We start from the raw sequence: 281,975 nt of genomic DNA, 5'->3' as shown, positions 1-281,975 counted from the left end.
AATGTCTTCCTTGTCGCAAAGGTTATTTACGTGAGTCAGGTACTACACTGCTCATGAGATAAAGATCAGGCTGTGCATAGAGTATTCGCCACTTTCGTGTGGGGGTATTAATGGGAACCAATGCGCAGGGATAATTTGTTTCTCCCTTCAGTATCGGCTAGGATAATGCATTTGTTTGTACACTAACTTATGCCTCGGTTTCTCTTTTACAAATTGGCAGATCGTTCGCACTTTTACATCACGCCTACCCTTGGCTCTGGCTAACTAAACGTGGACCTAGAGAATGCGTTGTGGCCTTCGACTTCGAAAAACTCAGGCATATCCCACGGATTGTGGGAATCCATGTAATGCGAAGCAGCCAGCAAAGAGCTGTATACATCGCCTTGTTTGTCTTTGAGTTAAAAGAAATCATTCATGCCATGGCATCTAGTTCACCATATAGCGCATGTTTGCCATGCATGCATGCATGCACAATCTGGTATATACGCGATGCGCAGCGCCTATAGGGGCGCCACTGAAAGCCGCGTAGCGGCGGCCGTTAGAACCGCTGGCGGGTCGCGTAGCAGACGCCTCCTTTCACTGCAAGCATGACGGAAGTGTGCACGTGCGATTTGCCGCTTGTGCGCGTCCCAAATAATTACTTTTGCGGCGATAGTGTGCGCAAAGGAGCCGCACTTCATAATAGTGGACATCTGTCCGATGTCACAGCTGTGTTGGACGACAACGTCACCATACGCGCCAAGTGTTTGCCACAGGCAAGCGTCAACAAGCTTCCCTACGAAGTGGAGCTCATCGTAAGTACACCGCTTTCTTTATAACGTCCCGACCACTAATGCCTGCATGCGTTGACGCGTGAACCAACGTTTTTTTCTCGACACAGTAGCTTCGTTTACGTGCCATGTGTTTATATAGTAGATATTGAGGGAGCGCTGTCGCACCGGCCCATGGATTTCACGAGTGCGGCCACGCGAAGGGTCAGCGTTGGTAAAACTTTGAAACAAGCACGATAAACTTGTGAAAAAATATCTCGGCAGCTTGCGCTAGTGGCGCGGGACTGAGTCACTGCGGAGCTGGTGGTCACCTAGCGTGTCATAGCAGCTTGGCTAGGTATTTGCTTGGTGCCTCGGTGAACCTCGGTGCATGTCTGTCGACCTCTTGTAAATTCTCTGAAAAAAATATATTTTGTTGTATATAAGTGAAAGCAGGCCTTCTCTTATTATTTCGACCTTTCTTAAGCGAATTGAGCTGTTTCTTATGTTCTTTCTTTTTCTCTTTTTTTCTTTTTTTCGGGAGTGGGCGAGCACGGTCGGGCTGCAGAAGCGCCGCTTGTGCCGCCACGCAGCGTCTGCCTTATCACGTTACCGACGTGCCATGGGATCCTCTCAGTGAATCCTCTCCAGCCACCTCCTTTGTGAGCCATGCGCAGGCACCGGTGATCGCATTCCAGTGCCATCATTAGGTAGAATCAGAGGCGTAGCCAAGGGGGGAGGGATGCGAGGTCCAACCCCCCCCCCTCCCCGAAATTTTTCAGTTTTGCTTGCGTATATATACACGCACACATACAAACGCACGCACGAACATACATAAAGTATGGTTGAAGTCCCCCCCCCTGAAAAAAATTTCTGGCTACGCCCCTGGGCAGCCGATTTCGTGTGGAATCGTGTGTGTGTGTGGAATGTGTGTGTGTGTGTGTGTGTGTGTGTGTGTGTGTGTGTGTGTGTGTGTGTGTGTGTGTGTGTGTGTGTGTGTGTGTGTGTGTGTGCACGTGTGCAGCCGATTTCGTGCAGCACACGTGTGATTCCACGGCGCTTTTGTAAAGGAGCCGTCACCTGCCCCGCATTCTCTGGCATTGCGCTTCGCGCCATTCGTTTTTCGAGAGAGCCTAGGCATCGCGTCTTATCAGTAATAACAGCCTCATGTGCATTGTAGCGTCTATGCAGGCGAGGCGACCAAGTGTAAACGTAGTAGCGTTCGCTGAAGACGTAGCGACATAAATGGAGAAATAAAAACACGGTAATCGTTCTAACACTGCCGTAAACAAAGCGCCATTGCTTACCTTCTAACGTCGTACAGCCGCAATCCACCGCTGCCGTCGCTCTCGCTCATGAAATAGCACCGGAAACCTATAGAAGTGCGTTCCTGGCGATTTTTTGTGTGTGTTTGAGCAGCCGACAACGCAGCAGTTATTTTTCGACATCGCTGAGGCCCGAGAGAGTCGTTAAATCACGATGAAAACGCATCCATCCGTGCACTCGCGTAGACGCTAGCGGGAACACTGCTCGCCGGGACCCATCAGCGCTTCCGAGCCGTGGCGGCAGATGGCGTCGTCGGCGCTTTGCGCATCGCCTATACCATGCCAATGAACGTGTATTCCGGTATATACTGCCACGCCCACTTCTTGTTTTATTTTGATGTATTCCGGTTCGACCAGCGAGGACGGTTATCCACGCTTGACGCTGTCCGCGAAGCAGTGTTCGAGAAGCTTCGCGATTGTAGTAGATCGTTTTGTTAAGATTGCGCGCCGCACGCGAATGTTCCAGCTTTGTCGAGAGATAACGCCGCCACCAGCGATATCGCTGGAAAGTTCGATAGCGCCTGTATAAAAGCCGACGCGCTTGACCGCTCGTCAGTTGATCGACGGTCGACGCTCTGTTCGCCGCTATCAGTGTATTGCTTTAGTTTGACTTTCAGTTTCCCGGCCACAAGTTCGGCCAAATAAACACTTTCATCTCGGACGTGCTGACTGCTGTCTTCGTCGACGTCACGACCACGTTAGAATACAATGCATGACCTGTAATTTATGTTCATCACGCACTCGTGTCATGCCATACCAATTTTGGTATATATCCGGTTAACAAAACGGCAGGAAGCGCACCATGGCAGTTCCATGTAAATCACGCCGTACATGACAGGAATAACATGATTCGCATGTTAACAGCTGTCATTTTTGTTCGTCATACAGTGACATCGCGCAGTACCAATTTTGGTGTATATCAAACGAGCGAAATGGCCGCGAGTGCACCATGAGTTTGGCATGTAAATCATCCCATACATGACATGCATATCATGGTTTTCATGTTACCACCTGTCACTAATGTTCGTCATACAGTCACATCACGCAATAAAGACAAAACAGCAAAATTCTTTTTTATTATAACTCCTACTTTTTTTTATATGAATAAAATAATCCCAATGTGTCAGCCAGCCATCAACTGCCTTAATGAATAAAAATAATATCTGGGGTTTAACGTCCCGAAACCACACATATGATGACAGACGCAGTAGCGGAGGGCTCCGGAAATTTCGACCCACGGGGGTTCTTATAACGTGCCCCTAAATCTAAGTATGCGGGCCTCAAAGATTTTCGCTTCCATCGAAAATGCAGCCGCCGCGGCTGGGATTCGATCCCGCGACCTTCGGGTCAGCAGTCGTGCGCCATAACCATTCGACCACCATGGCGGGGCGCCTTAATGGACAACGAAGTTTCCTAGTTAGATAGTAGATAAGGATCTTCTACTATCCTGTGCCCGGTATGATGGTCGCGTTTTAGTTTTACTGTTTGAACGTCTACTATAATGACAATGCTTAGTTGTGCAGAGTATTTTAAGTTAATTGGTTATGAAGGCGCAAGGCCGCGTTCGTCACGAGGTGCTCAGTTCGTGTTTTACAGCGAAAGCTGGCATGAGATCACAACAAGGGCCGTTTTTGTCGCCGTAGTTGTCCGCCGCCGCCACCGGTGTCCGTAACCGCTATCGCTTGAAATAAGAAAAAAGAAAGAAACAAGAAATAAATTCCAGGATGGAACGGGGTTCGAACCTGGTCCCTCTGCGTTGGAGCACAGTATTCTACCTCAGAGTCATGCCGGTGCTATATAGAGTAAAAGGACAACCAGGCGTCACAGAACACGAATTCTGTAACCAGGCGTCTCACAATGCGACTTGCGTAACGAGTGGGTTGTTGAATGCTTCCAACCCATTACAAAGAGCTCTGCCATAATTCTTCGTCGTTATCAGCCACAGCATCAACAAAGTGCACACAATGCGTTACAGATGGTACCTCGCTTCTCCGCAGAATGATGAATAATGGCGGTGGGTGCTTCCCGACTTCACAAAAATTTTGATTTGTTGCGTAGTGGGTACATTGCTAGTGTACTTGCCCCAAGAGAGTTCATAACGGGTTCTAGAAATGCCGCTCTTCCAGCTTTCGCTGTGACTGCGCTGCGCTTTCCGCGCAGGCCTGGCGTTCTTTATGTTCTTGTTTTCTACAGTAAAACCAGTTGAAAGTCAACGCTGTGCCGTGTGTTGTTGAGCAAACTTTATTTAGGTACAGAAAAGACGCAGGGGAGACACCGCGCCACCCGGCTAGTCCCAGTCCACTACTCTTCTTCATCCGCGTTAGTCGCGCTGTCAGCCACGATGATTCTATACCAACTCACCCAATATTCCATGCTGCTAAATAGTTAACGCCGAACATTTTCCACCGGCCCAGCGGCAACAATGTGCTGTGGAAGAATGCACTGGCAACACTTGTATGGCTAGCGACCTATATTTGCTAGATTAGACGGCTGGGCAACGGTCCGGGATATAGCGTCCTCGATGAATTTCCGTGAATCAATATTCCTGCGGCCCAGTTTTTTTCGTGAACACGCAGTGCTGCTGTATGGCCTGCTGTCGGTGAGCAGATCGCTAAGCCGTCTTTCGCGCGACGTTTCGCACGCCTGTATACGTTACGCGTAAGATTACAAGATCGGAGCATAAGGTAAAACATTGTGCCCGTAGTTTCCACGCACTTCTTGCACTTAGTGCCAAACTTTGTGCTGACTGTCTGCAGCGTAATAAAATTGCGTTAATCTTATTCTTTTATTGTTATCGCTGAATGAAATCTCATAAAAATTTTGGTGTGACTAGGTGTCATTTCTTTTTCGTTGAAGTGAATCCCAGAAAGCACGCAAGCAATGTGCGCTTTAAGGCACATGCGCGTATGCGAAGCAAATAAACAACGCTGCAAACATGAGGGGTACGCTGCTGCTTGTTTTGAAGATGGCACAAACCCAGAATAATAACATTGTAGTGGTTTAGCTCGGCTGTGCCAGGATATAAACGTAGCGTGATCTAAGGTGGAGCTGAATATTCTTAGCTCTCCCGGTTGTCTAGGATTAGCTTGATTATCATGCTTACTGCTGCATCAATAACACACACACGGTATACGCATTATATGTGTGGTAGCCTCGATACTCACCGGAGTCGAAGACTACCGCGGGTTCAGGCTTAGCGAGCCACAGGGCCGCGTCTACCGTCGCCTGCTCACGTGTAGCGCATCGCTCCGCGTGCGCTCAGCTAGCAAAGGCTTTGAGCGCCGCGCGGCAAAAACACAGTGTTCGACATAGAAACACACACACAAACACTTTATTTGCCTTTTGTGGCACCCCAACACAGAGCGCAACGTCCTTTCCCGGGACACGGGCAAGCAACGGGCTTCCCGCGCGGACGGTACACCAAGGGGGGAAACCGCGAGCACGTCGCACCTGGCAATGGCGAGCTTTGACACGCCTCTCGGGAAAAGGCCCTTCGCGGCTACGCTGCGCACTCTCGCGATGACGACTGATCCTGGTCGCGAGAGCTAAGGCAAATCTCTGTACGCGTGGGCCTCCGGCAACTGCGGCTCGGCGTGGTACTACTACGCACGAGCACTAGGCACCGCTCTTTGGCTTAACGTACGGAACAGGAGCTAACACTCAGGTAAACACGCCTGCCGAGGATGCCGAGGCACCCAGGCAGGCTACACTCCCGTGATGCCCAAATGGGACGTCGGACCAGAAGGAAAACACGTGCTTACCCAGCGGCGTCCGAGGCGAGAGAGGCTTCGTCACGGCGTGCTAGAGGTGTGCGCCGTGGCGGTTTCGACCGGCGGCGGCGTGTGGGTCGTTCCGTGTCGGCGGCGGCGGCGTCGTCGGCGCACGCCGGGCATAGAGTTTCCTACAATACTTACTAGAGGGAACTCTGGCGCTAGTGTCTATGGGAGCTGCAACGCATGACGCTTCAGCCAGCATGGGAATGATGGGTAGTACACAAATTTGTCTAAACTTCGTTCTTTCGGCTCCATTTGGCTCCGCGTCGGCTGCATCCGCTTTGTCGCAAAACTGAATTCAGCAAAAGTCAGCAGTTCCACTTCACCACTTTAACTTTTTTAGGCTCACCAAATCAAACCTGGTCACGAAGTTTACAACGGTCTATTCTTTTATCCGAAACGAACGCCAAAACACAGCAATAAACAAAGCCAGAAGTACGTTTGAAGCCACAAGCACGAAGACTAGGCAAATTTGTGTACTACCCATCATTCCCATGGTAGCTGAACGATCGCAGCGCCAGAGTCCCCTCTAGTTAATTTTAGAAAACTCTATGACGCCGGGTACATCATCGGCGGCGGCGCACGGCCACTTTTCGTCGGCGGCGGCGGCGCCGGTGGCGTGGAAACCGAAACCACAAGTCCTAAAAGCTATATGGCAGCGTCTCGTGCGCCGCGCGGTGCACGAGCCGATCCCACACAGAACTGGCTCCTGCACCGCACGGAAGTGGCGTCACCTCATTAAAATAAACTTTAAACAACTCAAATGAACAGATCATTACTTTATAACCCAGGTGAAATTTTGCAACTGGAAACAACTGGCCCCAACTGGGACCAGTTCAACTGGTTTATGGTCAAATTCCCAGTTGGGACCAGTCGCCAGTGGGTCCCAACTGGGACCCATTGGCAACTGGTCCCAACTGGGAATTTGACCATAAACCACTTGAACTGGTCCCAGTTGGGACCACTTGTGATTGGGACCAGTTGTCAGTGGGTCCCAGCTGGGGCCAGTGGCTCGTATTGAGATCCCAATAAAAGCCAGTGGCCCCAGCTGGTACCCATGATTGCAACAAGCAACTGGCTCTTATTGAGATCTCAATAAGAGCCAGTTGCCTGTTCTGCAGCTGGTCCCAGTAAAAATCCAACCTGATGGGGCTATTTATTCCCTGGGGCTCCAGTGCAAGATAGAAAAGCAACCTTGGATACTAAAAAATGTTTATTTTACATATCCAGCGAGCACGGGACGCAGGGTTTCTCACCGCCTTCGACGCGGCCTAGGTCCAGGCCACAATCCACTGGTTCACACACACACACACATACTTTAAACAGCACCCAATTTTTTTAGTGTTTTGCGGCAGTCCTGGATTTTTTCTGTGAGCAGCCGAGGAATTGCTCGAAGTACCTCGGTCACATCGACTCGGCTCTTCTGCCCCCAGTGCTGTAGTGTAGCTGGAAAGGAAGTTATCACAAATGTATGATTAAAAAATTTTAGGAGACGCTTCATCTTCACCATTAAGAGAACGACATGATAGCATTTAAAAAATCTCCGACTGCACCTCATATGCTTCTTTTTCATTCACTTTTATTCCTTTCATTTATGTTGTAATTACTATAGTACATGTAAAGGCTAGAAAGAATGTGTCCTGTCCTTTATTGGCTTCATTGTTTTATTAAGTTGTGCCTAACAAAGAAACAAGCTCTTTATCAATCCCCTTCTTTCGTTCGTTCATAACCAGGATCTCGTTCTGGTAGGCTTTATGCTCTATATAATATGCGAGAGTTTATAGGTCAGCTGCCAGCTCAGAATAAGATCATGTGCTACATGACACTAGCTGGCAAAAAAAAGGCATTGCACACTTGCTGTAACGGCTACGAGCGGCGCTGGCTAACACTCCCAGGTTTACACACATAGAAACGCCCACTAAAGTGGATGGGAGTGCGACCGCCACTGCAGCTCAATTGGTAGAGCATTGGAGATGTTATCTAAAGGTTGTAGGTTCAGTCCCTGCCGGCAGCAAAGTTGCTTTTTCACCCACTCTAATTCCTTTTCATTTATGTCATAATTACTATATTACAGCCCATTAAAAACGACAAATAATGTGCCTGTACTTTCCGTGGCATCACTGTCTCTTGGTTTCATTAGGTTGAGCCTAACAAAAAAACGAGCCTTTTATCTATTCCCCTTCTTTCATTCTGGTGTGAGGCGAGCATTCCGTTTCTTTTTTACATCGAAGCTGCCTATGGCTAAGATTCCGGGATTTTGTTGCGCCGATGTTGACAGAAAACTACTAATTGGGCCGGCCTTGGCAGCACCAAGCAGAGGGCCTACAAGGATGAGGTGTGTTTCGAATGATTTTTTTTCTCTCATGAACAAAGCTGACCCCGAATTTTTTGCAACATGGGGCCCTAACCACTATCGCATGAATTGTGTGCACACTGCATCAGCTGTGTGACAGTCTTTTCCTAAAAAAATGTTGGCAGCACACCAATGGTACAGAAGTAAAGGCATGAATCACAAGTGTTACTGCAACAAATAAATTTGTGTGCAGTCAAGTGAACATAAACATGCACTAACTTTATAAAGCATGTTGTATACATAAAGGCAAAATGCCAGTTTACCTGCAACAACCTCAATTTTTTTGGAGTTAAGGGCTGTTTAGGAGCTTCGCCAAGCGCTTTTAATTTTGGTACCACGTTGCCGCTCACACTGCGCGTTGCCAGTACATTGGTCGTCCAAATAGCTTGGCCCGAGTCTTTGACCACCAATGTTGCCTTTCTGTTTCGTAAATTTTTTTCGGCTTGGGCAGCCGTGACATATACTCCTTTTGTGAGATGGAACTGTAAATAGTGAAAAATGATATACAGAAAGATTGTTCAAAAAGTGCAGAGACTGCAACTAAACAGTAGTACAAAGGCATTCAACTCGGGATACATAAGCAAATTATCAGCTCAAATAACAGAATAAGATGTGCACTTACAGATCCATCAGCCCTGTGGGTGAATTCTTGGTCCAGGCCTAAAGAGAGCAATAATAACTTGTAAACCGAGGGTTTCAAGGTACATTTCTATACAATATGTACTCGATTACAACCCAAGGCAGACGTGCAAGCTGGTTTCTGCTCAAACCATAAATATGTTTTCTCGGCTGATGTAAATGCTACGCATATTAATAGTTAAAAGTTCGTCGTTACTACGAAACATTATGTTTGGCTGAGCAGCGATGTCAGAATCCTTGACGAAATTTACAAGGACATTCATGTTTCCGACCAAAAAACCAGTGACGCAAACGTGTCTGTATGCGAAAGTCAACTATCGGAAACACTCAAGTGCTTGATGTCACTAAAAATTAACAAGAGCAACTACATCGAGCATTTATGCAAATTCTCTCTGGGAGAGAGAGAAACGGCTCTGGGTGGGGCTGACATTTTTTTCTTAGGTTGTAACTGACTATAGTAAATACAATGAAGCTGCCAATGGTTTCTCAATTAGGTTTGTAACTATGTTTTCGTTATCGTTGCAAGCACTGAAACGGTCAGACATGCTGAAGAGATTTCTTTGTATGGCAATCATCCAATTAATTGCTGTGCACTCAAATATTTTTGCAGTTTCAATAATTAAACTATGATATGCTGCGTATAGTGCCTTTTGCTAGCTCAAAAAGCTATACAGGGTGTTTCAGCTAACTTGCACCAAGTATTAAACAAACATATGCACTACGCATGTCGAATTAGCCTACCGTATGCAGCACGTCATAAGTTTTTAGAATAGTAACTTTAGCAAAAATCTTCCATAAAAAAGTCGCAACGCTTGTTCAGCAATGTCGGATTTATTTCACTGATGCTAAGATAACTGCCCTGTTTACCTGTTAAAATTTTTTGCAGCTTTTATTTGGCGTGCACAAAATTTAAAAAGTATACTTGGCACAAGTTAGCTGAAACGTCCTGTATAATATTAATGCGAAGTGGCACATTTTAATTAGGGGTTTCCCTACAAGTGGCCTTGCATATAAAGTAAGCATTAGTACAACACGAGTCCATAAGACAATCATCAACCCTATGCTACGACGTCCACAAAAACAGAGCTTCAGTATTCTAACATATGATGTCACTAATGTAGTTCACCAGTGAGTGAAATTATAATTGCCCCTGTGTTGCTCATTTTCATTGTGAAAGACAATCTGACTGGTTCCTTAATTGTCAAACTTCAGGGAAGCATAAGCGCTCATTCCATTCACAGAATGCATTTTTGCTGTATTTTTATTTTATTCAGTATTGTACTATGTTTGCTTTGTGTAGCACTAGATATGTGAACATAGCAGTTCTTTATTTTTTAAATTTTGTCCTGGGAAAGAATGTGAGATGTAAACACACATGCTGTGCTAAAAAGATGTTTCTGCTGCTTATTTACATTATCAGTCTACTGAAACAGATCAGCTTGCAGAAACAAATTTGTGATCGAATTTCTCAGCTTCTTTTATAGTTCTGTGGTTGAGTGTCAAATAATTAAGCAGTACACTGTTCAGCTCTTATAATTTCATAATCATGACATCATAAAGAAGAGACAATGGCATGGAACAGACCTAATGATATGTCAGAGCCTTCATTTCACGTACAGTCGCAAAGGAAAAAGTTTAGCACAAGTGACCGGTGGTTGGAGCGACAAAATTATGGCATGCGGTGCTGTTGTTCCCGAGCACGCCGATAGCGAGAGTGCTAAGCACATTCCAAATTCCAAAGCAGGGGCGGCCGGCAGAAAGCAGCTAATCATGCTGTTGGCCCATCCGAAAGCCCACATCTTAAATAAATGCTTGTGCATTCCTCACCAGCAGACTTGGCTATACACAAGATTTGTTTTCCCCACCGTAGTTGCGAGCAGCCATATCTTTATCGCAGTTGCCCCGAAAAAGCTGTTTGTTGGAGTGCTTTCCGCCAACCACCCTTGCTTTGGAAAATGAAATGCCCTTGACACTCTCGCTATCGGCGGGATCGGGAGAAACAGCGCCACGGGTCGCAATTTTGCCAATACAGCCATCGGTCTTGCGCTAATCTTTTTCCGTTGCGACCGTACATCATAAAAACTTGCAATCATCTAGTACTTACAAGGAGCAGACTTTGTGCTTATGTCAACACAGGGGAGTGGCACACGCAGCTCATTTGCAGCAGCAGCAGGTAGTTCAGCGCCTGAAGGAATGTTACAGTGGTTGATTGGCAGCTGAAGAGGACACTAGGAAAGGATTTAGGTTAATTTAAGTAAAAGTTCATTCAAAATTCTATTGAGTGGGAAGAGTTTGATTACAATAACAGAAAATCATCATCAAAGCTACCTCTTCTATTTTTATGCAAGAAATCTCAGCTCCGATACGTGACATTGTAAATCTGAAAGTATTTTTGTTTACATTGACATAGCTAAATTTCGAAGAATTTGCTATGCTGAGCCTTCACTTTTTGATGAACTGGTGCAACCTGGCGCACTTCTCTTTTTGGTGATGAGGAATACGTGACATTGTAAATATGAAAGTATTTTTGTTTACATTGACATAGCTAAATTTCGAAGAATTTGCTATGCTGAGCCTTCACTTTTTGATAAGCTGGTGCAACCTGGCGCACTTCTCTTTTTGGTGATGAGGAATACGTGACATTGTAAATATGAAAGTATTTTTGTTTACATTGACATAGCTAAATTTCGAAGAATTTGCTATGCTGAGCCTTCACTTTTTGATAAGCTGGTGCAACCTGGCGCACTTCTCTTTTTGGTGATGAGGAATACGCGACATTGCAAATATGAAAGTATTTTTGTTTACATTGACATAGCTAAATTTCGAAGAATTTGCTATGCTGAGCCTTCACTTTTTGATAAGCTGGTGCAACCTGGCGCACTTCTCTTTTTGGTGATGAGGAATCTTATCAAACTAAGTAGTTGTCAAAATCCACGTCAAAGCAGCCCATTGTGGAAGCCCTCATGGCAATAGCGCCACTTTTTTTTTCATCATTAATTGCACAAGAAGGGAAACCTAGGCTAGTTGGTGATAGTTCATTTTTGATAGTTCAGAGCGCTAAAGGGACGTGGACAAAGTACGTCATCTTTTTCGTACTTCGTCCTCGTCCCTTCAGCGCTTTGAACGAACAAAAATTCATTGTTCATTGCTTACAAAGCCTCATTTGGTACAATAAACTAATAGTACACTAAGACAGCTAAACATACCTTTTATAATTATGTCCATTTAACCACAGTGTAGCAAAACACAAGTTTACTTGAATATGATGTGGCAGAGCTCATAACTTTAGTGAGAATCATAACAAAATGATGATGTTTAAGACCGCTTAGCACTTACAAGGAGCAGAGTCTGTGTCCATGACTGCACATGAAATTTGCGAAGGTGGTAGAGCTGTGAAAAGTGAAACGTCTGAAAGGCGAAGAGTTTGAGTAATTGCACAATGGTATATTTGTTTCACTACAAATGGCATTTTGAAATGGATACATGACTAGATTCAAAAACATAAAAACTGCTCAGCACAGCACTGTATTTTGGTTCAGTACTTGTGTTTATTTTTGGAGGTGTTCCGGAATGCATAAAAACACAAGAAAGGTCATATTCATTTAAACAGTGTGAATATCTCTCAGTTAAAGAAATGGGTCATAATAACAACATATTTGAAACAGCACCAAGGCACTCCCAGAGTTGTATTCTGAGATGATTTCCAAATTGGTGGCTTGATGTACACCGAGTGAGGAAAACTAGAAAACTGATGGCACCATCTAGTATTTGTTCCGATACAAATTTTGAATCAAGGCCCGATACTGTGCTCTTGACATGCTTGGAACTGAACAGGTAGGCATTTACATGTATTTTGGAATTACTTTGCTTATAGTATAACTCCAGTTTCAGTATCCATCCACTTCTCTCCCTTTTTAGAAATTTTCTCCACAAGACACAAAATCTCGCCAGATATTGGTTGCATTTGAAAATTAGCACAAAGTGCCTTAAAATGAGCAAACATGTTGCATTACAGAGCTGTACACGTCTGAGGCTCTGCAGATGCATAAAGTACCGCGAATACAGTCATGCTTCTCAACAACAGCAGTAGGTTGAGTGAAAGCTCTCTGCTGTAGTTGTGTGTTCATTACCATGTTCATTAACCAAGAAAACTGAGATATTTTCACTTCAGCTACATCTTCACACAATTTTGGCAGTGTTTGCTTAGCATACCTCGTTCTACAATTCCTTTTGGCTTCTACATTCCTTGAATGGACTTTTTACAATATGCACTGAGACAGTTTGAAACTTGCCTTCATTGTCACAACGAAGAACATCTGTTCGGTCTTTCTGTACCGTGCTGTCACCTTTGAGTTTGCTGCAGCTTTCCACTATAAAGTAAAAGGAAGCAATCGACAAATGTAAGTCACTCAAGTTTGACACCTGCAGTTAATTATGAAATCAAATACCAAACAACACTGAGAATTATTGCAATGCTTACCACAAAGAGGATTTGACACACTGAAGTAGAGAAGAACCCAGGACGTTTCTCCGCTTGTATGTCAACGTTGTAAAATTAATTTTGAAGATTAGATTATTTCTGTTCACAGCACTGACATTAACCCTACAAAGCACAGTTTAGGTACAACTATCACTACATGATACATTCTTCCTGAAAAGCTCCAATAAAAAGAAACGTATAGGATTAACAATCTCAAATTTCTCTATGGATCTCAGTTATAGCACTGTGGACTTACAATATTCATGTGGGTGGAATATACTTACAATCAAATATTTTTGCCTCCAGGCAGCGCTGCAGTGATGTGACCTGCTCAATCAACATACCATTCTGTTTTTCAAGCCTTATAACCTTTTCTCTGAAGGCTTTTTTTTTCTGCCTTTTCACGCTTCAATTCTGATAACAGGCAGATTGAATCGTCCTCTGAGGAACTGGAGCTCAGTTTTCGTTTTGTGCCCTGTAAATTAAGCACAAACATTCAAGACATGTTAAACTTGCTTCATTGTAGACCAAAACTTTCACACATTAGCTCAAACACTGCTTACTGTTTTTTAGTGGCCCGATTACATTTTCACATTCTTGTGTGCATCCTGTAAATGCTTGGCCAGTATCTCATTGTACTGTGTATTCTTCCCATTTTTTTGTTTTGTTTGCGTTTCCTAGATGCCTAGTTGACTCAACACAGAATGAGTTTTCAGATAGATCAGCCAATATATTCCTTATTAACTGCATGCCAGATTTATGTAATTACAGTTACATACCAGCTTTTCCATTTTTTCCTTTGCCTCACTGGAGGCATCAACAGCTGGTTGGATGAGCTTGAGGTTTGTAACATGCACCCTTTTTGCTGCCGCCTTGGCCTCCAGGTCATCACGGTTTTCTGCAAATGAAAAGCAGGTGGCCTATCAGACTACATTCGTGACCGCTTTATGTTATGCTGCACTGCATAGTTTAGTTGAACAGAACTTATTGTACAATGCTAACAATGACATAGATCAGTGAAAAGGCAATATCAGTGAAAGGCAACACTACTCGGACAACCGATGTGCATAGCTGACAGAAGAAAATGTCACCAATCAGCCTTTTGTTTTAGTACACATTGAGGTTTGCAAACTTCGCCTAGAGTCCTGAAATCATATTGCTGTTGTGCCACAAACCATAACTCGTCCACACTGGACTGCTTTTGATATATAAGTACAACTGTGTGGAGATGCATGCTGAAAAAGCAAGAAGAAAATGCACAACTGTACGATTTACTGTTTAAACAAATGCTGTTTTGTGCATCGCAATACAAAAATAACGCCAACGCATTTAGTGACACCCCTTGATAAAGCTGATTATGCTGAATCTGCGTTTTGCTCACCACGCATGCCAATATTTGTCGTGCACATAATATGCGTTGCGGCAGCCGAACTTCAAGGAATAACTCTTGACCTCTGCTACATACGACCATCTTGAAACAGGCGATATAGTCTTTACAGTTGAGAACTAATCTACAGACCAGTACGGGTTTTGTTCTACCCCTTAGGTGCCCTGGAGATACTGCAGCGCCAGCTTCATTATTATCTCAGGTGCTCTCCTGACGCCTCCGTTTGCCGGTTACATGTGCCCTCTTGGAGCAGTACATGTAAAAAACAACATATTCTACCCTAGCGACTATAAAAGCATTTTTCAACTTCTACAACAAGAGTCAGAACCTTGCCTGCATGCTGGCAACCGTTTCGATGTAGCCTATGCCAAGCTCCTTCCGGATGAAGTACTCACCGGCCATCATCAAAATTTGGGCGTCGTAGTTCCCGGTGTCTTCTCCATCCTCATTGGGGTCGATCCAAAAGACGTTATATATCTTCCTTTTATCGAAGTCGTCTGCATCTGTCAGCTCAAAGTCGTCGATGTTGCTTGTGTGCACCACGTGGAACTTTGAGTCATGTTCATACTCCACGAATCTCACGAGCGCGAACATGCTCTATCACGCAGAGCGACTAAAGACAACGGGCAATTAAGCTAAACGTTTTCGGCACGATAAAAGCGCTCGAACTGTAGACCATGTAGCTCGAAACGGCTATGTGCACAACGCAGGAACTAGCAGGAACGTACACGCACTACACGTGCGGCCATGCGTGCGGCTATTACCACGTGAAGGATGTAAATAACATAGTTGCCTCCTCAAACGAAACCTTCGCTAAACTTGGCAAGGTAGTGCAAAATAAACGTGTTTTACACGTTGACATTTTGAGCAGCGGCCACTTTAAACGCCCAATCAATAGTTTAAACAATCAATAGTACTTATTCTATAAAAAAATTGACAGGGCTTTTTCTTAACGGTTACAAAGACTTGTTCCAGACAGCCAGCGAGGCCGCCGCTTGTTGAATCCATGCCAAAACAAATCCAGACGGTGAATAAAATGATCAGGCTAGGGCTAGGGTGACTACTGGTGGCTACCCGCATATGCTCTGCATTCTCGCTGTTGTCGCAGTTGCTTTGATAGCCTTCCTTTTTTTTCTTTTTCTTCAATGCTGCCGCGAAAGCGCTACCTCGATTTACGAGGGGCATTATCTGAGCTTCCTGCAACGACAAGGAGAAGACTGCGTCTAAATGATCAATCATTCTCCTCCGTGCCAGCCGACGCAGCGCCTGACCAAGCTAATCTCGACGATGGTTCGGCAAGCGATGTCGGCGATGTGTCCATGCAAGATGATGAACAGGCCTATGACGCAGGCACAGAAGACACTGCTGAACCCGACTGCGCTGAGGGTACGGACGAGCTAAGTGTCGAGGACTTGCTAGTGCTCGTGGTGGACTTTGTCATCGAGTTCGGGCTGTCATGGAAGGCAGCAGAAGCACTTCAGAAATTGCTCATTCGACTACTTCGTAGACAGGATCTACCAGCGTCGACGTTTCTTTAAAAAAAAGCATGGGTGTTAGCGTGGAGGCAGCGAAATTTCATTTCTACTGCAAGGAGTGCATGGTACTTGTTGCAGAGACATCCGGCAACCTTCGCGAAAGGAATGAAGTTGACGTTGTTTGTCGGAGGTGCAACTTGAAGTACAGCGGCAAGAAAATGCTGCTTGATGGACAATTTTTTTTGAGCTTGCCTATTCACCAGCAACTTACATCACTCCTTGCAGCGAAGGATATTTCTTCGAACGGCTAGAAGGCATAGAGAGGAGTCGGTAGAGCAGTGAAATGTCAGACATTACTGAAGGGAGTGAATATAAAGCTTTGCAGCAGAGACTGGGCAGGCATGACTTGACCCTGACCATCAACTCTGATGGTAGTCCAGTGTTTACTTCATCGAAGTACTCGGTATGGCCAGTGCAAGTGATGGTAAACGAGCTGCCTCCACATCTACGCCATAAAAATGTACTGGCGGCAATTCTTTGGTATGGGCAAACCCACCCGGACATGACCCTGCTTCTGAGCAGATTCGTGCAGCAGAGAGAAGAATGTTCATCTCGTGGGTTGTCCTGGAAGGTTGGCACGACCACCATTCAGTCACAGGTAAATATCAAGGGTTCAAGAAGATATCAGCTTTGGCTTTTTAGTGAATAGCGTAAGTGGAATAACGCACACGTAGACACTCCGTCCTTGTCTAATTGTGCGCTATTCCACTTACTACATATGTTATGTCAGTGGTTGTTTTATGCAAGGCAGTCATTCAGAATAATTAAAAGCTGTTTGAATCCTACGTGCTATCAATGTTAATACATGGCTTTTCGAATTTCAGCGGGACATGCCATAACCTTGTCTGATAAATGCATGCTTGCACCTCCTTTTAATTATCTAAATTGCAGTGCAGCTGCTTGGAGCAAGTATTGACTGCAACATCAGAGAAAACTGCGCTTGATTACAACTTACAGCAGGTTTAATGTGAAGTATGCCAGATAGTGGAAATAAAGTGACAAGAAAGAATCGTGGAAATGTTCACCAACTTACCCAACTTGTGGAGAAAAAACTTTAAGGATAAGAGCAAGTTTAATGTGCAAAATAGCAAATGGATGTTCACTCACAGCTGTCCAGTATAACAATGGCAGAATAAAAAGCCCCTTTCTCTATTTAATTTCAAAATTAAATTCAGTTACTCATTTTGGGGAAAAGGCTGTGGAGTTTCTTTTGTGCCAGCTCATGTTAATGTCATACAAGTAACATGTATGCGCAGTAACATATACGTACTTTACTGATGACTTTACATGTCACTAAATCTACTATGCTTATTTTCATTTTGCAGATTTACTGCTTCAGCTGCTGTGCTGATGCCCCTGCAAGGGCATTAATGCAAAATATGACCCAGTTTAATGGGTATTTTGGCTGCAGTTGGTGCTTACACAAAGGAACCCATCTTGATGGTGAGTAACATTTCTTTTATCAGGCATGGTAAAAGTATAGTGAAGGAAGCTTGTTTTCACGAAGATATTATTTTGGTGCCATTAAAATGGCTGTGAATCTTGAGGCCTATATGGCGTTCCAGTTTTGGTAGCATGTAAAGCATGGTGTTCATTAATGTTGAGTGTTTGTATTGATATTGTGCGTCTGTACGCAGAGGTTTGTAAATGACATTTTGGTGTCAAGAATTTTTTTTCTCTTTGTATATAAAATTATCTTGTCAGTTTCTTTTTTGGTATTTCCAGTTTCTTGTTACAAAATTTGATTGTGCGATCTAATATTTACATAATTTGAGTTCAGATTTATTATTTTTGCTTTTTTGAACAGGAGCAGTAAGGCATACTATGGAAGAGCCAGCAAAGGAAAGAAGCCACGACAAAATGGCGAAGCACATGAAGCAGGCAGCAGATCTGGGCCTGGCTGTGAAAGGCGTAAAAGGTCCTACACCCTTAATGAATCTTCCAAATTTTAATTTAGTTTGGGGATTCACACCTGACTATATGCACTGTGTGCTGCTTGGCGTAACACGTCAGTTCACTGAGTTGTTCTTGTCAAGAGTAGGGGAGATGTACTACATCGGTGATCCAAGACACCTAAACATCCTCGATGAGAGACTTCGCAATGTCAAGCCCCCTGCCAATTTCCACAGGCTGCAACGCTCACTTTCGTTAAGAAAATACTGGAAGGCGAGTGAGTGGCAGCAGTGGCTGCTTTTTTTTGCGATGCCGTGCATGGACGGACTTTTAGATGTCAAATTTCTGAGGCACTTTGGGTTACTTGTTCGAGGTGTGTCATTGCTCTTGCAGGATACTGTCAGCACCGCAGATGTCTCTGCAAGCACGGATTGTCTTGTGAAATTTGTACTGGATGTCCAGTTTCTTTTTGGAGAATCTGAAATGACCTATAATGTAAATCAGCTCCTTCATTTGCCCAAGAGTGTTGCCCAGCAGGGCCCCCTCTGGGCGCACCCATGCTTCGCATTTGAATCTAATCTTGGGCGAGTGAAGGAGCTGATAACATCTGCTAAGGGTGTTCCTATGCAAATTGTGGAGCGGCTTCTGATGCACAGCTCTTTTGCGCGTCTCAAGACTTTGGCCAGCTCCAATGTCCAAGCACTTGTCAGCAAAGATAAGGTCCCGCACCAAGGACGGTTTGGCCCCCTCGGGAAGCCCCATGCAGCTCCTCAACAGCTTTCGGAGCTTGTACAAAGCAGAATTGGCCATATTGTCAGTGGCCCTATAGAGGAGCACGACAGGGTTGCATCGGCTCAGTACGTTTTTCACAGTGAGCAGTATGCAAGGCCTAACAGAACTGACTCCACTGCTGCAATCACTCCTTGTGGAAAATGCATTAAAATTGCTCACCTGCTTTCATTTAGGGACACAGCTGGCCGAATGCGAGTCTTTGCCGTATCAGACAAATTCTCAACAACCATGGCTTATCATACTCCACATATGAAGGCAGAAAAGGTCTATGCAAGAAACCTTGTTGAAATATAGCCTGGTATTGTTCCATGCGTCTACATGGAAATTCAATCACAAATCTATTTTGTATCGCTTTCCTTCAAGGCTTTGTTTTGAATTTCGTGTTCACATTGTGCAACTTCTTTTTTTCTGAAAGCATTGTATCTTACAACCTTTGTTCGTAAAGTTTCGAGACTGATTTATTTTCTTCTCTAGCAATGATTCCCCAAAACAAATCTTGGTGTGCATGTGTAGTGTTATCTTTTCAGGCTAACCTGAGCTATTTATGTTAATTGCTGTGACAGCCGCTAGATGCCACTACATGTAGAAGAATACGTTGTCACTAGTCGTCTGCGCATTCTACTCTGAGTGAATGTGGAGAGATGGACCTCCACCTCAAACAGCGTGCAAACATAAAATTCTGTGTGAAGCTTGGCAAGGCAGCCACACAGACGTATGAGCTCCTTCGTGACACGGCAATGAGACGTTATCGCGGCACGAGTTTTCAAGTGGCACAAGAGGTTCATTTCGGGGAGAACGTCGGTGGAAGACGACAGAAGGCAGGGGCACCCTGCAACCTCATGGAATAAAAACAGTGTGGCTCGGATAAGGGAGATCGTACAGCAAGACTGCACCATTACATTCCGCATGCTATCGGATGCTCTCGACATTAGTAAGACAACATGCCACCAAATTTTGCGTGAGAACTTGGGGAAACAAAAGCTGAATGCCAGACTTGTGCCGCACTGCCTCACACAGGATCAGAAGGACACGCAGGCATCAGTGAGCACTGATTTGCTCCCCGAGGCAGAGAAGGATGCTGCATTCGTCGACAGCATCGCTGCTGAAGACGAAACATGGTGTTTTCAATACGATCCTCAAACATAGAAGCAGAGCGCCGAATGGCGGACCACGAGCTCTCCGGCTTCGATAAAGGTGCGGCGACAGAAGACCAAAACAAAGACGATGCTGATAGTTTTTTTCGATGCCAGAGGTGTCATAGACCATGAGTTCATCCCACAAGGGCAGACGGTGAATCTGGAGTTTTATAACCGCGTGCTTCAACACATGCGTGATGCACTGCAACGCCGTCGCTTTGACTTATAAGCATCTGGACAATGTAGCCTTCTCCACAATGATGCAAGACTGCTCTCGGCGTGACATAATTTCTCGCCAAGCACAGCACTACTGTACTTCCCCATCCGCCATACCCGCCTGACCTCTCCACATGTGATTTTTTCCTGTTTCCTCGTGTGAAGAGAGCCCTAAAGGGTTGCTAGATGGGGAACGTGGAGGCCATTCAAGACGCCATGATAAAGGAGCTGACAGCCCTGCCAAAAAAGTGTTTTCAAACGTTTCCAAGACCTCAAAAAACGTTGGAAGCTGTGTATAGACTGCAAGGGAGACTATTTTGAAGGGGTGCTGCACAAATTATTTCAACGCTGAACGCATATTTTTAATGGGCTCAGTCTCGGAACTTTACGAACAAAGGTTGTATTAGTACGGGTGTGTAAATACTCGAATACAAATCAAGCAGTAGCATTGCAAGTAATTCGATTTGTGAATCGATTGATGTTAAACCTTGATATACCACAATTCTCGATATAACAGGTATTTCATTTTTCGCAACTTCATGTCCATAGAACACTAGGCATTTTAAAACTCAATACTATAATGAAGCATGTTGATCCATGGTTTCAATATAATGAAGTTTCACAGCTGCGACAGTGAAACTAGCAATAAATTGAAACCTCTGCCAGAGTCAGTGGCCATATGGTTGAGTTGAAACCGTGGTTTTCGTGCACGATTCTTGCGAAACACTTTTTTCAAATTGCAGACCATGCGACTAAGAGAGGCCTCTGAAGTGGAACAATGCCACCACAAATGGAGGTGCCGTAATTCATGTTGTTGCCTTGCTTTCATGCAGTTTTAGTCCGCAGCTCTTTTGGTTTCATAGCATGCAACAGTTTTCAACTTTACTCATTCACTGGAGCAAGTGGTTTGGTTCGGTGAACATATAGCTACGTAGCGTCATCAGTGTCACCCCACTGTGGTCATTGCAGCACTCGAGGTTTTGATAAAAAGCTGTGGCAGCAGAACAGGCATAATAGCTTCGCTTATCCCATGTTGTCATGGTGCATTGCACCTTCATTTCTTATGGGTTCATACATGACGTTCAGCCGTTGTGAGGAGGACTTCGCTGGGGCAGCAACAAGTCGTGGTTGGTTGATCTCGGGTTCAAGAAAATTGTTTTTTTTTATTTCACGATAATGAAATTAGCTTTTTGTACTTCTATTATTCAAACATGCTTCTGGCACTTCCAAAGCAAGAAAGAACCGTACGGCGATTATACTTTTCTTAAGAGGTAAAATTTCAAATTAATAAAGTTTCGATATAACAAAGTAAGTCGTTTTACCGACCTCAGTATATTAAGGTTTAAGTGCATCTACACTTCAATTTCTTGAATACAGTCACTTCTCCATAATTCGAACATATTCTAACGGCCTCACTGGCACTTTCGCTCAGTGATATTCAGGGAAAGCCTATATTCTCCGTTTTTATGGTTGCATATGGTAGTTCGGCATCATGAGCAAGCACATAGTTAATAAAATTACACAACCGTAACCCCCCCCTCCACCCCACGTATCGCAAGTCAAGCATTGCAAGCAATAAAAAGTCGTACGCACAGCTGCATTCCACAACTGAAATTTAGTTTGCATGAAAACTTGAAAATTGAGGCCTGTGAAAATAAAGTTCTTAATGTTGGAATTGATATCAATCTTTTTTTTTCAATGTAATTTGAAAGCTACTATTCCGTATTTGCACACCCTTACTCAGCGCATTGTGGTGTCGTCTCCCTTACGTCCTTGTTTGCTAATGCTGAATATGTTTTAGAGTTACTCACTAGGGTTGTAAAATATTTTTGTGGAAAATGGTGCATTTAATTATTTTGTGTCACATTTGACAAGATTGTGGAACTTGATTTTTCTTTTATTGCTTCTTTGTTTGTTATTTGACCCTCTTCAAACATTACTTCTTGTGAAGCCTTAGAGGTACTACATAAGTAATTAAAGGCCAGTTTAAAGTGACGATACCTGTGACAAATAGAAGAGGATGGCATATGTGTATTTTGCAAATTAGTAGAATGGAACATGTACATTCAATTTTTATCTACTGCTCACAAGTGGCCTAGCCTGGAGATCATGTGGGTGGAGCCCCATTTGGCCCACTGCTGAAGTAAGAACTCCGTTCAAGTATTTATGTACGTTACCTTGGCCAAGCATTGCCTTTCAGGTTACTGGTATATCTTGTGTCGGGAACGATGTTTCTTCAATTTCATGAAAGTAGAATCTATGTAGGTCCCTCTTCAAAATTCAGGATACATGCACTTTTGGGCACGGTTGAATGAGCTACAGTCTCCCATACATTGTATATGTATATATTTGTGTATATGTGTGTAAATTTATGTATATATGTGTGCATTGTAATGATTTTTATTCTGCACTTATGGAACCTACTTGTGCCCATATGCAGCAATTGTGCTAAATACTAGTATGTGTTATAGGGGTTCTACTTATTTTGCAACAATCAAGCATGAACACAACAAGCCGCGCGTGCGAACCTGTCCCTCGTTTGGATCACACCGCGCACTAGAGGAGTGTAGTTAGGGGGTCACAGTCAGAGCTGTGACCCCCTATCCCGCGGTTCGCGTTGAGTTGCGACCGCGGCGGGTTTCAGGCCAGTGGGGACAGAGACAAGTCTTTCAACTGAAGGTGTTTATTCACCTCAGATGCCAATTGCAACAATAGAGTATAGCACATCAAGTTAGTTAACACCTCAGAGGCGGAGTGTTCCGCGCTACTGGGGGGATACAACAACAAAATAGCAAGCACACGCCGAGGGAATGATAAAGGCTCATCTCACCTCGCGTGGCTGCTTTTGCACTCCGGTCCGGGGCGGTGATTCGCACTCCATGGCCGGAGCGCTGCAGGGGTTGATGGCGGCGGTGGTGCTCACGGCTTGGGTCCGATGTGGTCAGTCCCACCGCCCAAGACCGAAGACACGGGGGCCCCCAAGGAAGCGGCGCGCTTTCCCGGGGTCTGGAGAGGAGTCTCTCCAGAAAAGGGCAAGGAGGTAAAACGGGGCATCTCGACTTCGGCCAGGGAACAGGGCGAGAAGGCTGCGGGAGCGGCACGGTGCCCTCTCCCACGCAACCCCCTCGCAACTGCGCGAACAAACGTAGCGCGAAGCCGAGGTGCCGCCGCGTTGAAGACAATGGGTTGCGTGTGCAACCCCACATCCCCCCTCCTTAATTGAACCCTTTAGCCACAAAAGAGGACCGCCATCACCAGGGGCTTACTAAGAGGGGGGCTAGCGACTCCACCAGAAAAACGGCGACGTCCGTGTCGATGAGGGAGCCGCGCGGAGGCGCAGATCACAGCACCGTTATCGCTGAGTGATGGCACTGGGGAGACATGACAGCTGATGGGGGCGCGACAGGAAACCAGGCAGCTCGGACCGTGCACGCTTTTGCTTGCCTCTGGCGTCGATCGCTGGCTCGGACTTCGCGGGCCCGTGCTTTTGAAAGGGGGGCACCCGGCTTTGGGCTCGATTCTGGTGGCCGTCCCGATGTTAGATGTTCGCTTGTGGTGGAATGGTTCTTTCTTTTTCTTTTGAAGATTTCTCCGTGTCGTGCGCCTCCGCTGCTCTGGGACTATCGGCACGCAAAGCAGCAAAGAAGGCGCCGACCCATCCTCGGCGGCTCGCCACCAGTTGCTCAGCAGGGGTCCGCTCTGCTCCTGCGGCCTCGTCCTCTCTCTACCTCTTTTCTTCTAAGGCGTTTGGAGTCGAAAGTCCCCCGACGCTTGCGGCTGGCCGGCTGCAACCCCCGTTCTGCGCAGCGGGATACCACGCTCGTACCGCGGGTGCACTCCGTAGTTCGGTCGCCGGGTCTGCAGCTCTTCGCCGGGCTGTGCAGCGGTTCCGCGAATTCTTCACCACCGAGAACATTCGGGACCGGAAGCTGTCTTGCTGTTTTTCTTTCGCCTTGACTCTGGCTGCTGCTGTGGACTTTTGGTGTCGCCGCTCCCCGCTTGCGTTGACGGCTTGACGAAGTGCCAGGCTATGGGGCATCTGCTGGCGAAAACGGTCGTTTCGGCTTGGCTGTTGTTGAAATGCTGCCGATGGGTGATCTGCGACTCGAACAATAAGTTAGCCCCTCTCTTACTCTCCGAAAAAGCAAGCGCGTGCTCGCTCTCGAAGGCTGCATGCTAGATATCAGAGGAGCGTCCCATCCAATATCACGCACAATAAAGCCCCTACGAGCCGGACAGAGTTAGTTCTGCCGAGATCGCAAGTTGTAACGTCGCACTGAGCTCGTACGTCGAGCCGTGCCTTCGGATGCCATTGCCTGCGGGCGCGGGGGAGCGTTTCCCTCGGGCCACTCTTTCCCGCTGTCATAGTAGGGTTTGAGATCACAGACATGCACCGGTCCGCCGATCGGTCTTAGCGTTAAGTCCGTCAGCTTGTACACGAGAGAAGAGACAGTCTCTCCTACCCGGTACGGTCCTATCCACTTCGGTGCCAGAGAAGCTGAGAATTTCTTACTGGCATCGCTTAGGACATGATTGCGCTTCAACACCGGGTCGCCCACTTTTTACTGACGTCCTGATGAGAGCGGTCATACTGCGCTTTCTGCTCCGCACGAGCAGTGCTCAGGTTCCGTCGCGCTTTGCACAAAGCCTTCGTCACCTTCGCGCGCAGCCCAGCTGCATAATCAGCGCGTGCTGACGAAGCAACCAGTGCCATGCTGCATTCCTGTAGAGTATGTTCTACAGCATTTGGCAGCTCCCTTCAAAGATTGAGGGTGGCGGGGGTAAAGCCAGTCGAGCATGTTCACAGTAGCCCTGAGAGCAATTGTGCGTCCCCGCAATTTCAACGAGCATGTGCTTGATGTTGCGGTTCCCACGGTCAATGATATTTGCCGGGGCACATTACGTGGTCGTTCTCCTGCGCTCAATGCCGAAGGCTACGCAGGAGTGTACGAAGATTTCGACAGAGAATCAGGACGAATTGTCCGTTATAAACTGCTTTGGATATTCGAATCACGTGAACACCTCAAGGAGCTTATGCACGAGTATGCGTGCCAACGTGCGGGAAATCACCGCTTTGAAGGACTCATGTGTATCCTTCTCCGTGGGGATTTATCTTAGCAAGGAGTGGTCAGTTCTCAGCGGGCAGGAATCGAAAGTAGGAGGAAACGCGCTCGCAGCGTTACTAGCTGCTTCAGAGCGCCGCGCACTAACAGCAATACCAGCTGCGTCAACGTGCGCCGCGGCCGCGCCGCCGGGCTCCCGGAGCCCATCAAAGACTTACAAAAGTATTTACAAAAGAGATCCTGCCACTGTGCCTCTGACAACTCCCTTCGGCTAAGCAAGCTTTCCACTAAACTGACGCAATCCTAGTGGTTAGCGTTCTCGTCCTGCGAAGGGGGGTCGTCCGCCCTTCGTTTCGAACCGTCGCCGTCGAGCATTGTAGCCGTTACTATATGCTCTAAGGCTGAGTTTCAAATTATCAGAATGAGTAGTAATGTTACCCCTCCTGACAACATTGAGCGTCGCAGCAGTTACGTCGCTCTCGGGCTCGGCGTCGGGCAAGGTGAGTTGAGTAGTAATGTTACTCTTCTCATAGACAACGAGCGTACGCGTAAGTGCGTCCGCTACACGCTGTTCGTTCTCCCTCTGCAGCGAACAGTAAGTTGTATCGCTGCAGGAGGGGTGCCCATCGCGCCAGCCAGCCGCTCATACCCCTGCTCTGTGCTACTTCTACTCCCTTTGGCTAAAGTTCGCCGCAGGAATCGAAGGGTGCAGTAGCCGTTACCGCATCTTCGAACTGTTGCTAATTGGCAGCATCCGTAACAGCAATTGCAACGGCTGTAAGTCAGCCCTGTCTGCTGCCATGGTTGTTCGTGTAGTGGCAGTCACTCACACAAACTGACTCGCTCTGTCGCACCGCTGGCCCCACGTTGGGCGCCAAATATAGGGGTTCTACTTATTTTGCAACAATCAAGCATGAACACAACAAGCCGCGCGTGCGAACCTGTCCCTCGTTTGGATCACACCGCGCACTAGAGGAGTGTAGTTACTCACTACTAATGCTACGCAGCAGCCCTAACAGTCAGAGCTGTGACCCCCTATCCCGCGGTTCGCGTTGAGTTGCGACCGCGGCGGGTTTCAGGCCAGTGGGGACAGAGACAAGTCTTTCAACTGAAGGTGTTTATTCACCTCAGATGCCAATTGCAACAATAGAGTATAGCACATCAAGTTAGTTAACACCTCAGAGGCGGAGTGTTCCGCGCTACTGGGGGAAACAACTACAAAATAGCAAGCACACGTCGAGGGAATGATAAAGGCTCATCTCACCTCGCGTGGCTGCTTTTGCACTCCGGTCCGGGGCGGTGATTCGCACTCCATGGCCGGAGCGCTGCAGGGGTTGATGGCGGCGGTGGTGCTCACGGCTTGGGTCCGATGTGGTCAGTCCCACCGCCCAAGACCGAAGACACGGGGGCCCCCAAGGAAGCGGCGCGCTTTCCCGGGGTCTGGAGAGGAGTCACTCCAGAAAAGGGCAAGGAGGGAAAACGGGGCATCTTGACTTCGGCCAGGGAACAGGGCGAGAAGGCTGCGGGAGCGGCACGGTGCCCTCTCCCACGCAACCCCCCTCGCAACTGCGTGAACAAACGTAGCGCGAAGCCGAGGTGCCGCCGCGTTGAAGACAATGGGTTGCGTGTGCAACCCCACAGTGTTGCTGTTTGTAATGATATTGTATAGTGTAGAATTGTTTTGTAGTCAAGCTGACTACAAGCTTTGGTGATTCTGTATATTTCGTGCATTTTGTATTTCGACTGTGTATGGTTAAGTAAGCACTGCTGTTGTTATGCCCGGCGCGAGTAGGGCCACGTCAGGAGGCTAAAACACCTCCTTTTGCCCTGACCGCGGGCATTGCCTTGTATAGTACGAAAATTAAATAAATGTAGGGTGTTTTACTATTCTAAACAACTACATCGATGCCCTATACTTTTCTTTTTGTGTTCTGTTTAAAAACCTCAGCACAAGTGGATTTAATGTGACCAGATTTGATGTTGTGAAGAACACGACTTGTGATGAAGGCAATAAATGTTTTATATCCATGCTTTGGTCTCTACCTCAACTTTTCCGTAAAATTACTGCTTGGTCTTGCACAAATGATTTAGCGAGACCAACCAATTTCTTAACGTATATGTACACTCAGTTTATTTGTGCAGCTGTTATGAACACCAGAGTTATATTACAACCTTGCAAAATTCCCATTTGAAGTTAGTCAACAAATTGTGTTAATTTTGCTAAGATTGACCCACCATTTGAGCAAAGCAAAAGCTCTTCCTTTAAAATTGTATATGTGCAAGCTAACAGACCTCTGAATCGCAGCTTGATTGGCTGCTTAGTCATATCAGCAGGCAGGGCCATACCCAGGAAATTTTTTCGGGTGGTGTTTGTGTGTAGAACGACTAACTTTGGCAACGGGTGGTCACTGTGAGGGTGTGCAAGCATTTTAGTGCCACCCGAAAAGTTAAAACAAAAAAATTTCGGGGGGTGTCAGAACCCCCTCAACACCCCCTTAGTTATGGCCCTGTCAGCAGGAACTTGGTCCTTTTTAACAGCAGGATAGTTTTTTTGAAGATGCTGATAGTTTAATTGTGCTGGCTCTTTCATAAATGTAGGGTGTTTACTATTCTAAACGACTACATTAATTCCCTATACTTTTCGTTTGGTGTTCTGTTTAAGCATCTCAAGCAGATTTCACCTCAATTAGTGAGGTTCTAAATTTATGATCTTGTACAGACAGAATAATTATAAGGTGATGATTAGAAGCATATTTTTGTGCAATTCGACTGAAAAGCTATCCATACAGAATGAGTCTGTGCATTACCTGACTAGTTTGAAGTTGTCTAGGACAACTTTGCCATGCCGATCGCCACAAAGTACTTGTCCCAACTGGGTGCTACTCCCTGCTGTTTCCCCATTGAGAGCTTTGCTTCCCAACTGCTCCCAGTTGCTAGTGGTTTCGTCTGTTGCTGGAAACCAGTTGGGCCCAACTGGAAATCAGTTGCTGGTGGTTTTCCGTTACTGGGACCAGTTGGGCCTAACTGGTCTCTGTTGGGCCCAACTGGAAATCAGTTGCTAGTGGTTTTGCCTGTCACTGGCACCAGTTGGGCCCAACTGGTCTCTGTTGGGCCCTACTGGAAACCAATTGCTAGTGGTTTTGCCTGTTACTGGGACCAGTTGGGCCCAACTGAAAACCAGTTGCTAATGGTTTTGACTGTTACTGGGACCATTTGGGCCCAACTGAAAACCAGTTAGTTTCCAACTGGTGCCAACTGAAACCAGTCAGCCCCAGTTAAAACCAGTTACAACCTAGTTGGATATTTTCACCTGGGAATAGTTAAACCTACAAAAATATTAAACAAAAAGTGTTTGACGAGTTAGTGAATGTACATTTATTAGTTAATGACATATCGCAACCACCTTAAATCCAGGGGGCGCTGTGAAAGGTAACATTGGCAAACATGGCAGCCGCGAGAAAATCAATGTGCGGCAGAGTTTCTCATTATAATGTGCGGATTGTTGCGTTGTTGTTGGAAGTACTGCATTTTCTAGTTTGCGGTGTAAAAACGTGGTGTTGTCGAGGGTGAGAGTGTCCTTGCAACCGAGTACCTCATTTTGCTTGTCGCGAAGGGTAAGGCTGACGATGTAATAAATGGTGTTGCACAGTTCGTGTGAACGTCCGGACGCACAAGAAATCCCAGTGCGGCTGCGAATTCTTTACCAAGCCTGTGATCTGCGATGGGCCAACGCTCCTGCACTGCAGGCTTTTCGCAAAGTGCTGATACGTATCGGCCGTTATCATCCGTTGCTATAGGTAAATCATACTGTGCTGTCACCGGCCGTGTTATTCAGCAAGGGAGACAAACTGTTCGGCACTGTTTTGTAGGTAGGTGAGCTAATGAAGTCGGCTGTTGCCATTGGGCATCCTTTATGAAGTGCTGATCGCCTAGAGTACAGTGCAGCCTAAAGCATCACGGCAACACCTCAGTATTTTGGAGCGACTTAGTCTGCCGATTACTTCGTGAGGCGGTAACGGTACACTGAGCGACATAACAAGGTTTCGTGTTGCATATTCGGCGTGGCTACAAGAGACGAAGAGAAACAGTGACTGCTAGCTGCTAAAAAAAAATGATGGCAGGAAACTTGTCCACCATTATTTGTTATGGTTATCATCTGCCAGTCATGCCTTGCACTCGGAACACACGCAATGCGATAGCGCCAGCCGGAGCAAAATTCTAGAGCTACGGTGACGCCGGCCGAAAGCACAAATTCGCCCAACGATAATCAAGGCATGTTGAAGTTCGACTGTACCGAAATCCACGCTTTACGCTATTCGCGTTTCTTTTCATCGCGATAGTACATAACCACGAGCCGTTCGCGAATTATAGGCACCCAGCGACTCAGTTCTGAGACCACGTCTGTAGCAGTGAGTCTTCCTGTCATCAGAGCCTTGAGAAACCGTGCTAATCAACATTCTGGACGCGGATGCCGGAGGAACCGGCGCAGCCATCTGCATCTCATTTTGCGTGTCCTCGTGCGTTCGCCGAGAAAGTGCATTGATTCTTAAAACAGCGTATCATAGTAAACAGAGCCAATTCTGCGACGGTCATCAAACATCGAATATCAAAGGGCCTGTAGACAGGATCACCAGAAGCGCAGCAGCAGCAAGTCCGGTGGACGGGAGGCCGATGGGGAGGCATACTCGCTTGCCGACTCGGCGAATTCATGGCATATTCAAACGGCGCGTCTAACCGGAAGACGCATGACGTCACTTCTGTGCGGTGCAGGAGTCGTGTCTGTGTGGGAGCGGCTCGTGCACCGCGCGGCGCAGCAGTCTCTGCCAAGCTATATTTCACTGCATCCTTTGCCAAACTGGCTGAAATTCAGGACTTTTAACACTAAGGCCTCAGAAAACCGCATAGAGAGATGTATTGAAAGTCAGAGAACTGGAAAACGTTTCGTAAATGCTTTGTTTTTCAGCCTAGATATTGAAAATAAAAAAAGAAGGGGACTTATCTCAGCAAAAGGGAGAGTTGGGCTAGTTGGTTGGGGTTCATATTGAACAACGCAAAAAATGAGACACGAAGAAGAGACTGCACAACACGAGTGCTGACTGACAACTAAATGCTTTATTCGAGCACAAAGAAAAGAAAAAGAAAAGAAGGAAACAGAAATGCGAGCGCACCCTAAGCACACGACAAGAGATTGCAGGCATACAGCAAATTTAAGTATTGTCCAAATAAGCCATCTCACAATCGAGCAACGCAATCGATGGAGTGCTGGCACACGTGTCACCATTTTTGCTGATAGCAAAAGCTTCAGCTATCTCTCTGATTCGCGCCTCATTGTGTCCAAAAACAGTGGTCGTGCGGCAGAACTCCGGCGAGCAGCCACAAGCGGCACAGTGGACGGCCAAATGCGAATACGGCGCACACTTGAGAGAGCTATGATCATAGGCGTGCGCACAGGGGGGGGGGGCAGCCGCCCCCCCCCAATCACCTAAGAGGGGGTGGGCGCAAAATCTGCCCGGTACATTGACCCTCCTAGTCACCCAAGAGGGGGGGGGGGGCGCAAAATCTGCCCCATACATTGACTTAGTAGAGTGGGGGGGGGCGCTGCGACGAACCTTTGCCCCCCCCCCTAATGGGGAACCCTGCGCACGCCTGTGGCTATGATGCTCGCGCAGGCGAATGTTGAGGCAGCGCCCCGTTTGCCCCACGTACACTTTACCGCACGACATCGGAATTGAGTACACTACGTTGCTTTTGCAAGGGACGAACTGCATGCGGTGTTTACGTGCTCCCTTCATTATCACCACTTTGTGATCGGTGAAATGCAGGGAAAGTGTCCGTTCCCGAGCGAAAGAGAAAGCGCGCAAGAGCGAGCGGGTTTTATTACAACGCTTCCCTAGCGTACGTCGCCGCACTAAATCGAACGATTGCCTTCCACCAATGACACGCGCCATATGTGACGTCATTCCTATTTTATAACAGACTTCTTTTTAATGTGTACGTAAACGATGTGACTGAACTAAATAATGACTCTTCCATTGTAACGTACGCGGATGACACAAGTCTGTTCGTAACCGGCCATGATATTAATGAAGTTTTTACTAAGTCTCAAAAAGCCCTTTCAGATTTTTGGGAGTGGTCGAATACTAACTTGCTTAAAATCAACGCTGGCAAAACTAAAAGCCATCTTATTTAGGACCAAAAACAAACATGCACGTCTACCAGCAGACTTGTGTCTTGGTGGGAGTGTAATCGAGCTTGTGGAAAAGCATAAATCGCTTGGCGTCGTCCTTTCTGCTGATATGACGTGGACGGCTCACTTTGACTATCTTGCTAAATCACTGTCTTCAGCTACGGGAGCGCTATCGCGGTGCCGCCATTTCTTTCCTAGCAAGATCAAAACACAAATATATAACGCTCTGTTTAGCGCTCGTGTAAAATTTTGCACACTTGTGTGGGGATCAACTACGCAAAGAAATCTGCGTAGAATCCTCTTGTTACAGAAGAAAGCATTACGAAAGCATTACACTCATCCCACTGAAGAATTTTTTCTCCGTATGTACAAAAGTACTATGAACTTTCTAAGTAATAACTGCGGGTTAAAAAAACAGATAAGCGATCCAAGAACCAGAGGCCTCGAGAAATGGTTAGTACCGTGTTAAGGATTTCCCCTAGCCTCACGCGGGGCCCCCCAACCACCAGTAGCCTCACCCCGGGTCCCCAAAGACGAAACATCTCAGCGTTGGGACGCAAGTCCGTTTTCTACAGGGTCGTAAAGCGTCTCTCACAGCCCCCCACGCAGGCACGCAGTCCTCCCCTCCTGCCAACGTAACGGTACACCACACCGCCCTCTCAGACACGGCAGAAACGGCGCGACGGGGTTAGGGGGCTTTCCTGGAAAGGCATCTGGACTGCGCACGTGGCGTTCAACAAGTGAAAACGGAAGCAAAACATAAGAAATATACCACGAGAGTGAGAGAGTGGCCGGTGCGGGGGAACTTCGAAGACGAGGCAGAGACTTTTGAGCCACGAACCAAGAATCACGTCTCAAGGCAGTTGTAAATTCTGTAAATAATCTTCTTGTTCTAATTGTGATCGAAGCTTTCATAACATACCGCGATGGCGCACAACTTATGGCAAACAATCACTGGCTTTCAATGTACCGTATCTTTTAAACAAATATGAGAAGCAGGGTATCGATTTTAACAATGTTTGTAAAAAAAAGTTGCGTGATTATTTTATGTCTGAACTGTACTGAACAATGGTATCTGTTCTTACCACCACACACTTCTTTCATCGTACAATGTAATAATTTTTTTAATTGTGCGGAAAAAATATTTCGATATAAATTTGTTTACAGCAAGCATGTTTTAAATGTACGTATCATGATCCGACGTCATTTTTAGTATACTTACCTTTCCGTTTATGTATGCACGTGTATACAGTGTATATATGTATGTCTTACGTTTACCAGTATTCTATGTCCTTAGTTGTTTTTTTTTCACTACTTTAAATATCCTTTCTTCATTAAGTACCCTATGTTGCCTAGAAATGTATGTGTACGCTGCCTTGTGTATGGGCCCCCAGGCACCTTCAAGCTGCATTTCGCCGCTTTTCGCCTGGGGTGACCCCCAACTTTATGTTGGAAATAAATTTTATTGATTCTTTATACTGTGCCCACTCGCACCTGAGGACAATTTATCAATTCTGGCACACAGGGTATTCCGCTTATTCTTAGCGGAAAAGTGGACGTCAATATTAAACTTGTGTGCAATCTTTTTAATACGGTGAGAAAGGCCATGAATATACGGGATCACCGCCAGTTCGTTACCCTTTCCTCGTTTGTCATCTAGCGGTTTTGCTGGACCCTATCTACCTTTGTTCATAATTTTTAATGACGCAGAAACAATGGCGTCAAGAGGGAAGGCCGCGTGTTTCAGACGCTGAACTTGAGATAAGAGGCTAGAGGGCATTTTGTGGACACAAGATTTGGTTAGGGCGGAAAAGTTTTTGGACACAATGAGGCGCGAATCAGAGAGATAGCTGAAAATTTTGCTATCAGCAAAAATGGTGACACGTGTGTCAGCACTCCATCGATTGCGTTGCTCGATTGTGATATGGCTTACTTGGACAATACTTAAATTTGCTGTATGCCTGCAATCTCTTGTCATGTGCTTAGGGTGCGCGCGCATTTCTGTTTCCTTCTTTTCTTTTTCTTTTCTTTGTGCTTGAATAAAGCATTTAGTTGTCAGTCAGCGCTCGTATTGTGCAGTCTCTTCTTTGTGTCTCGTTTTTTGCGCTGTTCAATATGGATTTATCTCAAGTCACGTGCAGTGTGTAGCAGTAGTTTCTGGCGTTTCACGTACCGAGACCACGATATTGTCACGTGGTCGTGACGTCGACGAACACAGCAGTCGGCGTTTGTAGGATGAAACTGTTTATTTGGCCGAACTTGTGGCCGGAAAATGAGAACTAGGACTACAGCAATGCACGCTGTACAATGATAGCGGTGAACAAGGCGTCGTCCGTCGATCAACTGACAAGCGATCAAGCGCGTCGGCTTTTATACAGGTGCTATCGAACTTTCCAGCAATATCGCTGGTGGCGGCGTTATCTCTAGACAAAGCTGGAACATTCGCGTGCGGGGCGCAATCTTAACAAACCGATCTACTACAATCGCGACGCTTCTAGAACACTACTTCGCGGACAGCGTGAGCGTTGATAACCGTCCCTGCCGGTCAAACCCGAATACGTCAAAACAAGACAAGAAGTGGGCGTGGCATTGCCCCCCTCTGAAAAAGCATCGTCCCGATGCTTATGGAAGAACATAGAAGAGAAAAAAAAACAAAAAGCAACAAGTGCATACACAAATAAATTACAATAACGAAGGAAAAAAATAGTGTCAGGCTCGCTAACGCGCAAAAAACGGCTTAAGGCGCACGACATGGACGACTTCAGGTCGCGCACGGCGCCGCTGAGAGTTCGTAATGCCGTCAGGGGCAACCTCATAGTCGAGTGCGCCGAGGCGTCGAAGTACCCTGTACGGTCCGAAGTATCGTCGAAGAAGCTTCTCACTAAGTCCTCGTCGGCGTATTGGCGTCCATACCCATACACGGTCACCGGGTTGGTATTCCATGTGGCGTCGTCGAAGGTTGTAGCGGCGGCTGTCAGTCGTCTGCTGGTTCTTTATCCGTAGGCGGGCGAGCTGTCGTGCTTCTTCGGCGCGCTGTAGGTAGGTGGTCACGTCGATGTTTTCCTCGTCGGTCACGTTTGGTAGCATGGCGTCGAGCGTCGTTGCCGGGCTCCGTCCGTAGACCAACTTGTATGGCGTCATCTGCGTCGTTTCCTGTACGGCCGTGTTGTACGCGAAGGTCACGTACGGGAGGATGGCGTCCCATGTCTTGTGTTCGACGTCGACGTACATGGCCAGCATGTCGGCGATGGTCTTATTTAGACGCTCGGTGAGGCCGTTGGTCTGTGGGTGGTACGCGGTAGTGCGGCGATGGCTTGTGTGGCTGTATTCCAAGATTGCCTGAGTTAGGTCAGCCGTTAACGCCGTACCTCTGTCGGTGATGAGAACCTCTGGGGCGCCGTGTCGAAGGACGATGCTCTCAACGAAGAACTTGGCTACCTCAGCGGCACTGCCTTTGGGCAGGGCTTTTGTTTCGGCGTAGCGGGTGAGGTAGTCGGTAGCCACGACGATCCATTTATTTCCGCAAGTCGACGTTGGGAACGGCCCCAGGAGGTCCATCCCGATCTGCTGGAATGGTCGCCGAGGAGGCTCGATCGGCTGAAGGAAGCCTGCTGGTCTTGTGGGCGGTGTCTTCCGTCGCTGACAGTCTCGGCACGTCCTTACGTAGCGAGTGACGTCGGCGGCAAGGCGCGGCCAGTAGTACTTTTCGTGTACTCGTGCGAGCGCTCGGGCAAGTCCGAGGTGTCCAGCCGTCGGGTCGTCGTGCAGGGCATGCAAAATTTCTGGTCGCAGTCCCGAAGGTACAACGATAAGGTAGCTGGCTCGGGCCGGAGAGAAGTTCTTCTTTACGAGGACGTTGTTTTTCAAAGAAAATGATGCCAATCCTCGCCTGAATACTTTTGGGACAACGATGGTCCTGCCCTCCAGGTATTCCACTAGACCCTTCAGTTCAGGGTCGGCTCGCTGTCGTTCGGCGAAGTCTTCGGTACTTATGGCTCCCAAGAAGCTGTCATCATCCTGGTCGTCGGGCGTTGGTGGGTCGACGGGGGCACGAGACAAGCAGTCGGCGTCGGAGTGTTTCCTTCCGGACTTGTACACGACAGTAATGTCAAATTCTTGAAGTATCAGGCTCCACCGTGCGAGGCGACCTGAAGGGTCCTTCAAGTTAGCTAGCCAACACAAGGCGTGATGGTCGCTCACAACTTTGAAGGGCCTGCCGTAGAGATAGGGGCGAAACTTTGACGTAGCCCAGATGATGGCGAGGCACTCCTTTTCTGTTGTGGAATAGTTGACCTCTGCTTTAGACAGCGACCGGCTAGCATAACTGATAACCCTTTCCAGTCCGCCCGCCCGCTGCACAAGGACGGCGCCGAGTCCTATGCTGCTTGCATCGGTGTGAATCTCCGTATCGGCGTATTCGTCGAAATGCGCAAGTATCGGAGGTGTCTGCAGGCGTCGTTTCAGTTCATGAAATGCTTCGACTTGCGCTGTTTGCCACCTGAATTCGACGTCGGTCTTCGTGAGCTGCGTTAGTGGCTCGGCGATCCGTGAAAAGTCTTTGACAAAGCGTCTGTAATAGGCGCACAAGCCGAGAAATCGGCGCACGGCCTTCCTGTCGGTGGGTGGCGGGAAAGCGGCGATGGCAGCTGTTTTCTGCGGGTCTGGGAGCACTCCAGTCTTGCTGATAACGTGACCCAGAAACAAGAGCTCCTCGTACGCGAAGCGGCACTTTTCTGGCTTCAGGGTGAGCCCGGAGTTCTTGATTGCTCGAAGTACGGATTGAAGTCGCTGGAGGCGTTCGTCGAAGTTCGAGGAATACACAACGACGTCGTCCAAGTAAACAAGGCAAGTCTGCCACTTCAAGCCAGCTAATACAGTATCCATGACTCGTTGGAAAGTCGCAGGTGCCGAGCAAAGACCGAAGGGCATGACCTTGAACTCGAACAGGCCGTCCGGCGTTATAAAGGCGGTCTTTTCTCGGTCTCTCTCGTCGACTTCAATTTGCCAGTAGCCGGTCTTGAGGTCCATCGACGAAAAGTAATTCGCGTTGTGGAGTCGATCCAGGGTGCCGTCTATCCGTGGGAGAGGGTATACGTCCTTCTTTGTGATTTTGTTCAGGCGACGATAATCGACGCAGAAACGTAGGGTCCCATCCTTCTTCTTCACTAACACCACGGGAGACGCCCACGGGCTGTTGGACGGCTGGATGATGTCGTCGCGTAGCATTTCATCGACTTGTTTCTTAACGGCCTCCCGTTCCCGCGTCGATACCCGGTAGGGACTCTGACGGAGTGGTCGAGCATTTTCTTCTGTTATGATGCGGTACTTAGCAAGGGGCGTTTGTCGGACCCGCGACGACGACGAGAAACAGTCCCTGTATTCCTGCAGAAGGCGTCGAAGCTGTTGCTGTTGGCGAGCGGGAAGACTTGGGTTTACGTCGAAGGGTGGCTCAGGGATCGTCGTCGTAGCTTCGTCAGAATCTGAAAAGGCAAACGCATCGCTGACGGCCAAGATATCTTCGATGTATGCAATCGTCGTGCCCCTGCTCAGGTGTCTGTATTCCTGGCTGAAATTCGTTAGCATCACGCTTCCTTTCCCTTCATACAGCCGAGCAATGCCTCTTGCGACGCAAATGTCACGGTCTAGCAGCAAACCCTGATCGCTCTCGATGACACCTTCGATGCATTCAGCCGTTTCGGTGCCGACGGGAATTATGATGCTGGATCTAGGAGGAATGGTGACTTGATCCTCGAGCACGTTCAGGGCATGTTGACATGGGTTCGTATCCGGTGGTGTCGCTTTCTCCGACGATAGGGTTATCGACTTGGTTCTTAAGTCGATGACGGCGCCGTGGTCACTTAGGAAGTCCATTCCAAGTATCACATCCCTGGAGCAGTTTTGTAGGATTACAAAGCTCGCAGGATAAGTCCGGTTGTTGATAGTGACTCTCGCCGTGCAGACACCAATCGGCGTTATTAGATGACCTCCAGCGGTACGGATCTCGGGGCCTTCCCAAGCAGTCCTAACTTTCTTCAACTTTGCTGCGAACGGCCCACTGATGACGGAATAGTCGGCTCCAGTATCGACGAGAGCGGCGACGTTGTGGCCGTCGATCAGAACGTCGAGGTCGCTAGTCCGCCGTCTTGCGTTGCGGTTACGTCGCGGCGTCGGGTCACGGCTACGTCGGTTTGCACCGCTGCTTCCGCGTTGCGTCGTCAGGTCTGCTTCCGGTCGCAAAGTTTCGTCTTCGGGACGTCGACGTCGTTCGGCGTGCGGCGGGGGCTCGGAACTTCGTCGCGGTGTCGTCGTCGACGGCGGAGGATCTTCAGCATTTCGTCGTTCAGCAACCGCACCTCCATCGGTTGCTGCCCTTAGTTTTCCGGATACGGGCTAGGCGACCGGCCCCGGTTTGGGCCAGTGTACTGCCGGCGCTGCGGTGACATGTAGCGGCCGGGCGACGGTGAGCGGGAAGGTCGTCGTTCTTGCCACTGTGTGCCTGTGAGGTAGTCGTCGATGTCGCGAGGCCGTTCGCCTGGCTGCGGGCGCGGCGCGTTGACGGGGAATCCGCGTAGCCCCATCTGACGGTACTGGCAGCGGCGGTACGTGTGGCCGGCTTCCCCGCAGTGGTAGCAGAGCGGGCGGTTGTCAGGGGCACGCCAGACATCGGTCTTCCTCGGTGTGTAGCGCTGGCCGACAGGTGGGCGGTAGGGCGTCGGTGGCGGCGGCGGCGTCTGGCCGACAGGTGGACGGTAGGGCGTCGCTGGCGGCGTCTGGCGACGGTACTGCGGCGGTGTGTCGTCTTGGCGTGGGCGTGGAGGAGGAGCATGACGGCGGGCTGCAGCAGCATAGCTCATAGCTTGCGGCTGCGGCTCTGCTAGCTGAGGCGCACCGAGTGAATGCTGGATCTCCTGGCGCACGACGTCGGCGATGGAATCCACTTGAGGTTGCGACGAAGGTAGAATTTTTCGCAGCTCCTCTTGCACGATTGCTCGAATCGTCTCACGCAGGTCGGCGGATCCTAGTGCTTGAACGTCGGCGTAGCTTGTGGTCGAGAAGCTGCGGTTGTATTGCCGTGTTCGCATCTCAAGCGTTTTCTCGATTGTTGTTGCTTCGGAGACAAATTCTTCGACGGTATTCGGCGGATTCCTCATAAGTCCAGCGAAGAGCTGTTCCTTTACTCCTCGCATGAGGAAGCGGACTTTCTTGTCCTCGGGCATGGCAGGGTCAGCGTGGCGAAATAGCCGGGTCATTTCCTCTGCAAAGATGGCCACGCTTTCATTCGGAAGTTGGACCCGTGTCTCCAGCAAGGCTGCGGCCCTTTCCTTTCGGACGACGCTTGTGAACGTCTCCAGGAAAGCGCTGCGAAAGGCGTCCCAGGTTCGAAGAGTGGACTCCCGATTCTCGAACCAGGTCCTTGCTGCATCTTCCAGGTAAAAGTAGACGTGGCGCAGCTTGTCCTCGGAGTCCCAGTTGTTGAACGCTGAGACCCTTTCGAAGGTCTCGAGCCAGGTTTCCGCGTCTTCGAATGACGACCCGCGGAAAGTTGGCGGCTCCTTGGGCTGCCGGAGAAGTATCGGCGCAGGCTGCACGGGGTCGATCATCGTCGCTGCGGTCGGTGTTGGGACCTGGGGCTGCCTGGTGTTTTCGGGAAGGAGCCCGTACTCTGGCTGCAGTCCCTTCTGCCTGCGGCTTGTTCGACGATCCGGGTTTTCTTTGCCGTCGTCCTCCTCGCGGCTTGGGCTTGGGTCAGCGCTTCGCGGGGGCGTCCGGATCATGGAAGAAGCAGCACCTCCACCAGATGTCACGTGGTCGTGACGTCGACGAACACATCAGTCGGCGTTTGTAGGATGAAACTGTTTATTTGGCCGAACTTGTGGCCGGAAAATGAGAACTAGGACTACAGCAATGCACGCTGTACAATGATAGCGGTGAACAGGGCGTCGTCCGTCGATCAACTGACAAGCGATCAAGCGCGTCGGCTTTTATACAGGCGCTATCGAACTTTCCAGCAATATCGCTGGTGGCGGCGTTATCTCTAGACAAAACTGGAACATTCGCGTGCGGGGCGCAATCTTAACAAACCGATCTACTACAATCGCGACGCTTCTAGAACACTACTTCGCGGACAGCGTCGAGCGTTGATAACCGTACCTGCCGGTCAAACCCGAATACGTCAAAACAAGACAAGAAGTGGGCGTGGCAATATATACATGAGGCAAGCCGCAGTGCACTGCTCCGGAAGTTTCGACCACCTGGGGTTCTTTGACGTGCATTGTTGGCATCGCATGCATACACGGGCCTCTTGCATTCAGCGTCCGTCAAAATGCGAGTTAGGATCGAACACGCGTCTGTTGGGTCAGCATCAGAGCGCGGTACGTGCCGCGGTGGCTACGCGTAGTGAAGTGTGGCTCTTAACCTATTCGAAATTATCTTCCTGAAATCTGAATTGTACATGGTGAAAGAAGGCTCTGTGTGTAGAATTTGTGGGCGCGAAAGGTGTAACACTTCTTTCGTTCAGTTCGCGCGATGGTGAAGACCTTCCGTGCCTGTGCATGATGGGAAAATAGCGGGAGAAGAGGGGGGCGGGGGTTGTAATGCGGCCGATTGACGGTAATCTTGATGATATTTAGTGATGTCCTTAAGAGGGAACCAGCACAAGACAACAAAAGGATAACAACCAGACAGGACAATAAGTGCTGGACTTACAACTAAATGTTTATATTTGGCTTCATAAATTTCACGTTCAATCTTATTTCTTCCTTTGCCAATGACAATCACTGATTTGAAATCAGGGGCGCAGCCACAGCCTTTGCAGTGCAGACTGCAGAGGTTAAATTTCGGTAGAGTACCGAATTCCCTTGTCATGCGGCCGCGTCTACATCGGTCAAACGGGCCGAATGAGATGCCTGAATGACAGATCGCGTGGACACCGAAATCTACTCCCCACAGGCACTGGTGGAAACTAATTACCTCTACACTGCAAAGGCTGTGGCTGCACCCCTGATTTCAAATCAGTGAGTGTCATTAGCAAAGGAATAATGAGATTGAACGTGACATTTGTGAAGCCTTCGAAATAAAAAAAAAACATGGCAACGTGTTTTGTGATCGAGTGATCGCTCAGTTTTCCTTACAGATAAACAATTCGCATTTCTAGATAGCGGGTGCACGTGACGTTGATATTTTGGTATTTCGTGGAAATGGGCTGTTTGTACCACTTTGACACGTTTCTTGGCTATGTAATTAGTTGTGCAACTGTGACACGTCTCAGGTATCCTACAAGATGTATGAAGTTGGGCATGTTGGTATTGCATAACTGATCACGTAGCGCAGAATTTGACACGTACATGACAAGAGAAGGGACGAAGACGAGCGCTCGTGTTCGTCCCTTCTCAACTGTCCTAGCTGTGTAAAAATTTGCGCAACGTGATCAGGCAGATAGCCTATTTACGCATGCGCTGCTGGTTCATGCGTGTGAGGGCTTTCTTCAATAAACATTCATTTGTAAGTCCAGCGCGCGCTTGTGTTGCTCTCCTTCGCTGTCTTCGTGTTTTTTTTCTGTTGTTTCCTCTTAAGGATATTATGAACCAACTCGCCCAGCAAGCTACGTTAGTGATATCCTGTTTCAAACACAGTTGTGACAAAACGGCACCTAGATCTAGATAGTTGAATTTAGTCCGAGATAGGAAACGGTCGAAGGAAAGGCAGAAGATAACTCAGTTTGATATCCTGGCGTGGAGCATCGCCCGGAATGCAGGACAAAGCGGAGGAAACACAAGACATTATACACCCGTACCCACACTTTAGTGTTTTGTCCGCATTGTCCTGTTCTATGCGTTACTTCACACGAACTTTATGGTGATCACCATATCGTCCAACTGTCGACCTTGCTGAACCTGCCACCCTTGGGGATTGTTTCTGTTCTGTTACATTATGTTGTGCATTTCGTCTATTAATTGCCCTTTTCTCTTTCTTTCTTCATTAAAGGCTTATCCTCCATATATTCCAGTTTCTTAACTGATTTTTTTTTCTAAATATATACCCTAAACAGCTATGACTTATTTAGGCTGCTGAGCAATTATAAGCGATTAATTCCTTCCATCCGCATCGAATCAAAGTCAAGCTTGTACAATAGGTTAACCCCGCCCGCCTCTATTCCTACACCCGGCCCTTCCCCTTTGAACTGCCGCTGTTCCTCGACTCGCTTTCACATATTTATTTTTACTCTCCGCCGCCTTATATTACCCTTCAAATCCCGCCTCATGTAACACATTTTGTTTGAGGGAGCAGATCGTCAGCCAGAATATGTCGACAGTCCGTCGCCAAAAACCACCGTTGGCGCTGTCACTGACCCAGATTCGCTTAAGTACAGCGAGCTCGAGATTTACTTGACATTCCGTTTATCTTGAATGCAACACTACCTTTCCGCAATATTGGGAATACTTCACAACTTTTTGTGGTCCAGTGATTTAACTTGAAGCGGCAGGCTAATCATTTGAGGTGTGTTTCGTACACCTAGTGGGCAGAATTAAAGGACCGAGCCTTTACTGGTGGCAGAAGGTGCCAGACAAAGTTTGATTTGCTGAAAAAAATTTAATCGTACTTAAATGGCGCGCCGATCGCGCCGAGAGAATACGTCGTCGGCGGCGGCGGCGCAGCGATAAGTGTCGGCGGCGGCGCGCCGACATCTCGGCGCACACGGTGCACGTGCCTAAGTCACGTCGAATCTCGCGGCTCCAAGACCGCGCGCAGCGCCACCACGAGAGCCGGCGTGTAGCGCAAGATGGCGCCACTTGCCGTCGCGGGAGAACGGGAGAGGAAAGGGATTAGCAGAACGGCGAAATGCCCGCGCAGAGGCTTCGGGCGCGCCTCGGATCCCTACATGTGATACATGTATATTTACTTTTTGCTCGACGCCATTTCTCTATTGCCACAAAGACGGCTTGGTGGTCGGTGTAGTAACACGACAGAAAAATCCACTGATGAAACCAGCTGGTCTGCTCCAGCCTGTACGACCCCCTCACGCACCTTTTGCGCAGACCGGAATGGATTTCCTATGCCTATTTCCGAAATATTCAGATGATAACCGCTGGATTGTCGTCGCCACCGACTAGACTAAATACTGCGAAACCCAAGCCGTTCAGCGAGCAACTGCTTCCGATGTGGCTAACTTTTTTGTCAAAAACATCGTTCTCCGCCACGGTGTCCCCGCGGTCGTCATCACAAGTCGTGGTACTGCATGTGCGGCACAGTTGCTCCAAGATATCCTGCGGCTAATTGGTACGACACACTGAGCAGCAACTGCGTACCACTTGCAGACCAACGGGTTAACCGAGTGCCTTAACGAAACGATTGCAGATGCGCTTTCGATTTATGTCGCCAATGATCACAAGAATTGCGATGAAATCCTCCCATATGCCACATTTGCCTACAACACTGCTATTCAGGAAACCACCGGCTTTGCTCCCTTTAGTCTGGTGTACGGCCGCGACGTCACCACGATGCTTGACATCATGCTGCAACCAACTCCGCCGGACGCGACTACCCCGGATACAGACGTATTTGTTCAACGTCCCGAAGAAGCCCGGAAGCTTGCGCGCTTATGCATTTTGTCACGGCAAAATCAAGATGCTCGCCTGTACAACACCCATCACAGAACTGTAGCATACGAGCCTGGCGACCTACTCTGGGTTTAGACCCCTATACGTCAACGAGGGCGCACAGAGAAATTGTAATACCGCTACTTTGGACCCTACAGAGTTCTTAATTGCCTCAGTGAAGTCAACTAAGAAGTTGTGCCAGCAGACACATCGCACCGCTCCCGTAGACTATATACGCACCTCGGATGTTGTTCATGTCTCTAGGACGAAGCCGTACCATTTTCGCGTTGACTACAAGTCATGAACTTTGTGGTGCGAAGCCTGCTTTCAGAATCATTGTGCATTTCTTTCTCATTTGTGTAACAAGCGTCGAAAGCTGGGCGAGTTGGTAATGTTTCATCTTCTAGCAAACTGCGCAGCAGACGGGACGAAAAGAAGGATCGAAAGGCTGCGCTCGTCTGTCCCTTTCGTTCCTTCTTTGTGTCCCGACTGCTGCGCAGTTTGCTAAAAGATGAAATCTTTCTCATTTATTTTATCTCGCCCTTGTGCCATTCAACAGACACAAACATTTTTTGCTTTTGCCTAAGCTTTCACTGTTAGTCAGAGCGTAGATGTAGATGCAGATGTAGATCCTGTACTGCTGGCTCACACCCACTCAGGGGGATTGGCCAAGAATCGGGTAGCTTAGAAAAAAATATTTAAAAACTAGTAATGAGAATAATTTTCTATTTTGTTTCACAAAAAGATTTTTTACAAGTTAATTTTGTGAGCATAATAATTAAAAAAGAAGCAATAAAAAAGGTGGGTGGAATTAATCTTCATCAAATAGGAAATACATAAATATAGAAACGAATCTTGCTGTTTGCTTCTGGTTAACTATGGAACTTTTGAACTGTGGTTATTGTTTAAATCTCTTTGACCGTTCTATGAAATCTTGCATGGCCTCGCATACTTTCCCGCTGCTGTGCCCAAGGGTAAGTGCACCTAGAGATAGTAAATTTGAGGTACTCAACTCTAATCCCATTATGCGTAACGGCGTTTCTAGGGATGTCTTTCGTAATGTAGAAAACTTCTGACATGAGATCAGAAAGTGCTCTATTGTTTCCTTTTCCCTACAATAAGAACAAAGGGGTGATAATGCCAAACCGGCTCTATATAAATAAAAATTTAATGATGGAACTCGGCAACGCAACTTCGTAATTATAACTTCCAGATCTCTGTTATGACATGTTGAACTTTTTCAGGGTGTCATTAGATGATTAAAGTCCGGGGAATTTCTTAGAGATGATATACTGAATTCTCGCATCATCATTTGCCTCCGAAATCTAGCCGCTACTATAAAAGCTGATGTAGGGGTAATATTAATAGCTAGTCCGTCTAACGCCGCTTTCGCTAATGTATCAGCTGTTTCATTTAGAAATAGACCTCTATGCCCAGGTACCCATACTACACGAACATATGTTAAGTGATCAGGTGTTAGGGATTTGAACTCTTTCAATGTTTTCATATCACCGGATGCCGTGAGCGCACTGCATACTGATAAAGAGTCCGTTATTATTACTGCGGAATTTATTGATTTAGGCAGTTTACGAAGGGCCAAGACTATCGCTAAAAATTCTGCAATAAAGATGGGTACGTAATCTGGAATGCGGAGCGAAAATGACCAGTCGAGAACAGGGCAGTATATACCGATGCCACACTTTTCCTCTCTCTGCGACGCGTCCGTCGCAATGACTACGTTTGCTTGAATTCTGACCAGGTAGTCCTATAGGGTAGCTCTTAACGTGTTACTCGGTAGGTGTTTTGCATTGTTAGGAAAAATGTCATCAAAGTAGATTTGAAGAGAATTTGCCGCTAATCGCTTTACTAATCGAAATAACCTCCCTTATTTGGACGGACAGTGGATCGAGGAGAGATTGTACAAATTTTACTTGAGGTGTGTGAAATCTAGGTCAATAACAATCAAAAAATAAACCCGGTTGCGCAATGAAAACTGTTTTGTTGCGCCTTAAAGGGGATTCAAATGCTCTTAAATATGTTTGTACAGCCAATATTCTGAATCTAGTGACAAGTGAGGGAATTCTAGCTTCCATATACAAAACATTATTCGCTACAAATTTAGGTAGCCCTAAGCACATACGCAGTGCTTGCTTTTCCAGAAGAACAAGGGGACGAATCTTATAGGCAGGTGCCCCGGAGTATAAAACACTCCCAAATTCTAGAACCGGTCGTACATACATGCGGTATATTGATAATAATGTGGCTCTACGCATTCCTGATCTCCTGTTGCTTATTCTCCGTAGGATACCAACTGCCCGAACACCCTTCGCTGCGATATATTCTATGTGGTTTCGCCATAAGAGAGAGCTGTCATATATCACTCCCAAATATTTGATATTTTGAACTTGTGGAATGATGTCAAGTTTGTATGATAGAGATAAATGCACTGGGTCTTTTATAGGGAATACTAGTACCGCACACTTGTTCACGTTTAGAGAAAGATGAATAGCGTCAAGCCAATGTTCTATTTCAGATAAGTACATTTGCAGGTTTTGATAGAGAGCGTGAATGTCATTAGCTGATGAAAAGAACGCTATGTCATCTGCATAGACGTACGTGTGTACGTTGTCGTTACATGGAATCGAGCTTAATAAAATATTGAATAAGGCCGGTGACTGAACAGCCCCTTGGGGTACTCCTTTTGCCTGTTTATAATTACTTGATGAAACTCCGTTCTGAGAACAATAACATTTCCTATTACCTAGAAATTCCTTAATCCACGCTTCTAAATAATGTGGGAAGTTGATTTCTCTCAAACGACTAATTAATACGCTGTGTTCAACACTATCGTACGCTTTTGTAATGTCCAGAGTAACTAAAGCTGCATACTGTCTTTGTCGCCGCGCCAGATGTATCCGACTTTCGAGGTCAATATCTGCTTGCCATATTGAACATCCCTGCCTGAATCCAATTTGACATGGACGAAGGATCATTTCTCCGTCCACAAACCTCACTATCCCAATGAGCAATGCTCTTTCTATTAACTTGACAAAATTTGACGTTAATGCCATTGGCCTGATATTGTCTAAAACATAACCTTCTCCGGGTTTTTTAAGAACAGGTATAATTTTGGTGATTTTCCATTCAGTTGGAATCCAAGCTTCTTTTATGGAATAATTTATTATATTAAGGACATCTTCCCGTGACTCTTTGAATAAAATTTTTAACATTGCCGACGTGACTCCATCGGGGCGTGGAGCAGCAGCGGGAAGTTTCCTTATCACGTCTGATAATTCCTCCATCGATATTTCAGTAAAACTATCCGCTGATTTCGGCATTAATGGAGGGGCTTGAACCTTAGCCGCAAAACGCTTTTCTAAACCTTTCGCTATGCTCTCCAATGATTGCGTCAATTCTTGTGGCGATAAAATTATGGATTCAATATTTACTGATTGAGGAATTAGCTTCTTATGTCTGAGAAAACCAAATAGTGCTCTTTTGTTATTTGATTTCTAAAGAAATTCAAAATGCTTTTCGTCATACTCCATCTTCGCTTTCGCGACTGTACGTTTAAATGTACCTGCAATGAATTTATAATCTGACCAGTTTTTAGGACACTGATTGTGTAGTAGCTTCTTTCAGGCGGCTTTTCTACGCCTGTAATCCCGAGTGCAGTCATCATTCCACCAACGCGACGTCGACTTTTGTTCAACTGAGTGCACCTCAAATTCCGCTTTTCTACGCGACTCTGGTAAAACAGAACAAATGCTCAATGCTTTTTGTTTTGACGTTGCTTCTGACAGAGATGCCATGGAGCATCGCAAGCTCTTTTTCAACGTACTGTAATTTATGCACGTGAGTCTTCTAGAAATTACTGATATTACCGGACATATAATCTTAAATATCACCGGAATGTGATCACTATTAGTGGCAGAATCAACAGTCGACCAAGATGAAATACAAAGGCCTGATCCGGAGAAAGTCAAATCTAGAGAAGAGGCAGCCGTCCCTCTGATAAAAGTAGGAATGCCTCAGTTGTGACAAGTCAGACTGTTACCCTGAGACCAATCCCATAACCTAGTTCCACACGAGTCTGTCCTTAAACCCCATGTTATATGATGGGAATTGAAGTCACCCGCCAATAGGACATTATTACCGCTAACAGAGATTACACTATCCAAAGGGTTTGTGTCGTTAACCCCTGACGGATAATATACATTTGCTATGTAAAATGTTCTACATGAAGGAAGGCTCAATGCAATTACAAGAATTTCATGCTCCGACGACAGAAGCTGAAGTACTATTTGCGCCTTGTGGCAAAATCTGTTTGAAATTAACGTAAGTAACCCACCCCCTCTTGACCTTCGGTCAAGACGAAATGATCGATAGTTTTTTAAATGGTAATGCTGATCTGGACCTAACCAAGTTTCTTGTAATAATATTATATCTGGGTTTTTATTAACAATGAGACACGATAAATCTGTGGAAGCTGAAAAAATTGAACGACAATTCCATTGTAAAACTTTCAAAGGCTCAATGATTGGATATACCAACCGTAGAGACAATCTTCTCAAGGATGCTTTCCTTTATGACCTTGCTAGGCGGAGCCTTCTTCGTTTTAATCACAGGCGACAAGGAAGACGATGGGTTTAGGGGAGATCGGCTATGTTTTTGAGCCCGCGAATCTATTTCAACGTCAGTATTAACACTCAGATCTAGGGTGTGGAGACGGCCCTCGCTCCCTGTAGAGTTATTCATCTCCCGGAAGTCATCGAGAGGCTGCCTATCTTCATTCATGCCACATCTGGCTTCCTGCTGAGCGGGCAGCGAAGTCCTTGTCTGGGGAGGAGCTGTTGTGTTATTTATCAGCTGTGTTAGTTGAATATTCATTATCTGATACAAGCATTCCGAGAGGCTGGTAAATAATCTATCCATTGCTTTAGACATTGCCTTTTCCACTGCGGCCTCAATTGTTTGTGCGATATTTGCATCTGCCATTGTATTTTGCCGAGCGGTAATCCCAGCATAACCTTGCGTCCTTTCCTTAATAACAGCCATTGCTTCTCTCCTAGAACATCGTCTTCTGTCCATTACTTCCAGTAGTTGCTTCTCTTGAAAATGAACTGGACAGCTAGAATAGTCCGCTCTATGAGCGCCCTCACATAGGCAGCACTTCTCATCTTGGGCAGTACAGTCAGAGTGTGTGTGACCCTCGCCACATATGCAACACCGTATTCCAGATTTACACCCACCAGCACTATGGCCAAAACGCCAACAATTTCTACACTGCAGGGGACGCGATGCTAACGGTTCAACCCTGAAGATTAGAGGCCAAGCTTTTATTTCCGATGGACATGATGTACCGGCGAAGGTTGCAATCACCGACACTGTGGCTACTCTCACGTTGTCTACCACGCGATTGCACCGGTAGATAGCTATTACTCCGGCCATTGAGAGTTTCTCGAGTGTCTCAGAAGGGCTTAGTTGTGAGTCAACTCCACGTACTACACCTTTGGTGCATGCGAGATGAGGTGGAATGAATGCACTCACCGGGATAGAGGCAAATGACGAGCATTTCAGTAGATCCGCTACACAATCTTTGTCCGGTGATCTGCATACAATACCTCCGCGGCCGAACTGTCGCACATCGGTGATACTCTGATACTGCGAAGTTACAGCACGAAGTTGTTCCTGAATCGCCTTAGGGTTGTTCAACCGGATTGAACCACTACCCAAGGGCACCAGCGCAACGGGAATGCTGCTCACACCGCTGCATAGAAAGAGATCATGAGGTATATCATCCGCTCGAAGAGAAGCTGACCATGCCGAATTGCCTTGCCCAGGAGAGTTCCTGGACATTGTTGCGATCACTGGACGATCCCTGAAAACAGAACTAACACAGGTGAAAGTAAATACTCGATAGAAACAAAAGATATTACGCTACCCGATTCTTATCCACCAATCTGCGAAGAAGGCTACGCGGAGCTTGGCCACCGAAGGCCTTCTTTTTGTCGAGGAGGGCAATGCCACGCTCTAGTGGTGGAGGAAGAAGAGAGCGAAGAATTGGTGTGGCTGCTGTGGCCAAAAAGTAAACAGCCGTTCGCTTCGAGTTTCCTCTCGCGACAATATATTGATTGTTTTTGGAGAATTACGCGCGATGCAATTATGAGGCGCATCATGGTGGGTACTCCGCATCAGTTTTGACCACCTGGGGTTATTTAATGTGCACCTTTATCTAAGTACACGTGTGTTCTCGGATTTCGTACCCCGCCGAAATCCCCGTCACGGCGGCCGCATTTGTTGGTCGCCTAGCTTTCCTAGGCGACAAAACAAAACAAATGCAGCCATCGTGGAGAAAATTCGCACCCACGTCCTCGCATTTAACAGCGCGGCACCTTACCTGCTAAGCTACTATGGAGGGGGAGGGTAGAAACTTGTCAAGCAACGAGCCAGTAGATAGACGTCAGACTCTGGAGTTTCCAAGATGTGTGGCGCCACCTGTCGGAGAAGTATTGAGTAGTGCATAGACCGACTCTCTCGCACAGTTTGCTATGGGACCAGGTGCAACTAGCGAGTGCGAAACAACGATTGAGCTTAATATCGCGTGTGTTTGCGCATTTAGCACTCAGAACGAGAGCTGTGAATTGCTCTCCGCTAGTCGGACGCGCCACCGAGCCGTCGTGAAGTGCTTGCTGGATCACTCGCCTGAACGACGGCGAAAACAGCAGCAGACGAGAGCCCTCCGTACGCTACGAAGAAACTCCGCAAAAGACGCACTGTTGCGTTGTGAATTGCCACGGACGTAAAAGACTGAATAACAACGTTCAGTTTTACCGATTTCCATAGTTGTCGTGCGAAGAAGAAAGGCGAGAGCGCTGGATACGGGCCGTTGCGAGCGTGTTGGGTAAGCGAAGTACCCGCGTTCTCCACAGCCGGTGGCATGAATGTGTGGCTCTGCTGTTGTTTTGCGTAGCCCTGATGCAAAACCATGGTAACCTTGACTATGAAGCTCAGCAGAGGCTGTGACCGCGGTGCTTGTCGTGTAACACGAAGTGAGCAGCTAGAGGCAGACTGGAGACGCGTGATACGCACACCGCGACGAGTTGGTCGTCACAACACAGCATCGCGGACGTACGTACGTTTTGAAGGCTCAGAGTTCTGGTTCTAACTAGCTAACACCACGTGCGTCATGCAAGTAAATCGCAGAATGTTGGTCGTGACCCCCTTCAGGTTTGTTTCGCCCGTGTCCTCCGCGGTTGCCGTAGCTATCTCGGAGGCCACGGTTTTGCCTTTGGTTGTACCCCGCGAAAGTGGACACGCACGTATCCCCATTTGCAGTGCATACAAACGGACGACGACCATCAAGAGACCATTTGAGGATGCGTAATAAAACACTCCAATGCACAGGAAGCGAGAGATGAATTAAGGGAGAATGCAACTGAAAAGGCGAAAATCGCCGGAGCCATTCGCCCCTGATGAACCGAGTTTTGTACCACTGATCGTAAGATGCATAGCTAAGTAAATTGATCGTGTATGTAGGTACTTTATCGCTGTGGCATACGTATATACCCGATTTTAGCGCATTTAGGCTCTAGAGAACGGATGTCGGAGGGCTTGCCTCGAACTCGGTGTCGTGTGATGCTCGCTTGTGCTTGCGAGTTGCAGCGCGCGGGAATAACTAAAACTTATTTTGCATTGTACTCGCAGTTCGCTTTGATCAGCTTCCTTTGTTTCTGAAACGTGGATTGGCGGAAGAAGTTTTCCAGGTCCTTGATTTTCAGGAAACCGCGCCTCGACACCAACGAAAGAGGAGGGTTATATTGCGGCCTATGCACATTCGCTTGCGGGCGGCTCTCTTTGCATTACCCAGTTAGTGCCAGGGCTACGATGAGGGCGCTGGTGGCGGTGTTTTTCGCAGCGCCGCCTGGGCAGAGTCTGACGTCTATTGTAAGGAAAATCTGGATTCGGGCGGTTTCACAACATGAAGTCAAAAGGTTGCGAGAAGGCAGCCAATGAGTTCTGCGCTGCAAGCTATTGTATTCTCTCCGCAAAGCTAGCGGCCAGGCGATGTCCCAAAGAGGCTACGTAAAGGTGGCACCACGAAATAGGGAAATATTATAGTGTTCAGGAGCGTATGCATACGTTTCGTATCTCACGTCTTCTTGCTTGTGCGTTCGCACTTTATAAGCCACTACTTCACGATGTGACCACGTTGTTCGCTTGTGTGAACGCTCACTGGTGTATTTTTTCGTGTAATGATTTATGAATTTTTAATAAAACATTATCAAGCTTACTCTTTACTGGTGTTGGGTGCGTTAATGTCAGTTGGGGCTTCGGCATCTCCTGGCACGTTCGCATCATTTCACACAGTTGGGGCACGGAATACAAACTAAAGACGGTCCAGAAGATTCATTACGACACTCGCAGCGCTCGGTAAGTGAAAAAGAAACGTGGCATATACATTTATTGCTTTCGTACGAGCATGGAAACCGGAGCGCCCAGCATAGCAGACAAGAACGAGAAGCAGCAGCCATATGGCATAATACCAGGGGCGTAGCCAGAAATTTTTTTCGGGGTGGGGGTTCAACCATACTCTATGTATGTTCGTGCGTGCGTTTGTATGTGTGCGTGTATATATACACATGCGAAATTGAAAACATTGGGGGGGGGGGGTTTGAACCCCCCAACCCCCACTTGGCTACGCCTTTGCATAATACCCATTTCCGATGGATGGATGGATGCAATGAGCGTCCCCTTTATAACCGGGCGGTGGCAAGTGTGCCATCAGGCTCGACAACGGAATTGTCCGTTTCCAGTTGTACAGCGCCATCTTTTGGTCGGCTGCTTTAGTTCATAACGCCATCGCTACCCGCATTTCCGTTGCACTATCAAAGGTACAGTTTGCCTGCTCTAGATGGTTGTATATGTGTTCTTTGCTACCAGCCTTGACAGCCTATACCTTAAATAATAATATCTGGGGTTTAACGTCCCGAAACCACGATATGATTATGAGAGACGCCGTAGTGGAGGGCTCCGGAAATTTCGACCACCTGGGGTTCTTTAAAGTGCACCTAAATATAAGTACACGGGCCTCCAACATTTTCGCCTCCATCGAAAATGCAGCCGCCGCGGCCGGGTTTCGATCCCGCTACCTTCGGGCCAGCAGTCGAGCGCCATAACCACTAGACCACCGTGGCGGGGCGGCCTATACCTTAGCAATGCATAAGGTGACTTCAGGTTCCGACATGTCGCTGGCTCTATCGGCACAGTCTGTCGACGACATGACCCGGCTAGCAAACATGCCTCTAGAAATTGTCTTGGATCGGGCTACCACCTTCACCCGGTGCCGCAACCACAACAATCACCTCACGCTCGCCGCTCTTAACGTACAGTCTGTGCACGCACACATGCACGGCCTCGAGAAAAAGGCTCTGCTCACAGAAATTGGCGTGTTAGCACCTTATGAAACATGGAGCGATGAGCCCACTGCATTCCAATGTGTCGTCCACAGCAAGCGGCCTCATTGCAGGTGAGGCGGCATGGGCACATATAAGAACACGGCGATGGGCAACTTCAACGTAGGCCGCATCCCATTTCGCCGGCCGCCAGATACCGCAAAACACAGAGAAGCAGCGGAATTAGCGAGGCCTGCGTTGCGGACACCAATCACAATAACAGACATTGCGCTCGCCGCAATCTACGAAAGAATTGTCAAGAACCCCTTCCACGCGGGTTCGTGAAACGCGCATGCCTTCTCCATCATATTAACACTACATAGGTATGAACACTACATATCAGCTTACCGCGTCTGCTGTTAATAACCATGTTGCTGTTGGCATACAGCGCGTTTTCTGAGTGTCGAAATTCCTGGCCGCAAGTATTTCTTGCATCGTCGTAAAGTTTGCCCGCAGCCCTCTCGCAATCCTGAGTTTGGAATCTCGCTTGGTCTAATTTCCTTTGAGAGAGGGCTTTGCTCTATGGGCCATGAAGGCTGCCCTCGAGCCGACACACGTTGATCGACAAGGAAATATGTCGCGTAACCAGTGACAATTGAGTAGGTGCCGCGAAAGGGCGGAGTCGGGGCCTATTAAAAGCGAGCGCGTGACCAGGATCGAGATATGACGAAAAGATGAGGACAGTGCTGGGCAGTATCGAAGATACATGTATCTTCGATACTATCTCAGATACTCTTTGGGTATCTTGTATCTGTATCGCGATACTCTTGTAAAACGAGTATCTGTATCTGTATTTCCGATACATTCAATAATGTATCGTGTATCTTAAGATACAAGATACTGCTATAGAAACACCACCGTGCGAAACAATAAACGTCGACCGGAATTCCGGTTCTCAAGCTGATATTGCTGCCACTAAGCCACCTGAATAAAACTAACGACAGTAACATTCTTGTATATTTCCGCCAGAGCGCTCCAGCGAGCACAGGCGACGATGTTTAAGCGTCCCTATTGGTGGAGCAGAGTTAAGTGATGGCGCTCGAGCCATCGCGACAAAAACAAGCGTGCGAACGTCTACGCGCAGCCTACCTTTTTTCTATATGTTTTCTTTCTTTTTAGTTGTGTTGATGTCATGACACTTGCTCATAGACCTTGCACTGTGATGCGTACTCCAATGCGTGCGGCGTCTTTCGCATAAATTCTGATGCCGCTATACCGTCGCTATCGAAATTTGTCTTGCGTGATGCTTCGTTGTAATGTCTCAAGAATGCAAGAATGGGGCTGCTTTGCGTCTCGCGCCTTTCACACATCAGCGATTTGAAAGATCTTGTGGATGTAAGCTTGACTTACATAGAACGATGAGATTGACTTACATGCAAAGGAGATTCTAACAACAGTCCCACTATCGGTGCTGACGTTAGATGCAATAGAACAAGCATTTATGTAACAGGAAATATTTTGACGTACTGTGTCTTTGTTCTTCCTGCTAAACTATTCGAAAAGTTCTTTTAATAATAACTTGATTGTTAGCACAAGTGCTTTCTTTGCTGTCTTCCGTTTGCATCCCATACATTACCTAGTCCTCTGCATAGTTTTTCGCCCATCTGTTTATTCTAATACGTCTTTTGTAACCTGCTGCTAAAATACGTTCTCTGTTTTATTCTTATTTTTTAACTGTCTCCGAACGTGGTTTTATTTCATATTTCGCGGGCTTTCTCTAAAAGCCCGAAAACATTCACCACGCAGCATGTAAGCTGCCAAAAAAAAATAAAATGGGTCGGTCGTTTTTAAATTCGCTCTACGATGTGTCGAAGCGCAGTTGGCCCTAAAGTGAATATTAAAGATGTCGCAATGTCGCATAATTGACCTTATTTAATTAACCAGTTAAGCTTAGTACAAAACATACCATAACGAGTGCCACATGACGGCAAACCAAATACCTTTGGTTTCATCCAGAGAGGCCGTTGGGGGGCGCTGACCAGCGCGGACGTCTCCGCATCGGCTCTGAATCTTTTGCTTTTTTCGGGTTTTTTATGGAGTTTTCAACCCAGTTCTCTGCTCTGAATCTGTGTATAAGGAGGTTTTGCGCACGTGGATACCCGATTTCTGGACTTTGGGTGCGTATTTGCCATTTTTCGACCGTTTTTCTGATCGGAACGCCGCGGAAGAGGGCTAGCCCTAACATTAGGCTTAGCGGCTTTGCCGCTTCGCCGCCGTCAGTTAGGCCTAGTGACGAGTAGGGCGGTTGCTCGCACCTTTCCCGAGAAGATGCAAGTTGAAGTGGAAGGCGAAATGATCGAGGAAGAGGAACTCAGCGATGCGGGCTGGAATTTTGTGCGCGGCAGGTCTTCACAGCAAAGAATCGGCGGGCACGAACCCGACGAAGGTTCTAGAAGATATGGCGTCGGTTCTGGCGCGTCTTCCCGCCGCGGCCGTTCAACACTGAAAAAACGGATTATTGCGTCCTCTCGCATGCCCGACTTGCCGGAAGATCACCGACGGATCGTCATACGACCGCGGGATGGTTTGGATCTCAGAAAAGCAGGACACTGCAAAGTTGCAGAGGCAATCATGGCCGCTGCGAAGATCACTTACGACGCTGCGGGAGAAGACGTAGTCTGCCCCAACGTTACACAGAATATCGTCGTGGTTAGTACGCCGCTGGAGGAGCACGCGAAGAACTACGTGCGCATTAAGCAAATCAAGGTTGGAGAGAAAGTGTACAACGTCAACGCCTACTACTCCGCGGGTGACGGCTACTGCAAGGGTGTTATTCGGAACGTGGACCGGGAAATCACCGAGAAGGAACTCAACACTATGATTGTGCATTCCGGGAATCCGACAGCCATGCAAGCCAAACGCATAAAGGACACTGGTTCCGTGGTCATCGTATTTGAAGGCTATGAAGTTCCGAATCACGTCAAGTTTGGAGGTGTTCTTCTCAAGTGCTACCTGTATAGGCGGCAGGTGGATGTGTGCTACATATGCGCAAAAGTAGGCCATCGAGCGGATGTATGCCCGACGCCGGAGAAGAAAACCTGTCGTGGATGCGGGGTGGAAAATCCCACGGACTCACACGAGTGTAAAGCGAAGTGCAAGCTATGCGGAAAGGGTCACCCAACGGGTGATCGGACTTGTAAGCAGCGCTATCAGACTCCTTTCATCGTGAGACAGCGACGAAGAGAACGGATTGAAGAGTCAAGACGGGAACGACAGCTTCCCGGAAGATTTGAAGATTTTCCTCGCATCGAAGAGCGGGGCGACCAACGGCGGAGCCATGGCTCTACCCATCGCTCAGAGTCCGCTGGCCCTAGGTCACAATCCGGCTCAAGGCCTGGTCATCTCCCGGCGCAAACAACATGGGCGCAGAAGGCTGGTGGTGTGAAAACACAGCAGGTAAGTGGGGGTAGTCCTACATGGCAGCCGGGCAGTGAGGAACTTAAACAGATGAGAGAGGAGAATTCTCTTCTAAAGGAGATGGTAATGACACTTAAAGAGGAGATCGGAACGCTGAGGAAAGCTTTGGAGGCTACTAGTAAGTCGGCTCCTGTTGCTATGGAGACTTCGGCAGGACCTGTAGGTCGCAAACGCAAAGCGGTAGGTGATGTAGCTGTTTCGGACAAGGACGGTTTTGAAGCGTTTCGGGAGACTATGGAGAAGTCGCTATCGGAGATCACGAACATACTCCAACAGCTTCGAGTGGACGTAGGGGAGCTCAAGAAGCAGAGCGCTGATCACGGTAAGCGACTTCGAGCATTGGAGACTAGGACTGATGAGGTCCAAGAAGTTACGCCACAGGAGAAAGGGCAGACGCCGCATCTCCCTTCGCCACAGTCAAAGGCTGGGGCGGATGGAAACGCAAAATTTGGCAGCGAAAATGGCGGGGCAAAATAAGCAGCACCCGGCACTCCGCGTGTGGCAGTGGAACTGCTGGGGGTTTCAAAGAAAAAAGGCGGCATTGTGCCAATTTATTAGAGCTAGAGAAGGCAAGCCACATGTCCTGTTGCTGCAGGAGACTCTCCTAGAGGGGATTACCCTCTCTGGGTATGAGACTTTCTGCCGCAAATCGGATGACGGCAGGGGGATAGCGGTGTGCGTTTCCAAGCAAATCTCGGCTCTCGTACATCACGATCTTGACAAGCGATTTAAATCAGAATATCAGTGCATTGAGCTTCTCCCCGGGAGGCGACTGCTCAAGGGGTTGCTAATTTTACATGTTTACAGTTCCCCGAAACGTTCGAAGGACCGCTTTTATGCCCTTATTTCAAAGGCTATGAGTCTCGCGAACCGCGGGAAGATCCCGCTTTTGGTGTCTGGAGATTTTAACGCGCCACACACTGCGTGGGGGTATCCAAAAACTACAACGAAGGGTGACTCACTTTACAAGAGCACGCATGACTTGGGCATGATTATGCTGACTGACCCCCGTTATCCGTCGCGAATAGGAAATTCAGCTTGTAGGGACACTACGCCTGATTTGACTTTTACAAATTTTCAGGATCACTGCGAGTGGACTAATTTATATGAACACTTAGGTAGCGACCATTATATACTAGAAACTACGCTGTCGGCAACTGTCACAGCTAGCAGGAAACACACTATAGTAGACTGGGATCTTTTCCGCGATATTCGTAAAGATGGGGGCTGCTGGGAAAATCTTGCGGATTGGAAACAGAACTTATCTAGCGACGTTAAGAGGGCCACAAAGGTCATCGAGACGCCGCCAGAGATTGGGACCATGGATAGCAAACTTGCCCACCTCTTCGAGGCCAGAAATGGCCTTAGGGAGCGCTGGAAACTGAACAAGCTCAATCGGCGGTTAAGGCGAAGGATTGCTGAAATTAACAGGGAGATCGAGACTTACTCCATGCAGCTTGAGAGAGCGCGATGGGAGGAGACATGCAACATGGTAGATGGACAAATGCGTGTTGGGGGGAAATGGAACTTGCTTAAACATCTGATGGGGCCCGAAAAAAGCAAGGGTAGTCAGTGCCGGGTGGTCGACCGCATAGTCAGCGCGGCTCTCAGAGACAGCTCAGAAAAGGAGGTTTGCGATATGCTTGCAAGCAAATATTTGCCGCTTAGAGGGATGGATCCCACCCTTTCCAAGCCCCCCCCCCTCTATAGTGGGCGGATGCAATCCAAGCTTGATGAGAATATCACGACAGCTGAAGTTCGGATGGCGCTAATGGATCTCATGGCAGGTCGGCACCCGGGGCTGACCAGATCACTAACAAGACTTTGAGGAACCTTGATGACGCCTCAATTGACTTTCTCACCGACCTTTTTAACAAACACTGGGCTGATGGCACGTTCCCCGAGGAATGGAGACATGCGGAGGTGATCCTCATCCCTAAGCCGGGCAAAAAGCCCAGCCTTGACAGCCTCCGCCCCATCTCACTTACATCTTGTGTTGGAAAGGTCTATGAGCATGTTTTGAATAATAGGTTCTGTGCATTTATCGAGGATGAGGGTATCCTCCCTCCGAATATGGTGGGTTTCCGTCCACACCTCTCAACGCAGGATGTGATGCTTCTCCTTAAATCTCACATCATTGACGACAGCACTCGCGATGCCAGGGCCATACTTGGTCTCGATCTGGCTAAGGCGTTTGATCACATATCTCATGCCCACATATTGGAATCCATAAATGACATGAACCTGGGTGCGCGATTTTATAATTTTGCCGCTGCTTTTCTCAGTGACCGAACGGCTACTCTTAAGTTGGGGGAGCTGAAGTCAGAACGGTACGAATTAGGTTCACGTGGAACCCCTCAGGGGGCAGTCGTCTCCCCGCTTCTTTTCAATATTGGCATGACTCGCCTTGCTCGCGAACTGGACGAACTCGAGGGGTTGGAAAGTGCGCTCTACGCGGATGATATCACGGTGTGGGTCCGAGGCGGTGCCATAGGACGCCTTGAGGACAGATTGCAGGAGGCGGTCAACACGGTTGAAAGAAACATCAGTCGTATGTCTTTAAAGCTTTCAAGTAGTAAATCGGAGCTATTAATATACAGGCCCACCAGACAAGGACGGCGACCTAAGGACTGGGTCCCCCCTGAGCAGGTGGATGTGACATTATTGACTGCTAGTGGGGCTAGAATTCCCAAGGTTAGCTGTATCAGGATATTAGGCATGCTCATTTCAGCGGATGGACGTAACACGGAAACTTTACGTAGATTAGAGCAACATACTGCGGCTACGCTTCGCCTCATTATTAGAGTTTCTAACAGGAAAGGAGGCATGAAGGAGGACAATCTTCTTCGCCTCTTTCATGCCTTCCTCATGAGTCACGTTCATTATGTTGCGTCTATGCATCACTGGCTCGCTGCAGAAAGGGAGAAGCTCAATGTACTGATCCGTAAAACTGTTAAAAGGGCACTCGGCCTTCCAATCCGAACTAGCACGGAGGGGCTGTTAGCATTAGGAATTCACAACACGTTAGATGAAATTATAGAGGCTCAACGCACGGCGCAGATCTCTCGCCTCTCGGTCACCCGGGCGGGTCGGGAGATTTTGGCACGTGCCGGAATTTCTACAATACTCCAGGAAGAGCGGATGACTTCTCTTGACTCCGCCGTTAGACAGGCACTCGTAGTTTATCCTATTCCTAGGAATATGCACCCTCAATTTAACGTCGCAAGGAGAAGGGCTAGAGCCAAGAAAATTTTGGAGCAGGTGCACTCGAAGTCGGGATCGTCGACCTTCACGGACGCTGCGCGTGCGGATAGGAATCGTTATGTGGCCGTTGCGGTCTCTGAGCGAGGTACAGTAATGTCGGCATGCTCTGTCAAGGCAACCTCCCCGGCAATAGCTGAACAGGTATCCATCGCACTAGGGCTTTTGGATTCATCCCGTGTTCAGATCTATTCTGATTCCCGTTCGGCGGTTAGAGCCTTTGCCTCTGGCAGGGTCTCCCCACCTGTTGCTAGAATTCTCAGAGGTAGGACCATCACTCCACACGAGATCATTTGGTTCCCGGCCCATATGGGCTCCACGATCAGCGGCATCACCAACTCCAACGAATTGGCCCACGCCCGGGCGCGAGGACTTGCCTTCCGCGCGGGGCTTCACGGCCCTGGCACGTTGGACCGCTCCGCCCCGCCCGGGGCCGATCCTCTGGATGGGGGTGCGGCTGATCGAGGGTCGCGGGACGTTCTAGCGACATTTAACGAAGTCACTTCACATTATCGTTTGAGTCGTAGGGTCTTTCCTCCACCCCATTCGCATCTTACCAGAGGACAAGAAGTCACGCTCAGACTACTACAGACAGGGGTTTACCCTTGCCCAGCTAATGTATCTATTTATATGGATATATCTCCTGACTGCCCGGACTGTGGGTGTGTGTGTACATTTGAGCACATGATGTGGGACTGCCCCCACATACCCAAGGAACTCAAGGCGCAAATCATCCCAAGACAAGGGTTTTATTCCGCCATCAAAAGTACGGATCGTCACCGTCAGCTTCGGGCAATCCAAGGGGCCCACGATGCCGCAGGCAGGTACTCCCTGCCTGTTCCAACGTGGGAGCGGCCCGCAGGGGCGTCGGGGTAAAACCCGGCTCTCCTCCCTCGGTGTACAATAAAGTTATCTATCTATCTATCTTGGTTTCATCCAGCGGCGGTTAGCCACTTGTTTTTTTTAAATATTGGGTTCTACTTACGGGAAACACCCAATACTTATTCACTTTGATTGTTTAATACGGAACCACCTTGCTATTTAAATATATTCGTTTTCCTTTTTTTAGGTCACCTTAAAGTATTCTTATTGTTACGAATCCGCAGGTAAGCAGACCTAGAAGTGGCAATACTGTGAATAGCAGTGATAACCTGCGGCGTTTTGTGCCGCTAGAATACGTCTGAGACGTTTCCTGGCGGCTCAGGTTCTCTCGAAGAACAAATGGTAAAAGATTGCACGTTAGTGAATATGTTGCTAACGAACGCTTTACGCCAGCAGATAAGTAAAATATGAAAAATCACTGCAGTTTTATGTCGTCAATTGTGAGCGCCGACTATGTAGTTCATCGTCTTTACACGATGTGTCACAAACAATACCGCTACCAACGTTGTTGCTGCTGTACACCTGTCGGTGGATGCGGTATTACGAAAAAAATACGCTTGCGGACAAGGTAAAACTGCACAGCGGTATTTGCGCCATCGTGCGAAGGCACTTGCAAGTAGATGGTAACCAGCTAGCTGGTCGCCAAGTAGAGCAGTGACACCAATAAACGTGCCAAGCAAAAACAACTAAGAGCGCGGCAGTTAAAGAGCTGTCATATTAAGCAGCCAAACAAATCCCAATAAGTCGTTTAGAAATGAAACTAATACGCCTTGAGCAAGAAAGTTTGTATCTTGTGATACAAACAGGTATTTTGGTAAAATTAAACAAAGCTGGTCGCAGTTAAGAAATTTTCAAGTAAACACATTTCCACATAGGTCTTTGCTGCTTCATTATATAGATATATAACAGCAAATTTGCAAATGTATCGAAGTATCTTAAGATACAATTGGGAAGTATCGTATCGGATACAATTATTCCGCGAGTATCTTGTATCTGTATTTCAAATACATCTTGCCCGAGTATCTTGTATCGTATCGCGATACAATTTCAAAGTATCTTTGCCCAGCCCTGGATGAGGAAGAGTTGGAGGATGACAGCGAAATTCTCGGCTTCTCTCGAGCAATCGACTCGGGGCAGTCTGGCTTTTCTATTCCCCGACTGGGTAGATGTAGAGCGCTCAGAGCGCGAGTAAGTGCGTCCCGACGACCAATTGGACTTCATGTATGAATTCGGCCGCGACTCTGAGAACGTCTGAGCCCCGACACTATAAGAAACAAGCCGTACGCCGGCGACCAGATGATCTCGTCAGATAAAGCTTTCCTTTGCCTTCTGACGAAATTTCCGAAGTATGAGGCATTTTGAGACATTGCGCAGTTAATTTAGAAACCACGTCTTTTTGTGCTGCTCGCGTCATTGTCTCAGATGTTTACCTTACGTACTATGTATTGCACGTCGCGAATGTTTTGTTGCATTGTTGTATTTTTTTTGTAGCTGGTGTTGCTTGCGGAGTACATGTGTGTATGAAATTTATGGTTACGATTAAATGAGATGTATTGTAAATAAGGAAAGCTCGTTGCCTCTTTTCCTTCCCGGCCCCAGCACGAGCCCCTTTTGACTAGATGGATGTCGAGATGTGTGGCCAAGATGGGGTGAATAAGCGTAGTGGTGGTATATTCGCCAGTTGAGAGAGGAATCGTATAAGGGACGGAGTGGCCTCCCCGCTTTGGCGGTTGGTAGCCGGAGACATCTCAGTACACGTCTTTCTGCACAGATGAAGCTACCTGTCGAATTCAAGGGGGCGACATGCGCGTAGGAACACAATTATATGGTGCACTCTGTCATGATTGGCTCAGGACGCCCGCACCTTCCAGACCACTGTCAACAGCTTTTGAAGTGGATTAGAGAATTATGTTGCGGCCATGTATTCTGAACGACGGACCCAGATTCGAAGACCTTGCACCCAGGTGAAAGCCAATATAAGCGTGCCGTGGTGAGAAAGCAGTGAATCAGTCAGTCAGAGAGAAAGTCATACAGCGGCGCCGTGTAGAGCCATGTAAACCACCTGTATGGGTTAGAGAAATCCGCGACTTGCGCTACAGCCACCGTGACCCTACGTCCGTCCATGCAGCTGGAGCAGGTGTCATCGAGGAGCGCCTCAAGAGTACGTTGTGGATTACTGGCTGTGAAGAAGCACTGATCAGCAAGAAATTAGACCTCTTGAACACCTCCTAACACGTGTGCTTGTATTCTTAGCACGACCCGATTGCTGTTTCCCAGATTTGATAACACCGATATGCGATTTATTATGACCCAACCAGCCACGTGTGGATATATATGAAGTTTTCCTAACTGCCTGAATTACGAATGTACGTTTCTTGTATTCTGTCAACTCTGGGCTCTGACTCGGTCTTTGGACCCCAACCGGCTTTCCCTGGCGCATCGAATGACGTACTCTTAAAGGCTCTTCAGTCCTTGCAGCCAGCCCAGCGACTGCATCCAATTCACGTGGTGTGGCACCCAGTCTCTCAGTAAGTGCGACTCCTGATAAACGGAACCATACTACTTCATTCTTGGGGCTCCGTTTAAAAATTGACCACTGTACTTTAAATCAGGAGTGACGTAGAAAAAGCATGATAAAGCATGAGTAGCGGCTCAATAAAACACATTTCATGAGTAGAAAAGCGCATTTTTATTTTCGTGCAGTCTCTTTAGCCACTTTGCTATAAAGGCTGCACGTTTTAAAAGGTCACCTGAAAAGCGCACAAAAAGCAAAACTATTCTACAGCCAGCACGTACCTCCTGTTTATCGACGTCCGTCGACTCTACAACTATTTGAACTAATGTTTTGAAAATCTGACGAGATCTAGAAATTTCGCATTGTTACAAACATCAGGAATGTAAAAAAAAGTCCCTCTTTAAATAGATACTTCTTCATTGGATCATGCTCTCGATGTTCTCACAAAAGACGTCACGTTAAAAGATCACGTGCTACTTGACAGCCGCTGGCAAAGAAAGAGTGTTCCGCACTCGCGGTCATGGCTAAGAGCGGCCCCGACTAAAACTCGGACGTTTGCATGCTAATAAATGCCGATAAAATGGACGAGAGAACGACCGCCGCCATAGCACAATCGGTAGAAGGTCGGGCTCGTTATCGGAAGGTTGCAGGTTCGGTCTCTGCCGACGGCAAGTTGCCTTTTCGTCCACTTTACATTCTTCACATCTATATAAAAATTACTAAATACACTCAAACAGACAGTATAATTAACGTCCCCTTTACCTACCGTGGCTTAATTATATGTTGGTTTTTATTAGGGTGTATCAAACAGAGAAACGAGTCCTCAGAATTCCCATTTTTCATTCACCCTTTGTAAGCAATTCTACATCAGTTCATTCGGGCAGCATGTCGTCGCCGAGTTCCTCGTTGTCAAAGTCATCCTCTACTTGGTTCCTTGTCCTCGCTGCTGTGCGGGGTCTCTCCTCCAAGGGGCCAAGGGGGTCTTCATACGAGGCGTCTGCAATAATTCATCGGTTGTTCGATTGTGCTTGATTGCACGAACAAAGAACGTTTGTTTCTGAGATTGCATAACAGAAGGTACAATAGTGAAAGAGAGAAAGAACGTGGCTACCGACTACTCGATCGCCTTTGTTCTTTGCAGTCAACTACGCTATTTTGTAGCTAATGATGATAACAGGGGGGATTGAGGAAACGGGAAGTGGGAGTTCGCGTAACATGAATTTATCCCACACCACTAGCTTTTCTAACTTTGTTATCCCGAATTTTTACTTGCGGCTTCTAATCTGCTTTTTGCTTTCCCTATCAGGTAACCAGTGATTTGCTCCGATGTACCACTATCAATTAAGTCGGTTAAGGTATCACCAACCACATCTTCCGCTCACTGCCTATTCCTCTACCCCGCCGTTCATTTTTATTTAACCCTCAACAAGGATACCTCCCTTACCGCTCTCTTAGCGTTCTGTTAATCACCGTTCAAGTAGGACCTAAGCTTCTTGTTTAGGGGCGAAGCTCCTTAAGGCGGCACCCGTTCGTCCCTCGTAGTCGTCGTGGTCGTAGTAGTGAGTAACAAGTCTTACGCTTTGACCTCCAAGGTGGTGCCGGTGGGAGATTTCTCCTGTGCGTTGTTGAACAATAAAAAATTCGCAGCGTGCGCGTTAACTAAAAGCCGAATTCTTCTGTCTCTCATTCCCCATTAGCAGCCATTGGCATGTTCCAGTAGGAAACGTTAGTAGAAGTAGAAGTGTAAGTGTTAGCTAAAAGCCGACTTCTTCTGTCTCTCATTGCCATTAGCAGCCATTGTTTACCTCCAAGGTAGTGCCTGGTGAGATTTCTCCTGTGCGTGATTAAACAATAAAAATTTTGTTCAAAACGCCGTTGATTGATGAAATAAACAAACGAAAGACGCCAGATGTTTTGTAAAAGCAGAACGAAAGAACGCCAGATGTTTTTCTTAAAGTATAGTAGTAGTAGTTATATGTAGCCACCTCGCCCGATCGTCAACGGGCGAGGTGGACCGGCAACGGCGCGAGGACCCTGCCGTACGAGAGTTAAATCACACTAAAAGACATACTTTGCGGGCGATACACTCTAGTGAGCTTTCAACTTTTCGTCTTAATGTACATGATAAAGAAATTATTTCTACGAAAAACGCAAGGCACACCTTGAGCAATATGTTTGGTTTTGGGACGCTAAATGGAACCATGAGGCGATGCGAAGCCGGAGCACTTGCACGATCGCGTTCCGTTGGCTTTCGTTGGGTATGCTACCGACCTCGCGCCGTGGAACGCGCGTCCTGTCTTCCCTCTAGCCTTGCCTTTAATTCGCACAGGGCGAGCGGGGAATGCGGTCGCTTGCTTGCTTGCTTGATCCTCTTCTAGTGGCTCTTACCCACAAAGGGGGATTGGCCATGAAACCGGCGGTAAACATTACATGGAAATTTAAAATTTAGGCAAAAGTAATTGAATTAATCGGACTACAAGCGAGTATTGAAAATAAAATAAGAATCTTTGGGTTATGTGCCAATAGAATGAGAAAAGAACCTTAATATCGAAAATAATCAATTAGAGAAAAGAATTATAAAATACCAAATTGCAATAGGAAATAACTTAATAAGGAACTCTTCTTGTGTCTCGAAGAAATTCGCAGACAGCTATGCAAACGCTCTTGGCGCTTTTCGCTCGGGAGCGGACTTCTTCCTTGCATTTCACCGATCACAAGTGATAATGAAGGGACCACGTAAACCAACAGTACAATAAAAGTTTGATGTTTAATATATACACGATGTTTCACACTCTTTATATTATGTACTGGGCGCATTTCACGGAAGAGTTTCACGGTTTACAGATGATTCCCTCCGTAGCTTCGCCCCACTCATCATCATTCACCCCGTGGATATGCTGTGATTTTTTTGTTCTTTGTGGCGCTAAAGCTACCGCTAGACAGTCTTCTTTTGCGAGCTGCAGTGCGGGCTATAGACTCCACAACCTCCACTTCGGTCTTGCAAAACATGTAATTAAAACTAAACCATCCCAATACTTGCACACACCATGATCGTTCCCTAGCATTGTTTTCACTAACATCTATTCACAGGAAAATTACAGAGATATCAAGAGGAAACAATTTTACACTTCTATAGCGGGCGCATTTGCTTGTGACGAGACAAAACAGCTATACGAAGCATAATAAAACCAAAACTTAAATAGTATCACATTCGCTTTGCTAGTGCCTTCGTCAGACTTGCTCGTACTTTTCCGGAGAAGGAAAACTTGTGAATTTTAGCAGAATACTTCGAGATGTGCGTAGCATCTTCTTGAATATCCATAAGGAATGTACAAAGAGAAAAATACCAAGCGTGTCCTGGAGAGCGGACACATAAGCTATCCGGCCTGCTTTAAATCCCACTGACGCGGGATTTTACTACATCGTGCACTGCGTAACATTTATGGATTGTAGGGGCCACTATTTTTACAGGAGTCTGCTGTTATGGTGGAACGAACCACGATGATAGCATACGGCTATTGTTTATGGTGTGATTGCCGTTTGTGTTCGCTCGCCATCATTTGTGAAGTTACTAAACGCGCTTCTCCTTTTAAAACAGGGGGAAACTAGTGTCATCATTATGCATGCTTACTCTAAATTAGGCTTAGCATAAGAGAAGGCCGTGCTAGTTGGTAGGTAATCATGTTGAAAAGACAGGGCGTACAAACAGGGACACAAGAGCGAAGTGAAGACAATCTTGTGTTTCTCTTTGCTCACCCTATCTTTTTAAGATAATCTATAAATAAACCACTGCCTACTATACTAATGGCCCACCCAGCAAGCAGAACGTCAGGATGCATGTGCTAGCTCTTCTTTCTGCTGTTACGAACTCTCTGGCGCTTAAATTACCCCTTCGCACAGCTGCTTCATATTCTTTTGGGAGCCACGTATACAGTAACGCCACTCTAACGCCGCGCTACTCCTGTCGCCAATATTCGCGCCGGCAAGCGCCAGTATACAGGCAAGCAAAAGTGATTTAACTGAGTAAAATTTTCCGTAGCAGTGCACTACAGTGTCCAGTGACGCACCTGCGAGGAAAACTGATCAGGGAACTTATTAGACAGGTGTCTGTAATGAATTTGATTCGACCCGCCATGGTGGTCTAGTGGTTATGGCCCTCGACTGTTGACCCGAAGGTCGCAGGATCGAATCCCGGCCGCAGCGGCTGCATTTTCGATGGAGGCGAAAACGTTTGAGGCCCGTGTACTTAGATTTAGGTACACGTTAAAGAACCCCAGGTGGTCGAAATTTCGGGAGCCCTCCACTACGGCGTCCCTCAAATCATATGGTGGTTCTGGGACGTTAAACCCCAGATATTATTATTAATGAATTTGATTCTTCAGCATGCCACCTGCTGCAGCAGACAACACAAGCAAACGGCAGCATGCTGAAGAATGTCAATTAAGCTGACCGCAATGCCACTGTACATGCGACTCGGGAAAAAATTTTTGTCTTGCCTTAGCTCCACAATATTAGTAACAATCTCAAAGAAACTGGAAAATGTGTCGGTGTTGATATTGCGCTATCTGCTCCGTTGAAGCTGTCGAGTTTGTGCGCTAGAGTAAACCCGGTTGTGAGCAAGCCACGCGGGTGCGACAAGAAACACCGCGAACCGTTGGTTCCTTGTGCAGAGGGTGTAGTTTATTCCATTCTTCCACATGTGACAAAGATTATGTTGGCCATACAAGAAGTTCCATGAACGATCACTTACCACAGCACAGTTACAACATAGAAAAACTATATATATATATATATATATATATATATATATATATATATATATATATATATATATATATATCGTTTCATGATCGTTTCATGACCATGCGATCACGCCGGCAAGGTGCAACTGAAGACGTCGCAACTTACATCTACGACAAGCTGTCCCTTTTACAAGCTTGCGGCATACTCTGGACCTCCTCAGCAGCCAGGCAGTACGTCATCGACGGGATCCTTGACTCGACGCACGCGGCCGTCTTGTCCGCCACCACCCACCGACCCCGACATCCCTGCGTCCACTACACTCCGAAGTGGCCGAGTACTCACGGACTTGCCACCGACCACGGACGGCGTCCAGGCCTCCACGGCGGCTCCGCGTCATGATTGCGGCGAAGCGATTTCCCAAGCCTTCTCGATGTTCGCTCAAGAGCTCAAGACATCCGGCTTTGGGTGCGCCCCACATGGATCGTTCACTGAGAACGAAATTCCATGTTTTCATGGGTTTAAAGATGACCCCGCGAGATGGGTAAGCGTCGTAAACTCGGTTGCTCTTAAACACTCTTGGAGTGACACAATCAAGAAATCCGTCGCCGAAGGACGTCTGCGAGGATCCGCCCAAGCATGGCATCGATTCGAAGGCAGCGCTTACACTACCTGGCCGACATGGAGCGCGGCCCTGACGTCCGCGTTTGAGCCGCTTCCGAGCGCTTATGACGATCGTTTCATGACCATGCGATCACGCCGGCAAGGTGCAACTGAAGACGTCGCAACTTACATCTACGACAAGCTGTCCCTTTTACAAGCTTGCGGCATACTCTGGACCTCCTCAGCAGCCAGGCAGTACGTCATCGACGGGATCCTTGACTCGACGCACGCGGCCGTCTTGTCCGCCACCACCCACCCAGCCGACATCCCCACTTTTGTACGCCAGGCAGTGGAGTTGCAGGACACATCTCATCGGCGTGCGGCTACAGTTTCCCCTAAGGAGCCGGGTCCACCGAGACGTGGATGCTATACGTGTGGGCGCTTCGGGCATGGGTATAAAAACTGCCCACAAAGTCAGCCTCAAGCCATACAATATCAAGCACGTCCACTTCCAACCCTCATGGTCACCGTCGACGGCATTGGAGAACTGACGGCTCTCGTCGATACCGGAGCACAGCGTACGGCATTGCTTCGACGCCACGCCCCAGGAGATCTCCAGCCTTGGACTGAGCCACCGCTGCGGGGCCTCGGTGGTGATGTACTACCGGTCGGTGCCATAAACCTGCAGATCAACACCGAGGCCGGCCACAAGTTCTTGTCCTCGGTGCCCGTGTTCGAAGACTTGCCCGCAGACATAGTCTTGGGTGCCGACTACCTTCTCTCCGGGGATGTGCGCCTCACTGTGGAAGGAAGTAGCGTCAGCCTCCGTCCCGTAGCCCCAAGTACGCCTCCGGCTCAACCAGGTGAGCTGACAACACCACTTACACTCCCCGCTATACTCGAGAGGCACGCGTCGCTCTTCGCTGATACTACTGATCAGCTCCCCGGTACTAGCGTGCTAGAGCACCATATTACAACCGACAACCATCCGCCGGTGTCCATACCGTTACGTAGATACGCCGAACGAGAGCGGACTGTAATCGACCAGCAGGTGCAAGAAATGCTAGCCGCTAACATCATCAGGCCGTCTGCTAGCCCGTGGGCAGCACCTGTTGTCCTAGTCCGTAAAAAGGACGGCAATCTCCGATTCTGTGTCGACTACCGAGAGTTGAACAAACACACCATACCAGACTCGTACCCACTGCCACGAATTGACGATACTATTGACGCCGTACGAAATGCCAGGTTCTTTTCATCACTAGACCTGAAAGCAGGGTATTGGCAGATAAACGTGGCTGAAGGAGATAAGTTTAAGACGGCCTTCCGGACTCCATCTGGCTTGTACGAATTTAACCGGATGCCTTTCGGTCTGCGAACTGCCCCAAGCACGTTTCAGCGTGCCATGAACACGGTGTTGGGCACGTTGATAGACCACGCCTGTGTTGTTTACCTCGACGACATTCTAGTCATCGGGGAAACAGAAAAACAACATCTACAGCATCTCGACACAGTACTGCAGAGGTTGCATAACACCGGCTTTCGACTTAACCGCGAGAAGTGCCAGTTCGGGTTGACGACGATATCATATCTCGGTTATCAGATATCTCGTAATGGCGTGCGACCCTTGCCTGAACGCATAGACGCCGTAGCCAAGTACCCTGCACCAACATCTATTAAACAGCTCCAGGTATTCCTCGGAATGGCGTCATACTTGCGCAAGTTCGTGCCGAGCTTTGCGTCAACCGCTGCTCCACTCACGGACTTACTGAAGAAAGGCGCTCAATTTCAATGGGGTCCTTCGCAGGATAACGCCTTCCAAACCCTCAAACACCAGCTTACGCATAGCCCAGTGCTCTGCCACTTTAATGAAGATTGGGTGACAGAAGTGCATACTGATGCGAGTCAGATTGGCCTAGGGGCAGTTTTGCTTCAACGTGACACAAGTGGGCGCGGGCACGTCATCTCCTACGCCAGTCGTAAACTCTCGGACGCGGAACGTCATTATCATTCAAATGAACTGGAGTGTTTGGCCGTAGTGTGGAGTGTGGATGAAAAGTTCCGCCATTACTTGTTTGGCCGACACTTCACGGTGGTAACAGACAACTCCGCGATCGCATGGATGTTCCAGAAGCGGCACCTCAAACACAAGTTTGCCCGATGGATTGTTCGGCTGCAGGACTACACGTACGACATCCGTCACCGTGCTGGCGCACAAAATCAGCTGGCGGACGCTTTGTCACGAAATCCCATCGAGGAATCCTCCCCACGGAATCCAGAAAGCTGGATCATGTTTTCCCAACAGGACGTGACGAAGGCCCAACGCGGCGATGAAGGTCTCGTATCCGTTATAGACTCCATTGAGGATACAGGACACAATGCCAAGTTTGTCTTACGTGATGGTACGTTGTATCGTCGTCACTGGGCCGATAAGATTGACGAGCGTCATCTCCTGGTTATTCCTGGCTCCTTACGATCGAGCATATTACGTGCCATTCATGACAGCCCCGAAGGAGGCCATGTCGGCTATCGAGCCACCTTACGCAAGGCACAAGAACGATTTTGGTGGCCGAAAATGTATAAAAGTGTGCGTTCGTATGTTGCCAGTTGCGAGGTGTGTCAACAACACAAACGACGTTCCGGAGGCCAACATGGATTTCTTACACCGATTAAGCCTCCGGAGACAATTTTCCACACGTTGGGCATAGACCACATCGGGCCTCTTCCAATGACGGCAGCGGGTAATCGTTATATTATACTCGCTGTGGATCACTTGTCAAAGTTTGTAGAGGTCGCGGCCGTGCCTTCGCTTGCTGCTAGCTACGTCATCCGATTCTTGAGAGAGCGCTTCGAATGGCGACACGGTCTTCCTAACAAGTTGATTTCCGACCGGTCGACCACTTTCCGCAGTCGCGAGCTCCGCAATTACCTACAGCAAGTAGGAGTTGAGCATCACTTCGCGTCGGCATACCATCCACAGGCGAACGGACTGACGGAAAGGTCGAACCAGACTATCCAGGATCGTCTCGCACCGTACTGTGAGAATCACAAACGAGGGGAAGCTGACTGGGATGAACATCTTCAAGCGGCTGCATACGCAGTGAACACGGCGGCACACAGCTCTGCAGGAACTTGCCCCTACGAGATTGTCTACGGCCAGCTCCCGCAGCTGAATGCTACATTCGGTTTGGACACTCCCGTCAAAGTTGGGCGTTCGGTTGCACGCCAGACACTTTGTCGCGAAATCCGTATGGAGGCGCGCAGGAGGATTGCACAAGCTCAGCAGGCGCAAAAGCGCTACTACGACCGACGCCACCGCCCGGCGCCGAAATATAGTATAGGCGACGAGGTGTGGCTGCAGCGAGGTGCTCCATCGTCTTCAGACAAACTGCGTCCAAAGTACGAAGGCCCGTTCATTATTTCCGAGCGCTTAGGAGAGAACACGTGGCGAGTACGATCCACGCCTTCTGATGCGCGCACGGACAAGAGAAAGCGGAATAACTTTGCTGTGCATGTGTCGCGAATGAAGAACTGCGTCCGTCGACAAACGTGACGTTGTCTTATGCGCTTTTCTTGCAGGAATAGACCAGTTGCAGCGTGGCCGAGTGTAGTGACGAAGAGTGGCACAGAAGCTCGGGAACGAGGGCGAAGAAGAGAAGGACGAGGATGAAATAGAACAGCCTGCCCGCAGCAAGGGTGCTGTCTCTGTGTCGTTCTTCTACAATATATATATATATATATATATATATATATATATATATATATATATATATATATATATATATATATATATATATTGTATCGGTGCGCATCGGCGCCCGCTCTGTGCCAGTGAGAGTGAAGACGATGACGTTGGTGTTTTGCGCGCTCGGTCTTTTTTCTGTGCTGACGCTGTCTCGCATTCCTGACCCTTGTGCCAGGCGCCGTGCCGAACCGCTTTAGAAGAACCCGCCTGTTGCATTTGGTAGAGCTGCTGGGTAGTTCCCCTCCTCGTCCTGGAGCTCCGCAACCGCACTTTACCATCTGCCTCCGCAAGACCGAGGACACCGCTCCCTCTCCACCTACACCCACGTCGGTCATGTGTGCTGGGGTGTTTCGTCAACGTGACCCTCCGATGTTCAGCGGCACTGACGAAATGGATGTCGAAGACTGGCTTGTAGAGTTTGAGCGCGTGAGCGGTCCGAACAAATGGGATGAAAGTGGAAAGTTGACGCACGTCAGCTTTTACCTGACTGATGTGGCCAAGCTATGGTACTTCAACCATGAAGCCGATTTCACCACCTGGTCGGATTTCAAAGAGAAACTCACTTCGTTCTTCGGTAGGCCAGGCGTGCGAAAGCTTCGCGCCTAACACCGCCTGCGTGCCAGAGCCCAAAAATACGGTGAGACCCTCACAAGCTATATTGAGGATGTCATCGACCTCTGTAAGCGGGTGAATGTGTCAATGGCAGAATCTGACAAAATAAGACACATCCTGAAAGGCATAGATCACGGTGCGTTCCATATGCTAGTAGCCAAGTGCCCTCAGAGAGTAACGCAAGTCATTGAACTAAGCCAAAGCTCTGATGAGCTGCGTAAAGAGCGCCTTTCTACCCGTCGCGCCCGAATTCCCACAGCGGAACTCTCAGCCTTGGAAGCTAGAAGCACTGGTGCTGAATATTCCGCCTTGCTGCCACAAATTAAGCAGTACGTTCGTGAGGAAGTGCCTCGCCAGCTCTCCCTTGTGGCATGTGTCAACAAGAGCCCCACGGCACTGGATCACTCGCTCCGCCGTGTCATTCAGACTCAAGTTGCTGAGGCTCTCCCACCTCCTGTTCCAACAACGCAAGTTGCGGCGCCTCTCACTTACGCTGAAGCCGTTACCCATTCATATGCTCGACCGACGCCAGTACCATCCGGCTCAGTCACCAACTTCTACTCGTCACCACGCCCTGTCCGCCCGGTACGCCCTGTTCACGCACCACCCGTCTCGCCTCCCGGACCTTCTCACAACCCCTGGCGTACTCCAGACAACAGGCCCATCTGCTATGCCTGCGGTATTCCTGGCCATGTTGCACGCCACTGTCGTCGCCGCGGTCTGCATTCGCATGATGACGCCACCTACCTCGGCTACATGCCACAGCAACCAGCACGCCGTACCCCTGCTGACTCATCGGACACTTATTCGCACCGTGCCACTTTCGCCTCCCGTCGATCTCCTTCTCCCCGGCGCCGCTCCATTTGTCCCATGCTCCGCCGTTCCAACTGTGCTCAGGAGGAAAACTAAGAGCCGAAGTTCCTGAGGCAAGAACTGCGCCTCCGTCGAAAATTTCAAGGCCTCATCTTTCGCCCCCTAACGAAATCGCAGTTTTAGGGGCAAAGCTCCTTAAGGCGGCACCCGTTCGTCCCTCGTAGTCGTAGTAGTCTTAGTGCGTAACCAGTCGTAACGCTAGTACCAGATCTTGACCTCCAAGGTGGTGCCGGTGGGAGATTCTTCCTGTGCGTTGTTGAACAATAAAAAATTCGCAGCGTGCGCGTTAACTAAAAGCCGAATTCTTCTGTCTCTCATTCCCCATTAGCAGCCATTGGCATGTTCCAGTAGGAAACGTTAGTAGAAGTAGAAGTGTAAGTGTTAGCTAAAAGCCGACTTCTTTTGTGTCTCATTCCCATTAGCAGCCATTGTTTACCTCCAAGGTAGTGCCTGGTGAGATTTCTCCTGTGCGTGATTAAACAATAAAAATTTTGTTCAAAACGCCGTTGATTGATGAAATAAACCAACGAAAGACGCCAGATGTTTTGTAAAAGCAAAACGAAAGAACGCCAGATGTTTCTAAAGCAAAACGAAAAGACGCCAGCTGCTTAACGAAAGACGCCAGATGTTTTCTAAAGCAAGGGTTTTCTAAACAATGAAAATTCACAGCGTACATGTAAAATTAAAGTGAGCTGCAAGTCGTCATAACTCATCGAACCTTTAGTATAAACGCGCCCGATCTCACGTCGGTGATGATGTACTGGGCAGAATTCACGGAAGATTCACGGTTTACCGATGAACCTCCGCAGCTTCGCCCACTCATCATCATTCACTGCGTGGATATGCTGTGATTTTTTTTATAGACGGTGTCGCGACCAACGCTCTTGTTGACACAGGAGCTGCCGTTTGTGTTATCAGTGAACTATTATGCCGCAAGCTCAAGAAAGTGACGATACCGGTTTCTGACCTATTACGGACGGCGAGCTCACAGCACGTTAAGCCTTCGGCCGCGTGCACAGCACGTGTTTTCATCAACGACGCATTCTATATTGTCGAACTTGTTGTCCTCTCGCATGCGTCGCATGACGTCATCCTCGGCTGGGACTTCCTTTCCGCACACCATGCTGTCGTTGACTGCGCTCGTGCTCAACTCGCTCTGTCCCCTTTGGGTACCACTGTCCTGGACTCCCCAAACCCGTCGCCTAAATTGATCGTCGCTGCTGACGTCGTCATTTCTCCGTTCTCTGTCGCCTTAGTGTCCGTTTCCTGTGACTATGTCTGTGATTCCAGTGCCCTGTTTACACCGTCTGAAGACTGTGCGCGCCGACGAAACCTTGTACTCCCTTTTGCTGTCGTTACACTTGCGAATGGTGCCGGTGCAGTCTACGCGTGCAATCCATTCCCCTGCTCATCAACTCTGTTACAAGGCGAATGCATCGGTCGTCTGGACACTTTTGATGCCATCTTCCCGTTGGATGCACCCTACGTATGGCACCATTAACGATAAATGCCGTCACTGCCGCTACCGCACCCGCCTCACCTGACCAAGACGCCTTCTTGCGTAACATCGATAACGCGCTTACGCAAGCTTGGCGCACAAAGGTTGTTCAACTGCTTGAACGCTTTCGTGGTTCATTCGACGTCGGCCAATCATCATTGGGGCGCACGTCTGCGGTTGTTCATCGTATCGACACTGGTCACCATGCTCCACTGCGACAGCGTCCCTTCCGAATATCGCAAGCCGAACGTCGCGTTATTAGCGATCACGTAGATGATATGCTGCAACGCGGCGTGATTCAGGAATCCAACAGTCCCTGGGCTTCTCCTGTCGTGCTGGTGCGAAAAAAGGATGGTTCGATCAGATTTTGCGTTGACTACCGCCGGCTAAACAACATTACGAGAAAGGATGTTTATCCCCTACCACGAATCGACGATGCCCTGGATTGCCTTCAAAGAGCCGAATATTTTTCTTCTCTGGATCTGCGTTCAGGCTACTGGCAAGTGCCGATGGCTGAAGCCGACCGTCCAAAAACAGCTTTTGTCACCCCTGACGGTTTATACGAATTTAATGTAATGCCTTTCGGTCTTTGCAACGCGCCTGCAACCTTCGAGAGGATGATGTACACTATTCTCAGAGGACTCAAATGGCAGACTTTTTTATGCTACTTAGATGATATAGTGGTCTTTTCTGCAGATTTTCCATCTCATATCGCTCGCCTTGAACAAGTTCTCGAGTGCCTCACTACTGCTGGCTTGCAGTTAAACTTAAAGAAATGTCATTTTGGCGCCCGTCAGTTTACCATCCTAGGCCACATCGTCTCGAAAGAAGGAATTTCACCAGATCCTGCCAAACTTCGAGCGGTTGCCGAATACCCCAAGCCCAGCACTCTAAAGGAGCTCCGAAGCTTCATCGGCTTGTCTTCATATTTTCGGCGCTTCATCCGCAATTTCGCCTTCATTATTTCCCCCTTGACGAAGCTTCTCGCCGGCAGCACCGACCTCTCGGCATGGAATACCGATTGTGATGAGTCATTTACGACGCTCCGCCGACTTCTCACGTCCCCACCGATCCTGCGTCACTACGATCCCAACGCGCCTACAGAAATATACACGGACGCTAGTGGCGTCGGACTTGGCGCTGTACCCGCTCAACGCAAACACGGCTTTGGCGAGTATGTTGTAGCATATGCCAGCCGTACCCTCACAAATGCAGAGTCAAATTACTCCGTAACAGAAAAGGAGTGTCTGGCAATTGTTTGGGCAATCGGTAAATTTCGCACCTACCTTTACGGGCGTCACTTTGACGTTGTCACCGACCACCATGCCTTATGCTGGCTATCGTCCCTGAAAGACCCGACTGGACGCCTCGCTCGTTGGGCTTTACGCCTACAAGAGTATGACATACGTGTCATTTATCGCTCCGGGCGAAAACATTCGGACGCTGACGCCCTATCTCGATCGCCACTACCTTCTGACACTGCCTGCTCATCAGCTTCTACTTGTAATTCGTCATCTCTGACCATCACCGACATGCCGGCCGAACAGCGCAAAGATCCTTGGATCGCTTCCCTGGTCGCTTCCCTCCTTGACATTTTGTCTCACCATCCCCCTGACTCCGTCTCACGCACCCTTCGTCGTCAAGCCCAACACTTCGCCGTTCGTGAAAGCTTGCTGTATCGTCGCAATTACCTAACCGACGGCCGCAGGTGGCTCCTCGTTATTCCTCGTCATTTGCGTACGGACATTTGCAGCGCCTTGCACGACGACCCCCAATGCGGTCATGCTGGCACATTCAAGACGTACTCCCGTCTGCGCCTGAGGTACTACTGGCGTGGCATGTATCGATACGTTCGCTGGTATGTTCACTCATGCCCTGCGTGTCAATGCCGTAAGCTACGTACTCACAGCAGCGCTGGACCTCTACAACCATTGCCCTGCCCTGCCCGACCATTCGACCGCGTCTGAATCGATCTTTTCGGCCCACTCCCGGACACTCCTGACGGCAACCGCTGGATCATAGTCGCCATAGGCCACCTCACACGGTACGCCGAAACATCTGCGCTACCAGCTGCCACCGCGAAAGACGTCGCCTGGTTCCTTCTTCGTCACCTCATTCTGCGACATGGTGCACCACGTGAATTGCTAAGCGACCGTGACCGCGTCTTCCTCTCAAACGCAATTGAGGTTCTTCTAAAAAAATTCCACATTGTACACCGCACCGCTTCCGCATACCATCCTCAAACTAACGGCATGACGGAACGCTTCAATCGTACCCTTGCCGACATGCTTGCGATGTACGCGTCGGACGATCATACCAACTGGGACCGAGTACTCCCTTTCGTCACATATGCTTATAACTCTGCGGCCCAAACTACCACCGGCTTCTCTCCCTTCTTTCTCCTGTATGGACGTGAACCTTCATGCTACATGGACACCATTCTGCCCTACCAACCGGACATTTCTGAAGCCAAACCCATTTCTGAAGCTGCTGCTTGCGCAGAAGAATGCCGTCAACTGGCTCGTTCGTTTACTGCGCAAGACCAGTGTCGCCAGAAATCACGCCATGATGCTGCTGCGTCTAGTGCCCATTACTCCCCGGGAGCGCTGGTTTGGCTCTGGGTCCCGTCCACAATTCCAGGCCTCTCCACCAAACTCTTGTCAAGGTACGAAGGCCCTTACCGCATCCTGGAGCAGACATCTCCCGTGAACTACGTCGTCAAGCCGGTCGACTCAACGGCCGATCATCGCTGCCGCGGCCGCGAAACAGTTCACATAGCGCGACGTAGAAGACGCTACGACCCGCTGTTGCGTCTTCTCCCTAGGTCGCCAGGTTGGCTCCTTTTTGTGCGAGAAGAAATTGTACCGGTGCGCATCGGCGCCCGCTCTGTGCCAGCGAGAGTGAAGACGACGACGTTCGTGTGTTGCGCGCTCGGTCTGTTTTCTGTGCTGACGCTGTCTCGCATTCGTGACCCTTGTGCCAGGCGCCGTGCCGAACCTCTTCCGAAGAACCCGCCTGTTGCAATATATATATATATAACACTGACTTGTTAGCGCAGTGTCCCGTGTTTGTTGCTTTTGCCGCACTTGTGAGTCTTTGTTTATGTACTACCAACTAGCCCATCAGTCTGTCGTTCTGAGCACGTATACGTTTGGCATTGTATATTCTAGCGTTCTAGCTAGAATAAGCCCACGTAAGGTCAAGAATGAACTCAACTACTCGCTTTGGGCGGGCGGTATAGTCAGAACAATCGAAAACGCACGAGCACTGATTTTTGAGCAAGTTGGTTTTACATAGCAAGGACAGGACAGAGGGAGGTGATGACAACACATCATTACCTTTATCTGTCCTTCTTTGCGCGCGCTTAAATGTTCTGCATTCGAAAACACCCTGAAAAGCTTTCAATGCACTCTGGCGTGGCATGCGCCTAGTTATAGCACTTGTATGCGCTTTGGCCATTGAAATAGGCTTACAAAAAAAGTCGCAGTTTCGCCGCAGCGGCGAAGCAATGAATGCGATAGCAACGAATTGGAATGTAACGCGAAGAACAGAAAGCAGTTCGAAATTGTTAGCGCGTCGCTCAATCCCAAAGGACGCAAGAACACACACAGGACGAGCGCGAACTATCATACGTCACAGCTCGACACTTGAAGCGCTAAACTTGGCAAAAAACAGCGCAAAATTGAGACAGGACACAAGACGAAGAAGGCACGAGAACAGCGCTGTTCAAACATAAAGCAGGACGCACGAAACGAACGCACAGGTACACACAAGACGAGCGCGAACTAACAACTGTCACAGTTACTTATTTCTGTTTGAACAGCGCTCCTTTCACAAACGCGGCCGCTGCAGCGAGCGAAGTGACGTTCGTACGCTCTGTAACTTCAGCGTGGACATCGCGGGGACAGCACAAGACCTACAACCCCCCCCCCCTCCTCCCCATTCCTCGAGATAAGCGCGCGCGCAGGCAACCACGCCCTGTAGGGCAAAGAGCATCGGCATGGCAGGAGCGTGGTGACGACCTTTAAAGCGCGCCCTGCGCGCACTTCGCGCCATCTCGCTGGTGACCAAGAAAGTATGCTGAAGTAAATGGTGTGTATAAATAGCTCGCCGTTAGCATGATGAAAGACAGTATTTCTCATGGCCTAGCCGTCTAACGCCGCGGGCTGCGCAGCGAGAGGTCGCCCTTTTGGATTCCTCGCTTCGGAAAGTGTTTCTAAATTATTTTTATTTGTGGCTTTTATATATACCGTATTTACTCGAATCTAGGCCGGCCCCAATTCTAAGCCGACCCGCGAAACTTCGCAAGGCCAGAAAAAAAAACCTAATCATTGTACTCGAAACTAGGCCGACACCCCCCCCCCCCCCACTTTCGCACATCGTTTTTTCGAAAAAAAAACATCGGATTAGATTCGAATAAATACGGTATATACATACATTGTGGGAACCACACCCACCGGCAATCTCGAGATAACGCCACGTGCTGCGCAGTGCCGGTGCGCGTGGCCCAGCTGCGCGGTTTAAAAGGGGCAGCCTGCGCGCTGCCCAGGGGAGAGGTGCCTTGGCTGCCAGGAAGGACGTATGCTGCCACCTGCGCTGGCCGATAGCTGCTGCCGAAAATCATGGTCGCTGTCTCGTGTCTCTGGACCGGCCCCGCCGTATGCATCGTAGCGTTAAATAAATTATTGTTGTGAGTTGAAGCCTCCGTCGTCCTTGCTTTAACTACGGACGGGACGCAGCTACCCAAAACATATACAGGCCCTGACGGCGCCGACGGATGGCGACTGCAAAAAGCAGCCGACAGTGTCCATATAATTGCTATCGCAATAAAAAAACACGTATGCGCGTGTCGATGTGTACAGGCGCCCATTTTCTTTAACCTGAACGTCGACCGCCGAGTCCATAAGCGCCGTATTAAGGAGCATGCGGCAAAATGAACCAAGAATACGCGCGCGCGCACGCGCGCTATGCGCAGTCCGGGCAGCTGTCTTCTGCTAGGCTGTTCCGGGAACCGGACACCACTCTCGCTTCTTTTGAGCACCATTATCCATAAAGGTGGGTCATTTGATGAGCTCAACAATTACAGACCTATATCTGTACTCTCTATGTTCGCGAAAATGGCTGAACGAGTAATATATAAGAGGATTATGGGCTTTCTAAACGCAAACAATATAATAGCAAAAGACCAGTATGGATTTTACAAAAACAAATCTGCTGAGTCTGCTCTACTCAGCATCAAAGAATACATTCTAGACAACATTGAAAACAAGATCTATACATTAGGAATATTTCTGGATGTTAGAAAGGCATTCGACAGCATACAACACGATCTTCTTTTACGAAAACTTCCGTATTACGGCATTCGGGGTACCACAGCTCAACTAATACAAAGTTATCGTTCGTCTAGAAAACAATATGCCGTTGTAAATAATACACACTCTCAAGTTGAACACATTAAGTATGGTGTCCCCCAGGGATCGATTCTTGGACCTGTCCTATTCCTGCTGTTCATTAATGATATCGTAAATGTCGAGGGACACAAGAAAATAATATTGTACGCTGATGACACAAATGTATTTTAGGGGCGAAGCTCCTTATAGCGGCACCCATTCGTCCCTTGTAGCGTAGTATGTAACCAGTCTTACGCTTTGACCTGCAAGGTGGTGCCGGTGGGAGATTTTTCCTGTGCGTTGTTGAACAATAAAAAATTCGCAGCGTTAGGTAAAAGCCGACTTCTTCTGTCTCTCATTCCCATTAGCAGCCATTCTTTACCTCCAAGGTAGTGCCTGGTCAGATTTCTCCTGTGCGTGATTAAACAATAAAAATTTTGTTCAAAACGCCGTTGATTGATGAAATAAACCAACAAAAGACGCCAGATGTTTTGTAAAAGCAAAACGAAAGAACGCCAGATGTTTCTAAAGCAAAACGAAAAGACGCCAGCTGCTTAACGAAAGACGCCAGATGTTTTCTAAGCAATGGTTTTCTAAACAATGAAAATTCACAGCGTACATGTAAAATTAAAGTGCGCTGCAAGTCGTCATAACTCATCGAACCTTTAGTATAAACGCACCCGATCTCACGTCGGTGATGATGTACTGGGCAGAATTCACGGAAGATTCACGGTTTACCGATGAACCTCCGCAGCTTCGCCCACTCATCATCATTCACTCCGTGGATATGCTGTGATTTTTTTGCAGATTCAAACGTATGTGAGCTATATAAAGAAGCTAACGTTTGGATGGAAAAGCTAAATTTATGGTTAAACGCAAATAAACTTCAACTGAATATTGCTAAAACAAAGTACACGTTTTTCAAGCCTAAAGGAGTAACTCATATACCATGCACTCCAATTTACTTCCAGAGCACCGAGATTCAGCGCACAAAAACGATGAAATTTCTAGGAGTTCTATTCCAAGAACAACTTTCTTGGTCTCCATACATTGACGTGATAAAAAAAGATCTTTCCAGGAGAATCGGCATTTTAAATAGACTGAGATACTACGTCCCAACAAATGTCAAGCTACAAATTTACTACGCTCTAGTACATTCACGACTAACATACTGCTCCTTGGTGTGGCTCACAACGACTGCCACAAACCTTAATTCTCTGTTGATATTACAAAAGCGTGCTATACGTGCAATATCTAACACTCCCCTTTGCGAAAGCGCTCGACCATATTTTAAAATGTACAAAGTATTGCCTATAAAACTGTTATACAGACACAAGCTTTGTCTAGAGATATTACACCAGTATAGACTAAATACATCACTATTCTTGGATACACATTATGTGAAACAAACACCATACGAGCTGAGAAAGAGCTTAATATACAAATATAGATCACGAACGAACTATGGTGACCAACGATTAGCTTCACAAATTCCAGACATATTAAACAAACACCCAACTATACTACATTTACTGGAAGATAGAACTTCAGCTAGAGCATTTAAAAAAATAACAAAAGAGTTTCTAGTTGAACAAAGTGATGCTTTTCTTGATTTTTAAAATTTGTTATTCATTGATGTTTTGTATTCGATACACCTTGTTCATTATTGTCCCTTTGCCTGTTTGTTTGTTATACTCTAATTTGTCTTGTAGAGCAACTCGAAACCCTAGTCAAGAAGTTTCTTGCTAATTTATTTGATAAAAAACATGCATTAGTTTGTATTTGCCACCACTCGAATAAGGACTCTGTTTATATTTCTATGCTTTTAGTCATACTTCTGGTAGTTCTGTTCCACTATGGTACCCGTGTAAGATAACACGTGATGTTGTAATTTTCTGCGTACTGTACATACTGTATGTTTCTGCTTTGCTGCCAGGGTGGCACGCCCAAGTCAGGCATTTACTTAGCCTTTAGTCGTGTCCCCCAAGGCAATCTTGTTCAATTTTGCCTTGAATAAAGCAAACCAAACCAAACCAAAATTATCGTCATCATTTTTTTAGGGCGAAAGCCTTAGACGCCTCATCAAACACGAAAATTTACCAGCGTCCCGCGTCGCCGTCCACACGAGTCGTGCAAAAGCTCATCATCACGTGATGGCATCACCTTATGACGCCACCATGACGTCACAGATCCCCAAAATATGTGACGTCACTGCGACGTTACGTGATGTCGCATAGCTGCGCCATCACATACATCTCAGATTGGTCAACGGTGGGCCGAACACAGAGGCAGTGCAAAACCACATTATGTGCAGGAAGCTTTCGGAGGGTGGCATCGTAGGTGCAATACATCGACTGAGAAGAAAAAGAAGGTGGCTTTCGCCTTCCAGTCGTCCTAGATGTGTGCATAAAGGACCCTGTGGGTTCTTTTTTTTTTTTCTTTTCTGAACGCTGCCATCAACTTACAAAAAGTCAGGTGTTCGCGCGTCAGATAGATGGGATGTAATATACCCCCGCTAATTATACTACGCGCGTATCAGCATTTTTTTCAGCATTTCATGCGTCGCTCGAGCAGAAACTGTTTACTTTAAGAGCGCGGTCGCAATTGCTGGCGGCAGTCTGGCGCGCGCGCTGTCTAGGCAGGCATCAGAAGACGGCTCGTACACCCTTCTACGCGCTGCCTCTCAACGCGAAGAGACTCAGCGAAAACCGCTTCTCTCCCTGGAGCGCCCGTATTCTCTCACACCAGCGTTCTGTAAAGTTGCGCGAGATTAGATACAAAAGGTGTTAGCTGCCGACCTTACTTCGTAGAACATTACAATTTGTTGCTATCGCATTCGTAGCTTCGCCTTTGAGCTGAAACTGCGTTTTTTTTTTAGTTTCGTTCCGGTAGTTAAATAAGGGATCGCGTTGTCAATGCCTTTGCAGCCGTCTCTCATGCTGTGCGCTGCTTCAATACCAACTAGCCTATCAATATTATTTCTACCTGCCTTCGCAGTACTTTCCTTATTTTCCGCAAGTCCGCGCATTAAACAAATATCAACGGCGCCCTTGACGCCCGAGCTACTAGCGACAGGCACCGCCTACGGATGGCTAAGGCAAACAACCTAACATTTTCTCACACCGGCTGCTTTTGGTGTTGCCCGTTTCAGAGCAACGCCAATGTAAAATGCATTGCTGCAGAACATTTGACATCCTGCGAGCTTCTATCACCGCATATTGAGCTGATAAATCAATATACCAAATAGACGCTCCCTCTGTACCATTACAGCAGTGGTTATCAGAACGAAGACGAAAGTAACTGCTTCAAAAACGAGCCAATTAATTAACTAAATATGTCATATATTATTGCATACCTATATCCCTACGTGAAGCCTGGTACGTTTCTTCCGCTTCAACCAGTGGTATCTTGGCACGAGCTCTGCCGCTGGTAGTGGATGCTCGAGCTTTCGTCACCGCAGGCTCCGACTGGACGCTAGTACCTGGGGATGAAACCAAGGACAAAGCAGAGGAAGGGTCCAATAAGAGGACAGAGCTGGTGGCGGTGCCTGCCGGCTCTCCATGTCTAGCCTATTAAATGGAGGGTTTGCTTATTGGGATTTTACAGAATAGTCCGGCAGGTATATTAAGCGCTCTCTTTTCTTGTACATTCCAACAGTGTGCCGAAACCCCACTACTTCCACAAAACGTTGCGTGTGGCCAGGCGAAGGTACGCTCGACGACAAAGTATCAGATAAATATCAGTCAAAACATAAAATTCATCGCACAGCTAGCTATTACCTTCGCTTTTTACACGTCCGTGTTGATGGTTTTAAACATTTTAAAGCTGTAAAACGAGTAGAGTGTGTATATTGTTTCTTTTCCTCTAGGAGTATACGCAAACGAAATGCGTAAATTTAATCATTGCTTGTACGCTACTGCACTTGTTGTTCCCTATGAAATTTCCAGGACACTGTGGAGAGACGTATGTAATGTTAACAGAGACTGACATGCTCCGTTTTTCGAATATCAGCCACACCAGCAAAAGAGACGGTGTCAACTTCGCAAAAGTTGCCTTCTATTGTTGCGAACTTTATTAACTGTGCACAAACCCTGTTATTTGCCACGGCTCGCGTGGTATCTTTCCTGCCCCATGAAATTCCCTCAAAACACTAGAACACGGATATTCGTGTACCTAAATGATCGATTACGGCGTTCTTCTGTTCTTCATACTATACACCAGTATATGAAGCTAAGTAGCTTTTACTTGAGGACGCCATTAATGTTCTCGCATGCGTTCTCCGTTTTTTTATGAAGAAATCACAGGAGGATCAGGAGGCTACAACAGTTAAAGACAGCATCAATACGCTTGCCAAGGTAATACTATCAGGCGGTCGTGACGGTGAAGTACACAAACTCAGGCTGGTAAAGAGAGAGCTCTTTATAGGTCGGATATATGCTCAGAAAGAAGAAGTAACATTCACGAGAGAACGATAACGGAAAGTACGGTAGTCGATGGTAGAATAATGTGATCGTCGTCGTAGCGTATCATCTTTTGCACATGAATGGAAAAAAATTTCCAGCGTTATCACTGAGGCTCGCATTAGCGCCAGAATAAACTCGACTACTCGCTCTAGCAACTGAAGTTTATTGGAGCATCCAGCCTAAATTCATACATTCGAACTTGAACCATGTGACGTATGGTATCGCACTATCGAGTTAAGCAACACTTTCTTTCGCTACAAAGCAACCGACGAACAACTGACACATGTGGCAACTTTGAATATTTCTATTATCGCTCCCGTGCTTCTATCTTTACGGCGGCTGATTATGCGGCAATCTGAAAATACTGGTCAGCAACCACCGTCATTGCAGTGTATCAAAAGGTGCCCGTGTGGCGATAGGTGCAAAACCAGGCATCAAACAATTTTCACTAAATGCAGCGTGGGAGTGGTTTATACAATTACCACGTCTTGCTGGAACGTTTACATCGGCCAGATGGGGTGTGCTTAAATGAACGCCGCTAAAAACGCGCTTACAATGTACGATCAGGCAGAGCGGCAATCTGGTTTTGCGTGCGAAAGAATGCGATGGTTGCGAGCCTTTATTTCACCCCACCAGCATCCTAAGCAGGAGGAGGTCAAAGACTGAGCGCGAACTCTTTGAACAGTACCATATCATAAAGAATGGCCAGGTTTGTTTCAGTGAACCTTTCGCGCTTATGACAGAAAAAGTTTGGCGTTTTCTATCAGGGCGTGGATAACTACCAAGCAGCCGATAAGTCTCTGGCTACAGCTTGAGCGCTCGTGGATGCGCCAACAAATCGGTAGTAAATCCGGCGACGGTGTGTGAGTGAATATGCCTCCTTCTTCGTCCTTGTTTTGGGTTTTCGCTGGTTTTTACTGTATCTGAATATGAACCAACTGGCCCAGCTTTCAACAATTCTAAAGAGGCAGTAGTGAGTGAGCACCGTTGGATTCACATCGCCCTAATCTAAACCAGCGCGCCCATATTATACTGTATAAATTTCCTTACTGCTGCTGGCAGAACCATCCCTGGATAGGCGACCGCTGCTTCGATGACTTCCGCTCCTGCTTCCACTGCTGCTTGTGCGCTGTAAAGCACGAATGATGCGGCACTTGTCAGAATTAAGGTTACTCTTATTCAAGACAGTACTACACTTTCTGTTTAGTACGATCATTCACGCTAAAAGTCGCTGTCGAGTGATCTCATCAGCGGTAGGTCGCGTCGGCATTTTTACATGTGGCATCGAAGATTCCAACCTTTTTGTTGGTGGCCGCGTTAGTCCCAAAATAAACTCCACCATTCACGTTGCTCGCTCATACTTATTAGAACAGTTTAAAATGATCAGGAATGTTCGACATACAGGCGCGACGCGCGAAAGCCAGTGGTTACGCGTGTAACAGGTCGGTTACATGAAAATCAAAAAACAAGCGCGCGTGGCACTATATATACAATACTATGCCATGCATAACTCTCTCACCTCCTGCTTTCTTTGCTCCTCACCATCACCATCACTCCTCCTTACACACACTTCCCTTTCCCAGCTCCTTGTTATACTACACTATGCATCGCTATGCAATGCTCTTTGTTAAACTATACTGTACAAGGCTATCCCATCTCTACCCTCTCTGTCCTTATTTCCTTCCTCCTCACCCTCACTTCATCTTCATAGCCCACTGTTACGCTATAATGTCACGTGGTCGTGGCGGTAAACGCCGGCGGAATATCAAAGATGAAACACTTAATTGGGCGAAATTATGGCCAGAAAACTAAATGTCAAATTGCAAGCAATAAACGAGGTGAACTCAGCGATAATCACAGTTGTCGACCGGTGGTAATCTGATTAGCGGTAAGGCGCGTAGGCGTTTATGCATGGGGCATTGAAGATTCCAGCCTTATCGTTAGTGGTGGCGTTAGTTCCACAGTCAACTGTACTGTTCGCGTTGCACACTAAAGTTTATCAGAACAATCTAAAATAATCGCGAATGTTCGACATTCCGGCACGCCGCGCACAAGGCACTGGTTACACGTGTGACGGCTCGGTTACGTGAAAATAGGAAAAGAAAGCGTGCGGCATTGCCCCCCCCCCTCCCCCTGAAGAAACATCATCCCGATGCTACAGAAGAATACGTATTCGAAGTAAGAAACGTATACATGGATATAGGGAAAGCACAAAAACAGGCGGAAAAATGCGTTGTTTCTTGCACTGCCGCATTTTAAGCGAAAGTCACATAAGGAAGAATTTCGTCCCAAGTATTGCGTTCGACATCCACCTATATTTGCAGCATGCCGGTTAGGGTTTTATTCAGATGCTCGGTGAGTCCATTCGTCTGCGGGTGGTAGGCAGTTGTCCTTCGGTGAGCTGTCCTGCGGTATTTCATAATTGCTTCGGATAGGTCTGCCATAAAAAAGGTACCCCTGTCTGTGTTAAGGAATTCTAGGGAGCGGTGATGTAGAAGGATGTTTTGGACGAAGAACTTCGCTACCTCGTAAGCACTACCTTTGGGAAGGGCCATGGTTTCGGAGTAGCTGGTGAGGTAGTCCATAGCTACAACGACACACTTGTTGCCGGACGATTGCGTCGGAAATGGCTGCAGCACGTCCATCCCGATCTGCTAGAAGGGTCAGCGAGGTGGATCGATTGGCTGAAGAAATCCCGCTGGCCTTGTCGGCGGTGTCTAGCGTCGCTGACAGTCCCGCATGTTCTCACAGAACGAGTGACGTCGGCGGTAAGCCATGGCCAGTAGTACTTGCGTTCTCGCGAGCGTGCGGGGAAATCCGAGGTGCCCAGCGTCGCTTCGTCGTGCAGGGCCTGCACAACTTCTGGTCGCAGTGCCGAAGGTACAACAACGAGGCAGTTGGCTCGGCCAGGCGAGAAGTTGTTCTATAGGAAGACGCCGTTTCCCAATAAAAATGACGCCAGTCATCGCTTGAATATCTTCGGAACTGCGGCGATCTTGCGCTCGAGGTATTTCACAAGGACCCTGAGTTCCGGGTCGGCTCGCTGTTGAGCGAAGTCGTCGGTACGTATGGCATCCAAGAAGCAGTCATCGTCCTGGTCGTGCTGCGGCGGCGGATCGAAGGAGGCGCGAGACGGACAGTCGGCATCAGAGTGCTTTCGTCCGGACTTGTAAACGACGGTAATGCCGAATTCTTGAATTGTCCAACTCCGCTGTGCGAGGTGACCTTAACGATCCTTGATGATAGCTAGCCAACACAAAGCGTGGTGGTCGTAGTGGTGGAGCAGAAACTTCAATGTAGCCCAGATGATGGAAAAGCACTCATTTTCTTTTGTGAAATAGTTGGCTTGCGCCTTGGATAGCGACCGGCTAGCATAACTGATAACATCTTGAATGCATAAAACACGCGAAAGAACGAGGACGAACAAAAGAAACGACCGACAACGGCGCGTTTCTGTTGTTTTTCTTCGTTTTTTCGCGCGTTTTATGCATTCAAGATGGAATCACCCCCCGCCTCCAACTTGCCCGCTTAAACATTCTAATGTATAATTGATAATCCTTTTTTGACCTTCCTTCCGTTGTACAATTACGGCGCCAGGGATTTGGTCGAACAACAGCGAAGCGATCCGGAACTGACAAGTCTGGCGGAGTACTTGGAAGGCAAGACCCCCGTTGTCCCGAAGATATTCAGGTGAAGATTGGCGTCCTTTTTCTTGGAAAGCGACGCTCCATTAAAGAACTTCTCGCCGGCCCAAGCCAACTACCCCGTCTTTGTACCTTCGGCGCTGCGACCGGAAATGCTGCAGGCCCTGCACGATGACCCGACGGCTGGCCATCTAAGTTTTTGTCGCACGCTCGCAATAATAAAAGGAAAGTGCTACTGGTCACACCTTACCGCCGATATCACTCGGTATACGTGAGGACATACCAGGACAGTCAGCCACGCAAAACAGCGCCGAGAAGGCTAGCAGGATTTCTGCAGTCAGTGGAACCACGTCGCCGACCCTTCCAGCAGATCGGGATGGACTTGCTGGGGCCATTTCCGACGTCAACGTCCGGCAACAGGTAGCTCGTCGTAGCTATGGACTACCTCACCCATCACACCTTATCCATGGCCCAGCCAAAACATAGTGCCGCCAACGTAGCAAGTTCATCCCTTACTGCTCAGGTAGCCAGTCCTTCATCGAGAACATCCTATTGCATCACGGCGCCCCAGAAGACCTTATCACTGACAGCGGTACGGCTTTTACGGCTGACCTGACGCAAGCGATATTGAGATACAGCCAGACAGCTCACCAAAGGAAAACTGCCAAACATCCGCAGACAAATGGCCTCACCGAGCATCTGAATAAAACCCTCGCCTGTATGCTGGTAATGCGCGTCGACATCGAAAGTAATACTTGGGGCGCCATCCTTCCGTATAGGTTTCCAAAGCAAGGTGGAGCGGCGTCACCGCTCTTATCGCAACTGGGGGCATCCACGGCCACATCTATCTATCTATCTATCTATCTATCTATCTATCTATCTATCTATCTATCTATCTATCTATCTATCTATCTATCTATCTATCTATCTATCTATCTATCTATCTATCTATCTATCTATCTATCTATCTATCTATCTATCAACCATATCTGCCTGCCTGGCTGGCTGGCTGGCTGCCTACGTCGTTGTCAAGTCGCGGACGTTTCGCTCTCTGCGAAAACACAAAATATGCGTGGCATGAATGGAGTGCATGAGCGTCATAAAGAACAGATCATGACATGAATATAATGACATGCACTGCGTTAGCGTCACGTCATAAATGACAGGATGTCATCGTGATGCAATGTTAGTCATTTCATTACCTCGATATATACTAAAATGATGTATCACATGATGACTGTTTATGACAAACATCAATGACAGGTAATTACATGGAGAGAATAAGATGCCTGTCATCTCATTACGGCATAAATCACAAAAATGATAGCACGTATGCGTCAGGCAGAGAAGTTCAGTGGAAGATGGAAGCTTCAAGCGATGAAAAAATCTACGCCATCTCCTCGAAGTGAATGCTGATGAGTGAGGCGAAGCTCCAACGCTAACTAGCGCGCGCCGAGTGTGCAGCGTAGCCCAGGAGGATGGATGGATGGATGCTATGAGCGTCCCCTTTATAACGGGGCGGTGACAAATGTGCCACCAGGCTCGAAAAAAAAAAAAAAAAGCAACCTTTACTCTTTTTTTTTTTTTTTTAGCGTTGGCCTAGTGTCTTTACTTCAATTAAAACTATTTTACTCCAGAAGAAAAAAAGACGACGTTAAGTTTTCAGCTCCGTTCTGTGCCCTTTACGGCACAATGTCATTTTTTTCCCATTATTTATTTTTGTCCTTTCTCTCTAGTTTTCTGCCACCAATACTCTAACCGTCTCTTACTTATTTCAATCGCGGGTGTGTTCAGCTTTCCATTGTCTCTAAAACCCAAGGCGTCATGTAGGCTCGTGCCCAAACGTACACCTGGGTGGATGTCTACACATTCAATCAGAACATGCTCCGCCGTTTCCTTATCTTCCCCGCAGCACGTGCATTGTTCTTCTTCTTTACTGAATCTCGCTTTATAACTACCCGTTCTAAGGCAACCCGATCTCGCTTCAAACAGTAAAGCGCTTCCCATTGAATTGTCGTAAAATGCCTCCCTCCTTATTTCATTTTTGCCCTTTCGGTAGTTACTCAAAGCCGGTTTCTTCTCCATAGCTGCCATCCAGTAAATCCTCTCCGCCTCTCTGACTTTTCGCTTAACGCTCTTTGTTGACATACTGCTTACACTACCAGCCGTATATTTACTAGTGAGCCTCCTAGTTCTTTTTCTCCACTGTGTGTCCACGCTCTTCCTATACAAGTCACGGAACACCTTCTCTGCCCATCTACTCTCCTTCATATTCCTTAGCCTTTCTTCGAACCTTATTTTGCTCTGAGCCTCCCTCGCCTCAAAACCTGCCCATCCCATATCGCCCTTTACAGCCTCATTTGTCGTCTTCCCGTGAGCACCCAACGCGAGGCGTCCCACAGTCCTTTGATTTATATCCATTCCCGATTGCACCTCTGCCCTCATGCAGACCACTGAGTTCCCAAAAGTAAGCCCCGGAACCATTACACCTTTCCACAGACCTCGAAGCACCTCGTACCTATTGTATCCCCACAATGCTCTGTGCTTCATTATTGCAGCATTCCTCTTTCCTTTTGCTGCTGAGGCTTTTTCCTGTACACCTGCGCACACCGCTGCGCAGGTGTGCGCAGCGCCATCTAGCGGGCGCCCGCTAGATGGCGCTAGATAGCACAGCTGCGCCTCTAGCGGGAGCAATGCGAACTAGCGTACACGGTGCGAGGGACATAGCCCTGGCTAGAGGAGCTTCTCCCCTAAAGCTCATTGAACACGGGGCGTTGCTGGGGCCAGCTTTTGGAGAAGTGTTCTCGACTTCTTCAAGGCAGCTTGCCGAAACGTTGGCGCCAGCGACAGCTCGTGTTCAAGGATGTGCATGCATCAGAAATTTCTTTTTCACCTGCTCCTTCATCTCCTTCGCCTTCTCAGCCTTCTTCAGCTTTGCCGCATAGTCTGCAGATTCGCTCAGGCCGAGATCGTTAGTCAGTCTCACCAGAAAGCGCAGGCCTGCGCAATACATGAGTCATCGATAGTGCGTTCATGGTTTCACAACGCTTCACATAAAAAAAAAAAACAGACAGAGGAACAATTCGCAACTACGTCTATAATTTAAGTTTTAAACATACAGAGTGCTTTTCTGTTGTTAAAAAACGAAATAAGTGCATTCACATCCGTTGCGATCGCTCTTCAAAACTGTTTCATAAGACCACCGTCTCTCTTGGTCAGTGCGCGCGCTTCTCAAAGGCACCACACCGTGTACTTATATTATGAAGACCTGTGCCTGGTTAAAAAGACTAAATTAGGTAGTACTATAATGTCGGCAAAACTTGTAGCCCCGTTGGCTGGAAGTCATGCTTCACGCTTGTTTTCCTTGCCGAAACATCATGCTTGTTCGGCCAATATTTCCTCTTTACTTCTTTAACTGCTATAGTTGTGCAATGCAATTTTTGCTTTGCCAGCAGTGAAACAATTCAAGTCATCTCACTGCTGACATGTACCTCGCTATCACGCACTAATATTGTTAAATTTAATTATGGAAAGGGTAGCGCCTGTGAACACGGACTAAAGGAAGGCACACGGGCACACAAACGCCTTCCTTAAGAGGGTAGCGAATTGGGCGAGTTTTAAAATGCCCATGATGGTTAGCGCAAACGGAACGCGGACGAAAAGAAGAAAAAACGACGACACAAGCGCTTGTGTCGCCGTTTTTTCTTCTTTTCGTCCGTGTTCCGTTTGCGCTAACCATCATGGGCCTTCCTTAAGCCCGCGTTCCCAAGCGCTAGCCTTTTCAGAATGAATTTCCAACTCGCCCAAGAAACAGCACTGTTAATTATGTTTATATTTAACCATTTGCCTCCCGTTGACGAGTATAGTCGTGATGACATTTTGTATTAAAATGACCGATGACGACTATGCTCGGCATAGTTCTGTTTCTTGACGCCGGATAGCTACATTTCTCCATGGTGTGCTATTTACGTCACGGCTTTCATTGTATTGCCCTCTCCGATACATGAAGCGTGGCTGCCTCCTCGAAACGAGGCAATGAGTGCGCGCGTAAAAGGAAGTTTTTCGATTAGTGCTCGTCAGTCGACAGCTCTCTAGAGTTTTCTGCGGATACAGAAAGCGATGCGTTCTCGTCCGAGGATTCCGGGCAGGGCGATTATGTATATGAACCTGAGGGCCTTTCAGCTGCCCTTCAGTAGTTCCCCATCCACGTGGCAAATCCGCCTGCTGTGTTAGGGGCTGTGTATAATTAACCACAATAAACCACTGAAATAAAGGAACGCCACTGAATTGCAATAAAGGTGCCATTTTATTAAAAAGAACTACACAAATTTAGCGAAAAACAGACAACCGGTAAATTTGGTGCAATATTCTTTTTCCGCGGTAGGGAAAGGGTTGACACTGGATATGGCATATGCAGCTTTTCTGGACACCAGCGGCCTAGTTCGCGTGAACGACACCTCGTGGCGTATCGACCTTAAAGAATTCAAAAGTCCCGCCATGACGTATGCAGTGACGCGGCACTAAATAAAAGAGAATCAAAAGAAACAGTACACACGCCCCGAGACTGTCGCTTCCATAGAGTTTCCTACAATACTTACTAGAGGGAACTCTGGCGCTAGTGTCTATGGGAGCTGCAATGCATCGCGCTTCAGCCAGCATGGGAATCATGGGTAGTACACGGATTTGTCTAAACTTCGTTCTTTCGGCTCCATTTGGCTCCGCGTCGCCTGCATCCGCTTTGTCGCAAAACGAAGTTCAGCAAAAATCAGCAGTTTCGCTTCAACACTGTAACTTCTTAAGGCTCACCGATTCAAATCTGGTCACGAAGTTCACAACGACCCATTCTTTTATCCGAAAGAAAACCAAAACATAGCAATAAGCAAAGCCACAAGTGCGTTCGAAGCCCACAAGCACGAAGTCTAGGCAAATCCGTGTACTACCCATCATTCCCATGGTGGCTGAACGATCGCAGCGCCAGAGTTCCCTCTAGGTCATTTTAGGAAACTCTATGTGTCGCTTCACCTCGGAGCGCAGAAAAGAGAGCGCTGTTTGTCGGCGTTATCTCGACGGCGACGACTGGCAATGAATTGACAGTTTTTCTAGACGTGCCATGCCAAATGTCTGGCCGTTCTAGACGCGCCCGCGATGCATGAAGAGAACCGTGTTTTTATTTGTTTGTTTCTTTTGTTTCTTGCGCTGCCGTACCGGTGGGATATTGGAGCAGCATGCTGCTTTCCGAGTTTCTTTTTTCAGCTAGCGGGAACCATTATGTTTGGGTACGAACAGGATATTGTGGTTGCATAATAAACCGAATTTCCTTTGGTGTACCACTTGGGTGATGCTCGTTTGCTCCTTGCGTTACCTCAAATTAGAACTGGATCAGTTTCAGAACGCTAGGAATGAGAGTAAAAAAAAGGAAGTTAAAGATAGCTTTTAATTGTTTTCATTTATTTCTTATTGAAATGTGGCTGCCACCGCAAGCTTGGCGCCGTCTAAGCGGGTGTGCAAAAATGATAAGTCGTTGAAAGATGATCTTGTACACCGGAAAATGTGAACTTCGTTAGTTTTTTTTGTTAGGAATGAACGTATAGTAGAACATATACGACTTACGTGTTGTGTAATAATCTCTAGATCTGCCGTCTATCCCGCTAAAAAAGGCACTTATCTATCCTAATTGCATTTCTTCTTTTTCTTTCTTTTTTTCCTTTTTTTCTCACGGTCGACTGACTCATGTGCTGGAGGTGATTGTCTTGAATCCTGTTGGCGCAGATACACCATTAGGTTACTCTAATGGGCTGGAAGCTCTCCTGAAGCTCTCCTTTCATGTTCTGTAGGCGCAGTCTCTTTCAACTTTGCACTTCAGCAAGCACAAAGCCGATCATGAATCACCTACCGGCCCAATTGTGCACTTTGATCAGCACAAAGAAATTCAGAAGAGCGAATTTTGGCGTTTTTGCGCTCACAACAACGATTGTTAATGCAACATAATATAGTAACTATTCCTACAATCTCTCAAAATCACTTCTTTATTCTGTGTCACTCCTGATGTAGAATACAAAATGCATTTGACTTGCTCAAGAACGGGTCACAAGACACATCAGAGAAAAGCGAACCCTTTAATTCCCCCTTCTTTCGTTCACTCAGCATATGAAAATTTCTTCAGTTGTGAGTGGAGCTCCTTCTGTTGGCACGAAGATGTGCAGGCGTTCCAAAGCAAATCTTAAGCCTTTCTTTCAAGGAGGTTCCCTTAAGAGAACGATGGTGTTATGCGCACAGGAATTTTGATTAGTAGTTTTTCGCTCGTAGCAATGACTGAAAAATACCAGCCTTCAGCCAGATAAAGCCTAGCGAAATCTGCTTTTTCCCTTAATATCTACTGCTTTTCAAGCAGTAGTCTTCTTCCTCTGAAAGCCCGACGGAAAATAACCGATGTTGAATAGAATGATTACAGCTCCGCTCGAGGGTCTTCAAAACCGGAGCTTTTTTTTTGCACTTCATGATGCAAAATATCAGCCGTGTATTGAATCCTGGAATCTTCTGGCTTGATAGGAATGTCAAAGCTGCGAAGACATTCCTGGTTGGGATTCTTTTTTGGCTCAAACGTGTAGGCCGACCTTGAAAGTCCCTTCCACTGTATCGGGTAGTTTGGTCTCTATTGTAGATAAGGAAAGCATAGTAAAATGGATAGTAAGAAATATATAATTCAATATTAAATTTTACTGCAACATCAAAGTTGCAATAGAAATACGCGCAAAAGCGACTAATAAAAATTAATAATATTTCAGAAGACATGATAACTGGCATGTAGCCTCGACTTTAATAATAGGGATATCTGCACACAGGTGTGAAGTCTGGTTAATGCGCATCGATAGCACAGTGCTACCATAGATGCACGCGTTTTAGAAAACACCCTCTAGACATGGTATTCCCTCTCACCTTTGTCTGAGTGGAAATAGGTCAAAGAATTGAATTCCTGTCAATCTGATAACATTTTTTTTTGCTTAGATTAGGCCCTAAATCTGCCCTAAATGGTGGCTCTGCGCTGTACAGCACACACGTGTACTGTACAGCGCAGAGCCATCATTTAGGGCAGATTTTGTAGTGACGCGGAAATTACCTCCTTGATAGGGAGAAAGTTCTAATATGTATACACAATAACCTTCTCAATATTTACTTATGGACAAATATTTGTGATCGTGGAACATGAGGTGAGCATGAGTGTGGTCACGCCTTTTTAGAGTAAATACTTACTCTATCACTATATATATTCGCGATGTGCTTTCTTAAAGGGACTGAGAACCGACCGAAATGTGTCCCAAGACCCTGGCTGTGAATTACAGTGACATAAACGAGCTTTTTTTCACCATATGATTAGGATTTCTATTGTTGAATTGCGCTTTGAAAATCACAACGGCATGTCGCGTTGCCTGACGGGCAAGACTTCATAGTGCACGAATGAGATGTGCAGAATGCTGTACGCAGTACGCTGCTATTTACTAAATTAAAAAATGCGTTTAAAATTAATCCGCACGTTATTAGGCATTCTCGATTTATTCTGTGCTTATAAAAGAGTAAAAGGAGTTGACGTTGAGAGGTAGCGTTGCCTTCGCGACTACTAGTGAACGCATGTTGAGCAACGGCGCATGCGCGCGGCGCGTTCTACATTGAATGAACTTCCAGGTAGCACACATCAAAAACCGGAAAAAATGCATTCCATAACGTTTGGGCTGTGGCATGGGCTTCGCAAGACACTGACCTACGTAGGCGGTGTCACGGCTGAAACATTAGTAAAGGAATCTTTTCTTTTTTTAGTGAGTGCTGCCCGCAAGGCATTCTCTATACACACACACACACACACACACACACATATATATATATATATATATATATATATATATATATATATATATATATATATATATTGTTGCGCGCACAGCAAAGGTTTAATGGGGGTGTTTAATGAGCACAGAGGCACAAAAGACCGTGATGATCTCAGGAGCAGCGTGTGTATATATATATATATATATATATATATATATATATATATATATATATATATATATATATATATATATATATACAGTGCATTACCGACACGTTAGTCATAAACCTGAGGCGAACAAGCAAGGCGAGCTTGATCTTTTCATTAGTTTGATGAACCGTAATTAGGCTTGGCTCGGGAACACAGTGCGGAGGGCAATCTAGTGAGCGTCGAATACTTGGCTCATTGAATCGGTACGCAGAACTGTAAAGTGAAAAGCGCTTGTTAGTTTTGAAGTCTTCTTCCTCGCTGTTTTCATTCACTCTGTTGTACATTGCTGCTAACATGGGTACCTGTTAAGGGAAAGTCATCAGCAAAGACAACATGCATGTGTCCGTGCCTGGACTTCCCTCTTAGTTACTCCATCTTATTACTCTTTCAACGGCGTGGTGTTGCGGCAACGAAGGCAGTGTGTAATCGGTTAATATTCCCTATGAAATTACCTATGCTTTTCAGGAAAGCAGCGTACACTAAAGAACGTGTTGAAAGGGTGTCGTTTCGCCTCACAAAAACAGTCCTGATATCGTGCATGCCTCTCGATTGCATTATCGCCGCGCGCCCGGCACTTCCAGGTCACAAATGGCATGCACGTTATGAGCGTGAGACAGCATTCTTCATAGGAAAGTAGCGAGTGCCGAGAATTCAAGAAAGGAAACGCAAGCCAGCAGCAAAGTAGCCGCTTGAAGCTCTCTCCGTCGTTGCTATGGCAACGGCGCGCGCGGCCGCGCTCGCTTCCGAGTCTGCTTGCCTACCGTTTCGCCGCCTGTTCCGAGCACACCGGAACACCGGTCCCCGCCGCCGGCCTGCGCCAGTCAGCGAGGGGGGGGGGGTAAAGGGGGGGTGTCACTTGCTGAAGGCCTTGACAGTTTCAGAGAAACACCTATTCTCATTATTCTTGTCGGTAAAACACCGCCTCCGTCAAACTTTTGGGAGGGGAGGCGGGTCCTTGGGACATACCCCCTAGCTACGGGCCTGGCCTCTAGACTCCTAGGTCGCCCCGGTCGGTCTACGAAACTTCTTCCGAAGTACCACGGCCCGTACCGTGTGGTCTAGCAAGCCTCGTACTTCATATACGCCGTCAAGTCGCTTGAGACTTATTGTAGTCAAACAATGTCTAGGCATGAGATTGTGCATATGGACCTGCTAAAGCCTCACTGTCACTGTGCAGCTGTCCGTAATTAGCCAGGGACGGCTCTTTTTCGGAGGGGAAGTAAATGTAATGCAAAAGAGCAGCACTACTTGCAGAAGCAGAGAACGCTGCTCCCGTAGAAAAAAGGCGACGATTGAACAATACAAGCTTTGCGTTCGTTCTAATATTACTGGTTACGTTTCTGCGTCGTCTCTAATAGTAGAGTACTTCTTTAAAACGCTTCATTATATTATCAATGGCTGCCCTCATGCTTGCCTCGGTTTCGTTTTGTATTGCCTTCTTATGGTAGAGGTGAACTAAAATCTGGGTTCCTTTTCTTCGTTATTAAGTAATGGGTTGCGTGGTAATAAAAAATAAAACATTAGAAGCTTACTTGCTCCATTTCCAAAAGCGAAACCGAAACTGCAGCAAATATCTTGGGTGCAATGCTCCAGCGAAAAAACAAGCAACTAAATCTTTAGCAGCGTTGTACTAGTAATAATAATTGCTGGAGTTCTGCCTGCCCAAACCATAATATGTTTATGAGGCGTGCCGTAGAGGAGGGCTGCGGAAATTTCGACCACTTCAGGTTCGTAACGTGCATCTGAAACCAAGTACACGAGCGTCTAGCATTTTCGCCTTGTTCAAAAATGCTGGAGCCGTCGTCAAACCTGTGCCCTTTGGGTCAGCAGCCGAGCACCGTAACCGCTGTACCACCGCGGCAACCATAAGCAATTCTGAGAGAGACAAAAAAAGAAGAAAAAACCGCATTGGGATTCGAACCCAGGACCCAGCGATTGCGCGCAAACAGCCAGCACGAATGATCAGCCCATTCAGCCACAGCGCGCGGCGGCTAGACCGTGATACGATAGCTATTATAAAGATACTACGGTCAAACTCTCCTTGCAACGCTCCTTGCAAGTGTCCCCACCTTCCAAAGAGCAGGAACGGAATGCAAAAGTGAAAACAGCTGCTTTCTCTTTGCAAAAATGCGCTGTAGACCATAATTCGATGTTTCACAGCGCAAGAAACGAGGACGACATTGGAAAACACACACAGCGCTGAAATTACAACTGACTATATTTTCAAACTTACAGCAAGATATATGCGCTCTTCACCAGGAAAGAAAAAAGAATAGAGCAAATGAAGCATACAAAAAATTCCAGAAAAAATCGTAGAAGCCCAAACAATTTTGAAACGTGATAAAAAGTGCACGAGTGCAGCTTCGCTTGCTCTTTCGAGCAACGAAAGTGAATTTCTCGTGATCGTAAAATATATCCCAGGTGAAAATGTGTAACTGGGAATCTAACTGGTTTCAACTGGTATTAACTGGAATCAAATGGTCCCAGTTGGGAAACAACTGGTCCCAGTTGATTCCAGTTGCAACTGGTTTCAGTTAGCAGCTGGTCCCAGTTACAACTCAACTGGTCTCAGTTGATTCCAGTTGCAACTGGTTCCAGTTAGCATCTGGTCCCAGGTACAACTCAACTGGCCACCAACGGGAACCATGGCCAGTTGAACTGGAAGCAGCTGGTCCCAGTTGGAAACCGTAACCAGTTAAATAGGAAGCAAGTGGTTCCAGTTGTGCCCTAACTGGAAGTGCGACCAGTTGTCCTAGTTGTACGATTCTTCAAGAAAGAAGAAACTTGAGCACATGGGTTTTATCCAAGAGCTTTTTGTGTCCTACTCACAGAAGGGTTCCGGATCACTGGCCTAGTAATATTCTGAGCAGCAGGGCCGTACCCAGGAATTTTTTTCGGGGGGTGTTTGTGTGTAGAATGGCTAACTTTGGCAACTGGTGGCCGCTGTGTGGGCGTGCAAGTATTTTAGTGTCACCCTCATCTCATGGTTTGCGAATGAATGATCTTTTCTTGTTCAGACGTCATCCTCTTCGCGTTGTTTAAACCCCATTACATTAGTAGTATTACTTGAGCTGATATATGTATTTTTTTAATCATATTGTCGTGGATTATTCAGTCGAGCAAATGCGCAACACAGTGCACTTAAACGTACGCTTTTTTTATCATCATTACATTAAACTAATATTAAACAGCCGTTGTCAATCTTTTTACGTCCATCACGGTGACAATACGCGCAGCCGAAGCGGGCCCGGTTGACGTTGGGGTGTTAATATTGCCGTTGTCTCGCTGGGAGCATGCCATGCTTAATAGTCTTGTTTGCAGCACAGCGGTTACTTCCGTACGAGAACGAAAAATGGAGTAGTACCGAGAGCTACCACAGCTGAGACTGCCGACACAAACCGTTGCACAAACGCAGCCTCTCTGGCCTGTCTACATCGACAGCCGTCACATTAGTTCCGTATCTCATACGCTCAAACATTGAACGAAGCAGTAATTATGTAATCAAACATAAAGATTACACATAAAATAAACTGAAATGAAATATTGCGTGCCAATTCCTTAACATTTAATGGAAGAAAGAAACTGGATAACAAAGACATAAAATTTAGAAACACAGCGATGCCAGTTTCGTACACCACATGTGTGACGAGGGCTAGCGGGCTAGCTACCAAGCGGTGGTCCGTGGACGCGCTGGTGCTGTTTTTCAAAAGGAACATGCAGTCATGGCGTGCGTAAATTATAAATTTTGTCGAATTAGTGTTCGACAGCTTCATACCTGGAAGACGGAAGACGACTTCAGGCGAACGTCGGACAAGTGTTTACGCCTGTGACAAGACAAGACGGATATATAGATCCATTGTGTGCGAAATGCTGCGCTGCGTACCTTGTCCGCGATTCAGCCGTTTGAAGGTAATTGTATCACTTATGCTTCGAGTGCTAGTTGTTCAATATTCTAGAGAAGATGTAGATATAGTGCAAGGCAGAGTGTTTTGAATGTTGAGACGATGGAACGTTGCATTGTAAACAAATGCTTTCGGTACTGCTCTGTAATGTTTCTATATGGGTTTGTGCGGAGTGCTCGCAAATTTGCTGCCATTTGTTTTGGAGTATCACAGAAAACTAGTGCCGTGCAATACTTGTGCTTTGAACGGCATGCTAAATAACAAATGAAGTATACTCGGGCAAATTTGTAACTCCGTCCGCGACTTTCAAGGAAAGCGCAAAGGGCCCGTATTTGCACTCTAAATGAATATTCCTGAACTTTTTGCATGTGTAGGCATATGAATTCGCGTAAAAATAATAATTTTTGCGGCCCACTGCCCGTAGTTTTTATTATTTCATATTTGCCGCTGATATACATAAACTAGGGGTGTGCGAATATTCGAAAGTTTCGAATATTCGTCGAATATTACATTCGAAATATTCGTATTCGATCCGAAAATCCTGTATTCGAAAAGTTTCGAATATTCGATAACTTTGAATATTCGAAAAATTCGAATATGCGATTCGATTATCATGCATAAAATAACTCGTCTTCCACATTTCTGCTGCGTTCGTATCGCTAAAAACGTTGCCGAGAGGAGCGATAAACATCGTAAGTACACGGAGGCACGATATCTGCCTGCGACGAGCGCCCCAATACGTATGATTTATTGCTGGTGCATCTCCGACGTGCAGCGCTGTTGGCGATCATGTAACCGTACATTTTCAATATTATGCGGCCGTAACGTACCGCACTACCACTCGTTCACTATGCGGGACCACTTCTGAAGAAAGAGAGTGACCCACGTGACTGGTGGCGGACTGTAGGCACCTTCAGATACCCCAGTCTGGCAAAGCTTTGCCCCATGTATACTCCCTATACCAGCCACTTCTGTTCCAAGCGAGCGTGCCTTTGCAGTGGCGGGGGGGGGGGGGGGTGTCTCTGTTAGAAGGGAGCGCCTGCTGCCTGATCATGTGGAGCAACTCATATTTCTTCATGATAATATCTAGTCATTACTTTCATTGTGCCGTGATATTTGCTTGTGTTGTGATGTGCATTGTGCTAGCCTGGACATTGTGTTCTGGAGATAGCAGTGTATGTTGTGTTGCCAGGCAGGCTGTTAATGTTTTATTTTTTTCAAATAGCTACATGTTAAATCGATATTGTTACTGTGGAGGCATTTTTCCTTTGATATTCGATATTCGAAGGTGGATATTCGTATTCGAAAAATTTGATATTCGCACACCCCTAATATAAACTCGACTTTTAAAAATTCGGGGGGGGGGTGAATAGATCAGCGCATGATCTCTACAGATAGTGTTTGCAGTATGAATTTTTAGAAGGTAGGTCTGCTGTGTATGTCTATAAATTGATATGACTCTTTTACCCCAGCGACACGTGCCCCTCGTGCGGACACACGGCGACACTCACACACATGCTCTGGGAGTGTAGAAACGTCCCTCAGAAGCTCGCTTCTCGCCGACCAGCAATGGGCTGTCCAGCAGGCCCACGAAGCGGCCGCCAGGTATTCTCTGTCGGTCCCTACGTGGGAGACGCCCGCTACGCGCTGAGCGCGTCCTGCAGGACGTAAATAAAGTTTTTCCAATCCAATCCAAATCTTCTGAAACTTGCATGAAACATGTTACCTCTTATTTTGCAGCAACGCTGTTTCATTGGTCACGGGTGAATGGCACAGATTCATCAGCTGCGCAGCCTGAAACTTCACCAGTTTCACTGAGAAAATACAGGACTGCATAAAAGGCGAGCGGAGGAAATCATTGCACTGAATGTGCAACCACGGTGCTTGTTCAAACCAGCTACAAGAGCAAATGCCTATAGCTGTGTAATATTTTCTTGTGTAATATTAATAAATCATGATCTTCTACCCCTAACATGGAGTGTCAGGTGTTCCTTTGAATTTGTTGTGCTCAGAAAACATTATTTGCACGTTCAAGATTGTTTGAGCTAGTTGGAGTACATGCATGTACATTGGGGCACCAACGGGGAATGGGACCTGTTCACAACTGGGAAAGCATTTCCAACTGGTTCCAGTTTCCAACTGGGAATGCATTCCCATTTGGTCCCAGTCGCCGACTGGGAATGTATTTCCAACTGGTCCCAATCGCCAACTGGGAATGCATTCCCAACTGGTCCCAGTTACCAACTGGGAATTGTTCCATAAACCAGTTGAAGTGGAACCAGTTGAAACCAGTTGGATTCCCAGTTACACATTTTCACCTGGGATGTGATATCGATGATGGGTTGTTGTTTCCTTCGACTACAATTTTTTGTACACCAGGCCTGCAATTGTCGCGTGACCAAAATCACGTAACATCGCACATCAACTTATGTGACTACAATCACGTAACAACTAGCCACGTGACCAAAAATCACGTAAAATCACGTAATTAGTCTCGCCACTAAAATCCCGCAACGTCACGTAACTATTGACGTGACGTCTTGGCGCCAAAAACTTCGGAACAACCGGGTGGCGTGGGGCAACCTCAGCGTCTGCACTGGACTCTAATAAAGATGTACTGTCTCTCTCACGTGACTAAAATCCCGTCACGTAACTACCAGTGACGCGACGTTTCCCCTTCAGAACCACGCAACAAGTGCGTAGTCTGGGGAACCGACCGAAACCTGAGAACAATAGATTATCCAAGCCTAGCCATATCCTATAATACTATACTAGCAAAGCACCCCTAGCAATAGCTTGGTATTACTAGCAAAACCTTAGAAGAAGCTAGGTCGAACGCTAGCTACGCTTTCGGTTCCAGCCTTGCGCAACCAGTACATGCTGCGCACATTTTCATTTACAGATGTTTAAAATGGCATCTTATTGCGGTACGTTGAGGTGGGCTGCGAGTGCGTGCGAAAAGCTGCTGAATCACAGGATTTTCGTTTTGCAACTGGGAGCACCAGTCCTTGGACTTCCCGAAAGCTTTGATCCACACACGTCGTATCACACGGACCAATCCGATGCAGCGCACAGTGCTTTGTGATGTTAAAGGAGAAGGCATGCTGATTTTTTCTGTTCACGTAGGGCGATAGATATGACAAGAGATGAATAAAAATCCCAATTTCACCGCAAGGACGATGCAATGAGTGCGATAGCAACAAATGAAGTAAAGCTGGCAGCTAACTCTTCTAGATCCAGTGTCGCGTAACTCTACACAGTGGTGCTGTAAGAGAACACAGCCACTCCAGGTAGGAAAGGGGATTTCGCACAGTCTCTTCGAGTTGAGAGCGCAGCATGTAGAAGGGTATATGAGCCGTCCGCTGATGCTTGTCGAGATAGCGATATTGATTTTATTTAAGTTAGGGCGAAATCATTGCACTGCTGTTTGAAAAAGAACAAATACTTTTTCCTATTCTTTGATTGGCTTAATTATCTGTTGGTTTCATTAGTAGTGTCTAAGAAAAAAAAGAACCCCTCGAAAAATTCCCCTTCGTTCGTTAAGATTACGACGGACACTTGCGTTAGCCCTAAAGTAAAAAGCAACTGCAAAAACGTCTTACTTTGTCATTTAATTACTATGCCTCGCTTGTCTAAGCTTAGTTCGCTTCCTTTACGTTGCTGAATTGTAGGTACCTGAGAACATCTTAACGACATCATGAGAAGGGAGAAATAAGTTTCCACCACAACGCGTACAAAAGTTCGAAAGAGCTTTGTTCACTATAACTTGATCGGGCGTTCTGTTCCTTAGGACGTTTATAAAAGAATAAAGTAAGAATTACAAATGTAGATCTGAACGATGTGATACTAAGAAAGTCATATAATAAAGAGAAAAAGAAACGGCAGCTCAAGACTACAGTCAAGAACCGAAACCGAAACGAAAGCTGTTTTTTTTTTTTGTTTCGGCGGCGACATCCTGTGCGAAGCTGTGGAACTAAGTCGCGGGCTGAAAAAAAAAATTGATCCGTCGCCAGGAATCGCACCGACGACGGCGCGGGGATGTCGCGCTCAGAATTTGAGCGATTAGCTCGCTCGGTCACGGTCGACGCCTTGTCGCCTGTGGTAAGCAAGGGTTTATCAATTTACCACAAACATTTGAACGACCGCGCTTCAAAAAACGCGTTAGGGAACAATGTTATGCCAATTGCGGCAAGTTGAGAATGGCTTCAAATGAAAGCTGAGTGTCAGGACTACATGTGATTTCCTGACCATTAACATTACTTGCTTAGTTTTACGACAGTGACCGTTTTTGTCTCGAAAAACAGGCCACATTTTTCGCCGTTACCATAGACTCCCATTGTACAATCTTTAACTGCTCTGGGAACAAAATTGAAGCTTACTGCAACAGGACCGCTGCAGTCCACTCGTGCGTTTAGGTTCCCAGAAGCGCTCTGTGGCCTGCGTTTTTCAACATTCACCCGCTACACTTAACTATTCGGGAAAAACTCGCCAGTTCCATTGAAAACGCGCTAGCTTCGCGCCGGGGCCGCCAGGGGCGCTGGCTGTGATGTGTCCACAAAAGCTGGTTATGCTGATGCACAGAGCAACCAGGACACCGTAGCTGCAATTCAATAATGTGTAAAGCAGTATTGCGCCATCGCGAACGTGATCTTCAGCCTATAGTATGTCTACAGCCGCGCAAAGGCCTCTCCCAATGATCACGAACTCACCGTATCCTGCGCGAACTGATTGCATTTTAAGCCTGTAAATTTGTTAATTTAGTCGCTCCACTTAACCCCTTCCCGTCGTAGGCCGCCTTTCCCATTTCCACGGGCGCATGACCCTTAGCTAGGAACCACATGGCGCAGATCATAAATAAATATATTACATCAACAATTGCCTTCCATCAGCTGTGGTGGTGGTGATTATGTGACGTCGATTGTGGTTGCAGTGTTGGTTGTCCGCATTATAACAATGTAATAAGCATTACATATTTTCTCTTATGACTCAGCAAGGTAGTCAAAGGAGCATAGTGTAATGTTGGACAAAGAAGCATTATTTCCCACATACATAGGTAGCTTTTGCCTAGTCTTTGTTTAATACATACAAGTATGAGTTCTTGAGCGTACATTATAGCATAAGACATATCGTGACGGCCTGTGTGATTGTTTAAATCCAGTATTCTGGTAACTTACTTCAGGTTCCTTTTGCCACTGCGGAAGAGGTCACAGGCGTTTAGGGTAATGGTTGCGTCAGCCGCCATTTTTATGTGATATAATAGAAAACCAGCGAGGACATATGCATTCAAGAAAACCGGCGTCGTCACACTTGTCGTGGAACATCAACTACAGCGTGCCCACCATACCAGTGTCGTGTTTGGACCGATAAACCCCAAGAATAAAATCTCTGCTTCGTCCTACTGCGTGCCATCTCTTGACATATACCTCATCGGGGCCCATGTCCACAGCACACTATTAACCTAAAAATATTCAAAACTAAAAATTTTCAGCTAATCCTAACGCTGAATTTAACATTACAGAATGCAGCCGTATAATGGAAAAGAAATTAGGAAAAAAAATCACAGCTACGCTTAAAGGCGAAGCAATGACTGCGATACGAACAAACTGTATCGTTATACGAAGTAAAGCTAGCACCTAGTACTTCCGAGTCCGATATCGCGTAACTCAACAAAATGCTCGTGTAAGGGAATACGGTCGCTCCAGGGACAGAAGCGGTTTTCGTGGTGTCAGTACTCTGAACGCGAAGTAAGCGCTGAGAGCACAGCAAGTTTACGAGCCATATCGCGATGCCTGTCGAGATAGCGCGCGCGAAAGCGACCGCGCCCATCGAGCGACGTAGCCCCCACCCCTCCCCTACGTCCTTTCATGCTTCTTACGAAAGACGGGCTGATCGTTTCCTCTCTGCTTGATTAGCAATTGAGCGCAAGCCTCGCACACGGGGCGATGTTATCGCATGCGCCTTCCGTGTGGCGGAGGCGGCCGGCTCGTTTCAACTCCGCTTCAGCCGCGTACGCCGCAAGCGCTCGCGAGCTTTTACTCGCGGGTAGAACATAAGGTGTGCGGGGTGATGTTATCAATGTGAACATTATACGGAAAATGATACCGACGGGAACGGCAACGGCGACGCCAACGGCAAAAACCTGTCGAGACTGTCTGTATAATTATTGTACGAAAAAGCTTTGGGAATTGGGCCTTGCTTGTGCTAGAACACAGTATAAAACAAGGCCCGTTGGCATGCCTGATGACCTGCTTGTATTGCATTCTTGTGAGTGTTTTTGTCTGCGCCGTCCATCGAGGAATACATCAAAGGCCCTGCCGCCAGACCAAGCGATAGGTCCTGTCTCTCAGTGTGGTGACTCGAAAGTTCTTAGAAAAAGTACACGACGGGAAAGGTTTTGCGCACTGCACTACGTACATTCGACGTTCTCTGGGAACCTCCGATGCAAGCTCCTGTAGGTGGCGAGTGCTTTCTGGTAGTTCCCACTCCTGTTATGGCAACTGGCCACCAGAAGAGGCCACTTAACCTGGCTGGGCCTGTAAAACAAGTCAACCGATAAACAACACACACAACCCCTTGATCGAGTGGTTTCTGCGTCGTAATGAAATGGGCTAGAGAAACAAATGCAAGTTCATTTTCGATAGTTTTGAAACTACGATAACCATAAGATGCGAAGAAGTTTCTCAATGCACAAAGTATCTAAATGAAAACAATAATATCGCGATCCGCACACCGTGGAGCGCGATATTGTTGTTTCTATTTAGATATTTTATAATACTGCACTCCGCGAACAAAACGTCCGCGCTCCGCAGAGCATCCTGTATAAAATAGGAGGTGTTCCGACGACCATCTGATTACCGGCGGCCGACGACTGTAACCCCGCCATCACTGTGTGTTGCTTGCACTTTGACTGTTCCTTTCCTGGGCACACGTTCACCTAATAAAGAGTTTCGTCTTAAACAGTCTGACTGCCGCCTTTTTCACCGTCACCACCATGTGAAAATATATTTCCTTGGTATAGTGGGCAAATATATAAGTGATAGCATGGAAACGCAGCAGCCCTGTGAACGGCATGGTTGACTATAGAAGCTTGAGCAGTTCACGTACTGAATAATTGCCGCCTTTTCGAAGTACTTGATGGCCTTCTCGTAAAGCTGAGATTCGATGTAGTATGCCCCCAGCCAGTCGATGATGTCGATGTTCGATGGGAAGTATCTGTAAGACTGAAAACAAAGGAACTCTCAATCTGTGGCTCTTGTGCATGCGCGCATGATCGCTAAGAGCCTCTTGACACCTCCTCCCCCCCCCTCCTTTCCTAGCTACGCCTACGACTGTCGTCTTGGTCTTCCAGCGATTCACGAGGAATTAACTTCACTAAGCCCACTCGAAACAAAGAACATGCATTTTAGCTTGCGTTTAGCGGTGGGTGCTTCCTTGTTTCTATTACTTTCTGCAATCATGCTCGTAGATAACAAAACGAACCTCTTTACACATTCACCAAGAGTGGCTGCGACGAACAGTGGATTTCACGACGCTCTCATTTCTCCTCTAGTCACGAGTTCGTCGGTAGAACACATTCATATCCTTCCCGTAAATTCACAATGCGCAACTAACAATGAGAGGCGCCGTAATGGAGGGCTTTGGATAATGTCGACCACGTGTGGTTCTTTAAGGTGCGCTGACGTTGCACAGTACACGGGTCTCTAGCATTGCCCCTTCATCGAAATGCGACCGCCACGGTCGGGATCGAACCCACCTTTCGGGTCAACTGCCGAGCATCGTAGCCACCGCGTCACCGCGCCGGCCATGTATACAGGGAGGGACAATATTATAAAATACTAAAGTACCGACCCTCGCGGTACCGTACGAAAATTGAAGCGCTCCCTGCATCAGCCAAACTGGAAACACTGACGAGGGAATTCGCGGCTTCAGGAAGGCGTCATGAGAGGGAATGCAAGCGCATGCGTCGTGACGGATCATAGCAGTGACAGTCACTGGTATTCCTCATGTGCAGGCAAGAACACGGGGTAATTCGTGGGAATAGATTTTCAGTCTGTTGTTCTGTTTCTACCAGAACGTGTTTCGGCTTCACGCGAAGTCCCAGATGCATTGTTATGTTGGCAACATCTTACTTATATAACGCATAGAACCCTTGCTTCTCACTTTGCAAAACAGAACCAGAGCAGGCCCGTAATTCTAATCATGGTCAATTATTTTTACCGCAGTACTTTGGCAAATGTCTGTATTATGTTCGCTATCAATTAGACCTTATCCATCACGCTATACTCACGTCCGACTGGTATTGGAAAGCTAACTGCTTCTCCCCTTGCGAGTCGTAAATGTCTCCAATCTTCGACAGCAGGTTCGGGTCTGTAGGTACTAACGTCGCCAACTGCTGGTACCTGCGACGACAGATTCTATAAACATGCATTCGATCCATTACAAAGGTCGACGCGCTAGACGAGCGGAGGTCGTTTACTTTCGCGTTCACAAAGACGTGCTTTCAGTTGAAGCCAAGAAATATGATATCCCATCCTATCAGCATCAATGAGCTTTCGCACTAGCGGTAGGGTAGACGATTGCTTCGGCACCGCGCAGGCTGTAAACTCACTTCACATACCATTAGCACAACTGGCGGAGGAGAAACTTGTCGGTTAGGCCATAGCAGCATCCCCTTACACACATAATACATGCTGAGCTGCTCCAAGTCAGCCACACGTAACTTGGCGCAATGCAGCATTCTCCCTATCGCGCAGCGAATTTTTACATCGAAGCCAATGCCGAGCTTTTACCACATCATCATGTGCGCTCCGGCGCATGCCTCCCTACTGGAAACTAAGGCAGCATACACTGCAGCAGCCCGAGAACAGTGTTTTGTGAACGCTGTTTTCGGGCTCGCATAGTTACGGAATCACTGCACCCTTCTACTGCCTAAACACCCTCCAGCCCCCGACTAAAAGTAACCTATCCCGATCTATTACGCGCCTCACTACCATATACTTGTCGTACCCCTCCTCCACGGTGTATACCAGTAAATGCACGTTTTGCTCCCGTCATGAGTCCGTCCTATGCGCACGCCCACGCGTCATGTGAATTAAAGCGGTAGGCAGCAGCGCTTCCCAATCCTGTATATCGCTCCAATGGCAGAATAACGTTCCCCCGATCGTCGTAATTTCCGTGTTAGTGAAAGCGTGCGAGTAAAGCCAAAGAATGCATCTCAAAGGGCCTGGAAATGCGCCGGCCATCTTTCGCCGCACGGAAGGCGCATAAGGGAGAGATGAGTGCTGTAAAACAGGAGCTCTTCACAGCACTCATCCGCAACCCACTCAAGACCGTCCAAGAATTCCTCTCTGAAGCAACGGCAATCTAAAAGCCAATGGACATGCGCAACCAGGAATACAATCGTCGTTTCCTGCTACACGTCGTCGAAATCCAAGGGCTCTGCTCCGACAATCTGCGTGAGACGATAGGGGCAATTGGAGAACTACGCCACATATTCCCGTCCTCGCAGCCCCAAGTGGATTCGATCACTGGCATTGTTCGTGAGGAAGTGCGGCATTCGCTGGGAATTCCCGAACTACCGCAGCCTCAGCAGGAAGGAATGAGTGACGCTGCTGCCGCATGCCGCACTGTCACCACTCCGCGCCCTAGTCAGGACCCCACGCCACCGCTATTCCGTCGACTGCCATCGACGCCACCTCACCCACCTGTCGGCCAACGCTACCCACCGATAAAGACGGACGTTTAGTGTTCCCCCGACAACCGCCCATACAGCTACCACTGCGGGGAAGCCGGTCACACGTACCGCTTAGACTGCGTGGTACTGCGTAGACTGCGTGGTTTTGCCGTGAACGTGCCGCGAACGCAGCCACGTGAACGACTTCGCGACATCGCCGACTACATCGCCGGAGCACAGCGGCAACGACGACGACCATCCCGTTCACCGTCGCCCGGCCGCTACATCTCGCCGCATCGCCGGCAGTACACCGGTCCAAGCCGGGGCCGATCTCTCAGCACTTATCCGGAAATCTAAGGGCAGCAACCGATCAAGGTGCAGTTGCTGTAAGACGAAAGGCCGAAGAACCTCCGCCACCGACGATGACAATTCGGGAATCATCACATATCTCCTCGCTGCCTACCAGACAGAGCCTTCACGAGGGCACCTCGCCGAAACAAGAACTGACAACACGACGCAGCAGCATCAGCGAAAGTTGAAGCAGCCGTGATTCGACCCCACGACCTAACCGTAACGCAGGAGAACGAACCACCGACATCGACGTGCTTACTGATGGCCACATCAGCGCCCTGGTCGACACCGAAGCCGACTACTCTGACGTCAGTAGCCCGTTCGCCGCCAAGCTGCCGAAAAGACAGTGTGGGAAGGCCCCCAAATCTGAACGGCTGGCAGACACTTGATAACGCCGACAGCATTGATAACGTGCACGGCAGGAGTCACTGCTCGTTACCGGACTGTTCATTCCCTGCGAGATTCGCCGATTTGAAATAATGCTCCCGAGACTCGATTCTTGGCATGAACTTCTTCAGCCAGCATGATGCTGTCATGCAGGGACTTATCCTTCAAAGGAAGGATAAGTCCCTGCGGTTTTTCGTCGAATTATCGTCGTTTGAACAAAATCATGAAGAAGGAAATGTACCCCCGCCCACGAAAATGCGACACCTTGGACCGGTTGTCCAACGCAAGGTATTTCTCGTCGATGGATATGAAGAATGGCTACTGGCAAATTGAAGTTGACGTAAGGGATCGAGAGAACACCATCTTCATCACGTCAAATGGCCTGTTCACATTTAAGGTCATGCCATCGGGACTTCGTTCCGCCCCTGCGACGTTCCAACGCGTCATGGACACAGTAATGGCGGGCCCAAAAGTCGCAGTTTTATATCGTCTACTTGTATGACGTAGTCGTTTTCATAGTCACGGCCTGCCAAGAAGGGAGGCGCCCCTCAACCCGAGTCATGATACAATCTAGCCTTTTAAATGCCTCGTGAAATGAGCATGAGTAGTACATTCTACGAACTAGACAGCTGTCGAACAGGGTTGCCAGGTTTGGCTACTTTGCGCCAATTTGGCTACTTTTTTAGGCCGGTGGCGGCAGAAAAAGTGTGTTGGCTACTCGGCTACTTTTTGGCTACTTTCTTGTTGCCTCAATTTGAACCAAATTATCAATAGCTTGTGACGTCGCATCCGCTGGCGTTCGAGTATGCGGTGTCAAAACATGGTTATCAAGGCGTGTTACAAGCTCCCGAAATTGAATTTGGCGCTCGCATTATACAAAAGAAAAGTCTTATGCATAAGTGGCTGGGACTTGGGAGAAAACTGTTGCATGGCGTCTCATTTCGCAGACCACCTACTGCTGAACGCAACTTTAAGCTAATTCAAAGTGAACAGGACAACCGAAAGCGCTCCGCATCCAAGGTGCTATGCACTTGTCGACATTAGAAATCGGATATCTGACGAACTGCTTGTGTCGTTTCCAAGACTTAGGGGCGGACTGCGGCTCGAGAATATTAATTACTCAAACTTCGTCATCACGCGAGAAACGATTACCGAAGTGAGTACAATTGATGCTTCAATCACGGAAACTGACTTTGCGCACTCTTACGCAGCACTAATTTTTATTGTCGGTGGTACTTGTAGCCCTTTCAAGAAAAGTCACGCAAGGCTCGCGAAGAGGACGTCATTTCTGCAACAGCGTAAGAAACTTCATCATCCGGCACGAAATGATTGCTAAAGTCTACAATTTATGCTTTATTCTCAGAAATTATGATTTTGAAGGGTTTCTGGTGTACTTCTTTACGTTTCCACCAAAAGGCTACTGAATTTAGTCATTGTCGCAGTCGTTTTCACACACGTGCGGCTACTTTTGGCTACTGTTAGTGCCCTTGGCTCAAGTAGGCTACTTTCTGGCTAGTTTTTCCGATTTATTGGCTATTTTTTGTTTTTTCGACCTGGAAACCCTGCTGTCGAATTTCACTCGACTATCTGTCAGGTATAGATGGCTTGCACTGACGTCACTGAAACAGCCCCGTTGCAGCACCTACATGGCGGGACGCGAACTTTGTGATGTTACGTTAGTGTTATCAGTTCATCGCATGCTGGTTCCTTCGTTATTCATGCACAGAGGCCCAAAAACATTTGGTGGACGTTGTTATCACACTGAAGCAGGTTAATCGCCGCGTGATTATGCTGCCTTGCCGTCATCTAAGCCACCATGTTGGAGCCATCTTGGGCGTCCATGACGTCATGTGGAAGCTATCAATATTCTCTAGACTGTGAAATCACGTCGCCCTCACACCACAGGTGTCTTCGCTACAATAATATCAATGAGCACATACCATTCAAGTGCTTCATCCATGTTTCCCTGCAGTTCATACCTGTCTTCAAGTCAGGGACTGAAGCGAAATGGCGAGTTTGGCGTTTTAGTATATCTTTTCAAATTGCTGCAGCGCTAAAAACATAGAACTAAACAAGATGACAAGAACGAGCCCTGGAACGTCGATTAACATTAAGAATTTGCAAGTATATGTATAATGTCTGGTACAGCACGTCATTCTTGGCGCATGCTTAAAAACGCCAGCTCTTTATCAGAAATCATTACGGAGGCAACGCTTAAGCAACCCTCCCAGAGATAGGACATGCGCTCAGTTGCGACTATTTGTCGCGTCATGCGCATTCTGTTTTTCTTGATTACAGAAGTCTGTGCCAGATTGGGCGAGCAATCCTGACACTATGCAAAATGACTAGCCCGAAGTTCATCAAATCTTTACCTTTGCGTGCCTTTTAACACGAAAGTGTTTTATGCCGTGGTCCACCAAGGCTCCACTGACGTATTTCTGTCTTAAATATGACGTTGTAAAATATAAAGACTAACAGTGGGCAAAGAAACAAGCCAGAAGAAAAAGTTCCGTCACCGGGAATCGAACTTACGACCCCTCGCTCCGCAACGCGCAGAGCGGAACGATTCGGCCACGGACGACACGTTCTTCGCATTGCTAACGGCGAGCTATTTATTTACACCATTTGCCGGTGGCTGTACTCAGAGATCTGTGTTACAGCGTGTTTTCGTTACCACTAGCCAGATGGCGCGAAGGGCTCGAAGAGCGCGCTTGAAAGGTCGTCGCCGTTGCGACAAGCGCCCGCGTCTACAGGGCGTGGTCGCTTGTGCGTGCGCTTATCTCGTGATCGCGGTGGTTTGTACGTCTCGCGTTGAGAGCAGGAAGGTCACTCAACGCGAGACGCGAGATAAGAATTCACGACACCACAAACGCCGACTAAGAACTGAAAAGGCGCCCAGCGACGGAAAAGAACGTAGACAAAGAACTTCTTTGCGCATGCCCAGGCAAGAGGCGATACCTATCAATCGGGCACGCGTGCTGGTCTACGTGAGAGATAACTGTTGAGGTATTTGATTTCTTCTTTATTCAAGTCAATCGACGGTTGACTCTCGTTTCCACGCCCCGTCTACCATTATTAGCATGTTCACTTAACCTATCGTTGACATCCGTAACGACTGTTGGTAGGCTATTTGGTGATGCATAACTTCGTAAGAATAACAGCACGAACACGATGTTCGGCCTCGTATTCGTGTCTCCTCTTCATGCTGTTATTACGAAGCTATCGTTGACACATCTCCCGGTTTGGCCAACGTACACTTTCTCAGAATTTCGTACTCTACGCCTTCTGCACATCAAATAAAAGGCCGCCTCTGCCTTGTGCCGCAGATTTGCTTGCATGCCTCCGTGTAGGTCATTCTGCAAACCAATAAATTCTAAGCCCACAAACAGACGAGGACAAGAATCACGTATGACACACAGGCGCTCGTCGTATGTCCTCATCTGTTTGCGCGCTTACAATTTATTGGTCACGTTATACCAACACACCCAAACCGCCACAGTTGTGAACTTCATTCTGCAAAGCTTCGAAAGCCTGAAGGGGGCGAAGAATGTTGCTTACACATCGCACCCCCGGGCTGCCTTCTTAAAATTCTGTAAGATTGTGTCAACGTAAGGAATCACAGCCATTCTTTACCTGCGCGGTGCGCTGTTCTAGCAGGTTTGTGGGTGACCGCGAGTTTCCTTAAAAAGGCCCTCTGCGGCCGAAATGAGGGGTGCTAGGGATAACCAGAGTTGAGAAGCCTTTTCATTTTTGAGGTTGAACGCTACTGAACATTGTGGGCAAGATTTGCCAAGAGCGTTCTTTAAGCACAACGTGGCAATTGCTCGTTTCACGAGCTTAGATGGGGTGGACTTGAAAGGCAGAAATGGTTCGTTGGCGCGCGGTTTATAACACCAGCAGACGCCTACAACTTTACACTAGAACCGGATCTCTAAAAACTTATTTGATCATTGACCGGGAATTCGTGCGTTAGATCAAACGGGCTGATTATATCTGAGAGCAAATTGAGCAGCTTTTCGAATTCTAGTTCTGTACGTGGCCTGTGGTTTCACAATTTAACAAAGCTAAAAAGTAATCAAATTATCGCGACACATCAGGAACGTTCTTAGCGGAAAGCGAGCCGTTATTTGGACGATTGGTAATCAAGAAATATGTCGCTAAGCATTGGGGCGATGCGAGGCTAAACATAAGGCGATCGAAAAACGCATAGAAACGCCACTGTGGACCACTGACTCCGAAACTGAAACATGGCGTCACTCCATAACGCTTTTTAGGGGCGAAGCTCCTTAAGGCGGCACCCGTTCGTCCCTCGTAGTCGTAGTCGTAGTGAGTAACCAGTCTTACGCTTTGACCTCCAAGGTGGTGCCGGTGGGAGATTTTTCCTGTGCGTTGTTGAACAATAAAAAATTCGCAGCGTTAGCTAAAAGCCGACTTCTTCTGTCTCTCATTCCCATTAGCAGCCATTCTTTACCTCCAAGGTAGTGCCTGGTGAGATTTCTCCTGTGCGTGATTAAACAATAAAAATTTTGTTCAAAACGCCGTTGATTGATGAAATAAACCAACGAAAGACGCCAGATGTTCTGTAAAAGCAAAACGAAAGAACGCCAGATGTTTCTAAAGCAAAACGAAAAGGCGCCAGCTGCTTAACGAAAGACGCCAGATGTTTTCTAAAGCAATGGTTTTCTAAACAATGAAAATTCACAGCGTACATGTAAAATTAAAGTGAGCTGCAAGTCGTCATAACTCATCGAACCTTTAGTATAAACGCGCCCGATCTCACGTCGGTGATGATGTACTGGGCAGAATTCACGGAAGATTCACGGTTTACCGATGAACCTCCGCAGCTTCGCCCACTCATCATCATTCACTCCGTGGATATGCTGTGATTTTTTTTTGCGTCCTCTTAAGGTTTCATCGTTAGGCTACCGCTTAATCGTGACTAACTCTAAATACGCTTCAGAATATTTTTCCACTAATACTGATAACAGCTGTCAGACATTCTGCATTATTATTAAACATCCCTTTATTCTCTTCCACATAATGTAATTCTCGAATTCGCTGAGCATTCCATAGACAGATAAGGCTGCGCTCCTTTTCAAAACGCGGTCGATGTTACTGCTAGTGGTCTTTAAAATTCTTCAGCTTTTATTTGCGACCGACCTGCATTCAGTTCTAAGGGACGCCGCCCTTGCAAAAGCAAGGCGTATGCATTGGGTCTTGCAAAGCCCCAATGCTTAGCGACCTAACAGTGCGTATGCTTGGACATGTTTGTAATTCATGTTCGCTTTTTTAGCGCGCAAAACGAACAAGGCTGGAAAAGCACCGACACAGACACAGCGCTTCGTTCGCGTCGTTTCCTTTCCGTCCTTGTTCGCTTAGTGCGCTAAAAAAGTGAACATTATCGACGTAGTTCTTGCTCATTTCGATGATCTGAATAACTCCTCGCTTTCCGTTAACGATGTTCTTAACGTTGTGGGAATCGAGCGCACCCTCCCCTTTGGCGCCTCGTTCGCCATCTAGCGCGTGTGCTGGCCCCGCGCGGCTCGAGCGCCTGGAACCGCCGTTAATCGGCGACATGGCTACCGTGGCTACGCCGCCAGGCCTTCTTGCTCGGTGCGAGCCATGCGTTGGTCTTCCCCGCACGAGCCACGCGTCCGAACATGTTTGAACAATGCTCACGCCACCAAGCTAGCTTACGTCACTGCGCAACGCCTGTCCTCATTGGCCGCCAGTGACAACCCACTTCCCCCATGAGCTCGCTTCTGTCTGGTGTTAGCTTGCCCGCGGGAGATGCTCTCAGGCCAGCACGAGAGGTTGACGCGCTACTCTGGCCGGCGGCTTCTCGTCCGTGCGCTCGACTGCTGCCCTTTGTGTGATGGTCGTAGCGCCGCTGGCAAGCGTACTCGATCGGTCTTGCGGAGTTCCCCTTACGGCCTGAAAGCCCGTGACTGTCGTACTGTGCTGCATCTGTTGTATGTTGACATCCTGTCTCAAGTGCCTTTTCTGCGCCGTGCTGGAGAGTCGACGAACCCGGCCGTAGCGTCTTTGTTCGCTGCGGCAGTGGAGAACGTTGCGTCCCTTCCCGGTCGCCTTGTAGGGTAAGCATCTCGCAAACCTTTCTCCACAATGTATGCCGCTACGATGATGACTTTTTAGCTCTTTCAATTGTGAAGCGCAGGTCATTGAATTAGGATGAAAAAGGCGCTGCATTTGCTCTCAGATGACAAGAGCCCGCTTGACACAACGCAGGTACTCCCGGTAAAGGGCCAAATTGAATTTTCATAAAAGAAGAAGCAGCGCGAACCACTAAACAGGAAAATGACGTACTGTGGTTGGTACTGTTTTTTGTTTTCTGTGGACATGTACCAACCGTGCAACCTTGGGCGACGCGAAGGGAGTTTGCAAACTGATAAAGCCAGAATCATGGAGGCAAGTGCGCTTCTACTTTGACTGGCTTCGGGTAGTGCTCGAACATTATTGCTTTGAGTATACAGGTCAGCATCAGTCCGCGAAGCACGAAAGAACGGCTAATCAGATGGCAGAATCCTATAGCTGGCTTTCCTGCGAGAGCCACGAGTCGCTTCAGCAGGCAACGCTTCCTTGGGAGACGCAAAGATCTCTGCAGCAGTGGAACGCGTCCTGAACTGTTGTCCCGTGTGCGTCGATTAGGTCAACGTGTACGAACCGGCATAGGCGTGCGCAGGGTCCCCCTTCAGGGGGAGCGAAGGTTCGTCGCAGCGCCCCCCTCCCAATTATATCAATGTAAGGCGCTGACATTGCGCCCCCCCCCTCCCCGAGTCGCAGCGCCCGCCCCTCCCTATTATGCCAATGTGTGGGGCTGACTTTGCGGCCCCCCTCTTAGGTGAATAGGGGGGGGGGCGACCGCACCTCCCCCCCTGCCCCCCCTGTGCGCACGCCTATGGCCACCGGGGATGGATTAGACTGCCTGATGCGATCAGCAAGTTCCTATGCCTGCGTTGAGGTTCGTCGTAGACGCACTTAAGGAAAGGAACTTGATATGGTTCTCACCTAGAACAAGGAGGCAGGTTCGTGGTTCTGTCAGAAGGTACGTGCCAGAACAAAGTACTAGACGCAGCGCACAAAAACTTCAAGGCAGTGCAATTTTTTTCCATAACAACGAAAGAGCGCGGCCCAATACTTGTTGAGGCACTGCGTTCTATCATGTCTCCCGTTCGCCTTTTTTCTGCTTGGGCAGCAAGTCTAGATTTTAGTTTTAACATGAGGATCGACGCATCGATAATGATGATGAACAACGACAATGATTATGATGAACACGTTGAAGCAGAGCTGTTGGCAAGCAAATGCGCCTTGAATGCTGGTGATGATGGTGAGCGTTGAACACGGCGATAAACGTGTTGATTACGGCGATAATCAACGATGATCATGAACGTGTTGAAAGAGCGAAGTTAGCAAGCAGAGGCCCCGTGAAGGTTAATGATGAATATGATACGAATGATAAGCGCGTTGAACTCTTGATTAAGGCGTTCATTGGGATGAGTGGTGATAATGGTGATGATTAATGCGCTAACGACGAAGAAGGATGCGGAACCTCACAGTAACCAGTACTGCCAGTGTCCAGTTATGTGGACACTTGTGCTCTTGTAGATATAATTTTTTTTGTTTGCTCGTTATTCCCTCTTTGATCGGTATTGTATTGCACATATGCAGAAACAATTTTACTTACAGAACTGGATTAGCACTGGGCAGCAAAGCGTTAAGAATAACGACATTAAGGTATGGCTGTGTTTTCTGTTTTTTTTTTTTCGCTGGCGTTGTGCATAATTGTAGTCAAGGCAAGTAGCAGAGAACGTAGGTGTACACAAACCTTACTAACATTAAATATTAACAACTACGTTTTTTACAGACATCTTAGGCATAATCCAAGTTCACAGAGTGCAAAGGATACGTCCGGCCGATCTGGTACAGGGCTTGTGGGATAGTTTTCACAATGGCCCTGAGCTTGAAGAAACAGTCCAAAGCTTCCTCCAGTGACCCAAGCTTTTGGTAGGCAAGTCCTTCGTGACACATGCGTGCAGCAAAGCAGACCAACATCGCAATCAGAAAGTAGCAGCTTCTTCTGAGTCTTTTAAGCGGAGCATCAGCCGTGAATCCATTATTCTCCCGACAGGTTGAATAACGACAAATAAGAGATGAAAGACATTTCTCGTTCTTGTGGAGAATATCACTCATTTCATATGGGGATACCTATGCTTGGTTCGAAATCTCGCCACAGTGCCCTATGGCATTGCACTACTAATAATGAAGGCGTGCGTTCAATTTCCAGTCACGAAGACCGCATTCCTATGCAGGTAAAATGCGAAGACGTCCGTATACTTAAATGTGTACGTGCCCACGACAGAACTGTAGCGGTCACAATTAAACCGGAGCGCACATTATAGCGTGCCCCGTAATCGGTTCATAGTTATGACAGGAAAAAACACCCTGAATATGATTCAAGTAAAATTTGAGAAATATTGGTCCTATTAAATTTATTTTTATTTATTTATTTATTTACATGATGCTGCATGCTTTTGTGGCCCAAGCAGGAAGGGTAAAAACAAAATACAAAAATAAATAATGACATAGTCATGAGCAAATATCATTTAAACAAAACATTTTCACACACACGCATAATGACATGTATGTATGTATGTATGTATGCATGAATGCATGCATGCATGCATGCATGCATGAGATCATCATCAAATTGAACTGCCAAAGCTCCCTTTCAGGGCTCAAATTATTAACAGTGGAACATCATGAACAAGCACACGCTCTCTTCGTCCTCTTCTTCATGTTCTCCTTCGCTCCCGGAACACGTGCGCCGATTTGTCCGGCTAGGGATGCAACAACTCTGATGGGCGATAGGTGACTATGGTATGGCACAATGCGTCACTGTACACTCTGTCCTGCGCGGGGACAGGACGCGCGCGAATGTCTTTATACCGCACATGCTCTAAAGACGAGCATCTAAACCTGTCTCGCTTAGAAATCTTAGAGGCACTTTAAACTCCGTTGGGCGTGGTCTTCTTTCTCATTCTTTGCCTTTTCCTCTTAGCCCCGTAAGGAGCAGAAGGCTAGAAACCCGCTTTCCAGGGCGACCTCTCCTCCTTCTTGTCATTAAAGATCTTCTTGTTCTTCTGATGGGCGAGAGAACGAGTACAGAAAGAGAGAGAGAAAGATAGAAAGAAAGAGAAACAGAAAGATTCTTGGCGAAAAATATTTCTTGGCAAGGCGGTATTCGAACCCGCGTTCCCACGATCCGAAGACGACTGTCCTAACCACTTGGCTATGCAGGCACACTAGGAGAGCATAGCATATTCTTGAATAGCATAGTGTAGCAAAGGGGAGGGAAAGAGAGGAGGAGAGATGTGAGGGTGAGAAGGAGGAAATGGAGGAGGGGCGAGAGTAAAGCATGGCATAGAAAGAATGAGAAAGATAGAAATAGAGAGAAAGGCAGAAAGATAAAGTCAGAAAGCGAAGGAAGAGAAAGAAAGAATTCAATAAAAATAAACAAAGACAAAAATCAGGGAAGAAGCAGAGATTAGTGAAAAAGAAAGAAAGAGAACAAAATAAAGAGAAACAAAGAAGGCTCCGCACTTCCTTCATGCTTGGCACCACGAGGGCGAAGCTACCTTAATTTTAATGATGTTTTTTTAAGCCCTGAGACTTGAGAACCTCTTCAGGCAGGGAGCTCCAATCACAGATTGTAATGGGAAATAATGAATATTTGTGAAAGTTTGTTTTTGCGAAATGAGGAGTGAAAGTAAGAAAGACAGTGTGCGACCGCCGTGTTTTTCTTAAGGACGGTGTGATGCAATGCGCTTCCGAAATGCCAAGCTTACCATGAATCAAAGAGTGCAAAAATTCTAGCCCTGCTCTCTGCCGTCGTGTACATAGAGGTTTCTTGTGGTTCGCATCGATAAGGAGACATGGAAAATCTCAGTGTTTGTACCTATTACACATGAAGCGCGTAGCACGCCTTTGGACCTTCTCTGCCCGTGTCATGTCGTTTTTTGTCCCATACCACGGCGGTGTACTCATGTTTCGGTCTAACAATTGGTTGATACGTTATTTTATTGCTATAGCAATTATATGGGCAGTCTCGGCTGGAAAATGTACGTCCCCGTCGCCGCCGCCCCCGTCATTCACCGTATATGTATATGTATATATATAAAAAAGCCACAAATAAAAATAATTCAGAAATACTTTCCGACGCATGGAATCGAACGGGCGACCTCTTGCGTTGCAGCCCGCCGCGTTAGACGTTAGCCAACGACAGCACCGTCTTTCAACCTGCTAACGGCGAGCTATTTATATGCACCATGTACTTCAGCATGCTTTCTTAGTTGACACATAGATGGCGCGATGTGCGCGCGTGTGGCGCGCTTTAAAGATCGTCGCCCCGCTCCTGCGAACGCCGTTGCTCTTCGCCCTACAGGGCATGGTCGCCTACGTGCGCTTATCTCGAGGAAAGAAGGGGGTGGTGGAGCGGGGCGTTGTATGTCTTGTGCTTTCCCCGCGAGGTCCGCGCTGAAGTCACAGAGCGTACAAAGGTCGCTTCTCTCGCTGCAGCGGCCGCGTTTGAGAAAGGAGCGCGCTGTTCAAACAGAAATAAGTAACAACTGTGACAATTAGTTCGCGCTCGTCCTGTGTGTACCTGTTCGTTTGTTTCGTGCGTCCTGCGTTATGTTTGAGCAGTGCGCTTCAAGTGTCGAGCTGTGACGCATTAGTTCGCGCTCGTCCTGTGTTGCGTTTTTTACACTACCTGAAGCCTTCCTGAGCTCGTTCCTTAGAAATCCGTTTTTCTTTTTTTCATTTGAGAAGTTATGTAGAAAATGTGATCACTTCAGGTGAGCGGGTCATTATTTATTACTAGGGATGGGCGAATAGTGAACTTGAGGTTCGAAGCGAATCCGAAGCGAATAGTGATTTGGTCGAGTAATTTCGAATCGAATAGTTCGAATAGTAATTACCGCATATTATTAAGCAAAATGACCATTTTTGTCATGACTCTTGCACAATATTTGAAGGATTGGAACTAGGTATGAGTGAATGTCACTTTTTTGGTTTGAAATGAAGTGGAAGCAGCCTTGAATAGTATCAAGATTGGAATAGCAGTAGGGTGCAAGTTATAAGTGGACGTTACAATTTAAAAATTACAAGACTTAGCGCATATAAGCCCATGTAACACGCGTTTAAACTTTAAAAAAATGTACATTTAGCCTTGAAGTGTAGCTTCGCGGCAGTGCAGATTTCCCTTGAATGAATTGCTTCACGGCACAGCAACTAGACGCTGCAGCGAAACCACCTTTACAGGGGGGTTAGGCGCGGTCAAATGTATACATATATTCGTTCATTACGAATACTTCGAAATTTCGAATAATCTAAATTCGTATCGAAGCAAATTCGAATACTCTAATATTCGTTCGAACATTCGAAACGCCCTAATATTCGCCCATCCCTATTTATTTCGTATAAATGCTTGTACTTCGTGACCTCACGGACAGGTATGTTATTGATGGTGTAGTTAAAACTTAAAGGCACCTTCTTTCTTGTTATGCGTATAAGTAATGTTTTTTTCAAGATCTAGTAAAATCCCCCGTTTATTACACCAAGACGCAACATCTTTTAGTGCAGTATTCAGCAGGGTTTGTTCTGAAACGAAGCATTTTTGTTTGGCGAACACACAGTCATCGGAAAAAAGCTTACCTTTAACATTTCATCTATCGGGGAGCCTATGTCTTTGATACGCGCGGAATCATGATACACACTAAGAATAATAAAAGCCCGAGTACACTACCATGCAGAACTCCTGACGTAACGTCAAACAGGGAGGAGCGGTGTCCGTTTATTTTCAAATACTGCATACGGTGCTTCAAGTGAGCAGCAATCCAAGTTATGAGTGCCGCAGCAGGTACCCCAATTTAAGCCTTAGAAGTAGTTTACTGTTGGGAACCTTGTCGAATGCCTTTCTAAAACCTAGGTATATGACGTCAACTCGTCCAGATTGATATATTATTGCGCTAAAGGTGTGAATAACGCTTGTTAATTGCGTAACAGTTGAAAACCCCGTTCTGAAACCATGCTGGCATGGACAGAGGGTTGTATTTATATTAAGAATTTCTAACATATGATTTGCGACAACCTGTTTGATCAGTTTGCAGGAGGAACAAGTTGAAGAGATATTGCGGTAATTTCCCCCAGAAAAGCGGACAGCATTTATGTGTATTGACACAATTCTAGCTGTGAGCCAATCAGGGGGCAAAGACAAGGACAACTACGATTTATGAAATATCTTATTACAAAATGGGTTGATGATTCTGCATAACGCCCCAAGGTAATATTCGGTATATCATCAGGACCAGCAGAAAGGTTCGGATCTAGTCTAAGGACGACGTCTTCATAACACACTAAAACAACAGGTCCACATGAAGGAACACAAACATTGTTCAAACCATCATAATATTCATCATCGCTACTGGGAAACACAGAATGGAAATAAGAATTAAAGTTTTGCGCCATTTCTTCGGGACACGTGATGACTTTGTCAATAAAAACACTCTTAATAGGCTTTCTGTAATCCCAAATGTGATTCAAAAATTTATTTGGATTTTCTTGCATAAACCGTGGGAGTGCTTCAGTAAAATAATGTTTCCTAGCCGATTGAATACATGTACCTAATTTAGCCATCAATTTGTCTAAGGAACTAAAGTTACGACACTTCGTTCTCTTAAACGCTTAATTTTAAATGCGAAGCATTTCTTAGCGAACTTCTGCGAGTTTGAGCGTATCTATCTATCTATCTAGCCGCCTACGACTTTGTGCTCTCCTGGCCGTTTCGTTAATCGGATGCATACCAAAATTGGTATGGAATAACATGACCGTATTACGAACATAAATGACAGGTCATAATATGAAAATCATGACATGCATGTCATGAACAGCATGATTTACATTCCACGGCCTTGGGGCTCTTGCGGCCATTCCGTTAATTTCATATACACCAAAACTGGTATGATGAGACATTTCAACATGACGAACATAACTGACACGTGGTAACATGAAAATCATGACACGCGTGTCATGTACGTCATGATTTACATGCCACGCTCATGACGCACTCGCGGCCGTTTCGCTAGGTTGATATACACCAAAATTGGTATTGCGCGATGTGACTATATGAAGAACATGAGTAACAGGTGGTAACGTGAAAACCATGACATGTATGTCATGATTTACATGCCACGCTCATGGTGCATTCGCGGCCGTTTCGCTGGCTTGATATACACCAAAATTGGTATTGCGCGACGCGACTGTATGACGAACGTAAATTAGAGGTGGTAACATGACAATCATGACACGCCTGTCATGCACGGCATAATTTGCATGCAACGCTCACGACGCACTCGCGGCCGTTTCGCTCGGTTGATATACACCAAAATTGGTATTGCGCGATGTGACTGTATGAAGAACATGAATAACAGGTGGTAACATGAAAACCATGACATGCATGTCATGTATGTCATGATTTACATGCCACGCTCATGGTGAATTCGCGGCCGTTTCGCTGGCTTGATATACACCAAAATTGGTATTGCACGATGCGACTGTATGACGAACGTAAATTAGAGGTGGTAACATGAAAATCATGACATGCGTGTCATGTACGACATGATTTACATGGCACGCTCATGGTGCGCTCGCGGCCGTTTCGCTAGATTGATATGCACCAAAATTGGTATTGCGCGATGTGACTGTATCAAGAACATGAATAACAGGTGGTAACATGAAAACCATGACATGCATGTCATGATTTACACGTCATGCTCATGGTGCATTCGCGGACGTTTCGCGGGCTTGATATACACCAAATTTGGTATTGCACGACACGACTGTATGACGAACGTAAACTAGAGGCGGTAACATGAAAACCATGACATGCATGTCATGTGTGTCATGATCTACATGCCACGCTCATGGTGCATTCGCGGCCGTTTGGCTGGCTTGATATACACCAAAATTGGTATTGCACGACGCGACTGTATGACGAACGTAAATTAGAGGTGGTAACATGAAAATCATGACACGCGTGTCATGCACGACATAATTTACGTGCCACGCTCGTGACGAACTCGCGGCCGTTTCGCTAGGTTGATCTACACCAAAATTGGTATTGCGCGATGTGACTGTATGAAGAACATGAATAACAGGTGGTATTATGAAAATCATGACATGCATGTCATGTATGTCATGATTTACATGCCATGCTCGTGGCCCATTCGCGGCCGTTTCGCGGGCTTGATATACACCAAAATTGGTATTGCACGACGCGACTGTATGACGCACGTAAATTAGAGGTGGTAACATGAAAATCATGACATGCCTGTCATGTACGACATGATTTACATGGCACGCTCATGGTGCGCTCGCGCCCGTTTCGCTAGATTGATATGCACCAAAATTGGTATTGCGCGATGTGACTGTATAAAGAACATGAATAACAGGTGGTAGCATGAAAACCATGACATGCATGTCATGATTTACATGCCACGCTCATGGTGCATTCGCGGACGTTTCACTAGCTTGATATACGCCAAAATTGGTATTGCGCGACGCGCCTGTATGACGAACGTAAATAAGAGGTGGTAACATGAAAATCGTGACAGGCAAGTCATGTGCGACATGATTTACATGCCACGCTCATGATGCGCTCGCGGCCGTTTCGCTCGATTGATATACACCAAAATTGGTATTGCGCAACGTGACTGTATGACAAACATATATGACAGGTGGTAACTTGAAAATTATGATATGCATATCATTTACGGCATGATTTACATGCCACACTCATTGTCCGATCGCGGCCGTTTCGCTAGCTTGATATACACCAAAATTGGCATTGCGTGACGCGAATGTATGACGAACATAAATGACAGGTGGTAACATGAAAACCATGACATGCATGTCATGTATGGCATAATTTACACGCCACGCTCATGGTGGACTCGCGGCCATTTCGCTCGTTTGATATACACCAAAATTGGTATTGTGCGATGTGACTGCATGACGAACATAAATGACAGGTCCTAACATGCGAATTATGTTATGCATGTCATGTACGGTATGATTTACATGACACTGTTATGGCGCGCTTCCGGCCGTTTAGATAACTGAATATATACCGAAATTGGTATGGCATGACACGAGTGCGTGATGAACATAAACGACAGGTCATGCATTTATATACCAGAATATACGTTTCATTGGCACGGTATATACCACATTGCGCATGCACGCGTGCATGGCAAACATGCGATATATGGTGAACTAGATGCCATGGCACGAATGATTTCATTTGGCTCAAAAATAAACAAAGCGATGTATGCAGCTCTTTGCTGGCTGCTTCGCATTACATCGATTCCCACAGTGCGTGGGATCTGCCGGATTTTTTTTCTCTTCAAATGAATAACCTGCCGCGTAAATGGTAAATTCATGGATTAGTCTTCTTTAATTGTACCTCTTTTACCGGGAATAAAGTTTGTAATGCAATACTGGCAGTGTTCCTTGCATGTTGCCCATAATACTTACACGTTATTTGATGTGAATTTTTCGAAGGCTAATTCTATGTAATCCAGAACTGACTCATCCATAGCTTTTTAATAGTCTTTTACGATTTTGTCTTTGCCTGTATTTGCCTGGTGGACTATAGACAACGGAAAAGATACAAACACTATTTTATGTTCAGATATCATTTCGTATGCAGTGGTTGAAGTAACTGAAACTCAATAACTTAATAATAATGTCTCGTGTTTTACGCCCTAAAACCACGATATGATTATAAGGGACGCCGTAGTGTACGGCTCCGGAATTTTCGACCATCTGGCGTTCTTTAACGTGTACTGACATCGTACAGTAAGCGGGCCTCTACCATTTGACCTCCACCGACATGCAACCGGCGGGGATCGAACTTGTAAACTCGACTTGCTGCGCAACCAGCAGGAAAGAAGGAGGGAGAAGGAGGGGTTCGAACCCGTGACCTTCGCATGAACAGCCGAGCACCGTAACCACTGATTCACCGTGGCAGACAATCCAATAGCTTGTAAATACTAGGTCTAGAATAGAGACTGCGGATCCGCGTATCCTAGGTGGCTCCATCATAACTTGTTTACGTTGTGAGCGAACATATTGTCACAACGAAGTCCGCGTCAGGCATTGATCCTATGGCGAGCCATCAGCGTACGACGACGAAGTTACCCTTCAGCAGCTCAGCACGTTCGAGCCGAGCGCGAGCGAAGCAGATCCCGGCAAGAGCAACAGCATACCAAGTTGTCCATGTCCGAATGACGATAAATAAAATATGTAGGATAGGGAACGCCTTACGACCAGGGTTGCTAGGTTTGGCTACTTTGCGCCAATCTGGCTAGTTTTCTAGGTCGGTGGCGGCAGAACAATTGTCTTGGCTACTTGGCTCCATTTGAGCAAAATTATCAATATCTGGTGACGTCGCAGCCGCACAGGATAATGTGGACGCCGGGTCACATGGGGCTGCAAGGGAACCAGGAGGCAGACAGGGTGGCTCGAGGGTACACAACAGACTGAGCCCCCCATGACCCTGCCTCCGAGAAGCCTATCCCGGTCCCGTGTGAGTATGCGGCCATCATAAATCACTACAAGGGACTCAGGCATATCTATTTCCTCCCCCATAAGAAGCCCACAAAGGAGGAAGCTGCCAGCTGGCGCTTAATTCAGACCGGAATGTATACAAATACACATCTTCTCAATAAAATGCACCCAGCAGAATACCCTGCGCGCTGCCCATGGTGCTCTGAGAAATCCACATTAATACACACTACATGGACTTGCCAGGCCATCCCCGGCCTGCCCCTCATTGACCAAGCGAGTGTGGAGCGGTGGTAGGAGTAGCTGGCAAGCGGTAGCCTTGACGATCAGATCAGCTTGATCGACAGGGCACTCAGGGCGGCAGTTGCCTGTGGCGTCCTGCACTGAAGGCAGCCAGCACTGCTAGATAGGACTGGCGGACTTAGCTCGCCCCGCACAACAAATCCCTTTCTGTTAATAAATGTTCTTCCTTCCTTCCAACTCCGAAAATAGAATTTGGCACTTTGATTGCGCAGATGATGAACTTTAATGAAAAGGATGGCGCAGTGGCCTAAGCAGGCGTAAGGGTTAACGGTGGGGATCATAACATAAATATAAAAAAACTACACGTTTATAACCCACCAGTCAAGCAGTCCTTGCGCGCACACACACAAAAAAACATGCTTTATCTCTCTGTCATAGGAATCGGTATAACACGAACGTGAAATGTGTCTTCACAGACGTAGTCGAGCATTTGTTGTGCATTCTTTCGCCCCAAGGGCTAAGGAATGAATGCTATTGCATCAAATTGTAATGTCACGCGAAGAATGGCAAGCAGCTGTAAACTCGCAACGCGCTGCTCAAGCAGAAAGGACGCACGGAACGAACGTACAGAGGATGACCACGAACTAAATGTCACAGCTGTAACTTCTTTCTGTGGGAGCAGTGCGCTCCTTTCGCAAAAGCGGCCGCTGCAGTGAGCGACGTGACCTTGGTGCTCTCAACGCAAACTTGCGGTGAGAGCACAAGACGTACAAAGCACCGCCATCACGAGATAAGCGCGAACGAGCGACCACGCCCTGTAGAGGCGCGCGGTAATTACAACGCGTGGGGCGACGACCTTTAAAGCGCGCTCTAATAAAGTCACTGGAACGGGAAAAGTACCGCGACCGTCTTGCGCGCCGCCATATTTGGTCCAGCGCGGCAGAAGTGGCGGCGGTGCGGTGTTGATTTCACGTGGAGTAACGCATGTTTTACGCATTGCGTGCGCTTTTGCAGCCCCTAATGAAGCATACCGTTGTTCTCTGACTGATTAGGACAGAAATAGCGGCAGTTTTCACTTGCCTACATGCGCACGCACGCGTACTAACGCGATAAAGAAATGCGAACTGCGCGGCATTTACGCGCTCGGCTGTCTGCATTTATTAAATGCGAAGTATTTCTTACCGAATTTCTGCGACTTTGTACGTATCTATCTATCTATCTATCTATCTATCTATCTATCTATCTATCTATCTATCTATCTATCTATCTATCTATCTATCTATCTATCTATCTATCTATCTATCTATCTATCTATCTATCTATCTATCTATCTATCTATCTATCTATCTATCTATCTATCTATCTATCTATCTATCTATCTATCTAGCCGCCCCCGACTTTGTGCTGTCCTGGCTGCTTCGTTAATGGGATGTACAGCCGTCATTTTTATGAAAGGGAACACGCGAGCGCGTGGCGAATAGCCTCGTACCGTATATGTGGCGCGGCGTTGTGGCGAAACGAGAAAACTGAAAGGACAGAGCGGTGCCGTTCCGTGTATTGCCTGCACCCCTTCTTGCTGTTTTCCTTCTTTTTTTATCGCTTTATTTTGTTACGCTAGTCTGATCTGTGCCAACATTTGTTTTGCTTTTCGTTTCTCGCGAATGCTTCCGAAGCTGCAATAGCAACAGTCCTAATCGAAAGCAATCATTGTTCGCTGAAATGCCCCAACAGAACGTATACAGTAAAACCTCGGTGATACGAATCTCGCGGGGTTACCAAAAATATTCGTATCATCCAAAATTCGTATCACCAGAAAACATAGAAAATTGGTATGTGACAAAAAAAAGTTCGCATACGTTTTGATTTAGTGTTTCTCAGGGTTGCAGCGACGTCATGAGCAGCTATGAATGACTGCCAGTAAAGTTTTTAGACGTCAACTATCATACTTGTACTCGTAAATATACGGTGCATGCGCGCGTGTGTAATTATTGAACCAGATGTGTTGTTCGCCGTGACCGCTAGTAGACCCTTCCTAACGCTTTTCTGCATGACACCAAAGTACTGCGGTGAAAGCTACTTAAAAAGCGCTTCGCACGCTATAGATAGCGGCCAAGCTCCTTCGCCAAGACTGTCCGCTTTGTCTCTTGGGGTCTTCGTCCACGTTTCATGGGACTTCATGACGGACGCGCAGCCCATGTTTCAGTCTTGTTTCATAAAACGTCTGATTGCGGGGACATGGCTTGCATCGACGTGGCAGGGATATGTTAACACAGTACAAAGACGCTGCTGGCTCGAGCACAGGAGCACGCGTCAACGCGTTGAAAAAAAAAAAAAAAAGCGCGACGTCAACGTCATCTGTAATCTAAACGCGAAGGCGCATAAAGGCCTCCAAGATTCCCGCGCACTATCTCGGAGGCAACGACGCACCGGTGATGGTCGCGCAGCGCGCATGCCCGCGCCCGCGCGTGACTGCCGCGTCTTCCGCGACAGCGCGGGCAGCACCTGTTCGTACCTCTGCGCTAGCGTACGTTCGTATCAAAAGTCGCGGGGTGCAAACTGGTTCGCAACAACCGTACTCCAATACAGTGCAGTCTAATTGGCCTTGGCCGGGACCACAGAAAAATTCGTATCACCCCGAAATTCGTACGAGCCGTGATCGTATCACCGAGGTTTTACTGTATATCAAGAAGAAAGCGTAAAGACACGTTCGTGACGGGAGTGTAGGCAGTAGTCGGGGACGTCACCCCTCTCTCCATTTTCGTATTTTGCCATTGCACCGCGCCACATAGGCGGCGCGAGGCTATCTGCCACGCGTTCGTGTGTTCCCTTTCATAAAAATGACGGCTGTACATCAAATTTGGTATGGCATAACATGACTGCATGACGAATATAAATTACAGGTGATAACATGAAAATAATGACATGCATGCCATGTACGGCATGTGTTACATGCCACGCTCATGGTGCACTCGCGGCCGTTTCGATAGCTTGATACACAGCAAAATTGGTATGGCGTGACAAGAGTGTATGACGAACCTAAGTGACTGGTTATAACATGCAAATCATGACAGACATGCCATGTAAAACATGATTTACATGACACGGTCTCGGGGTGCTCGCGGTCGTTTAATGAAATGCATATATACCAAAATTTTTATGACGAGCTATTTCTGCATGACGAACGTTAGTGACAGGTGGTAACATGAAAATCATGACTTTCATGTCATGTACGGCATAACTTACTTGCCACACTCATGCTGCGATGGCGGGCGGTTCGCTAGCTTGAAATGCACCCAAATTGGTATAGCGTGAGGTGACTGTATGACGAACACGAATGACAAGTGGTAACGTGAAAATCATGATTTGTGTCATGTATGGCATTACTTGGATGGCACGCTCTTGGTATGCTCGCGGCCATTTCGTTAGCTTGATATATAGCAAGATTGATATTGCGCGCCCTGACTCTATGACGAACATGACTGACAGGTGGTAGCATGAAAATAATAACATGCATGACATTTACGGCATGATTTGCATTACACTGTCTTGGCGCGCTTCCGGCCGTTTTGTTAACTGGATGTATAGCAAATTTGTACGGCATGACATGGATGTGTGACGAACATAAATTACAGGCCATGCGTTGTATATACCAGAATATACGTACGTTTCATTCGCGTTGTCATTCAAAATGCATGCATGTCAAACATCTAATGTATAGTGAACTAGATCTTACATGACATGCGTACCAATATTTTCATGTTACCGCAAGATATTTATGATCGTCGTACAGCCACGTCACGCAATACCGATTTTGGTGCATATCAAACAAGCGAACCGGCCGCGAGAGCATCATGAGCATGGCATGTAAATCATGCCTTACATGACATGCGTACCATTATTTTCATGTTACCGCACGGTATTTATGTTGGTCATACAGTCACGCCACGCAATACCAATATTGGTGCATATCAAACAAGCGAACCGGCCGCGATAGCATCAGTCATTATTTTCATGCTACCACCTGTTATTTGTGTTCGCCACACAGTCACGTCAGGCAGTACCAATCTGTAGCAGTCAGTTTTCATGGCGCGCTGATTATTATATGTGAGCCCAAAGCGTCAATTTTACGCCAAACATAATAAAAAGCCGCCCGGCAATGTTATTGTGCATGAACCTTCTGCGGCAACCACGCGAAACAAGCTGCACTGGTGCAGCGGAGACGTAAACATTCCCCGAAACAACATTCGCGAATTCTCAATGAAGCGCTTACCTCACAAAGGCGGGTATCAGTAGTGGGAACAAATTTTTCCCGCCTTATTCTGTGGCAAAGAGGGCCTTGCCCGTTTCTCGCCGGTTGCTGCACCCAAAAGCGCAGCACCCGGGCATTCTTCGATGCCTCGATAGGCTTTCGATGAAGTCTCAAAACGATACGGGATGTCGTAATGTTCCTGCACGCTTTCCTGAGCCTATAAAAACAATCGTCCTCCAAAGCGCCGTGCGTCTGCGGCCGGGAGACACTAGAGAGGCGAGCGAGCTGGACAATTTATGTGGCGAAGCCGCCGAAAGGGCGCGGCGGCGAAGAGAAAAGGAACGCGGTACTTTTCCCGTTCCAGTGACTTTACGCTCTAAGAGCCCTTCGCGCCATCTCGCTAGTGACAACAAAAACACGCTGATGTAACACCGATCTCTGAGTACCGCCAACCGGCAAATGGTGTATATAAATAGCTCGCCGTTAGCATTGCGACGAACATGCCGTTTGTGGCTGAATCGTCTCGCGCCGCGCGATGCGGAGCGAGGGTTCGTAAGTTCGACTCCATGTGATGAAACTTTTTATTCTAGTTTTTTTCTTTGCCATCTCTTAGTCTTTATATTTTATAACGTCATATTCGTGACGGAAATACGGCAGTGGAGCCGTGGTGGACCCCGGCATAAAATACTTTCGCGTTAAAAAAGATTCTTTTGGATACGTGGCTGGATCTCAGCAAGAACAGTTGCATGGACCCTCATTTTGCAGATCACCCAATGCTAAACGCGGCTTTAAACCATAATTGGAAGTGAACAGGAGCCGAAAGCGCTCCACGTCCAGCACGCTCTGCACTCATCAACATTAGAAATCGGATATCCGACATTTGAAGTTAGCACCAAAAACCAGGACATAGAGGTAAAGACTGTAAAACAAGCGCTGACTAACAGTTGTCAGTGAGCACTTGTGTTGCCGGCTTTGCCTGTGCCCTGGTTTTTTCATGACGTATTTCATTACGTCATGACTTTCATGACGTATTTCCGTTACGGAAGTACGTCAGCAAAATGAATGTCATCTAATGGCAAAGAAAATAACTATAAGAAAAAGTCCCGTTGACGGTTGTCGAACCCATGACCTCTCGGTCCGCGACGACGGCTGGCGGGCGTTTAGCCCACTGAGCTACCACCAAACACATTACGGAGGCTACATGAACGCGTCTTTTATCTTTTGCACTTTCCTCTCACAGTGTTCATCGATGGATGGATGGATGCTATGAGCGTCCCTTTTATAAAAGGGTGGTGACATCTTTGCCACCAGGCTCGAAAAAAGAACGCGCCGTTGCTACGACCGTCCCATTCCGCGCGTTTCCAATGCAAGTTTAATTTCGTCAACGCGTTAACACACCATGAGTTAGCGGCTTTAGCCAAAGCCTCGCTCATAGCATCCATCCATATCGAAAAGCAGCTTTCCGACAGTCGCCTGGCTGTCGCACCGCGTTCCCCGCTCGCCCTGTGAGAAGAAACGGCCAGGCTAGAGGGAAGCCAGGACGCGCGTAGCGTTTCTCTTCGCATTTCACGACGCTCTGAAGGAGTGCATATCGAGTATCAGTGTTTATTATGTGCTTGTTGATGCCATCTTTGCGCGGGATTCACCATATGCGGTGTCCACGTATATGTTAAGAACTTCAGCTACCGCAAGGGTTAAATCATGACCATGGGCGTTAGTCGTCGGTACGGAGATGTGCCACCAGGCATCAACGTCAGTGCGATGCGTCCACATCAAGCGGTGCTATATCTGCCAAACAACAGTAGACATTGTACAAGCTCTCATATACCAGTGCACTGTGAATAATAAACTACTTCTGTGACGACACGTTTCACTTTCGTGTTATACCGATTCCTATGACGGAGGAATCAACCATCTTTTTTTTTCAACTTTATGACTATTTTCTGTCTTTTCGACCTGGCAACCCGCCTCACGACTTCCCACAAGCGGTGACCCGGACGTCGAACGGTAAGGCCCCACCTGCTCGTTCTTTCTCCAACGCACCCAGTGTTCACGGACACCCTCGTTTCTTGGGTGGCCACGGTAAAGACCTTCAGCCCCGTTCATTCCGGAACGCCATGGACGCCACACCTAACAGCGATGCGACGCCGAATCCCACGGTACCCGACCCTGTTGTCGCTACTCTCAGGCTACCAGAGTTCTGGCAGTCGTATTCAGAACTCTGGTTTCTGAGCATCGAACCACTATTTCGACGAAACCAAGTCACATCGCAAACAGCAAGGTACGACCATATCATCGGTGCTTTTCTACTTGCTGTCATCTCCATCGTAAGAGACATTCTGCGCTCTCCGCCGCCTGAAAACCCCTACGATACTCTAAAAGGAGAGCTCGTACGCCGGAAAACTGAGTCAGAACAGCGTAGGCTGCAGGAGATGTTCACTGCGGTGGAAGCCGGTGACCAAAAGCCTGCGGAGCTTCTGCGTCGCATGCGGCATCTGATTGGGGACCACTCTGCTGCACCGGACGCATCAATTCTACGCGAACTCTTCCTGTAGCTTCTGCCAGGTGCGGATAATTTTGAGTGTGTACTCGAGAGAAACCCTCAACTCACTGGCACAGATCGCCGATAAAATTATGGATGTCGGTGCCCCGTCACTATCTGCAATCTAGAGACAACGCGATTCTCCACTCTGTGCGCCTGTCCACGAAGGCGGTTTGGGCCGCCTTCTTCACAAGAAAGAGCAGCTCAACCACAAAGTAGACCAGCTGGCCTCTGAGATGAGTTCGCTCAAAGCAGACCGCCGACGCAATGGGTCACAGCACTGACGCAAGAGCCACAACAGATCGCCATGTCTCGCAGTGTCTGCTCGTGAGCACTTGCCCGTCACTGCCGTCAGCTTTGCCAGTTTGCGAGAAACGCACGGGTCAGTCACTGACAGCAGTCAGTGTTTCATGCCCGCTAACCAGCCGCCACGTCACAGACCGCGTCACCAAGGTGCGATACCTCGCCTGGTGCCGAGGTGTGTGTTGTTCCCCCTACGCTGCAGAACCGCCGACGACGCCACACCACGCCGCCTGTCACTGCAGTTATTGGTTCCACCATACGGGCCTACGAACTCTACGCTTGGCATCGGCTTGAGACGCACGTATCGATGAATTTTATTAATCGCCGACGTGAGTGTATCAAGCTTGTGGTAGACCTCCAACATAATCGTGGCCTCCGCGATTATATACACCAAGTTTTTAATGCTTTGTTTATTCTAAATCAATACTCGACCGCGTTTCCTACCTCCGCGGCTATCGCAGCCGTGCTTTCCCTGCTGACACTACAGAGGCGCTATCGTGGTTACTAGTCCCTGAAATAAGCTAAATTAGCACCAACTGCGCCTATTCGCCTATGCCTCATCTCCTATACTCGATGTCACACATCTGGTGCAACGCTGTGGAGGCTATCTATGAAGTTCGGTCAGCGAAATGTTCAAGTCCGCGCGTCTCGCACTTGGCTTTCATCGTTGTAAACGCTCGTGCGAGCCGAGCACGAGCCCAGCGGCAGGAGTCGCGACGGGCTGCAAATGCAGCGTTGGCAAAATAAAACACAAAAAAACACGGAAACAAAGAGACGCTAAGCGATCCAGAAAGACGTTTTGAACCCGTATGGCAGGGTTTGCGTGTTTTTAAGGCACAACGCCCTTTCATTTATTACGCAGCTTAAAAACGAAAGGAAATCATCACACAACAGGTGTTAACACGATCGAACTATTTCTTGATGCGAATGCATCTACTGCAAGAAGTCTCACTAGCTTCCGCTGTGTTCCACCTTATGTATGAAACGGTGTATAGTCACTGCAAGAGCGACTATATAGTGTCCACAACATAGAGTTTCTCACTATAATACCTAGAGGGGAATATGGCGCTAGTGTCTACGCGGGCTCCTTGAACGGCGCTTCACGATCGAGATCTGTTCGTTCCGCGTTCGTTCTGCGGGTAGCTGACGTCACAGAAGTAAGAGGAGGCGCAGCTCTCCCGCCTAGAACCGCCGAGAGGAAGAGAACAGCCAATCGTGAAGCGGACAGCTTTCCGGAAGTAGACGCGCATCCTGTGACGTCGCGACAGGGACCGTGAAGCGTTTCTCGCCTTTTAATAAATATAATTACTTTACAGAAAATTATTGTTTTTGCTTCTCAAGCTCAAACACTCTTTCAAACAGCAACAGCTTTGAGTGATGATATTAAATAATGTTAGTTTTTTTTTGACGTCGTCGCTAGATGGTGTCGCGCACGCGAAAAAAAAAGAGAAAAGCAGCGGCTGACGTAGTTTCAAAATGTCGTCCGATCGCAACGTCTGCGTTGGTTCTCGGGTGTCGGATCGTCAAAAGGAGCTTCTGCTGGCTTTTGTGAAAGAGCACCCACACATCGCGACGCTGTCGTGCCTGCTGGAGCCGTCGTTCACGAGGGAGGACCGGGACGACATGTGGCAGGAGCTCATGCAGGAGCTAGTAGCACTTTTGAACGAAGACGTCCCTGCACGTAACACCAGGGCCCAGTGGCAGGCCCGATGGAGGAATGAGCGCTACTATTCGCAGCAGGGTCTTGCCAAACTCCGAGGGCAGCAGAGGTGAGTGCGAGCACAATTGTATTGTGGTCGGTCATCTTACACGTCCCGCTTGTGCTTTACAGCGGCACCCGAGGCGGCCAGATTTCGGATTACCGCGGCCGCGTCGTGCTTGACAGGGACGAGTGTGCGAGGCCCATAGTTCGGGTGGTCTGAATCGGTAAGCACTGGCTTAGAATATCATTGTTACTTGTATGCTGCGAACAAGTGGGCTCGTTTGCTTCGAGCCATTACGCGCTGTTAGTTTTACTTTTTCAAACAATATCGAGTGGATCACCCGGCCGCCGCGTTAGCTGAGGTGCTAACACGTTGCGCCGCCCAGAACAGAATGCGAAACAGCCACATTTGCGGTGATGACGAAAGAACAGCCGCGAACTATATTTCGAAGGTCACTAGAGCACCCTACGTGTTCCAACCCATTTCTCAGACCCTCGAGTCGAGTGAGGTGCGCAGCCAGTAGGCTTGCCTCCCTCCACCCCTCTCTCCGAAGTCTGTGTGTCATAGCATGCCGCTGTTGAAACATTCTAAAAAAACATTGCTATTGTCCACTTCCACTCCATACTTCTTATTGCACTCAGTGTGTCAATCAAGAAACTTCTTACTATAACAGGTGAGCCCTGCTCCAGCTGCTACTGGTGTGGCTGAAGAGGATGTGGCCCAGGATCTTTCCCGTGCCCCAACTCGTAAGTTTCGCTGATGTTTTTGATTAACTGTAGATGGTGTTACATGCTCACAGGTGATGCTCATGCGTGCAGGCATATGTTTGTGAAGAGATGACATCTGTGGGCATAAAGACAAAAGGCTGCACAAAAAAAATTTGGCAAACGGTTGCAGGAGCTAGTTGTATGCATAACTGTCAGATGGAATAAACAGGTGTCCTGCCTTGCAGTTATGGTGAAATGTAGCAAAAAGGTAGCATTGCAAAAATGTTCAACATCTTGAAATGTTTCCCTATTTTGTCAATTGCTTCAAAAGTGAAACTGAAAATGTGCTATTGCTAAATATACTGTTCAAAAAGCAAGCTCGTTATATACATAACCATCATACACAAATGCACATGTTTGCACCTGTGTTACACCTGCTTGCTGTATGTTTTGCATACTGCAGCAGCTAGGGTTTCGGAAGGAGATTGTGTCAGTCATCGCGTAAAGCCGGGCAAACGATTGTGTAGCCCTGAAAAGGGCTGTTTGGTTGCTTCTCATGCAGAGGTGGTTAGAGGTGTGAGATGCGTTTGATGAGATGAGCGAAAATGAATTCCGGCACCGCTTTGGTCTGTCCAAACGAAGTGCGTTGGTTGCGGTGAACCAAGCACCATTCATGGATGCCGTTGGGTCAGTGGATTTTCAACAGAGAGGAAATTGTTGCACACACTGAAACTCTTCACGAACAGAAGCTTCCAGCGAAGAGTCGGTAGCAGGAAATTTATAGATGATAATGGCAACACATTTCTTGGTTTCCAGCTCATGCCGCAGCTGCGAGATGGGGGCAACCGGCAGGCCGAGGCGCTGGAGTTACTAGCCGCAAACACCAGGCGGCAGGGCCAGGCATCATTAGAAAGCTGCGCCAGGTTCAACTTCTCGGTGACGCGGTCCACGAATTGCAAGGCGTTGGTACCCTCGCCCGGGCCCTCATTGCAGCGGAAGGCACCTGCACAGTGATTTGTAAAGACTAGTTGTACATATATGTAGATTTATTTTTGTTCACATCACGAGCTATGATACGCTGGTTTGCTTCAGTGGTGCCCTGCAATTTTCTTTCAGTTAATTTTCGTTTTCTGCATATCAGAAGCACTGATGTGCTGTTTCATTGTACATAGTAAAGTGTAGATCAATGATAAATCGTGTCCTGCGATGTCATTTCTTTTTAATCTCATCGTGCGAGGTGATGCATTCAGCAGTTTTGTAGTACATGTGCATAGCACAGTGTGGTTTCATTTATAAATCATGTTTTGCCATGTCATTTTTTAAAATCTCATTATACAAAGTCATGCATTGAGCAATTTTGTAGTATATGCACATAGTGCACTGTAGTGTATCTTTATGTTTATAGTGTATACGTGTAGAATATTGTGGCACACTGTACGTTTTCTATCGATTTTTACCCATCCTAGAAAAAAAGAAGCGTTTGTGAATGGTCTAGGTTGCACAACAATTTTGAAATATTGCAAGGCCAAAAAATAGTTGACGAATACGTGTTCTGTTGCTTAGAAGTGTTTAGATAACAGGATTGGGTACAAACAGAAATCAATAATAGAGGAAGACATATCAGCAACCAACAACTTGCATTTTTTAGCGAGTTCAATTAATACCGGTTCGATTGTGCCTTGTTTTCATGTAATACAATGACTTTCGTGCTGCGAGACGCGTGTGTTGTTGCAGAGGAGCAGCAGGCACATTGTAATAACTCCATTTGTATATTATAAAAGGAAGCTACTTTTATATTCTTTTCCTTGGCATTAAATTTAAAGGATATTTATTTATTTTGCTTTTTATGTGCATTGCTCGTGATACTTGTAATAAAATTTCAATTCTGACACCACCCTTGTTGTTCACTTCATTTACAAGCACGATTCTTGTTGCACTAAAGCTACCGCATCTTGCTGTCCTGATTCAAACAGCCTTTTCCGGTTACCACTTTGGCTGTGAATGGCACCATGTGCCATTCACAGTTGAGCTTTCACTTGTGCTTAGTGTGAAGCGCATATTTTACAACCTGGTCGAAGCATTTCATCAGCATGGCGTTGTGTGACAAGGGGGCATAGGTCGGCAAACTCACTCATGAGTCGACTCACTCAGATTCAGATCGAGCTGTGCAGTCCAAGTGAGTAATACATTGGTGAGTTCGAGTCCGGGTGAAAACATTTTAGTGAGCCTGAGTCCGAGTGAATCCGCTTGAGAAAAATTTTGGTGAGTCTGAGTTCGAGTGAGCCCCAAGAGCAAAGTATATTTCACGAGTGAGTCAGGGTGAGCTTCACATTTTTTGCCAACCTATTCAAGGGGGTTATTCATTGATAGGAGAACGCTGTTTCGTTGATATGTGTAGCAAACATTTGAAGTGTAAAAAAAAAAACAGTGACAAACACAATGAACAAAGACACACACGCACCACACAATGCTGCCGAGGTCGTTGCAGGCGGCGGCGTACTCTGCGCAGGCGCTCAAGCATGCAGGCCTTGTGGTTCTCGAAACAGGTTCACTACACGGTTGCGCTGCTGCTGGCTCCCGTTGTGGTGGTAGCTCAGCTGCTGCTGGCAGCAGTCAGCATTGTCGGTGTCGTCATCGTTTCCTTCGAGAACAGGCTCATGTGCCGCCAACGCAATGTCGTGCAGAGCTGCACAAGCAGCAATGATGCTTGAGCAGCTCTGCACAAGCTTACAGCGATGCACCACTCCACAACATTGCGCATGGCGGTGTGGGCCTTGTAGTGGTTATCAGGGGTGCCACGAGCTGGTCGTCCGGGCACTGGTGTCAGGAACCACGGTTCTAATGTATAGCTGGAGTCTCCTGCACGAGGTCGGCATGACAGCTGTAGTGATAACGTCTTGAATGTGGCAAGCATTGACAGCACTTACCAAGCAAGCCGAAGTTTTGCTTCCAGGTGCTGGCGGAGAGGGCTCCCCCGCCATACCCACTAGTCATGACATGACCCCAGGAAACATGGACTGACATCCAGAGGTCGGCATCACATGTCTGCACAATTCAATTCAGTCAAAATTGTACTCATAAATGACCTTAGGTACAATGTTGGGTATTATGTTAATGTAACTACATCTGTCTTCACTGTTACTGACTGTTGAAACATAGCTATGGACAAATCATCGACAGGGTAGGACTTGTACCATAAGTTCTAACACGAGGACAATGCAGTGTCAAAGGGTAGTCTGCATGTTTACTGCTTGGAACAACCCATCTTCCAGCCACCAAAGCCTTTTAACCAAATTACTGCTGTATGTTTAAGGCAATGTATCACAAAATATCTACAACACGAAAAACTTCGACTGAAAAAAGGGTTATGAAACAATGCGTATTTAATGTACATGCTAGGGCGCGTTCCGAGGGACCGAAATAAAGTTTATTCATCCATCCATGTATTGATCCATGTAAACTACGGCACATTCTGGGAGCGCTAATATCAACAAATACAAATCGAGAATCAAGCTTCGGGTACACATGGCGAACGAGCAACGGTAATATTATGCACTGTGCAGGCCGCTGAACCAAAGTGTACTCCGCGTCACATGATTTCATCGCTTATCCTAAGCGAAGTGCCCTGAAACGAACCAATTTCCGTTCTGGATAGATCGAAAATACCGCTCCCACTTATACTCAGTTGCAACAGCCTCAGTAAAGCGGAAAGTTTAAGCGATATAAATGAAACAATTCGCTACGCATACAATGCATGAATAATACTCACAATCGTGGTGTTGAATGCGTAGAGTCCCTTCCCCGACATGTAATGCGTCGTGTCCGCGGAGATCAGGCCATGGGGCTTCGGGATTGCGATGAGCGTACCATCCACGCACCCGACCACAACGGGAATCTGCCCGAGCCGCGCGAACGCCGCCTTTGTTCGCTCTTCGCGTCTGTGGTCTCCGGAAAAGGCCACCCACCGTTTTTGCCCGCGAATGACAGTAATGGCGTGTTCCTGACGGACGACTGCGACAGGCCGCTGAATTCCTCGCAGCCGACAGCTCGCTGGAAGCATCCGATCGCAAAAATCTCAGCGCGCACAACGCCTTCCGCTCTGTTTAAATCCCACTGGTTCGTTGGCACCCGATGACGGGGCCGAGATCGTCGCACAACCAAGGTACAGTACGTTTCGAGAAACGAAAGCGACGCCGGAATTCACACTCGCTCATCTCTTCAAACGCATTTCGCACCTCCTACCATACTGCATCTGCTTCGAGAAACGCCAACGTAGCAAGGAAGCACCGTTGCAAGCGCTATTTTCTCAAAATCAGCTGTTGCGGCAGCCGCAACCGCCGCATCACTCGAAATACATGCCGTGCGACGCCGTGTTTCGCTCGAGAGAACGCGAGCGAACGGGCTCGCTCTCCGTTCACTTTTAGCAGACGACATGCTCGTTATGACGCGGCATGACGTCACCAAAAAAGAAAACATCAAGGAAAAAAAAGAAGTGGCCACGCCCCTTAGAGTGGCGTGAGTTGTCCGGCTTCAGCCAATCAGCGCGCTTGTTCTCCCCCAGGAGAACGAACAAGCGGAACGAACAGGGGGGCGATCGGAGATCTCTGTTCGTTCGCGTTCGTTCTGCGGTGCCTACGTCACAAAAGTGAGAGGTGGCGCAGCTCTCCCGCCTAGAACCGCCGAGAGGAAGAGAGCAGCCAATCGTGAAGCGGACAGCTTTCCGGAAGTAGACGCGCATCCTGTGACGTCGGCACAGGGACCGTGAAGCGTTTCTCGCCTTTTAATAAATATAATTACTTTACAGAAAATTATTGTTTTTGCTTCTCAAGCTCAAACACTCTTTCAAACAGCAACAGCTTTGAGTGATGATATTTAATAATGTTAGTTTTTTTTGACGTCGTCGCTAGATGGTGTCGCGCACGCGAAAAAAAAAAAGAGAAAAGTAGCGGCTGACGCAGTTTCAAAATGTCGTCCGATCGCAACGTCTGCGTCGGTTCTCGGGTGTCGGATCGTCAAAAGGAGCTTCTGCTGGCTTTTGTGAAAGAGCACCCACCGATCGCGACGCTGTCGTGCCCGCTGGAGCCGTCGTTCACGAGGGAGGACCGGGACGACATGTGGCAGGAGCTAGTAGCGCTTTTGAACGAAGAAGTCCCTGCGCGTAACACCAGGGCCCAGTGGCAGGCCCGATGGAGGAATGAGCGCTACTATTTGCAGCAGGGTCTTGCCAAACTCCGAGGGCAGCAGAGGTGAGTGCGAGAACAATTGTATTGTGGTCGGTCATCTTACACGTCCCGCTTGTGCTTTACAGCGGCACCCGAGGCGGCCAGATTTCGGATTACCGCGGCCGCGTCGTGCTTGACAGGGACGAGTGTGCGAGGCCCATAGTTCGGGTGGTCTGAATCGGTAAGCACTGGCTTAGAATATCATTGTTACTTGTATGCTGCGAACAAGTGGGCTCGTTTGCTTCGAGCCATTACGCGCTGTTAGTTTTACTTTTTCAAACAATATCGAGTGGATCACCCGGCCGCCGCGTTAGCTGAGGTGCTAACACGTTGCGCCGCCCAGAACAGAATGCGAAACAGCCACATTTGCGGTGATGACGAAAGAACAGCCGCGAACTATATTTCGAAGCTCATTAGAGCACCCTACGTGTTCCAACCCATTTCTCAGACCCTCGAGTCGAGTGAGGTGCGTAGCCAGCAGGCTTGCCTCCCTCCATCCCTCTCTCCGAAGTCTGTGTGTCATAGCATGCCGCTGTTGAAACATTCTAAAAAAACATTGCTATTGTCCACTTCCACTCCATACTTCTTATTGCACTCAGTGTGTCAATCAAGAAACTTCTTACTATAACAGGTGAGCCCTGCTCCAGCTGCTACTGGTGTGGCTGAAGAGGATGTGGCCCAGGATCTTCCCCGTGCCCCAACTCGTAAGTTTCGCTGATGTTTTTGATTAACTGTAGATGGTGTTACATGCTCACAGGTGATGCTCATGCGTGCAGGCATATGTTTGTGAAGAGATGACATCTGTGGGCATAAAGACAAAAGGCTGCACAAAAAAAATTTGGCAAACGGTTGCAGGAGCTAGTTGTATGCATAACTGTCAGATGGAATAAACAGGTGTCCTGCCTTGCAGTTATGGTGAAATGTAGCAAAAAGGTAGCATTGCAAAAATGTTCAACATCTTGAAATGTTCCCTATTTTGTCAATTGCTTCAAAAGTGAAACTGAAAATGTGCTATTGCTAAATATACTGTTCAAAAAGCAAGCTCGTTATATCACTTTTTCGCATAGCCATCATACACAAATGCACATGTTTGCACCTGTGTTACACCTGCTTGCTGTATGTTTTGCATACTGCAGCAGCTAGGGTTTCGGAAGGAGATTGTGTCGGTCATCGCGTAAAGCCGGGCAAACGATTGTGTAGCCCTGAAAAGGGCTGTTTGGTTGCTTCTCATGCAGAGGTGGTTAGAGGCGTGAGATGCGTTTGATGAGATGAGCGAAAATGAATTCCGGCACCGCTTTGGTCTGTCCAAACGAAGTGCGTTGGTTGTGCGGTGAACCAAGCACCATTCATGGATGCCGTTGGGTCAGGGGATTTTCAACAGAGAGGAAATTGTTGCACACACTGAAACTCTTCACGAACAGAAGCTTCCAGCGAAGAGTCGGTAGCAGGAAATTTATAAATGATAATGGCAACACATTTCTTGGTTTCCAGCTCATGCTGCAGCTGCGAGATGGGGGCAACCGGCAGGCCGAGGCGCTGGAGTTACTAGCCGCAAACACCAGGCGGCAGGGCCAGGCATCATTGGAAAGCTGCGCCAGGCTCAACCTCTCGGTGACGTGGTCCACGAATTGCAAGGCGTTGGTACCCTCGCCCGGGCCCTCATTGCAGCGGAAGGCACCTGCACAGTGATTTGTAAAGACTAGTTGTATATATATGTAGATTTATTTTTGTTCACATCACGAGCTATGATACGCTGGCTTGCTTCAATGGTGCCCTGCAATTTTTTCTCAGTTAATTTTCTTTCAGTTAATTTTCTTTTTCTGCATATCAGAAGCACTGATGTGCTGTTTCATTGTACATAATAAAGTGTAGCTCAATGGTAAATCGTGTCCTGCGATGTCATTTCTTTTTAATCTCATCGTGCGAGGTGATGCATTCAGCAGTTTTGTAGTACATGTGCATAGCACACTGTGGTTTCATTTATAAATCATGTTTTGCCATGTCATTTTTTAAAATCTCATTATACAAAGTCATGCATTCAGCAATTTTGTAGTATATGCACATAGTGCACTGTAGTGTATCTTTGTTTATAGTGTATACGTGTAGAATATTGTGGCACACTGTACGTTTTCTATCGATTTTTACACATCCTAGAAAAAAAGAAAAGCGTTTGTGAACGGTCTAGGTTGCACAACAATTTTGAAATATTGCAAGACCAAAAAATAGTTGACGAATACGTGTTCTGTTGCTTAGAAGTGTTTAGACAATAGGAGTGGGTACAAACAGAAATCAATAATAGAGGAAGACATATCAGCAACCAACAACTTGCATTTTTTTAGCGAGTTCGATTAATACCGGTTCGACTGTGCCTTGTTTTCATGTAATACAATGACTTTCGTGCTGCGAGACGCGTGTGTTGCTGCAGAGGAGCAGCAGGCACTTTGTAATAACTCCATTTGTATATTATAAAAGGAAGCTACTTTTATATTCTTTTCCTTGGCATTAAATTTAAGGGATATTTATTTATTTTGCTTTTTATGTGCATTGCTCGTGATACTTGTAATAAAATTTCAATTCTGACACTACCCATGTTGTTCACTTCATTTACAGGCACCATTCTTGTTGCACTAAAGCTACCGCATGTTGCTGTCCTGATTCAAACAGCCTTTTCAGGTTACCACTTTGGCTGTGAATGGCACCATGTGCCATTCACAGTTGAGCTCTCACTTGTGCTTAGTGTGAAGCGCCATATTTTACAACCTGGTCGAAGCATTTCATCAGCATGGCGTTGTGTGACAAGGGGGCATAGGTCGGCAAACTCACTCATGAGTCGACTCACTCAGATTCAGATCGAGCTGTGAGTCCAAGTGAGTAATACATTGGTGAGTTCGAGTCCGGGTGAAAACATTTTAGTGAGCCTGAGTCCGAGTGAATCCGCTTGAGGAAAATTTTGGTGAGTCTGAGTTCGAGTGAGCCCCAAGAGCAAAATATATTTCACGAGTGAGTCAAGGTGAGCTTCACATTTTTTGCCAACCTATTCAAAGGGGTTATTCATTGATAGGAGAACGCTGTTTCGTTGATATGTGTAGCAAACATTTGAAGTGTAGTAAAAAACACAGTGACAAACACAATGAACAAAGACAAACACGCACCACACAATGCTGCCGAGGTCGTTGCAGGCGGCGGCGTACTCTGCGCAGGTGCTCAAGCATGCAGGCCCTGTGGTTCTCGAAACAGGTTCACTACACGGTTGCGCTGCTGCTGGCTCCCGTTGTGGTAGTGGTTGCTCAGCTGCTGCTGGCAGCAGCTCAGCATCGTCGGTGTCGTCATCGTCCCCTTCGAGAACAGGCTCATGTGCCGCCAACGCAATGTCGTGCAGAGCTGCACAAGCAGCAATGATGCTTGAGCAGCTGTGCACAAGCTTACAGCGATGCACCACTCCACAGCATTGCGCATGGCGATGTGGGCCTTGTTGTAGTGGTTATCAGGGGTGCCACGAGCTGGTCGTCCGGGCAATGGTGTCAGGAACCACGGTTCTAATGTATAGCTGGAGTCTCCTGCACGAGGTCGGCAGGACAGCTGTAGTGATAACGTCTTGAATATGGCAAGCACTGACAGCACTTACCAAGCAAGCCGAAGTTTTGCTTCCAAGTGCTGACGGAGAGGGCTCCCCCGCCATACCCACGAGTCATGACATGACCCCAAGAAACGGACTGACATCCAGAGGTCGGCGTCACATGTCTGCAGAATTCAATTCAGTCAAAATTGTACCCATAAATGACCTTGGGTACAATGTTGGGTGTTATGTTAATGTAACTACATCTGTCTCCACTGTTACTGACTGTTGAAACATAGCTATGGACAAATCGTCGACAGGGTAGGACTTGTACCATAAGTTCTAACACGAGGACAATGCAGTGTCAAAGGGTAGTCTGCATGTTTACTGCTTGGAACAACCCATCTTCCAGCCACCAAAGCCTTCTAACCAAATTACTGCTGTATGTTTAAGGCAATGTATCACAAAATATCTACAACACGAAAAAATTCGACTGAAAAAAAGGGTTATGAAACAATGCGTATTTAATGTACATGCTAGGGCGCGTTCCGAGGGACCGAAATAAAGTTTATTCATCCATCCATGTATTGATCCATGTAACGTCCATCACGACAATGAACAATAAGGACATACTACGGCACATTCTGGGAGCGCTAATCTCAACAAATACAAATCGAGAATCAAGCTTCGGGTACACATGGCGAACGAGCAACGGTAATATTATGCACTGTGCAGGCCGCTGAACCAAAGTGTACTCCGCGTCACATGATTTCATCGCTTATCCTAAGCGAAGTGCCCTGAAACGAACCAATTCCCGTTCTGGATAGATCGAAAATACCGCTCCCACTATACTCAGTTGCAACAGCCTCAGTAAAGCGGGAAGTTTAAGCGATATAAATGAAACAATTCGCTACGCATACAATGCATGAATAATACTCACGATCATGGTGTTGAATGCGTAGAGTCCCTTCCCCGACATGTAATGCGTCGTGTCCGCGGAGCTCAGGCCATGGGGCTTCGGGATTGCGATGAGCGTACCATCCACGCACCCGACCACAACGGGAATCTGCCCGAGCCGCGCGAACGCCGCCTTTGTTCGCTCTTCGCGTCTGTGGTCTCCGGAAAAGGCCACCCACCGTTTTTACCCGCGAACGACAGTAATGGCGTGTTCCTGACGGACGACTGCGACAGGCCGCTGAATTCCTCGCAGCCGACAGCTCGCTGGAAGCATCCGCTCGCAAAAAATCTCAGCGCGCACAACGCCTTCCGCTCTGTTTAAATCCCACTGGTTCGTTGGCACCCGATGACGGGGCCGAGATCGTCGCACAACCAAGGTACAGTACGTTTCGAGAAACGAAAGCGACGCCGGAATTCACACTCGCTCATCTCTTCAAACGCATTTCGCACCTCCTACCATTCTGCATCTGCTTCGAGAAACGCCAACGTAGCAACGAAGCACCGTTGCAAGCGCCATTTTCTCAAAATCAGCTGTTGCGGCAGCCGCAACCACCGCATCGCTCGAAATACATGCCGTGCGACGCCATTGTTCGCGCGAGAGAACGCGAGCGAACGGTCTCGCACTCCGTTCACTTTTAGCAGACGACATGCTCGTTATGACGCGGCATGACGTCACCAAAAAAGAAAACATCAAGCAAAAAAAAAGAAATGGCCACGCCCCTTAGAGTGGCGTGAGTTGTCCGGCTTCAGCCAATCGCGTGCGATCATCAGAACGAACGCGAACGAACGGCGCAGAACAGAGATCTCCGATCGCCCCCCAGTGGTGCGATCTTGTACGCGTTACAAAATAAACACGGAGGCGTGGCATGACAACCAGCCGCACGTGACCGCGTGTGACCGCACGCGAATGGCCCATTTGAACCGCGACAGACGTCACGGCTCTGCATTGACCAATCGCGTGCGGTCACGCGACCAATCACGTGATCGCGTGCGGTCACGTGACCAATCACGTGACCGCACGCGATTGGTCAATGCAGAGCCGTGACGTCTGTCGCGGTTCAAATGGGCCATTCGCGTGCGGTCACACGCGGTCACGTGCGGCTGGTTGTCATGCCACGCCTCCGTGTTTATTTTGTAACGCGTACAAGATCGCACCACTGGGGGGCGATCGGAGATCTATCGCCCCTTCAACCACCACGGGAATCATGGATGACGGGAATGATGGGAAGTACAGGCTTCGGATCTGCTTCGGATGGCTTTCGTTCTTGAGATTCGCGACGCTTGTTTGCCGAGTGTAAAACAAAGTGATATAACATTATTTCCTATTAAAGCTTGCTTCATTCTTCTGTACGTAAAACTTATTACAAAAAGTTCGTTTGACCGCGAGATGGAAGTGAAACCTGGACAAATTCAAGCACCAGGGTATGCATTGCTCTGCAATTGTGTTCCAGATTTGGCATCACCAAATCATGAATTCTTTTTTTTTACAACACTTGAAAACAAACACGCTTGTTTTTCCCTCGAAAGTAAGCATTATCTATTATTGAAATAACAGCTAGTACTGTATTGAGTGAGAAACACTTAACGTATCGTCTGCTGCGATGCCAGGTGCATCAGTCCAATTGAGTGGTCTGCCTGCAACGCATCTCTCGTTTCGTTGTGAAGTCAAGTCAGAAAAGCGTGACGGTGCCTCTACTTAGCTTCGCCGTCGTTTTGTAGCGGATTTGAACGAGTTTTGGCAAGACGCGCTTGTTAAAAGACGTGAACTCTATGCAATTCCCTGCACTGGCATGGGACGCTACATCTATGCGCAGAGGTGAGTGCACGACGCTTTACTAAAACTGCCATATACAACCTGTAAAGCTGCAACGAAATAGAGGTCTAGCGGTCTTCAACCTCTTTGAACAACAAAGGCACTGCTTGAGTGCTTTGAAACGCACCCCACTACCCACGCCTCGCGAATAACGAAACTGAAACTGTAGAAAAAGATCCGTAGACAGTTCGCTAGCTAACGCTATCCAATCCGAAGCCTGTACGTCCCATCATTCCTATAGTGTACTAGAATATAATCCATAGAGTTTCCTACATTTACCTAGAGGGAAAAGTGGCGCTGCAAGCTGTTGGACGCATGGGAATGCCGGGATATGTGAGCTTCGAACTTGACTCGGATTCGTATCCTTCACGTAGAGCCCAAACAACGAACAAGCCACGAAGACATGTCTGGCTTCAACGCGTTCCTTGCGTCGAAATGGTTGATTTCTTACTGAAGGAGCACGTAGTGAGCTATTTGTTTTTTATTATTGCAGAAAAACGAGTTTTATTTAACACTGGAAACTTCTGCGTCGATGTATAGTTTTACGATGCGTAAAAAGTAACCAACGGCCGCTAAACTTGGCAGGCAGACGACAAAGGCAGCGTTCTCTCTGCCGTTGCTCGTCGTCTGTTTCCTTCTTTCGCCGTTTGGTTATGCCATCAAGGTGAGTGGACGTTTATTTTAAAATATAGTACCCGTTAATTGACATCCGCTTATAAAAGTTTTGTTTTAGAGAAGCTTTATTTGCGCAGTCGTATCCGCTTTTGAGCCGAAGCCTCGCACAACACCAGCCAACACAAGCCTCGCAGGCACATATACCGTCATTCCCAGCGCTCCAACGGCGGCCCTTCAGAAATTCGCATAGACGGTGGCGCCAGATTTCCCTCTCGGTATTGTTGTAAGAAACTCTATGAATATAATCATTCCCATGGTGGTTGAACGATCGCAGCGCCAGTTTCCTGTCTAGGTTATTGTACGAAATTCTATGGTCCACAAGGAAAGTGGCTCCGAGAGCCAGCGTTCCGTGGAGAAAGGAAACGTGGTCGAAAGAATGCCATGCAAGAACGCGCTGGCTTCAGGAGCGTCAACGCAGAGCGCGTCTGATTGCAAGCGCTGCGGCTTGTAGTAGCGCACGCTTCGGGCCCTGCTTGCTTGCTCGGATGGCTTTTGAGCGCTTTGGTGGCTTGAATCCTTAGTAAACCACTTCCATGGGACGGTAATATTCTCAAGTAATGCACAAGTGCTTAACGCACCATTGCGATCAATGCCCTGTTACTGGCACCATCCACGTAAACACATTACAAGCACTTCTGTACTACGACTGATGGGCACTGCGTATGTTTAGACTTCCAGACAGAACCAATATCGCCCCACTTGCTTCTGTATATAATCCAGTGTCGTATTTCACGTTAGCTTTTGCATGTTTAATCCCTCGGACCTCTCCCACTACACCGCTCCAAGCATTAGCGCCCTGGTACGCTCTACCGGGAGAATCGCAAGAGAGTGCTTTCTTTTTAGCGCCAAACGATGCCACATGACCGAAGACCGGACACAGCACTACTATAAACTCAGTTTAAAGTACCGCTTTGTCCTGTCTTGCGGCGTCGTTTTGCGCTACAAAAAGCACAATGGAATCGCACCAACTCGCCCGCCAACGCATTGTATTCAACTATAGAATCACACGAAGCCATATTTCCCGCCAAGAGCCACGTGCGTCGTACCTCCACTAATTTCATTTACAGTCTACAAAGCGCATGAGGCCAACGAGGCGCCTGGCCACTGACATTAACATCGCTACTTTCAGGGGAGTTATACTAGAAGAGGATGTAAAGAGATAGGGACGCGATTGGCAATGCAATACATTTAGGGACTTTGAAACGTTACGTTATTTTTTGAAAAAGATACATTGTATAAAACACGAAGAGGTATCCACGGTATGCTACAGTTGGACGAGATATGGCAAGATCAGCGCTCATTCTACGACAGTTTGTCGTCTGTTTCTTTTAGGGGCGAAGCTCCTTAGGGTCGAGGCTTGTACGTTGTCGCGCCGTTGTAGCCACGCTGGTACTCGCCGCTCGCGCCAAAGAGAAGTCTTCTTCCTTTTGTTCTTCGAGCGCCTTGATGATGATGCCATGCAGGAAAATTTCACAATCACAGCATATCCACGAAGTGAATGATTACGAGTGGGCGCAGGCAAAACCACATATAAGAATCGCAAATGAGGAAGCAAGCGAGAAATAGAGAGAAAGAAATAAAAAATAGGAAGAAAAATAGAAATAAAGCTAAATAAAGAGGAAACAAGCGAAATGAGAAAAACAGAGGAGGAAAGAAAGAGAAAACGGAAGAGAAACAAAGAAGGCTGCCCAGCTCCGCACTTCATTCAAGCTCGATCAGAGGCACTTGCATTGACCTCGTCTTCTCAAACTTCAGGTTGGATCTCATACAAGAACCTTTGGCTTTACATTTCACCTATCATAAGGCGGTCATAACAAAAGGAAAACGCCGGCCACATCTCAACACCACATACGCCGTGTGATTAATAAACAACTTCGTATATACTGTACACGCGTGTCGCCACGTCTTTTCATGACCGAGTGGCCATTGTACGGGGCGATTCACGGTTAATGATCCCCCGGAGCTTCGCCCACTCGTCATCATTCACTTCGTGGATATGCTGCGATTATTTTTGGGTGCTTGAGTAGGTTGTGCAAGTGAGTGGACTTAAACGCAACACGTCATACACGTGAGCTGCAGCCTTTAGCGATTTATTTGAAGCAAGCTTCGTCTCTGCGGTCACTTCCACATTTTAGGCCACACGTCACTGAAAGGCAGCCGATACAAACATATGGCCTTGCAAAGGAATGCATCGTCAATGTCATTTACGGCACTGCGCTCGCTAGAAAACGCGCATCGACGGTGGCGCCACATTTGCCTCTAGAAACCCTGTATTCTATTTCTTGGAGACGAACAGAGCCAGCGATCCTCGTGGCTGGGACCACGACCTCTTCCTAAGCGTTTCTGAGCTTCCCGACGCCAGAAACCAGCCGCTAAGCGTTCGGGCGGCGCAGTCTGCGTTCAAGCCCGGCCGTGCCTGTCATACGACGCATACGGCCGCTTCCGCGTTCCTGGACGCGTCCATCGACATCCAGGGCCGACTGAGCGTTCTAGCCGCCCTACTGCCATGGAGCCGACAATACGAGAATTGAAGATGGGAATGAAAAGCCTCAGCATTACGTTCATCGTCTTAGACATAGGGCGACCAAGCATGACCAAAGAAGGCCACGAAGTACGAACGTGCAAGGTGGCTGACCGATCAGGATCGATTAATCTGTCCCTTTGGGATGAACCAGGAACATGCATCCAGGAGGGTGACATTTGCAAGCTTACCAAGGGATATGTTTCACTATGGAAGGGCTGCCTCACTTTGTATACCGGAAAAGGTGGCACCATACAGAAAATAGGAGAGTTCTGTCTGCCCTTCAGTGAAACACCATTTATGAGCGAACCGAACCCCGAATACATGAAGCAACTGACGGCGAAACTTAATGGCACTGTGGACCAGCGACGGTCACCTACATCGCAGAGTGGTGGGAGTAGTGGTGACACCTTAGGCGCTGCCCTTCTGCCCACGCCATCAGCAGGCGGCGACGACCCTGGTGGGCTGGGTTATTCCCAGCGAGGAGGAGGTCTCCAAGAGATGCTGCGTTACGGTTTCATGAACATCCCCTTGACAAGCTACAACGATGGTTTTGGCATCAATGAAGGACTGCACAGTGCCAAGTCTGCGAGACCGAACCGGAGGTAGCGACTGCACTGCTTTCAGCCACTTCTCTCTAGTCGACCACGGAGTGCGATCGCGCTGTTATCATTTCATCGCCAGCAAGCATCGGAGTTGCTTCCTTTGGGTGTGTGAATCTTGTTCTGCTTTGTACACTCATGTGCTTAGTATGCAAGTTTCACTTTCAGGCAAGCGTAGTTGCACAGTTGACAACGTGAAGGAATAGCCACCACTTAACCACCCTTGTACCGCACAGAATAAATGCAGTCATATCCATTCATATTGAGTCACAGTTTTTGTCACCCAACGTTTGACATCTCCACACAAAGTGGCCGAGGGAAACAGTACGATGTCAATGTTTATGGAACGCGCTTGCTTTGTCTTCAAGATTTAGACGCTGCTCAAGGACTGCCCCGGAGTCATCAATTAAGAACCCTAGACCTTTGACTTAGCGGCTGGTAGTGGCACTCGCCCGTCGGCGTTCGTGCGCTCCAGTGACCAAGGAGACATCGGCGGCGTTACGCGTTCGACACCGGGGAGCCCACTACCCTACTTCTAGCTTACTGTAGCACGGCACACCAAAAAGACCAGCTGGTGACATAAGCAGGTGTACCGACGCTGTCGGAGAAGTAGAAGCCGCACGCACAAGCGCGTCCTTTTCACGGCCGCACTGAACAAGACGGGTAGTTAGCTCACTGAGCGGCAGCGGCCACGGCTGAGGCACGGCCGCTACATAAAAAAAAAGTTTTATGTAGCGGCCGTGGCTGAGGTGAGACCGCTGATGTTACCTGTGGTGATAGCGACGCTGCATAGCTACACTACATTTATTTATTGATTTATTTATTTCAATACCCTAAGTGCCAAAAGGCGTTACAGAAAGGCATGATAGTTAAAAGAAAACAGTGCACATTTCTTAGCCGCTAGTTCAAACACTAATTTTCAGCAGCAAACTTAAATGAAGAAACACTTGCGCTGGTGACAATGGAGATGGGCAAGTGGTGTATTGTTTGGCTGTCTTGGCATGAAAAAAATTGAATACAAGTTAATACGACAAAAAGGGACTTCAGCTTTATGGCGGTGATTAGTACGACCAGACAAATACAATGGCTCAATAATAAGTTCATTCTTCAGGCGTGGCTTATGAAAAATGAAATATTGATGTACAAGACACTTTCCTATGGAGAGAAAGATTAGGAAGTTGCAGAGTACGTTTCATGGATGATACACAGGGAAAGCGGGTATAATTAGACAAAATCTTGGCGGACGCTTGAGCCTCACTTTCAAGAGTATAATGCGATAGCGTAATCGGACCGTATTCGCATCGCTTTCCCAATCGCTAGCCTGGCTTGGCTTGTCGGTTGACACCTAAATCATGCGGCAAGGAACGCCAAGTGCGGACGCTTGCCGGCTCCTATATCCATGCATGCGGCGCGACGGAACACGGAAAGCGCGCCCGTGGGCCCTTTGCGCCATCTCGCGAGATTTCTGTCAAGCGGCTGAAGAACCTCCGAGATGTGCGTACCACCAACGCTAAATGGTGCATATAAATAGCTAGCCGATAGTATGCTGAAGGATATATGCGTGGTGGCCGAGCGGCTAAACGCATCGCGACACGGATCGAGGGGTGGCATGTTCGAACCGACTACTTTTTATTATTTATTTATTTGCATCTACCTCGAATTTTCGTTCACAACCAAAAACGCCGCCGCCGCCGCCGCCGCCGCCGCCGGCACCGGTACATCTGCGAAACGGCTCTTCAACGCTATCGCGTTAAAATGAAACGCGCACTGCCGTTTTACACTGACCCTAGTCGGTTAATAAGGAATTCTATGGCTGGACCCCGCAAAAGCACATGTATATTCAAGCTCACAAGAGTTTCATATAACGTTATTTAAGATGTGATGGCGCCTTTGAGAAGTTACGGAGTCAGTAACCTAACGTGCGCTTAGCATTATTGACGCCCCTCCACGGTGGTCTAGTGGTTATGGAGCTCGGCTGCTGACACGAAGGTCGCGGGATCGAATCCCGGCCGCGGCGGCTACATTTTCGATGGAGGCGGAAATGTTTGAGGCCCGTGAACTTAGACTTAGGAAGGAAGGAAACCGGTAGAGAGGAAAGACAGGGATGTTAACCAGTTTGGCATAACCGGTATGCTACCCTGTACAGGCGGAAGGGATGGGGGAGATTGAAAGAAGAGTAAAGAAAGAGAGAAAGAGAGGGGAACACACACGCACACAGATAACTTCACAGCGCAGAGCGGCAGTCTTGTGCGGTATGCGGCATCATTAAAAAGTCTACAGCCGCTCATGTAAGTATGTTGTCCTTAGGAATTTGAACAATGCCTTGGTTGCTTGAATTCTCGATGACTTATCAGGATGACATTGGAGAATTGTCTCTAGTGTCAACGGTCTGTTGTGAAGACGAGCGAGAGCGAATATCAGGGATCGTCTCTGCGCAGCGTAGCAAGGACAGTCGCAGAAGATATGCTGCAAGGTCTCCTCGGTGCCGCAGGCGTCGCAAAGAGCGTTGTCGGCCATCCCTATTCGAAACGAATATGACTTCGCGAAAGCCACTCTTAGCCATAAGCGCCATAGCAGAGTGACCTCTCTTCCGCGGAGTTCAGATGGTATTTGAAGTCGCCGCAACTCGTTTAGGTGGTGTTGCCGATAGTTTTGGCCTCTTGAGGTATTCAGTGTTGAGTGCGAAATATTCTTTGCGATCCTTTGAAGCATGGCAGCAGCATCAGACCTTGAAAGGGGTATAGCCTCTTCCTTGTCCCCTTGCAAAGCTGACCGAGCAGCATTATCGGCATGTTTGTTGCCAAGCACGCCGCCGTGACTTGGCAACCATTGAAATGTCACTTGCACTTAGGTGCACGTTAAAGAACCCCGGGTGGTCGAAATTCCCGGAGCCCTCCACTATGGCGTCTCTTATAATCGTATCGTGGTTTTGGGACGTTAAACTCCAGATATTATTATTAATATTATTTTGAGCATTATTGACGGTGTAATTTATATGGGTTTACGAAGACAGGTTCGCAGTTATGGGAACACGAGGATACTTATGCAAAGTCACTTTGCCTACTGCAGAGCTGTAAATGTGATAGATAAACATTGCTCTCGATGGTCGCGACACCTGCTGCGCAGCAGTGCTGGAGGGGAGACGAGACGCGAAGAAAGGAAGGGCACTTACACTGCAGTGCACCACGTGTCTCAGTCGTCAAAATCAATGCAGCGCTTTTAAGAAAACGGCGCCGCAGAGAAGACAAAAAGACTTTTCAACCACACGGGGTCAGCACGCACACCATCATGGCTCTACAAAATGCGGCTTGCCGCGACACTAGTAGGCGCGACTTGCTATACTCAGAATAACAGAGAGCTGAGCTAGTTGGTAAGTATTCATTCTAAAAAGACAGGGCGTGCAAACAAGGACACAAGAAAGAAGTCAGGACACCACATACGGAGTTTGTGGTGTCCTGACTTCTTTCTTGTGTCCTTGTTTGCACGCCCTGTCTTTTTAGAATGAATTGCTATACTCCTTTAATATTAGATGCGAAGTATCTTATGGCGGAGTTCAATCCGGTGGTGGTGGTGTGCGGCGTGACCACACTTACTGCGCATGCGCATACCCTCTCCACTCCCTCTCTTCCTTCCCCCTCTGCACTCCCCTCACCACTTTCCCTCTCCCCTCCCCCTCTCCACTTCACCCTCGCCACTCTCCCTCTCCCCCATCTCGCCTCCCCCTTTCCGCTCTTCCTCTGAAACGCGGGCTAGACATGCCAAAATTCTCTCCTGTGCAACGCCGCGATGAGCACCAGCGCATGCGCGTCCCCTCCCCCTCTCCTCTCCTACGCTGCCCCCCTCTCGCATGCCTGCCGACTGCGATCCCCGCTCGCCCTGTGAGAATTAACGGCCAGGCTAGGGGGAAGACAAGACGCGCGTAGCGTTCCTCTTCGCGTTCCACGACGCGCGGGTCGGTAGCATGCCCAAAGAACGCCAACGGAACGCGATCGTGCAAGTGCTCCGGCTTCGCATCGCCTCATGGTCCCCTTTAGCGGGAAATGGTGTAATTTTTTCAACTAAACCGAACTTGCTAGCGATCGCAAATGCTTGTGTGAAGCGATGCAATGTTGAGGCTCTCCACACGCCAGTATGTTTCGTCGTGGGCATGCAGAAAAAATCACATCATATCCACGGAGTGAATGATGATGAGTGGGCGAAGCTGCGGAGGTTCATCGGTAAACCGTGAATCTTCCGTGAATTCTGCCCAGTACATCATCACCGACGTGAGATCGGGCGCGTTTATACTATAAAGGTTCGATGAGAGTGATGACGACTTGCAGCTCACTTTAATTTTACATGTACGCTGTGAATTTTCATTGTTCAGAAAACCATTGCTTTAGAAAACATCTGGCGTCTTTCGTTAGACAGCTGGCGTCTTTTCGTTTTGCTTTAGAAACATCTGGCGTCTTTTCGTTTTGCTTTTAGAAAACATCTGGCGTCTTTCGTTGGTTTATTTCATTAATCAGCGGCGTTTTGAACAAAATTTTTATTGTTTATTCACGCACAGGAGAAATCTCACCAGGCACTACCTTGGAGGTAAACAATGGCTGCTAATGGGAATGAGAGACAGAAGAAGTCGGCTTTTAGCTAACACTTACACTTCTACTTCTACTAACGTTTCCTACTGGAACATGCCAATGGCTGCTAATGGGGAATGAGAGACAGAAGAATTCGGCTTTTAGTTAACGCGCACGCTGCGAATTTTTTATTGTTCAACAACGCACAGGAGAAATCTCCCACCGGCACCACCTTGGAGGTCAAGATCTGGTACTAGCGTTACGACTGGTTACGCACTACGAGGGACGAACGGGTGCCGCTTTAAGAAGCTTCGCCCCTAAAAAGGTGTTTCTACTGCTCCTCAAGAGCTTAAATGATAGCTTGTGATCGGTATAGCAAGTTGTTTGGCGGAGGGCGTTGTTTGGCGGAGCCCGCTGCAGCGTCGTGCGCGGGGTGGCTAGCCAGCCACCGGCGTGTAATCGGTCCCATTTTGTTCGTCTGCCTGCATTGAACTTAAAAAAGATGTTTATGTTTCCCAAGATTGTTCCGCCCACACTGCTAGCGGTGAGGCCGATACAGGATGGAGTAATCATGAAATAACCTTCAAAGATCGATAGAGACACCAGCGCTACACAATCAAATCAGAAAGTACAATACGTATGCCAGTTTTACAAAAAGCTACAGCAATCAAACTATACAAATCACAAGACAGAAAACCCGACACGTAAGTGAATACCAGTTTAGCACAATAGTCACCAACCATGAGCACCACTCCGAATGTTAGTCAACACCAGCTGTACCATATGAGTTAAACTTGCAAACATTGTACACCTCAACATTAAACCCCCGAAGTCATCCTACAAGAATGGCCCTTTGCACGTTTCCTTTCGTACTTTATTGCACAATGTCTACTTTTAATTTGCGGACTTGAGCGGGGCGTGCAGCGTGTAGTCAATAGACACCATTCACTCACCTTGATTGTACAGAGCCTCGACACAGCTGGCCTCTGTGGTCAGGGCCTCACGATAGTACTGGACCGCACGGTCCAAGTCGTTGTTCGCGAAGCAGCAGTTGCCTTTGTTCACTAGAGCTGCAACAAACAACGCGTCATCTCAAGAAACTCGTTCTCAGAATCAACGCAGATTGACGCAGCATCGAAATTCTAGAGTTCTTTATTTCCCATTTATCTCAACTGCAGGAGATTTGACAGAATCTGCAGCGCAAGCACGAGTACCGAAAGAAAGTGTGCTTCCCTTCTTAGCTATCTCCCTTCACTGCTTTACCTTTCTTGTAGCACTTACGTGCTTGCGCTGCAGCTTCTCTCAAATGTACGTAAACCAACTCGCCCACATCGCCGCTCTTCCACTGCAGGACGAGGGCTCTCTGTCGGTAATCTGAAATAACCCTTATCTTTGAAGAGTTAGCCCCATATTACGCTTGTAAATTTATTCGCTTTTTTATATTACCCAATTTTCCGACATCCTCGACAACGCTTCCCGTACCATGGTGCCCATTCCGCAACTGCAATCAGCCATCGACTATCGGCCCCACGCCTAACATGCCCTGCACAGCTTTTTTTTTTTTTTCCTTCGTCTGTCCCATGAGATATTAGATGCCCCTCTCCGCGCTCTAAACCACGCTGCTCTGTTCCTGCCTGTTATCATTAGGCCCAGCATTTTTATTCCGTAGCTTAAAACAAACTCGATCCGCGCCAGCTCATACGGGCAAACTGAATACTTTAGTGGTAGTAATAAAACAGCAACAAAAAATATAAATGTCGCCACCTATGCCTCTGCGACCGACATATAGTTTTTACATTTTGCTTAGTTACCTGCTGCGTTGTATCTGTCCGCTTGGACGGCGTGGTCTGCGTACTTGTCCGCTTGAGACAGTTCATTTTGCTGCGCAGTTTTCAACATTTGGTCATTCAATGAGAACAAAATATTTGGCTTGACATATTTCCAGAAAATTCTAGACTCAATGGGTTTAATGAGAGCAGCATTTTGGGCTAGTTAGTGGTCCATGACATCAAAGAAATTGCGCGACAAAAACACGGACAGAAGAAGAAAAGTAGAAAAACAGCGCAATTCTTTAGTGTGTTTGTACTTGTCTGCTTCTGTCCATGTTTTCGTCGCGCAATTTCTTTTATGTCAATGGGTTTATTAGTGACAAAGTGGAGCAGCCTTCTTCCTAATTCGTCGCTTCGCCATGTGCGCGTGTCGCTATTTCCGGGTCATCTCTCTCACACGCAAGTGCTTTAAAATAATAATAAGAATAATAATAATCAATCAAACAATCATTTATTTAACGTGGCCAGAAACAACAGTAAGGTCTTTGTGCAGGCGCACGCAAAAATATAACAATAAAATAAACAATACAATACAGACAGTCTTCAGAAATAAAAAGACCAAAAATGCGTAGACAAAGAGAAATGAACACAAAAGGAGAGGAGTAAAATAAGGCAACACTAGAAATATTGAAGGGGAATGAAAAATTAGATTCCATATATACAACTATGCGGAAAGAGGGAGAAGGGAAAGATTTGTACATTGTGCCATACTATGTCAAGACAGTGCAAAGCTCGGATAAAAACAATGACTGTGGACTATGAAAACGTCAACATTAAGAAAATTATTATTAGAGAGACTTCGTGTTCTGTGAACGGTAGAGTGTTGGAAAAAGCATGTGGGTACATGAAACGATCTATTCTGTCTGGTTAAGTTACGTAATAATAATAATAATAATAATAATAATAATAATAATAATAATAATAATAATAATAATAATAATAATAATAATGTAATAGTCAGAGGAAGAAGAAGAATAACTTCGGCAAAGCAGAGGAGAAGAGGGACTTCCAATCCCCCTCGTGGGTATGAGCCAGTCTCCTTAGGGCAAACAAACAAACAAACAAACAAGAGGGACACGAAGAAGCATCTGGGTCGCGATGAACATTTACGATGCTGAATTAAAAGGTACATTACATTTTGGCTCAACCGCATACGATAGGACAATGCGGATGCTGTTTACAATCGCCCAAGAAGAAGACGGCCACCTGCTCATCAAGAAATGTCAGGAAGACGGACACGTTGCCATCGACCTCCCAGAAAAGGTCAGCACACCGGAATTCTTAGCGTTTCTATCTTATAAGGCTGACATCACCCTCAAAGAAATGGCCTCCAAGTGTTCCGTGAGAGTCGATCTACAAACGGCTGAGCTCATACAGTGGGTCCTAGTACCGATTAAGCACGATGCAACAGATGAGCGCAAGAGAGTCACTGTAATAATGGACCATGTCTTGGAAGCGCCAGAACAGCAAGTGAAACAAAACCAACAGCTGTTGACCATCATCATAGTCAACTCTTCAGTGCATGCAGCACTGGGTCGGGTACTTGAAATCCATGATAGCAATTACTGCAAAATGTCAGTGTTCACGATTATCTTTCCATTACCGAACATTTAGCGCATATGCAAATACGTTTAACCACAGTCCTTTTTAAAGAACACTTGTTCCTTCAAGCACTTCAACGCGCCGCATGTGATGAGAGCAGGAAATTGCGTTACCTTGAAAATGCGCGAAGTAGTGTGTGTGTCTTCGCCTTTACGTCTTCTCGCTTTCTTTCAGTTACTGCGCGCTGCGGTACGAAAAAAAAAAAACTTAATAAACTCTATACTTGTTTCTAAAAGGACCAGACGTTCCCAATGTGTATCCTACGTGTATTTCATGGTCCTGCACTGCATTGCTCCCGCGGCATCTTAATATATTCTGCGCTACCACTCTTATGCGTGCACTTATTTCGAAAACACTCAGTCTATGTTTCGCTCCACACAGATTGGCGAGAACCTGGACATATTCATAGGCAATGCTTACCAGGTAGTACAGGAACGAAAGGTTTGTGGCCGCAGTGCTTGCAACCTTGGTGTCCTTTTTCTCGAAGGCCTTGAGGGTTTCGATTGCCTGCAGTGTTTGAGAACAACAAGGCAGCACGGTATTATAGTGCATGCTTGGCAAGGTTGTCGTGCGGGCTGCATTATCACAAGGATTGCTGCTCGAGTGCGAAATTCGCGCCAACCTGATTGAATTCCCGTTTCCTCAGGTAAGCGACAGCTTTGCTAATTTCCAGATCATTGGCGATGTACGCATAGGCGGATGATTTTATCTGTTCCAGGCACCTGCATCAAAAGAGAAGGAAAAATATGTTGTTCTTATGTAGCGATTGGTGTAGTTCTAAATTCTGCAATAAATGCAGCTCCACTGCTGTGACACCCGAGAAAGTGCGACGGGCACCCAGCTATCCCCGTTCGTAGAGTTCCGATTGCTCCGTTTAACAAGCCGTCAATGACGCCAGTGTTTGAAGTAAGCATGTAGGTATTCTCCGGCACGAGTAGAATCTTGTTAGAGACATTCGCAAACTCGGTGTGCCGCGTGCGCGACTTTCACTGCATTTTATCGACTTCTTGCTTGTTACGGCAGTTACATACGAGTCGTCTGCCGCGAGTTCCGTGAGCCTGTTTCCTCCTCAGATATTGCGTCGGAGAAACACCTGTTCTAGGAGCAATCGTGCGCCTGGCGAGGCGGTGGCACCCTCCCTTTCGCGGCGCGGTAGTCAGCCGCATGTTTCCGAAGCGTTTTATTGCGATAGCAATTATATGGACACTGTCGGCGGATTTTCGTCGTCGCCGTCATGCCCCGGATATATATATATATATATATATATATATATATATATATATATATATATATATATATATATGAGAAAGAACTAAAAATAATTCAGAAGAAAAAAATCCCGAAGCGCTCGTCCGCGGTTTCGAACCTGCGACCCCTTGCTCCGCAGCTTGCTGTCTTTTATACCCTTGTTACACAGGCAAGTTAACCGCAGTTACGACCAACCACGGTTAACCGCGTTGAACCACGGTTAGCGCCAACCACGGTTCGCCGATGTTACACGGCGCACAAGCGACCTCGCTTAAAGCGGACTTGCTTTGGCGTGAATGGCTCTGCGTCTGGCGGCAGTCCGGCGTTCAACTCGGCTGTTATGGCCGCGTCCACTTTCGCATTCTTTGAGGTGCTCCGCAGATGATGCTAATTGTTTTCCCAACGCCTAATCAGGCTTTCTGTGGTTCGTGCAGTCCAATTCGTTTTTCACGAACGCTGGCGGCGTACACACGACCTCCATGGAGGCCGCCATTTTCTCCGTTAGCCGCCAAACCGAGGTCGCCAAGCTCGCTTTGGTACAACCGCGGTTAGCGGCCTAACCGCGGTTTCGCATACCGTGTAACATAAGCGAAACGCGGTTACACTAACTGAGGTTTAGGCTGTCCGTGTAAGAAGAGTAAGACAAAAAATTGGCGTATCTGCGTGCTTCGCTGCAAATGTCGTGTAAAGACGATAGAAGAGGCGCTGTGTGAGATATGGACGCCATCTGGCAATACGTCGGGAAACATGAGTGCTTTGTTGCGTGCTGGTAGTCCCGGCGCAGCAGCAGGCGAAGACCGGCGGTGACCAACGCGACCGGCGGGGACGCCAGCCAGCCCGAAGACGCGGTTTGGCGCGAAGCGCTGAAGCAGAGAAACGTCCGCACTCAACGAGTACTCTCCACACACTCTTTTATTTACACGTCGCCTGGGTAACACAGGAACGCCAGAGCGGCGCCCACAACCGGCAGCCTGAAGGCCGCCCACAACGCTGCTTTTTCATTTTTTAAATATTTTTTTTCACCTTCTTGGCCTTCTCAAAACTAAAGTTTTTCAACACCAACCCATGGCATTCGTACAGTGCAATACAGAACAGAAACCGAAACACAACCATGAGCTCGTTCGAAGGGCACGGAGGAAGGCAAATTTCAGCGCAGTCGCATTTTCAGCTTTATTGAAACAGCGCTCACTAGACGACGACGAAGTAAAAGAAGGCACAGGACAGGCAGCGCCTGTCCTGTGCCTTCTTTTACTTCGTCGTCGTCGTCGTCTAGTGAGCGCTGTTTCAACAAAGATGAACGCATACCAACTCGCTCAAGCTTCCATTCTTATGCATTTTCAGCGCAGCTTAAGAAACTAGGGTCCTTAAAATTACGTATGTATGCATTTTCTATTAAAGGAACACGCCACCTAATACTTACCTAGTGATGTTGCACCTCAGATATGCATGATATTTACTTTTTGATCGACAACGTTCACAAGTATGAACAGCCGTACCAGTTGAAGACGGCTGGCCCTGGGCAAGTGGTTCAACTTTGGCCGAGTGGCTGAATCGAGGGACGTGCCGACAAACAGAAAGACAGACAGACAGAAAGACAGACCAAAATTTCTGCGTTTAAGTTCCCCAAGAAAGACTATCGTCTTTAATAATTACGCAAGCCTCATTCGGTCCCCTGGATACTAACGGCAGAATACAAACGCACGCTACGCAGGTAAAGTATAACCATCTCAGCGCACGCTCGCACGACAGAGATGTCTTCTTCCTCTTGTTCTTCGAGCACCTTGATGACGATAGTAACGCAGGCAAAACCACATATAGCATAGCCAATTGTAGCATGCGACGCTCGCTCCACTCCGGCGCGTTCTCTAGTTTGATAGAAGTAAAGAAGTAAAAAAGAAAAAACAAGTGCGTTTGCGCAGTAATTTTAGCCTCAGGAATATGTACTAACTAGAGCCAAATGACGTTGTATCTTAGTGACGACAATCGACGCTCGTAGAGAACGCGAGCCGTGGCTTCACGTGCCACTGACAAGCGCCGTCTTTATTTCTTCTCTTGAGGTCGCGCGCTCTGCGGTTATGTTTGCCGCCCAAACGAAGGCGCTGCAGGGTCTTGGGACATAGGGTGTCTTGATGCGCGTTTTGTCCGCGCACGCATCGCGGCACACTATTGGGACAACAAAGCGCAAGACTCCAAAAGTGGCTTGCGTTCTGCGCAGTCTTCCTGGCCGCTCACAAATTTCTTGGGTCCCCAATTCTAAAACTGTCTAGTGTTTCGCCACAGTTGGGATGTGTGCCTTCAACTTGTACCTTGACATACTGGGTGTGGTCGACCGCGCTCGCGCGATTATCTCAATTGAGGGGGAGTTTTGTGCGTCTTGTGCTTTCAGCAAGGAAGGAAAAGGGAGAAGGCAGGGAAGTTAACCAGAATGCAGTACGGTTGGCTACCCTACGCCGAGGGAAAGAGAAGGGGTGTGGAAAGATGGGAGAGACAGAGAGAGAGAGAGGGGAGAAAGAAAAGGAAATGATCAATTGCGCTGACACGTATGTGGCGGTGGCACTGTACAACAGTCATAGGCGTTCACAAAGGCCCGTAGTCCTTTTAAGTTTGCGTGGAAGCTATAGACCACACGAAGGTCACTTTGCTCGCTGCAGCGGCCACGTTTGCGAAAGGAGTGATCTGCTAGCTTGAGGAGCCAAAGTAGGGGTTAGTTGAAGTGACAACCATGACGAGTCGCGCTCGTGCTATGTATACCTGCGTGTTATTTTCATGAGTTCTTCTATGTGTCTCAGCAGCGCGCTGCAAGTGTCGAGCTTTGACAGTTGTTAGTTCGCACTCGCCTTGTGTGTTTTATTTTCATGCGTCCTTTGTGTTTGAGCAGTGCGCAGCAAGTTTCTAGCTGCTTGCCGTTCTTCCTGTGGCATTCCAATTTCTTGCTATCGCATTCATTGCTTACCCCTTGAGGCAAAACTGTGAGATTTTAGCGATGTTAAGTTAATTACTGCAATTAAATCTTGGTTATTTCTGTAAATTATATTCCTTTAGGCCTCGTTAGTTTATTTTAACGTGGTTTCGAGCATCGCTAGCCTTCTGAAGGAAAAAAATTGTAGCACAAAGCAACACACGGACAGACAGAGAGGACGGGACTGGCGCTATCCATGTGTTGCTTTGCGCTACAATTTTTTCCTTCAGAAGTCATGAACCAACTAGCCCAACAAAACGTATTGCTAAATCGCTAGCCTTGTTTTAGGCCCTGTATTGACCACTTGATTTCCACAAAAACCACAAAAAAATCACAGCATATCCATGGAGTGAATGATGATGAGTGGGCGAAGCTGCGGAGGTTCATCGGTAAACCGTGAATCTTCCGTGAATTCTGCCCAGTACAACATCACCGACGTGAGATCGGGCGCGTTTATACTAAAGGTTCGATGAGAGTTATGACGACTTGCAGCTCACTTTAATTTTACATGTACGCTGTGAATTTTCATTGTTTAGAAAACCATTGCTTTAGAAAACATCTGGCGTCTTTCGTTAAGCAGCTTCCGTCTTTTCATTTTGCTTTATAAACATCTGGCGTTCTTTCGTTTTGCTTTTAGAAAACATTTGGCGTCCTTCGTTGGTTTATTTCATCAATCAATGGCGTTTTGAACAAAATTTTTATTGTTTAATCACGCACAGGAGAAATCTCACCAGGCACTACCTTGGAGGTAAGCAACGGCTGCTAATGGGAATGAGAGACAGAAGTCCGCTTTATCTAACACTTACACTTCTACTTCTACTAACGTTTCCTACTGGAACATGCCAATGGCTGCTAATGGGGAATGAGAGACAGAAGAATTCGGCTTTTAGTTAACGCGCACGCTGTGAATCTTTTATTGTTCAACAACGCACAGGAAAAATCTCCCACCGGCACCACCTTAGAGGTCAAGATCTGGTACTAGCGTTACGACTGGTTACGCACTACTGCGAGGGACCAACGGGTGCCGCCTTAAGGAGCTTCGCCCCTAAAATTGTGTAGAAACATCACATGCAGTCTGGGTTACGGAATACTCTAGCATGTAATGCGTTACATTTGTATTCACTTCTAGCAAAAATAGTGGCTATGTGACCACATCTAACACGCAACATTTCAGTCCTGTACTCCCGACGCATTTCCACTGCTTCACCATACTGAACAATGAGTGTCGCTGTGCTTAACAGCCGGAATTTTCTATAATGGGAGCCCATGAGGTCACTGGTTCTGTGGCTCAGCCTTGACCAAAAGCAGTCATTTCGATGGGTGCCACCATTTTTTTTGGCGCAAAGCTTTTGGAGCAGGCTTTGGGGCTCTTGCTAAATTCAAGAAATACCTTGTCCAGCGACCACCCAAATGTTTTTTGGATCTTGCCCGCGCAGTGGCTTTGGCACTATTTCTTCGGGGCCCCATTGAAAACCCCCGATTGTGTGGAATGCACCTTGGGTTACACGTTAAGTGTGACAATGATTGTTCTTTGCATTGCTGTTTTGAGTGCATCTATGACATGGCTGCCTCATGTTTATTCCAGGTATCTTGTTGGCTTATGTCAAGAGGACGGCAGGAGGAAGGAACCTATGTGACACAGAGGAGCCCATTCAAAGGTCTCGGCGGCTTGTTCGGACAGTGCCATTTTTAAGAAAAAATAGGGCTGTGTGAGTCTATGATTTCTTGTTCGGCTGAGTTCAGGTAATGTCTTTCAAGGAATAGTAAGCTCAATTTGTTCTTCCACGAAATATGTGTAATCCACAAATGTACTATGTATTTATATTTAAATGCAATACAACTTTCAACTGACTTTTCTTGTGTTTTCTTTTTCTGTAAAAGCACTATCCTGAATATTCATGCAACCTGAATCAAATATCAATTTGACTGTGTAAAACACTTGAAGGTGTTTGAAAGAAAGGGATAAAACTCACCATATGAGAGCCAGACTGTTTTAATAATATTATATTTCATTACTCTAGCCAATATATTGGGGGGGGGGCTCTCAACAATATGAGTTCCTCTTTAGTTATACCTTCTAACACAACTACGACACTAGTTCGCACAATGGCATACTGATACAGACGAATGCTGCATGAGGCAGAATAAAAAGAGTCGCACAAAAGAGTGTCTTAGAATAACAGAGAGCTGAGCTAGTTGGTAAGTATTCATTCTAAAAAGACAGGGCGTGCAAACAAGGACACAAGAAAGAAGTCAGGACACCACAAACGCCGACTAACAACTGAAGAGACGCACAACGGCAGAAAAGAAAGAAGGCACGAAAACTTATCTGCGCATGCCCATGCAACAGGCGAACCTATCAATCCGGCACGCGTGGCGGTCTACGTTGAAGATAACTGTTAAGGCATTTGATTTCATCTTTATGCAAGTTAATCGACGGTTGGCTCACGCATGCGTTACCACTACTCTCGATATGCCATGCTTCAATCATCAGGCGCGTTTCTTCATTTCTATGACGGTACAACACTGCGCATTCATCGAATTTTGGCGTGCACTTACAATCTCGACAATGTAAAGATAGATTAGAAGGTGAGCCTCCTGTTAGCGATCTCTTATGTTCCAACAATCTCTGGTTAATGCATCGGCCCGTTTGTCCTACGTAGAAGCGGCCGCAGCTGAAAGGGACCTTATACACCACACTCGTACGGCAATCAGTGAATTTGTTGGTGTGTTTTACGAAACAAATATCGGTCCGCTTCTTGTCTTTTACTCGCTCATTCTTCCTCTGCACAGCGGCACAAATCTTACTTAGCTTATTCGCAGCCGTGAAAACAACATTAACGCCGTATCTACTTCCTACTTTCTTTAGCCTGTGAGACACGCAATGAATGTACGGTATACCTACGACACGTTTCTTCCTATCGTTTTCTGCAACCATGCTCGGACTTAACACAATAGACTTCTTTAAACGTTCAGCGACAGTGGCCACTGCATCACGAGGATACCCTACATCTAAAAGACGCGTAACCTGTGCGTTAAAGCTATCACTCATTTTGTGCTCACACGACTTGGTGAGGGCTGATTTAAGGCAAGACATGGCGATACCGTTTTTTACAACCTTCGAGTGCTTCGACGAAAAATTTAACAGCGGTTTCGAAGATCTAGGAGAATACTGCCAGCACACGTGGTTCTTCTGGAACGTTAAGGAAATGTCTAGAAATTGTATTCCATTATTCTGAGGAACCTCTTTAGTAAAGCTCAGCCCACCTCCATTAATTTCAAATTTTTCGCTCACGGAAGTTACCACCTTTTCAAAGTTCTCACCACTACAAAAGATCAAGTAATCGTCCACATAACGAAAAACCTTAATAACCGAATTACCTAAGGCGCCTTCCAAAAGATTGTCAATCTTGCTAAGGTATAAATCACTAAGAACCGGAGCAACCTTAGAACCAATACATATCCCTGATTTCTGCACATAAACGCCTTCCTTCCAACCTACAAGCGTCGACTTTAAATACATGGAAAGGATTTCTAGAAATGCCCCGGTAGAAACACCACATTTATCGGTGAAAACCCTCTGGTGCGCTTGTTCGTTAATACATTCATTAACACAATTTAACAACTCCTCATGCGGCAAAGAATAATACAGGTCTTCAACATCCATACTAAATGCTTTACAACAGCCGGGGTTCTCCTCTGAGAGGAACTGAACTAGCGCCTGAGAATTACGCATACGAAAAGGGTCTGAAAAACTCAAAGAGGTTAAGCAGTTCTGCAAATAACTAGATACAGCGACTTGCCAGGTGCCTTGCTCTGAAACGATTGCTCGAAATGGGATATCGTTCTTATGTGTTTTGGCTGAAAAAAACAATTCTAAAGTAAGTGATTTAGCCTTCTTGACATTACAAGCTATTTTCTCAAGATTATGTCTTAACAAAAGGTCGACAGCACGTTGCCTGACTACCGATGGCTTAAGTTTTACCGTCCTAAAATTCTTTTCTATGGCTGTTAATGCTTTTTCTGAGAACAAACTGTCCGGCATAATTACAAAATACCCTTCCTTATCTGAAATTACTGGCCTGAGCTTCTTTTCAACACAGTAATTAACCAAAGGCCGGACAGGATCAGAACACTTGAGATGCATATTAGAACCCTTGATGCTAGCAACGCAGTCTGAAATGCAGTGGGAACGCTCTTCTTCAGGAACAAGTCTAGTGATTGTACGTGGCAAACTTAAAACGTCTATTGGTTTCAGGTTCGGCTTAAAACAGTATTTAGGACCTAAGGCTAGGGTTTTGCAGTGACTATCATCTAAGGTAGCTCCTCCGAGGACTAGCAAGTTATTTTGCGGTGAAACAGTAGAAATAATCTTCCTCTTACATGGTTGAAGTTCTCGAAGTTTTACCCTCCATATGAATTCCGCATGCTGGTTAGCTACCCTCATCCAGTCGGCGTACATCTGCTTCTGGCGGCGATCGTCACGCGAAGTCGAGCAACGGACCTTGAGGCATTCCTGGTAAAATCTCACTTGACGCCATGATTCCGCGGTCAGTATGGCACATATCCTCCTGGCATGTCCGGTAGATGGTTGCAGAAAGCCGCACAAAAGTTGAACTTCAACTGGGCAAACTCTATTCTTAGAAAACCATGAAAAAGTTCTAGCACGAACCAAGCAAATAGCAATTAAAGAAGCCAAAGAGGCAGGATTGTTCAGATAAGTAGGAGAACACGGAAAAGGGCTCAGAGTACTAGAAATGAAGCTTAGAATAACAGAGAGCTGAGCTAGTTGGTAAGTATTCATTCTAAAAAGACAGGGCGTGCAAACAAGGACACAAGAAAGAAGTCAGGACACCACAAACGCCGACTAACAACTGAAGAGACGCACAACGGCAGAAAAGAAAGAAGGCACGAAAACTTATCTGCGCATGCCCATGCAACAGGCGAACCTATCAATCCGGCACGCGTGGCGGTCTACGTTGAAGATAACTGTTAAGGCATTTGATTTCATCTTTATGCAAGTTAATCGACGGTTGGCTCACGCATGCGTTACCACTACTCTCGATATGCCATGCTTCAATCATCAGGCGCGTTTCTTCATTTCTATGACGGTACAACACTGCGCATTCATCGAATTTTGGCGTGCACTTACAATCTCGACAATGTAAAGATAGATTAGAAGGTGAGCCTCCTGTTAGCGATCTCTTATGTTCCAACAATCTCTGGTTAATGCATCGGCCCGTTTGTCTTGTGTCCTTGTTTGCACGCCCTGTCTTTTTAGAATGAAAAGAGTGTCTGTTTGAGTCGCCGGTGCATGTGGTGCCTTCCCTCCCATCTGTTTATATTGGATCACTTTAGGTTACTTTGAATATTCATAAAAGCTGCTGTTACCACGCAGCAACGATACAAATTAATTAATTTCCATGCAAGCACCATGGTTCACACGTTAGATCTTGCATGTGCCAAGCACAATAGGAACTCTGAATTTGCACATTACTGTAGTAGGGTACGCATTTGGGCTGGTTCGTTCATGATTACGAGTGAGAAACAGCGCTAAAGAGATGGGACAAGAAAGGACACGAGACCACGGCGCTGTGGTCTCGTGTCCTTGAGACCACGGCGATGTGGTCTCGTGTCCTTTCTTGTCCCGTCTTTTTAGTGCTGTTTTTCACTCGTAATTATTTCACATTGCGTTTATGTAACAATTTACCCGTCGTACGGTATCGACAAGGTGGGTACATAACAACTGATTTAAACATTTTTTCTTGTGATACGGTATTGGCAATGTTCTGAGGTGATACGGCTTCAATAGCAGATAGCTGTGGAACGGCGTCGCTAATGTTGACAACTGAGTACTGCTTCAGAGCTATTCACTTGCGGTACGGGATTGGTAACGTTCAGAAACACTACGCTTTCAAAGGAAAGAAGTTTACTCTTAAGGGCTCGTTTTTCTTTGTTAGACACAATATTAATGAGAACTAACAGACAATAACGCCAAGGAAAGTATAGGGGGTGTTATCTGTAGTATTTATTATTATGTATATTATGTAATATGTCTTACGTATTATTATGTATATTATGTATTAGAACATCGCAGGTTCGGTCCCTGCCGGCGGCAGGTTATCTTTTCGTCCACTTTACTTTCTTCACATTTATATTCTAATTACTACAAATAACACCCCCTATACTTTCCTTGGCATTGCTGTCCGTTAGTTCTCATTAATACGCTTTCAAAAGTATTTCCCTGAGGTACGGCATCGGTAATGTTTCTAAGTAACTACGGCTTCAGTAGTGTCTTGTGCCGTAATGGGGTAGATGCTGGCATCAAGAGTTAGCGTGTTGTTTTCCCGTACTAATACGGCAATATTTTTAACAGTGTAGTAATAACGCGGAAAACGCCGTAAAGTATAAACTTGAAATTTTTAACAAAACCATTATATTTTGCAATGTGCGCCATCCTCAATACACGGCGACTTCGCCCATGACGAGCGCCGCCGTCTGGGAAGGGCTGTCGTGGAAGCTGGCATATATTGGTCAGCTATTTTTTTTTTTTTCACAAAGCAAATGTTCCTTACGAGCACTTCGCGAAGTGGTTCCGCTTACGACTGGGTGGACGCTTCAATGTTGAAGTGCACGTTTACGAGAGGCCATGTCTCTGGGCAAGGTGGTCGCAACGGAAAACGGTCGTAGCGCGAATTGTAGTTAGGCAAGCATAGGCTGATTTCATCAAAACGCGACAGCTGCGATTTACTTTCTAATCGCCATTAGCATATTTCAGCAATATCCTATGTTGAGCAGATAGTTGCTGTCTTTTAGAAGTATTTTCAATCGCATAGCTTTCGCCTGTCTGCTCTCATAACCACTAAATTGAGATTGTAACATTGTAGGGCGCAGACAAGAACGCCAGCGAAAGAAGAAGACGAGGACGGTTGTTGTTGGTGCTCGCGCTTGCTCAGCTTGGACCGCTTATCGCTTGAGCTGTGGCAGTCTTCTAATAAACCCGTCACTGCCTCAACGTGAAACGCATACAATCAAGTGGTGGAGGTGCTGGTTCTGTTCTCCATCCTGGAACTCCGCAGCCGGACTCTACTTTCCCCTTCAACAATGCCGAACGATCTTACACCGCAGAATGCTACCACACCCCAAGCTGCCCGCTGTCCCGGTGTTCCAAGGGAGCTGGACCCCGTCGTTTTCAGCGGTACTGATGAGCAAGACGTCGAGGACAGCAGGTGCCTATGGAATGAAGCTGATCGCCCCAAAACTGCGTTCGTGACTCCCGACGGCTTGCACGAGTTTAACATGATGCCGTTCGGCCTTTGCAACGCCCCTGCCACTTTCAAGCGTCTTATGGACAGCATACTTCGAGGTCTCAAGTGGCAGACGTGCCTTTGCTATCTGGACGACGTCGTCGTTTTTTTTGAAGGGCTTCGATTCCCATATTCTGCGCCTCGCAGGTGTCCTGGAATGCTTCACACATGCTGGGCTACAAATGAATTTGAAAAAGTGCCATTTTGCCGCCCGGAAGCTCACCATCTTGGGGCATGTTGTCAGCAAGGACGGTGTTTTACCCGACCCTGCAAAGCTCCGCGCCGTCGCCGAGTTTCCCAAGCCGTAAACACTGAAAGAACTCCGGAGCTTCATAGGCCTATGCTCATATTTTCGGCGATTCGTTCGGATTTTCGCATCCATAATGGCTCCTTTAACACGCCTACTTGCTGACAGCCAAGGTGTCACGGCATGGTCTTCCGCTTGCGACGACGCATTCGCGAAATTACGTCATCTACTGACATCACCACCGATTCTTCGTCACTTTGACCCAGATGCCCCTACCGAAATCCACACGGATGCTAGTGGAGTCGGCCTTGGCGCTATTCTTGCTCAACGCAAATCTGGCTTCGAAGAGTACGTCGTTTCTTACGCCAGCCGCACTCTCACCAGAGCTGAAGAGAATTATTCGGTCACAGAAAAGCAATGTCTAGCCATCGTGTGGGCAATCACAAAATTTCGACCTTACGTATATGGCTGCCCATTTGATGTCGTGACTGATCACCACGCCCTCTGCTGGTTATCGTCACTCAAAGACCCATCTGGTCGTCTAGCTCGTTGGGCATTACGTCTCCAAGACTACGATATCCGTGTCGTCTACAGGTCAGGCCGCCGACATTCAGATGCCGACGCTCTTTCCCGCTCTCCTCTTCCCCATGAATACGGAACTGCGTCTGTTTTCAGCTACGATTCTGCGTCACTTACATACGCCGACGTGCCATCTGAGCAGCGCCAGGACCCTTGGATAGTCTCTATCATAGAGTTCCTGTCTCAGCCATCACCGCCTACCGCCACTCGTTCGCTGCGACGCACAGCTCGACATTTCACCGTACGCGACGGGCTCCCGTACCGCCGAAACTACCTATCTGAGGGCCGCACATGGCTGCTGGTGATTCCTCGCCAGCTACGGGCCGATATCTTCACCTCCTTTCACGCGTATCCCCAGTGCGGCCACGCCGGTGTAATAAAAACGTATGCACGCCTCCGGCTGCGGTACTACTGGCGTCGAATGTACCGCTTTGTCCGACAGTACGTACGCTCGTGTTCCAAGTGCCAACGCCGGAAGAGCCCAGCGCACACAGTGACTGGACCACTACAGCCGTTGCCTTGTCCCTCCCGGCCCTTTGATCGCATCGGCATAGACCTGTATGGCCCCCTTCCCTACACACTTGACGGGAACCGCTCGGTGATTGTCGCTCTTGATCACCTGACACGCTATGCTGAAGCTGCAGCGCTGCCAGAGGCCACATCACGTGAAGTCAGCTTATTCATTTTTCAAAAACTCGTTCTTCGCCACGGCGCACCTTGCGAGCTACTCAGCGACCGTGGACGTACGTTCCTCTCTGAAGCCGTGCAAGCCCTCCTTCGTGAATGTAACGTTGTACATCGGACAACCAACGGAATGACTGAGCGCTTTAACCGGACACTGGGTGACATGCTGTCCATGTATGTGTCCGCTGACCACACCAACTGGGACCGCATACTACCCTTTGTTACGTACGCTTACAATAGCACCACTCAGTCTACGACAGGATTCTCTCCATTCTTCCTTATTTACGGCCGTGAACCTTCCTCGTTTATGGATACCATTCTTCTGTACCGCCCGGACGCTTCAGAATCCACGACTCTATCTGAAGTCGCCAATTATGCCGAGGAATGCAGGCAACTCGCGCGTTCTTTAACTGCCCAAGATCAAGCGCCCCAGAAGGACCGTCACGACCAGGGGCGTAGCCAAGGGGGGGTTGGGGGGTTCAACCCCCCCCCCCCCGAAATTTTTCAGTTTTGCTTGCGTATATATACACGCGCACATACAAACGCACGCACGAACATACATAAAGTATGGTTGAACCCCCCCCCCCCCGAAAAAAGTTTCTGGCTACGGCCCTGGTCACGACGTAAACCTGCCTTCTCCGTCATATTCGCCTATTCGCCTGGAACGTTGGTGTGGCTTCGCGTTCCTTCCTCTGCTCCTGGCCTTTCGACAAAGCTACTGCCTAAGTACGAAGGCCCCTACCGCGTCCTACGTCAAGCACCCCAGTCAACTATATTATTTAGCCTGTTCAATCATCTACGGACCACCGTCGTCGCGGCCGCGAGACTGTTCACGTCGATCGACTAAAGCCGCACTATGACCCACCAGTTGTACCTGTTCCTTAGGTCGCCAGGATGGCTCCTTTTCCGCGGGGGAGTGATTTGTAACATGGTAGGGCGCAGACAAGAACGCCAGCGAAAGAAGAAGACGAGGACGGTTGTTGTTGGTGCTCGCGCTTGCTCGGCTTGGACCGCTGATCGCTTCAGCTGTGGCAATCTTCTAATAAACGCGTCACTGCCTCAACGTGAAACGCATACCATCAAGATATATATTTCGAGACAATGCTGTCTCTTTCCAAAAAGACCGCGAAAAGGATACATTGGGGCACGCTCGGCGCAAATAATGCGAGTTTTGCCGTAGCATGTTCGGCTTCTTGGAGCAGTTTGACGCAGCAATCACATCTCTGTTCCTGTTGCCATGTTTCTAATAAACGGGATGACTGCACGCTCTTCCCTTCTTTTAATTTACTTAGCCCATTAAGCTAGGCAAAATCAATGCAGAATGGGCATGAAAACTATACCGTGGGCACGGATTCTATTACTCACGTACGGGTTACCAGATAATCAGTAGCAATACGACACAAGTCACATTGTTATTGAAATAACTGTGATTCAATACTGCAATGAAGCCAGACACGTCATAAAGGCTACATATTTACAATTAGGCATCAGTGTGTATCCAATGCTTACCAGTCGTAGCCTTCTGAAAACGAACTGTTGATAACAGGGGCGATGAGCTTGGCGGCTGTAGATATGCACCATTCGGCCTCGTGTCTTCTGTAACAGGAAACAAAGCAATGCGTGCCATGAGATTCTCTGTCCTGGAGCGCACTCACTCACGTGCACAGGTTTATAGTAGTGCATGGAAATGAGAAATTCAGCTATTGCCTCAAGAGTATATTTTGCATTTCTATGTTCGTGTGTTCAGTTACATCTGTAATAATCTGTATTTCACCTATGTATATTTAAATCTTTTTTGTACATGCTGTATTGCCCCCCTTACACAATGCCCCACGAGGGCGCTGTAAGGTACTCATAAATAAATAAATAAATAATGCTGCAGTTATGAAACGCCAACTCGCCCGAGCAGCATCCCTTCTGTCAACTCAACCGATATATCTGGATAGACTGTCTTTAATGTCGCGCTTCACCCGCCGTATATACATGGAGAATGGGAGAAATATAAGGAAGTCCAGTTTGCTGCCGTACACGTGGCGTGGGTTGGAGACAGAGAGAGAAAGCACGGGTGCGGACATTTCACGATATCCATGCATAGTGTGGCGTAGCTACAGGCGAGCACTTAAAGGGACATTGAACAAAGGATATAAAGGCGAATAAAGGGAATAAAGTGTTCCTGGCCGAAGCATTGCGAGACCTCACGAGTCATTACGCGGCCTTTGTGACGTCTTACGCCCCCGTAATGTCTCGCGGCGGCCGGGGTCACCTAACACAGCCACTTAAGGTTTTCACCTTACAAATTAGGGAAGCATCAAAGTTGGACTCGGAAGAGGCGGTTGTTCGGATACTCTGTATATTTCTAAACGTGTGGCTGTATTTCGGAGGATTACGAGCGCGCTAAGGCCGGTGCGTCAGGGGCCGCGCGCCGACGGCTGTGAAGCGTCACTGGTCTCCCGCATTGCCATTGGCGGCAATCAGACGGTGCGAGCGCCGGACGCTCGTCTGTCTAGCACACCGGTTTCCGGCAAAGGCAGCGTCTCTTCTTCGAGGCCATGGAGCGGCCGCGGTAGTTTGTGAAAAACGCATTCGATTCAATAACTATCGCTAGTTTCTGCCTGAAAACAAGGTCCTGTCAACCACTCTCGGCGCTCAAGCTTTCACTTGGGCTAAAAATCTCACCGACAAAAATTTTGTTCAGTAGCCCTGTAAGTCACCTGTAAGTAACCGCCGAAGAGATTGTATGCTTTCTGGGCGATGAGCTCCGAGGCGAGGCTCCCAAAATCTTGATGAGACGCAACTTAGCACTCCCTCATAAACGCTCGCTTGCGTGTGCAAGCAGCGTACACTCAAGACAAACAGCGCTCACTACCAACTTTTTTATGAGCGTAAGGAAACCTATATGTACATACAGTGATGCGCATGGGCAATGACCAATAGCAGTGATACGTATGTGCAAACTTAAGGCACAAAAAGACTAGAAGCACTTAAATTCTTTCAAGAAATGAGACGGGTGTGTGCAGATAAGAGCGGACACGATGTCTCGGACACCAAGCCCGATTTTGGTTAAATGTACTCCAGGTGCAGATCTTATACCCAGAAAAGCAATTTCGAAGTCAGTTTTCAAAAAAAAAGTTTTTTCGTCTAAAAAATAGTAAAATTTGCACAGCAAGAAACACTTTACAGCCAATTTAGCAATTTTTTATCTTTGAGCGCACCTAGCGAAAAACGGTGTACTTCTTGGTCACAGTATTTATTCCCGTCAGAGTAAGAGTGAGATGCTATGTTATGAGTGTTTTATTTCACTTTGCTGTCGTACGACCTTTGACAAAAATATCACTAACATGGTAAACGACAGAAAATACTTGTGATTCAGGAATTTATTCCTGTAGAGAGTTGAAACTAAGGGCAATAAGACTCGGCACATATTGACTTTGATATTTGAGCTTTCTTTTCCTATAATTATCGGGGTTCTCCCGCCCACCGCTATACTTCAAAATTCCGCTGCAACGCATGCGGTTTGCCAACAACGCCGTAGTTTCAAAGGAGTTTTGTCAAAAGGCAATCTTTAATTTTTTTAAAAATCCCTCTCGTTGACGTAAAAAACGTTTACCATTCTACGTAAAAAAAAAAAAACGTTGCATTACTTGCCTAGCTAACAAGTAATAACGCGGCCAACATGAGCAAGTCAGCCTAGCGGCCGCGCAATTCATTATGGGCTGCCAATAGGATAGAGGTTGTTCGGCATAATTGTACGCGACGTAATCATAATGCAGCTGTTCTAAAACAACAAATGCGGAGCCAGGTTCCATGGTCCGGCATGCTTCGTCATAATTGTGATCAGCCGCTTGGGAAACTTGAGTAGGCCACCGGTAGCGGCGGCCGCTCACATTACATCAGTGCCACATCGATTGCGCTTGAAAACAACTGCCCAGGCAGTGGATGACGTAAAGAAAGTATCCCTGTGAAAAGTAAGAACTCTTAATTACCAACAAATTCCACATTATGCAACGAAAACTCTGCCAGTAATTATGCAGTGAGCGCTTTGAGTACAGCACGTATGCATTTCTTCCTCTGCTGTTTTAGCCCGAAGCAGCAAACAATGTATTGTGACTAACGTGCGGCTTCCGTTGAATATCACGTCTGCTGAGGCACAAGAATACAATATTGGCGCGATAGCGTTAAAGTGCTCGTTTAGCAGAGATCCCGCGTCGGTGTTGCCGTTGGCTGTAAGCGAAACATCGGCGTTCTCAATGAGCGAAAAATCGCGAAAATGCAAATGATAAAATTCATGACTGAGCCGGAAGCAACCCTGGGCGTTTTGCGTGGAAAGCATGTGTGCTGACTCCCACCTTAGAGCCTCACCGGTGCTGGAAAGAATAGAGAAAAAAAAACGACAAATACCGGCGCTCACCTCTCTCGCTCGATCTGTTGCAGTGAGTCATTCTTGATCTCCTCATAGTAAAGCATTTCGGCTGGGTCACCCTGTAAGTGACAAGCACAGTAGACGAATCACTCAACGTCATTCACTTGTACACGTAACGCTATTTCCTTCTTCAGCGCTATACTGCACTGTCTCGAATGGTTGTTTTTGAACATGTTACAATTTTTTGTAAATATTGTCTTTCGCCTGAATAAAATCAAAGATTGTGCACTCATCCTGCGCAAACGAACAATTCTTTAAAGCAATTGTGGGGCTGAGCATCTGCTCACGGGCCGCCTCAGCGGGCCTCATCGTGCGAGTGACCAATAATAAACCGTAGCCTCCAAGTGTGACGTTTGTGATAACATGCTGTGCCCTTACGCAACACTAATTAGAGCTATCTTTGAAGAAAACTATATGACTATGCAGTACCTGGGACGGCTCGTACTTGTCGTCGATCTGCTCCGGGGCCACGTCCAGTAGTTTGAGAAAGCTGCGGCGAACCTTGTCGTGGCCGCCTACGGCTGCCGATCCGGCGGCGAGGTGATACTGACACACCACCAGGTGCAGCGCCGTGCGGAAGTCTGCCCGTTCGGCCATAATGTACTCGAGCGACGGTGACAGCGTCCACCAGGTGTCCCATACGCACGAACGCCAACGCGATGTTCTTCATGATTTTTAACCTGCAGCGTAATTCGGGTGTCAAGGTCCTCACATGTAAAACAGTGAATGCTTCCACAGCGCTCGCAAACACTGCACAAAGACTACAAAGAAGACACAGGACAACCGCTAGACTTCAATCTGATTTTTAATCGAGATAAAGGCAAGATACATGAATGTCATTGCGCATACGCAGTGCCACGCCACCAGACGAAATTTCTCAAAAGAATTTCAGGCACGGCGTGTAAAGGCGAACTCAAGGAGAGAAGTCAAGACACCACAAACGCAGACTAACAACCGAAAAGGCGCACAGCAGCGGAAAACAAAGCAGACACAAAAAAAACTATCTGCGCAGGCCCAGGCAAATGCCCATACCTATCAGTCCAGCATTCGGGGTGACCTATATGAGAGATAACTGTTCAGGAATTTCATTTCTTCTTTGTGCAACTTAAATGACGGTTCGCCCATGCATGCGCTACCACTACTACCCATATGCCATGCCTCAACCATTAGACGCGTTTCTTCATTACTGCCCCTGTGCGAAACTGCGCATTCATCGAAATGTGGCGTGTTCGCAAGTCATGTCTTTTAAGATGAGTGCGTATCAACTAGCTCAATTCTCTGTTATTCTAAACTTATACACTGGCTATTTGCGGCCAGTGGTGGTGCCGTGAAGGCGTCAGAATTTTCAATCATGTGCGGAAAATTTGCAGCTGTGCCATCCTTATTATTGATGTGTGTTGGCATATCGCATCCGACGTTATAGTTTTCTCAGAACAGCCTGACGTCCCCCTATAATAATGCGATAGCGCTAAAGAGCGCGTTTCGAAGAAATTCCGGTGTCGGCATCGCCGGTTGTGAGTGAGAAATGGGCGTTGTTCGTGAGCGAAAATTTGAGACAGGTGCAAATAAATTAATAACAAAAATCTTCGGTCTGAGTGAGAACCGAACCCAGGCCTTCTGCGTGGCAACCAGGTGTTCTACCACGGAGCGACGCCAGCGCTTAAAAATGCTTTGTAAAAATACGCCAGGCCTGCGCGGAAAGCGCAGCACAGTCACAGCGAAAGCTCGAAGAGCGGCATTTCTAGAGCCCGTTATAAACTCTCTTGTGGCTACTAATACAACTACAAGCAACGTAGCCACTACGCCACAAATGATAATTTTTGTGAAGTTGGAAGCACCCACCACGACATTACTCGTCATTCTGCGGAGAAGCGAGGTACCATCTTTAAGGCATTATGTGCAGTTTCTTGATGCGACGGCTGATGACGATGAAGAATTATGACTGAGCCTTTTGTAATGGGTTGGAAGCTTTAAATGGCCCACTAGTTACGTAATTTGCATTGTGCGATGCCCGGTCGTTATTTCATTCTCTCACCACGCTTTATAGCATACGCTAACGTGAGAAAGCGATATAGAGAGGGAATTAACTTTGTTGAGACCCTGAGGAAATAGATCATGGGAGCCTTATGGGCTTCCTTGGCAACCAACAGAAGTGCACTTGCGAGGAACCCACTACGCTATAAATCATAATTTTTGTGAAGGAAGGAAGCAGCCACTACACAATTTTTCGTCATTCTGCGCAGAACCGTGGTACCTGCTAAACAGCTGTAAGGCATTATGTGCACTTTGTTGATGCTGTGGCTAATGACGATCCCTTTGTAATGGGTTGGAAGCATTCAACAACTCACTCGTTGCACAATTCGCATTGTGTGATGCCTGGTTACAGAATTCGCGCTGTGTGACACTTGGTTGTCATTTTACTCTTCTGCCACGCTACATTACATATGTTAATGTGGTTCCTTCCCGACATGAAGACTGTATAGGGTCTTTTTGCAAAGCAGTTTCAAGCACCGGCATGGCTCTGATGTAGTCAGCTAACAGCTGATGGTGTATCATTGTACTGTTCCCTGGTTTACGATTAGTGTGTGAAAATACTTGCGTGAGCCAATAAAGAAAAAAAAACCGGCATGACTCTGAGGTAGGATACTGGGCTCCCACGCAGAAGGCCCAGGTTCGAACCTCGTTCCGTTCTGGAAATTTTTTCTTATTTCGTTTTTTTTTTATTTCGAGCGATAGTGGTTACGGACACCGGCGGCGGCGGCGAAAAACTACGGCGCAAAAAGCGGCCCTTGTTGTGATTTCATAACAGCTTTCGCTGTAAAAATGCTATAGTCCTCGAGAGCTGGTGTGGTGGCGCTGCTGCTCTCGCCCTCTGTCGTCCAGGGGATTTCCCCGGTGAGTAAAAGTGTGGCGGAGAGAGCAACTGAGGAAGAGCTAGTACTGGAGAATTTCAACTGGAAAAAGGCTGAAGGAAAAATTGTAAAGCGCACTGCCGCGGGTTTAGATGGGATTCCCTTTGCCTCATTAACTAACTAGGAAATAGCACTAAAGAAGCACTGCTGAAAGCTGTATAAAAATGCTTAAAGGACAGGCAAATACCGGATAGTTGGCGAAAAAGTAGAATGAACATAATCTATAAAGGCAAGGGAGAAAAGGATAACACTCGCTCGTATAGACTACTAACCATTACATCGGTACTATACAGGTTGGCGATGCAAGCAGTAAAAACGAAAATAGAAACGTGGGCAGAACACAACGATATTTTGGGAGAACTCCAGAATGGATTTCGAGTCGACAGGCGGTTAGACGATAACCTGTTTGTTCTCACTCAGTGTATAGAAATATCTAAAATAGAAAATAGGCCCTTGTACATGGCTTTTCTAGACATCACTGGGGCGTACGACAACGTTAATCAGGAAATTTTGTGGGATATATTGAAAGGAATGGGCATAGGCGACGACTGTATACAGCTTTTGAGGGAGATATACCGAGAAAATACAGTTTGCATAGAATGGGAAGGAATGAGTAGCAAAGACAGCGTTGAAATTAGCAAGGGGCTGAGACAGGGATGTCCTTTGTCCCCGCTGTTATTCATGCTGTACATGGTGAATATGGAAAAAGCGCTAGAAGGTAGCAACTTTGGTTTTAATCTGTCACACAAACAGGGCGGCGTGATGATTGAGCAGAAGCTTCTAGGATTATTTTATGCTGACGATATTGTCTTATTTGCTGACAGTCGAGAGGATATACAGCAGCTGGCGGATATATGCGGAAGGGAAGGGGAAGCTCTAGGACTAGGATTTAGTGTAACAAAATGTGGATTGATGGTATTCAATGACCCTTGTGATCAGGCGGTGTCAATACAGGGCCAAGAAATACCGAGGGTGAGCCAATACAAGTACCTCGGAGTATGGATAAATGAGGGTGACAGGTACATAGGAGGTACAGGAAGAAGCCTCGGCAGCAAAAGGAAAGAGGAATGCTGCAATAATGAAGCACAGAGCATTGTGGGGATACAATAGGTACGAGGTGCTTCGAGGTCTGTGGAAAGGTGTAATGGAATTCCGGGGCTTACATTTGGGAGCTCAGTGGTCTGCATGAGGGCAGAGGTGCAATCGGGAATGGATATAAATCGAAGGACTGTGGGACGCCTCGCGTTGGGTGCTCACGGGAAGACGACAAATGACGCCGGAAAGGGCGATATGGGATGGGCAGGTTTTGAGGCGAGGGAGGCTCAGAGCAAAATAAGGTTCGAAGAAAGGCTAAGGAATATGAAGGAGAGTAGATGGGCAGAGAATGTGTTCCGTTATTTGTATAGGAAGAGCGTGGACACACAGTGGAGAAAAAGAACTAGGAGGCTCACTAGTAAATATACGGCTGGTAGTGTAAGCAATATGTCAAGAAAGAGCGTTAAGCGAAAAGTCAGAGAGGCGGAGAGGATTTACTCGACGGCAGCTATGGAGAAAAAACCGGCTTTGAGTAACTACCGAAAGGGCAAAAATGAAATAAGGAGGGAGGCATTTTACGATAATTCAATGGGAAGCGCTTTACTGTTTGAAGCGAGATCGGGTTGCCTTAGAACGGGTAGTTATAAAGCGAGATTCAGTAAAGAAGAAGAACAATGCACGTGCTGCGGGGAAGATAAGGAAACGGCGGAGCATGTTCTGATTGAATGTGGAGATATCCACCCAGATGTACGTTTGGGCACGAGCCTACATGACGCCTTGGGTTTTAGAGACAATGGAAAGCTGAACACACCCGCGATTGAAATAAGTAAGAGACGGTTAGAGTATTGGTGGCAGAAAATTAGAGAGAAAGGACAAAAATAAATATTGGAAAAAAATAAGGACATTCTGCCGTAAAGGGCAGAGAACTGGAGCTGAAAACTTGTAAGATAGTTTTAATTGAAGTAAAGACACTAGGCCAACACTAAGAAAAGAAGAGTAAAGGGTTTTTTTTTTTTTTTGTCGAGCCTGGTGGCACACTTGTCACCGCCCCGTTATAAAGGGGACGCTCATAGCATCCATCCATCCATCTGTCGGGCCAGCGGCGCACTGTTAGGATTGTCGCCTACGGGCCCGTCTGCATGCTTCAAGGCGGCGGCGACGGTTGCGGCCGCGGCCGCTTTTCTCCAAGAACGACAACCGTGGTTCTTTTTTTTTTGTCTGCGTGTATTAATACGCTGTGCTAACTTATGTTTATTTATGTTTTTCTTCCTGTCTGAAAAACCTCTCAAACTACAGCCGTTTCAGGCTGTAGCCGAAAAAACCAACATGCAGCGACTCTTGCTAACGTAAGCATTCAACAAAACTTCGTCCCCTTTTCGCCTCAAGCCATTCGAGAAAGACAGACCCCCCTCAGTACCTTCTTTTCGCTGAAAACCTGAATTGCAAGCCCTATTACAAAAAACAAAAAAACGGGGAAAAAAAACAGAGAAAACACAGCTGCTTGCACCGGAAACAAGTTCTGTTCCGTCTCTCGGAGACCACGCGAGGAACTGTAGACCCCGCCTGCACACAAACACACACACAACACACACACACACAGATAGGCGCGCGCACGCACACACACACACACTTTTACTGACAGTGAGACTACAAGCGCCCATCAGTTCGTCACTGGTTGTCGTCTGCTAGGAAAGCACATCGCCAGCCCGTGCGTGAATGTAAGGACAAGAAGCGACGATCGTGTGTTATTCTGCGGTTTCCGTAGGATTGAAATTGCAATAACATATGTTTCAAAAGGAGTTGTTCGTCGCTTGGTACGAAGTGCACCCGAGTGGTCAGTGTGCGGTCTGAAAGAAGAATTGATGTGCGCGATGGAATCTTCCGACATTATTGGAAAATGCATAGTGTAATTGAAAGCCGTGGACTACGACGTACTAGTGGAGGTGAGCTTTTGATTTTTCAATGCTCTACGTGTGCTGAGCCATATCGAACTATTTTCGTTCCCAACGAAGAGGACGCTGCAAATGCGTGTCTGATCCCGCACCGGCTACCCCTGCTCGCCGTCCTAGCTGGCTAGAAATCACGCGTGAGAGCAGAAGATGCAGACAGGCACATTGCCCCTCTAGGTGGCCGTTGTCAGCCTGCTATCTTCCTATTTCTTTGTGACCTTGTAAGCATGTGTATACATTTAAAATAATTAATAAAAGGCGACAAAAAAAGTGCAGGAGAGTGGGCACACTTATGGACGGAATTCGAGGCGTTGATTACGCGCCGCACAGCTGCGGTAGAGTTGTCTCATTTTCGTCCAACTTCTGTGGTAACCGGCAGAATTTTAAAGCTATAGTTGCTTCCGCACGGTGTTTCTACAGCTGTTGTGCTAGTCATGCACGTAGAAGTACGAAAAAGTACCAGACCTTTGTGACGTTTTTACGTCCTTTCGGCGGAAAGTTATGCGTTATACCGTGACTGCGCGCCCGGGAGCAACAAACGACAATCCCAACTTTTCTGCCGCGGGCGTCTGGTGGCGCTGCCTGTTCGGTTCAAAGCTGCAGCGCACTAGGCCTATAAGCATTTCATGTAGTGTGAGCTAGGAGTCTCCTTGACGCATGCAATATTGCGTTAAGGAGACTCCCCCTTAACGCAGAATTGAAGAATCGCACTAGGCGTCAAAACGCGTGAATTGCGCAATGAGTGGGTGATTTAAAACTGCCCACCATGACAAAGCGGGCAGGTGCGCGTGGCGCTTTACGGGCACGTAGTGGGCACTTCGCCAACTGCAAAATGAAGAATTATGGCGTAGTGGGCACTAGGCTTTCTATGGTAGTTTGAAACGACCAATGTTACGCGCACCATTATGACCGATGGATACATGACAACACATTCCTCAAGACACTTCTTCATTTCATACACAACACCGGCCTAACGGCGCACATTTAATACAAATATACACAACAAATATTATGCCCTAAGGGCAAGTCTTTGTCGCAAATAAAAAAAATGTTCCTTCCCTTTGCGGCGTGGTTGACGGCGATGCGCACGAGGCCCGGTTACGCTATCACGTTCTACTCTCTACAGCGCCGCGTCCTGTCTGTTGTCTTTACCTTGTCCGTTTTGTCTCTTTTTGTGCTAATTATTTACCTACGTCTTAAGTGAATTCGCACCAACTAGGCCAACTTGCTCCTCTAATTCTACTCTTAAAGGCGAAGATCAAGCGTCCTCCAAGTCTGTTTGTTTGTTGTTTTGATGCAACCCCTTTAAAGAAATTATCGGTTATAACAATGGGATTTTAGTGGCACTTGAGTATTGTTATTGGTTAGTTTGACTGTAGCACCTTTCTAACATCGTCTAAAGCTACGCTTGGGGCTTCGATGTCATGTTCGCCTTTGCATTCACACAGAGCACGGCTACTTATATTTAAGCTGTACAGCTCAAACCGGAAGTCCTCAACCAACTTCACTACATCATTAAGCTTGCTTCGGATCCCAGAGACCGAAAGGGTCATTCTTCATGCACTTTGAATCATTCCAGTTTACGTCACATTTACAGCACTACAGTTAAAGACAGCAATTAACGTTCCCTATGCTTTCCATGGCCTAATTGTCTCTTGGATTTATTCGGTTGTGTCTAACAAAGATACGAGCCCCTCAAAAAATTCTTATTGTTTCGTTCAATGGCTATGTTACAGGGCACGGTGCACCAAAACGATGTGGACCGCTCAGAATGCTTTTCTTCTTGCCATGCTGTTACTCGGACTCCTGCGTACTGTGAGCTGCACAGATCAGCTCACGCTCAACGCTACTACGCATGTCCCCTGCGGCATCCACAATCACGCAACCGGAAATCTGATCTCGGCACCATTCGCCAGGCTGCCAGGCCACCCTACGTCAACAGGAGCACAGGACTACGCGCGTGGGCTGTGCGGAGTCACACCATCCAGGGAACATATAAATAGCCACTCCTTAGACTGCTCAGGCGCGGTAGCACCGAAACGATGTGGTTCACTAAAAAGCCCTTTTCTTCGTGCCGCGCACGTTAGAAAACACTACGGCAAATGTTTTCGTTCAAGCGACACTTTGCTGGTGCTGCCCTGCCTGCGGCCGAGTTGTTTGCTGCGTGCCGTTAGCTTTTCACCCAGAAAGTTGCTACTTCTGGCCGTGGACGCTGAATCCAATACAGTTCGTTATCTTACACTTACACTTCAAAGCAGCTGAAGGAAATAGCAAGTGACATTAGATAAATTAAAGAGAATCGAAAAAAAAAAATTGCGGCAGTTACGCACAAGTGGTGCGAAGACAGGAAACATGAAGCTGGTGCCTTCCCCTGCTCCTTTTCCTCTGCTTGCTATACTATACTATACTTTAATTACTACACTTTCGTTCCTTTCTTGCTATACTATACTTTATATGGCTATGCGATGCTTTACCCTCTCCCCTCCTCCTCATCTTCACATCACTACTCCGACATCATTGCTTTATGGCGGTGCTCCGGTGACAGCATTACATGTCAAAGTGAAATATTATGCATTCTAAAGGGCAGTCACATCATACGAGTGACTGATACAAAGCTGTTTATTTACTTACACCTTCCGAGGTTTCACCGTTTCAGGATTCCGGCTCGCCACGAGCTGGCGTCATGCAGGCTCAACTCGCTACGAAGCTTAGCGTGCACATAGTGAGCCATCTCGCCGCCCTTACCCACCTTCCCTGGAGAACCTATAGTTATAATATAAGTTCTGTACTACTTATCTTGTGAGAAAACAGAAAGAAATATATCGAAAAACACTAGACTTTTTTCTGAAACATGCTTCGCTGATACCTCATGTCCTTGTGAGTGTTCGGCACCTGATCCAGTGCCATACGGAAGAACTTGATGGCCTTGGAGTAGTTTCCTTGGTAGAAGTAGATGTCGCCCATGTTCACTTTCAAGCGACCTGAAATAGACGACAGGAATAGCAGTGTGTTTACATTGTATATTTTTGTTTACTGCGGCTTCATGTGAGGTGTAGCCGTTGCCACCATATTCGGGAAAAGTACCCACACCAAAGATGGCCGATGTGGGGTGCCTGCGGCAGCGCTCCGTTAAACTGCATTATGCATTAGAAAATGTGAAGCTGCAGAGCGTGTGATTTATCTGCGTCGAATTCGAGGGTCAAAGGAGCCCCTTAATTAGTGCAACATTGAGCAGTTAGCCACGATACATTATCGTGACTAACTGGTCACGAGAATGCATCCAATGCACTGGTCATTTGTTGCATGATGGGTTCTTCACTGTTCCAAAATATGAATTAGCGTTTCATGTAGGTGTTAACTGCTGTAGTTCTGTATCGAATGCTTTCCGTTCATAGCGTCGATTTCCTATCGAGAGCCGGCCGTCGTCGCTAGTATAGTATGCCCGGCAACACAAATACTGGCATATCTAACGGGCGAATTCTGTGACAGAATGTTTCCATTTGTCTATTTTGTAAGTGGGGCTCTTGTTTAGACGACGATCGTTCTTGGTCTAGGAAATAAGGTTCAGAGGACGAGTGGTACACATATATATCTTGTAGAGTTTACATGTAGAGAACCCATAGCAGACGCTCTTTTGCGTATACCCGCTGATGAAGGAGAATGCACTTGCACTGCTGTACAAAGTCGGATGGCAAGGTAAATGAATGGCCGGCATTTACCTGCGTTCGAGAATGCCTTGTTCTTGACAATCAGCTGGTACGTGCTGAGAGCCTCCGTGTACATTTGGTTGTTCGTGTATTGCACAGCAAGATTGAACAGAGCCTGTAAGGAAGACCGTCTTCTTCATCCACAGTTTTCCCCACGCAGAGTAGCAAGTCAGCGAATTTACACACGGCGGCTTAATTCTCTGCCTTTCCATAAAGAGCTCTCTCGCTCTCTCATCCACAGTTCATAAATAGTCCATTAATAGTAAAGCAACAGGACAATTTGAAAATCAACAAGAGAGCATAAACGTTTCTTGTAGGGCGTACAATTTTCAAACTCTCAATTAATAAGGTTCAACCCTTCTACAACCTTTCGCCTTCCATCGCCGCCTGAAGTAAAGCATGCGGGCATTGTGCATATACTTATTTGCTCTTTCTTTCCTCGTAGTACATGCGGTTTTTTTATTATCAAAAGAGTGTTTTCCGCCAAATGCCAGGCACTTCAATACTGACACGCGTACTTTCTTTATTTTCTTTCACGGGGAACGACTTTTTCGCTTTTTTGTGAGAACAGCGATCTCACTTGGCACAGACCGCGCTTCTACTTGCATGCTGCTTCACAAATGACCCGACTGTTCTACAACCATTGCATGCCTGGCGCGTATGTTTGAAACCTTCGAAATTGTACGCGAGCATCAACGATAACACGAAAGTGCACTGCGACGCAGGTGTAAAGGATGAGCCATTTCGTCGCCGATCAGTTTTTCGACTACCGACGATCGACGATTGTCCTCGGGGTTATCGGTGCACTGAGTGTGTCATTTCTTTTCTTTCTGGGCACACGTTCGCCCAATAAAGTGTTTCATCCTTGCCTGCTGGAGTTCTGCTTGCTTCACCGTAACAACCACGTGCGAAAATCTCATCCGAGCTTCATTCTCGTTGACATATTGAAGGAATGAAGGATGAAAAATACGTAGAAAAACAGAGAAGCTAGCTAACCTTCTGATTATTTCACCACGCATAACGTTAAATACCGTTCGTTAGAGAAACTTCTCATTTTCACCGTGACTTCCTGTAAACAATCTTCTTCAGTGCAAAACCACATGTACTCTGCATATCAAGATTTCGTGGATGTCACGAAAAAACACGAGGCTTCAGCAGGCGTGCGGCACGTGGCCAGGCCAACGTGGCTCTCGAATGTCCTTCCGCACAATGCAACGTTGCTTCGCGCCGCCAAAGTGTCCCTCAATTTTTTCATTCCAACCACTAATAAATGCTTCACTGGCACAGAATGAGTGTCAAGAGAAGGCGAAATGCGTGCGTGTACATGCTTACGCAGTACATAAGGTCCAGGTTAGGCGGCACCTCGGAGGCTGCCTGCTCTCGCTGCCGTGACAGGTTCCTCTCCTTGGCTACAGCTTCCTTGGCCTGGTCCAGGGCCTGCGATTAAAAATAGCAATGGAACCATCATAGACGCGTTCAGAAGAAGACAAAAAAAGATTGTGCAGTTTCACTCAACGTAAAAGCTGTAGGAAGTGCGGAGCAGTGATTCGCCTGCACTTCAGCCGACGCTGACGTCCGCGGGCAAGCAAGCGCTGGCCTTCCAAACCTGCAGCCTGCTTCGGCGTCCATGGCGGGAAAGCAAACCATTTGTGATGCAGTGGCGCCCTCTCCCCTCATCCTTTCCCTCTTCTCCTAACCCTCACATCCCTCGTTATCATCCTCACTTCCCTTTCCGGTCTCCATGCTATACTTTACTATACACGGCTATGCAATGCATTACCTCCTTCTCCTCCGTTCCCTCCTCCTCAGGTTTCATGGTAGTGGAGCTGCATTAAGCGCGGGATTTAGAACTACATTAAGACCTACACGAGAACGACAATAGCGCAGGATTTAGCGCGGGACTTAGAATGTACACCAAGACCAACGCAAGAACTACATCAGCGCTACATTAACCATAGAATTAACGCTGAATTAGAGCAGAATTAGCTCTACTCTAAGCGCTCGATTTCGAACTTTCTTTTTGCCAGCCCTGTGCGCGTTCAGTCACACTCCTATGTCCCCTCCCTCTCTCTCTCTCACTCTCTGTTTTTTTTCTTTGTTCTGGCTCCACCCCATGTCGCGTGCAAACGAATTGCAACAGTGTGTGTATCTATGCATGTATTACTGGAATGTGTATTTCAACACGATCGCAATAAATTTGATCTTTGAGAAACGGCGGTCCTCGTTGGAAACGTCCTAACAAACCTTCTTTTTCACTTAGTATATATATATATATATATATATATATATATAAGTGAATATATATATATATATATATATATATATATATATATATATATATATATATATATATATATATATATATATATATATATATATATATATTAAACCTGCCTATGTTTGTACGCCTCCCTATTTGTCCATGTGTTGCTTTGCGCTAAAAATGGTCATTTTGTTACGTTTGCGCTGAGATGCATCTCGAGTGTTCCTATAAATCACGTCTCTTACCTGAACAGCGAGTTTTATTTTCTTAGAAACCTATCTTTGGACTCCACCCACCAGTTTCCACTGCTGCTTGGAAGCGGAGATCGAGCTCTGCTCCACCAGCTCCATGACAGCGCTTTCCAGCTGCTTCTGCCTCTCCTCGGGGCTGCATTCAAAGTAGAAAGCAATATACAAGGCTTCATTATGGCCACATTCGATGCGTTCGAGAAATCTTATGCCATTTTTTATCCCGCTCTGCAATCAAAAGGCGATTGCAATTTCGGTCGGTCTTCGAAATTCACATCTTTGTCGAAACACAGCGTTTTCGTACATGCGCCACATTTTGTGCATTTTGTGCTATTTGCTGCCACATTATTGTGCAGTGTAAGCGGTTTGTGCATTCTTTGTCACAAATTTCGTCTAGACGGCAGACTAGAGGAGCTAAATTTTCTTCCTGGTGTTATGAATGGCTCTCGGCGACACCGTCCAACCGCCTACCGCATCGCAGACCTCGTGTCATCGCTTGAATATGATCGAGAAAACAGTAACTCTGCATATGTGCTATTCGTGGACATATAGCAAGTGTTCGGTTCACATCGCATTCACATCACAGCACAAATCACTGAGTGATGGCGCCGTATTCTCAGGAAAAGTTATCTGTGGCTTGCAACGCGGTTTCATGTAACCAGCACAAAAAAAGGCGAGAATACGTGCTTACGACGAGAGCAACGGAAAATAGACATTTAACTCGCAAGTCTTCAAAAGTTCATGTTGGCAACGACTTCATTTTTTGCAGTCGGTAATTGTGTTTCATAATTTACTTGCGGTCAGCTATATTGCCACGTGGTCGTGACGGTGTAGAAGGCGGCAGTTGGGCTGTTAGAAACGGGACCCTATTGGGCGAACTTGTGCCCAGGAAATAAAAAGTCCAGCGCGCAAACGGACGTGACGCAGATCGGTGACAAAGCACAGTGCCTGTGTTGTGTCACCTTTCTTCGTGGCGTCGCTTTGCGCGCTGTATTTTCCCTATAATGTACTACCACCTCGCCCAACTTTCAGTCTTGCTTCAATGAACAGTCAAAGTACATATATGCAATACACGCTGTACACTGATAACGACTATTACAATCGGCGGCCGTCGGTAATGATTGTCGACGGGACGCGTCGTATTTTATGCATCAGTGTTCTAACCTTCCAGCGTTATCGCTGGTGAACAGACTCGGTTACACGTGTCCTGCGCGTAATCTTAACAGAACAGTCTGACACAATCACGAAGTTTCCAAACATTGCTGCGCGACCTGTGACGAGTGGTGGTAACAGTTTTTTTGTGGTTTAAGACCGATCACATAAAAACAAAGGAAATAAGCGTGCATGGCAATATACACGTCTGCTCAAAGGCTAGTACGAAAGCAGCCTCACCTAGCGCTCTCTTTTGAGCTGCTGAAAGATGGCGCCGATGACTTGGCCTGGGCCAGAGGATCGAACACGCTACTCACCGGACCTGAAAAACATGACGTAGTACAGAATAGCATCAATTGCTTGCCAAGTGGACCCAGAGGTTCGTAAAGTGTTTTAACAGCGATGCTGTTTAGCAAATCGTTCCTTGTGAGTAGATCGCTGAAAACTATCCTCATCTTAAAGGGTATGTGCCACGGAATTTGTGTAGATGCCACTACTCATCGCTACGGCGTGGCCTGTAATAACCCTGAGAACGAGTAGAGAGAGAGAGAGAGAGAAACCAACAATGAGACAGAGAGAAAGATATAAAGAACGAGAAGATCAAAACTCTTGCCGAAAAAAAAATCTTCACGAGGCGGGATTCCACCTCGCATACCCTCGATCCGAAGGCGAGCGTCCAAGCCACTCGGATAAAAGTTAATTACAACTTCATTGGAGACCCTTCAGTAGTGCTGTCACACATACTGGGTAAAAATAAACCACAGAAAAATCTAGTTACTCTACGCGAGGACGAAAAAGTTGATGCTTTCTAGGAAACGCCATTTTCAAACCCGCCGTGAGTCACAGATGCCCGACATGGCGCGTCATCTTGTTGAGCTTAATTAAGTAAAATAATGCTGTCCACGCGAGAAACTCAAGTTGGAGGTAAAAAATATTTGCTTCAGTATTAGCTGCGTTTGCTCGAAGCAATGGCTCCTAATGGGTCACTGGCACTGAAGAGGCTATAAGAAGGAGGCGCGAAAGGCGCTGCGCGACGCCACCTCACTCCGTTTCAACCAAATGGTTTATTGGTCTTCGTGCCGGGCACAGGACCGTAGCCTTGACCTGGTCGCACCATACAGGCTGAGCTGTTCGGATTGATGGCAGGTCTCGAGCACCGTGGTGTTGTTGAAGTCGGTGTGCTTCCACTTGTGGACCGCATCCTTGCCGCCGACGTCTTTCCTTGGTGGCCACTTGGGACGTAGCAGGGAGCCTTGCTTCAGAACTCTGGTTCTCCGTTGTCCTATCAAAAGCTGTGTCGGATTGAAGCCGTCGACTCCTGGAGTATCCTGGTAGCCTAACAGGGCCATATGAGGATCCTTTGACTTGCGCTATATGTCCTTAACTGCCGGAACCATTTCCTCCGCCTCTCCGGCGCATTGCGGTCCGCTGGTTACATGATCTGAGTTGTGCGACGCTGCATACGCCACGAACTCTTGTGATGACGACGGCGGGACGTTGACAACGGCCTGACCATTAATCCCGGAAAAACTAAAGCGGTGTTATTTCATACTAAATACAGGCATGTTACTTTTGAAGAAGATCTAGTATTGAAGAATGCCAAAATTGAACTGTATAGTCTATAGGTGTGATGCCTGATCAGAGTATGACTTGGTGTAGTCATATTGATTTTCGTGTCGGTAAGCTTTCGCAAATCACAGGAATCCTTGGTTCCTTGAACTACCTTCCCCGTTGTATGAAATGCCTTATACACAATTCACTTTTTCGAGCCATTTAAATTATTGTTGCCTAGTCCGGGGAAAGACTTTCGAAAGCAATATAAACAGGCTGCATGTTCAGCAAAAAAAGGCTGTCCGAACTATTTCTCATAAACCATATGATTTTTCCTCAGAACCTTTATTTCAGGGTCCTAAGGTACCGAAAGTCATGGTTAAAGTATCGTTTAGTACTTGCGTACAAAAATGAGCAGGAAAATAAACGTCTCAGACATCGTTCTTGTTCTGCGCTAAAAAATGTAACAGGGGGACGACACGGGAACACAGACGTGCGCAAACTTTCAACTGTTTATTTGCGATCAAAGCTGGAGACTCCAGCTTTCCAGAGCAATTCCAGAGCAAATTGAATCGAAATGTGTCGAGGTGTTTGCAAGAGCGCACCCGGGACTAGAGTTTACAGTTGAAATGCCAGATAAGGGATGCCTGCAGTTTTTAGACATTTCATTAACTTTTAGCGCAGGACATACATGTTGGGAGTATAAACCGAGAAGTGAAAAGAGTTTGCTCCCTTACGATTCGGGACACTCAAAATTAGTTAAGCGGGCCACAGCTAGCTCCAACGTCAACCAGTCTATTCGAAAGTCATGCCCCCATACCATCAAGAACAGTATGATGCGTCAAGTCTCTAGACTCAGAGACAGTGGTTACCCCCCTTCTATGATAGCATCCGTCGCTGAAAAGTTTTTGAAGGGCCTGAGCGGCAGAAAGGTTGTAGCCAAAAACACAGATTAAGGTAGGAAGAAGGTGACCGTGTTACCCTACATACATAAAATCTCGCATGGCCTAAAAAAGATAGCTGAAAAGCGCGGCACAATAGTTGTGTTTTCAGCGCCTTTGAAATTGAAAGGGCTCTGCAAAAAAGTTAATTCCGAAAAAGAAAAACCATCTAGCAACAGCTGCAGGATCAGGCATGCTAACCGGTATGTGGATTGTGTGGACAACGTAGTTTTTAGGATCCCCCTCACGTGCGAAAGATCATATAGGACAGACGGGACGATGCTTAAATATCAGATTAAGAGAACGTAGATATGCGACTGAGATGCTACAGTCTCCAGGGCACTTAGCAGCGCACTGCGCACGTTGCGGGTGTAAGCCTATGTTCAGCGACACCAAGGTTTTGGAACACAGCAAATCGAAAAAAGGGCGAGAAATCGAAAAAAGGGCGAGAAAAAGGCCTACTTCATGCAAAAAACTGATCAATCAACATACGTAAGCTCTCCTTCTGTGGTTCTGGGAAACCCCGCTTTTAATTTCATAGACAACCATCACGTAAATACACACGCGTCTTCATGAAATCTGTAGATTTGCACCCTCTTCCATTTTTCACGCCTTTTCATGTTCTACGTCACGTTTGTATCTGCTTCTTGCCCTTTCATGTCTGTGTATATATTGACGAGCTTTGATCGCAAATAAACAGTTGAAATTTTGCGCACGTCTGTGTGCCCGTGTCGTCCCCCTGTTACATTTTTTAGCGCAGAACAAGAACGATGCAGTACCAACTAGCCCCCACTGAATCCTTATTGTCTCAGACATCGCTAGCATGGCTGACCTGACACAACATGAAGCTGCTTATACTACTAGAAGACCAAAATATTGGCGGGTACCACAATCTCGTACTGACTACGGATCTCAAATGTTGCGCTCAAGATTACGTCGTCTACTAAACGACCTGATTGTTGGTAATATTGATATTTTTTCTTGTTGTTCTCATGCTATTCTTGATTTTTTTTTTCTCTTGTATGTAACCAACATTCCTTCATTTATGTTATGTAGTTCAGTTCAGAGACACGTTTTCTTTTTGTGTTGTACGGTATATAACATATATCTATGTGTAATATGTAACCTGCTGGAAAAACTACATTTCCGCTCCAGTGCTCCTGTATAACTTTTTATGGGTTGTGGGGCTGGTCAAGCCGTTATGAGCCGCTTTTTTTGTCCATTCGTCCTCTGCAACTCTGTATTGGTTCTTTGGAAAATAAAGCATACATACATACATACATACATACATACATACATACATACATACATACATACATACATACATACATACATACATACATACATACATACATAAATACATACATACATACATACATACATACATACATACATACATACATACATACATACATACATACATACATACATACATACGGACAGATAGGACCTCTCGTGGGATTCCACGGCGGGCAAATATGCTCTTAATTCAGAGCGTCAATGACTGCCTGAGCTGTCATACTCCTTAGGGTCACTACCTGTGGGAACCTTGAATAATAGTCTACCATAAGGCTAAGTGTCTGGCATATCTTAAAGCAAATAGGCGCACAAATAGGCAAGATATGCGCTTAAATAGGCAAATAGGCAAGATATGCGCACAAATAGGCAAATAGGCGCTTAAAGCAAATAGGCAAGATATGAACCGTTACCAACTAGCCCAAATGGCTGTTTTGCTACAATAAATGTCTGGCCCCTGGGATGGAACAAGCCCACCCCGAGAAATTACCACGAAAGTCCAGGTAGTAGCATGGAGACCAAGGGCTCTGCTACTACCAGGAGACCAAGTTCGCACGGGGGGAGGCCCACTGCTCGCAGTTGGCGACGATAGAGGCGGTGTGTGCCGATATGCCGGACGACCAAACTGACTCCCGAGCCAGGGCTTAGGTCCTCCTTAGGTCATCAGGACTTAGGTTCATGCTCAGATTACTTTCGTACAACAGCGTCAAGACCGCCGACCGAAGGGACGGTGGGATCGCTATCTGGGCGCCTTTCAGCGGAACACTGTCACAGACAGAAAGCTTGTCTGCTACCGAGGCGGAGGGGTAAAGCGACAGCTTGGACGTCTGTGGCCAAGCCTGCTAGCAGAAAGAGGTGAGGGCCTTGTACTCGCCATCAGACTCTCGCGCCTGTCGCGCGTCTTTAGGGCTAAGCGGCAGGACTTCCGAAGTGCAGCCGTCTAGTTGTGCTACGTAGAATTGCGCTGAGTCAGCGCACTGGATACCTTGTGGGTGGTGATGATATGTGATGTTTATTGGCGCAAGGGCCATTTTTGGCCAAAGAGCGCCAGGACATGATAACGAATGTGAAAAATGATTAGGGTAAGTGGCTGTAAAAGGTCCTTAAGGTTGCTCGCGCAAAAGGCGGGTAAAACATATAAGTATTAAAATCATGCGAGTGATGTGAAATGTATGCGTAATGAGAATGAATGGCGAGTAGTAGTAATAATCAAACTACGGGTACATGGCACGAGCACGAATGATTCGTCAACGCCTTCGAGTCCAAGGGATGCGAGGCAGGTGCTTTCATTAAGTGTAACAACCGCAGCAGCACGCTCTGTTAGGAGGCCGTGCTACGGAATGCCCGGGTAAATCACGTGAAAGTCATGCATCTTTTAAAAACGAAAACAATGACTGATAATTAGAAACTAGTTCCCTACCTGTGAACATCGATGGATGAAGAGGTACTTGCTGTCGGTAGGGTAATGGAAAATGTATCTACCATAGCCTTCAGCCGCAGTCTCGTCGAATATCCGGATAACGCAAGTCGTTGGAAAAGCTTCTTTTTCGGTCCGGCTGTGACGCTGTTTGGTCTCCGTCATTGACCTCGAAGGAAATGAAACTGAGTGGCGCTCTCCAGAGGGTTGCGCCTGTAGCGAGATCGCACCGAGTTTGAACAAGCTTCCATCTTCAGAAAGAGTGGTGACATACGACGGGTGGCACATGGCCATGCACCAGTCTGACGTCAAGAGCGACATCAGACTTCGACAGTAGGGAACACTTCGTCTGTACCTCATAAATTTATGGACGAAGATAGACAAGTCGTCGGCATGGTCAATACTCTAGTCAGTGGTATTCGTGTGCTGCTGAGCAAGATGCAGAAACCGATAGCTCGAAGCGTGTTGCGAGTGCTAGACACCATCATTCCAGTTCTCGAAAGCTTTCACTAGAAAGAACACTAGAAGCACCACCATGGCTCAACAAGCTTTTGGATGCATGGTACCGCGCATACAAGTTGCATAAAGCAACGAATGCACTGCTCTAATGTCAGCCATGAGATTGACTCACCGCCTGCGATGTCAAGCGCGGGACTGCTGTTACGTCGACGGCAACAGCGGCTTTTCTGTCCTCCTCTCTAACTTTTATTCCCCTTACCACCTTCCCCAGAGCAGGGTAGCATACCGACTCAGCCCTGGTCAAGGGCGTAGCCAGAAATTTTTTTTTTTTTTTTTTGGGGGGGGGGGGTTCAACCATGCTTTATGTATGTTCGTGCGTGCGTTTGTATGTGCGCGTGTATATATACGCAAGCAAAACTGAAAAATTTCGGGGGGGGGGGGGGTTGAACTCCCCAACCCCCCCCCCTAGCTACGCCCCTGGCCCTGGTTAACCTCCCCGCCTTTCTTTTATCTTTGCTCTCTCTCTCTCTCTCTCGGAAGCTGTCCTTTGTAATGCTATACCACAAAACTCGCAGACTTATTCAGCAGGGCTCTCTTGGGTCCTGTGAACCTGGCGAGATGATTAACCTTTCCTAGAAGCCGTCTTACGCCGGTGACGTCCGCAGGAGCTCCCATGGCTGTGACACCTTCGACCTTGCCTGGATCTAGCCTGATGCTCAGCGCTCAAACGAAGACTCCGAGGAAGGGAACCTCAGATACCCCAAAATGACACTTGCCCTGGTTCAACGTGATGCCTGCTTTTGCAAGGTGAGAGCACCTGGCTCAGCCTGGTGTCATGATCGTGGCGCGTGCGTCCAGAAACCAGGAGGCCATCTATCATACCGGCAACTCCTTGGACTTTCAAGATTCTGGCATGAGTTTTTTAGAAGTACACAGCCGCGCAGTTGATGCCAAAAGGGAGCCGGCAAAAACAGTATAGAGCTTACGGGGTGATGAACGTCGTAAGTACTTGAGAGCCCGCAGGAAGGTTCACGTGGTGGAAGCTCGCGGTAGCACACAGCTTTCAATAAAATGTTGTGTCGCCGAGGACGCCAAGAACTTGCTCAACAGTTGGCAAAATGTAGCGTTCCTGGAGAACGACCATGTTTAGTTGAGTCAAGTCAACGCACAACCAGTAGGAACCAGCGTCTTTCCGGACGACGACAAGACCGGAGCACCACGGTGTTGGCTTGACGATTCTGCTGATCACGCCTACGCTCTCCAATTTTCCAGCTCGTGGCGGTCGACCACGAGCAGCAAAATGGGAATCTTTCGAGGGACGCTTTGCGAGACATGCAAGCGTCAGGTTTCAGCCGGACGATGTACTCGTCCTCGAGAGTACCCAACCCCGGAAGAGCTCGGCTTGCAACGTTGGTTTCGGAGTCTTGAGTTTGTCAAGCAATCTTACTATTGGAGGGCTTGTAGCGCTAGTAGTACAAACAATGAAAGAGTGGATCACGTACAGGCGTAAAGAGCTCGTTTTCCCCTGCCACCGAAGTCGTGCCAAATGCGAGCCTAGCAGGCGCAGTGGCTGTTCTTTAGGGCCGGTGAGCAGAGTGTCCACTTGGTCGAGCTTGGCAGGCAATGCGCGGAAGTCGCTTGGAACAGCAAATGCATGGCTCCGGAGTCGGCCTTGAACTGTGCAGTGTAGTGGCCAATGGTGACGTCGACCAACTTGACCGCGGCCGGCGTTCCGACGACGTGCAGGTGAATGGAGCCGAGCTTGTTCTGCTTGAACTTCCTCGTGCGGCACACTTCCGCCAAGTGGCCTTCCTTATTGCAGACGTTGCTAGTGCAACGCCGTGCCGGACAGTCCAAACGTGGATGAGGCGCGCGGCCGCAGAACTAACATGAGGACGGCTTGCGTGAGCGTTCCGCGTATGGCTGCGCCGAACGAGGCTTAGCGTCGCAGCGGCTGCGATCGGCGAACTTGTTAGGTTTTGTTGCGTCGAGTTGGAGCTCACGGAAGTATCCTGTGCGGTTTTGGAAAGCGTGTTTTTCTTATCGGCGTCTTCGGATTGACGGGCCTGTGTTTATTCCTCAGTGAATGTTAACCTTGCGTTTCGGCTCTGCCAGTCCGATACGCGGAGGCCAACAACGAACCGGTCGCGTCCGAGCCTTTGATCCATATCAGCTGAAGGTAGTTACAGCAATTCATCATCCTGCACAGTTCTGCGTAGTACGTGTCGACGCTTTTGTAGGGCAGCTGAACACATCTATTGAATCGCGACGATCGATTCGTAGGGCTCGTTTGCCCGGTGCACGAAGTGGTCAGTGAAGCGGGCGGCAACCACTTGTTATGAGGCGAGCAACGGAGCGCACGAGCGAGAAGCTCTCCAGAAGCGGGCGGGCCTCCGGGCTATGCAGTGCAAGAGCGAGCGTACCTGCATGTCTTCCGATGCTTGCGTCACTCTTGAAACCGCCGAGAAACGCTCGATCGACTGGGACATCTCGGCGAGCATCAGAGACATAGGGAGATCGACTACCGGGCCACGCCCCGACATCACGATCCTGCCCTGCTTGTCCGGACCTCATCCCGGCTTCCACGATCACGAGGTGTTACTAAGCTGGGCATCGTCTCACGTACCTGTTCCCGGCGGCTGTCTCTTGTGTTGTTCCTGGCGGCTGGCCTGTCGCCGTACCTGGCGCTGTTCGAGGCGCTCTTAGTGGTGCTCTTCGTGGCTCCCTTCACGTTGTTTCAGGCGCTGTTGCGCTGTCGTTGCTGAGCCGGGATTCTCTTTGGCACTTCTCCGCTGGGCCGGGCCAGGCCTCGGCAATGAATTGAAGAAGCTGAACCCGACCCGCCTCCTGGCGCTGACTCAGTGCACCGGGGTCCTGATGCTGAAACAACTTCACGGCGTTCATCGCCGACTTGGGCCCTGAGTGCAAGTTCGACTCGTCTTCTGTTCGGGCCACCGCCGACGAGTGAGCTCATATGTCTTCGACTCAAAAACGGCTGATGCACGTAGTTGTGCTGAAGTGGGTTGTGAGTGCCGAAAACCTTTAATGCTACTCACACTATAAGCATTTAAACGTACATGTGTATTTGTCTGTGCAGTATTGGCCTATGTCTAAAGACCTCTATAAAAAGATGTGCCTCTTTGCCTCTGGGTGCTTCCTGTGCACATCTGGCTGACCTGCATCCTACATTTGTCCACAGTCACCATGAAGACGTTTGTTGATCCAGTCCGAATTGCTTCTGATGCGTGGATTCTACTGCGCGTGAATATTCAATCTAGGCCCACGTACTAATCGAATTAGCAGCATTGAATGTATACCTTGCATTGTGGCCGAAATGTATCCTGCCCCACGGACTGCAGTCATTGGCCGCGAGGCGTAGCTGGTGGCGGCGGTGTTCAGCCGAGAAGGGGGTACCACGAACAAAAATGAATGTATGAAGCAAGGAATCCATAATTAATAATAATAATAACAATAATAATAATAATAATAATAATAATAATAATAATAATAATAATAATAATAATAATAATAATAATAATAATTGCTCTCCCGTAATCGAGAGTAGACGTAAGCGTTACACGGCTACCGGCAGAGCAGATTGGTTGGAGATAATACTATAACTCGGTTAAAACTACAACCTATGAAAAAAATTTCAGCTCTGCCCACAGTACCGCGGCGCGCTCGCCCTTCACCTGTGAAAGACAGCCGTGCTAGCTCGTTTTCGCTCGTACCGCAAGTCCTTCTTGCTCGACTAATTTACGCATATTGTCACGTGGTTGTGACCGTGAAAAAACCAAAACGGAGCAGGTAAAGACGGAACTCTTTATTGGAAGAACTCGTACCCAGTAGAACAAGTACGTAGCACTCAAAAGTGCAGCGAAAGCGGTAAGCACAGACGTCGGCCGTCGGTAATCTGATCTGCGGTAAGGCGCGTCGGCATTTACACATGTGGCATCGAAGAATCTAGCGTTATCGCTAGTGGTCGCGTTAGTTCCCAATAAACTGTACTGTTCGCGTTACGCCCTCAAGCTTATCAGAACAATCTAAAATAATCAGGAATGTTCGACGTTCCGGCGCGGCGGACGCAAGGCAACAAGGTTACACGTTTCACATTGTAGCGAAAAAACGCCAGGCCTGCGCTGAACCCGCAGCACAGTCACAGCGAAAGCTGGAAGAGCGGCATTTCTAGAGCCCGTTAAGCTCTCTTGGGGCTACAATACAAGTGCACTAGAAAGATACCCACTACGCCATAAATCACCATTTTGTGAAGTTGGGAAGTGCCTACTAAGCCATTATTCGTCATTCTGCAGAGAAGCGAGGCACCAGCTACACGTATGTAAGGCATTATGTGCACTTTGTTGACGCGACGACTGATGACGATGAAGAATTATGGCTCAGCCCTTTGTAATGGGTTGGAATCTTTAAACGGCCCACCAGTTATGTAATTTGCATTGGGTGACGCCCGGTCGCTATTTCTCTCTCCCGTCATGCTGTATAACATACGTTGACGTGGGAGAGAGACGGGGGGGGGCGAAGAACTTTGCTGAGACCCCGAGGAAATGGATCATGTGCTCATGGGCTTCCTTGGCAACCAATACAAGTGCACTTGCGAGGAACCCACTATGCTATAAATCATTGTAATTTTACTGAGACCCCGAGGACGTGGATCATGCGCTTATGGGCTTCCTTGGCAGCCAATACAAGTGCACTTGCGAGGAACCCACTACGCTATAAATCATTGTAATTTTTGAGAAGTAGGGCAGCAGGCACTGTGCCATTTTTCGTCATTCTACGGAGAGCGTTGGTACCTGCTAAATGCATGTAAGGCATTATGCGCACTTTGATGATGCTGTGCCTGATGACGATGAAGAATTATGGCAGATACCTTTGTAATGGGTTGGAAGCATTCAACAACCTACTCGTTGCGCAATTCGCATTGTGTGACGCCTGGTTACAGAATTCACGTTGTGCGACGCTTGGTGCTTATTTTACTCTTCTACCACGCTATATTGCATATGCTAATGTGGTTCCTTCCCGACATGAAGCCTGTATAGGACCTTTTTGCAAAGCAGTTTCAAGCACCGGCATGGCTCAGAGGTTGAATACTGGGCTCCCACGCAGAGGGCCCAGGTTCGAGCCTCGTTCCATCCTGGAATTTTTTTCTTATTTCGTTTTTTTTCTTATTTCGAGCGATACTGGTTACGGACACCGGCGGCGGCGGCGGCGGCGGCGGCGGACAACTACGGCGCCAAAAACGGCCGGTGAAATGATCTCATAACAGCTTTCGCTGTAAAACAGCGCGAGAAGACAAGGACGGAGGGGGGCACACACACGAGCGCCGCTCACGACTAACCTCATTTTCAGCAGTGCATGAAATATATAACATACACAAGAAAATAAAGAAATGTTTGACAACCACGTGCACTTGTCCGCTCGTTACAACTGCTATAGCTCATCTAACTATACATATCAAGAAACCGTTTTTATTTCTCGGTCAGGGCTATATAGTGTCGCCATGCTTACACATGCGTCACCCTGTTTTTCTATGTTTGCAGCATCTATTTTTAATCTGGTCACATTGTCGGATGAGCGGCTAAGCACGGTCGTACTTTCAAAGCGTACTTTTAAAGCATCCACAATCCTTGCAGTGTAATCCTAAATGACCGGAAATAGCTGTGTTGACGTCACAGCAGTGCTCCTTGAGCGTCTCGTTGAGGCACCTGCCAGTATGGCCGATATATGCTGGACCGCATGACAAGGGTATCGAATATACTACATTGCGCGTGAATTTTACAAAACGTCTGCGGTGCTGCATGGAGCAAGTAGCCACTGCCTCATTTTTTTTAGGGGCGAAGCTCCTTATAGCGGCACCAGTTCGTCCCTCGTAGCGTAGTATGTAACCAGTCTTACGCTTTGACCTGCAAGATGGTGCCGGTGGGAGATTTTTCCTGTGCGTTGTTGAACAATAAAAAATTCGCAGCGTTAGCTAAAAGCCGACTTCTTCTGTCTCTCATTCCCATTAGCAGCCATTCTTTACCTCCAAGGTAGTGCCTGGTGAGATTTCTCCTGTGCGTGATTAAACAATAAAAATTTTGTTCAAAACGCCGTTGATTGATGAAATAAACCAACAAAAGACGCCAGATGTTTTGTAAAAGCAAAACGAAAGAACGCCAGATGTTTCTAAAGCAAAACGAAAAGACGCCAGCTGCTTAACGAAAGACGCCAGATGTTTTCTAAGCAATGGTTTTCTAAACAATGAAAATTCACAGCGTACATGTAAAATTAAAGTGCGCTGCAAGTCGTCATAACTCATCGAACCTTTAGTATAAACGCGCCCGATCTCACGTCGGTGATGATGTACTGGGCAGAATTCACGGAAGATTCACGGTTTACCGATGAACCTCCGCAGCTTCGCCCACTCATCATCATTCACTCCGTGGATATGCTGTGATTTTTTGTTTACGCGCCTGAAGACGCTCAGGGGCCAGAAAACACCACATGTACTCCCGCACTACCCCCTATATTTTTTAGGTTTCTGGAAGCGCCATCCCACTGTGTGCTCCAACCTTGCATCTCCTCTGCAAACCATTAGCCACTGAAATTAGTATTGGTGCAGGATAGTAAGTTTCTCCCAGGGTTTAGCTTGCCTTAGTAGGCTATCTTCTACCTTCACAAGATCCTAGGATTTCTCGGGGGCATTGTCAAAACAAGAGGAAATGATTGCACGTTTCACCGACCTAGAGTGGACAGATTTAATGGAAGCACAGGTTTCTTGCCCATTGGCTCGAAACCCCTCCCCCCCCCCCTCCCAGGTACTTTTGTCTCAGAAAAGCGGCCTTAAACCTAAAAATCAAATGAAGCCCTCAAGAGAAACTTCATATCCCCCCCCTTCTCCTGTAAAAGAATTGTCGCGAAGCTGCAAAAGAACACGAATACAAAGAAAGAAACGTATACATGAATATTCGCTGCGAGTTCGGGCTAGAGGTGCCAGCACCGTCACCGCGTTAGCGTTAATATATGTGATCAGCGGCACGCATAATGTACACAGCGGTGCTGGAACCTGCCATTGACTGCAACGAGTCATTAAGCGAGAGAGTGTGTGCCCCCCTACACACCCTGCTTTGCCACATTAATGCACGAAGCCGGCCTAACGTTCCTGTAGCGAAGCCTTGGAAATCTGCAGTGGGTCGTCCTCTCCAGCGACTTCGAGTGGGTCACCCTCTTCGCCTCCATTCTGAGAGAACGCCGCTCGTGCTGAGAGTCCGCGCTACGCGCCTTGACTGTCGCCGTTGTTCATCGTCACCGGGTGCCCACCAATAAACGCCTTTACAATTTGGTGGAGATGCTGTGCCCTCAAGACAACTTCGGTACGCATTCGATGGCCCTGGAGCTTCGATATCGAGCTGTGCCATATACCATGCCTCACGACGCCGCCCAGCAAGCGCCTTCTCCTACACCTACGGCATGTCCCGGTGTCCTCCACATCCGCGATCCTCCTATATTCATCGGCGCGGATGGCACCTTCGCGGAGGACTGGCTCGCGATTTACGAGCGCGTGAGCGTACCCAATAAATGGGACGAGGCAGCCATACTGAGCAACCTGGTTTTCTACCTCGCGGGTGTGGCAGGCATGTGGTACAACTACACAACCGATTTCCCTAGGTGGTCTGATTTCAAGATGCCATCATCGATCTGTTCGGCTGGCAGCTTACGAATGGCAGGGCGGCCCAACAGATCGATGATGGCATCTTGAAAGCAGACCACGTAGGGAAATCGGTTGTGTGGTTGTACCACATGCCTGCCACACCCGCGAGGTAGAAAACCAGGTTGCTCAGCTTGACTGCTTCGTCCCATTTATTGGGGCGACTTACGCCTTCGTAAAGGGGTATTCAGACGGGGGAGAAATGCTCGGGGCAGACGGGGGGATTGCGGATCACGTGACCGCGACGTCACGGATTAGCGAGTGGGCGTGACCGCCCCGCGCCTCCTCGGGGGAGACGGGGACCTTCTCCCCGAAAGGACAAACGATCCCCCGGCGGTGGGGGATATGGCGGAATTTCGGGCTCTTGTTTGGCCACATTGTTGCACTTGCTGCTGCAGAGAGCGGCAGCGGGTGTACAGTCTGCAGCCGCATGGTCTGCCCCGTACATTGACCCTTCTGGTCACCTAAGAGGGGGGGGGGGACGCAAAATCTGCCCCATACATTGCCTTAGTAGGGTGGGTGGCCACTGCGACGAACCTTTGCCCCCCCCCCTGATGGGGAACCCTACGTACGCCTATGTGCATGGATATTGGACCCAGAGGGCGTCCGAAATTTGGTTTACCTAGGGTGCCTCGATGTGCTCCTCCGAAGGCGCTCGCACATCGATGTGCTCCTCCGGAGGCGCGCGCACAGCGGAGGCGCGCGCACATCGAGGCACCCTAGGTTTACCTTGTGGCATGGTTTAGGTCTCCACCGAGAAGCGAAGCAAGGCTGGCGATTGGGAAGGCGATACGAACACTGTCCGATTACGCTATCGCGTTCTATTTTTGAAAGCGGAGCTCAAGCGTCCTTCATGTTTGTTTTTTTTTCAATACTTACACCAGTACTCGTGCTTGGCATGCCAGCGTGAAAACCGGAACTGGTCTGAAAGAAAAATGAAACTTTTGTAAGCTGCAATTTCCGTGAAGATTAGTTATTGGCTGAGTTTTCGCATTGGGAGCAATTACGAGCATAGATGGAAGCAGTCTTAAATACCACTCGCGTTTTTGAAAAAAGGATTCGTACATTGTGATGATGCCGTCTAAGCACAAAAAAATTCGGCAGATCCCACGTACCGTGGGAGTCGATGTTATGCGAAGCATGCGGCGGAAAGGTGACTGTGGCGTAATTTTTTTTACTGAGCGACACGTTACAAAATGGCGCTAAATATTTGTATAAATTATATACGCACACATATATGTTAAAAAGCCGCATATGTGTTATATAACCAGTTGTTTATGGTTGGGTAACGCTGCCAATGGCAACGTGGGTATTCTAACACCAGAAGCGGTAAGCTGATATGTAGTGCTTATACGTGTCCCGAGAATGCACGCACGTTTCACGAACCCGTGTGCATGTGTGGAAGAAGTTCTTGACAGTTCTTGAACAAGGGCATCATCACCGTGATCAGTGAGCACCAGCTACTGGTCATGACTTGTTATAGGATCCGGTCGTGATGGTGGTGACGAGGGGTCCATGTGTAGTGAGGTATGTGGTGTAGTAGAGCTGTTGGAATTCATGGATGCGTCGGTCATTTCGTCGACAAAATTGTCTGTCGATAGAGCCGGAGACATGTCGGAACCTGAAGCCACCCTTCCCGTTGGTGAGCTTTAGGCCATCGAGGCTGGTAGGTCTGGATAGTGCTACGTAGACCAACATCAGTGGATGGTGCTTGTCGTATTCGTATACGTAATGTTTTTTAGACTGCTATAAAAGCGGACCCAGCACTAGAACCACAGATGTTAATCTGATATGACGCCTGTATCGTAGGAGTATCATGTATGTTTATTGCTTTCTTGTAAAATTAGATAGCAAGCACCACAACCACAATTGACGTTTCACCGATATTACGCCTGCGTAGGCTGTTTTTCCAAACCAGGTTATAGACCTGGCGTGGCTCAGTGGTAGAATAACCGATTGCCACGCAGAATGCTTGAGTTCGATTCCTGCTGGGGTCCTAATTTTCATTATTTCCATTCGTCGAGTCAACGCTGCCGATGTTGGTTTTGCTTAAGGCTCTAGCATTTTAGTTACCAATGTCTCTTCTCGCCGCTCCGGGCTAGATATAAACTGTCAATCACCTGTGGCGCATACCCGTATACCGCGGCCCATGGCAAACGGGTATGTGCCACACGTGTCCAGTGGAAACGGTTTGGCGACGTACGCGACCGGATTTTCACGTTATTCATGTCATCACCCGACAATCATATTCGTCAAGTCATCTTACCCTCCCATGCCAATTTTGGTCGGCACCAATTTAAGGAGGCGGCCGTGAGAGCACCCAGACGTAGGCGGCTAGATAGATAGATAGATACGTAGATAGAAACGCTCAAAGTGCCAAAGGTTCGCTAAGAAATGCTTCGCATTTAAAAAAGGGTTTTGGACGAGGGAAGAACTGAATGCGGCACACACAGAATGTGTGTGTCGCACATTTCGTTTCTCTTCCCGGTCATGCGCCTTGCTAAGTTGTAGACTTTGCTCTCTAAATCATCAAACCGACAGCACTGTTGCTTTCTCGTTCTTTTGAATGCGAAGTATTCTTGCTTACCAAGGGCACTTCAACCGTTTCTTTCTATCTATCTATCTATCTATCTATCTATCTATCTATCTATCTATCTATCTATCTATCTATCTATCTATCTATCTATCTATCTATCTATCTATCTATCTATCTATCTATCTATCTATCTATCTATCTAATTTTAATGAGAACTAACAGACAATGGAGGAGGAGGAGGAAGAGGAAAAGAAAAACGGAAGGACAGGGAGGTGACAAGGCTTCTCCTCCCGCGCGGACTTGTCGTTGAGCATAGTTCAAGAGTTCCCAGACACTTTTTCACATTTAATGAATTCACGAAGCATTTTTATCTGGAAAGAAGAGTATTTCCTCCACCACACAAAAAGCTCACGAGACCACAGGCGATGACCCTTAGGATGCTACAAACTAATTCTTATCCGAATCTCGCTTTCATGCACTGTCTATTCCCAAGTGACTTCAGCTCGCAATGCCCTGGCTGCGGGGTAACGTGCGATTTAGAGCACATGCTTTGGCGGTGCCCCTCGTTACGTGGGGATAAGGACCTCACAGAGCAGAAAGGGAGCTCGGCCCTCAAGAGCTCGGCATATCAGCATCAACTTTGGGCTGTCCAGAGAGCCTGCGATGCGGCGGTTAGGCTAGGTCTAACTGTCCCCACGTGGGAGCGGCCCGCGGTGTCACCCTAAGGGGTGGCACTTCTCCGGATCTTTAAATAAAGTTCTTCGTACCGTACCGTACAGGGAGGTTAGCCAGTTCTCAGACCGGCTGGCTACCCTGTGCTGGGGAAAGGGGAATAAAAGATGATAGAAAAGAGATGTTACAAAAAAGGAGAGAAAAAAAAGAACAATACGATGAACTTAAAGTCTGTCTCTGAGGCTATAATCCCAAAGAAAGTATAGGGGATGTTATTTGTAATAATTGGGATATAAATGTGAAGAAAGTAAAGTGGACGAAAAGACGCGTTGAAGGTCGCAGATAACTTGCCGGCGGCAAGTTTTATCCCAATGATTACAAATAACATCCCCTATACTTTCCTTGGCATTACTGTCTGTTACTTCTAATTAATATCGTGTATAACAAAGAAAAACGATCCCTTAAAAGCCATATTCTTTCCTTTATCTATCTATCTAGTCGCCTACGTCTGGGCGCTCTCGCGGTCGTCTCCTTAACTTGGTAGTGGGACGACGAGGCCACCCTTCGTCGGGCGCGCCTCGCTTACGTGCAAGGTAAGATAACACCGGCAGGCTTCTCATAAGGTTTGGCTGTCGGCGCTCTATGAAAACGCCACGCGTAAGCCCTCTAAGACATTTCTGTAATGCTTTCAAAACGAGGTAAGCCAAAATAATGATCTTGGAAAAAAATCTTATTATTGCTTACAAACGCCACCTCTTTGCAGAATACGTGCAGTTTTAGTTTATTTCACCAGTTTTTACATTGTTTGCAGTGTATGAAAACTTGTGCATATAAGATAGCAGCAACTGTGGTGTGGAATGCGGGAAAAAATCTGCGAATATAACGCAGCATGACTGGCCGCTCATCCCAATAAAACAAGGCAGAAAAGTGGCGGCAATCAAGCGGTCACATAAGCATAATACTTATAAAATACATGCGCTGCTAAGATTATTAGATGCGAAGCATCTTATGGCGGAGCTCAAACGGTGTGCGGCGTGACCACCCTTACGGCGCATGCGCAGACCCTCTCCACATACCTTCTCCCCCTCTCCCCTTCACCCTTCCCCATTCTCCTCTCCCCTTTCCCCTCTCCACTCCCCCTCCTCGTTTAGATAAAAGGTTCGCGTTAGGTCGTACACACGCTCAGTCACTGCGCCGGCTGCGCCGGTGTCATGAGTTCCAAGGTCAACGTCGGCGCCAGTTGCAGTAATACCTTAAGGCCTGCCGAGATCGCGGAGCAGCGGTAGGCTCGACGCGCCGAAGCGCAACGTAAACGTCGGCAAGCGGACCCCGAGCATACCCGAGCTGCGGGCTAGGGAAGCCCAGCACAAGCGGCAACGTCGGCGGGAAACTGCTACGGATGAAACGCGGACTCGACATGCCGAAACGCAACGGCAGCGTCGGCAAGCAAACCCCGCCGTACGCAACGCCGACGTCGAAGCCAAGCGTCAGCGTCGAGCCTGCGCGTCGGCTGCGGACAGACGACGCGAGTCCAACGCCCGTGCAGAACGCCTCGCTAGACAACTTCAACGCCCGGGCTTCGACGGTGCCGACACCCGGTTCAAGCACGAATTCCTCGACCGGAGCTTCGGGCACAGCTGCAACTTGCGCGACCGATTTTGGTTCGATAACAATCTGACCGATGTCGGTAGCACGCAACGAACGCCAACAGAACGCGATCGCGCAAATGCTCCGGCTTGGCATCGCCTCATGGTCGCCTTTAGCGGGAGATGGCGTATTTTTTTCAAAAGCTCTGATTCTAACTGTCCCATAAAAATGTTGGCGTATGTTAGAATAGCACAGTTGGAATCAGAGCTTTTGAAATCATCTCCGGTAAAGCCTTTCGCCTATATCCGCTACATAAACGACATATTTATTATATGGGAACATGACATAAGCGCACTGAACGCATTCATTGACGGGTGTAACAAATTTCACCCTAGTATTAAATTCACCATGCACCATTCGCCCAATGAAGTTATTTTCCTAGACACGACGGTACATATTAAAACCGGAAAATTAAAGACGACACTCTACAGAAAACCAAAAGATAGCCAACAGTGCCTAGGTTAGACTAGTCGTCGCCCGCGACACTGAAAACAAGGGATATTTGTCGGACAGGCGACGCGTATGAAGGATCTGTAGCGACGACGGTGACTACGTTCACCACTTAAGCAACCTAAAGGAAACATAACAGTTGAAAGAAATTACCCGCACGAGTGCTCTAAACAAGGTCTGCAACGAAGCATGTAAATTAGATAGGAAACCAACACTAGCGAGAAGAGCTCCCTAGCACAGTCCAGCCAGCCGCTAGCATTTATAACCGAGTACTCAAATGCGCTCCCAAACATAACCAATATCCTGCATGCGCAAGTATTATCCAATATTAGCAAGCAACGAGCGCCTTAGAAAAGCGTTTATCGATATACCAAAGATCGTGTATCACCGCAATAGAAACTTTAAGGACATGTTAGTGCATGCAAAAGTAAACCCTCATTCTACTGCCCACATAATACCTTGTACTTGTCCAAGATGTAAGACTTGCAAACACCTTCAATATGACGTTATAGTTAAACCACCGGAAGTAATTACGCCCATCATATAAAATCTGGTTGTATACTTGTACTAGTATAAACGTTATCTACATGATCGAACGTTCATATTTTCACAAACAGTGCATTCGCGAAACGGGACAGTCTGGTAATGTTCTATTAAAAGGGCATCGCGCGGACACTGTGAAGAGATTACCGAAAGCAGTGGCACAGTATTTCAATATGGCAGGTCACAACTTCGACGATCTCAAACTTTACAAACTTCAGTCAAACTTCCGGTCCCCAAGAGACAGAAAATATAAAGAGTAACACCTTATTCACAAGTTTAATACAGTCCAGCCAGTAGGTATAAGCGTTTATAATATGATGATTGTTGGGGTTTAACGTCCCAAAAACACGAAATGATTATGAGGTACGCTGCTGCGGAGGGCTCCGGAAATTTCGACCACCTGGTGTTCTTTACGTGCACCTAAATTTAAGCACACGGGCCTCAAGCATTTGTGCCTCCATCGAAATTGCGGCCGCCACGGATTCGATCCCGCGACCTTCGGGTCAGCGGTCGAGCACCATAACCACTAGACCACCACGGCGGGTACGTTATAAACGTTTCAAATGGGGCTCTTGAATCCATTCGATATGGTACATACACAACGAAAGCCAATGACAATTAGGCCCTTCTTCTAGGAGCTTCTAACCGTGCTTATCCTCGCGAAATTATCAGTCAAGTGGTGCTTTCTTCTGACAACCGTAATTCAGCGAAACGTCTACTGCTTGCTTTCGCCGACCCCTCCTTCTCCCCCCCCTCCCCCGCTTTCGCAGTTGCCCTCTCCTCCTCCTTTGTTTGGGTTGGAGGAGAGGATACGAAGCACATGCACACTCGCGCTAATGAAAGCAGTTGTAGCCTCGAATATGACCAGTCCGTCGGCTCCAGGATAACCCCTGTTTACGAATTTTTCATTAGTTCAAAGATGTTCTTTACGGTCAAAACCCATAAGGATGACTGCCCATTCCGGGTAACTGTTTCGGAAAACGGGTGCTGGCAAAAATCGGTCGCATGTTTTCTGCAGGCAAAACTAGACATCGATGACTCATTGCTGATCACCAGTTCCCATGACGTCATATAATTTTCAAACGAGAATGCCAACGGCAGCTTCACTACATTTTGTTTTGACATTAAATATGTGTTTCATTCCATTCCGCGAAACGAACACCTACAGCAGTGGCGCACCGACGGGGGGGGGTTTAGGGGGTTGTAACCCCCCCCTGAGGCCGACCTAACCCCCCCCCCCTCGTAACTGCCCAATGTCCTCGTCGCCGAGGGCCCAACGTACACCTTCAAGGGCCCCGCTGACGTTGTAATTTTAATTCAGAATGTGGCTTGAGGTCGATTTTTCCTGATTGACTCCAGAAATGCGCTGTATTCACTGACCTGCTTACAAACTGAATGAGTGCAAGCCGCATGGTTTGTGGCTCTGCGTTGAATCCTAGTGACGCAGCTTTGGACGAAAAAGATGCTTTCACGGGCTGTCAGTCGGACCCCTTTTCTTTTCTTGCCCCTTTTTGATTACTGCCACAGCGCACGGAGATATCCCGGAACATTTGAAACAAAGTATTGTTGGTGTACAATGGTAATGCGTTGCCTAGCCACAGGCTTCGGTGCACAATGTATGTGACATGAAAATATATTAGATGTAGCCGCTCACGCAGCTGTGCACGCAGAATCACATATAATCCGTTTCACACGAAGAAATCTAATGCACTGACTTGCATGCATTCAAATAATACCTGGTTCACTGGGACGGTCCTAACGTGTTTAAGGTCTCGGGTACCTAATAAATGCCATCAAATTGCCGCACGGCAAGATTTAATGGCTATAAAGGCGCGAGAGCGATAGTTGCGCAATAAACATGCTATGGTCGTTTTGCCTTGAATGTGCATGTTTCTTCAAATTCGACATCATAAAGCGCATTTTATAGAGCAGTCACTAGCGTTGTCATGTGCATTCAATGGCTTTACTCGCTCTGGAAACGAAACACGCTTAGTGATGCACATTTCCGGTGTCGCTGCCAGCGGCATTTTCGGCACTTCGTTTAAAATCCTTGATATTATAGTGAACGTGAATTGTGTCCGTCAAGCAGCATCCTTGTTTTCTTTTAAATAGTCAATGATAAGCGATCTCCTTGCCAACATACATTCTTTTTGCATCACAGCTCTGCAAAACACAAACTGAAAACGAGGGCACTCATCCGACGGCCAACTTGAGTTGAGGGAGCTTATCTGGCTGTAAATGCATGTTATCAAGCCCTAAATTCTATAATCACGTGCCACCGCTTTATATTAAAGGTCTTAGCAATTAGCGCCGCTTTCAATGTGCGAACGAGGCACAATATTGTTCTATTTGGCAGGACCAAATCAAAGTAACTATCGATCCACGAAAAAAAAAGATCATTTGAAGCACTTGCGACGTTCCAGGTACATGTAGTGCGAACCTTCCTTTTCCGTGCTTATCGCATCACATTAAGTTTGCTAAATATAAAAGCTTCCACACAAATGTTTTACTATTTGAAATTATGTGTCCATCTCTGTCATCATGCAAATATAACTATGGAACACACCGAGGAACAAGCTCTCAACTCATTCCAGCCGCAGCCGAAAATCTTTCTCAGATACTCTCAACGACTGTTTTTTGATCGTCAAGAGATGCTAAGTCATGAATTTCCTCTCTCATCTAAATTCCATCGGATTAGAATTTCGTTCACCCTTGAAATATCAGACTCCCTGCCGTTTTCGCAAGTTCTCGTAGCCTGAAAATAAAACTATGGAAACACCTACACTAGTCTATATGTTCAGTTCACTTCTAGCCATTTAAAAATCCAGAAATACGTCAGCCGTAAAGACATTAACGCAAGGGGCAGAAACATACCACTGCACACAAATTGAAAGAAAGAAAAAAAGGAAAAAGGCACGATATTCAGGACAATCACCAAAAATGGCTACTTAAAATCTTTTATTCAGAAAGCAATTCACTTCCACAAACACAGCCACGGAAGCAGAGAAATCCAGCAACAGGCCCTCCCAATCAACACCACCACAGAAATACGTCACTTTCGGCTATGCGCGTTCTCTGCCTGCTTCCAAAGACTGGCCGCCGAAAGAGAGAACCCAAGGCATTGTCTAAAAAATTGCTTGATATGGCTGCGACGCCAGCTGCATAAGCGAAACCGAGAACCTCAAAGAAAAACGGAAACAACGTCCCCAGTTTTACAAGAGATCGCAACCCCCTAGCCGAACATCCCAAGACGTATACCACTGAATTAATCTTACTGAAACTGGAGTCCTCGCAACCAATTACCCGAAATGAATCCTGGCATATCCAAAGGGCCTCAAACAACGCTAACCTCACTGAAGGCGACCTGCCTCTTATGTACACGTTAGGCCTTCGCTCCTCTCTGCGCAGTGCAAAAAAAAAAGAAAAAAAAAGAAAGACGTGGGCGTACAGCCTCGCACAGCCCGGCACTCCAAGTATCCCCTTTCTCTGCCCCCATCTCACCGACACAGGCACACACAGCCATACACCTCCCCAACTTCAACACCCGTCAAGCCCTCGAACTCATGTGTTCTTGAAGGTAAACATTAGACAGAAGTCTGTCTGGTTGGATAAGTAAACCGAGAAAAATATTATTTAATCTCCAACCAAATTTGCGTAAACACCGAAGAACCCGACGTTTCGGAACCGGCTTGGTTCCATCCTTCGGGGGGGACTTTGCAGCGGCGTTTTGAAGGCGCACTCTCGGTGCGGTCAATGACCCCACGCATTACCGCGGAGCGTAGCCCATGCGAATACACCGGGGGGAGGGTTCCGAGGGAACGGTTGATGTTTAGAGTGGTTCGCTGATAGTGCCACGACTCCAGTAGTAATCTCCTCCTCCATTTGGTTTCACTTTCAAGGATGGCCGTTCTGTTGAAGTCTCTTTTGTGGTCAAACGTCTCGGCGTGTTCGGCGACGGCGCTGCGCTCTTTGTTGAATTTCCGGACGTCGTTTACGTGTTGTCTAATTCGTTCGGGAGAGTTTTTGGTCTCGCCGATGTACGATGAGGGGCACTCGGCGCACGGCTGTGTTCTTGTGGACGTGCACCACCGCCGCCTGACGCACCCTTTCATGCACGCCGAACAAGAAAAGAAGCCCTATTCATGCGTCTCCTTTCCTCAAAATTTGAAGAAGGAGCGTTTCCCCCACGTCTGCACAATGCCCACCCAAACTTCCAAAGATAAGGCGTCGACGGCGTACGCGCCGGCGGCGGCGTCCGATCCATCCGCCGACCTTTTAGGCACATGTTTTCAATTTTGAAGCAAGTTTCGACCCGACGACACACATGTTTTGTATTTTCTTAGGAGCTTGTTTACTGCCGGCTCATCGTCTGGAATCACCCACCACGATTCGGACATTGCAGCCACTGAAGAAACACAAGACGAAGAGGAGGGGGGGGGTGTTGCAACAGACCAGCCTTGCGCCACTCGTACACCAGGGAAACAATGAGCCACTGCTTCAAGGGCATCCCTTGTGTGTGCCTGTTATAGTACAGCTGCTGTGGCGCAGGCAGACGAGTCGTGTCGTCTGTTCCTTAATGGCTGCAGCGGAGTGATCGTGCATTTTTTCTGAACGTGGCGCGTTAGTGCGGCGAGAAGAAAGGCGACCTCAAACACGGCTCGTTCGTCGAAGCTACTGCGACCCCACCGAGGCTGCATAGCACGGCCGCACGACGAAATTACTTTAAGCACATTCATATTGGTTCCTGCATTTCTGAGCAAGCCTTGCTTTTAGTACGCTGGTTCAGTGCACGAGTGTCATTTTTCGTCTGTCAAAGCACGGACGGCGCGGTATCTTCAAAGTTAGGAAAACCGTAGCGTGTGCGCTGTCAGCATCCCACCTACCCAGAGCGCTTTTTTGCACCGCGTCTGTGTGTGGGCGGAGCAAGAAGCCGTGGCACAATGAGTCAATGTTTTTGGGTACGTTTAGCAAGGAAAGGGAAGGACTTTGGGCAAGTGCGAAAGGTATTTCGGGCGCCACGTTTCCCTTTTTCAATAAACATCTATCTCTCTCTTTACCATTTCTTTTTTTATAGCCGACGGAAGCTATAAAAGTTTGGTGTGCACCCATACCTACGTTTAGTTCGCTTGCTGGAACTTCTTTTTGTGTCTGCTGCGCGAATCAGCGTCGACAATGAGCTACTTAGCCAAAGCCTCCTCGCTGAAGCGCCAGCCGAACACGCTACTCACTTACTTCCCCAAAAAGAGTCCGTGTGCGGATTCAAGAGATGCAGCAACAACGCCGCAATGCCAAATTCCAGTCGTAGAGGAAACGGTGACTGATCAGATATCGTCGTCAGATGAGTCCATCGGTCAGCAAGTCCTCACCGACGATGCTTCATTCGACGAACCTGCGCACCCAAATGACCTGGGGATCTACGCCGGCAAGTCGGTAAGTGTGGCTATAATGCAGTTTACCCATGATGTGAGAATTGTACGTGTGCTGCATTGAACTGTACAGTGCTCGTCAAATGAAACCCGAACAGCGGCAAGCCTTCGCAGTGGTATACAGTGCGCGCCGTCCAGTTATCACCATGGACAGGCGGCGGGCGCGCATATGCGCAGTGCGGTCAAATCGGATGCGCGCGCCTGTCAATGGGGCTTGCCGCTGTTCGGGTTTCATTTGACGAGCACTGTACATAATGTTTGTATATAATCAATATTTACAGAGTGTACAAACTGGCGCAGTAGTACCCGATATGCATTCATTCAAGTGCAATGAAACAGATGCTTCTATCTACTATAGGTCACTTAATTAATATTGTGGGTTTTTCTGTATATGGCAACAACCGCCGTCTTGATATCTCGAAAATTCATTCTTACAGTGGCACAACTCGACAACAATCATAGCTATCGGCAATCTTTAACAGCTAAATATTAGTCTTTTACGTGCGTAACTCGTATGTATTGAGTTTATCCTGCAAAATATGTAGACAGTTCGGTATTTGCGACATGGCAAAACTTACAGTATGTACCTAATGACAAAGCAACCTGCTAAACGGAAATACAAAATTTCCCTTTGGCAGGTGGTTGATTACGCGCAATCTCCCGGCTTCCAATATTAAAGATTGGAAAATGAGACATCGAAGCAATCTATATGGTATGTACTGTTTTGTACTCTGCCCGTTTTTTTTCTGTTCTCCTGCAGCTGCCCCCAAGGCGAGCACAAGAGAAAGCAGCAGCTTGCGTACGCAAGTTGTTTGGGGCACTCTAATGATTGGGCAGCTGTCTCATTTTCCATTCCTTAATTACTTCTCTTTATTTAGTGGATTTACGCAGAATAATCTCATCAATTCCGAAATCTATATTTTTGTTCGAATTACCAACTCGTAAAAATAAATTCGTGAGGTTCAGGATTTTTTGATTATCGCAATATGTTCAAATTACACTGAGGGCCTATTTGAAAAATTAGGCTGACTCTAGTTGCTAGATTTTAGCTCTTTGCATAATGTAATAATAATATCTGGGGTTTAACGTCCCAAAACCGCGATATGATTATGAGAGACGCCGTAGTGGAGGGCTCCGGAAATTTCGACCACCTGGGGTTGTTTAACGTGCACCTAAATCTAAGTACACGGGCCTCAAACATTTTCGCCTCCATCGAAAATGCAGCCGCCGCGGCCGGGATTCGATCCCGCGACCTTCGGGTCAGCAGTCGAGCGCCATAACCACTAGACCACCGCGGCGGGGCTTGCATAATGTCACTTGTTTTATTCGATCCGATGCCATTGCTTGGTTTCTGTTCAAAATGGGTTTATGAAATTGGGATGCTTTCCCAGTTGTGAGCACGTTCTGTCCCTCACTTCCCATACAGGGAAATGTGTCGTGGGTTCAGCCATGTATTTTGTTCCTTTCGCCTTTCTAACGCGCCAGGTACAAACTGAAATCGAATCAATCATTAAACTATATGTTAACTACAGTCTATAATGGCGAGTGAAACGGGGACAGCCATAAGACCTATTCTGCTTGTGTCACATGTGCATGGCTGTAGCCATTCCTGCGGAGTCTCAGGGTTGTCAGATTTGCCTCGCAGCCCTTGTAGACCTTGGCAAATTCGGAGGATGTTCGTGACGCCCGTACCGTTTTATGCTCTTATAAATTCTCACGTGGATTTCACTGTTTATGAGTGTAGCTGAAGGGGCATTACTTAAAGGCTCGGCTAGTTCTAAACTGACTTTTCGTGCATTTCTAGCGCTTAAAGAACATCGAAAAGAAAAATTACAGAAGAAGGATTGCACATTTCTACGCAGTTTAAGACTGCAGCTGCTTTTTTATGTTGTGGAGCGCCCACGAAATAAATAAATAATTCATGCGCAATGTTAAAAAAACACACAAACTAGAGCCACATATATGTGGTCGAAATTTCTGGAGCCCTCCTCTACGGTGTGCCTCATGATCACATCGTGGTTTAGCACGCAAAACCCCAGAGTTTATTAAATTTTCGAGATCAAACTGAAGGCGTCGATTTTTTATTTCCGAGCAAACCCCAGTGCCCCAGTGCCCTCAGACTATTATTTTAGAAGGGAATGAACAAACTTTAGTAGAAGCTTCAATATGCATAATTGCTGTCTAATAATTAATGTTTATGTGTACACGTATCATAGTGGTGCTTGTTACTTCCTAATCTAAGCGACACAAACTGCGCGTATAAAAGCAATCTTTTTTCGTAGCCTCTTTTTAAAAACACATTTTGCTATGATTCAACCCTTGACGCTGCCAGTGCGAGCATTTCTGGTTAGCCCCTGTACATTAATTACACAAATCTTTTGTAGGTTACCGATGTCAAGAAAAAGGAGCTACTGACGAGCGTATGGACACCTGCCGCAACCTTTCCATTCAGGCCAACGGGAACAAGGAATTTGAAATTTCAGTACCGGTGGCTGCAGCGATGGAACTGGCTCGTCTATTCAAAAAAGGAGAACGGCGCCTTTTGTAAGTATTGCGTCCTTTTCGCTCCACCTGGGGTCGGTGCGCGAGGCTTGCCCTCTGGCAAACTTGTGATGTCAAAGTTCGACAACTGGAAAAATGCAATTGAGGCTTTTAACGAGCATGAGAAAAAGTCGTTTCACAGAAACAGCGTCCTTGGTGCGGACAATTTTCTAGAAATTTTAGAAGGCAAGAAGAACCCTATTGACCAGGACCTTGACCGCGGGCTAAGAGAGCAAATAGCCAAAAACAGAAAAAACCTGACTCCTGTTATTACAACGGTAATCTGGTGCGGAAGGCAGGGAGTTGCTCTTCGAGGCCATAGAGATGGCGGGAGAATAGATTTGTCGCGTGAGCCTGTAGAGAACGAAGGAAATTTCAAGGCCCTGCTTAGGTTGCGCGCCTGCAACGGCGATGATTCTCTAAAGAGTCACCTAGAAGAATGCGGAGCTAATGCAACTTACACGAGTTGGAGAACCCAAAATGAGATTATTTCAGCATGTAATAGCATTATTCTGCGAGAGCTAGTTTCTAAAGTGAATGCTGCTAAATGCTTTGCAGTATTGGCTGATCAGTCACTATGCCTGGCTGCCGAATGATCGGGCCAGACGTTTTCCTGGGAGCGGATCTTTTCAAGTTTTCCCCATCAAAACGAGTGAGTAAGACAAAATCCTTTCATACTCCTCTAATATAAAGTCACCTAGAACATCCAGACGCCGAAAACCGCACGAAAATCGGCCAAGGAGCAGCGAAAACAGACATTTCAACGCAGTAAACAGCCTCCTTGGCGGTCATTACAACATCAACGCATCGATCTCGGCCAAAGAACACGATTGTGGTTTGATTCCGGCTGGATTCCGGTGTCTGGAGATTCCTGGGAAGAGCCTGAGCATAGATCAGCCATTTTTCCGCCGATTTCCAGGGCGAAACGATAGACAATCGCCGATTTTCTACCGACACCGAGTGCATTTTCCCGCCAAAACATGGACGCAGCCATATTGATTTGAGAGCAATTTGTACAAAAATCGGCATAACTTCTGACCTAAACGTCGCAGGAAGATAATTTAGACATCATCTTGTTCAGAAAAATAAGGTAATAGTGAAAGAAAAAAACGTGGAGCTCCTACGTGCACCCAAAAGCCAAAACCAGGCACCCCCACCCCACGACCAAGGTTGAAAACCTGCCCAGGGTAGCCTGACGGCCCGCCCACTTTGAGCTCAATTTGGCGGAAAATTTTTTTTCTGCCTGAAACGTTCAGAAGCACTTCCTGCACCCGGTAAAAATCACAGGCTCGCCACTTTCCGTGAAAAAAGTGCAAGGAAAAAGAAATTAAACCGGAAAGACATTATAAGGTGAAACGGCAAACAGAGCAAACTCGCCACACGCTTATGGAGGCTGCCATTTTGTGTGGGACTCGTCACCTTAGTAAGATAGCGGTGTAGCGGGAGTCCTACACCACGTACGGGGGTAATTCTGGTGTCACAAGCTGGAAGCGGGCCTGCAGTCAAGGTAGCACTCAAGAGCGTGCAGAAAGCGGGACATATCCCCAGTTTTGAAGAAGGGCAGTACCATCAAAGTCAAGAAGATCTCAAAATGGGAAAAAGCAAGAAAACCGCCGCAACGAGAAGTGAAGTATACAAGGGAGATTCAGGAGTCAGGAAACCTCAGGAAACAATGGCAAAAGCTCAGATGAAGCCAAGTAACAGCAAGCAACCCCTTGAGCTAAGAGATAGGGGAGAAACCCAGCAAGAAAAGGAAACGAGGGGAGCAACCTCTGCCAAAGAAAGATCGGGTCACAACTCTCGACGAGACACCTCAGAGGAGGACAGACAACCAACAGAGGTCAGTTCAGACTACGAACACGATTGGACCTCTGATGAAGACACACCCGACACATGGGAAACCCTAATGGACACTAAAGAGGCCCAGGCAAAACCCTGTCCAAACAAGGAGAAGGGAAAGACATCACAAGACCCTCAGACTGACAAGGGAAAGCCTCAGTCGAATCGGCTCGACAGACAAGAACAGAGAGTACATCAGGTAAACCATCAAGAGGAAACAGCAACGGACCAAGATCCCCAAAGTCGAGGATCAATAACAGCACAAATGCTCAGGAAATTGACAAAAATCGACAAATCGCTAATGAAAACTCTCATGACCTTGGCCGTACAAGATCGAGGAACAGAGCACTTATTAGACAAGATACTGACAGATTTCACCAGGTTGAAGAGCGTGGCCTTGGAGGCAACACACGAGCTTGCCAGATTGGAAGGAGCTCTGAGCAACGAACAAAGAGAAAGCTCATCAGGCCCATCCTATGCAGAGGCAGCAGCAAGAGGGAGGAGTAAGACAAGTGCACAAAATGCAAGCACAGAGTTTTTTCAAAGAGAGCACATGGAGACAGATGAGAGAAAAACAAAATTGGCAGTGATTGTGACATCCAACAAAATGAGCACTGACCAAATACAAGAGGTCATCAGAAAGAAGGTGGACCCGCACGAGCTCGGCATCCACGAACCAGAAATGCGCCCAGGGAAGAATGGAGTAGTTATTACGGCCACATCGAAAACGGGACTGAAGAATCTGGAAACTTATATTGTAAACGATCCAGAGCTGGGTTCCAAGATGCAAATACAGCAACCAAAACTGAAGAGGCCTGAAGTAAAGGTCATAGGCATCGAGGAAAACCTCACTCCACAGGATATCACAAGGAAGATTATATCACAGAACGGACTGAATTGTAGTGAAGAGGACGTGAAAATTACCGACACATGGACAGGTAAGCAGGGGAAAACTGCTATTGTGAGCCTGGGAAGGAAGGCATGGGTTCAATTGCATCAGAAATCTCACGTGAACATCGGGTGGAGCAGATGCCCAACCTTCGATAACACATTCGTGCCAAGATGCACTTATTGTTCCAAGTACGGCCACACCCAAAGATGGTGCCAGGCTAAAAGTCCCAAATGCACCGAATGCGGAGGGAAACACCACTTCAGAGAGTGTAGGTCCGAAGAGTACGAATGCGTTGCCTGCATCGAGGAGGGGGTCGACTCAGACAGGACCAACCATTCAATGATGTCTAGGGTGTGCCCTACTTATCAGGAGAAGAAGGAGCAAGAGCGAGCAAAAATCCTAAGACAGTTGGAATTAGCAGAGGGCTAGCCCAGTACAGGCTAATTCGCAAGAGCGCTTTTTAACTTGATACTTGTAATCGTTTATATCTACACTTTCTATACTTTATCCATCTTTTTGAAGAACCAGCCAAGTGAGTTGGTCAGTAGTTACATTAATAAAAAATGGAGGGTAAGGTTAATAAAGGGAACTACCAAGAACTAAAACTCGTCCAAGTCAACTTAGCAAGATGCTTTAAAGCATCAGAAGCGTTAAAAATTTACCAGAGAGAAGAGGAGCACGACATCTCCATTATACAGGAACCATATCATCTAAAAGGAAAAATAATCGGATTTCCCATAAAACATAAAATAATAGCAAGCAACAATAATCCGAAAGCAGGGATCATTGTACATAAGAATAACAGTGTTTTCTTTTCAATTTTGGTTGAAGATAAACTAATTGCAATAAGTTTAAAGACAAAGCATGGGGACATTTTAATTATCAATTGTTACATTCCACCAAAAGAGCCGATAGGTGCGACAATAACAAAAATAGAAGATCTTATTATTAAATTACCGACAAAAAACATAATAATTGGGGGGGACTTCAATGCAAAAAATAAAATTTGGGGGGGGGGGAGTATCGCAGATCAGAGAGGAGAAGAACTGGAAGAATTTGTCTTGAGGAACAATCTGATGATAATGAACAACAAACATTCAGAGCCAACCTTCGAAACTAGCAGAGGAAAGAGTTGGATAGATATTACGATAGCATCAACGGAAATCTTTGAAGTTCTTCAGGACTGGGAAGTTTCAAGTAGAAGGTCGAACAGCGATCACAAATATATAGAAGTAAAACTTTTTGAAGAGAAGCATTATCCAAAATATAAACTAACGAAGAAAGGACAAGAAGCAGCGGAAAAAGAATTCATGGAAATAAATTGGGATAAAGAATCAGAACTCAAAAATGAGGAAGACATAGAGAAATTGCTCAATAAATTTTATAATAAGCTACAGGAATTATATAAAAAACACACGAAAAGAATAAATAGGGAGAAGAAGCCGAACAAGATCTGGTGGTCCACAGACTTAGAAATACAGAGGAAGAAAGTCAAAGCTATGAGAAAAAGATACCAAAAAAGCAGAGGCGAGATTAGAGACGTCTATAAAAGTCAATACTACAAGGAGCACGATTCGTACGTGGAGAACTTGGCTAAAGCTAAAGCTGATAGTTGGGAGAAACTAATCTCAGAGACTACCAAAAATCCATTTAATATAGCCTATAAGATAGCGAGAGAGCAAATCAAACAAAAAGTAATCATTAAGAGTATGAAAAAACAGGATGGAACCTACACCACAACATTGGAAGAAACTATAGAAATAATTCTAAAAGAGTTGTATACAATTGAGGAAAACTCAATTAATATTAGTCCGAAGGTAAGCAAAAGAGATAAATCAGTCGAAGACTCCTATAACGATGTTGACTTCACTGCAAAAGAAATAGGGCATGTAATAAAGAACTTAAAGCCTGACACGGCACCGGGACCAGATGAAATCAGGACCCAATTAATCCAACTATTATTCAGCAGATATCGGGTATTTTTCACGAATCTGTTCAACGCTTGTATTAAACACGGGTTTTTTCCAGCCAGATGGAAGGAATCTAAAGTAATTCTCATTCCCAAAAATAAAGAATTAAAAAGCCCAAATCATTTTAGACCCATAGCCATTAATTCGATATTTGGAAAAATACTGGAGAAATTACTAAAAGATAGATTGTACTTTCATTTAAATAAAGAGGGACATTTGAATAAAAACCAATACGGATTTAAACATTCAGCATCAACAACCAACGCTTTAATGAAGATAAAACAGAAAATCAATCAAGCATTATTAGACCACCAGTCAGCTTTGGTAATATCTATTGACATTAAAAACGCTTTTAATGGTATTCAAGAAAAATTTGTATCGCAATATCTAATAAATAAGAAATGCCCAGCAAATATACTAAAAGTAATTCTAGCAATTATGCAAGGGAGGAGCATTATCTATAAAAATGGAGAAATAATCTTAAGGTATAAATTAGAAAAAGGTACACCACAAGGTTCACCGTTGAGTCCACTATTATGGAATATCACAATAGCAGATCTCTTAGAAAGTAAGTTCCCAGAAGACGTACATGTCCAAGCTTTTGCCGATGATCTCACAATAATAATAAAAGGAGCTTCGAAAAGGCAAATCCAAACGAAAGCAAATCAGGCGTTAGAAGTAGTATATGAATGGGGAGAGAGGAAGGAATTAAAATTCAACACAGAGAAAACTAAATATTTAATCACGCGAGGGAAGTACAAACGAAGTCCACCCATATTACGCCTTGGGATGAATAAAATTAAAATGGAACCCCAGCTAAAAATTCTGGGAGTAATCATAGACGAAAAAATGTCCTTCCTCCCACACCTAAAACATCTTAAAGAAAAAGTGTCTAACCTATCGATGAGTCTGAATAAGTTTACGGGTAGAAATAGGGGAATAAAATCAAGTCAGTTACATAAAATATACACGAGAGGCATAGAAAGAATCATTACTTACGGAGCACCAGTTTGGTATAAGAACACGGTAGTAGTCCAAAAAAAGCTCAAAGCAATTCAAAGAATTCCGCTCATCACTATCACAAAGTCCTACAGAACAGTATCAAATAATGCATTAAATGCCCTGGCTAGCATAACCCCTATCCAACATAGAATTGAGAAGGAAGTAGAACTCTACAATATTCTACATAATGATAAGCAATTTAAATGGGAAAAAAGAATGTAATTTTTAACTCACAAGACATATCAACAAAAACAGATCTATGGAAAACACACCCAGCTGAGAAATTAAGTTTCCAATACCAAAAAGACGTATTCCCTAACGCTGATATTAACATATACACAGATGGCTCCAGTACGGAGAATGCTACGGGGGCAGCGTACGTGGTGATTGACACAAATAACAAGATTCTAGAAACTAAACAATTCAAGCTACCAGACTACTCGAATAACTTTGAAGCGGAAGTCTCAGCAATCATTAAAGCATTGGAGTTTATTAATACACAAAACAAAACAAAAACATACCAAATACTTACAGATAGTTTATCCACTTTACAGGCCATTAGCAACTCTGGAAACGCCAATCCATTAATTGATAAAGCAAAAAGTTTCATTAAAGAAATAAATATAAATGATAAACTAATTCTCACCCACGTTAAAGGACATAGTGGGATTACCGGAAATGAATTGGCTGACGAACTGGCAGCAAAAGCGGGGGCATACGGAGAATTCATATCAATCCCGGTCACAAAAAATTTTGTATCAAAAGAATTAGAGAAGAAAGCTAAAAGAAGATGGATTAACGATTGGAGCATTAGAAAAAATTCTAGTAGCTACATCTTTACTTGGATCCCCACATTGGTGGGTCAACCGAAAGGATATATCGCGAACCATTTAAGTTCGCAGTTCTTAAGCGGTCACGGCCGATTCCCCCACTACCTCCACCGGTTCAAAATTAGAAACAACAATGTATGTGCATGCCAGCAACCGGCCACATCATTTGACCACTATCTAACTGAGTGTACCCTGACGAAAAAATACCAAGGCAAATTGAAAGTAGAGTTTGGAAACAACTTGATCGAAAAAAAGACACATATGTTCAGCAACGAAAAGGCACTTAAAATATTGGAGGAAATGGTGGAGGAAATAAATGCAAAAATTTAAATCAGGTACCAATTCAAAAGACAAATATTACAACCACATTCGGCCAACTTACTCTCTCCAGGAGGGGATTTCGTCGTAAGAGGAGGGTGGCTTTCGGTGGTGGACACGCAGAGGGAGAATTCCCAAGTGAGACCATTATGGGCTCCCACCCGGGATAACAAAGAAGAGTGTCCTTCCCACAAAATAAATGGAGGGGAGGCTAATGGCTCCCTCAATATACTTCCCACAACAGGGATGCAGCACGTTGCAACAGGAAGGACAAAAGATACCACCCAAATTCTCTACCAGCTGAATTCCACATAAGGATGCATCCATGAAAGACATCCAGAAGAAATCCTCACGAGAAGGGGCGCACCGCTATCGATGAGAGAGGAACCGGTTAAAACAACTCTCTCGAAATCGGCCCCTAACAAAAATCCCACTGGTTATACACCCACACTTTGTGGCATGTTCCTCCTCTGGAGAAGCTAATAATAATTAGAAAAAAAAAACATTTTTTTTGACTAACGTATATTCATCTGCCATATCCTCTTTTAAACGAAACGTGAGAAAGAGAAAAAGACGATGTCAGCAAATATAGTTTCACTTCATATCTCCCTTATAATCTCGGGGAAAAAAAAAAGAGGGAGAGAAAAAGAAAAGAGAAAAAAAAATGTTTAAAAATAATAACAATAATAAAAAGACACGAAAAGAGAGAGAACAAAAAATAATACAAAAGAAAAAAAGAGAGAAAATGAAAAGAAAAAAAAAGAAAGAAAAAGAGGGAAGAAAAAGAGAAGGAAAACGAAGAAAGAAGGGAGGAAAAAACATGAAAATGAAAAAGAAGATAAGAAAAACAAACGGACCAAATATGTACTGGACATATTGTTATCAATCCTTGCCATCAACGCGGCCTGGCTAATTTGGCAATTAGTACATGATTGACTTTGTGTGATTATACTACATGTGCTTGTATAGATGTGATTTGAAGCCGATATAGTGCATCTCTCTTGTGATCTGATAATAATATATTACATTCTTGAACTTGTGTAATTATATACATGTACTTGTATTGAAGTTATTTGAAGCCGATACAGTACATCTTTATATCGTTATGATATTAATATCATCTCTCAATACCTTTGTAAGAGCCGGTGGAGTTAGGGAGGAGCCGGGGTAGTAAATAAAAGTCATAAAAAAAAAAGAAAACCATAACAACTAACCTGTATTCAAATAAATCCTGTTCAGTCACTTATCAGTTTGACGAGTTTTACAGTAGGCCTCAAAAGGACATACTGGAGGACAAGCTCAACACGGACCCATCTCTCCAGCAGAGTGACCCAACAAAGAGAGGAATGGAAAGCCTACACAAGAGAGACAAGAGTAAAAGAAAAGAATGGAAGACTTGTTAGTCAAGACGAGCTCATCGGAGATCCATTGTGTCAAAACAGTTGTAAGTCAAGATGAAGAGAAACCGTAGTATGTAATCTAGAGAATTATGCCCTTGGAGGTGGCTTCGCTGGGTGGTGGGATCAAACTGTTACTTTTTATTTTCTATTTTTTCTTTTAATGGAAATTTTAGTACATTTTGTTCTTTTATCTAATTTATCGATTTTGGCCTGCGATACTTAGGTGGTGCAGGCAGGGCATAGTTTTTTTAATTTATATTTCATTTATTTTCGCCCAACTCCACTTTAAAGTAAAGTATTGGCTGATGAGACAACCGATATAGCCGGCGTTGAGCAACTTTCGCTTTGCGCACGCTACGTGGATATGGAAAAAATCGAAATTCGGGAGGAATTTCTGCAGTTTGTTCCTGTTACTGACCTAACGGGAAGGGGCCTGGCCGATACAGTTTTAAAAAGCTTACATGATATAGGCATTGCAACCGAGTATATCAGAGCTCAAGGGTATGACGGTGCAGCCTCAATGAGTGGTGCTTACAACGGCGTTCAAGCACACGTCCGACAGCAGTGTGCTAACGCCATTTATGTTCACTGTGCCTCTCACAGCCTCAATTTAAGTCTGTCAAGTGCGTGCTCTGTGCCTCAGATTAGAAATTGCATGGGAACCGTGGCGAAAGCTTGTGAGTTTTTTCATGCGAGTCCAAAACGCCAAGCTGCTCTAGGTGACCAAATTGAAAAGTTAGTACCAACAGCTCGCGTGACGCGCTTGAAGTCGCTCTGTGCAACACGATGGGTTCAGAGACACGATGCTCTGAATGTGTTTGTAAATATTCTCCATCCCGTTCTGTCTACTCTCCAAAACATTAGCGACAGCTGGAGTGATCGGGAATCTTCGTCGAACGCTCAAATCCTACTGTGCGCTTTGCAGAGAAGCGAGTTTCTTGTCTGTCTCTTTGTGGCGGAAAAAGTTTTCTCCATAAGCTTGCCGTTAAGCAAATACTTGCAAACTGTAAACATGGATCTTTCATCCGCTCTCACATTGGCTGATGACGTTTTGTTTACTGCACGTAACCTTAGATCCCGTGCTCACGAGGTATTTCATGAACTTTTTGAACATATTACGTCAGTTTGTGAAGAGATTGGCTTGGTTATTGAAATGCCAAGGATCGTTGGTCAGCAAAGGATGCGCTCAAATGTGCCTTCGTCGACACCGGAGGAGTATTTCCGTCGTTGTGTGTTCCTTCCATTTCTCGAAGCTTTCACAGAACAAATCGATGAGAGATTCGTGAAGCACAAGAGCATTCTTACTCAATTTAAAGTTCTCCTTCCTTCTTCATTAAGCCTGTTACCGAGCAAGGACGACGAGAATGCAATGCGCATTCTCTGTGAGAGCTACCATTCTGATGTCGGGGACTCCGTGTCGTCTGCCGTGGGGGAGCTACAACTCTGGTACAGAAAGCTTCAGCGGCTTGAAAAACGCCCAATGGGTCCTTTGGAAGCCCTGCAGTCCTGCCCGCCTGGTATCTTTCCTGTGATCCGAAAACTTCTTGAAATTATGGCTACTCTCCCAGTAACGACTTCTACAAGTGAGAGGTCCTTCTAAACTCTGAGACGTCTTAAAACCTATCTTCGCAACACGACTGGAGCACTAAGGTTAAATGGTCTAGCTTTGCTAAATATTCACCGAGAAGTTCCTCTATCACCTGAGGAGATTTTGGACGAATTGGCAACGAAGCCACGACGGCTGGACTTTAAGCTGTAGAGTGTCTCATCCGCAAACGCGCCACTGCTACAAACGCCTGCTTGAGAACAGACCTATGTACGCTGCCTACTGAATTGAGTGGTTTTAAACTAGCTTCTACAACATGCGTATGCCTGTAGTTGTTCGTTTAAAAATTTTCTTCGCTTGGTTTAGCTATTTCACTTGTGCTTAATCATACAGATTACAACTTTCGGGCTCTGTCCACATGATATATTATCTTGCTCTTCGCTCACTTCGCCAGTTCATTATTAACGCATTCCTAATGTTAGTATAGGACTGTATAGGTCAACCTGTCTGGCTCGCACATTCTCTTCGTTGTTCCAACTGATTTAGCTTGCGCATTTCTGGAGTTAGTCCACTTCACCAGTCATTAATAACTTTCTAAAATGCTTACAAAACTCACCGCTGCCACGGCTGTCTAGGTAAGAGCTTAAACGGATGACCATATCTCTACAACTTGCCGTCTTCTGTGACGTAACCATCGGCGCCGCTATCGTGTCTGTCGTCAGCGCGACTTGCGTGCTTTCCCTAAGTATGAATTTTCATCAGACTTTCTCCCTGATCCTAACCCCCTTTCTACCATCAGAAGCGAGGCGCTTTTCTTGTGCCCATGCTGGTGACTGAAATAGTGTATAATGCTTACTTCTCTCTGAGTTTTGTTCCTCAGGTGGCCAACATCAGCAGCAAGACAAGAGAACGAGCACACAACTGCACCAAACACGCCTGTGATGACGCAGCTGCCTTGACAGACGCAAATCCTTCTGTCGCAATGTTGGCAAACACGACTGAGGCACTTACCTGATTCGACTTTAATTCTGCCAACGATGCTATGATAGTACGCGTCAACGGCCAACTGATTTTCCTACCCTACCCAAACGAATTTCGGAAGTATTTTTCATGATGTCAGGTTAATCTTTCACATTTCAAACATACGAGACGACCTTGACAGAATTAAATTTATAGACCTCTTGTAGACCCGAATAAAAAGTTTCTCGGTGTCTGAATCTGTGTGGCGTCATTTCTCTACTCTTTTAACCCCAGTCACATTGTTTCTATGCAATGATTTATTCCCTTGATATTATATGAGCTCTTTATGAACTGTTGTCATGGAGTCAGTGTATTTATTCAGACTATGCCTTTCGTACAAATGCACCTAGTTAAGGCTGACAATTCACTTTGAGATATAGTTTCACGAGGCTCAAAGGAAACATAATATATGATGTTCGGCTCTCATAATTTAGAACATGCTGACCTGCAGAGTTTTTCTTAACAGCATTGCGCGACCGCCAACCGGCCGGCATATCGCCCCCCTTCTCACTGCACGGAGCGGCAAAACTAATTTTGTGATAGACAAGGTTGTTGGGAACTGTTATGCGTTGGTTTAATAAATTTGCCGTTTTTTTTCTACGTGAGCTGCTTCGCTTAATGGATTCATGGCCCTGTCAGGCTCTTGCAAGTTAACAGTTAGGATGTCTCTGGAAAACACCGAAGAAGTAATAATAATAAATATCATCATCATTGTTGTTGTTATTATTATTTGGCATTTTATTTGCTCTACGATTTTTCCAGCGGAAGCAAGGAAACGGCATGTTACGCAAGGTCCCCCCCCCTCCACATACACACCAAATATGCAATCACATGACTTTCGTCAAAATTTGACCCCCCCCCCCCCTGACAGAAATCCTGGGTGCGCTACTGCCAGTGGCCTCATATTGGAATCAGTTTGATCCCAGTTCAAGACCAGTAGCGTTCTACTGGAACCAGTACAGTATCAGTACAAGACCAGTAACTTCCTGTTGGGACCATTAGAAACCAGATTACCAACTGGGACCAGTTGAAACCAATAGAAACCAGTAGAAACCAGTAGAAACAAGCAGAAACATTTTCACCTGGGCCTGCTGTACTCTATAAATGTACCACTTATCACTTTCATTAACTGATTTTTTTATATAATGGTATTCAGCTAATTCCGAAGCACCGAGTTCGGGAAGGCTGATTTATTGACAGCAGGGGCTTGGCGAGAAGTTTAATTTCCGGAAGGAGGGCGGGCATAGAAATACCGGACGCACCCCTGGCTGCGCCGCTGATTACAGTCAAGGTACATGTAATAATTGCGGGAAATGTTTATTCATTGATTTATGGGGTTTAACGTCCCAAATCTATTCAGGTTATATGAGAGACGCCGTAGTGGAGGGCTCCGGATAACTTAATTCGACAACCTGGGGTTGCTTAATGGGCACCTATAGCACAGTACACGCGCACCTAGCATTTCGCCTGTATCGAAGTGCGAAGACCGCGACCATAATCGAACCTACGTCGTTCGGGTCAGCAGCCGAACAGCTTTAACCACCAGGAGCATAGCCAAAAATTTTTTTCGGGAGGAGGGGTTCAATCATACTTTATGTATGTGTAATGTGAAACGGTGAGGTTTTTAGAATATTTAGGTGAGGAACGCGGAAGGTTCCCACCTAACTGACGAGGCTGCTTGCAGGTTTCAACGAACACTTTATAAAAACATGAAAGGCACACACACAAAAACAAACACAGCTAACAAAGAAAGAATTAACTAAAAGCAGTTTCTGAGAAGCGAGCGTCCTTAAGAAAGTCAGCTGACACGGGCTCACCCGTCGGGGAGTAGAACGTGCAGGGCGATGCGAGGAGACGAGCGTCGCGGGAATCCTTGAGGAGGTCAGCGATGGCTTGCGAACGCTGACGAGGAACGTGGCGCCTTGCCGAAAGGAAACGTTGGAGGCGGAGGACGTCAGCGGCCACGTGAAGCCCGTAGCTCCAACTCGTGGACCGCGTCCCAGAGCGTCGACACTCGGGGCCCGGTCACCCGACTGCGTCGAACGCCCAACACCGTCTGCCTTCTTTTTCTTCTTCGGCTCCTCTTCGACCCTCGCTGCACTCATGCATTTTCGCACGACCTCCACTGTCGTCGTCGTCTTTCTCTTCGCGCACATCACACAGAGGCACCATGAATCTTATGCGCGCACATCACAGTATGTTTGCGCGTGTATATATACGCAAGTAAAATACCGAACCCCCCCCCCCCCCCCCCGGCTACGCCAGTATTACCACTGTTATCTCGGCGACTTCATTGAGGGAAAGGTTAAAAATTCCAAGTCATAACGAACAACGTGCTTTACGTTAAGCATACTATGACAAGGAAAAAAAGTAGCAAAATTAGATGAAAGGTTGTCGTTTCAAAACAGTAAAAATATAATTAAGCTGGAACATAACGGAGCAATTTTAATGTTTAATGCTTTAAAGAGAATAAGATTGTTTGAAAAAGAAACAGTAAGTCCACGAAAGTTTCAAAAGTATTTTTATGAAGGATTAAATTATACGCAACATTCGGCACTTAAGTGCGAATTATGTCGTGTGAGCTGAGGACAGAATCGTACATGTTAAGGCCATTCTCGATCTCAGATGGTCGCGGCCGGTCGGAACGTAGTTCATATCGAGCGCGACTGGCTCCTTTCCGCAATTTGCACGAGTGAGTCGGTCATGACGGAAAGATTTGATCCTGGTCACACTTTATCGCGATCAAATTTCATCGAGTGACACATCAATAACTTTCTGTATCACGAGCTTGCGAGACTGAAATTCTACAAACGTGCCCTACAATTACGGTGGCTACTACATTGCTTTATATTGATATGAATAACGACAATGTACAGCGCCCTCTTGTGGTATTCTTGCCGTTCCTTGGGCACTTCACAGAAGCAGTAATCCAAATTGCAATAAAACCTGTAATTGGGCAAGGCGAAGGCTGTCAGAGGAGGGACAGCACGAAGGGATTCCCTCGCGAGCCTCCGACGAAATTATGCAATGACATATTTGTTTCCAAATGCCCACGAAAACATTTACAGACTCTTTTGTTATATAGTCAGGCAAAAAAGGTTTGTGAAATATCTCTACTGGTATTTCAATATTGCACCTAGCCAGTAAGTAACGCTAATGTCTGTAGCAATGAACCTGATGAGAGTAGCAGCGACGGCCGTGCTCACGGTGCCTGCTGTCATCACAGAACACGTGCAGACCCGGCCTCAAATATTGCTGCAGACAATCGTGCTTTTAACACGATTACCTAAACGGAAAAGTCGTTTTCGTAACACTGTTGATAAGCCATTCAATATTCGCGAGCACAATCGCAGCTGTCCGCAGCCTTCACTCGCGCTTCGCCGTCTGCTACGCAGCCTGTTGCTGCAGTAGCGCCACCTGCACCGGAAGTCGGTAGCGCGCCGCTTTCAGAGTACGGTGGAGGCGGGGAGTTTGGCAACTGAAACAAGTTCTATAAACGTTGGTCATGATAGCGAATCCAATATACAAAATTCAGTGGTAAACAAGGTTATGGGAGGCACACTAATGCACCACGAACCCAACGACTGAATGTAAAATGCTTCTGATTATTCTCGGGCGGTGGTGTCACGAGTATTCTTTAAGATGATAGTCAGTCTAAACAAAACTTGACAATTGCACTTTTTTCTAGAAACGTTGCTTTTTGTAGTGTTGAGCTAAATGGGAGCCCGTACCAGTCAGCAGGGATCGCTCATGTTCTTTAAAGGCCAACTCCGGCGATTTTTCGAGGTCGATGGATCTCAATGAAATTCGCTGGGTACGTTCCTTTGCACGTTTCCGTCATTTATGCCAAATTACAGGCTTGAGACTTGCGCAGATTGTTTGCAAATCAATTTTAAAGATTGTCTGCAAACGCCCTCCTGGCTTCCCACAATTATTGGCAACATTGCGTCTGTGACGTCAGTATTGGGAAGGCGGCGGAAGTGACGCAGCCGAGGGCACCGCTAACTTCGGCGCTTCGGCCGCTACAGCGAGCGTCTGCTGTGCACAAGGCGACAGACAGCGTTGGTTTGGCCGGCGCTTCGCTGGTCGTCCCGACTGTCACAGTTTTCATACTCCGCGCCGGTGTGACCGGCATGCCTTGCACGACTTCCGGTTCGTTCGTAACAACGTCTACGTCATATCTAGACAGTACACTCGGTTGGGTTTCGGTTTCGGTGTTGCGCTTTTTTGCTTATTTAAAATTATTCTCCAATTTGCCGAGTATTTCTGCTATCGGGCCCGTAACAGGAGCGTCTCAGGAACATAAAAGCACCATTACTTTGACATGGCCAAAAATCGTCGGAGTTGACCTTTAAGGCGCTCATTCGAACAGCGGCCCGACTGACCTACATACACTTTGCCACGAGAGAGTGGAATCTTGTAGACCACCCCTGCGCTGCACTCAACAAACTTCAGGTGCCTCCTCTCAAATTGCGGCTTTTTATTTTCTTTACAAACACGCCTGCACAGCATAGCCAGTTTCCGGGGAAGGGGGGGGGCAGAAATTACAACTGGAATTTGGTACCTAGTGGCCCCATTCTAATAACATCTGGGGTTTAGCGTCCCAAAACCACGATATGCATATCGTGGTTTTGGGATTATGAGAGATGCCGTAGTGGAGGGCTCCGGAAATTTAGACCACCTGGGGTTCTTTAACGTGCACCTAAATCTAAGTACACGGGCCTCAAACATTTTCGCCTCCATCGAAAATGCAGCCGCCGCGGCCGGGATTCTATCCCGCGACCTTCGGGTCAGCAGTCGAGCGCCATAACCGCTATACCACCGTGGTGGGGCGAGTGGCCCCATTCTTAAGATTGTGAGCCACTACGCGTTACAGGCCTCTTCTGTGTGTCGTTTCTACACCTCTGGCGTTTGCCTTTCAGTTTCTGAAGCAAAATATCAGAGACCGATGTCCCTACCAAATTTGGGTAACGCGCATCCTGCAACCTTTTTAACTGCGTGTTAGAGCTCTCGTTAGCGGTATGATGGCACAAGTTCATTAATGAAGATTCAAGACACGCCGTAGCAATGGCGCGTTTCACGACCTTAGAGTGCGCAGACTCATACATAATACGTACATAATGCATAATACATGCAGAATAAATACATGATGCATACGTAATACTGACACAATAAATACAAATCTAGCCTTGTTAATGGGCGACCTTAGTGAAACTGTGTAATTAGTTGGTGATAAAAGGTGTCAGGGTTGGACAATGAAGCTATGTTCTCGGGCAGGTTATTCCAAGTAAAGCTGCTATGGGGGCTAGTCGGTGCGAATACATGGCTTGTTCGCGCTGCCAGGTACTTGACGAATTGACACGGAAAAAGACACACGGGGTGAAGTGCGTACTAACAACTGTTTATTTTCGTCCCAAACACTTCCTTATGTATGACCCAGGAAAAGAAAAGAAAGTAAGCCAAACAAAAAGCACACGTTGATCATAAGTACATGTAAACGCCACAGTCCACGTCAACCACATGCAAGGCATCATATCTATGTTATCATACCTGTTTTCGAGAAATCTTTCTTCTTGAGATAGGATGATAGAAGGTGCGTTAACGCAACCTTCACTTGTATGAATAAATAAGCCTAAATAAGAAAGAGAAATAATCGAGGCTTATTTTATTCACACAAAAACATCACCGGCAATATCGCCATCCCTGAAGAGTATAATGAGCAATCTTTGCATTCTACCTGCACTAGCACTCATCGGGCACAAACTTGGTGACTAAGAAACAAATCTTGGTGAAGTTAAAAAAACAAAAAAAACATCGTTGATCCCTCCGTCATAGCCATCGGAAACGTGTCCTCGCAGAAGTAGTTGAATGTTTATCATACATTGATATACGAGAGCTTGCACAATGTCTATTGGCATTTGGCGGCTATAGCACTGCTTGATGTGGACTCACTCTGACGCCTGGTAGCACATCTCCATCCCGACGAATAACGTCCATGAACATTATTAAACCTTTGTGGTAGCTGTAGTAGTTATCACACACCTGGGCACAACATATGGTGAATCCCGCGCAAAGATGGCGTCAACATGCACATAATAAACACTAACTCGACATGAACTCTTTCAAAGCGTCGTCATTTAAGGAGAGAAACGGCAAGGTGTGCCCTCCCATGTAGTGCCAGTAGACTCAGCTGTATACGGCGGAGAAACACCGTTAGTCCTTTTGGAAGCGGTCCCTACGCTGGCGAGGAGGCATCACACGCTGACGCGGAAGGCGAATCGCGCAGGGCTGGGCAGTATCGCGATACAAGAGTATCGCGATAGTATTTCAGAGATACTTTTGAGTATCTGTATTTCTGTATCGAGATACATTTGAAAAATGTATTTGTATCTCAGTAGTGAAATACATTTACGATGTATCGATACATCGTAAATGTATCGATACATCGTAAATACAGGCGATCGCCTGTATCGCGATACTATGCTGGACACGGGTATCTCGTTACATTGTTTTTTGTGTCGGAAATGAGTTGAGGTGTGTTTCCAATGGGGGAATGGTGTTTTTTTTTCTTTTTCGTGCCAAGACAAGCAAAGGCGCGCCGCCGGTCGCCGACAGATAGGGCGGCGATGGTTTCCACTCAAGCACAGAATGGTCCATGTGGTAAAGCGCGCGACGCCGCAGACGGCAGAATCGCGGGGGCAGTGTTGTCGGCCTCTGCCGACGAAAGTCGCTGTCTCTCAAGGTCAGTGCAGCACGCCTAATTTTTTTCAGGTGGCAAGCTATTACTTCGCGACCCCACGCGCGGATACCGCCTTGGAACAGGCTTTGCAATGCTTCGCGTGCATTCAGTTCTCAAAGCGGCGGCACTTCCAAGAGCAGTTCCCGTAGTCGCGGCGGAAGGGACTAGAAGATGACTATCTTTGACGCGCTTTCAGCCACCTCTCCAATGTCAGGGTGCGTTCCTAATTGATTACATGCGTGAAACGGTCTTTTGTGGTAGCAGGCTCCCCCACCGCCGGAGCCGACTTCGCCTGTTGCGGCTTTCTGAAATGGGTGCTGGTAGCGTCGGTGGTGATGACAGCTTCATTGAAGCCGACAGGGTCAGACGGCTTAGGATTCCGAAGATGGGGACAGACTTCGGATTCTGAACAGTCAGAACAACCCAAGTGAGGGCGGAAGCGTTTCGGTATCTAGATGACCCGAGAAGAGATATCGCCACGCTGTAGGGCAATCTGGCTATGAAGGCGATATTTATTCACTATAATACGAATTTGTGCTCGCCTTCAGCGGTAGACAGACTTTTTTTCTTTCGTGAGTCTTGTGCTGAGGCTGAACCGACGCTGTTAGAAGACAGCCTATTTGAGATGCTCACACAGTAACCTTCTCAGCAAAGCAGATCTTATGTGCAAAGTAAATGCATACTTTTTCTCAATTCACTGGTGTTCATTAGTGATTCGAGTGATTTGCATAAAGTGTGCTATTTCTAGCATAGCTTAGTTTGTTCGCCAAGTGTGTCGATTTCGGTGTCCAATCCTTGTTACTGTTGCTGTGAAATAGTGTATTTTTATTGCAATTGATACTTGTAATTATGTCATTATTGCTAATTATGTACTTTGTCCATCCCCTCCCCTGCAATGTCTTAATGGCGCTGAGGGTACTGTAATAAATAAATAAATGAGCTGAACGTTTCGATGCACTGTAACTTTAATTACAACATTATGCTGCACTAATAAGTGTCTTTGCGTAGTATGAGCATCCTTCAAATACAGGAACAGAAGTACACAGGACAGGTTCCTTGTCCCTTTTTGTGAGCGCTGCACAGTCCTAAGTATGAATCAATACCAACTCGCTCAATTTTCTATTCTAAGTGATTTTATTCGGAAGAACATGCTAATATAAAGGTGAAGAACAACACAAAAAAGGAACAGAAAACATATAAACTTTGTAATAATCTGCAGGTTCCGCTTAGGTATTGAAATTCCGCGTCACTTAGCGCGATAGGAAGCGGCAATGTTCGTGGCAAATGCGGGATCAATCACACGTTTCAGTACACAGAATGCAAAGAAGCCATCGTCTATCAAATCCCATTATCATGCGGAAAATCATACATTGGACAGAGCGGATGGTGTGTCAATATCCGTCTTAGGGAGCATGAGCGTTCACTGTCAGACACAAAACCATTTTCACTCGCCGCCCATTGTAAACAATGCGGCTGCACACCATTCTTCGCCGACACTATGATTCTGTCACGTCATAGACAACAGATGGCAAGAGAAGTCATCGAAGCGTTCCACATTCAAAGGAAAGGGAAAAATGTATCAGTCTACCATCTATAGCGCTAAGTTAGCGCTATAGATGGTAGACTTGGTTGAATAAGCACGCCGGGAAATTTGATAATACCTTGTAATGCCACAGTATCTGGTCATTCTGTCCTTCTCTAAATATGAGCTGCTTTCTTTTTCACGTGCTGTATCACAGTTTTCGGACAAACTACCGACACACGTGTCTGCACGAGACCACTGTCTCTTATAAAAATAACCTTCACTCATTCATGCTTGCATCGCTGATTAATTAAACATGAAATGGATTTGTAGTGTTCCACTCGTTTTCTTCCTCACGCGCTGTTGTTATGTTTATATCACCTCATATACCATAGGGGGCCCTATTACAAATCCTGCGATTGCTACGGGGCCGCACCTTCGCATAACGACCAATGTATAGCCCGTCGTGACAAAAAAATAATAATAATAAAGATACTTGTGAATTTGGTTGTGGTGCCGTAACCCTGTCGGGGTCATTCATCCTAGGTTACGATGAAATCCACAAAAACGTTGAAAACCCACAAAGATCCTGCAAGCTTGACGATGACTTGTGCACTGCCGCAAGAATTCGCAGAGCACACCATGGAGTAAACAAAGCGAACGAAAAACCGCGAAACAGGCTCAACGGCTGCATAAATCTATGGTTGCTTACCACTTTTTCACATCAAGGATTTTTTTCCAAGTAAGCGTGGAACAAAATATTCCAGTAAAAAATTAGCAAAACTATACGTTTGCAAAGAAAAACCGTTGTTAGCTACGAATCATACCAATTTAAAATGGCCCCTGCGTTCATGTAAAGCATTCCGATAGATTTTTGTAGCGTTAGCTACACTGAAGCCGAGCCAGTTTCGCGCGCCTCCTCGAGAGCCGTGCTGCGCATGCGCGAGGATCAGTGATGTCACGCAGCTGGCGCACCGGAGCCGGCACCTCCCGCGCACTCCGCCGCCGGTCTGCGCATTCCAGAGACAGTGACGTCGTAGCCGTGGCAGACGCACTGGTGCCGGCGCGCGCGCATCTATTCGCCTTCGCTGTGCAGTCGGCGTCTGACACTGCGCTGGAGCCGCTTGATAGCGCCTCTGAGTAGCGTTTGTCAGTGTGGTATAGCCTTCGAGAAGGAGAGCGCAAATGCTGCTCAACGGCGCAGAAGATCGGAGAAGCTTAACTCATCGGATCCCGAAGTAGTTGCCTGGAAATTAGCGGTTGAGCGTAGGAAGAACGAACAGAAGAAGGCTAAACGTGCTGCGGAGACACGAAAAGCTAAGAATAATCAGCTAAATCTTTGCTAACGCTACGCTTTTTGTGTCCTTAGCCGAGCTAAGCCACTGCAACATTTTTTTAAAGTACCTGCAACATGGTGGCAGCATTAACAAAAAAGAAGCCAGTGACAGAACATTTCTTTCTCGAATTCGTTGTTTCTCGCGCGGAAGTGGTGTTTCTTTTCGTATTTTCATGCAAGTATTTTCCTCCCACAGGGGAATTGTGGGGATCTGGGTGAGCTGTTTTGCTTTGATGATGTTTTTATGAAAATCGTTGGTGCCACGACACTTTGCGGTGCTCTTTTTGGTTCTAAGTAACAGTTTAGTTTTTTGTATATATCCAGAGAAAAGGCTTCAGTAATGTGTCCGCAACATTGACTTGGGAGCTCCACATTGAGGTATTTCCGGAAGGTCTCAGGGAGATGGTGTGGCTGAATGAATATATGCCGGAGATAAATGTCAGGTCATGGTTTGTACATCATGTCCTGCACGTCATGCATGTGTCATGTCCTACATGACGCGGCCTTCGTGCACTCACGACCCTTTCATCAACTTGTCATGAACGAAAACTGGCATGGCATGATTATATGACAAATGTAAATGATAGATCACGACATGAACATCATGTCATGCGTGTCGTGTACCTCAGGACATACATAAGATCACTGCGCTCTCGCAGTCATGTCATGAACTAATCAAAGTAGACGATTCGGCCATTTGGTGATTCACGATCTAGGCAGACATGATGCCTTCAGGCAGTATGCGAGGGATTATTGGTCAGCTGCCAGCTCGTAAAAAGATCACGTGCTACGTGACGCCAAAGAGGCAGAAAAAGAGTGTTCCACACTCGCCGCCATGGCTGCGATCGGCGCTGACTAACACTCCTAGGTTTAAATGCACATATATACCCTATCAAGTGGACGGGGGGATGACCGCCGCCGTAGCTCAGTGGTAGAGCATCGGACGCGTTATTCGAAGGTCGCAGGTGCGGTCCCTGCCGGCGGCAAGTTATCTTTTCGTCCACTTTACTTTCTTCACATTTATATCCCAATTATTACAAATAACATCTATACTTTCCTTGGCATTATTGTCTGTTAGTTCTCATTAATATCGGAAGAAAACCAGGATGACAAGCAGACGGGGGCAAGCGCAGACTATCAACTAAAGGTTTATTTTGTACAGAGCATATATACATGACTTATAACAGCAAGTGACAGAGAACAAGATAAGCTATCGGTTTAAAAAACCGCAACACTTGGACACACAACAGGGCAATTGGGAAGTCTCATTGCCGCTTGCCGTGCTCGCCACTTGGCAGGAACTGTAGCGCTTTATCCAAAAAAGCAATAGACGGTTTGCTGACGCAGGCGTCTGTTTCTCGCGCATTGTCTCGGCTTCAATAATTAGACGGGTACTATCACCTTCGTGCTTCTGCATTACAACAGTGTTTTTAAACTGTGCATGGCAACCACGCGTGATGACGTGCTGTGTCAAGAAACCTTCCTTGCCGTTCCGTACATTACGTGCGTGTTCACGCAGGCATTTTACTTCATTTCATTTATTTGGCCATTTTCACAAAATGCCCCCGAATGGGGCAAAAGGAGAGTGTCTGTCTCCTGACTTGGCCCACTCGCCCACTCTTCGTGAGGCACTTCGGGTAGGTACAGCAAGACAACACATAGAAATACACAACAATACACATACAAACAATAAATAAAGGAGGAATACTACAATAGGAGAAACATATGACAAAGATGCAAGCACAGCTGTTCAGCTCAGCGAGAAATACAAAATGCACTGTGATCAGGGCCATTTAACATATATTCAAGTACATGCAAATAAATGTAATGTGGAAAACAATGGATACATTAACTACATTAAATTCATTACATACATTAAATACTTTCACCACCTGCACCATAACATTGTGTTCGAATTGTTACATTCATAATTCGTTTCCTAAATTGTGAAATGTCTGTAGTCTCCCTAGCGTATTCAATTATTTCAGGAATCTTGTTTGAGGCATTCATTAAGGCATCCATCTCCCAGTCTCCGCGATGAAACAAGTGCCGCATGATAACGGAATCCTGTACACTACGTATCGCGTGACATCCAACAAACTGGGTTTTAAGCCTGACATTGCAAAAGCGTGTTTAAGCTTGTGAGCATTTTTTTAAAACCTCTAGCTTATCTTGTTCTCTGTCACTTCCTGTTATAAGTCATTTATATATGCTCTGCAAAAAAAAAAATGTTGCAGTGGCTTAGTTCGGCTATGCCAGGCAGGGGCGTAGCCAAGTGGGGGGCTGGGGGGTTCAAACCCCCCAAAATTTTTCAATTTTGCTTGCGTATATGTACAGGCACACATACAAACGCACGCACGAACATAAATAAAGTATGGTTGAACCCCCCCCACCACCCGAAAAACATTTCTGGCTACGCCCCTGATGCCAGGATATACGTAGCGTTAGCAAAGGTTCAGCTGATTATTCTTAGCTTTTCGTGTCTCCGCAGCACGTTTAGCCTTCTTCTGTTCATTCTTCCTACTCTAAACCGCTAATTGCCAGGCAACTACTTTGGAATCCGATGAGTTAAGCTTCTCCGCTCTTCTGCGCCGTTGAGCAGCATTTGCGCTCTCCTTCTCCATGGCTATACCACACTGACAAACGCCAGTCAGAGGCGCTATAAAGCGGCTCCAGCGCAGTGTCAGACGGCGACTGCACAGCGAAGGCGAATAGCTGCGCGCGCGCCGGCGCCAGTGCGTCTGCCACGGCTACGATGTCACTGTCTCCGGAATGCGCAGACCTGCGGCGACGAGTCGTGCGCGGCGGCGGCGGAGTGCGCGGGAGGTGCCGGCTCCGGTGCGCCAGCTGCGTGACATCACTGATCCTCGCGCATGCGCAGCACGACTCTTGAGGAGGCGCGTGAAACTGGCTCGGCTAGGCCAGTGTAGCTAACGCTTCAAAAATAAACTTTCAGTTGATAGTCTGCGCTTTTCCTTGTCTGGTTGTCGTCCTTGTTTTTTCCCGCGCAGTATATCTAGAACATGTTATCAACCTCATATGTGACAAAATCGGTGTGACGTGACATTAGTGCGTGACAAACCTTAATTGTGGGTCATTACATGAATTGCATGACATTGCATGGCTCGTACGCCATGGCATGCATGACAAGGCGCCATCCTGAGGTCATAGTGGTGGTTTCATTACTTTGCTATACACGGAAATATGCATGAAATGACGTTCCCGTATGACGAACACCAACGACCGTTAACATGAAGGTTCATCACATACGTGTTACTTGTATCCTTACATGAATAACACAAATGACATGATGTAAACGTCGTGAAGCCGTTGCGGTTGTTTCATTGGCTTGGTTTACACACGAATCTGCGTACTACATGCATGCATGCAAACTTGCGATCCTGAATGATATGCCATGGCGTGAATGCCTTTATTTGTCTCAAACTCAAGCAATACGTGGTGTGCAGCTCACTTTGAATGTTTCGCATTGCATCGATTCTCACAGTACGTGGAATCTGCCGGCATTCTTACTCATGAGCCGTGTATAGAGAACCCAAGCTCAAGTTTGCGGCGCGACGACAGCGCCGCGCTGCGGCTCTGGAGAGGAGCTCTGGCGCAACTGGGTGCAAGCGCAGCCGACTCTACCTGTTTGTCGGCAGCAGGAACACGCGCGCGCGCGCGCTGCTCAGTCGGTGCGGGGAACTGGGGCGCCGTGCCGACAGCTTGGCGCGCTGAACCGAGAGGCTTGCTGTGCGAAGCTGCATTTCCACGTTGGCAGAAGCGACCCCGCGGAAGCGCAAGCGAGGTCCGAAGTATTGCGGTGTCGTGGCCAGCCACAACAGTGCAGACAACACCAAGGCACGCGATTCACGTGTGAAAATGTATCGGTTCCCAGGCGTGTCGCACGAGAAATAAAGGGGGCAAGCGTGGACAGCTGACAGCGCTGTCTCGCCTTCTATTTTGGCTGTCTGAGTTCATCGCTTTCGTTCGTTTCGACTACCTGAATCGGTACGTAACGCGGCGCATGCATGCAGCGACTACAGTAATGATTACACGCTGTCTTCTCGAATTGTGATAGTCCACGCAGTTATGTTTGTAGGTGAAAAAACTTTGTGTTTTGATTCTCCGTGTTCGTGAGACCTACCCGTCCTTGTTGAACGTTCACACTCGCGTTATACCGCGGTTAGCGTTGCGCTGTTGGTTGAATTCAACTGAACTCGGCACATTGTCAGAAGTTCGGCGCCTGCAATTCACGCGTCGGAAAGGCTGCTTTACCACCTTCTGACTTTGCGCGATTTTCTAGCCGCGTTCGCGCAGCGGGTTTTATACGCCTGTCAAGTCGATATCGTCATAAAAAGAGAGTGCAAGCATGACTGTGGTGGTTCTTGGGCCCTCAGATGCAGGAAAACCAAGGCACGAACAAGAAACACATTTATCGACTTGACACACACACAATTACGCACGATTTGTCTGACTGAACAATACAAATATCCCTCAAGTCTTAAATCTTAGAGTTTTTAACCCACACGTGAGAGGATCGGCGCGTCCTGACGTATAGGCCCGTCGAACGTCACTCACAGTACCGCAGTCAGGTAGCGACGATGCCAGCACGAAGCGGACAGGTGCGTGATGAAGTCGTGCGAAGGTGCACGAGCAGACGACGACCTGCTCGTCGCGGAACGCACAGGCCCACGCTGACGACGTCCAACTCGGACGTGGAACCACGGCCACGATCTCGGCTCCGGAAAAGGGTCAGCTTGGACGCGGCACCGAGGCCACGATCTCGGCTCCGGAACGGGGTCAGCTCGGGTTGTGCCGGAACCGCCTGGACGTGGCACCAAGGCCACGATCTCGGCTCCTGGCCCGCACGCTCACTCACCACAGGAACAGCTGCTAGGCCCGGCCCGTAACGCTTGCTCGTTCCCGGGACACACCAAGCTCGTCCCGGCTGGTGTGGTCGGACCAGCTCGGTCTCTTTTGTCTCTCGGCCGAACGACCGGCGCTCTGGCTACCTGGCCGCGTTCTTCGAGCCCGGCGACGTTCTAGTAGTAGTAGTAGTAGCCTCTACTGCATGGCTCATACCCACTCTGGGGGATTGGCCAGGAAGTCAGGGGCGTAGCCAGAAATTTTTTTCGGGGGGGGGGGGGGGGGTTCAACCATACTTTATGTATGTTCGTGCGTGCGTGCGTTTGTATGTGTGCGTGTATTTATACGCAAGCAAAACTGAAAAATTTCGGGGGGGGGGGTTGAACCCCCAACCGCCCCCCCCCCCTTGGCTACGCCCCTGCAGGAAGTCATCTTATTAAAAAAAGGTTTTTTTTAAAGTATTTTCTGCAGCTCTTGTTCTTGTTCACCTTCCACTTTGGCTCACACCCACTGTGGGGGATTGGCCAAGAATTGAGTGGTTTTTTAAATGTTATAAAACTTTAGAAGGGAGGTTACAGAACAGAAAATTTGAAATGAAATTTTGACGCTTGATCAAATATGATCTCGAGCTTCGCGAGCGACTCGCTCGCGCACACCGTCATCGTCGTCTCTGGTTCGGCGTACTCTCTTGTGGGTTATAGTCTCTTACCCCACTTCCAGTTATAGTCTCTTACTACTATGACGCGAGAGCCGAAAAAACGAGGCGAGCAGTGGATCTTGCTTCACAGTGGTTAAAGCTCAGCTAGCTGCCTCGCGTCTTAATCGGCGGGTGATTCTCCAGTGGCACGGAGGACTTGACTCTAACATTCTCAGGAAACAGTGCCATGGCCGTATAATTTCTTTCTTTCGCACGCCGCAAACGCTTGTTCACGAAAGTACACGGCTGCATGCTACTGTAAGCATGCCATATCAAAACAACAATCATATGATTCGTAGTTCACACCGCAGAACATCGATAGCGTGTACGGCTTCATTTCGGAGTGCATGTAGACCATTATTCACCTTTAACATGACAGAATGAGACTTACCTCGAGGTATACGTCCTACACGGTGTAATCGCGACTTGGGAAATGCATTTCGCCTTGAGTCGGGCGTCGTTGTCGTCAACCGTCTGCTCTGCACCGTAAAAATGATTGACGAGCCTTTCTCCTTTTATCAAGTTCGCTTTACGGAAGTGCCAGTCAAGTTTGAAGATCCTTTTGAAGCCGCACTGCAAGCAGTACATTGTGAGGCGCCGCAAGTGCATCGCGAGAGCTCTGCACGTGCACAGAAGCGAGCGGCAGCGCGTTGAAGAGAAGGGAAGACGCGCGTTGCTTGCACCCAGTTTGTATTTTTATGCCAGAGATCGCACTGCCTGTCAAGAGCAGCAGCGCTAGTGAGCGATGCTTGGGGAGCCTATAAGCGTATATATTGCCCTAAATAAAACAGCATCGTACAGAGAAAGTCGGGTACCAAAGACTCGCGCTTGGAGGTGAAGAAAATGCACGCCGTTTCTGCATATGTCACACTTCTCGTCTGCAGACCAAACTGGCAGGATGCTTCTTTTTTCCACCATTGTTCTTTTACGCGATTCTATTGAGGTCATCATATTTTGCTAATTGAGATAGGTTTGCTATTCATCGCACACCTTTTGGTCTCTTCGCAGATGCCGAGGTGATCGCCCTTTGAAAATGTTCGATGAGAGATAATGTTAGTTGCTGATATTTCGATGTTTCCTAAGGGTGGCGCATAAATATAAGAACAGGCGCTCATATACACTTCACGGAGCGAAGGAAGAGACAATTTATTCTTGTGTCTCGTCGTCAATTTGGCCCTGCGGCATAAATTAAACATCTCGCTTTCATCGATCCTTTTGGTACTGCTGATTGTGACGATATCGCTGCGAAAGCGAAAACGGCGAAAATAAGGCAGTTATAAATTGATTCGAACAGACAAACCACCTTGTGCCCCGACTACAGCGACCAACAATGGGAACTTTTTGTATCGGAAGCCTACCCCAAATTGGTGAGTCCGACAGAAAACGAGCTTCGATAAAAAAGAATCACCCCATCTCCACGAAGTGAATGATGATGAGTGGGCGAAGCACGTGGGGATCGTTCGGTGTTACCGTATATCACCCGTCACTCTCGTGTGTTTTTCACTGCAGCGTGCATTCTGCTGTCACATGATTGATGGGTGCTTAATGTTGGTGTTTTTACGGTGTTTTGTCATTTTATTTTTGTGCTTGTTCACCTTTTGTTACCCTTTAGATGTTTTGTTTTTACAGTGTCTTGTCATTTTATTTTTGTGCTTGTTCACCTTTTGTTACGCTTTATTCACAGATGTTTCCGGTTTCTATTGCACACGGTGCTGTTAAACCTCTTTTCACAGATGTTTTCGGTTTCGATTGTACACGGTGCTGTGGGTTTCGGTTTCGTGTACCGTGGCGGCCGGACGGGCCAACAAGAGGAAGAAGACTTCTCCATGGCGCGAGCACGCGCTCACTTATCAGCATCAAGGCGCTCGAAGAGCAAGAGGAAGAAGACTTCTCCTTGGCGCGAGCGCTGTCGGTTTCGGTTTCGTGTACCATGACGGCCGGACGGGGATGAATGGACAAGCCTCGACCAACAAGATGAAGAAGACTTCTTCATTGCGCGAGCGAGCACTCACTTATCATCATCAAGGCGCTCGAAGAGCAAGAGGAAAAAAAAATCACAGCATATCCACGGGGTGAATGATGATGAGTGGGGCGAAGCTACGGAGGGAATCATCTGTAAACCATGAAACTCTTCCGTGAAATGCGCCCAGTACATAATATAAAGAGTGTGAAACATCGTGTATATATTAAACATCAAACTTTTATTGTACTGTTGGTTTACGTGGTCCCTTCATTATCACTTGTGATCGGTGAAATGCAAGGAAGAAGTCCGCTCCCGAGCGAAAGAGCGCCAAGAGCGACCGCATTCCCCGCTCGCCCTGTGCGAATTAAAGACAAGGCTAGAGGGAAGACAGGACGCGCGTTCCACGACGCGAGGTCGGTAGCATGCCCAACGAAAGCCAACGGAACGCGATCGTGCAAGTGCTCCGGCTTCGCATCGCCTCATGGTTCCATTTAGCGTCCCAAAACCAAACATATTGCTCAAGGTGTGCCTTGCGTTTTTCGTAGAAATAATTTCTTTATCGTGTACATTAAGACGAAAAGTTGAAAGCTCACTAGAGTGTATCGCCCGCAAAGTATGTCTTTTAGTGTGATTTAACTCTCGTACGGCAGGGTCCTCGCGCCGTTGCCGGTCCACCTCGCCCGTTGACGATCGGGCGAGGTGGACTACTACTACTACTACACTTTAAGAAAAACATCTGGCGTTCTTTCGTTCTGCTTTTACAAAACATCTGGCGTCTTTCGTTGGTTTATTTCATCAATCAACGGCGTTTTGAACAAAATTTTTATTGTTTAATCACGCACAGGAGAAATCTCACCAGGCACTACCTTGGAGGTAAACAATGGCTGCTAATGGCAATGAGAGACAGAAGAAGTCGGCTTTTAGCTAACACTTACACTTCTACTTCTACTAACGTTTCCTACTGGAACATGCCAATGGCTGCTAATGGGGAATGAGAGACAGAAGAATTCGGCTTTTAGTTAACGCGCACGCTGCGAATTTTTTTTTTTTCAACAACGCACAGGAGAAATCTCCCACCGGCACCACCTTGGAGGTCAAAGCGTAAGACTTGTTACTCACTACTACGAGCACGACTACGAGGGACGAACGGGTGCCGCCTTAAGGAGCTTCGCCCCTAAAAATCACAGCATATCCACGGAGTGAATGATGATGAGTGGGCGAAGCTGCGGAGGTTCATCGGTAAACCGTGAATCTTCCGTGAATTCTGCCCAGTACATCGTCACCGACGTGAGATCGGGCGCGTTTATACTAAAGGTTCGATGAGAGTTATGACGACTTGCAGCTCACTTTAATTTTACATGTACGCTGTGAATTTTCATTGTTTAGAAAACCATTGCTTTAGAAAACATCTGGCGTCTTTCGTTAAGCAGCTGGCGTCTTTTCGTTTTGCTTTAGAAACATCTGGCGTCTTTTCGTTTTGCTTTTAGAAAACATCTGGCGTCTTTCGTTGGTTTATTTCATCAATCAACGGCGTTTTGAACAAAATTTTTATTGTTTAATCACGCACAGGAGAAATCTCACTAGGCACTACCTTGGAGGTAAACAATGGCTGCTAATGGGAATGAGAGACAGAAGAAGTCGGCTTTTAGCTAACACTTACACTTCTACTTCTACTAACGTTTCCTACTGGAACATGCCAATGGCTGCTAATGGGGAATGAGAGACAGAAGAATTCGGCTTTTAGTTAACGCGCACGCTGCGAATTTTTTATTGTTCAACAACGCACAGGAGAAATCTCCCACCGGCACCACCTTGGAGGTCTAGATCTGGTACTAGCGTTACGACTGGTTACGCACTACGAGGGACGAACGGGTGCCGCTTTAAGGAGCTTCGCCCCTAAAAGACTTCGCCTTGGCGCGAGTGCTGTCTGTTTCGGTTTCGTGTACCGTGACGGCCGGACGTAGATGGACGGACAAGCCTCGGTCCTAAGCCCCTAAAATGGTGGAAATGCAGCGATAACACGCTTCTCACAATGGCCCGACTTCGGTCCCTGGCTTTACGGGGTGTAAAGGCAGGAAGTAAGCAGTTCTTGGAATGCAACATGAGGGGTCCTAAGCCGCAATTATCGTATGAAACCTGCATGGTCTAACTCAGCACTTTAATAAATGGCAGGACAGATCTGAGTAAAAGTATGGGGTCTGCGCTCCTCTTAGGTGATGGCGCTCCCCTTAGGTGATGACGGCGGGTGCTTCTGCCCCGCTAATCGAAGCATTGTGCAAAGTCTCTGTTGATGGGGCTATAGGACGCCAAGAGAGTATTTGGGGCGAATAGAGAAAATGACCAGGATGCAAGGCGCTTGGCAACACCTGGAAAGACGCGAACAAGGGCTCTAATCGCGTAGGTCAGACTCCAGTCACACTCACTAATTTGGAAAGTGACAGAACATCTCATGAGTCATGGCCATGACTCTAGTGGACAAGACAAGAGCGCCCGCTTCTCTCTCTCTCTCTCGGCCTTGAAATCTACGGAAACGAAGGAGACAAAGCTTCCGCTATACTAGCTCTACTGCTCTACCTGTGCATCTTTCCTTTCGTGCCTCTTTCTGTCCTTAATAACAACACCTTTGGGCTTCTGAGCCCCAGCTCATTCTGCGATGCAACAGAGATCTCTGAGATTTTATAGCATATGCTCCATAAATAAGGTGTAAGTACATGAGTTAGTGCATGAATAGTAAACATTGGTTAATGTAATTTCAAAGTTTTTTCATTATATTTGAAAAGTATTAGTAAGGTGTTGTGATTAGCTGTTATCAGCTGTAATTTGAATGCAATATATTTACATTAAACATTCTAGCAAAGTAAGTAGGAAGGAGTTAATTTTTAGGAGTACTTTTGCCACCTAATATATTTAGTTGCATTGGACATGCTACATTCTTTTGTAGCGTTGGCTACACTGGCCTAGCCGAGCCAGTTTCGCGCGCCTCCTCAAGAGCCGTGCTGCGCATGCGCGAGGATCAGTGATGTCACTGTGATGCAGGTTCTTTTTTTTTCTCTCTGTTTTCGACAGATCTTTTTACGACGTGAGCGTCGGAGAGCATGATCAAGGACGAAGCCGTTGGTTTAAACACAAACACACAAAACTTTAATAAACCATTAGAGAGGGGGAAAAATCTACAAAACACTGAACAAAAGGTTCACTACACACGGCAAAACGTTCTTAACCACAAACAAAGCACCAGTTCGAAGTTTTAAGTTAAGCGTTATAGTTCCGGCGCGGTTGAACAGCGGAGCTGGGAAGAATGCTAGTCTGGTCTCACCCACTAGCGGAGGCTTGGCCGGAGGACCGTAGAGTTGACGGGTCTGCCTGGTGTTGACGAGGGGACGGTAGATGCTCGGCAATGCATGACGAAGCCAAGATTAGCCCGATGAGGCGGCTCGATGCAAGACTCGGGCCCGTAGCCCAACCGCCGTTGCTTTGCCTGCACCGGGATCAGCAGGCCTTGCTCTCGAACGGACGAACCGTTGAAGTTCGCCCTCCCTGGACGCCGCGGCCCGAAGGTCCCGGCCGGGTGAAGTCCTGAAGGGTTGGGCCCGTAACCAGACTGCCCGTCTTCAGCGCCCGGCTACCGCCTTGCTGTCCCGTTCGCCTCGAACTGCCAACTCTCTTGTCTTCCAGGCTTTCCTCGACCTCAGGCACACTTGTTTCCTTTTGATTGGCGCTGAGGAACTGCGTGGTGATCATCCATTGGCTTCCGGTAGCTCCGTGTTTTTACCGCATTGCATCTTGTTTACTTTTTATTTTCCTTCTTGCGCCTCGCGCTCTTACGCGCCACGGTCCTCGACGTCGTCGCTTTTGTATAGGGAATCCCGCACGTGCCTTCAGTCTTCTTTTCACGTCGCGCACTTTTCAAACATACACCTAACGCGCACCACTGTCATCACAGTCACGCAGCTGGCGCACCGGAGCCGGCATCTCTCGCGCACTCCGCCACCGCCGCCGGTCTGCGCATTCTAGAGACAGGTCGTAGCCGTGGCAGACGCACTGGCGCCGGCGCGCGCGCAGCTTTTCGCCTTCGCTGTGCAGTCGCCGTCTGACACTGCGCTGGAGCCGCTTGATAGCGCCTCTGACTGGTGTTTGCCAGTGTGGTATAGCCATGGAGGAGAGTGCGAATGCTGCTCAACGGCGCAGAAGAGCGGAGAAGCTTAACTCATCGGATCCCGAATTAGTTGCCTGGCAATTAGCGGTTCAGCGTAGGAAGAATGAACAGAAGAAGGCTAAACGTGCTGCTAAGACACGGAAATCCAAGAATAATCAGCTGAACCTTTGCTAACGCTACGTATATCCTGGCATAGCCGAGCTAAGCCACTGCAACATTTTCCTTTTTGTTTTTATTTACTGATCGAGCATTTTACCTCATTTGCGATGTCTTATACTCCCCATGTAACGCCAATCTCTCATTGCAATGCCAGACAGGGGTTGTGGGTACCTTGACAAATAAAGTTGTTCACTTTAGATGTTCGTTTTAGCATATCGATCTGAAACCTCGCTTATCCATCGGTGGCTTGATGTACAGTAGTAACATGAGCAGTCGCTTGGGAACAGATGTTATTAGCCTCGATATTTGAGTTGTACTTCTGGCTTAAGACACATAGAATGCACCTGGCCAGTGGTGACCCTTGCGCGCTTTATGGGTGCTGAATAAATAATGCCACTGAAAGATTTACTGAAAGGACACTGATCATGCCTCGTTTTCTTTAAAGTTATAGAAAATTCGTATGCGGTAATGTCTTCTCTGTCTGTGTTGACCGTGCTTGGCGTGCTACTTCTTCAGGATATTTGTCATGATAATAGGCACGACAACCAACATCCTCTATGTTTGTGCACAAGTATGCACCCTTTCAAAGAGAGACTTGCTCAGAGCAACAACATCCAACGCCAGAAAGCCAGCTATCAAAAAGCGGCCCACCTCGTAATCAAACCAGTATCGCATTAGCTCTAGACAGTACATATGGAGCGCAGATTTCATGTAAAGCCAGGCCAACGACTTCTATAGACTTGCAATGAACAAAATAACAGCCAAAGGCCTTTCTTCGTTCGATAAAAGTGCACACAAAACGTGTGGTGCTCGAAGAATCTCTACAGAAGTCCACTGAACCGACGTTAAAGATCAGATGCGTTAAAGATCATACTGCTGCGCTGTATGCGACCCTTGCCTTCTCATGATCGGTGTGTCCTGTTGAAGTGAGCAGCGTGCAGACAGAATCCAACTGCACAGAAAGCCCGCGCAGATGCAACAATTTCTTGTGAATCAGGGCAGAATACGGCGAAGATAAAAGCGGCGAGCGAGAGTGACGTGGCAGACCTGGTGGCATCAAGCTGCTCAAGAACGGCAGTAAGTACACGGAAATGCCACGCTGCAGTTGAATGGAGCAGTGAACGGGGCTACGCCGAAGTGTTTCCTTGCCTTTAACTTTAGGTGAGATGTAATTTTAACGCAATAGCGTTAAGGAGCTCGTTTCGCAGAAATTCCGGTGTCGGCGCGGGTGTCAGTGTCGGTGTCGTCGGTTGTGAGCGAAAAATCGAGACAGTTGCAATAATGAAATTGGCAAAAATCTTCGGTTCGAGTCGGAGTCGAACACAGGCCTTCAGCGTGGCAAGCAAGTGTTCTACTACAGAGATACGCCAGAATATTTTCTATTACACGGAAGGAAACCATGGCACTTAGATTGACATTTCAAATATTAAAAATCAGGCATATTTAAACACAAATCTAACACAGGAAGCCAGTCCAGAGTGTCATTGGAACGTTCATATGTCCCGCGTATTTTAATTACTTGTTCCTGGGAGATGTCTCGTGAAAATGTTTCGGAAAAAAACCCTATGCGAGTGTCATGTAGTGGATGAGTCTTAACGTATGCGGACACTTCACAACTGTGCTTGCAGGAGGCATTCTGGGATAGTTTGAAACGGCCAACGTTACGCACTCAGGCGTTTCTTCCCTTGCGGCACGGTTGAGGTGTCTCCCGAGAAGCGAAGCCAGGGTAACGATTGGGAAGGCGATGCGAACGGGGCCAGATTACGCTATCGCGTTCTACTCTTGAAGGTAAAGCTGAAGCGTCCTTTGAAATTTTCATACAGCCTTTCTGGGCAGTACTGAACAGCGCCATTTGCTAATATATATGGCAAAGATTTCTTTCGCAGCATTGAGTTTAAAAATAAGGCCTCAGAACGCGTTCGTCAGCACTTCAAGGAAATTAATGTCAAATCAACACGCGGGCAGAAGGATTTCAAGCGTTTGTGCAAATAACTAGGCGTGTGCGAATATTCGAGTTTCGGATTCGAATCGAATAATAGCTAACCGAATAATTCGATTTGACTTTTGAATAGCTAGTATTCGAAGTTTCGAATCATTCCACTGGACGAATACCTAACACGCAACAAAGGCCAATGGTGCAACTTGGTTATGGTGGGGTGGCTACAACTAACGCTAACGTCGTGGCAGTAGGCCTTTCGTTAAAACTTTCATCAATATCCTGGTCAAAAGCGACCGCATGTTTATATTAAAGCAGATTATCGCATTTGCGTACGTTAAAAAGACAAAAAAGAACACATGAGTCAAGCACTTCACAACTGCGCTTCCGAAACTAATCCACGGGCTTCTTGCGCAGTTCGGTCGCGTATGCCGCAAGAACCGTAATACGTCAGGACTTTAGCCCGCAAAACCCTTGCTGATTGGCTTCACATGTGAAAATTTGTTCACGCTGTGCAGTCGCCACTACCGCACCGCACCGCTCATTCAGAAACTCCCATCATTCTTGCGCTCAATTCAAACGCTGCTGCGAATTGGCGCCCGAAGGTTTTTAGGCCCACAGCACCCATTGCGATGGAGCACAATATCACTACTGCAAGATAAGCCGTATAACGCTACCATAGGGAAAAAAATAACTAGCGACTGTACCCCCTTCTCTTAGCCGTTAGGAGGTTAGGAGTGGCGCTGCGTACTGGGATGGCGCCTCCTCTAAAACATGCTTGCGCACCTACAAAAGCTGAAGAAGAAGAAAAAAATGAAACTCTCGAACAAGCGCGTTACAGCTGCCGCCACGCCGTAGCGTCAGTGATTTTTCCTTTGTCTTGCCGTAAATGGCGGTACACGTTTCGTGTAAATATACTATTCGATATTCGATATTTTTGGTCACTATTTGGCACTATTCGATTCGAATTCGATTTCAGATGAAATTTCACTATTCACACACCCCTACAAATAACTTAACCTCATTCGATTGGCAAGGAGCATCAGCAAATGTTCTGTAAGAACATTGCAAGTATTATTTCAAGCAAAAACTCACAAATTGAATATTTAGTTCCGTAGTAAAAAAAAAAAAAACACCAGGCCTGCGCGGAAAGCGCAGCACAGTGACAGCGAAAGCTCGAAGAGTGGCATTTCTAGAGCCCGTTATGAACTATCTTGTGGCTACTAATACAACTACACTAGCAACGTACCCACTAAGCCGCAAATCAGAATTTTTGTGAACTTGGAAAGCACCCACCACGACATTACTCGTCATTATGCGGAGAAGCGAGGTACCATCTGTAAGGCATTATGTGCAGTTTCTTGATACAACGGCTGATGACGATGAAGAATTATGACTGAGCCTCTTGTAATGGGTTGGAAGCTTTAAAGGACCCACTAGTTACATAATTCGCACTGTGTGACACCCGGTCGTTATTTCACTCTCCCACCACACTTTATAACATACGTTGACGTGAGAAAGAAATAGAGAGAGGGAAGTAACTTTATTGAGACTCTGAGGAAATGGCTCATGGGAGCCTTATGGGCTTCCTTTGCAACCAATAGAAGTGCACTTGCGAGGAACCCACTACGCTATAAATCATAATTTTTGTGAAGTAGGGAAGACCAGCGGGCCCGTGAAGCGGCGGAGAGGCAAGGCCTTGACGTCCCGACATGGGAGACCTGAGCCTGGGCCATTAAGCTGCCGGACAAACAATAAAGTTCTTCCATCCATCCATGCGCAGAACCGTGGTACCTGCTAAACACCTGTAAGGCATTATGTGCACTTTGTCGATTCTGTGGCTAATGACGATGAAGAATTATGGCAGAGCCCTTTGTAATGGGCTGGAAGCATTCAACAACCAACTCGTTGCGCAATTCGCATTGTGTGACGCCTGATTACAGAATTCGCGTTGTGTGACACTTGGTTGTTATTTTACTCTGCTACCACGCCACATTACATATTTTAATGCGGTTCCTTCCCGACATGAAGCCTGTATAGGGTCTCTTTGCAAAGCAGTCTCAAGCACCGGCATTAATAATATCTGGGGTTTAACGTCCCAAAACCACCATATGATTATGAGAGACGCCGTAGTGGAGGGCTCCGGAAATTTGCTCTGAGGTTTCAGAACATCTTTGCCCTGGCCTTCGCTGCACAATATTCGGTACAAAGGTTCTGGGAACATAATATATCAAATCCGAGTTCAAACGCTTGCGTGTTACAGTACCCAAATATTCGATGGAAAAGTGGTAGTTTAAAAATCTAAATGCCACAACTACTTCGCGTAAAAATTTACTCGTTGCGTAACACCAGAGTCCTGGTAACACCCACGCTCCCTCATCGAGACAACAAAGTTGGGCAAGACATGGCTTAGTCGTAGTTGGATAACTGTTCTCAAGAAAGGATTTGTCGTGTCACGCAAGAACAAAAATCTAAAGAGGAGTTGCCTTAAGAATAAGTTCGGCAGTTTTAATCCCCCCGACTTAACTTGCGAAACAAGTTGTTTCTGCTTGTCCTCTCATATTTTGACTGCCACACAAAAACCGCAAATACTCTATGAAATTTCTTGAAGTTAAACCTTGAGCAGCTAAGGACTTGTTCTAAAACGTGTGAAACGAATGATGGTGCCAGGAGGAGTGAAAACATTCTTTTTTAAACTGCATACTAATACCTTGCCCTTTCTAACTTGGCTAGAAGAAAAAGGGGAGTATTTACCATGGGGTACCGATTGTTTACTTTGTAGGAAACCTGAATCTATAGAACATGTATTTGTAGACTGTTGGAGTGCGGTCTTCTTTTGGGATATTATGCAAAGAACCCTTAAAAAAGAATTGCCGCTCACGCCACACGGTATTCGTTATTTAGCTACAGTTCAAGACACTGTGCCCTATGACATGTTTTTTCTACTCGGTCTTCACAGTATTTGGAGAAACCGCATGGCTGTAAGGCACTGTGACATAAATGCGAGATCGGTGAACTCCTACTTTACCGAGTTGGTGAGCAGACTACGCGAAGTGTTTCGAAAATTGGAATATGGCGAAGAAGTGTTGGTGTTGATGGATGCTCTGGTAAAAATGGAAGTTTTGTAATCTCAACCGCATGCTAAAAGCGCTGCGGTGGGAAGGTGTTTCCTAATGCCTGGAATTAAAGAAAAAAAAAACCGACATTGCTCTGAGGTAGAATACTGGGCTCCCACGCAGAGGGCCCAGGATCGAACCTCGTTCCATCCTGGAAATTTTTTCATATTTCGATTTTTTTTCTTATTTCGAGCGATAGTGGTTACGGACACCGGCGGCGGCGGCGGCGGACAACTACGGTGCCAAAAACGGCCCTTGTGATCTCATGACAGCTTTCGCTGTGAAACAGCGCGAAGTAGACGCGGTCAAGAAAGTACACAGGCCTAGCGCTACTTTCTTGCCCGTGTCTACTTCGCGCTGTTTTTAACTGTGGATACGTACCAACTGGCTCGAATTCACTCGCATTTAGTTCCGGTCACTCGTTAGTAGCGCTTGTAGCGTGACTAACTTCCCTTTAGTTTCGTGTCTCCTCTTGTGCTCTATAGCTCTGCCAAAGATTTGTTTCGATTTATGACGGCCCCTTCTCGCCGTGCATTGGCTCCCCATCGCACTTACGCAAAGAATGAATGACTTTGGCAAGAACCTGAAGAAACCATTTAAACTGAGGTATAACTGGTCGACGGGAAATGCTACCAGTATAACGAGGTTGAAGACAGTGTTTATGGAGTTCTTCCGTCAACGAGCGCAATTAGAGAACGAAGCCTCTCGCCTCGTTCACTGCGCCCAGGTCGCAGTCGTCCCATGGCAAAGAAATAGGTAAAAGAGAGGAGTGGTGGCCACACATCAACCGTCTCGGTTCCATACGCCAACATACGTAGCGTTGTACTAAAGAGAAATGAAATGAGTGGCGTAATTAGCGATACAAACGCGATCATAACAACACTAACCGAGACGTGGTTAACAAACAAAATAAGTAACTCGGAGTTTATTTATTCTAATCGCAAATATATTATTTACCGCAACGATCCAAAAAGCAGAACTAGCGGCGGTGCTTTGTTTCCATCATTAGATTAAAATATAAATTCATTTTGTGTGCCTCTAATTACAAATTTAGAATTGTTGTGTTGTATTACTATCCACCACAAGAAACTTACTTATCGGTGTTTGTTACCGTTGTCTTACTTGCCCGAATTCGTTCTGTGACAGCCTGCAAGATTGTTTGAACGAAATTAAAATTCGTGTTCCCGAAGCATAAATCATAATAATGGGTGATTTCAACTCACTGCAAGTTACCTGGACTTGCGCATCCACATTTCCACAGCCCTCTCGCGCACAATCCTCACACTTTATCAGCTTATGTTTAAACTTTTAGTCTCTTCCAGGCAGTTGCTTTACCAACACGTGTAACTCATAATATTTCATTGCTTTTCGACCTAGTACTAACATCATAAGTTGACATCACTTCGTCGATAACGCACTTACCGGGTTTAGGTGATCATGACACCTTGCAATCCACGCTAAGAATAACACGACCTTACCAACGTAAAAGCTCTAAAATCATCAGAGATGATAAGAAAGCCAACTACGCGGCTATAAACGCCGAACTACTTATTTTCATGGAAGATTTCTTATCTCACTATTTCGAACGCACCACTGAAATGAACTGGTGCATGTTTAAGGACAAAATTCAGGAAAATATTATTCGTTATATTCCCTTACAGCGTGTACGCAGTACCACCTCAGCTCCTTGGTTTAATATTCAGCTTGCACACGAGCCATGTACACGAGGGGGGCAGCCCCCCCCCCCCTCTTAAAATCACGTAGGAAGGGGGCGCGAAGTCTGCTCCATACGTTTACTCAGTTACGACCACGAAGGTTTTTGACGATAACGGCGGCTGAAGACCACTGATGTAGCATTTCAACAACTGTTTACTTCCCATCTTTACGTTAGGAATGCCAGGGACCAAAGGCAGGCCATTGTGAGAAGAGCGCCATTGCTTCATTTATTATTTTTTTTCATCGGTTGTGCAGCAGTTTGTCCTTTGGACTCGACAAATGATGCAGGAGGGAGGGGGGGGGGGGGCTGCGATGAAGCTTTGCCCCTCCCCCCTAACTGGAAACCCTGCGCACACCTGAGTATGCGTCAGCGTTGTGGAACCCCCACCGTATTACCTTAATTCAAAACATTGAGGCAATACAAAACCGAGCTGCCCGTTTTATGTTATCTAATTGTCACATAGCATCCAGCGTAACCTCCATGAAAGCATCGTCACAGCTTCCTTTATTTGCTGTTCGCAGGAAATATTCTCGTCTAAGTATTTATCACAAGATTTACTATCACAACCCATATATATCTCCATTGTTGATACATGCCGCACCTTTCATATCAGCGCGTTTCGAACATCGTCGGAAAGTTCAGGTTCCCAAGAGTAACAAGATTACCCATTGATTGTCATTTTTGCCCAAGAAGGCTAGAGAGTGGCATCAGCTTCCTGGGTCAATAACAAGCATCCATGGCCATATACATTTTAAAAATGCCTTGTTAGCTAACTATTCACCTAGATTTAGCCACTGTGGAACTTTATCTCTTTGTTGCTATTGCGAGTAGGGTTATATATTTACTGTGTATGTGAACTTCTTATGTGCTTATTAGGTTACGTATTGCTGCTGTGTTGTACAACCCATCTTAAGTTCTCAATTATTTTTTGCCTATTAATACACTCATATATTCATGTACGATAGCCCCTCCCTTCAGTAACTTACTGTGTACACTGCGGATAAAGAAAAATAATAAAATAATATTGCTTATGGCGTGAACTCGCATTTCAAGCACACTCACCAGTTGGTTTCAAATGAAATGCTAGCTCAGCTGCAGATAACTACTTCCACACCATATATGATCATTAAAGAAATGTTTAGGCGCAGGAAATAACGATGGGAATGGGAAGGCACAGCGCAACTGAGACAGCGGACAAGAACACACAACACAAACGAGCGCTGACTTACAACTTGTATTGTTTAGGTATATAGGTATTTGTGCTGACGTAATAAACACATCACCCCATGTACTCATCTGTACATTTTTTCTATTCGGTGTTCAGTTATGTATTATGCAAATGTATAGCGCGTGTACTTATTATGCAAATGTATAGCGCGTGTACTTTTTCTTTTTTTTCTTTTTGTTCTTTCAGTTATGTTCATGCAAATTATGTACTAATGTATTCCCACCCCTTATGTAATACCCCTACCAAGGGGTCTTTAAGGTAATAAAGTGAAGTGAAGTGAACTGGATTTATTTTGCAACCAACTGCCTTATAAATGCGCTTAAACTTGATAAATGACACATCGGTAGTCAAACAGAAATGATCGTTTTTTTTTTCTTTTCGTTTATCAACGGCGATATAACGCTTTTGGACGGACTCTATCACATCAACGCATTAACGCCTCATCGGGAAGTCATGAAAGGAAGCATGGGACATTCAACACCGCGTATATGTTCTCATTTTTACCCCTGTTTCAATGTGCATTGTACTTTTAAAAGCGCGATCGCAGGCAATCATAACTAATTGTGCAGTTTATACCAGCGCATCTCTGATCGTTTCTCTGTGTTTTCAGGATGTGATACTAAATTCACCACGAGCTACTCTGTCCTAGCAGTTTAGCACGCAATGTGACAGCATGTTCGTAGTATTTAAAAGGATTTCGACAAGCGCGTAGTAATTAATAGTTCTAATGTGCAATTGCAGATAAGTGTGGCTTGTAGCAATTTATTAGTATTTGCTTGCCAAGATGCTGATGTGAAAAAAAAAAGCGGAATTATGCATACTTTCATTGGCACATTGTCAAAGCTGACATGTTCTGTCTCCCACAGGAAACACAAGGGCCATAACGCGGAGTGAAACACTCAGAAAGGCGCTAAGTACGAAATACGCCCAATACTTCTGAAAGCCATGTGCACTAAATACAAGCATACATGCATTATTTTACAAAATTATCCAAGATCGCTAAAGAAGTTGAAGAACATATCATTGTTTATATGTTTGCGGCTACTCATGGCTGCAAAATTTGCGGCTGCGACTGGTAAGTGGTCGGCTTCTATTGGTGCATGTATGTATATTTCGAAATGAGTTTGTCACTTTTACATATGAAGATGTAGAGGAATGTCATTCCGTTACAGCTTTTTTATTCTGTACGATCAACTCATCTCAATTAGGTATGTTTCATGTAATTATTGCGTTCATGAGCTGCAGCGATGACTCAGTGTTAGTTGATCCAGAGTACAGAAGATACTAATTTATACAAATGAGGCTCAATGATATTGTCACCTCGTATTGGCGGTACGCAATACAGCATATGCAGAAGAGTAGTACAGCAACTAAAGGACGTTTTATTGGGCGAAATTGTGCCCGTTAGAGAAGACCAAGAAAAGTCAACCGGCGGCTGTTGAAACAGCCAGATTTTCACCCATGAACAGTTCCCTAAATTCGACTAAGAGTCCGTTGTGCACTCTATTGCCACTTGACGTCGGCGGTACCTATGTCTCAACTTTAAGTGGTCTCGTTGGTGCTGCTGTACTCCGGTAGGACCCTTACGTACTGAGAATAGAAAGTATTGGTATGCTGTATTATGAACACAGTAACCGAAATACTGTCAGGTGTGCCATGTGTTCCTAAAGGTGTGTTTCGAAGGGGTCCAGTTTTACCTTAAGGGAGCATTTATGTTTATAAACACCAAGTCCACAAAAAACCGGTGTCAGCTAAGGTTTCCATTTCAAAGGAGGCCTTTCCCATATCTCATATATGGGTCACTTTAAGAGGATTCCTCAGGATTCAAGAAATATATCAATACTGGCCATTCTCTTCTAGCCATCTTCACCCTTCTCTTTCTCCCAAAACGCGGGGAGGGGAAATCCAGTATTTCGGAGGAAAAGGAGCACTTGGGCAGCTACGAAATCGCCTCTTGATCCAAAAATATTCCAGGAGAAACCCGTCCGCCGGCCTTGCCCGCCAAGTTGCCTTCGGGTACGGATATCAGCCCGTTGCGGGACGAAGGCTCATCAACATATTTATTAAGAAAATAAAAAGAAATATGGAACAAACACAGTCATATGCGGGTCGGGCCGCTAAGTGAAGGTCCGCGGGCAGCATGCCCCCCGCGGGCAACGTGTTTGAGAAACCTTTTCTAGAATAAAGGACTCGCACATCGCTACCGCATCACCTAATAAAATGTGCGGCAGCTGCTGCTTTATTGCGCACGACAGCTGTTATACGAACACTCGATGCGCATTTTTAAAGACGACAGCCTTTCTTGGGATACTTAAACGGAGAAATTTTGGTCTGTCTTTCTGTTTGTCGGCACGTCCCTCGATTCAGCCACCCGGCCAAAGTTGAACCACTTGCCCAAGGGCCAGCCATCTTGAACGGCTGACTAGGTTCATACTTGTGTACATTGTTGATCAAAAAGCAAACATTACGCATCTCTGAGGCGCCACATGACTTCCTTAAATAGAAAATGCATACATACGTAATTCTAAAGACCCTAGTTTCTTAAGCTGCGCTGAAAATGAGACTGCGCGTTAAACTTGACTTCCTCCGTGCCTTCTGCACGAGCTCATTGTTGTGTTTCGGTTTCGGTTCTGTATTGCACTGTACGAATGCCATGGGGCGCCGCTCTGGCGTTCCTTTTGCCCAGGCGGCGTGTAAATAAAAGAGTGTGTGGAGAGTACTCGTTGAGTGCGGACGTTTCTTATGCTTCAGCGCTTCGCGCCAAACCGCGTGTTCGGGCTGGCTGGCGTCCCCGCCGGTCGTGTTTGTCACCGCCGGTCTTCGCCTGCTGCTGCGCCGGGACTACCAGCCCGCAACACAGCACTGATGTTTCCCGACGTATTTCCAGATGGCGTCCATATCTCACGCAGCGCCTCTTCTATCGTCTTTAGACGACATTTGCAGCGAAGCACGCAGATACGCGGCCAATTTTTTCCGTCGCCATCATGTTCCGTATGAACAGCAGACCGACAGCATCGCCCCGCGCGTCGTATAGCTCCCCTTGGGTCGTCTGCTGTTTCCTTTGCACCACGGAGTTGTTTGCCTCTTGAATTTCTCCTCAGTTCTTGATTAAAGTGGCGAGTTGGGCTTGTTGGTACATAATTCTGACACACTGCAGCGCGAAAAAACACATCGACGGAACACAAACGACGCCGATGAGCGCTGAACCTCACCCGTAGTCGTCGTTTGTGTTGCGTCCGTGTGTTTCTTTTTTCACTCTTCAGTGTGTCAGAATCCCCAGTTCTCGACTGTTTTCGTAACATGCTGGGATACTTTGGGGCTTGTTAGGTTTTTCCTTACTGGTTGCTTTCAATGTTGTGAAAACGCGCCGAGCGTCGCCACGGGATGGCAGCGCCAGCATGTTTCTTGGTTTGTGTCTTTGTTTGTGTGGGGGTGCCGGAGGCGCAGTGACAAGGACACTCCCGAAAGAACTGTGCGGTCCACTGTCTGGCACTCCAGGCAGGATACACTAGGGGTCAAGCTAAAATTTACTACTAAAATTGGCAGGCATACCTTCACCACGTGCATAAGCAAAAATGATACGTCTCAGTCTTTCACTGCAAGCACTCTACTCTACTCTACTATATTTGCATTAACAGTGATGGTGCAGTGAAAACCACCAGCGGCTAGGTGTGATCGCTGCGCGAATTTTGTACGAAAAGAAAATAGGAAATTTCTGCTCGGAACATCCATAAACTCAAAATTTCGAGGTATCACTTTGATTTGACGTCACCAACAAAATTAGAGGCAATAATTATGTGGCCCTTGTCATAGGAGCATAGGAGCAAAATGTCAACTGAGATACCTAACTACTGAAACGCGATCAACGTCATGTCCCGGATATGTATATATGTGTATATTTAGCAGAATACGCTAAATTGTCGAGGGACTTTCCGGGTAGACATTTTGGAATTAGTTGAAAGGTGTGTTACTGGCTATAGTTCGATATTCTGCGTCACTTCTTTGTGTCGTGCTAAAGAGTTTCGCTGGTCATACACCTTCACGGATTAGAATGGCTCACAATTTTTAATTATAAATTAAAACAAATATGAGATATTCTTTTCTGCATAAGAATGTCGTTTTGCTGAAGCGTGACAATAAAATAAGTTATTATTTGAAGAATCCCAATAAATATCTCGATAAAAAAATGCACTTTAACTACTGGAGGCTTGATAGCCAGTCGTAATGAAGGGAAATTTTTCGTCATAGTTTTACGGAATGGAAGAAATCTTTTAATCAGCTATTAAGCAGCAATCCTCAGAACACATTTTGGACAAGTGTGCAATATAATGAGCGTGTTGTGCCGCTGTGCATAAAGAGAGATGAATGATTAAGCCGGCTGCTATGTGACCTCATTTCAGATTCATCGGAAAACATGACTGGTCTGGAATATCTGTTCAAGCATCTATCTTATTCGTCAGCTCAACTCGAGCTTCCCAGCCGAGAGTTCTCTCTTAGTGTGACAAAAGATTCCGATGGTGAGCAGCCTCAAACTTTCGGATTTAACCTTACAAATGGAAAATTATTCCAGAAAAGTGGCGCTAAGAATACTACCGGGTCCCCAAATAATTGTGAATACAGAAGCGATGACGCAGTATCTTGCTACATTTCCATTCTCGACTGGAACGCCACTTACCAAGGAGAAATCAATCACACTGAGCTAGGGAATGGGAACTTCAACCTCACCATCGCTATAAAAAAATGGAATCTTCCACAAAATCCTGCTGATATGTGGATACACATGAAATTTACAGAAAATTCTACTGGTAAGTGATTTACTGCTTTTACTTCGTTCAGTATTCTGGTTGCATATGTTGTGCCAGCGCCTCCTGTATTTTTCAGTGCCTGGGCGAACGCTCTCCTCAGGCCGTCGAGCGCGCGCTCCGCCGCCGCTCGCCGCTGCCGCGTGGCGGCGCTGTGCAAGTAGACTATAATTTTTGGTATAATAACATAGATTTAATCAATGTAGATAAGGCATTAGGACAACATGAAACAAGGAAGTTTTTTTTTCTTCTTTCCTTTTTTTTTCGCCTTCGAGCCTGGTGGCAGACATCTCACCGCCCCGTTATAAAGGGGACGCTCATAGCATCCATCCATCCATCCACGGTACAGTGGCTAGAATAGGGAAGTGTGAAGACCGCGCCGCCTGCGCTGACGCTCTCCACCGATGCCTCGACCGGCGCTGTCTAGGTGGCGCTGGTTGTAGCTTACACGTCGCTCGCTCGGCTCGCTGCAGCGAAGCTGCCATGTCAAGGCTGATTTGTGGCGGATATGGTGCCTCATAAAGAAATGAAATTCGCGGCAGATATTATCAAACATTATCACCGTATGGTATGACCGTACGCAGAGTATCATAAGTGAAACTTTACATCATTCGCAAACATCGCGGCCAGCTAAGCTTGCCACTGCTTGCGATCGCTCCTTGATGCTGAGAAATGTAACCGATTAACATTTTGAGGGGATTGCCATTTCACAAGGTTATAGCAACCTCAAGAAGCACGAAAAAATGCTACTATGACATTGATATAAATTTTCTATACTTAACATTCTGCATGAGGTAGTTTTTAAGGACTTAATTATTCTTGCGTATTCACACTGGAAATATTTTTCAATTAATAACTGCACAGAAAATCGGAGAGCATTTTACTCTTCTTACACATTTTATTTGAAGTTCGGGGCATCATAGTAGGGAAGAAAGCTAGCACACTACAGACATAACATCGCCCTTCGAAGCTTGAGGTGCTTTGATCGTTCTCCTGCAGAACTCTGTTTGTTTAGAGATTTCGTGAAGAAGTGAAGCCGTGTGAGAACAAAAAGCTTGATTATGTTGCTTGTCAGATCTTGCTTGTGTGAGTCGCACCTGATGGCACGATCTGCATTGAGTTAATAGGTTCAACTACAGTGTCCCTTTGGAGCTTATTATAACTGAACCACAATGTGAATGTGCCCTCCTGTGCCTCCACAAATGAAAATAGTTCAGGTGACGGGTACAAAAGCCCTCCAACATCACAGAATACTGTGACTGACGCAAGATCCTTATCTGCGTTCTCGAGAGATGTGAGCAGCTGCCCAAAACAGCCCCGGCATTTCGTTGCCATAACTTTCCTCCGTGCCACATAGCCGGCCATACAGTACACCAGTCTTCCGTCACTGACTTGCACAGGATACACATGGTCAGAAACGAGAGTCGATGCCTGTAGTACACTTGAAGCTTCGTCCAGGTTTCCAGTTTCCAGTAAATTGTCGACATGATTGTCCACTTCATCAGTTCCAACTAATGACTAAGTGTGCCACCTGCACAGTTGCCCGTGTTTGGTGCTTTTAGCAAATTGTAAAAGCTAAGGGAATTCACGGCAGTAAAGAACTGGGTCGATGTGGGATGATCATTGCACCCGGATAACTGACGAATTATCCCGAATAGCTTTTCGATTAGATCATGGCGATTGGAACGGCAGCATTCTTTTCCAAACGCTTGTCTTCTCTTGGTATATTACGCTGCCACTGCTGTAACATATGGTCGTCTTTCAGGACTCCAAACAATAAAAGCTTCTGCACACGATTTGTACCCAATAGACCCTTTTCATAAATACGCCACCTGACGGTGGGCTTTTCGTCAGTTTCGCTTCGCAAAGGAGCGTGGGATAGCCAGCGCCATCGTGAGGGCATGGAAAGCGAGCCGTCAAATGCGTGAGTGCTGTGAAGTTTGTGTTGGCGGCTAGTTCTCCGTGTCATCCGCTGAAATCTCACCGTTTGCGTGCTTGGTACTCTCCGTTGGTCTTTCTGAGGTGCTTCCGATGCGCAATGAGCAACATTTGTACCTTTCAACGGGTTGGACGAGCAGCTTGGCTCGACTTTGGTCCGTTTGACATCACGTACGGAGAGAGAGCACGTGCGTTTGTTCTTCAAGTTTTATCGCGTACCTTATCGCTGTTCTCGTCGCGATATCCTCGATGGTGGCACATGGGAACGCAGCACGTCTGCACCATTGCAGCACGCCGTCTCTACGAAAAACGTTGATGACAGTTCACGATTCGGCGGTGCTGAAATGTCACGCACTGGCACGGTGCCGAAGCCTGCGTCGTCTGCTGCGGTGTCCTCACAATGGCGGCAAACTGTAGTTTGCGTGCGTGGCGCTAGGGGCGCCCTTTTTCGTAAAGGGTGAAAGCTGTAGAAAAATGCTTAAAGGACAGGCAAATACCGGATAGTTGGCGAAAAGGTAGAATGAACTTATTCTATAAAGGCAAGGGAGAAAAGGATAACATTCGCTCGTATAGACCACTAACCATTACATCGGTACTATACAGGTTGGCGATGCAAGCAGTAAAAATGAAAATAGAAAAGTGGGCAGAACACAACGATATTTTGGGACAACTCCAGAATGGATTTCGAGTCGACAGGCGGTTAGACGATAACCTGTTTGTTCTCACTCAGTGTATAGAAATATCTAAAATAGAAAATAGGCCCTTGTACATGGCTTTTCTAGGCATCACTGGGGCGTACGACAACGTTAATCAGGAAATTTTGTGGGGTATATTGAAAGGAATGGGCATAGGCGACGACTGTATACAGCTTTTGAGGGAGATATACCGAGAAAATACAGTTTGCATAGAATGGGAAGGAATGAGTAGCAAAGAGAACGTTGAGATTAGCAAGGGGCTGAGACAGGGATGTCCTTTGTCCCCGCTGTTATTCATGCTGTACATGGTGAATATGGAAAAAGCGCTAGAAGGTAGCAACTTTGGTTTTAATCTGTCACACAAACAGGGCGGCGTGATGATTGAGCAGAAGCTTCCAGGATTATTTTATGCTGACGATATTGTCTTATTTGCTGACAGTCGAGAGGATATACAGCAGCTGGCGGATATATGCGGAAGGGAAGGGGAAGCTCTAGGACTAGGATTTAGTGTAAAAAAATGTGGATTGATGGTATTCAATGACCCTTGTGATCAGGCGGTGTCAATACAGGGCCAAGAAATACCGAGGGTGAGCGAATACAAGTACCTCGGATTATGGATAAATGAGGGTGACAGGTACATGGAGGTACAGGAAAAAGCCTCAGCAGCAAAAGGAAAGAGGAATGCTGCAATAATGAAGCACAGAGCATTGTGGGGATACAGTAGGTACGAGGTGCTTCGAGGTCTGTGGAAAGGTGTAATGGTTCCGGGGCTTACTTTTGGGAACTCAGTGGTCTGCATGAGGGCAGAGGTGCAATCGGGAATGGATATAAATCAAAGGACTGTGGGACGCCTCGCGTTGGGTGCTCACGGGAAGACGACAAATGAGGCTGTAAAGGGTGATATGGGATGGGCAGGTTTTGAGGCGAGGGAGGCTCAGAGCAAAATAAGGTTCGAAGAAAGGCTAAGGAATATGGAGGAGAGTAGATGGGCAGAGAAGGTGTTCCGTTACTTGTATAGGAAGAGCGTGGACACACAGTGGAGAAAAAGAACTAGGAGGCTCACTAGTAAATATACGGCTGGTAGTGTAAGCAGTATGTCAACAAAGAGCGTTAAGCGAAAAGTCAGAGAGGCGGAGAGGATTTACTGGATGGCAGCTATGGAGAAAAAACCGGCTTTGAGTAACTACCGAAAGAGCAAAAATGAAATAAGGAGGGAGGCATTTTACGACAATTCAATGGGAAGCGCTTTACTGTTTGAAGCGAGATCGGGTTGCCTTAGAACGGGTAGTTATAAAGCGAGATTCAGTAAAAAAGAAGAACAATGCACGTGCTGCGGGGAAGATAAGGAAACGGCGGAGCATGTTCTGATTGAATGTGGAGACATCCACCCAGGTGTACGTTTGGGCACGAGCCTACATGACGCCTTGGGTTTTAGAGACAATGGAAAGCTGAACACACCCGCGATTGAAATAAGTAAGAGACGGTTAGAGTATTGGTGGCAGAAAACTAGAGAGAAAGGACAAAAATAAATAATGGGAAAAAAATAAGGACATTCTGCCGTAAAGGGCACAGAACGGAGCTGAAAACTTAACGTTTTTTTTTCTTCTGGAGTAAAATAGTTTTAATTGAAGTAAAGACACTAGGCCAACGCTAAAAAAAAAGAGTAAAGGTTGTTTTTTTTTTTCGAGCCTGGTGGCACATTTGTCACCGCCCCGTTATAAAGGGGACGCTCATAGCATCCATCCATCCATCGGTCTATTGAGCACCTGGGCACAAAACAGTGGCTCTGACGTCTGCTCATGGCACACTCTCCGCAAAAGACATAACGTAAACACGACAAGGCTGTCCGACCAGCAAATGCAGCACGAAAGAACAGCGTAAACAGGCAAAAAAATCACGTCTGACCGGCGAGTTACAGCGTTGAACAACGTGCTCAACCTGAGAGCCTGACGTGGATGGATGGATGCTATGAGCGTCCCCTTTATAACGGGGCGGTGACAAATGTGCCACCAGGCTCGAAAAAAAAACAAAACAACCTTTACTCTTTTTTTTTAGCGTTGGCCTAGTGTCTTTACTTCAATTAAAACTATTTTACTCCAGAAGAAAAAAAAAAAAACGTTAAGTTTTCAGCTCCGTTCTGTGCCCTTTATGGCAGAATGTCCTTATTTTTTTCCTATTATTTATTTTTGTCCTTTCTCTCTAGTTTTCTGCCACCAATACTCTAACCATCTCTTACTTATTTCAATCGCGGGTGTGTTCATCTTTCCATTGTCTCTAAAACCCAAGGCGTCATGTAGGCTCGTGCCCAAACGTACACCTGGGTGGATGTCTCCACATTCAATCAGAACATGCTCCGCCGTTTCCTTATCTTCCCCGCAGCACGTGCATTGTTCTTCTTCTTTACTGAATCTCGCTTTATAACTACCCGTTCTAAGGCAACCCGATCTCGCTACAAACAGTAAAGCGCTTCCCATTGAATTGTCGTAAAATGCCTCCCTCCTTATTTCATTTTTGCCCTTTCGGTAGTTACTCAAAGCCGGTTTTTTCTCCATAGCTGCCATCCAGTAAATCCTCTCCGCCTCTCTGACTTTTCGCTTAACGCTCTTTGTTGACATACTGCTTACACTACCAGCCGTATATTTACTGTGAGCCTCCTAGTTCTTTTTCTCCACTGTGTGTCCACGCTCTTCCTATACAAGTAACGGAACACCTTCTCTGCCCATCTACTCTCCTTCATATTCCTTAGCCTTTCTTCGAACCTTATTTTGCTCTGAGCCTCCCTCGCCTCAAAACCTGCCCATCCCATATCGCCCTTTACAGCCTCATTTGTCGTCTTCCCGTGAGCACCCAACGCGAGGCGTCCCACAGTATTTTGATTTATATCCATTCCCGATTGCACCTCTGCCCTCATGCAGACCACTGAGTTCCCAAAAGTAAGCCCCGGAACCATTACACCTTTCCACAGACCTCGAAGCACCTCGTACCTATTGTATCCCCACAATGCTCTGTGCTTCATTATTGCAGCATTCCTCTTTCCTTTTGCTGCTGAGGCTTTTTCCTGTACCTCCATGTACCTGTCACCCTCATTTATCCATACTCCGAGGTACTTGTATTCGCTCACCCTCGGTATTTCTTGGCCCTGTATTGACACCGCCTGATCACAAGGGTCATTGAATACCATCAATCCACATTTTTTTACACTAAATCCTAGTCCTAGAGCTTCCCCTTCCCTTCCGCATATATCCGCCAGCTACTGTATATCCTCTCGACTGTCAGCAAATAAGACAATATCGTCAGCATAAAATAATCCTGGAAGCTTCTGCTCAATGATCACGCCGCCCTGTTTGTGTGACAGATTGAAACCAAAGTTGCTACCTTCTAGCGCTTTTTCCATATTCACCATGTACAGCATGAATAACAGCGGGGACAAAGGACATCCCTGTCTCAGCCCCTTGCTAATCTCAACGTTCTCTTTGCTACTCATTCCTTCCCATTCTATGCAAACTGTATTTTCTCGGTATATCTCCTTCATAAGCTGTATACAGTCGTCGCCTATGCCCATTCCTTTCAATATACCCCACAAAATTTCCTGATTAACGTCGTACGCCCCAGTGATGTCTAGAAAAGCCATGTACAAGGGCCTATTTTCTATTTTAGATATTTCTATACACTGAGTGAAAACAAACAGGTTATCGTCTAACCGCCTGTCGACTCGAAATCCATTCTGGAGTTGTCCCAAAAGACGTGTATACGACAGCGCGCGCCACCTAGCGCAAACATCGTAAGGCGGCGTCACTACATCCAATTGCAGCCGCTTGGCGGTGATCACACTTCTAGTGTTCTAGCCACTGTAACATGGAGGAAGGAAAAATAAGGAGAGGCCCTGACGTCACATTCATGAAGCCTCTACATCGCAAACACCCGCATCGCCTCCTAGTGAAGGAGCCTCGAAACATTTCGCGATTTCCGCCGTGTCGTTTGCAAACGCATGCGCGATTCGAGCCTTTTTTTTTTTTTCGCCGTGCAAGCGGCACCGCGGCGCAGTCGATTCACGCATGCTGCTCCTTGTGTGTGTTCTTTAGGAAAGCTACGCAATGCCCAGCTGTTACGTATGGTTGCGTATACCCGGGTGCAAATCGCGTGCACTGCGGAAAGTACCGGGTGTCACTTTTCATGTGTACGTACACGTTCGCTTCATTGCTGATCACTAATGCATGGTATTTGCATGCGAAGCTCTCGGGTGTGCGCTCTGTTGGCTCTTACTAATTGTGTCAACTCAGAACACAAGTGAACTTTTGTTTTTGGCGTCTGACGCGCCGCACATAACATGCGCCAAAGGCATCGTACGTTTTTAGAGGCTGTGTCGTTCAACGAAAGGGCTATAAACTTAGGTTGTTGTTATCGGACTACGTGATGTATGCGGTGCGCCCTCGCTGCGTGCTTGTTGTTGTGTGCGTACTGGAATGAAAAACTTTACGTTCACCAGGGGCGTAGCCAGAAATTTTTTTCGAGGGGGGTGGGGGTTTCAACCATACTTTATGTATGTTCGTGCGCGCGTTTGTATGTGTGCGTGTATATATACGCAAGCAAAACTGAAAAATTTCGGGGGGGTTTGAACCCCCCCCCAACCCCCCCTTGGCTACGCCCCTGACGTTCACGATCGCGTATACAATACAGCGGTGTCCTCTTTTCGAAGTGAAGTTACGTCAACTATAGGTTGGCGTTGCGCCAAATAGCTACTACGCTCACTCCATATACACGAACTAAGAACCGCCAATCCGGCAACAGATCGGGAAATCGGGCTACGAGAAAGGGAAGGCCTAACGCCCAGCAGAACGCGTAAGTCACTGCTAGGTGAGTTCGAATATGATGATGCAGGGGCTGAACGTTTTTGATCACGGCACGTACCGGTATTCTGTACTGTTGCACAAAAACGCTCCACGAAGAATTTCAGCGCGCAGCGCTCGGGCCTGCCACGCACAAACAGCCTGGTAAACGTCTGCTTGCAACATTTTACTGCGTGCGAACCGCACAATACGCGCTAAGTTTACGCCGGGACTAGAAATCTGCGCAGAAGCTAACCACCGCGGAGAGCACGCCGCGGGGCGTCTGCTGTTTTGTTTGCCCCATACCGGTTTGTTTGCCCCATAAATCTGACGTCACTTCCGCCACACTTTTCGCAATGCATTGAAATACGATAGGGCCTCTCCTTAGTATTCCTTCCTCCTTGCACTGTAACTACGGGAAGCTGGCGCTGAACGGCCGCGTGTATTACGAAGCTCCCGAACGCGTGTTTACATTCGAGTTTAATTGAATTCGCACTTCTCACAGGCTTTCCCAGGTACGTATGCCGCATGTAGTCTGTGTGGCCGTGATGTCGGTGCGAAAATTGTATTCGAATTTGATTGTATTCGTGTTTTATTTTATACTTCATGATTTTGCAACCACGTGCTCCGCATGCCTCGGTATGTAGTATTGTTGCGTACCATTGTGCAAATCGAGCGGAAAGAAAAACACTGGTGCGCTTTCGTTCCATGAAACAGCGGCTGCCGCTGGTGTACGGGAGCGGTGGCTTGCAGCGATTAGGCGGGATAATTGCTCGCCTAATACAACTTCGAACTACACAAGAGTATGTAGCCGCCATTTTCAACCAGAGGACTTCATAGAAGTTTTTCCTTCTATGAAGTCCTCAAGAAGGATGCAGTACCATCAGTCTTTGCGGACTACCCCTCACATTTGCAGCAAGGTAACGACGGGACGAAGCATGACAAGTATCACTAAACGTGACAACGCTGTGACCGAACAGTCAACATGCACCAGTAGCGACGCTGCCTCGCGACCGCCGCCATGTGCAACGATGACATTAGGTCCCGAAGCTAAGGAATCGACAAGTGCTGCCGGTGAAACAATGGGCAATTACTCTGTACATTGTCACAGCTCAAGTTAAAAGTCAACACTACGACTTTAGACTTGAACACCGTGTGCTCACAAACATCGGGCAGTGTTGCAAGAAGCGCGTGGATGAAGGAGCTGTTTTTGTTTGTTTTTCTTACTATCTGGATAAAATTGCTTTAAGATCTGAAATAATGGAATCACTCGACATACTTCCTCGCCCCGCCACGGTGGTTTAGTGGTTATGGCGCTCGACTGCTGATCCGAAGGTCGCGGAATCGAATCCCGGCCGCGGCGGCTGCATTTTCGATGGAGGCAAAAATGTTTGAGGCCCGTGTACTTAGATTTAGGTGCACGTTAATGAACCCCAGGTGGTCGAAATTTCCGAAGCCCTCCACTACGCCGTCTCTCATAATCATATCGTGCTTTTGGGACGTTAAGCCCCAGATATTAATTACATATTTCCTCATTTTTTGGCACCAGTTGCTTCCTCTCAGTGGCAACAAATGTACCTGTCAAAAGATTTACGAAGGGAACGTGATATTACGGACCTTTTTGGAAGCAGTCTAGCGACATTTCGTACTAGTTAACGCATGCACTCAAGGCTTGCATGTAGTCTGCTACACCAGTAGACGTTAGCATGCATCGGGGCTCTTGAAGCGCCGAAGCTTTCAGTATTAGCTACTGGCAAACACTGCTTTCAAAACTCGACTCTCAGACACTGAAAAACCGAATTTCAGACAATCGAGCATAATGGTGAAAGAACAATTTTCCGCGCATCACTTGCCCGCGCTCATGTCGCCTCAGCAGACGACGCGCGAGCGGCTCGATCAGCAACAGCCGCAAAAGACACATGCCTTCAAAAAAATTCTTGTTGCCAAGAGCGACAAGTGCTTCACCGTTTCTGTTTATAAACGCTTTTATTACACTTCAAACAGCGCGAATACAGCCAAAAACTCAACAATGTAACAGCGGCGAACCTGCGTTTCCGTGAGCGACGGTGCGACCGCAGCTCTACTTGGGTGGCGGCGCGTGGCGGCTAAAAGCCGCACTAACGCCGACGACCGCTTCCCATTGCTCTCCGCTCCTTCGCCCAGGCACAGAAAAATAGAGGAGGCGCTGGTTGTGCGAATGAGAGAGAGAGAAAGACGAGAAAACGGGCGCGGGGAGTTCAAGTGCGCATGCGTCCGGATTTGTATACTGTATTAGCTGAACAGGACTGGATACCAAAAAATTGGCCGCGTATCTGCGTGCTTCGCTGCAAATGTCGTGTAAAGACGATAGAAGAGGCGCTGTGTGAGATATGGACGCCATCTGGCAATACGTCGGGAAACATGAGTGCTGTGTTGCGTGCTGGTAGTCCCGGCGCAGCAGCAGGCGGACCGGCAGTGACCAACGCGACCGGCGGGGACGCCAGCCAGCCCGAACACGCGGTTTAGCGCGAAGCGCTGAAGCAGAAGAAACGTCCGCACTCAACGAGTACTCTCCACACACTCTTTTATTTACACGTCGCCTGGGTAAAACAGGAATGCCAGAGCGGCGCCCACAACCGGCAGCTTGAAGGCCGCCCACAACGCTGCTTTTTCATTCTTTAAATATTTTTTTTCACCTTCTTGGCCTTCTCAAAACTAAAGTTTTTCAACACCAACCCATGGCATTCGTACAGTGCAATACAGAACCGAAACCGAAACACAACAATGAGCTCGTGCGAAGGGCACGGAGGAAGGCAAATGTCACCCATCTTCAGCGCAGCTTAAGAAACTAGGGTCCTTAAAATCACGTATGTATGCATTTTCTATTAAAGGAACACGCCACCTAATACTTACCTAGTGATGTTGCACCTCAGATATGCATGATATTTACTTTCTGATCGACAACGTTCACAAGTATGAACAGCCGTACCAGTTCAAGACGGCTGGCCCTTGGGCAAGTGGTTCAACTTTGGCCGAGTGGCTGAATCGAGGGACGGGCCGACAAATAGAAAGACAGACAGAAAGACAGACCAAAATTTCTCCGTTTAAGTATCCCAAGAAAGACTATCGTCTTTAAAACAAAAGAGAAAGACAATGGAACAGTTCGACCGGGGAAATACCCTTGCCCACGGTGGTAGCATAGGAGAGGTGGCCAAACGGCGCCGCTAAAGTCCTTTAGGCGCCGCGCGTTGCACGAAAGGTCTCGAGTTGCCGCCACGTCTACGCTAGGTGGCAGCAGGGATACTGTAGGCCGATTTCTCCGCTCCGCCGTACTAGAAAGCACGTAGCCGGCGGGGGTCGCGAGCGTTCAAACTATATTTTTACGTCTGTGGCTTTTGAAAAAGAGCTTCGCGGTGTACTGCCGTTCACGGGAGAAGTATTGAATGGCACTGAAGAGCTACGGTCGCTTAGAACGGACATTTCACGCGGATTTACGGTTGCAGCGTGAATCCAGACGTGTTTTAGGGGCGAAGCTCCTTAAAGCGGCACCCGTTCGTCCCCGTCGTAGTGCGTAACCAGTCTTAACGCTAGTACCAGATCTTGACCTCCAAGGTGATGCCGGTGGGAGATTTCTCCTGTGCAATGTTGAACAATAAAAAATTCGCAGCGTGCGCGTTAACTAAAAGCCGAATTCTTCTGTCTCTCATTCCCCATTAGCAGCCATTGGCATGTTCCAGTAGGAAACGTTAGTAGAAGTAGAAGTGTAAGTGTTAGCTAAAAGCGGACTTCTTCTATCTCTCATTCCCATTAGCAGCCATTGTTTACCTCCAAGGTAGTGCCTGGTGAGATTTCTCCTGTGCGTGATTAAACAATAAAAATTTTGTTCAACACGCCGTTGATTGATGAAATAAACCAACGAAAGACGCCAGATGTTTTCTAAAAGCAAAACGAAAAGACGCCAGATGTTTCAAAGCAAAACGAAAAGACGCCAGCTGCTTAACGAAAGACGCCAGATGTTTTCTAAAGCAATGGTTTTCTAAACAATGAAAATTCACAGCGTACATGTAAAATTAAAGTGAGCTGCAAGTCGTCATAACTCTCATCGAACCTTTAGTATAAACGCGCCCGATCTCACGTCGGTGATGATGTACTGGGCATAATTCATGGAAGATTAACGGTTTACCGATGAACCTCCGCAGCTTTGCCCACTCATCATCATTCACTCCGTGGATATGCTGTGATTTTTTTAAATCTTTATTTTGCTGGACACAGATTGGTTCCGCGAACTATGTGACTAATGCGTCACTGACAAATGAATCACGTCTGAAATGATTTTTTTATAATCACAGTTTCGCCGCAAGGGCAAAGAAATGAATGCGATAGCAAGAAATTGGAATGTTATACGAAGAACGACAAGCAGCTTGATATTTGCAGCGCGCCGCTGAACCACAAAGGACGCCCGAAATGAACGCACAGGTATAGACGAGACAGGCGTGAACGAACAACTGTCACAGCTGTCACGTCCTTGTGCTTGAGCAACGCGCTGCAAGTGTCGACAATGTTTGTTTGCTTGTTTGTTTCCTCAAAATTATGGCAAATACCCACTCTGGGGGATTGGCCAAGACTGCGTGTCGACAGTGGAGAATCAGACGCTCTTAGATATTTCTTTTAGGGGCGAAGCTCCTTAAGGCAGCACCCGTTCGTCCCTCGTAGTCGTAGTCGTAGTAGTCGTAGTGCGTAACCAGTCTTACGCTTTGACCTCCAAGGTGGTGCCGGTGGGAGATTTTTCCTGTGCGTTGTTGAACAATAAAAAATTCGCAGCGTGCGCGTTAACTAAAAGCCGAATTCTTCTGTCTCTCATTCCCCATTAGCAGCCATTGGCATGTTCCAGTAGGAAACGTTAGTAGAAGTAGAAGTGTAAGTGTTAGCTAAAAGCCGACTTCTTCTGTCTCTCATTCCCATTAGCAGCCATTGTTTACCTCCAAGGTAGTGCCTGGTGAGATTTCTCCTGTGCGTGATTAAACAATAAAAATTTTGTTCAAAACGCCGTTGATTGATGAAATAAACCAACGAAAGACGCCAGATGTTTTGTAAAAGCAAAACGAAAGAACACCAGATGTTTCTAAAGCAAAACGAAAAGACGCCAGCTGCTTAACGAAAGACGCCAGATGTTTTCTAAGGCAATGGTTTTCTAAACAATGAAAATTCACAGCGTACATGTAAAATTAAAGTGAGCTGCAAGTCGTCATAACTCATCGAACCTTTAGTATAAACGCGCCCGATCTCACGTCGGTGATGATGTACTGGGCAGAATTCACGGAAGATTCACAGTTTACCGATGAGCCTCCGCAGCTTCGACCACTCATCATCATTCACTCCGTGGATATGCTGTGATTTTTTCGTTTAAACTGCGGCGCGTAGAGTGACCCTTCTGCTTCTCCTGCTACGCGGAGGCGTCTGACGTAAGGTGTGCCCGGTGTTCATTTTTTTTTTCGTTCCACATAACGAGTGGGTATAGAGAGGGGCCACCTTGTTTTGCGCATCTCAAGGGCAGTTTTCAAATGGAAAGAAAATGTAGGAGCGTTGCGTGACAACATTTCATGACAAGATTTCCGTCGAGAAATTGATCGTCCGTGCACGTTACTGAAAGATTAATTCAGTGGACGGACAAGCTGCTTAATCACAAAACAATGGTTATTGACGCTTTTTGCATCACCCTACTGAAATTTTATTACACATACTAATCATGAACCATGACCAAACACACTGAAAGAACTAACATAAATATTACGCCTTTCTGATCCTGTATGCAATGCAATCACAGTTTATGTATTTCAGCTTGATGTGATCTATGACTTTTATGTTTGGGCACAAACTGTGCGATTGCATAAAAGACCTTTAAAATATGGGACCAAGTTATACAGAAATATCCTTTTTTTTTCGTTACAGATCGTTACACCAGCACAACACCTTCAGATTTTGTGCCAGTTCCGACTGCAGAACCAGCGTTCCAGAACCTTTCCATGTTTAAACAAAATTCTAGTTTGTCAGAAAATGCGTGGGCTGAGCTAAACAAGACAGTATGGAGACGCATCAAGCTCGATGTTATGAACACAATGATGACAAAGTATAAAGACTGGGTAGAGAAGGAAATACGATATTAGGAAGTTTATGGGGACGGCCACCTAAATGGGCTCTATATCATTGTATGTCATTGACTTCGAGAAATGTGACTAAATCAATGGCGTATTACTCTGTCTGCGTCGGCTGTCTTTGCAACCAATCTTTATTCCTGCACTGGAGGATGTTCGCTTGGACACGCTTTCTGAAAAAAAGGCTCACGGGGTCTCTTGTGCATTTGCCTAAAACGACTCGAAGGCTTTATGCTCTCCCATCCTCCTCACCCTACTTCCCTTTCCCGCACCCATTTTTTCATTGATATGATGTATAAGGAGATGTTGACGCACAAATGAAGCTGGGACACTTATTAAACTGCTCAGCGCAGAAATTTAGACATGGTATACACACAGAAAAGACGAGGACCAGCGCGTCTTTTCTATGTGTACTGTGTCTAAACTTTTGCGCTGAACAGTTTAATAATAGAATACCAACTAGCCCAATCCCACACTTTACTTCAGGGAACTCCTTAGCTCTTGAGAGGATAGAGCATACAACACAAGAAACAGACATATAAGCAGTAGTACATGGAACGTAAACACACGAGGACACATATGTAAACACACACGCACATATACCTATCAAACAACACCATCGTAGCGTAAAAGAAAATGTTCGAAATGTGATTAATAGTGTCTAATAATGTCTCTGCTCACCATTGAATCGAATCCGCACATATGGGCAACATAACAGTCATCACGTCTGGTCATTCTGGGGATGAATCCGCACCTGTGGGCAACAGAACGGTTAACACATTATAGGCTTGAGCACATACATATAATACGTATGATGTAATAATGCATATAAAAAGTAGGACATACATATGTTAAGTGACATAACGTAATATGAACATAATTTCCTTAATATTTGCCAGTAATGCCGCTGTCTTCAAGAAAGCGTTTTAACGGTTTAAAGCATACGTATGTAAAGCTCTGGTTGGCCACGGGCCCACAAGTTTTCATACTGAACGGTCTGCGGTCTAATGCCGTTACTTCCGATTTGATATGGCGTCTCGGTGTGCCATGTGTGAGCAGTCAGAAGGAGGTGACATACATCTTCATCTACAAATTCACATTCGCATTCGGAAGTTTGCTCTCCCAATTCTGCGTAAAAAATGTTTAGTTTATGCGGTGCCTAACCTTAACCGGTGAATAAGTGTTTCCATAGTTCTATCTAAAGTTAGCGTAATTTTGAATTAAATGAGCGGATCAACATGGTATCGCGGCTGTGAATTTTGGTCGAATGAAGTATTTTCACTAATTCGTAAAGATGCGGCCATTATAACACCGCGCAATTCATTTTTTCGAGATTGGTAGAGTATCTACAGTAAAACCTCGGTGATACGAATCTCGCGGGGTTACCAAAAATATTTGTATCATCCGAAATTCGTATCACCAGCAAACATGGAAGATTATAGTATGCGACAAAAGAAAGTTGGCATACGTTTTGATGCAGTGTTTCTCAGGGCAGGAGCGACGTCATGAACAGCTCTGAATGATTGCCAGTAAAGTTTTTAGACGTCAACGATCGTACTTAGACTCCTAAATATACGGTGCATGCGCGCGTGTGTAATTATTGAACCAGATGTGTTGTGCCCCGTGACCGCTAGTAGCCCCTTCCTAACCTTACTACGCTTTTCTGTAATGACATTAGAGCGCTACGGCGAAAGTGACTTAAGAAGCGCTTTGCACACGATAGATAGAGGCCAAGCTCCTTCGCCAAGACCGTCGGCTTCGTCTCTTGGGGTCTTCGTCCACCTTTAATGGGACTTCATGACGGACCCGCAGCCCAAGTTTCAGTCTTGTTTCATAGAACGTCTGATTGCGGGGACATGGCTTGCATCGACGTGGCAGGCACGTGTTAACACAGTACAAGGACGCTGCTGCCTCGAGCACAGGAGCACGCGTCAACGCGTCGAAAAAAAAAAAAAGCGCGGCGTCAACGTCATCTGTAATCTAAACGCGAAGGTGCCTAAAGGCCTCTAAGATTCCCGCGCACTATATCAGAGGCAACGACGCACCGTTGATGGTCGCGTATCGCGCATGCACGCGTCCGCGCGTGATGCCGCGTCTTCCGCGACAGCGCGGGCAGCACCTGTTCGTACCTGTGCGCTAGCGTACGTTCGTATCAAACGTCGCGGGGTGCAAATCGGTTCGCAACAACCGTACTCCAATACATTGAAATTTAATGGGCCTTGGCCGGGACCACAAAAAAATTCGTATCACTGCGAAATTCGTACGAGCCGTGATCGTATCACCGAGGTTTTACTGTATAGCGTCTTTACGATGTGCTTATGTGCTTGTCGTGCAGCTTCATCGGCACCTGAGTAACCAGGAATGTTACAATGTCCAGGTATCCACTGGAATTTTATCTCATGTTTCACCTTGCTGGATTTTTTGAGATTTTTAAATGTTTCGTATGTTAAACTGTCACTAAGTACTGTCGCGTTGGTGCTGGAGAGTGATGTTAATGCGGCGTATCAATCGTTAAAAACTACCCATTTTCTCGCGTCTGCTGCAGAGCTTAAAAATTTTATAGCATACACAATAGCGAATAGCTCAGCTGCTGTAGATGACGGCGCGCGAGATAACTTAAGTGATTCTTGAATATTCAGGTGTGGTATAATAGCTGCTGATGTTGAAGAGGTTTTAATACTGGATACATCTGTATAGACATGTATGTATCCTGGATACCGCATATATATTATTGCGATAGCAATTATACGGACACTTTCGGCTGGTTTTTGCCGTCGCGGTCTGTCGACGCCGTCATGTCCCGAATATATATATATATATTGTTACGTCCACAGTAAGGGTTTGGGGTTTATTTACAGAAGGCTTGGACGGCAAGACCGCACAGGACGAAGCTGCCGAGAGATCTTCTTCTTTTCCACCTCCACACACTTCATCTTCTTCTTAGTCCGGCACATACACGGCGTAATATTTCCCCCTTCGCAGACGAAGCGCACCGCGCGTTTTAGGCATCGTCCCGCCGACTAAAAGGTTTGAGGCGAGCCACATGGGTGACCTCAGTCTTTGTAGATCGTCTCCCACTAGCTGTCAGTCGGGCTATTCTATAGTCCACTGCACTGAGGCGCTCAAGGACAACGAATGGGCCGTCGTAGTTTGCGAGGAGTTTTTGGCACAAGCCACGCTTGCGCAAAGGCTTCCATACGAGCACGAGGTCTCCCGGTTCATAAGTGACGAGCCGGTGCTTGCTGTCGTAGCGGAGCTTCGATCGGTCTTGTGATGCTATGGTACGCAGGCGGGCAAGACGGCGAGCTTCTTCAGCGAGACAGAGAGTTGCGGCTAAAGAAGGATCGTCATTATTAGTGAACGAAAAGATAGTATCGAGTGTATAACGAGGGGGTCGAACATAAAGAAGAAAGAAAGGGCTGTAGCTGGTGGTCTCGTGTTGGGCAGTATTGAAGGCATACGTGATGAACGGTAAAACGTCGTCCCAGTTCTTATGGTTGGACGCCACGTACATTGACAACATATTCACCAGTGTCCGGTTTGTTCGTTCGGTAAGGCCATTCGTCTGTGGATGGTAAGGCGTCGAATGTCGAAGTTCTGAGCCACACATACGGAGGAGTTCCTCGACAACGTCTGCCGTAAACTGACGTCCGCGGTCACTTATGATGACGCGAGGAGGTCCGTGGCGCAGTATAATCGAGTGCAGAAGGAAGGAGGAGACTTGCCCAGCAGTCGCAGATGGCAGGGCGGCCGTCTCGCAGTAGCGGGTAAGATAATCGGCGCACACTACAATCCATCTGTTGCCTTTCGATGAGCACGGAAAAGGACCCACGAGGTCAATGCCAACTTGCTCAAATGGAGCACTGGGAGGTGTCACGGGCTGTAGGAGTCCGGCTGGAGCTGTCGTGACTGATTTGTGCGCCTGGCATTGGGTACAACCGGCCACGTACTGCTCAACTGACTGGCGCATGCGTGGCCAGTAAAAGCGCTCCTTCGTACGATGGAGTGTTCGGGTCATTCCCATATGACCCGAAGTTGCGTCGTCGTGCATGGCGCGCAGAATAGAGGAACGTAGCGTAGCTGGAACCACCAGCAGGAAGCGGGAGCCCGTGGCCGAGAAGGTCTTCTTGTAAAGCAGTCCTTCACGAACGCAAAAGCGGCCTTCCGAAGTGGATGCTCGTGCGTCAGCAAATAACGGCTCCAAACTGACGTCCTTCCGCTGCTCAATTTCAAATGTGGCCTTGTCCGGGACCAGTGGTGTTACTGACGCAATGAGGTGATCGAAATTGTCGGCATCGCAAACTGTCGTATCAAGCGGCATCCGCGAAAGGCAATCAGCGTCAGCGTGTTTCCTGCCGCTCTTGTACAATACCGTAAAGTCGTACTCTTGCAAGCGTAGGGCCCAGCGTGCAAGACGGCCGGATGGATCGCGAAGGCTTACGAGCCAGCACAAGGAATGATGATCCGTGACCACTTGGAAGGGACGACCGTACAGGTATGAGCGGAATCGCTGTACAGCGAACACGAGTGCCAGACATTCTTGCTCAGTCACTGTGTAATTGCGTTCCGGCTTACTTAAAGTTCTACTGGCATATGCAATGACGTGTTCCTTTTCATTGCAGCGCTGTACTAGAACTGCACCTATGCCAATTCCGCTGGCGTCAGTATGAACTTCAGTCGCCGCAGACGGATCAAAGTGTCGGAGAATAGGCTGCGACGTGAGTAGGAACTTCAGTTGGTTGAAGGAAGTCTCGCAGTCGTGTGTCCATTCAAAACTAGCACCTTGACAAAGCAGGCTGGTCAAGGGGAAGGCAACGTCCGCAAAGGCAGGAATAAATCGGCGAAAATACGAGCACAGGCCTAAGAAGCTACGAAGCTCCTTCGTTGAGCGAGGTGGTTTAAACGCTCTCACGGCCGCTGTCTTGTTTGGGTCAGGCCTGATGCCATCTTTGTTGACGAGATGCCCAAGTACCAAGGTTTGTCGCTCGCCGAAACGACACTTCTTTGCATTAAGAACCAGGCCAGCGTTTCTAATACATTCCAGAACGACGTCCACTCGTTCGTTATGTTCATGAAATGTGCGCCCGAAAATCACAATGTCATCGAGATAACACATACAGATGTTCCATTTTAGGCCCCGCAGAATAG

General features: G+C 47.0%; 2 protein-coding genes and 2 long non-coding RNA genes across 4 annotated transcripts; 3 read left to right on the top strand and 1 right to left on the bottom strand.

Moving 5' to 3' along the window:
• Positions 1 to 63,448: 63,448 nt before the first annotated feature.
• LOC119397273 (intraflagellar transport protein 88 homolog) lies at positions 63,449 to 192,351 on the bottom strand. The gene is given in 23 exon segments (XM_049416510.1): positions 63,449 to 63,652; positions 83,469 to 83,594; positions 85,627 to 85,705; positions 91,114 to 91,220; positions 106,569 to 106,687; positions 107,259 to 107,374; positions 108,442 to 108,553; positions 112,506 to 112,544; positions 118,493 to 118,601; positions 157,815 to 157,931; positions 158,673 to 158,742; positions 160,713 to 160,799; positions 160,915 to 161,014; positions 174,826 to 174,912; positions 177,725 to 177,795; positions 178,166 to 178,348; positions 178,350 to 178,416; positions 186,499 to 186,613; positions 187,352 to 187,454; positions 188,672 to 188,776; positions 189,899 to 189,989; positions 191,243 to 191,324; positions 192,117 to 192,351. Coding segments are annotated over 23 exon segments (2,445 nt in total). The 3' UTR covers positions 63,449 to 63,527.
• LOC125758971 (uncharacterized) lies at positions 136,241 to 143,132 on the top strand. Its single transcript, XR_007416508.1, has 3 exons — positions 136,241 to 136,315; positions 142,203 to 142,359; positions 142,810 to 143,132. It is a non-coding gene; the product is annotated as an uncharacterized LOC125758971 (long non-coding RNA).
• Positions 151,647 to 152,309, top strand: LOC125758969 (SOSS complex subunit B2-like). Its single transcript, XM_049416770.1, has one exon. The coding sequence runs from the start codon at positions 151,686 to 151,688 to the stop codon at positions 152,307 to 152,309; it is 624 nt and encodes a 207-aa protein (XP_049272727.1). The 5' UTR covers positions 151,647 to 151,685.
• Positions 192,352 to 251,335: 58,984 nt separating the features above from the next.
• LOC119395800 (uncharacterized) lies at positions 251,336 to 276,932 on the top strand. Its single transcript, XR_005184324.2, has 4 exons — positions 251,336 to 251,515; positions 259,302 to 259,510; positions 262,836 to 263,240; positions 276,625 to 276,932. It is a non-coding gene; the product is annotated as an uncharacterized LOC119395800 (long non-coding RNA).
• Positions 276,933 to 281,975: the final 5,043 nt, after the last annotated feature.

Source organism: Rhipicephalus sanguineus, chromosome 6 (assembly GCF_013339695.2).
Source record: "Rhipicephalus sanguineus isolate Rsan-2018 chromosome 6, BIME_Rsan_1.4, whole genome shotgun sequence".
NCBI classification, from domain to species: Eukaryota; Metazoa; Arthropoda; class Arachnida; order Ixodida; family Ixodidae; genus Rhipicephalus; species Rhipicephalus sanguineus.
The sequence above is the reverse complement of the archived record's forward strand: the minus strand, read 5'-3'. Positions and strand labels throughout refer to the sequence as shown.

Bases quoted from the DNA above. Each gene is read 5' to 3' on its own strand.
- LOC125758969 (XM_049416770.1), top strand. From the start codon at position 151,686: ATGGAGCCGACAATACGAGAATTGAAGATGGGAATGAAAAGCCTCAGC.